This window comes from Eleutherodactylus coqui, chromosome 7 (assembly GCF_035609145.1).
Source record: "Eleutherodactylus coqui strain aEleCoq1 chromosome 7, aEleCoq1.hap1, whole genome shotgun sequence".
Taxonomy (NCBI): domain Eukaryota; kingdom Metazoa; phylum Chordata; class Amphibia; order Anura; family Eleutherodactylidae; genus Eleutherodactylus; species Eleutherodactylus coqui.
Window position 1 is genome coordinate 180,017,816 of NC_089843.1, and position 288,358 is coordinate 180,306,173.

General features: G+C 45.4%; 4 protein-coding genes across 15 annotated transcripts; 3 read left to right on the top strand and 1 right to left on the bottom strand.

Moving 5' to 3' along the window:
• Nucleotides 1-30,892: 30,892 nt before the first annotated feature.
• Nucleotides 30,893-149,797, top strand: ANKRD17 (ankyrin repeat domain 17). Of its 6 annotated transcripts, none has more exons than XM_066574051.1 (34): nucleotides 30,893-31,362; nucleotides 79,946-80,099; nucleotides 86,388-86,544; nucleotides 90,283-90,430; nucleotides 90,884-91,031; nucleotides 91,146-91,379; nucleotides 91,764-91,858; nucleotides 91,975-92,212; nucleotides 94,802-94,993; nucleotides 95,117-95,226; nucleotides 95,301-95,388; nucleotides 96,065-96,192; nucleotides 96,654-96,797; nucleotides 96,927-97,029; nucleotides 100,851-101,606; nucleotides 107,686-107,834; nucleotides 108,771-108,882; nucleotides 110,991-111,136; nucleotides 112,712-112,854; nucleotides 113,822-114,035; nucleotides 115,524-115,699; nucleotides 115,946-116,108; nucleotides 116,660-116,755; nucleotides 118,192-118,308; nucleotides 129,490-129,661; nucleotides 130,041-130,473; nucleotides 130,882-131,034; nucleotides 132,386-132,535; nucleotides 135,068-136,713; nucleotides 136,909-137,094; nucleotides 143,006-143,254; nucleotides 144,333-144,514; nucleotides 144,689-144,850; nucleotides 149,157-149,797. In XM_066574051.1, the coding sequence occupies exons 1-34, from the start codon at nucleotides 30,973-30,975 to the stop codon at nucleotides 149,214-149,216; spliced, it is 7,794 nt and encodes a 2,597-aa protein (XP_066430148.1). In that variant the 5' UTR covers nucleotides 30,893-30,972; the 3' UTR covers nucleotides 149,217-149,797. The 6 variants fall into 6 exon arrangements, with proteins under 6 accessions (XP_066430148.1, XP_066430149.1, XP_066430150.1 ...); XM_066574052.1 differs by having other exon boundaries at nucleotides 30,918-31,362; nucleotides 107,689-107,834; XM_066574053.1 differs by having other exon boundaries at nucleotides 30,918-31,362; nucleotides 86,430-86,544.
• Nucleotides 149,798-166,337: 16,540 nt separating this feature from the next.
• On the top strand, nucleotides 166,338-188,079 carry COX18 (cytochrome c oxidase assembly factor COX18). 7 transcript variants are annotated; one of them, XM_066574058.1, is made up of 8 exons: nucleotides 166,363-166,463; nucleotides 167,713-167,889; nucleotides 167,993-168,479; nucleotides 170,414-170,514; nucleotides 177,034-177,200; nucleotides 180,065-180,186; nucleotides 185,506-185,613; nucleotides 187,851-188,079. In XM_066574058.1, exons 3-8 carry the CDS (start codon nucleotides 168,003-168,005, stop codon nucleotides 188,022-188,024), a joined length of 1,149 nt encoding a protein of 382 aa, XP_066430155.1. In that variant the 5' UTR covers nucleotides 166,363-166,463; nucleotides 167,713-167,889; nucleotides 167,993-168,002; the 3' UTR covers nucleotides 188,025-188,079. The 7 variants fall into 7 exon arrangements, with proteins under 7 accessions (XP_066430154.1, XP_066430155.1, XP_066430160.1 ...); XM_066574057.1 differs by lacking the exon at nucleotides 167,713-167,889 and having other exon boundaries at nucleotides 166,338-166,463; XM_066574059.1 differs by lacking the exons at nucleotides 166,363-166,463; nucleotides 167,713-167,889 and adding an exon at nucleotides 166,710-166,772.
• Nucleotides 188,080-199,573: 11,494 nt separating this feature from the next.
• LOC136572989 (uncharacterized) lies at nucleotides 199,574-202,493 on the top strand. The gene is made up of 3 exons (XM_066574066.1): nucleotides 199,574-200,108; nucleotides 200,212-200,345; nucleotides 201,413-202,493. Exons 1-3 carry the CDS (start codon nucleotides 200,031-200,033, stop codon nucleotides 202,305-202,307), a joined length of 1,107 nt encoding a protein of 368 aa, XP_066430163.1. The 5' UTR covers nucleotides 199,574-200,030; the 3' UTR covers nucleotides 202,308-202,493.
• LOC136572988 (lateral signaling target protein 2 homolog) lies at nucleotides 202,363-206,945 on the bottom strand. The gene is made up of 4 exons (XM_066574065.1): nucleotides 205,902-206,945; nucleotides 205,068-205,209; nucleotides 204,439-204,589; nucleotides 202,363-204,342 (listed from the first exon to the last, which is right to left on the bottom strand). Exons 1-4 carry the CDS (start codon nucleotides 206,244-206,246, stop codon nucleotides 203,652-203,654), a joined length of 1,329 nt encoding a protein of 442 aa, XP_066430162.1. The 5' UTR covers nucleotides 206,247-206,945; the 3' UTR covers nucleotides 202,363-203,651.
• Nucleotides 206,946-288,358: the final 81,413 nt, after the last annotated feature.

Below are 288,358 nucleotides of genomic sequence, written 5' to 3' on the forward strand. Positions count from 1 at the left end.
CTTGATGACATAGAGAATAGAGGAAGACGCAACAATCTAAAGCTAAGAGGCATTCCCGAGAGCGTACCAACAGAGGCATTACACGAGTACGTGACAATCATCTTCAACAAACTGCTGCAATGGCCCCAAGACAGGCCTATAGAGATGGACAGAGTCCACCGCCTGCTAGGCGGAAGAACACGGAACCCAAACATCCCGAAGGACGTCATATGCCGCGTCCATTTCTATAGGCAGAAAGAAGAGATTCAGCGACTCACCTGGGAACGGGGCCCAGTAAACTTCGATGGGGCGGAAATTACAATCCTACCGGACGTCTCAAGACTGACCCTCAACTGCTGGAGGCTCATCCGCCCGCTACTGGAGGCCGCCCGAGGAGCAGACGCGACATACAGGTGGGGGCATCCATTTCACCTGATTCTTCGCAGACATGGCCGCCTCTTTACAGTCAGATCCCCCGCAGACCTTGAGGGGGCGTTCGCCTTCCTAGAGGTTCCAGCATTCCCGATCCCGGACTGGACCGCCCCGATGGGCTTTGCCCCTACAAATTCCTGACTTCCAGGACTCCGCTGACCCCCAAGGCTCCAAGACCGGTGAGTTCGCTGGCACGAGACCAGTTACCGGGACATGACACACCGACTTGACCCCCCCACTGGAGTGGACTTCTCCACCCTTTCTACCCTTGAGCAGAGAAGCAACAAGATGGACATTATCTTTATAACCACTCTTTTTCCTCCCTGAGTAGGACGCGCAAATTGCGGCCAAGCGGCTAGGCCAAGCATTTATATTGTTTTTGGTTACACAATACCAAGATAGAAGAGGACGTTGCCTCCTCTATCTTTCACTGCACGATTTTGGAGTGCCGTAGTGCCGCTTCGGACCCTACGCACTGCCACGTTACCCCAAGTAGGGTTTCAGGGGCACTGGTTTCTCACAGAAATTCGGAGGAACAGGCCCTCTGAATAGTTTATAGTACCCTGCTGGCTTTACGCTATCAGTTAAGTTTTTAGTGTACGTCTTTGTCTGTGTGAAACCCCCCCTCTCCCCCCCCCCCTCTTTCCCCACGTACCCATCCCCAGGGGCACACCTCTGACCGCAGAGGCATCGTAACGGCACCTACTGGTACACCAACCCCAACCATGTCAAAAATGCCACCCGAGACTGCTAATCTTACGATTGTGTCCCTAAATGCACAGGGTTTGAATGTTCCGGAGAAAAGGTCCTCCATTCTCCATCTCCTGTGGAAAAGAAAAGCACAAGTGGCCTTCGTACAGGAGACACACTTCCGGACAGACGCAGCCCCCAGGTTCTGCGATGCCAGGTTTCCGAACGCTTACCACAGCACGAATCACGAATCCAAGTCTAAGGGGGTATCGATCCTCATCGCCAATTCGGTTCCGTGGGAACACGTGGAGACGCACTCTGATGCAGGAGGCAGATCTCTCTTCATTAAAGGTAAGCTGGCCGACACTCCAGTCACACTTGCAACGGTTTACCTCCCTAACTCCAACCAGGTGACTTTCTTGGAGAGGACCCTGGAGGACTTAGAGGAGTTCAAGGAGGGCACCCTGATACTGGGGGGGAGACTTCAACCTGCCATTAGACCCACACATAGACACCTCCAGGGGGAGTAGCTGCCTATCGCAAGCCGCACATCGTAGAATTCGAAAGACACTCCACAAATACCAACTAGTGGACGCGTGGAGGATCCTACACCCCTCTACAAAGGACTATACGTTCTACTCCGCGCCCCACAATACATACTCCAGGATAGATTACTTCCTATTGCATCACTCAAACCTGCCCGCCCTAGTCACAGCGGACATAGGCAATATCACCTTCTCAGACCACGCCATGATCACTATGTCAATAACGCTTCCCAATGTGTATGGCAGAGCGTGGCATTGGCGCTTAAATGAATCCCTGATCAACGACCCGACTACTTCCAAAGAAGTTAATGAGGCATTACAAGACTACTTCGCCCACAACAACACCACAGATGTAGACCCATTAATGATATGGGAGGCCCACAAATGTGTCATCCGTGGCTTTTGCATCAGCCTCGGATCCCGCATCAAGAAAGAGCGAAACGCACACCTCCAGGGACTGCTCTCACAGATCCAGACGCTAGAACGCACCCACAAATCCTCAAGCAACGACAGGGGGACAGAACTAGCTCAGCTCAGAGAGAAGGTCCGCTCATTCTGTCTGGGTCGAGCAAAGGCGAATCTGACAAAATGTAAACGCCACTTCTTCGAATTCGGGGATAAGCCCAGCCGCACACTAGCCTGGGCACTCCGCACCACCAGAACCAGGACATACATACCACACATCACAAACGACGGCGGGCATATGCACCATACACCTCAACAGATAGCCGAAGCATTCAGGGACTACTACCAGGCCCTGTACAACTCGGCCCCCACCTTGTCAGAGCAGGAGAGGACAGCCAGACAAGAAAAAATGAAAGACTATCTTCAACACTCCAACTTAGGCAAACTCCCTTGTGAGGCCATAAAAGCGATGGAGGTCCCGATCACACAAACAGAACTAGCAAACGCCTTAGCAGACTCCAACACAGGGAAGGCACCAGGACCAGACGGTCTTACGCTCACATATTACAAAAAGTATACAGAGGTCTTATCCCCTCACTTTACCCGGGCATTTAACGCAATTACGTCAGGGAACAAACTTCCAAGGGACACCCTAAAAGCCCACATCACGGTAATACCAAAAGAAGGAAAGGACCCATCGCAGTGCCAGAGCTACCGCCCCATCTCACTGCTAAATACAGATTTGAAACTATTCGCCAAAATTCTAGCCAACAGGATCTCCCCATTCCTACAGGGCCTGATCCATGAAGACCAAGTGGGCTTTGTCCCACTCAGGGAAGCAAAAGACAATACGACGAAGGCCATAAACCTGATCAACATAGCAAAAAAAAGCTCGCTCCCCATCAGTCTACTCTCCACAGACACAGACAAAGCGTTCGACAGAGTAGACTGGGACTTTATGTTCACCACGGTCGCCCATGTGGGGCTGGGCCCTAACATGCTATCCTGGCTAGCAAGTCTTTACTCCAACCCCTCAGCATCGGTCAAGGTGAACGGCCAGCTCTCCTCCCCATTCACGATCAATAACAGCACAAGGCAGGGCTGCCCCCTATCTCCCCTAATCTTTATCATATGCCTGGAACCGCTATTAGGACACATCCGCTCCAACCCGGATATTAAGGGAATCAAGCTAGCAGACACAGAGCATAAGATAGCGGCATACGCAGATGACCTCCTGTTCTTTATCTCAAACCCCCGAATATCGCTCCCTAATCTAATGGCAGAAGTAAACCAATACTCCGCCTTATCGAATTTCAAAATCAATTACAACAAATCTGCGGCGCTTAATGTTTCATTACCCCAGACCACGGCGACAGAGCTGGAGGACGCCTTCCCTTTCTCGTGGAAAGATGATCACATACAGTACTTAGGAACTAAGCTGACACCAGAGGTTGAGGGTCTTTATGCGGCTAATTTCCCAGCGCTCCTGAGCAGGGTGAGACAGGATCTCAACTCCTGGACGAAAAGCCTGTTTTCATGGTTTGGTAGAGGGGCAGTTATCAAGATGAATATCCTACTCAGAGTATTATACCTTCTCTAGGCCCTCCCTATCCAAATACCGAAACAATTCTTTCAGCACCTAAATTCCCTGATGACCAAATTCGTGTGGGCAGGTAAGCCCACCCGCATCGCACGAAGCACTTTATCCAGACCAAAAAATGAAGGGGGTATGGGACTTCCCAATTTTACGCAATACTATCAGGCAGTTCATCTAACACGGATCGTAGACTGGCACAGACACTCAGTATCCAAACAATGGGTCACGATTGAACAGCACACTACATCAGTCCCGCTCAAAGTTCTACCCTGGACACAAACAGGAATCCCCTCGGAAATAGCAAGCCACCCCACGATCGGCCCCACGTTGGCGGTAGCAGCAAAAACTTTCCCCAGAGCAAACATCTCCCCTAAGCCCTCACCATTGTTCCCAATCCTGGGCAACCCTGCCTTCCCCCCAGGTGCCGAAGACAAGGCATTGAGAAACTGGCTCTCGAAGGGCGTATTCAGGGCAGAGCACTTTATACAGGAGGGCCAATGGCTCTCGGTGGACGCCCTACTGGCAAGAAGGACAGGCAGAACACCACTGACACACTGGAGGGCGATCCAAACACGGCACTTCCTCACTTCCCTCCCCCGACCCAACACCTTCATGCGCCCCAAAACACAATTCGAAACCACCTGTATTCAGGAGGGACCCTCAAGACACACACTCTCCAGAATGTACAACCTACTCAATTCACAACCAGAGACACCGCCTCCGGGATACATACAGAAATGGGAAACAGAGCTCGGGATTACGCTCTCCACAGAGGAAAGGGAAAAACTATACAATATCACGCACTCCTCTTCAATATCTAGCAAGATACAAGAAGCGGGATACAAAATCCTCTCGCGCTGGTACAGGGTGCCCTCCTTCCTCAACACAATATTCCTATCAGTCTCACACCTGTGCTGGAGGTGCGGCGCAGAACGGGGCACGTTGTTGCATGTGTTCTGGGAGTGCCCGGCATTAGCGAACTTCTGGTCCGAAGTCTGATGGATCATATCAAAGTTCACAGACTACTCGGTTCCGAAATCCCCGGCCTTCTTCCTCCTGCATCATAGCGACATACCGCTGGCGAGATACAAAAATTTGATCGTGCGCCATCTGGTGAACGCGGCGAAATCCTGTATCCCCAGACTGTGGAGGCAGACTGCGCCACCCACCCTACACATGTGGCTTAACATAGCCAACTGGATCATGGAAATGGAGGACCTTACTGCATCTCTAAAAGGGACACAAGAAAAATTCAGGAAGACCTGGTATCACTGGATAGCGTTCCAGGGTTCAGAGGAATATCAGCAATTGCTCCACACTTAAGGTACCAAGTACCCCACCCCCCGAATCCCTACAACCTTCCCGCCCCCCACCCCCTGCTCCCACTGTTCTCCCCTTCGTGAGCTGTTTGTAAGTTATCCCGACATGCCCTATATTTCTGCAAATGCACATGAGAGCAAGCACTGGCAGAAGTATACGACTACAGGTGAAGCAATCGGCCGCTGGGCATAACAGTGTTCTGAGACACGAAACCCCCCGGCGATCGGCTACCCCCATGCACACTACTCCTCTGCGGCTGCTATACCCGTGCTCCGTCTAGCCAATGGTTATACACCTAACAGCCGGGCAAAGAACACTAAGGAAAACGGTTCTAATAGCAATAGAATGATTGCTCTCGCTGTCCTCGGGGCGGTACTCCGCCTGAGGAGAGGCGAACGCAGTAGCACTCTAAAACACCACACTACACAAAGCAGCTGAGACAAGACAATGTATAGGATGTCCAAGTTATGTTCAGACAAATGTTTGAAGATGTTTAATGAAAATGTCATACTTTTCCGTTACTATGTCACTGTCTTTGAAAATGAAAATTGAAAACGAGAAAATAAAGAATTTATAAAAAAAAAAAAAGGTTGGGAACCTTTGATCTAGATGCTAGTCAACCCTTGAGCAGTGATGAAGTCCTTTGAAATCTCAGTTCAAGGCTCAGTTGGTATAGGCAGTGACTAGAAGACACCCAAAGTGCCCGTCTGGAAGGGCTGAGCTAATAAGGTGCAAGAGGAGGCAAATTGCTTGATGTCTTGTTTTGAGCCAGGCCACCTATAGAATTGAGAGAGGAGTTCACTTCTGGATGATATGACAGCGGAGACGAATTAGCCCTGTACAACAGCCTGCTGTGTTGCTAGAAGGATACAAAGGTTTGTTCTTTTGATTGACATTAGTTGATGAAATTATACAGTTTGGGTCAATGATATACTGGGTACCCAGGAAAAGAATTGGACATATCAGAGGACTTGGAGAGTGTGTCCACTCTACAGTTTTTCCACTGTATGACAAGTAAGAACTAAATTAATTTATAGGAAAGACTTGGGTTAAGTCTGTGGGCGGACTTGAGAGACTCTATACACTTACACACAACGATTAAATATTATCGCTCAAAAGACATCTTTTGAACGATAATCGTTGTGTGCAAATGTGCGCCCATCGTGCGGGGGGGGGGGGGGGGGGGCAGAGCTGATAACATTCTATAACAGCTGTTAACAGCCACTGTAGAACAATAGTGATGTATTTAGAGAATAGACCACCCACTGTTCTCTAAGTACATGCAATGAAGTACTAAAGGGCTGATTTAGCCATTAGTACCTATGCAAAATGATCGTTGAAAACTGTCAGCTTCTGATGGATTTTGAGCGAACATCTGTGTGTCTAAATATGGTCCCAGAAAACTTGGCGCATTTCAAGAGAATGACCCAAATTGTATAATTTCATTGACCAATGTCAACCAAAAAGAAGGCAACCCTTTCTGTTATTTTAGCAACACAGCAAGTGCTGTACTGGGCTCATTCATGTCTGCTATCAGATCATCCAGAAGGGAAGCACACCAGTGAACTCTTCTCTCATTTCTACAGGTGGCCAGATGAGCTTCACTGCCAGTAACTCACACTTACAAATTAAGCAGCTGTTCTTGGATGGAAAGACTTTTTAAGAGAAGCCGCATGGAAGGCACTCACTTTATCCTGAATACTTAGAAGGAACAGTACAAACTCCAATTGAGGAGGCATTGACCTCCAGGATAAAAAAAAAGTCTTTCAGGATCCAGATGATGAAAGAGCAGAGCAGAGGAAAAGCAGAACTTGAAATGACAGAAGGTGTGATCTGCAGCAGTTGACCAATTGCAGGTAATTGCTCATTTCCAAGTTAGAGATGCAAGGAAGGCATGAGAGTACTTTTGGATAATAGTTTTTAACCTTTGAAGAGCCTTTCGACCAACAGACTGTGCCAACTCCCCAACCTTGGAGACACTTCTGACAATTCTCCAATTTAGTATGCTGAGGGTTTTCTCACAACCACAATACAGGATAGATGTCCAGAGATCCTTAGATAAAATCAGAATTTTATCCAGACTAGGGCATATTAGTAGAAAACATCTCTGAATATCTTGTTCATGAATTAGATTATTGTCTCCACACAGATCCAATTTAGAAACGTAACAAGCCTCTTTAATACAATCAAATAACTCAGGTTAACTGAAGTTGTTACCCATTTTCGATAGTGATCTTATTCAGTCCTCAATAGAGGGGCTCAACAAACTATTCCTCCTCTTGACAAAAAATAAGCTGGCCCCATCAGGAAAACAGTATTCCCAAATAAAGCCACTCTCCAGATTTTCTTTCATGTAAATTGTCATTGCCTTAGTCTCTGCTAGAGAAAGTGGAAATACTCAATGTCTGAGAGGTGTTTGGCCTGGAAGCGGCGGAATGGCACATTTGCAGTGACAATGCAGTGGAGTGTTTCTGCTTGTATCTTGAAAAAGACGTCTGCAAACTCTTGGGGTTGCAAAGCCAGCCCAACCAGAGGAGAAAGGAAGAGCATGAGTGCCAGTCAGAGCGCCAGTGACGGAAACAAGGAGATCCCAGTAAGCGATTTGGCCTGATGACCTTAAAATAGATGGAGAATGTCATGTACGCTAAGGTAACCCCAAAAGCAAAAGACTACTGGTACGCTGAAGGACCTTCTGTATGAAAAACTAGCAGTTGGAAATGGACTGGAACAGTGTGGTGACTGTTGCTACTCTATGGCATAGGTGATCCATTGATGCAGGTGAAACTTAGAGGTACTTGAAGCAGCAACAAAGAAATCCAAAGTTGTTCATTAGGTAGTACTCAGTGAGGTTTTCCACAGTTCTTACGCCCACAAAAAAGGCATAATTCATGGGGCTAACTTAAAACTTACGGTGACAGGAACCTGCAATTTGTCAGTACTGTTGTACCTTGACGCCACCGTAAGTGGTGGGTGTAGTCAAATGTTAGAGAGCTTGACAGCCAGGTCACACCCCCAGTGCCTGATTGGCTGCACTCAAACCTCTGGCTTGTGGCTTCTCCTAGGCTCCTGCTCTCTCCCCTTCACACTTCTGCTACTCACTCCCCTTTCTGCCTTAGTTGCTGAGGCGGCGGCCACGCTGGTTAGGGGGGAAAGAAGGGGCTTTGGTGACCCGGACGGCAAGGTCCTGCCTGCGGCGTGGGGCGGGGAACTGGGGTTCTGACTACAGGGCTCACGGGCAGCAATGTCTTGCCGGCAGCGGCGGATGGGGGCCTGCGGTTCTCACTGCAGGGGACACTGGTGGCAAGGTACTAGGAGCGTGCACTAACTTTTGCCTGGGATGGAGTGCTAGGGTTAGTTTCACAGTTAGCCTTACATTATTAGGTGTCAATGCTTCCATGTAAATGCTGGCCAACACTCACATGGAAGCATTTACAGCTAATAATGTAAGCCTAACTGTTAAACTACCCCCAACCATAACCCTCCATCCCAGCACAAACTCCTTCCACTGAGCTCTGATCTGTGCTGGTTCACCAGCCAATCGGGAGCTAGGAGCCTGATATAGGCGTTCCTCCATCTAAGCCCTGTCAAACCCCTAGCTTCCAGTGGCGTCAAAGTACAAAAGTACCCAACTTGTCCTTGGGGAGAGGAAGTTAAAGGGCTTAGGTGATCAGACATCACCTGTGTGAATAAAAAAATGATCTCCGTGGATCAACCTGTTTAATGAAGACATCACTTTCTGCATCACTTCTCTAAATAAAGGCAACATATCACCCACTGTCTTTTACCAGAATCCATGCCAGGCATGGCACCTGTCAAAATATTTCTGACGCAAGTAGAGTTTGGGAGGGTGTAAGAAGTTCTCTGTTTTGCTGGGATCACTGTGTGATGTACAGTTTGCACAAACTGCCAATTTCTGCAGCTGCCTCCCCTCTGGAGTCACGATCCTCCACATCTAATTGTATTCTTTCATTATTACATTTACTGCCATTGTTATTGGGGGTCTGTAATTGTCTCTGCTTTTGGGGATCTGTGGCTGTTGTGGGAGGTCCCGTGCTTCACATTATTTTTGTGGCAAAATAATGTAAATAGTTTTGTGATAATCTTATCCCATGAGAAATATTTTACACAAGCTGATATACCCAGCTTCACCTGAGATAATTTGGTACAGGTGTTTACTTGTTGTTCGCAGAGAAAAGTTTATGAAGTCATGGTTACTTCAGAGGAACCAAGGAATAAAATATGTATACACATAGAGGAGTGTTAGATTCTCCTCAGACTGCATGTACCGATGTCCCTCTGTAGAATTTGCCACCCCTCCCACGTTCCTCACTTTTTACCCTTAAAGTAATGCCCATTTTTATTCAAATTTACCGCCAGACTGGAGGTTGCGCTCCTTCTTGTCCTTAAAGGCATGTTCCATCCCTACAGTCCATGGCCGCTTCCTTATGTATTTTACAGCCTTTCAGTATATGCATACAGAGGTCAGTTGGGTTCTTCTCAGTATTTACACATAGGGGTGAGGTAGATTCTCCTCAGTATGTACACAGAGAAGTGAAGTAGACTATCCTCATTATATACACATAGAGGTGTGGTAGATTCTCCTCAGTATACACACATAGAGGTGAGGTAGATTCTCCTCAGTATGTACACATAGAGGTGAGGTAGATTCTCCTCAGTATGTACACATAGAGGTGAGGTAGATTCTCCTCAGTATGTACACATAGAGGTGAGGTAGATTCTCCTCAGTATGTACACATAGAGGTGAGGTAGATTCTCCTCAGTATGTACACATAGAGGTGAGGTAGATTCTCCTCAGTATGTACACATAGAGGTGAGGTAGATTCTCCTCAGTATATACACATAGAGGTGAGGTAGATTCTCCTCAGTATATACACATAGAGGTGTGGTAGATTCTCCTCAGTATACACACGTAGAGGTGAGGTAGATTCTCCTCAGTATATACACATTGGGGTGAGGTAGATTCTCCTTAGTATACAAATCCTTTCCCTAGGCTTTATGGTTTTTGAGAAAATAACTATATCATGTATCGCAGATTTTCACAGTTTTTCACGCTTAGAATTGAATATTGAAGTTGCAACCCCTTTACTTTTCCTATTAGGACGTAAGGAATGGTCGTGGCATATTTCACATTTGTGCGGTTCAGATGTGTGTTGTTAGTTGCATTACATAAGTGGTCAATTATTTTCTCACTTACAATTGAATAATCAATTTGCAAGCCTTTTTCTTTTCTATTTACTTATTTAAGACCTAAAGAATGGCTGTGCCAAATTTCACGTTTGTATGAAACCGGAAAGTTAGAGAATTAGATGAGGTACATAACATGGGGAGGTCACTTACTTTTGGACTTAGAATAGAATAATATCCTCTCAGTCCTATCACAAAAAGTACAATTAGAGTACTTAGGTCAGTATGTATGGGGGCGACCAAAGGAAAATCCCTTCCCCCTATGACTCCGGACTTCTTGATCCCAGCCATTCTAGCGAATAGACCACTTCGGGTAGAGGGGTTTTGGGATAAACTCAAGGATACCACAATTTACGACATCCACAAAGGCCCTAAATTAACAAACCAGACGCAATTGGATACTGAATTCCCACACCTTGCCCTTACCTTTCTAAGCAGAGCTGGCCTGTACCATTCCCTGAGGCGGTTCCAGGCAACCAACTTAAGCAACCTGAGGGATCCCCTCTGGTTTGAGTCATACATCTCCCTCCCCTCCCGTCTAAAGAAACTAGTCGGGAGCCTATACAAAGGCCTCCTCCTTCAGACCTCTCCTGAGAGGCGCTGGTTTCTCAGAGAATGGGAGAGAGAACTAAGACTCAACCTCAGTAAGAAGGGGATTCTTAAAGTATTGAAAAACTCACACGGCTTATCCAGATGCATTAGAATTCAGAAGAACTCCTACTGAGATGTGAGGAAGAAAAGGGAACCACCCTACACATTTGGTGGCAATGTCCAAAGATCAAACCCTTTTGGCAGTCAGTCACTAACTCTATTAATAAAATATGCCACACTTCCTTCTCCTTTAGACCAGAGGAGATCCTGATCTGGCTACCCACTAGTCAATTTAAACCTTCAAATTTCACGTTTGTACAACAATGGGAAGTTACATGACATAGGTGGTCACTTACTTTTGCACTTAGCATTGAATAATCAAGTTATGACACTTTTACTTTTCCTTTTTAGGACCTAAAGAATGGCTATGCCAAATTTCACATTACGTTTCCTATTAATCACCTATAGAATAATAGTGCCACATTTCGTGTTTTTACAACACCGATAAGTTACAGAATTAGATTAGGTACATTACATAGGGGTGCATTTACCTTTGCACTTAGCATTGAATAATCAAGTTGTGTGTTACCATGCAGCGGTTGCGGCTCCTCCCGGGGCGGCAAGGGGGGTTCGTCCCGCGGTCGGGGCGCGTCCTCTCCGCTTGAGGTCCGGCTGCCAGAGGCGCGGGTGCCTGGGCAGCGGCGTGCTGGTGGCTGGTGGCTCGCGGCACCGTGAATGCAGCTGCCGTGCATGAGCTCCCTTTTTATGTGCTGTTGGGAGTTGGCTGCCTCTCTATCTCCCCCTTTGGGCGGAGGCTTTGGTTTAAAAGCCTGGCAGTGACTGCAATCACTGCCAGTTATTGGTTTCCTTCAGAGAGTGAGCTAGTCTGCTTCTGTAGGTCTCCTGCCTTTGTCAGCTTGTCTGCTTTCTTGTTACTATCTGCCAGGTTTTTCCATCTGCCTCAGTATTATCAGTGTTGTTTCATGTTGGTATTATCATCTGCTTTTCCTGTCGGTATTCTACCCATTCCACCCAGGCATGCCAGCGTCCCGTCCTTGGTTCCTAGATAGAGTAGGGACCGCCGCCCAGTTACCCGCCTAGGGTTAGCCAGGAGTGGAGGCAAGTAGGCAGGGACAGCGGTTGCGGGTAAGATCCAGGGAAACCCGGGCTGGCATATCCAGGGTAGTTTACTGTAACATAATAACTGGCCCTTAAAATTACCCAGCGGGTTTTGTTTTCTGCTCTCCAATGGAGGCCATGAGTACCCTCGCAAGTCAGTTGCAGGGCTTACAGGGCGTGATCCAAGACCTGTCCGGTCATATGGTGGCCCAGGAGCAGCTGGAGTTAGTGCATGTTTCTGCTGCCCCTTTTATTCCTGAGCCTAAGTTTCCTCTTTCTGAGGTGTTTTCAGGGGAGAGGAGCAAGTTTTTTGCTTTCCAGCATGCATGTAGATTGTACTTTTGGATGTGGCCTCGCTCATCCAGCTCAGAGTCCCAGAAAGTGGGATTGATTATGTCCTTACTTCAGGGTTCCCCCCAGACATGGGCCTACTCCTTACCTGAGAGTTCGGTTTGCCTGCAGTCAGTTGATTTATTTTTTCAGAGACTTGGAGGTATTTTTGATGAGCCGGACCGTGCAGGGTTGGCGGTCTCTCACCTCATTTCTCTACGTCAGGGGCAGCAGTGGGTAGAGGACTATTGCTCTAAATTTAGACAGTATGCAGGTGAAATCTCTTGGAACAATGGTGCCCTTAGAGACGTGTTTTTGTTGCAGCTGTCTGACTCTGTCAAGGATCTTCTAATTTCCCATCCCGCAACCCTTGACACTCAATGATGCGATGGAATTGGCTGTCAAAACTGACAGGAGGCTGAGATCTAGAAAAAAGGATCATCAGGCCCGCAAAGCTAGGGAATTTAGAGGACCTGCTCCCACTTCTCCCATGCCTATGGAAGTCGACCAGCTAAGTCCTGAGGCACGGCGACTGTTCTGGATGGCTCAGCATCTCTGTCTCTATTGTGGGAAAGCTGGACATCGGGTAGTGACCTGTCCTCAGAAGCGGATGCAACATCAGCCTGAACCTACGGAAGAACTTCAGATCCTAGGCGACTGTCGGGAGGGTCGCCTAGGATCACAGGTACTCCCTAAGTTGTTGGTGCCTTGTCAGATTGGCTTCCCGAATTTCACTCGGTCTGGTCAAGCGTTTATTGATTCGGGTGGTGCCGCCAATTTGATTCATTTAAATTTTGTCAGACCTCTTATAACTGAATTCTCAGCGTTAAAGATTCCCATACACTTCACTAGTATTGATTCTACCCCTCTGTCTGCAGGTGTTGTACAATGGAGGACTCCCATTTTACAGTTCACTGTGGGTGTTCTCCATTCAGTGAATCTGTCGTTCCTAGTAATGGAAAGGATGTCTGTTGATGTAGTGCTTGGTATGCCCTGGTTGGCACTCCACAATCCCCGATTTGATTGGTCCACTCGGGAATTGACACATTGGGGGTTGTCCTGTCATAGTCACTTAGCTAATATACCTATGTGTTCAGCAGATGCCGTTCTTATTCCGGAGTATTTATTTGATTTTCATGACGTATTTTCCAAGAAGCTGTCTGAGACTTTGACCCCCTACCATAGGGAGTGGGACTGTGGCATTGATTTGATCCCCAACAGTCCCATCCGTAAGGGAGCCATTTTTAATTTGTCAGGGCGTGAGCATGAAGCCCTTAAGTCCTATATCTCAGAGTCTCTGACCAAACAGCATATCAGGCCGTCCAGGTCCCCTGCCGGGGCTGGTCTATTCTTTGTAGAGAAGAAGGATGGAACATTGAGGCCTTGTGTGGATTATCGGGCTTTGAATAAAATTACCGTGAAGAACCAATGCTCCTTGTCCCTGAATCCTGACTTATTGAATCTGGTGGTAGGTGCCCACTGGTTTTCCAAATTGAAGGTTCCGTCATTGAAACTGGCTCCACGTGGGTCCCTTTGTCATCGTGCGGGTAGTAAATCCGGTCGCTTATGAACTTGATTTGCCAGCTACATGGAAGGTTCATAGGGTCTTTCACAAGTCATTATTGAAACCTTTTGTCCCTTCGGTGAGATCCACTGCCCACCCTGGTCCGGGGCGAATATGAGATCCAGGAAATCCTAGAATTACGTCTGCGCCGGGGAACTGCAATATTTGGTGGCCTGGAAAGCCTTTGATCCTGAAGATCATTCCTGGGTGGCTGCACATGAAGTTCATGCTCCAGTGTTAGTGCGGAGTTTTCACCGTCTGTTTCCGGATAAGCCTTTACAGGATGGCAGGGTACCGGAGGTCCCGCGTCAGAGGGGGGGTAATGTTACCATGCAGTCGTTGCGGCTCCTCCCGGGTCGGCGGGGTGCTGGGTTCCGCAGTTGGGGAGCGTTCCCCCAGGCTTGTGGCTTCGGCTGCCAGGGGCGCGGGTGCCTGGTCGGCAGTGTGCTGGTGACTCGCAGTGCCGTGCACCGCTAAATGCAGCTGCCGTGCATGAGCTCCCTTTTTATGTGCTGTTGGGAGTTGGCTGCCTCCTTCTCTCCGCCTTTGGGCGGAGGCTTTGCTTAAAAAGTCTGGCAGTGACAGCAATCACTGCAAGCTACTTTTATATGGGATGACCGATGGAAGCCGTCCCACCACTGATCGCTCCTATGCTTTTACACATCACTCAGTGAATGGCAGTAAAATGAGTCAGAGATCGTCACAGCCCACCAGCCTCCATCGCATTAAACAGGCAGTCTTCATAAATGAACGACTGCCTGTTTAAACTGAACAATGCAGCAGTAGACCAACAATGATTTTATGGTTTGCATGAAAGATCCGATCAGTGATTTGTTGCTGATCGTTCTTTCACTGCATGTGTGCACACAGCACAATTATTGTGCAAAGTGCTTACTCTAACAAGTGATTTGTGCGATAATCGTCTCGTCTCAAAGGTGCTTTACTGCTGCATTGTAACCCAAGCCATATAGTTCCTTGGCACTCAAGAGAACTTCCTATAAAACTTTTGTTGGCATGCTGTCATAACGGTTTGCTCCCCCAGAGTAAGACACATATTGTGTTACAAACCCATCTTGGGAAAACAGATCTTCAAGCACAGATTGCAAGATGAGATAGAAGTTGGCTCCATCATGTACAGTTATGTGCTTTTTGGTCTACAATACAAACTGTATTTTGCACTGTATTAGGGTGGTTTCATAACTGTGCTGGAACCTCAGTTTGGAGGTTCCAGACCAGATCCGGCACAAAATACCAGAAGAAAAGGCATTGCATGCAGCACTCTTTTTTCCGGTAACATGCCGAAACAAAATAGATCCCATTAAAGTCAATGGGGTCTGTTCAATGCTGTTCAGTTCTATCATAAGACAGACCTGGTCGGTCAGGAAACCAGAACCCCCACCAAAGATGTGAAGGCAACCGTATGGTCAGTATGGCTCCCTTCTAGCTTTTGCACCATGTTCCCTACAAGAAGCATTGACGCTGCACTTCTTGAGGCATGCAGGCTTTAATGTATGCCAGCTGATGCAGCATGCTGCCATTTTTTACATGAAATCTGCATAGAGAAGCCTGTTCCATTCTGTCATATAAAGGTCCGGCTGTGTGCAGGCTCCTTGTGAAATGCACTGTGGCTGTTTTGGAGACCTAAAGAAGGCCACGAACCTTTAATGGCTGCTGACTCCTTTGTACACCCTCTATGGGGAGATTGGGGAAAGCCGCAGCCAGACTGCTCTGGCTTATCTCCAGGGGGAATAAATGGATTGGGTGTGAAAATTCAAGTGTCCAATCCTTCTTTCCCCCAACATCTGCTATTGGGAAAGTGGTGAGGCCCCCGTAGACATCTGACGTATGGGTGGTCCATTCGGACAACTTAGTCTGAAGCAAAAAAAACCTTTTTACTATTATAGAGACATATCAAATACACTGATAAGCTCATTACATACCCATATTACATCTATGTTCAGTGGATATGCGTTAATTTAACCCCTTAGCGGCCAGCCTATTTTGCGCGTTTAGGACCAAGTGATTTTCATTATCACATTGCAAGAGCCAGAACTTGTTGATATTTGAGGGTTTTTTCCTAACTTTTGGGACAAGTTGTATATTTTAATCGCCGCACTCTGGGGTACATATAATGCGTTATATAACTTTTATTACACTTTTCGAGGGGGAAATGGAAAAAAGGTCCAGAAATTCCACCATTCGGTAAAAATAACATGATAATTTTCTTATCTGGATTAGCATGATTACTGCGATAGCAAGTTAATATAGATTTTTTTTAGTACTTAAAGGGGTTGTCCCGCGCCGAAACGTTTTTTTTTTTTTTTTTCAACCCCCCCCCCCCCCCCCCGTTCGGCGCGAGACAACCCCGATGCAGGGGTTAAAAAAGAACACCGGACAGCGCTTACCTGAATCCCCGCACTCCGGTGACTTCTTACTTACCGGTTGAAGATGGCTGCCGGGATCTTCTTCCTCGGTGGACCGCAGGGCTTCTGTGCGGTCCATTGCCGATTCCAGCCTCCTGATTGGCTGGAATCGGCACGTGACGGGGCGGAGCTACACGGAGCTACACGGAGCCCCATTGAGAAAAGAAGAAGACCCGGACTGCGCAAGCGCGTCTAATTTGGCCATTAGACGCTGAAAATTAGACGGCCTCCATGGAAACGAGGACGCTAGCAACGGAGCAGGTAAGTGAAAAACTTCTTATAACTTCTGTATGGCTCATAATTAATGCACAATATACATTACAAAGTGCATTAATATGGCCATACAGAAGTGTATAGACCCACTTGCTGCCGCGGGACAACCCCTTTAACACAATGCACTACTTGCACAATAAAAAAAAAAAATTTTAAAGAAAAACAATTGAATCTGCATCGTCGCATTCTAGGGTTGACTACCCACTACAGTTTTTTTTCACTGCAAAATTCGCAGCGTTTTTTTTTTCTGCAGGGGTCTATGGGACTTGTGCGATCACGATTTAAGCTTTACAAGTCCCATAGCCCATAGATCCCTGCAGAAAAAAAAACTGTAGTGGGTAGTCACTCTAAGGCTTCATTCACATGAGCGTATATTGGCCGCTTTTTTATGGCTGTATGATATACTCTGCCTATCTGGTGCATTAGTTTACAATGCATCAGTTCAGATGGGCATATTTCGCTGGCATAAAAACGGCCAGCCGGCCAAGAAAGCGCATACAGAGCACATTTTACCGGGGCGCCTTTACATCGGCCAGGAAATATAGTTGAGGAACTACCTTCTGGCCGGATTACGGCGGCCGCTCCCATAGACTCCTATGGGAGCCTATGACAGCTGCCAGAGAAGGGAGGTGAGAGGGAGTTTAGCAGCGTGACTGCTAAACACCCACCCTCTTCCCTCCTCCTCTCCGCCCCTTGCTGGCTGTTTGCAATGGGAGGAGGCGGAAGCTAGTTGCTAAGCACCCGTCCCTCCCATTGCTGGCAGCCGACAAAGTATGAGAGGGGGCGGGAGCTTAGCACACGGCGATTTTATGAATATCAGTCCTGGATTATACAAAGTGGCCACAAAAATGAGCTGAGCACCGCACTGTTATGGAAGCTATTCAAAAGAAAATCTATGTTGCCCATAGCAACCAATCACAGCGCAGCTTTCATGTTAAAGGGGTTGTCCTGCGGCGAAATCGAAAAAAAATTTTTTTTACTTACCCCCGCATTCTGCCCTGTTAAAAAGAAAGCATAGGTTAGTTTTTAAAAGTAGCACTGCGCTTACCTGCATCAGCGTCTGCAGCTTCTTCTTTTCTCCCACGGTGCACCACGGGTCTTCTCCCATGGTGCACCGTGGATTTTCTTCTGCTTCCTTGCGTTCCATTGCCGATTCCAGCCTCCTGATTGGCTGGAATCGGCACACGTGACGGGGCGGAGCTACGATGACGATGCGGTGACCAGCTCTCCGGCACGAGCGGCCCCATTCACCAGGCAGAAGCACGGACTGCGCAAGCGCGTCTAAAAACGCCAGAAGACATCGGAATTAGACAGGGCAGCTGAAAATACTCACCCGGCTTTTCCGCAGTGTCCCCCGGAGATCTGGTCCTCCCGGACCCGGCGCCGGATTTCTGCGCATGCACGCCAGATGATGACGTCACGCGCATGCGCAGAAGCCCGGGAGCCCCCAGCAAATTTAAAATCTCCTGGCTCCCGGCTCCTGAAGGTAGCCGGGAACCAGGAGGTGTTATCGCGAAAAAGTTACAAAAGTTAAAAAAAAAGTAAAGTTTCACCTCCCCTCATGGATCGGATCCATGAGGGGAGGTGAAAATACTCACCCCCGGTCCTCAGCAGTGTCCCGGTCTTTCGGGATCTGAGTCCCCTTCTGCGCATGTGCGCCCGATGATTGACATCGGGCGCGTGCACAGAGGGGCTCGAGCCCCGGGAAATTTAAAATCCCTCTGCTTCTGGCTGCCATGTGTAGCCAGGAGCAGAGGGATGTCACTGGGGACATGATCACTGTCATCCAATGGATGACAGTGATCATGTAAAGTAAAAAAAAAGTGTAAAAAGTAAAAAAAAAAAAAAAAAGTGTAAAAAGTAAAAAAAAAAAGGTTAAAAAAGTTTAAAAAGCTTGCGTTTCATCTCCCCCCACGGATCATATCTGTGAGGGAGGATGAAATGACGTACCTAAGGCCCGCGGATTTATCCGCGGACCTTACCCCAGCTTCTGCGCACGCGCCTGTCGCCAAAACGGCAGGCGCATGCGCAAAAGCTGTGGTAATTTAAAATCTTCCTGCTCCTGGCTACAAAACTTAGCCGAGAGCCTGGAGATTTCACGGGGGGCGCGGTGAGCGGATCCTGATCACGTGTTCGCCGTTATCCAATGGATAATGGCAATCACGTAAAAGTAAAAAAAAAGGTGAAGGTTCATCTCCCCTCACCGATGCGATCGGTAAGATGAAACTTTTTACCGGAGGCCTCCGTATTTGCACCCCGACACGATCTTCCTCCGTGAACTTTCCCGGATTCTGCACATGTGACCGCCGGCAAAACACCGGACACATGTGCAGGAGTCGGGGAACCCAGGAAACTTAAAATCTCCTTGAGACCAACAGTCGCCGAGAGCCTGCAGCAGTGACGGGTGGCCTCGTTGAGCGGTCCCCGGTCACGTGATAAAAAGGTAGCGATCTACCTTTGGCCGGTCTCACATGACCGGATAGGAATTACGGATTCCGCATGCGTCTGATCAGTGGTAATACGCAGATCAATCGCAATGGATTACACAATTCCGCTCACATTAGCGGGTCGGAATTGCGTAATCCACTCGCAGAAAAGAGAACGCAGCAGGTTCTATTTTACCGCGGATATCCGCAACATAGAGCCTATTGTGCTCCATGTTCGCGGATATACCCGCTGCCCATACGCAACTACCTTGTATACGGGCTGCGGGTACCCGTGTCATCGCTAAGCGATGGTGCGGGAAATACAATCAACAAAAAAATATATACTGCGCATGACCGCCTGTGTGAGTAGGCAGTTATGCGCAGTATATTACGCGGCCGTACGCAGGGTCACAGCCGGGCTCACAGCTGGGATCTGCTGCGGGCTTCCACAAGCGGATTCTGCCTACGGCTGTGTGAGCCCGGCGTTATTCAGACCGCTACCTGTAATCTGTAATTTACAAGAAGCCCCGGGAACGTTCGCCTTCATGCAGTTCCAGGAGCAGCTTGTTGAGCGCCTTCTGTGTGAGACCGCCGCACCTCATAAAGCTTACAGAGTTTTCCAGAGCGCCACTTTTTACACCCCATACCCGCCACTGAGGTCACGAAATACCCCCCAAAAAGCATGAGAGGAGGGGGGATACCCGGTTTTATTGCCCCATGTACCCATCCCAACCAGCCTCCGTAATTACCCCTGTCTTCGGAAATACCACACAGTTCACATTATTACTTTTATCTAAGATTTGGGGAACGCCGAAAAGGGCGCGGAGTGTGTGTGTGTGTGGGGATATTTTTTTAAGGTGTCAATTTTTATTCCGTACAAGTGGGCAATGGGGCCTGGAATGTATTCAGTTGTACCCTGCAATCCAACGGGTGTTCCCTCCATTAAAGGCCATGTTTCCTGTAAGTAGATTAGGGCCACAATGGGTATGTTTTTGAACACGGAACAAACGGGGGTATCCATTTTGGGGTGAACGTCTTCATTCTCATGTACACTGTGCAAAAAAACTGTTTTTAAATTGACGAAATTGCCAAAAAAATGAAAATCGTAATTTTTTCCTTCTGCTTTGCTTAGATTTATTCAAATACTATGGGGTCAAAATATGCAGTACACCCCTAGATAAATTCATTAAGGGGTCTAGTTTTTAAAATGGGGTCACTTGTGGGGGCTCTTTATCGTTTTGGATGCTCAATGGCTCCATAAGTGGGCAATGGGGCCTGGAATTTATTCCGTTGTACCCTGAAATCCAACTGGTGCTGCTTCTATTATAGGCCTAGCCATGTGTCCTTTAAGTAGATTAGGGCCACAAGGGGTATGGTTCTGAACACGGGACAAACAGGGGTATCCATTTTGGGGTGAAAGTCTTCATCCCTATGTGTGCTGTACAAAAAAAACCTATTTTTAAATTGATACAACTGCCAAAAAAATGAAAATTGTAATTTTTTTCCTACTGCTTTGCTTGGATTTATTCAAAAATTGTAGTGTAAAAATACACAGTATACCCCTAGATAAATTCGTTAGGGGGTCAAGTTTTCAAAATAGGGTCATTTGTGGAGGGGTTCTCTGTCGTTTTGGCCGCTCAAGGGCTCTACAAGTGGGCAATGGGGCCTAAATCACCTTCATGCTAAATTTCTATTCTGAAAGCCACCGACTACTCCTTTCATTTTGGGCCCTGTTGTGCGTCCAGACAAAAGATTAGGGCCACAATGGGTATGTCTCTGAACACCAGAAAAATAGGGGTATCTATTTTGCGGTGCAAGTATTCATTCATGTGTGTGCTGTACAAAAAAAGCAGTTTTTAAAATGACAGAATTGACAAAAAAAACGAAAATCACATTTTTTTCCTTTTGCTTTGCTTGAATTCATTCAAAAACTGTGGGTCAAAATGGGCTGTACACCCCTAGATAAATTCGTTAAGGGGTCTAGTTTTCAAAATGGGGTCATTTGTGGGGGTTCTCTTTGGTTTTGGCCGCTCAAGAGCTCTACAAAAGTGCTATGGGGCCTAAAACGCATTCAAGCAAAATTTATGCTCTAAAAACTACCGACTACTCCTTTCATTTTGGGCCCCGTTGTGCATCCAGACATAAGATTAGGGCCACAATTGGTATGTCTCTGAACACGGGAGAAACAGGGGTATCCATTTTGGGGTGCAAGGCTTCATTCATGTGTGTGCTGTACAAAAAAACCTTTTTTTTAAAATGACAGAATTGACAAAAAAACGAAAATCACAATTTTTTCCTTTTGCTTTGCTTGAATTCATTCAAAAACTGTGGGGTCAAAATGGGTAGTACACCCCTAGATAAATTCGTTAAGGGGTCTAGTTTTCAAAATGGGGTCATTTGTGGGGGTTCTCTTTGGTTTTGGCCGCTCAAGAGCTCTACAAAAGTGCTATGGGGCCTAAAACGCATTCAAGCAAAATTTATGCTCTAAAAACCACCGACTACTCCTTTCGTTTTGGGCCCCGTTGTGCATCCAGACATAAGATTATGGCCACAATGGGTATGTCTCTGAACACGGGAGAAACAGGGGTATCCATTTTGGGGTGCAAGGCTTCATTCATGTGTGTGCTGTACAAAAAAAAACTGTTTTTAAAATGACAGAATTGACAAAAAAAACGAAAATCACACTTTTTTCCTTTTGCTTTGCTTGAATTCATTCAAAAACTGTGGGGTCAAAATGGGTAGTACACCCCTAGATAAATTCGTTAAGGGGTCTAGTTTTCAAAATGGGGTCATTTGTGGGGGTTCTCTTTGGATTTGGCCGCTCAAGAGCTCTACAAAAGTGCTATGGGGCCTAAAACGCCTTCAGGCAAAATTTATGTTCTGAAAGACACCGACTACTCCTTTCATTTTGGGTCCCGTTGTGCATCCAGACATAAGATTAGGGCCACAATGGGTATGTTTCTTAACACGGGAGAAATTGGGGTATCTATTTTAGGGTGTAAATCCTCATTTTCATGGGCACTATAGGAAAAAAAAAATGTCTTTAAAATGACATATTTGCAAAAATATGAAATTTTATTTTTTCTCCTCTAAATTGAATTAATTCCTGAAAAAAACTGGTGGGGTCAAAATACTCATGACACCCCTCAGTGAATACATTATGGGGTGTAGTTTTTAAAATGGTGTCATTTGTGGGGGTATCTATTATTCTGACACTCATGAGCCTTTGCAAACTTGGCTTGATGCAGGAAAACAAAGTGTTCCTCAAAATGCTGAAAAGTAATGTTAAATTTGTACGTCCTCTAAATGGTTAAAAAAAACACAAAAGTTTTTCAAGTGTGCATTCAGAATAAAGTAAACAGATTGAAATATATATCTTATCAAAAATTTGTACAGTATGTTTGAACATATTTGAGATATTACGGTTGAAAATGTGAAAAAATGATAATTTTTTCAAAATTTTTCCAATATTGGTACTTCTAATAAATATACACAAATTATATCGGTCTCTTTTTACCACCTAAATGAAGTACAACATGTGTCGAAAAAAAAATTTCAGAATCACTTGGATATTTAAAGCCTTTACGGAGTTATGCTACGTTGAACGACGCATGTCAGATTTCCAAAATTTGGCTCTGTCACTAAGGCGCAAACAGGCTTCGTCACTAAGGGGTTGAAGTGGTCCCGCACGCGGCTCGCTGCAGACACATGTTGGCAGAGGTTAGGGAAAGTGCTGCTGCTCATTCAGGGATAGTGTTAGAGTAGGTCCTGTCTTCAAGAACCCCAACGGTCCTTCTTAGGGCTACATCTGACCGTGTGCATTACTGTTGTGGCTGGCTGGGAGCAGTAGTGCACCATTTATTTTTTTTTAATCTTGTGCAGGCCATTTCATCTATAGCGTTCTCAGTCTGCAGTGTATTATACAGAGTATAGGGAAAGAGCTGCTGCTGATATAGGGAAAGTGTTAGAGTAGGATCCTGTCTTCAAAAACCCCAAAGCTCCTTCGTTGGCCTACATCTGACCATGTGCATTATACTTGTGGCTGACTGGGAGTTGTTGTGCATCCATTTTTGTATTACGTATCTAGGCTAGTTCCCAGCCTGTCAGTAATAGCGTTCTCAGGCTGCTGTGCCGTACAATTAGCTCTCACCGTGAAACTGCACTCAAATATTTCCTAGCCTGCTGCGAACGACTTCATGTATAACGTACTGTGTCTACAGTGCATTATACAGAGGTCTCACCGCTAAACAGTACTGTAATATTACCTGGGCCACTGCAAAGTATTTCAGCTCTGCCGCTGTGCAGAGCGTCTCACAATACCCTTTCCTTGGTGGCGTTGAGATAGCCGCAGTTACCAGTACTATCCACTGGCTTTAGAGTCTTCTCCCTCTTCACATAGCCTCTATTATCTACAAGTCTCTGCAAGCAGTAAATTACCCCTAGGCATCAGCTCAAGAGAGCGGGTTAATTTTTTTAAAATCACAGCATAGAGCCTCTGCTATCTACAAGTCTCTGTGTGCGGTGAATTAAGCCACAGTTGTCAGTGCTGTACAGTGGGGTAATTTATTTGGGCCCTGTTCTATTCTTAATCCGCCATGATGAGGAGTAGGGGTAAGGGTCGAGGACGTGGACACGGACGTCCAAGTGAGGGAGTGGGCACAGGCCGAGTTCCTGGTCATGGTGAATCACAGCCAGCTGCTGCGGGATTAGGAGAGAGGTAAGTTTCTGGGGTCCCAAGCTTCATATCACAATTTATGGGTCCGCGTGGTAGACCTTTATTACAAACAGAGCAGTGTGAGCAGGTCCTGTCGTGGATGACAGAAATTGCGTCCAGCAATGTATCGACCACCCAGTCTTCTACGCAGTCAACTACTCCCAGCCTAGGGACTGCAACTCTGAATCCTCTGGCTGCTGCTCCTCCTTCCTCCCAGCCTCCTCACTCCATGAAAATGACATATTCTGAGCAGGCGGACTCCCAGGAACTGTTCTCGGGTCCCTGCCATGAGTAGCAAAAACTGGTTCCTCTCTCACCTGAGGAGTTTGTCGTTACCGATGCCCAACCTTTGGAAAGTTCCCGGAGTCCGGGTGATGAGGCTGGGGACTTCCGGCAACTGTCTCAAGAGCTTTTTGTGGGTGAGGATGATGATAAAACAATTGTATGTCAGTGAGGTAGTAGTAAGGACAGTAAGACTGAGGGAGGAGCGCACAGAGGATTCGGAGGAAGAGCAGCTGGACGATGAGGTGACTGACCCCACCTGGTTTGCTAAGCCTACTGAAGACAGGGCTTCAGAGGGGGAGGCAAGTGCAGCAGCAGGATAGGTTGGAAGAGGCAGTGGAGTGGCCAGGGGTAGAGGCAGGGCCAGAGCGAAGAATCCCCCAACTGTTTCCCAAAGCACCTCCTCGCGACAAACCTCCGTGCAGAGGGCTAGATGTTCAAAGGTGTGGATGTTTTTTAGTGAGAGCGCGGAAGACCGACGAACAGTGGTGTGCAACCTGTGTCGCACCATGATCAGCCGGGGAGCCACCACTACCAGCCTCACCACCACCAGCATGCACAGCCATATGATGGCCAAGCACCCCACAAGGTGGGACGAAGGTCATTCACCGCCTCCGGGTCACACCACTGCCTCTTCCACTGTGCCCCAACCTGTCACACAGATCCAATTCCCCTCCCAGGACACAGGCACGAGCGCCTCCCGGCCTGCACCCACACCCTCACCTCCACTGTCCTCCATTCCATCCAGCAATGTCTCTCAGCGCAGCATTCAGCTGTCGCTAACACAAGCGTTGGAGCAAAAGCACAAATATGCCGCCACCCACCCACACGCACAAGCTTTAAACGTGCACATTGCCAAATTAATCAGCCTGGAGATGCTGCTGTACAGGCTTGTGGAAACGGAGGCTTTCAAAAACATGATGGCGGCGGCGGTCCCAAGCTACTCGGTCCCCAGTCACCACTATTTTTCCCGGTGTGCCATCCCAGCCCTACACCAGCACATCTCACGCTTCATAAATCGTGCCCTCACCAACGCGGTTACTGGGAAGGTCCACTTAACCACGGACACATGGACAAGTACTGGTGGGCAGGGCCACTATATCTCCCTAACGGCACATTGGGTGAATTTGGTGGAGGCTGGGACCGAGTCAGAGCCTGGGACCACCTCCTCCAAACCCTCCCCCTTCTCCTCCTCTGCCACCTCTACCTCTCAATTAAGAAGTGTGAGCACGTCGCCGGCAGTCGGTATTACGCGGCGCGGCAGCAAAGTGGAGGGCAAGCGTCAGCAAGCCGTGCTGAAACTAATCAGCCTAGGTGACAAGAGGCACACGGCCCCCGAGCTGTTGCAGGATCTGACAGAGCAGACCAACTTCTGGCTTTCGCCGCTGAGCCTCTAACCGGGCATGGTCGTCTGTGACAACGGCTGTAACCTGGTGGCGGCTCTGCAGCTCGGTAGCCTTACACACGTGCCATGCCTGGCCCACGTCTTCAATCTGGTGGTTCAGCGATTTCTGAAAAACTACCCACACTTGTCTGACCTGCTCGGCAAGGTGCGCCGCGTCTGCGCACATTTCCGCAAGTCCAACACGGACGCTGCCACCCTGAGGACCCTGCAACATTGGTTTCAGCTGCAAGAACACTGACTGCTGTGCGACGTGCCCACACGCTGGAATTCTACGCTGCACATGTTGGCCAGGCTGTACGAGTAGCGTAGAGCAATAGTGGAATACCAGCTGCAACATGGGTGGCGTAGTGGTAGTCAGCCTCCCCAATTCTTTTTGAGGAGTGGGCATGGATGGCAGATATCTGCCAGGTCCTCGGAAACTTTGAGGAGTCTACCCAGATGGTGAGCGGCAATGCTGCAATCATTAGCGTTACCATCCTGCTGCTTTGCCTGCTGAGACGTTCGCTGCAAAATATAATGGCCGACGCTTTGCAGTTGGAACAGGAGACGGGGAATGCCAGTATGTCGCTTGATAGTCAGACCACTCTCATATCTATATCTCAGCGCGTTTTGGAGGAGGAGGAGCAGGGAGAGGAGCAGGAGGAGGAGGGGGAAGAGACAGCTGGGCCCACTGCAGAGGGTACCCATGCTGCTTGCCTCCCATCTGTTCAGCGTGTATGGGCTGTAGAGGAGGAGGAGGATCCTGAAAGTCATCTTCCTAGTGAGGACAGCGATGTGTTGCGTACTGGTACGCTGGCACACATGGCCGACTTCATGTTAGGTTGCCTTTCTCGTGACCCTCGCGTTAGACGCATTCTGGCCACTACGGATTACTGGGTGTACACCCTTCTCGACCCACATTATAAGGAGAACCTTTCCACTCTCATTCCTGAAGAGGATGGGGTACGAGAGTGATGCAATACCACAGGGCCCTGGTGGAAAAAGTGATGCTAAAGCGCTAGTGCAGAAGACGCAGTTCCGAGGGCCAAGTAGCAGGGGAGGCGCGGGAATTAGGCAGCATGTCCAGCGCAGGCAGGGGAACACTCTCCAAGGCCTTTGCCAGCTTTATGGCTTCCAAGCAAGACTGTGTCACCACTCCCCAGTCAAGGCTGAGTCGGAGGGAGCACTGTAAAAAGATGGTGAGGTAGTACGTAGTCGATTGTACCACCGTCCTCCGTGGTGCCTCTGCTCCATACAACTATTGGGTGTCAAAGCTGGACATGTGGCACGAACTTGCGCTGTACGTCCTGGAGGTGTTGGCCTGCCCTGCCGCTAGGGTCTTGTCAGAGAGGTTGTTTAGTGCAGCTGGGGGAATTATCACGGATAAGCATACCTGCCTGTCAACTGCCAGTGCCGACATGCTTACACTCATAAAGATGAACAAAGGCTGGATTTCCCCAGACTTCTCTTCTCCACCGGCAGAGAGCAGTGAAACTGAATGATTCTTTTCGCTGCAATCGGAGAAAAAAGCATTCACTATCACCGGGAAAAAAGGGGGAATTAGCTTTGTCAATCACTCTCGGATATTATTACTCCTCCTCCTCCTCCTACTCCTCCTCCTAAAACAGCATGTTATCACGCTGAACTGCCAATTTTTCTGCGGCCCAAAAGGCTTTGCTTACAATTTTTTTTACAATTTTTCTAAGTTAAAAAAGTATTGTATTGATACTTTAACAGTCAGAAACATTTTTTTTCACAGGGCTGCCTCCTGGCTCTGTTACAAATTAAGCAACAGCGAGCTGTATCTTCAAAAAATGTTTATGGGTTTCACCTGTCCTCGCGGTTGAGCAATTTTTCAGGGATACACTTGTACTCTTGGTACACAAATTTTTCTGGCCCTCGCCTATACTGTTATCTAACTAATTTTTCCGGCCTTTGCCTACACTCATGGTACACCAATGTTTCAGGGGTTCGCCTATACTCTTGCTACAGAAATGTTACAGGGGTTTGCCTATACTTCTGCTACAGAAATGTTACTGGGGTCTGCCTATACCTTTGCTACAGGAATGTTACAGGGGTCTGTCTATACTTCTGCTACAGAAATGTTACTGGGGTCTGCCTATACGTCTGCTACAGAAATGTTACAGGGGTCTGCCTATACTTTTGCTACAGAAATGTTACAGGGGTCTGCGTATACCTTTGCTACAGGAATGTTACAGGGGTCTGCCTATACTATGGGTGCACAAGACTTCCCATTGCGTTGTTTTACCTGTCTGGCACAAACACAGTGACTGACTAGGGCAGAAACGTAGGCCAAGGCCCTTAGCAGGGTGAAACTCTGACATGTTTGGGCACTCTGATTTCCTCATGTGTAATACCATGCTTGAGTTCCTTGGGCTCGCCTATGCTGTGAGTGCACAAAGACTTCCCATTGCGTTGCTTTACCTGTCTGGCACAAATACACTGACTGACTAGGGTAGAAATGTGGGCCGAGGTCCTTGGCGGGGTGAAACTCTGCCATGTTTGGGCGCTCTGATTTCTTCTTGTGTAATATCGTCTTTGTGCCCCGGCAGCATAGGCAAGCCTAAGGAACTCAAAGACTTTCCATTGTGGTGTTGAGCTATCTAACACCTACACAGAATGTGTGTGGACACATAGATTCCCATTGCTATGTAACTCGCAGCACCTTGGGTCACACAAGGTGGAGGCTGGGACCAAGCCTGACCCTGGGCCCGCTCACGTGCTTCCCACACAGAGTATTGCTGCATTGTGGAGATGTGTAGAAGTGCTTGCACCTGAGTCCTCTTTATGCCCACGTTTGCGGCTCCTGACAATTTTGTGACAGAGGTGACACGGGATTGGAATGATCGTACCTCAATCTATCATCAATTCTCAACAGCATCGTGGGCTATCGCCCACACTTTCAAAGAGGGTCGCTGCCTGGCCCTGCTAACCCTCTGCAGTGTGTGCATCCGGTTCCTCCTCATCCAGTACGCGCTTATAAATAGACATGAAGGTGGTGTGGCTATGAAGCGAGCATGTGGCATGAGGGCAGCTGAACGCTGCGCAGGGAAACTTTTGGGTGCGCTGCGGAGGGGTTGGACAGCAATGCCAGCATGTAAACCAGGAGAAGAGGCAGCGGTGTCACCCGCAGGCAGTGATTGTCCTTGGTTCCAGGTAGTGTGGTGCTTAGCTAAGGTGTGCCTTGCTAATGAGGATTTGTCCGAAGTAAAAATTGTTAGGGGGTGACGCCAGACTCTTGCCCCCATTTTGGCTTAATAGTGGGACCTGGGAGCCTCAGATGCAGCCATGCATGCTGCCCCTGCCCTTTCCTATTCGTTTCTGTGGTGTTTCCATGACTTTCTGATGTTTTCTGGTGATGGATAAGTCGCCCAATGACTTCAATGGTGTTCCTTACTCGAAACGAGCTCTCCAGTATTACGACAAGTTTGACTCGGGCAACGAGCAACCGAGCATTTTGGTTCTCGCTCATCTCTAGTAGTAACCAATCACAGCGCAGCTTTCATGTTACCTCAGCAGTATAATATAGAACAACCAATCACAGCACAGCTTTCATGTTACCTCAGCAGTATAATATAGAACAACCAATCACAGCACAGCTTTCATTTTACCTCAGCAGTATAATATAGAACAACCAATCACAGTGCAGCTTTCATGTTACCTCAGCAGTATAATATATAACAACCAATCACAGCGCAGCTTTCATTTTAGCTCAGCAATATAATAATCTTTAATTGTATATCGCAAACATATTTTGCAGCGCTTTCAAAGACAGGGGGAATATAGAAAGACAAAAGTACAAAAATTACAGAACCACAGTTACATAGTAATCAGTTGATGGAAACAATAGGGGTGAGGGTCCTGCTCCAACGAGCTTACATACTACGAATAGTGGGGTGATACAGAAGGTAAAGGGGCTGGAGATGTGCACGGTATGGCGGGGTGGAGAGTGAGGGGTGCTATACACATAGACAATGGTCAGATGTTTAGCCGTGTGACGGCAGAATCTGTATGACTGCAGGAGCGGTTTATGATGGCTAGCAGGAATTGCAGTCAGTAGGTCAGGGAGCATGTTATCAGGCAGCGTACAGAGGGGTTTGTTTAGGGAATGCGGTATGCCTCCCTGAAGAGGTGCGTTTTTAAAGCACGCCTGAAGTTCTGCGAGGCCTGGATTGCTCGGGTAGCCTTAGGCCCCCTGTCTGCGGGCATGATTTCGCCGGCGTAAATCGCAGGCGAATCACGCCGTCTGAAGCTTTCCATAACGTTGCTATGGAAAGTGCCGGCACCCCTGCCCACGAGCGGAGAATCATTGCGATTCTCTGCTCGCAGACGGCAATTTTCAACATGCTGCGAATTGCCGTGCTTCTCCGCGGTCAGCCTATCTGTCAGATAGGCTGACAGCAGAGATCCGTCTATAGTCTCCGGCTCCCGCCGCGGGATACTGCAACGCCAGTGAACAGGGGGCCTTGGGTATGACGTTGCAGAGGACTGGTGCTGCTCTGAAGAAGTCTTGGAGGCTGGAATGAGAGGTTCTTATTAAAGTAGCACTCAGTCTGGTTTCATTAGCAGAGCGCAGAGCCCGGGCTGGGTGATGGATTGAGATGACGGAGGCAATGTAGGGGGGGGCGCTGTGCTGTGCACTGCTTTATGGATAAGGGTAGTGAGTTTAAATTGTATTCTGTATTTGGCGGGCAGCCAGTGCAGTGACCGACACAGGGCAGAGGCGTTCAAGTAGCGGCTGGACAGGAAGATGAGCCTGGCTGCCGCATTCAGGATGGATTGGAGGGGCTAGAAACCTATCACAGTGCAGCTTTTATTTTACCTCAGCAGTATAAGAAATAGCGACCAATCACAGCGCAGCTTTCATTTTACCTCAGCAGTATAAGAAATAGCAACCAATCACAGCGCAGCTTTTATTTTACCTCAGCAGTATAAGAAATGAAAGCTGCACTGTGATTGGTTGCTATGGGCAACAAAAATTACAGGGTAAGTCTTTGAGTTTTCGATTTTCAGTTCCGCCAGTATTTGTTGCCCGGAGCGGAAAAACCCTCAGGCACAATATCACTCAAACCGGGCAGAACTGTGGATTTGTAGACGACACAAACAGATTGAGTGTTTTCTATATAAGCAGCTGTGACCGAGGGTCGGAGACTTTGTGTGAAGAAGTACATTCTAGACTACTGCTGGTGAGAGGAGCCGGGAGGTGAAGGAGGCTGCAGCTCAGGTAGCACATGAGCCCCCGCCCGCCTCTTCTCCTCACCTGACCCCAGCACTGCGCGCCCCCGACACACCCCACCGCAGCCAGGCGCGTCCGCGGGACGGTCACGTGCACGAAAGGGGCGGGGCGTAAATCCGCTTAAGCGTGAGGCAGAGCGCAGCGCACGGGCCGCGGAGAATACGCGGGACCGCGTCCGCCGCAGACGGGAGCTATATCCGTGTAAATATATGTATATACGTAGAGAGTGAGGCCGCGAGACACTAATAAAGCCGCGTATACTAGCACTATAGCCGCAGGTGATTCCGGGGACGGGGCGCACACAGTCACCCTCCCCTCCCTTTTTTTGCAGGTCCGGTTCGTGAGAACTGGGTGACGTCACAGCTCTCGCGAGATTCTGGCTGGAGAGGCAGCGCAGTGTCTGAGAGGAGGAGGAGGAGGAGGAGGCCGGGGAGACATGATGATGATGGAGCCGCCGTTACCGCCAGCCCAGGAGCCGCAGCAGACGAGCGCAAACCCCGAAGACGAGGAGGAGAAGAGCCAGTCCGCCGCCGACGGGAGTCACGGCGCGGCCAGCGAGGCGCCGGCGGAGCTCAGTAAGTCGACGAGAGGCCTGGTGAGGATGTGCGACCTGCTGCTGAAGAAGCAACAGCGCCAGCGGAGACAGCAGGCAGCAGCCGGGGCCTTGTCAGCCTCCCCCACCGGCCCGCCGGGGAGAAGCCGCAGGCAGAAGCGCAGCCGCAGCACCCGCACCGCCAGCAGCAGCGACACGGAGAAGAGCAGCGAGAGCGGCAGCAGCAGCCAGGAGGACGAGGAAGAGGAGGAGGAGGAGGAAGAGGTGTCCGAGGTGAGAGACCGTCAGCAGGGAGGGAGGGGCGGCGTGTGCGGCACATGTGTGGGAAGGTCGTGAGACAGTATGCGGAGCCGGTGGCCCCCCCCCGGTGGCCGCGGAGCGGGGCCGGTGCTCCCCCGTAGTGGCCGCTGACCTACTGCTGCCAGAGCTCGGTTATCCTCTTATCTCAGGATTGGGTCTGGCCATCCTCTACCGGCGACCAGCTAGTATGCGGCTCATCTGCCCTCCCTTCCCAGGATGCGGCTCCTCCGTGCTCCTGTCTCCGTGGCAGATGGCTGGGTCGGAATGCAGCTTGTCTGCCCTCCCGTCCCCACAGCAACAGCTGACCGGGCGGATATGCGACAGGTCCGCCCCTCGCGGCAGCAGGCCGGGTGGATACGTGACCGGTTCGCCCTCATGCCCCCGCAGCGGCATCTGATTGGGCTGGCATGCGACTCATCTGCCCTCTCTCGTCCTGGCAGCTGACCGGGTTGGTACGCGGCCCGGCTCGCAGCGGTGACTATAAGTTCTCTCCGACATATAGAAGTGACACTTATGGCGCCCGCTCTGTAGTTTTCCGTCCGGCACATCTGTGAGTTGGCGATGGTGGAGGGCAGACAGACTGTTGGTGAATCATGTCCTTTAGCCAGGTAACAGTAGATCATGAAGCAGCCGGGTTAGGCAAATACCAGGAGCCTGTGTGGCTAATGTCGGAGTTATGTTAATGTGGGCGTCCAGTTGTTTCCCATTGCTTCATCACGTCCACAGGGGTCACCCGCTCTTGTTATGTACCACATTGCTGTAGGTTTGGCAGGACACCCTCCTTACTGACTGTTGCCGGGGCTCGTGCTCTGAGGCTGCTTGTGACTGGAGGAATGCTTCCTCCTCTTGGACAAGCCCCCTTGTCTGCTTGGGATGATAAAGCGTGTTGTGTAGGGCTGTGGCCGCACGCTGCGGGCTCATGAGCTGTGACTCCCAGGTTATTTCGTAGCGGTATGATCTGAGGATGGGGACCTTAGTGATGTGGTGTGAGGCTCTGTTCACACTAGTGTCTTCCATCATCACGGCCGCCATGACAGATGACCTTCAGTTGTGTTATAACAATCAGTGTATTTCTATGTTCCTTTACTTTGCAGGCCCCCTAGATCAGCCGACCACACTGCAGGCTGGAGCGGAGCCGTCTCGGGCCTCGTTCACGCAAATGCTTTTTGGCATGAAATTCACACATTCCGTGCCAAATTGTTTCCCTCCCCCATTGATCATACAGCGCAGGCCTGACCTCTACATCGCAGTCATTTGTTAAGTCTTGAAGCATCCAAATATTCCTGAAGTCGATAGGAGGCTGCAATACATGGCAGACCTATTAATGTAACTAAGCCACAACTCGGCATCCATGCTGTCGCGTGAATGTAAGTGACGAGAAAAGGAAAGGCTTTGGTATGGAATAGGGTTATTTTTCTGTCTTGGGGGTTGCTCTTTTCAGGGCGGTCATGTCTGTGGTTCTTTGCCTGAAGGACCGATGCTTAGGGGGCAGTATAGGAATCTTGCTATTGCTGCAGACTCAAATAACCTAAAATGACTTGATATTACTCCTGAAGCATGGGGAAGTCATTATTACCTATGTGGACATGACAGACCCCATATAGGCTAGCTGCATAGCTCTGCAGCTGTAGCCCGGCTCCAACTACGTCTGTCTTTTATACTCCTCGCCTTGTTACCTCATACAGTCTCTAATTCGGTTTTGTTCCCAGAGCTGTGAATGTGACGAGTGGGCCGTCCCCAACGCTCAATGCCGATGGGTGATGTCAGACTTTGCCTCTCAGCAGTAGGAATGCCCACATTCATACTGAAACGAAGAACCACCCTACGGGAGTGAGTACAAACAAGACAGCTATAGGGTTCGCTCACACGGGCTTATGTGGCCTACATAATACGCAATGCCTGAAGCCCATTGACTTCTATCGGTCACTAACACCAGTGGTCTCCCCCCCCATCCCCAGTACTTGTATTATGCTCATGAAGGAAAATACAGCACATCCTGAATGTGGGTGCATGTTACATGCCAATATAGGTTATGGGGATTTAACATACACAGCCTATATGCATGTTACATGCCAATATAGGTTATGGGGATTTAACATACACAGCCTATATGCATGTTACATGCCAATATAGGTTATGGGGATTTAACATACACAGCCTATATGCATGTTACATGCCAATATAGGTTATAGGGATTTAACATACACAGCCCATATGCATGTTACATGCATATTTGCTGTGTTCTGCATACTTTACACGCATCAAAAGATACACATGCTTGTGTGAGCGAGCCCATAGTTGGGGTCAGAGCCACGGTTGCAGAGCTATGCAGTCAGCCCGGCTCCTCTTTAGCTGTGTTTCAGTAGGTTCGAGCACTCCTAATGTAGTAGTGGGGTAACACTTAGGCCTCATGTCCACGGGGAAAATCAGGCCCGCTCCGGATTCTCCATGGAGAATCCGGAGCGGATCCCTCCTGCCCCGCGGACATGAGCGCTTAAAGTAAGAATAAACTTACCTCTCGGATGCGGATGCGCAGGATGACGTCGGTGACATGCACCGCGCATGTGCCGGCCCGAAGAAAAAAGATCCGGCCGCAACCGAGAGAAGATGGAGCCTCGGCGAAGGGAAGAACCGGAGCGGGTGAGTAAATTCCTATTTTAGCTCTCCCGCGGATGCGGACGGCTTCCATAGGCTTCAATAGAAGCCCGCGGGAGCCCCACACGAAAATGGAGCATGGTCCAGATTTTTTCAAGCTCCATTTTTAAAAAAATCAGTTTTATTGACCATCCGCAGATATTTATCTACCCACGGATGGTCAATGCATCCCTATGGGGTGCGGATCCGCGGGCAGGAGAAGAGTTAAAATCCGCTGCGGATTTTAATTCTTCTTTTGCCTGTGGACATGAGGCCTTAGGCTGGGTTCTCACATGCTGGAATCCCAGTAGAAATCTCGCGGTTTGGGCGCAACGAAAAACCATGAGATTTCTGCTGGGAAAGCGCTGCTTCAAAACCTACATCATTTAACCACGGGTTTTGAAGCGGCCTGGCGCTTGCTTTTCCGTTGCGGCTGGTGCTCCCACAGAGGGGAGTGTGGCCGCAGCGGAATTAAAAAAAAAAAAAGAGGGGGCATGCTGCGGCGGGCAAATCCACGCCGCAGCCCCGGCTTTGCTGCAACGGATTCGCCGTCCACATGGCTGGCTAATCCTGGGATTAGCGGCCACAGGTGGATTTGCCGCGGCGAAATTGCGGACAGACTTTCCGCTGCGATTCTGCCCTGTGTGAACCCAGCCTTATTGGGCTAACTCACATGACTGTATTATGCAGGCTCTGTACACCCATGTGATATGCGATAACTCAGACAATTACATTGCCTTACACAGTTCCGCTCACACTAGCATCTCACCATTGCGTAATACACGAGCGCAAAAAAAGCCTGTTTTATTTGGCCTCGAATATACGTGAGCCCATTGTTCTATATGGGCATATATATATGCACATGCGCCTAAATGCAATTGCATTGTATATGGCCGGTAGGTATACGCGTCATTGCTTAGCATATAAACAAGAGAACAGATGTACTGTGCATGGCAGCATTTGTGAGTACACGGTCTCGCACAGTACAATTTTTGCTGCCATACGCGGCAGTATGCAGGATCATGGCCGACTCCACAGCTGTAAAAACACTACGAGATCCCCTGCAGCGGTTTACGCTTATAGCCATGTGAGCCCGGCCTAAGGCCTCGTGTCCACGGCATGAAATCCAGCACAGCCGTGGCCAATGAGCCCTGCTTACCTCTATTTACCCGGCAGCGGCATCAACGTGGATCCCTCCACTTCCGGGTTCACTGTACTGTGCATGGTCCTCACGGCTCGCCGCCTGACGTGTAGTACTTTTTTTTTTTTTTTCTTTAAATCTCTTGCTTACCCGTGGATCCTTGGCACATCCTCAGTGTAAGCTGCGATTGAACGGCTTCAATAGACTTTGATGGAAGCCACCCGTGCGGGATCCGCAGAAAAATGGAACACGCTGCGATTTGTTTTCTGGACCAAAAGATCAGCAAATCAAATCTGCGTGTTTTAATCAATATGTGGACGCCCATGTATCTCTATAGGCGGCTTGATTTGCCTATCTCCCGTGTGGGTTCTGCATATCAAACTCGCCCATGGACATTGGGCCTTAGTCTCCAGTCTCATCTGATGCGTATTTAGCGGAACCACTACATGCAGGTTCTTCGTCTGGAGTTCTGGTACCGTGAAAATCAACATGAGTAAGCGTGGCTTTTAAGTGCTGCTTCTACTTCTTCTGCCTCAGTAAACCACTAGGGGTATGTTCACGCAGTGGGACATCTGCATGAGAACGCTTGTACCTGACAATTTCTGGTGCTTGTATTGAAATTCATGCTGGAACTTTGAAACTCCTATTCTAGGGATCGTGGCGATCGGATTCCACAATCTTAATTCCTCTCCTGTGAATAGGGGAGAACTTTATCATTTGGCACAGCCCCTTTAATACAGCAACCAATAGGACATGTGGATGGGAGTGTATGTATATAGAATGTGCTGAAGTCATACTGAATAACTAATGGTTTGCATCTCTGGAAAATCTGAGGCATATGGAGGTAGAGTAGGATTCCTCTGAAGTCTATAGGGGCCTAATTAGGCTTGTGTGAGGCTGTAATGCAGCCGTCTGCATGAGGCCTTATAGTGACCAGTTCTCCTTTGGCCCCTAGCATTGCACCCATTTTTAACCATTCACGGTCACAGATTGGCAGTTGGAGTGGAACTGCTCACATGTTAAAGGGGTTGTCCCGCGCCGAAACGGGTTTTTTTTTTTTTCAACCCCCCCCCCCGTTCGGCGCGAGACAACCCCGATGCAGGGAAGTAAAGAAAGCTCACCGGAGCGCTTACCTTAATCCCCGCGCTCCGGTGACTTCAATACTTACCGCTGAAGATGGCCGCCGGGATCCTCTGTCTTCGTGGACCGCAGCTCTTCTGTGCGGTCCACTGCCGATTCCAGCCTCCTGATTGGCTGGAATCGGCACGTGACGGGGCGGAGCTACACGAGCGGCTCCATAGAAGACTGCTGAAGACCCGGACTGCGCAAGCGCGGCTAATTTGGCCATCGGAGGCCAAAAATTAGTCGGCACCATGGAGACGAGGACGCTAGCAACGGAGCAGGTAAGTAAAAAACTTTTTATAACTTCTGTATGGCTCATAATTAATGCACAATGTATATTACAAAGTGCATTATTATGGCCATACAGAAGTGTATAGACCCACTTGCTGCCTCGGGACAACCCCTTTAAGCCGTTCATAGGCCTCGGTTCATTTGACAGAGGACAAGGGTCTGTTGTGCCCACATGAGTTAGATACCCTCTTGATGTAGACTGTAAGCGTGATCAGAACAGTGTTGTAGATCACCTGACATAAAACTTCATTTTAAGGCGAATTATGGCCGAAAAACATAAAATATCAGAAAAAAACTAGTATCCTTTTTTTATATAAAGGAAATACCGTATATACTCGAGTATTAGCCGACCCGAGTATAAGCAGAGTCAATAAGTTTTACCACAAAAAACCTGGTAAAACTTATTGACTCGTATAAAAGTCTAGCCATATTCCAGTATATACCAGGTAAAAAAAACCCGCAATACTCTCCCAGCCAGCGTCTGTGGCCCCGATTCGATAGTCTCCCCGGCGGTGCGGCAGGCTGCTTGAGAATTCTCCCCACTGTCATGTCCCTGCTTGTCTCTGAATTCCCCCTGTTTAAATCAAGCGCCAGCCAATCACAGCCGGAGCTTGATAAACCAATCACAGCCATTCAATGATGTAATTCACTGAATGGCTGTGAATGATCGAGCGCCGGCTGTGATTAGGGAGAATTCTCAAGCGGCTTGCTGGACCACCGGGGACACAGACGCCGCGTGGGGGAGGTGAGTATCATTTTTTTTTTTTAACCTCACTCGAATATAAGCTGAGGAAGGGGGGGGGGGGCTTACTCAGCATAAAGTGCTGAAAAACTCGGCTTATACTTGAGTATATACGGTAGTCTAAGTGTATTTACCCACTTCATGGGAAGGAAGAGCTTGCCACAAAATTATGTATACTTGTCGATGGTGGCGGGCTCAGGAGCTAAGCCAGTGCCCATCCGCAATAGAGCTAGGTGGTACTGGCAGCTGGGTTCCTTGTACAACAGCAGAGGTCAGTGTTCTCACTGATACCAGTCGTTAACCCCTTAAATGCTATGATCACAGCATATGCAGTTCTTGTCTGCTACGGATTGTAATAGTTTGTATGTATTATGCAATCCTATACTGCAGTGCAGAAGTTCTGTGTATTAGCTGAGCAATCATGAGTTTGCAGTGTGCGTTTTGTTGTTTTTCTTCTGTTTTTTCCCTACAGGGACGCTAAAAATAAAAAATCCCTTTTTTGCAGACTTTTTTTTCCTTTTTGCTTTAAGAAAAAAAGAACAAGTTTACACGTTTTGTATCATCATGTCTGTAACAACAAAATGATCTAAAGGGGCATGTAGACCCCAAAACGATACTAATAAACTGAAGTTTGTCATGCAAAAAAACAAGCCTTCTGATGGAAAATAAAAAAAAAAAAAGTCATGGGTCTTTGAATTTATCAATGCAAAAAACAATTACCAGAAAAGGGGTTGTCATTGGGGTGAAAATTGCCGTCCCCAACTAGAAGTTTTGGTATAGGCATGATCATACGACCCATAGAAAACTTAGCATGTCATTTTATACCGCATAGAATCCCTCTTATGGCTACGTCAGCAAAGTTATGGCTTTTGAAAATTGGAGCTACAAATCCCTCTAAATATCATTGCATCCTTAAGTAGCAAACTAGGCCACGTCCTTAGGGGGGTATGGGGAACCTGTCTCAGTAGGAACACCGCAAACTGAATTTATGGGCTCCTAGGACAGGTGACATGGAGTCCGGGGTTTGTTTGATTACCGGCTTCCCCATTCCCTTCCTGTCAGCATTAGAAACCGGTTCTTTATGCGTGCATGGCTTGTTCTCTGCCATGAGTGCGTGCATAAATAGAGCAGTGTGTATATGCACTGACTGCTGAGTACAATGCACGCACTTCGTTTGTGGCGCTCATATGATATGAGCAGTTGCCTTTTAGAAGAATCTTTTGCACAAAAGAGACTTAAGTACGAACTGCCGCCCTCCAAAGAATGGACTGTTCATAGATGTGTATGTATGCATGGTCCATGGACTCGCTGTATGGGCATAGATGGGATGTGCATTTTTGGTTTGCATATCTTTCAGTGCTGAAGTACTTGTAAAGGTGTAGTCTGGGCTCTTCATCTCATTACTTATCCTCTGTAGTCGAATGAGGGTCTGCCACTTGGGACCCTTGGCCATCAGCTGATCGTCTGAGCTGCTGCCCAGTACACTTTAGGCTTTTTTTTGTACTAAAAAAGGGAGTCTTGGGCCAAATTTTTTTACTGCTTTCGTCAAAATCTTTTGATCCCCATAACTATTTCTGTTGATGGATCTGTTTGAGGGCTCATTTTTTGCAAAGCAACCTGTAGTTTTTATGATATAATGTAACAAAATTTACATTTCTAATTAAATTGTCAGGAAATGGGTAATGGGTGTTTTCAACAGAAATTTTATTTATTTTTTTATTAGAAGTTTAAAAATTTTATTTTTCTTTTGTTCCACTGGGTGACTTGAACTAAGGATCGTTTGTTACTTTGTAGAATACACTGCAATACTTCAGTATTGCAGTATATGGTTCTTTTAATGGAAGACATCTGACATGCCTGGGAGCCTTAAGAAGGTCCTAGTCAGCCATGGCAACTGAAAGGCATCCTGTGATCTTTTTGCGGGTGCCCTCCTTTGTCACGTCAAATGCCATGTTTGGCACGGACCGTGGCACTTAAAGGGGTTTGTTGGGACTAAATTATTGATGAACCATCCTCAGGATACGACATCCATAATTGATTGGCGGAGGCTCGCCACTTTGGATAACCGCTGGTGGTCTATTTTCCTGGCAACAAGCAGTAAACCAGAGGGCAGAGGAATCAATATCTGCAACATCAGGAAAATGGAGCATTTTGGAAACCAACATCTTATGGGTGAATGCTTTTGTTTTCCGATTTTTGAACAAGGTGAAATAGGATTTCCAACATGGGAAATACCCCTATTAGTTCCAGCTCCTGGCATTCAGCTGATTTAGCCAGGGAATGCTGTGACCAGCCAAGCAATTTGCTCTGTAGTTTTCACTGAAGGGGAAACGTAATATTGTATGGCGGCCATTCTTGTGAGTGCTGCCGACTCTTAGTTTATGCAGCTGTGAAAAGTATGGTGTAATCAATATGATCAGGCTCCTAACTAGATATAAGCTTTGAGGAGGCGGCAGCACTTTAAGGCAGCTAATCGATGGCGATGCTGGGAGTTTTCTGATTGTTGGAAATAGAAAAAAAAAAATGTAATCGTACATACAGCTTGAAGACCTTGTGGTTCACCAGAACGGGAGCTGCTGTGATGATCCGTGTCATGGAGTGTGGTCCTCCTGTGGTTGGGAACCCACTATGACATTCATATACCCCAATAGGACATGTGAGCGGTGGGATGCTGGCACAACCCCTCTGACGGATTTCCTATATTGCAGTGTTGAAGTTTGGTTCTGTTGACACTGGTGGTGTGACATTGGATGGCTCCATCCAGCTAGTTCTTACACTTGTGGTCGGGTGTGTAATGTTGGGGAGTTCTCATTACTGGACTTTCACTAAAGTGGAGTAGGCTCTTGGAGCGGTGTGACAGACTCGCCCCACATGAGACCCCACTTGTCTCAGTCTGCAGCAACAGCTGGCCCCTTAGGCAGGTGAATGGTTTATGTCTACGCATCTCCTCATGTATACAGATTGGGTATCATACAATTTGGGGCAATAAATGAGTTTTTAATTTTCTGTTGCAAAAAATAAAGGCCAATACTGCAGCGCTGGACATGCAGGAACCCGGGGGAGGGGGGTGGCGGCTCTTATTTTATTTTTGGTTACAGGTAGCAGGATTTAAAAGGAAACCTAAATAAACCCCTTTTTAATTTTTTTTTTTTTATTCCCTTCTATAGCACCAGTATAATCTGCAGTGTTGTACGGAGATTATCACTTGAACTATTTTATTAACGTCAAAGGCCGGGCTCACACGAGTGCATCGGATTCCAGCAGTGAGCGCCGGCTGGTAACCCTGTGTATGACCGCGTACTCACTGGCTGGTGATGTACTGCGTATGACCGCAGCTCAGGCGGTCATGCACAGTACAGTGGTTTTCTGTTTGTATTTCCTGCAATGACATGGGTACCTGCAGCCCATACGCAATATAATTGTGTATGAGCTACGGGTATATACATGACCATAGAGTTCAACAGGGCTCTATGGTCGCAGATTCCACAGTAAAATAGTACGGGCTGCGTTTTATTTTCTGTGTGTAGACTGCACAATTCCGCTTCGCTAATGTGAGTGGAATTGTGTAATCCAATGTATTTGCTTGAACAACGATCGTGGAATCTGCAATAGAAATAAAGTTGTCTGAGACCAACCTGACTCATCGGAATCTATATTGGGCCGCCTACACATGGGCAATCCGGACTGCTGCGGGCTCCATCTGACAACACCCCCTTCTTCCCCATGTACGTTCGTATCCTGCGCTGTGGATGATCGTGGGTGCTTGCCGTCGGTCATGTGCGGTACAGCTTTTTTAAAATTTGTCTTTCCTGCGCTGTTGCGAGGCGATGCTGCGGGTATTTGTGGCCTATCCACAATGTCTATTGCCGCTGGGCTTCGGGTTAGACGGCTTCCTTTGACTTCAATAGAAGTCATCTGTGCGGAGTCCGCACAAAAATAGAACATACTGCGATTTTTATTTTTTTAAACCTGCTTGTGGAAATCGTAATCGCTATGCGATCATGTGAGCGGACGTGCAGTTGTTTTTATAGATACATTTTTTTTTTTTTCCAGTGGGTGCGGAATACTGTAGATTCTGCAACTGAAATCCGGTCATGTGACGGTGACCTTTTGAGGGGCTCTTGAGGAAAATTAGTGCTGTTGTGCAGCCTGTGAGAAATCCTCTTAGAATCTAACTGATGGGTTGCTGAAACCTCGGGGAAGGGCTGTGGAGCCTGGCACTCTACTGGCAATTGTTTTAGGCTGACTGGCACAGGAACAGTGTGGTGACGGGTTTTGCTCTTGACTCCATCCCCTCAGGTCTCGACAATCTGTTATATTCTAAGTCTGCAATTATGGCCATCTTTTTTGTTTTCTGGAGAACCTCTGAAACCGGGTGTAACGCGTCTACTTGTGCCTTATTTTCCAAATAGAAGACGTTCAAGAGACTGTCGGCTAGTCTTACCCTATGAGCCAAGCTTAGGGCTGAAAGTGGTTGACCCACTGAGTTCAAGGATACACGTTTAATACTGCCTCCCTGCTGTTCCTCACCTCTGTGAAGTCAGCACCCCATCTTTCAAAAAAGTTAACTTTTTTTCATAAGTTCTGGATGTACCCCAAAGAGTTCTAAAGTTCACAATTAATTTTAATAATAGTTCTAGTGAATTAAGCAAAAAAATCAACAAATGTGTGTCTGCGGTGCTAACTTCCAAAAATATTACTAAATCAGCGAGAACTTTGTAAATATGGGATTTATAAAATTGTGGGATTTCCCCAAAAATTTATTTACACATAACTGAAATTTTTTGATCCGGCATCTAAAAATCAGCAAGAACATTGTAAACATGGGTACTAGAGCTTCGAGCATTAAGAGTTTTTTTTCAGAACTCTTGAGGTGCTACCCAGAACTCTTATAAAATCGCCGGATTTCCTAAAAAAATTTTTCCACATAACTAATTTTATTTTGAAGTGTAATTATGTGTAAATTTTTTGGGAAATCCCACGATTTCATAACAGTTATGGGTAGCACCTCAAGAGTTCTAAAAAAAAACAACTTTTAATGCTCGAGGCTCTAGAACCCATATTTACAAAGTTCTCGCTGATTTTTAGATGCCGAATCGAAAAATTTCAGTTGTGTAAATACATTTTTGGGGAAATTCCACGATTTTATAAATCCCATATTTACAAAGTTCTCGCTGATTTATTAATATCATTTTTGGAAGTTAGCACCGCAGAGATACATTTGTTGATTTTGTATTTTTTTTTTTTAAATTAATTTATATTTTTTTCTTAATTCGCTAGAACTATTTTTAAAATGAATTGGGAACGCTAGAACTCTTTGGGGTGCATCCAGAACTTATGAAAAAATTAACTTTTTTGAAAGATGGGGTGCTGACTTCAGAGGTCTGTTCCTCCGGTGTAGGGACTCAAACTGACCTCTGCAGTGCACTGAACCGCATGCTAAGAATGCAGACTTGGAATGGGAGGACTACTTGGCACGCCACTGAAGGCACTCCAGCGGCCGGCTTGAGTGCTAATACTGGTGGAACAGTGGGGAAGGTTAGAAACTTGCATCCCCGAACTCCGTGGGTCACCTACTTTCAGCACCTAAGCTTAGCTCATGGGGTACAAAGAAGCCAACAGTCGAGTTTTCCCTTACATTTATGCTGTGGTTTCTGCCATAGGCTGCCTGTCCATGGACTATTATTATTTTTTTTTCACTGCCTTTCCCGCGGCGATAATCCGGCTGTGGGGCAAGTGCAGCCCAGCTGTCCACAAGCAGAGAATCATAGCGATTCTTTGCTCACGGGATTTAAATTGCAGCATGCTGCAATTTGCCGTGATTCTCAGATAGGCTCAGCGCAGAGACACGCTGGCTCCCGTGGCAGATCTGCGCCGTGGGATGTTGCTACGCCTGTGGACAGGCGCCCATAATTGGAAACCAGAATGCAATGTTTGGGCTTGTCGCATGACAGACACGTGTAGTGCTTGATGGACCTCGTTGACATGATTGGATTAGGCAGGGTCCTCCAAGGTGTCTGGATTTTTGTGGGAAAAGTAGAGCTGTATGCGCTGCTGATAAGGAATGGACTCTGTATTTGAAAGGACCTTTAGTGAACACCTCTTAACAGTAAAGTGAAATACAAGTTAGGCTTCTATAAATCTGTACAAAACTATATCGGTGTATGTTTATACTGTATATCTGGTAGTGTAGTTGCATCATTGGCACATAAGCTTAGTGAATTGGTTAGCCCCAGGCCTACCGGTCTTGGGTCACCACATTATCCTGTTAAGAGACCAGTTTTTATATGTGATTTAAGGGGGAATCAGCCTGACTTCAGACAGGGGTTGCACAATAAAGTGGCTCAGTAGGAATAGTCGTCTTCATCGGGACAGAATCTCAATATCTTATGGGCTTGTCTGTAGGTGAGATCTCTAGACGTGCACATAGTATTCAAGATGAGGTCTCGCTGAGCTCTATACAGCGGGATCACAACCTCCCCTACTGGTAATGCTTCTAGTTGTGCAGCTGAGCATCCTACTTGCTTTTCCTGCTGACTCATGGCGCTGGGGAAGCTCTTAGAAATCAGAACCCCTAAGTTTTCTCTTCTGAAGTCCTGGATGACACAGGTCAGCCAATAAGATGCTCAGTCCGAGGATTTCTTCTCCACATAACTTTTAGTAAGATTGAACCGCAGTTCCCATTGCTTTGACAGTTTAGCCAGTGAGGAACATTTAGGGCTGTGTGTTTTAGATCTCTGTTCTTGGAGCAGAGAAACAAAACTGAAAGAAATGTTTACTCTTTCTCCATTGATTTCAGGGGCTTTAAAATGGGTTTTATTCAGTTGAAAAAAATAACGTAGAGTGAAAGTTTTCTTTTGGAACAATTGTGAAATTCATGTAAATTTTGATCACTTAATTTTTTTTTTTTTTCTTTTGTGGAGAGGATGAGCAAAAAAGCCCCTGCAGTTCTGGTGTTCATCTTTCATCTTTTGTTTTCACACACAACATTCACCATGTGGGGAAAAATGCGCTGCTTTGGTAGATCGAACTTCTATGCATGAAACAACACCAAATGTGTTTTATAAATATGAGAAATGGTTTTTAAACTTGCCTTTTTATTACGTTTTTTTGACTTTGCAATCATTTGATTGCTCATGTAAGACAATATAATAGTATTGCATTATGCCATATCCTGACAGGCAGCCCTGGAGGCCTTCAGAAAGCCCAAGGCTGCCTTGGGGGGAGTGGGGTGGGCATTAGAACCCTTTAAGGGGTTAATATCTATTTCTACTGCATAATGGTCTTCAAAATTATCTTTTTGAGCGGCTCTCTGAAGCTTATCACCTCTCCTCCGTAAAGGCTCACTCACACGCATGTCTGGTTTCGGTTGCATAAATGCGCAGCAGATTTGTGAGTGTGCTGTATGTGCTTCCTGCGGATCCTCTTGTGAGCCCTACAAGTGGATGTACACATTAGACTAAGACTAATTTCTCACAGATGAGTGCAATATCTCGCTCGCCAATGTGTGGTGTCCCCGCAGATGCGAGGCATTTTTGTGTTCATGCTATGTGACGTACAGTTACATCCTGCAGCGTCTGCGTATGTATGAAGAGAGATCGCGGGCCGATCTCTCTTCATACAACGCAGGCGCCGGCTGTGTCTGTGCGGCTCATTAGAGGTGTTAAACCTGTTTAAATGCCGACGTCCATTCTAAGAGCGGCATTTAACCCCAACCCCCCCTCGGTTGTGGTTCCACGGTCCGGTAGCCCCTCCTCCCACATGCTGCGATAAGATTGCAGGTGGCTGTATGGGTGTCATGGCAGCCGGGGACTTCTGAAAGGCCCCAGGGCTGTCCATTGTAGAAGACCTATCAAGGTATGCTCTTGGGTGGGAATGCCTACCCGATCACAGTATGATGCAATGCTATGGTATAACCTCATGCTGCAGGAGCAGTCAAAGCATCGCATGTTCAATAAAAAGTAATTTTTTTTATTTTTTTTTTTTAATGTCCTTAAGGGGTTAAAACTGCCTTGCATCACTTTAGGGAAGTGGCAATCGTGGGGTGTTTCCCATTGTTTTCAATAGGTTAACCTCGCATCACTTTGCACTCTGGCCCCATTGAAAACTATTAGCAATGCAAGGTGCTCCAAAAGAACACCCAAAGATAGGACCTGCTGCAATAAAAAAAAACAACAAAAAAACTTTCCCACACCCCCATATGGGAAAAAAGAAATCGCTCTTGTGGATGACCCCCATTCAAAAGAATGGGGTGCATATTCATGCATCTCGCAACGCACAAATCACGTGCGATTTGTCTGAACGAGCAAACTATCGGTTCATTCATGCAACCTGTATACAAGCAGATACATCGTTGGCTTGTATAACCCCTCAGTGACGAAGCCTGTTTGCGCCTTAATGACCAGGCCAAATTTTGGAAATCTGACGTGTCACTTTAACATAGGATAAATTCCGCCACATATTGTACTTCATTTAGGTGGTAAAAATTGACTGATTATTTATTTTATTTATATTTATTTCTATTATATTTATTAAAAGTGCCAATATTGGGGAAATTTTGAAAGTTATTTTTTTTTCACATTTTCAACTGTAATATCTCAAATATGTGCAAACATACTGTACAGATTTTTCTAAGATATATATTTCCATCTGTTTACTTTATTCTGAATGCACGTTTGAAAAACTTTTTTTTTTTAACCATTTAGGAGACATACAAATGTAACATTACTAGAGATTAGCGAGCACCAAAATGCTCGAGTGCTCGTTACTCGAGTCGAACTTTCAGTGATGCTCGAGAGTTCGTTTCGAGTAACGAACCCCATTGAAGTCAATGGTCGACTCGAGCATTTTTGTATATGACTGGTGCTCCGCTAAGGTTTTCATTTATGAAAATCTTAGCAAATCACCAAAGTCATGTAAAAAACACAGAAATGGATAGGGCAGGCGAGGAGCAACATGCAGGGCTGCATTTCGGGCTCCGAGGTCTCACTATTAAGCCACAATAGTGGCAAGAGTGAGAACCCCCCCCCCCCCCCCTGCACTGTCAGCATAACGATCGCTCTCCTCTGCCACAGCTGTAACAGCTGTGGCAGAGAAGAACGATGTTAGCCCATTGAATTCAATGGAGCCCGCAATACAGCCGGCTCCATTGAAAGCAATGGGCTGCCGGCGAGCGCGGGATGAATTTTCGGGAAGGGCTTAAAAATATAAGCCCTTCCCTGAAAAAGAAACATTTTAGTGCAAAACGAAAAAAGAATTAAAAAAAAAAAAACATACCTCTCCGCTGCTGCTGTGACCCCCCCCCCCCCCCCCCCCCCCCCCGTGGGCGTGAAGAACACATCTGCCGCATGCGGCAGATGTATCCTTCACCCCCTGCTAGTTAAAAGAATTCCCTGCTGCTACATCTGTGGCAGATGCAGCAAAAGGAATTCTTCAGTTCTCAACCGCAGCTGTCACATGACAGCTGCGGTAGAGAATCCTGCTGCTGGCATCCTGTCAGGCTTTTCATGGAAGGGCTTCATAAGCCGTTCCCTGAAAAGCCATTTAAATTAGTGCAAAAAATAAAAAAAAACAATTCTCTCCTCCCTTCAGTTGCCGGGGCTCAGCCGCGACTTCTAGCGCTGTCCCAGGCTCTGTAGTTCTGAGCTATCAGCAGCCGGGGATTTAAAATCCCCAGCTGCTGATAGCTCAGCAGCGCTACAGAGGCGGGGACAGCGGCAGAAGTCCCTGCTGAGCCCCGGCAGCTGTTAGTGGCTTTGCAGGGAAGGGCTTCATAAGCCCTTCCTTGAAAAGCCTTTTAAAAGAGTAAAAAAAAAAAAAATAGGTACTCACCTCCCTTCAGCTGCCGGGGCACAGCCGCGTCTTCTCTTGCTGTCCCCTGCACTGTGTTGCTGAACTGCTGATCTATCACCAGCCAGGGAATTAAAATCCCCGCCTGCTGAAAGAGCTGAATGTGATTGGCTGAGGTGCTCAGCCAATCACAGGCAGCTCTCGCCTGTCATTCATTCGGGGAGAGCTGCCTGTGATTGGCTGAGCACCTCAGCCAATCACATTCAGCTCTTTCAGCAGGCGGGGATTTTAAATCCCCGGCTGGTGATAGATCAGCAGTTCAGCACCACAGTGCAGGGGACAGCAGGAGAAGACACGGCTGTGCCCCAGCAGCTGAAGGGAGGTGAGTATCTATTTTTTTTTGTTTTTTAAATCACTTTTTTAATTCACTTCCAGTGAATGGCTTATATGTAAAGCCCTTCCCTGAAAAAGAATTCAGGTGTGCCAGCAGACCATTGTCTTCAATGGAGTCGCCGGCAGCAGCAGCGGCTCCATTGAAGAGAGTGCCTGCATTTTTATTCTTTTTTTTATACTAAAATCTTTCTTTTTCAGGGAAGGGCTTATATGTAATGTCCTTCCCTGAAGGACTGTATTGCCGGCTCCATTGAATTCAATGGTCAGTGCTCGTTTAATCGAGACGAGTACCGCGTGGTGCTCGTCTCGAGTAACGAGCGTCTCGAGCACCCTAATACTCGAACGAGCATCAAGCTCGGACGAGTATGCTCGCTCATCTCTAAACATTACTTTCCAGCATTTTGAGGAACACTTTGTTTTTCTACACCAAGCCAAGATTGCAAAGGCTCATAGCTGTCAGAATGATAGATACCCCTACAAATGACCCTATTTTAAAAACTACACCCCTTAATGTATCCACTGAGGGGGGTCATGAGTATTTTGACCCCATGGTGTTTTTTTTAGGAATTAATGCAATTTAGAGGAGAAATAAAATGTCATATTTTTACAAATGTCATTTTAAAGACATTTTTTTTTCTATAGTGCACACAAAGGGGATTGACACCCCAAAATTAATACCCCTGTTTGTCCTGTGTTCAGAAATATACCCATTGTGGCCGTAATATTATGTCTGCATGGACCACGGGGCCCAAAATGAAAGGAGTAGTCAGTGTCTTTCAAAACAGAAATTGCTTGAAGTCCTTTTATGCCCCATAGCACACTTGTAGAGCTCTTGAGCGGCCAAAACCATAAAAAAACACACACATGACCCCATTTTGAAAACTAGACCCCTTAACAAATTTATCTAGAGGTGTACTGCCCATTTTGGCCCCACAGTTTTTGAATAAATTCAACCAAAGCATAAGTAAAAAAAATGTGATTTATCGTTTTTTGGCAATTCTGACAATTTAAAAACAGTTTTTTTTTTAACAGCACACTTATAAATGAAGACTTGCACCCCAAAATGGATACCCCTGTTTGTCCTGTGTTCAGAGACATACCCATTGTGGCCCTAATCTTATGTCTGGATGCACAACGGGGCCCAAAATGAAAGGAGCAGTCGGTGGCTTTCAGAACAGAAATTTTGCTTGAAGGCCTTTTAGGCCCCATAGCACACTTGTAGCGCCTTTGAGCGGCCAACACCATAGAGAACCACGACAAATGACCCTATTTTGACAACTTGACCCCCTTAATGAATTTATCTAGGGGTGTACTGCCCATTTTGACCCCACAGTTTTTGAATGAATTTAAGCAAAGCAGAAGGAAAAAATTATGAGTTTAGTTTTTTTGACAATTCTGTCATTTAAAAAAACTTTTTTTTTTTTTTTTTATACAGCACACATATGAATGAAGTCTTGCACCCTAAAATGCATACCTCTGTTTCTCCCGTGTTCTGAGACATGCCCTTTGTGGCCCTAATCTTATGTCTGGATGCACAAGGGGGCCCAAAATTAAAGGAGCAGTCGGTGGCTTTCCAAACAGACATTTTGCATGAAGGTGATTTAGGCCCCATTGCACACTTCTAGAGCCCTTGAGCTGCCAAAACCGTAGAGAACCCCCACAAATGACTCCCTTTTAAAAACTAGACCCCTTAACGAATTCATCTAGGGGTGTACTGAGAATTTTCACGCTGCAATTTTTGAATAAATCTAAGCAAAGCAGAAGGAAAACATGATTCTCATTTTTTTGGAAATTGTGTCAATTTAAAAAGTCTTTTTTTTTTTTTGTACAGCACACATATGAATGAAGACTTTCGCCCCAAAATGGATCCCCCTGTTTGTGCCGTATTCCGAAAGATACCCATTGTGGCCCTAATCTACTTACAGGACACATGGCTAGGCCCATAATGAAAGGAACACCCGTTGGATTTCAGGGTACAACTGAATTAATTCCAGGCCCCATTGCCCATTTGTAGAGCCATTGAGCGGCCAAAACAATAAAGAACCCGCATGAATGACCCCACTTTGAAAACTAGACCCCTTAACGAATTAATCTAGGTGTGTACTGTGTATTTAGATCCCACAGTATTTGAATGAATCTAAGCAAAGCAGAAGGAAAAAATTACGATTTTCATTTTTTGGCAATTGTGTCATTTTAAAAACAGTCTTTTTTTTTTGTACAGTGTAGATGGGAATGAAGACTTTCACCCCAAAATGGACCCCCCCCCTGTGTTCAGAAACATACCCACTGTGGCCCTAATCTACTTACAGGAACCATGGCAAGGCCTATAATGGAGGGAACACCTGTTGGATTGCAGGGCACAACTGAATAAATTCCAGGTCCTATTGCTCACTTATGCGGAAAAAAAATTGACTCCCTAAAAATAACCCCCTCCCCACACACACTCCGTACCCTTTTTGGCCTTCCCCAAATCTTCGAAAAAACCACACAATTTACATTATTACTTTTATCTACTTTTGTATCCGCCCTCCTCTCATGCTTTTTGTGGGGTACTTCTTGACCTCAGTGGCAGGGATGGGGTGTAAGGCTGGGTTCACACTTGGCGGATTTGCCGCGGAAATTCCGTCAAGAATTTCGCTGCGGCGGATCCGCCTGCGGCCGCTAGTCTTCGGCTTGGCCAGCCACGTGGACAAGATTTCTCGGAAATCTCGTTCACGTGGGACGGCAAACACGGCATAAGCCGACTCTGTGGATTCGCCGGCCGCAGCATGTTCATTTTTTTATTTTGAAGCCAGGCCGCTTCAAAACCCGCGGCTTGGTGCCGCAGGTTTTGAAGCAGCGGATTCCCGGCAGAAATCTCGCAGTTCTTCGCTGCAGCCCAACCGCGAGATTTCCGCCCGGAATCTGCCCAGTGTGAACCGGGGCTAAAAAGTGGCGCTCTGAGTCTCCATAAGCTTGCTGAGGTGCGGCAGTCTCACACAGAAGGCGCTCAACAAGCTGCTCCTGGAACTGCAAGAAGGCAAGCATTCCCAGGGCTTCTTGTAAATTACGGACTACAAGTAGCGATCAGAATAACGCTGAGCTCACGTGGCCGTAAGTGGAATCTGCTTGCGGAGGCCCACAGCAGATCCCAGCTGTGAGCCCGGCCATGGCGCTGCATACGACACTTAATGTACTGCGCATAACTGCCTACTCACACAGGCAGTCATGCGAAGTACACCTTTTTTTAAAATTTTTATGTCCCGCACCGTCGCTTAGCGATGACACGGGTACCTGCAGCCCCTACACAATGTAGTAGCGTATGGGCTGTGGGTATATCCACGACCGTGGGGCACAATTAGCTCTATGCTGTGGATATCCAAAGTAAAATAGAACCTGCTGCGTTCTGTTTTCTGTGAGTAGATTATGCAATTCTGACCCACTAATGTGAGCGGAATTGTCTAATCCAATGCGATTGACCTGCGTATTACCGCGGATCAGACGCATGCGGCATCCGTAATTCCTATCCGGTCATGTGAGACTGGCCAAAGATAGATCGCTATCTTTTTATCATGTGACCGGGGACCGCTCACTGCTCCAGGCTCTCGGCGACCGTTGATCACCGGGAGCAAGGACACTTTAGGTTTCCTGGGCTCCCCGCCTACTGCGCATGTGTCCAGCATTTTGCCGGTGCTGGCGTGCGCAGAATGTCGGGAAGGTCCACGGAGGAGGAACCCGTCGGGGTTCAAATACGGAGGCCTCCGTTAAAAAGATTAATCTCCTCACCAATCGCATTGGTGAGGGGAAATAAAACTTTGACACTTTTTTAACTTTTACGTGATCGCCATTATCTATTGGATAACGGCGAACACGTGATCAGGAACCGTTCACCGCGGCTCTCCGTGAAATCTACTGGCGCTCTTAAGTTTTGTAGCCAAGAGCAGGGAGATTTTAAATCACCCTGGCAATCCACGGCTTTTGCGCATGCGTCTGCCGCTTTGGCGACAGGCATGTGCGCAGAAATTTGGGTAAGATTCGCGGATAAATCCGGCGGCCTTAGGTACGCAATTTCATCCTCTCTCATGGATATGATCCGTGAGGGGAGATGCAAAGTAAGCTTTTTAAACCTTTTTTTTTTTTTTTTTTTTTTTTAACTTTAAATGATCACTGTTATCCATTGGATAACAGTGATCAGGTCCCCAGTAACCGAATATTCAACAGGAGTGGAAAGCAGCACAACTGTATGGTAGATAAATGTGGACAAACTTTTGGTGCAAGGTCCCAAAATGGATCTGAACTTGTAGATCTCCACACCAACCAAAAGATTTTAGGGATGGATCCGATCCATCAGGGCAGCTGAATCTCAAAACTTTTTAAACTTTTTTTTTTTTCACTTTATTGCGATCGGCGCTATCCATTGCCGGGGGGGACTGCCCGCTGCCCAGGATGACAGCTCCATGCTGTCGGCTACCTGCGGGTACCGACAGCATGGAACTGTCACGTCCTCAGCTAAGAGGGCTTTAATCCAAAGAGGATGCATGTTTCTACGTCCTCTAGGATTAAAGCCCACTTAGCTAGGATGTAAAAAGGCAGTGGGGCCGTCACGAAAGGGTTAAACTAGAAATCGCTCATTTGTTTCTCATTCGCTGTATAAATGGATGAGAACAACTGAGTGCTGTTTAAAACACAACGATTGGTGAACAAGCCAGCGATTTATCGTCATCGTTGGCTGCCTTCACAATGAACAGAAAGTCATTCCAAAAAATGGACACTTGAAGGATGACCGTTCCATGTAAATGGGCCTTAAGTAGTATTAACCGTTCAATCTTGGCAGGACCATACAAGCATCAAAGTGTATATTATATGTAAAGATGTTTGGAGTGTTGGGACCGTCACAGGAGTGTTGATATTCAAAGTGCCCAGTGCTTTGTTCGTGAGGTCTATAACCCCCCTGACAAAATAATAATTTTTTGTTTTTTTAAGAATTAAAAAAGAGGTAATAAAAGTAAAAAAAAACAACTCATTTGCCATATTTATAATAAAAGAATCTTTATAATAAAAATAAACCACATATTTGATATTGCTGCATCCGTAAGGCCCCATGTCCACGGGCAAAAGAAGAATTAAAATCCGCAGCGGATTTTAACTCTTCTCCCGCACGCGGATCCGCACCCCATAGGCATGCATTGACCAGCCGCGGGTAGATAAATACCCGCGGATGGTCAATAAAAGGGATTTTAAAAAGAATGGAGCATGAAAAAATCTGGACCATGCTCCATTTTCATGCGGGTCTCCCGCGGGCTTCTATTGAAGCCTATGGAAGCCGTCCGGATCCGCGGGAGACCTAAAATAGGAATTTAAAAGAATTAACTCACCCGCAGCGGGCCGGGAAGGTCTTCTCTTCCTCACGGCCGGATCTTTCTTGCTTCGGCTCGGCGGATGTGCCCGGCGCATGTGCGCGGCACGTCGGCAACGTGCTACCGGCGTGACGAGTTCATCCGCCGGCCGAAAAAGAAGATCCGGCCCTGAGGAAGAGAAGACCTTCCCGGTCCGCTGCGGGTGAGTTAATTCTTTTAAATTCTTATTTTAAGCGCTCATGTCCGCGGGGAGGAGGGACCCGCTGCAGATTCTACATGTAGAATCCGTAGCGGGCCTGATTTTCCCCGTGGACATGAGGCCTAAAAGTCTGATCTATCAAAGTAACGCATTATTTACCCCCCGGATGGTAAACGTCATCCGAAGTGGGGGGAGGGGGGTGCGCAAGAATTGTGTGGTTTTTTTTTTGTTTTTTTTTCTTTCCGGTCCCCCATCTCCAAGAAAAAATGTAATATAAAGCGATCAAAAAGTCATATGTAGGTTTGGCTAAATGGATGTGTATGAGGACGTTGGGGGCATTGGATGGCGACTGATTAATGGTGTGAGAAAGTAATAATCTCTGGTGCTGACTTAACACTTCCCAGACATAAAGGTAGGACTGACGTCTCTAAAATCTAATAGGCTCGTTATATCCGTTTCTGTGTAACGGCCTCTAATTACTTGACTTAACAATTTTGTATTTGATTGCTAACAAACTATATACAAAGAGCGAAGCCACCAGTTTGAGCCTATACAATGGCACCCGAACAGACCCCATAGCTGCTATAGTCAATGTATTGCGCTTGGTGAACAGTATTTAACTTTATTACTGTACTGTATATAGAAAAGCAACTTAAATCCCCCAGTACTTCAGTGCATTGGTGTGAGGATTCTTCTATTGTGGTGGTGAATCAGTGCTAGAACTAAATGGAGAGCATGACATCACTTGTGCAGAACTGTATATAAAGTCCCGATTGTTTCCCCCTCCTCCATGAATACAAACAATACATTGACTCTCTGGGGGGGGGGGGGGAGATTTCATCACAATGCAGTAGAAAGAACTTTAATCTTTTTATAGTTTTTCCCCTCTAATAGTAACTATGAAAACAATGTTTAAAAGAAGAATCGAAAGTCCTGAAGACTTTATACTTATACATGTTTACAAGCTCTTATGTAACGTCAATGTAGATGGTGAACCATAAAGCGCCTATCGCAGATCTATAGCATGACACCACTTGGTGCAATGTAGAGGGATTGTAAAGTGATGAAGGAAAAATACAATATGTGAATGCTTTGTGCTGCCTGCATATACTGTATACCGGGCACCTACTGTAGTCCCGGTGGACAGCTTCTACTTCAATAGCTTCTTGCAATTTTATTACATGCCATGGCTAACAATGCATGTTATTTAAACCACTTAAAGGGATTATATCGCAGCATTATTACCCCCGTGTACGTTTTTTTTTGTTCTGTAACACTGCAGCATTTCAAGGTAAACACTCTGAAGTTTGACTCTGCTCCGGGTGGTGGCGGTGGGCAATGCCAGTTTATGCCTGCTGGCATCACGTAAAGTGACAGCGACCCTCTTCAATGTATCGGGACAGAGTCAAACTTCAGAAACCTTGTGGCGCTCCCAATGACTACTACATGCGGGTAATGAGTGTGCCTGCCCCAGGTTCATGTACTTGTCAAGTATCCCGAGATGTTCCAAGAATAATGTACAAATGGCTGCAATGCTAATACTAATTGCTAGTAATTGGCAATTAGTATCACAAAATAACCACATTGAGGGTATGTAGGGCATTCTGGGAGGTTCTGGGTTATGTGATGGAAGGATGTAAACATGACCACAGTTAATGGAAGTGGCCTTTATAGATGGTTTTACTGTATAAGGGATATTAGAAAATCTGTCCTATATTTACACGAGGTGAGCAGTATACGCCCTTGTGTGGGCAGCTGTACAGTGGCGGGCGGTCCCCTGTAGCCTTGCATTACACTCTATAAAGCGCCATATGGCTGATATTTTCGCCTAGTTGCAGGGAAGAATAACACAATATTATCCAATGTGCAATTTAAAGTGGGGCCTGATACAAGCCTCTGAATGTCCTGTTACATTAGTGTGCCTGAGCCCTAGAGCCAAGTGAACACCCCTGTCAGGCTTCCATGTGTATGTGGGTCCCCCCTTTTTGTGTTATGAATATTTTTCTATATTCTGTGACAAGGAAACATATTTTTTACATGCTCCTAGTTACCTTGACTTGCACGAAGTTTCAGACTGCTGTCTCCATTTGTTTTCAGACCTGATAGGCAGTTTTTTGCTGCCTGCTGCTAGTTTGACTTTTCTCATAAGCGTGTCTGTTGAGGGTAAGTTCTCATGTAGAATTACAGCTTTCCTGTCATTGCGGTGATACACCGGGGTCTGGACGGTAGTGGCCGGCGCTTGTAAAGGCAAACAGTCTAGTGCCGTTCAGTCTTGGTATAGGATGGATCAGTTTACTGCAGCATTTTGTTTTCCATTGTCCTGCTCTGTTTTGAGAGGGAGAAAAAAAGGAACCATGGTTGTTGGTTAGCTGCATAGCCATTAGATCACTTGTTAATAGAGATGAGCGAGCATACTCGCTGAGGGCAATTGCTCGATCGAGCATTGCCCTTAGCGAGTACCTGCCCGCTCGGGAGCAAAGATTCGGCTGCCGGCGGCAAGCGGCGGGGGAGAGCGGAGAGGAGATCTCTCTCTCCCCCTCTCTCTCACCCCCCCGCTCCCTCCTGCTCACTGCCACAACTCACCACACACCCGCGCCGGCACCCAAACCTTCTCTTCCAAGCGGGCAGGTACTCGCTAAGGACAATGCTCGATTGAGTAATTGTCCTTAGCGAGTATGCTCGCTCATCTTTACTTGTTAACCTTTTCTTTTAAACTTTGAAATGTACCTCTACATTGCAACTACACTTGAATAGTTGTATTAAGTAGATCCAAATTGAATAGCTTTCATTTTGTTTCCATCTTCCATATAATGTAAAAGAGAAAAATAGGTCCACCTCATCCAGGTTTTTTTGGATAGAATGTCTTGCTGCTTCCTTTTTTTTTTCTTACTAGAATTCCGTGTAAAAGCACCTTAACTCTTCTCCACCTTCTCACCTCTTCCATAACATTTACTATGGTACCTCTATGCAGCCAGCATTCAATATTAAGTCCACCTATATAGGGGGGCACAGGCTGCATCCAACGAGCAGCAGTCTGCTTCTATGCCTGATAGATAGTTCTCTGAATTCTCAAGTGTGCCCACCAAGCCCATCCACAATACTGAATATACAAAAGCTGATTAAGACCAATATTGACAAAATATACCATCTTCTCTCTAATACCCCATTCCAAAATGTACTTCATTTTACAGTCCCAGACCACATGCATTAAATCTGCACCACCCATATTACATTTCGGGCTGTCTTAGGTTTAGTTTAATAACCAAAATTAAACTTTAATGGAGGACAATATGCACTAAATATAATTTTGATGCCGTTGAATTTCAGGTATTATTGGAATCTTTTGCAACACTGCAGCCCACTTATCACTAATTTGTCCCAAGTCTTTCCCATTTTTCCATTTACCTTTTATTAGAAATTGTTGTAAATGGGGAAAGGATTGGTTTATAGAAAAAAGATGTCACACCTTTCAGAACATCTAAGAAAATTCACCGACGGGTGTCGGACCGTAAGCACAGATATTGACCGGGCCTGGGCGGCAAACAGATGTTGTAGTTGGAGTAACTGGGGAACATCAATGGAGTTCTCTCTAAGTTGTTCAAAGTTTATAAAAAAAGACCCCCAGAATGTACCTTGTTGCTAAAATATTATGCCTCTTCTCCCAAAATGAAAACCCCTCCAACGTAAAAAAAAAGGGAGAGGGGTATGTAGTAAACCCATCTAGTTGTAAAATTTACTTGAATATCCTCCATAATTTAATACTTAAAATTGTCAGTCATTTCCCCCACCCCTCCCTTCATTCTTCTCCTATACGGTTATAGAAGGGTGTACAACATGTCATTTTACAAACTAATCTGCCATTGAACCCCACATGGTTTTTCTCCCCACCCATTCAACTGTTGCAATCGAGACACCAAAAAATATATCCAAGCATTTGGAATTGCCAATCCACCACATCACTTAACCCTTTAAAGGGTCTGCAATTGAATTCTAGATTTCTTCTACAATAAACTCCTAAATATTATATAAACTAAAAAAAAAAGTATGGGGATGATATAATTCAAAATAGAGAATTTAAGTGCATGTAAAGGAGCTGCGGCATAAAAACATCTTAATGTCCCCCCGCCAATAATCAACAAGGGGGGGCGATTTCTAACCTTCTCCTCAAACTTGCATATCAATTGAAGCAAATTGGCAGAGATGGTCTTGAGGCGTAGAAGATAACACAACTACAAAATACTTGTATTCTCTCACCATTTGAAGCTGGGAATGTTCCAATTGAAAAATAATTCGCCGGCTAGGGATATAAATGGAGAATCGCAGATTTCCCCCAATTGATTAAACTGAACATCTTGGCAAATATATTAAAATAGACATAGGACCCATAGACTAAAATCCCCTGTCTACAACAGATCTGCATATGAGATGCGTTTCTCCATTCATTGGCCCCCTGCACACGGGTGGGATTTTTCTGCAGAATTTCCGCCTGTGGAAGCTGCCATAGGATTGCATTAGAAATCGCAGCTGGCACATCAGTCGGTGCCGCGTTGGTCCCTGCAGGGACTCTGGTCGGGTCCCGCTGGGAGAATTCTCGCATCAGGATCCAACCCGGCCATCTGCAGGCGGCCTATATCAGACGTTTGCCTTATCAAACCAGCCAGGGGCTCGATTGCCAAGGCAAACAGAAGGGACATCTCGGTCTTGTTCCCCTCTCTAACGCCATCTGACAAGAAATACAACTTACCCCTGGCTTTGAATAAAGCATCTTAACCCATGCCAAAAATTCTCACCAAAACCCATCCTACGCCGAACCCATTCTTTGGCAGCGTTGAATGAAAAATGGTCCTTCTCCCACTGACTCAATGATCCACCAGGAGATACACATACAAGCTTGTTTATAGCTGTTGATTTGTTCAGCATAAAGCCGGACTGATCCTCGTGTGAGTCATTTCCAAAAGTTGTCTGTTCGCAAGTACCTTTGCCAGAATTTTCACATCGGGGGTCAATAAACATATTAGACAATCGTATTGGGAAGACTGATCCTTTACTGCTGTAGGAAATAAGACCATTATAGCATCCCTCACTGATGGTGGAAGTATACCTTCATGCAAGAATTCATTAAAAACCATTAGTAAATGTGATAGAGTTTTAAAAAAAAAGTTTGGAAGGCCATCACACCCGGGCGCTCTTTCATTAGGAAGCGCTGCTGCTGCATTCTTTTAATGCACTGAATGTCAAAGGAGCCTCTAACATCACCGTATGATCATCAGACAAAATTGGCAGTTGCATCCGAGGCAAATGGTCATAAAGATCTTCATGATCCACATTTTGGCTTAGAGGCATACACCTTTTTACGACAGAGGCAAGTGTCTCCAAAATGTCGTCCTTCACAATAACCAGAGACTTATTAGGCCTTCCCAGTTCTGCCATAAGATGATTATCCCCCTACCCTGATGATAGAGGCCAAAAAGCAACTCCGGGCTTCCCCCTCCTCAGTCATCCACTTCATATATAATCTTGCTCTGCATCTAAAGCTCATCACTGAAGGGTCCCAATGACATCCCAAGATTTAGACTTCTGTAAACTAATCTTCTGTATAAATTGACCGCCGATCGCCATGCACAAAGTGTGCAATGTCATTGCAAAGCTGCTGCGCGACTGTCACATGGGGGCGGCACAGAGTGAATTGCATGCGTGTGCAGCCGTCCTAATACAGATCCGTTCTACTGATACTGGTTATAATTGGTGCAACCTCATGTAATCGGTACTTCATCTGTATTTGCTCTTATGATGGCTTTAGTTTTTCCACTGAGCTAATATGGATCCGTGTTTACCCGGTAGAATATTGTGCCGCTGAATGCCAAAACTAACAATTAGCGCAAACTGCGTTTCTAAAAAGGCGGCCGTGAAAGTCATGTAAAATGAGTGCCTAAATTTACATTAGGCGGCTGCACAGGGGCGGGTTGGATTCTGCATGCCGAGTCCGACCCTGTGCCCAGTCGGCATCCGCGCCTTTCATCTTCCCTGTACTGCGGATGGTCCTCCTGGCGAGCCATCGAACATGCGCAGTACAGATTTATTTATTTTTAAACCTCTGCTTTTCCTGCCTCGTCTCCTAGTGGTGATGTGGAATCTGCGAGCTTTCTGCAATGTCCTCCTCATGTTGACTTCAATGGAACCTGTCCACGCAGAATCCGCATAAAAATAGAGCATGCTGCGATTTATTTAGTTTCCTCAGAGCAAAAAATCACACTTGATTTCCGCTCGTGTGCAGGAAAAAGCATGTTCTGGGCAGTAGTTGCTGCGGAATCTGGAGGCAGACGCCTGCTCTGGATTCCACAATGCACATCTGCCAATGCAGGCGGCCTTGGCTCCCTATTTGGGTATGTTCGCATGGTGTAACTGATGGTGCTGAAAAATCTGTTTAACAAGAAAAGAAATTGTTGCAAGATCCACGTCCAACCGTGGTGATGCTTAATATCCTCGCAAAGCTAAAATCTGATGCGCAAAAGAATTGCCCACTTTTTTTTAAATACCTGTGGGGGGAGCGATGTGAAGACGGGGACTGTTTCCCATTACAGAGCAATGTTGTGCATATTAGCGTATTTAAAAAAAAAAAATGTTTCATGACGCCATGTGAACGTGGCCATGCGGTGCGTAAAACAGACACGGAATCAGCTGGTGTGAATGCGGCTCAGCTGCCGGGGTACAGCCTGCTCTACACCTGTGGACGCGCTGTGCTGGCCGGTCACCGCGGCCCGGTCCTACAGAAAGTGGTGGGTGGGAAAAACAAGCTTGTGACTTTAAGAGCAGCAGCGGCAGCAGCAGCCGGCTGTGAGTCACCCCTGCGTGTGTTGGTAGCGGCCGGCGCTGGGACTGCAGAGCTGCTCCGGGCGAGAATAGAACGTTCCATTTCCTGTTCCCTGGCTGACAGAGGAGGGTTCCTGCTGCTCGCACACATCTCATCTCAGTGCAGCGGCGGCGGCTATGGCCGTGTGAGGACATGGTGGAGACGGCCGCCGACATGGAAGCCTATGTTCTGGAGGACATCCTGGAGGTACGGGCGGATGGGGGCCGGAGCCCGGGCCTGCTACAGCCGCCTGCGTGCCGTGACCTTTAGATTAACTCATTAGTAGGTGGGGGCTGGAAAGCGGCTTTCTGTAATAGCAGGCGTCTTGCACAATCCGGCCAGAGGCCTAGAGCTCAGCCGGCCCGGCGGGGAGGTCACATGACGGGGACTTCTCGGGGAAGTTGGACAGGCCTGCACACCGGAGGAGCACTTACCTCTAACAGCAGGCAGGGCGTCCATGCCAAGTCAGGTGCTCCTTTATTACAACTTCTTACATCCTCCACGCTGCCTGGCGATCTGACAATCTGCTTTCCCAAAAAAGCAGAAGTAGTGGATGGGATTACTTAGAGGGGTGAAAAACAGACCCCCCCCCCCCCTAATCACTGCTAGAATTAGAGCTGTTGAAAGAGTGGGATTGGGGCACAGACCCCTGATGGTCCAATCAAGTCCTAAAGTTGAACTTCAGCAGAAGTTGTTGATCCAAGTACTGCATTCATGTTTGTTTTCTGGGTGGGATGCTCTAAGTGGGGGCGTTCACATGGAGACCCTCTGCACGGAAATTCTGCTGCATTTAGGCCTCATGCACACAGGTGGATTTGTATTGCGGAATTCGGAGCTAGCGTCTGCCTCCGTGTTCTGCAGCAGATACCGCCCATAACATGCAATGGAAAAGTGATTCTTCCTGCACACGAGTGGAAGCCAATTGCAGTTTCTGCTTGCGGAGAAAAATCGGAATGCTCCATTTTTTTCTTTGGATACCGCTCGGACGGCTTCCGTCGAAGTTGATGAAAGCCGTCCAATCAGCGGCCCTTCAGCAATCAACATTGCGGAAAGGTCATGGATTCCACGTCATCGCTAGGCGATGGAGTTTAAAAAAAATAATCTGTACTGCGCATGTGCGACGGTGAGCCATGCTGACGATCCGCAGTACAGAGAAGGCAGGTACGTGCGGGTGCCACTGCTGCCGGTGCCGGAATGCCTATGTGCAGGCAGCCTTATAATAGAAGCAAAGTGGCTGAGATTTTGAAAATCTTGTCCACAAGTTGCGGAAATCAAATCTGCGGCGCGTCCATTTTATCACAGTCTCTGCTGCTGATTTCATCTCTTCTCGATGAGCAGGTGGATTCCACACAGGAATTAGCGGTGAGACCCACTTGAAAACCAGCACCAAATGGTGAGCGGTTGCAGTGATCTGTAGCGGAATGCTCGCCGCAGACATTTTGCTGGGACCCGATCCTGTGCGAACGCAGCCTCGCCGTTCTCTAGCAGCAGCAGCAGCTCCTGGTTCTCGGGGAAGGATTCTTCCCACTCAGCTGTGATCAATGAGCGGATCCTTCAGGCCTTGGCCGTGCCTGCAGCTGACTTTGCAAGAAAAGAAATTGCTCCAGCTTTTAGCTGTACTACATAAGAAATGAATCACCTGATGTCTCCCAGAGCCTCCGGAGGTTGTTATCCGCTTAGGTAATAGAAAAAAAATTCTGTAGTCTTTTCCTTCTCCGTTTTTTGTAGTTACCTGGCTGCTGTGTGACTGCGCTCCAGTATTTACATCTAAAATGCCACTTTGGCATATTTAAGGAACACAAGTCAGCTGCTGAAGTGTGTAATATACAGTATGCAAACCTGCTGGAAAGCGCTTCCTTGTAGTGCAGTCTGTGGCACAAGCGTGCTGTTACAGAATGCCATCTTACCCAGTTATGCCAGGTGATGTTGCTTCTAGAGATGCTGTTGATCACCACAGCCAGACATGGCCACTCGCTGGGGACAATTAGGAATTGGATCTAATAGATTATCCTAAAGCTGCTCAGACATTAGATGTCCTTCTGCCAGCATCTGTGTACCTGCAATACCAACATGTGCCCTGAAGAAATTGCATTTTGTGACTATTAGGACATTTTCAAATGTGGTGGACGCTCCGGAAGGAACATTGGTGTCATTTCCACTAGCGGCCCAGTGGATAAGGCTTATCAAAATCTTGTGTTCATGCTGCACAAAACCCGTGCGGTAACTCACGTGCGGTGTGGGATTTAAATCGGCAGCCTGTCAGACTTCCAGCTGTGGATTCTGCTGTAAACCCATCCCCCATGGACAGGTTTAGTTTACTAAATCTAAAAGCCATAGTTCTTTAGAGCTCCACTTCATAAAAGCTGTGACCCTGAAAATATTAAATGTTAGCTCTCTGATAATCCCAGTATCTGCTGTATAGTAACTAAATACAAGCAACTGCCCCCTGCATTTGTCACATAAAGAGGCCTCATGCCAGAGAACGCCTGGCTCTGACCACTCCGATGCACTGACAGCGGGCCAGGTAATCAGGGGATCCCTGTCGATCAACTGTTGAGGACCTATCCTGAGGATTGGTCCTTGATATTAAACACCCAGCAAACTCCTTTTTGGGCAGCAAAAATGCTGGAATCCTTGTAGCATTACCGCAAATGAAACAGAGTCAAAATCTGCACCATCCACAACGGATTTCAGCAGTCACAGCCACCCACCCACCCCTGCTTCGATTACATATGAGGGTAGCCTTAGGCCCCCTCTCCACGACCGTGAATTCGCCGGCGGCAAATCGCTGGCTAATCACGCAGGAAAGCTATGGAACGCGCCAACCCCATGTCCACGAGCGGAGAATCATTGTGATTCTCCGCTCGCGGCAGGCAATTCGCAGAATGCGGCGAATTGCCCCGATTCTCCACGCTCAGCCTATCAATTAGATTAGGCTGACCGGCAGAGAAACGTGTGCAGCTCCTGCTCCCGGGCGGCAGAGATCTGCTGTGGGACTTCACAACGCCCGTGAACAGCCGACCTTACATCGGTATTCAGGGAGCTCCCCATAGTGTGACAGTCCATGTTCAGTCCCTGTGGAGAGTGCCCAGTGCTCGCACCTCCATACTAGAACTAATCTCTAAACGCATGACATTTGTCATGTTTTGGACCTATTGGGGTGAATTCACATCTGTGGTGGGGCTTTGTTCAGTTTTTAGAGGAGAGAAACGGATGTAGAACTTAAGTAACTGGTAATTCTCTCTCCCCCCCCCCCCCCCCCCCCAACTTGATTTTTAATGGTGTTCAAATTTGAGAAAAGAAAAACCAACAATACTTTCAGTCTTCCTTCAGTTCTGTTTTTAGCTGTGGTGCCATTTCTTACTTGTTTCTAGTGGAAATCGGTGACGGATGGTCCAAACGAAACCCATGACACTGGTGTTAACGGACTGTAAAGCAGAACAATATGATTTTTGTTCCTATTCCCCCCCCCCCCCCCTCCAAAAAAAAATAAAAACGGAGCAAACGAGCATTTTTTTTATTTTTTTAAAAAATTTTTTGAATACTCATTGAAATCCATGGGGAGGATAAAACAGATTCGTTTATTTCAGTTTTACATCAATCTCCCGCTTCAAACTCTTATGTTACCATTGTGTATACCGGAGATATCTACAAAGTCTGGATAGCAAAACTATTTACAGCCTGACACACAAGGCCTTATACACCTATCTGTATGTGAAAGCTGGTTAGACCCTTTAGGCCCCCTGTCCACGGGCGTTGCAGTATTCCGTGGCGGAGCTCCGCCGCGGGAGCCGTCTCCTGGGAGCAGGAGCTGCAGACGAATCTCCACCGGTCAGCCTAATCTGAGATAGGCTGACCGTGGAGAATCGGGGCAATTTGCAGCATGCTGCGAATTGCTGGCCGCGAGCGGAGAATTGCAATGATTCTCCACTCGTGGACAGGGGGACAGCGATCACGTATTTCTTTCTGAAGCCGTATAACCAGGCGCTAGCTATAGTCAGTGGGAAAAGACACCTGCATGTTTCAAACAAAGTTCCTCATTGTAGCACTCCGATCCATATACGAGGATATGTATGCTGCACCCACAACTAGACTTGGGGCTGGGCCTGACCACCCCGGCCTGTTGCATGTGTGGGAGTTACGGAAATGGCGTAACCTGGTGAGCCGCGGTGTTTCTGCAGCACCTGAGTTACCAAAACTCACCCTTTGGGAGCTGAGGAAGGACGTACAACGGCCATTTAGCTGCTTCAGTAACTGCGCTCCCCTCCACATCGTGGCAGAGACAAGGCCATCAGCCTGTCAACTGTATTCGCTTTGCTTGGAGCTATATGTCGTGGTTTCGGGTAGACGGAGACTTGCATACAGATGTGAATAAAGCCTTACTGCTGTGCCCACGCAGGCTAAATTTGCGCGGTGGGCTGTGGATTTTGCCAAGTCAGTGGACAAAGTCTGCAGATTTTATGGTTCTAATCTGCATTTGTTTCTCCTATTAACCATGCTTAAAAAAAAAAAAAATGTGGATTTCACTGCAGTTTTGATATGGATTGGGCATCCAATTCATGTCTAATACAGTGTGAGCTTGCCTTTTAAACCTTAGAATATACAGAGAAGATGCCTCCTATTTCTGCATTTTATATGTCCCTAATATAGCATTGGCGTTCTCTCATGCACATGTGTGGTGTGGCAACACGAGCGTCTCCGATGGTTGTGTAGTGCGGAGTACCGGCTGTCTGGATATACAAAGGTGGTGTGCTGCAATATTATGGGGGAAGGTATGAAATGGGCTTGGACATATCCCAAGAACAAGATGGCCAATGTGCCCAAAAATTTAAATTTACAGTGTGCCTAATTTTTTTAGTGTTATTAATAGAGATGAGCGAACGTACTCGTCCGAGCTTGATACTCGTTCGAGTATTAGCGTGTTCGAGATGCTCGTTACTCGAGACGAGTACCACGCGATGTTCGGGTTACTTTCACTTTCATCTCTGAGACGTTAGCGCGCTTTTCTGGCCAATAGAAAGACAGGGAAGGCATTACAACTTCCCCCTGCGACGTTCAAGCCCTATACCACCCCCCTGCAGTGAGTGGCTGGCGAGATCAGGTGTCACCCGAGTATAAAAATCGGCCCCTCCCGCGGCTCGCCACAGATGCATTCTGACATAGAGGAGGGAAAGTGCTGTTGGTGCCGGAGCTTCTATAGGGAGAGCGTTAGGAGTTATTTTAGGCTTCAAGAACCCCAACGGTCCTTCTTAGGGCCACATCTAACCGTGTGCAGTACTGTGGAGGCTGCTTTTTGCAGTGTTGCACATTTTTTTTTTTTGTATATCGGCCGTGCAGAGCATTGCGCCCTGCAGTAATTATACATACTCCAGGGCCAGTAGTGGTGGTGAGGCAGGGACAGAAGACATATATGGGTCATTCCATGCCAAGTGGACCAGTGGTCCCCACTCGGCCATCTCCGATTTTGCTGAAAATTTATAAGGATGTACATGTATGTTTGAAACGAGGTTCTGTAAAGTTCTAGGGCCAGATATCAAATACCTGGGACACTGTTGCCCTTTCACTGGAGGTCCCAATGAGCGCGCGGCTTCAGCTACGAGGATTTTGCAAACTTAAGCCATACTTTGGTTAAATATATCTCAAAACCAAAAACCATTGGTAATTTGTGCTTTGACCAGTACACCAAACAGCTATATGGCTTTGCACTGCTGCAATATCACGGTCAAAGCATATGTATTTGTGAAGATATTCACACCCACATATGATGAAAAATGTTAAATGATCAAATCTGACCTATTTTTAAGGTCAAATATCTAAAAAAGGGTACCCCTCAAATCTATTTATTTTGATATCAGTCGAAAGAGCAAATTTTTCTCTACAAGGATCATCATTTTATTTTTTGGAGTCTTTCAGTTTAAGAAAAGAAAAATGCCACTGAACATGGCGTTTTTAAACATACGCAATGAATGATAAATGCACTATTCAAACCCTTGCGTTGGTCCATGGTGGTTATACCACTACCAATTCCCTAAGAATTGGTATTATAATCCTATTAAGAATTGTAATAATGCCAAATCTTTTGAGAATTGGCAGCCCCATCGCCTAGGGGCCACGCCCGATAGCCGTGCAAGGCCAGCCACGGGCGGTCTCTTTATCACAGGTTCCGAAGCCTGAGGGTGGGTGTCTTAGCCTAGGATCCCAAGCCTAATATTGGGTCTCTTTTGTTGGTTCCCAAGCCATAATGTTCAGTCTAAGTGGTCTGGAACTGTTGCTGAATTTGCCCTCAGGAAAGGATCAGGAAAGGGGAATCCTTATGGCAGAATAGCTCAGTCTTCGGACAGCACCGACCAGACTGTTATGAGGTCTGTTTGGTTTCTGCTCAGCTGCCCCGCTTTTGGTCAGAAGAAAAAATGTTGCATGCAGTGTTTGGTGTACTGGTCAAAAAATTGATGAAATACGGGTAGTTCAAGAAGAACGGTTCAAAGATGGACATACAATTGCTGGAACACGAGAAAATCACCAGTTTGTGCCAATTGATGACAAAAAGATTCGCATTTCAAGGGTGTCAAATGACACATCATCTTTCATTGCCCATGTAGATCGATCTGTCAGATCAGAAATGCCTTTTGTGCCAATTGCAAACCTCCAGCCAGGGCAATACATTGCCTGCATTTACGATAACAACTGGTGGATTGGAAATATTTCTGAAATTTCAATCGACGACCATGATGCATTAATAAATTTCATGCATCCTCATGGACCAGCTAGCTTCTTTCACTGGCCTGTGAGAAATGATACCTGCTGGATTCCTGAGCAGTCAATCATTGCAATACTGCCAGCACCAGCTGCAACAGCAATGGGACGACAATACAGCTTCTTGGAGCCAATTATGTTGCAAATTCAGCAACAGTTCCAGACCACTTAGACTGAACATTATGGCTTGGGAACCAACAAAAGAGACCTAATATTAGGCTTGGGATCCTAGGCTAAGACACCCACCCTCAGGCTTCGGAACCTGTGATAAAGAGACCGCCCGTGGCTGGCCTTGCACGGCTATCGGGCGTGGCCCCTAGGCAATGGGGCTGCCAATTCTCAAAAGATTTGGCATTATTACAATTCTTAATAGGATTATAATACCAATTCTTAGGGAATTGGTAGTGGTATAACCACCATGGACCAACGCAAGGGTTTGAATAGTGCATTTATCATTCATTGCGTATGTTTAAAAACGCCATGTTCAGTGGCATTTTTCTTTTCTTAAACTGAAAGACTCCAAAAAATAAAATGATGATCCTTGTAGAGAAAAATTTGCTCTTTCCACTGATATCAGAATAAACAGATTTCAGGGGTACCCTTTTTTAGATATTTGACCTTAAAAATAGGTCAGATTTGATCATTTAACATTTTTCATCATATGTGGGTGTGAATATCTTCACAAATACATATGCTTTGACCGTGATATTGCAGCAGTGCAAAGCCATGTAGCTGTTTGGTGTACAGAGCAAAGCACCGGTTACAAGTGGTTTTTGGTCTTGAGCTATACTTGGCCAAAGTTTGGTGTAAATGTCATGCGGCGTGATTTTCAAGCTACTTTGACACAAAATTGTGGCCGATATATTCTTTTGTGATAGCCGGTACTAATTTTTTTGTGTTCACCAGCAAAAGTTGAGCTAGTATGTCCAATTTCAGCATCATAGCCAGTATATTTCTATAATGCCTATGTGCCAAAGTTTGCAAAATCCTTGTAGCTGAAGCCGCGAGCTCAGTGGGACCTCCAGTGTAAAGGCGACAGTGCCACAGGTATTTAAGATCTGGAGCTAAAACTTCACAGAACCTCGTTTCAAACATATACATATATCTGAGTAAATTTTCAGCAAAATCGGAGACGGTCGAGTGGGGACGATTTTGAAAATTGGTCCAATTGATGTGGAATGACCCATATTTATTGAATATAGGCAGTGGGCCTTTCCAAAAACATTTGGGAAAAAAAATCTATTTGGGCTGCCTGTGACTGTCCTCAGTGTACTGGGTCTGTGCTGGGGGTAGTTGTCCTCCTAATTCATACGCAGCCAGCTAAGTGTTACAGCAGGCTTGCGCAAAATTATTTCCTGGCGTTCGTAAACGAAGTCAGCCTCCAACCACAGGCCAATAAGCGGCACATTTAATTACAGCGTTCTGTTTCTGCACTACTGGTAATGCACCATTCTGAGGGGTAGGGGTAGGCCTAGAGGACGTGGATGCGGGCGAGGACGCGGAGGCCCAAGTCAGGGTGGGGGGACAGGCCGAGCTCCTGATCCAGGTGTATCGCAGCCGACTGCTGCGGGATTAGGAGAGAGGCACATTTCTAGCGTCCCCACATTCATCTCACAATTAATGGGTCCACGCGATAGACCTTTATTAGAAAATGAGCAGTGTGAGCAGGTCCTGTCGTGGATGGCAGAAAGTGCATCCAGCAATCTATCGACCACCCAGAGTTCTGCGCTGTCCACTGCTGCAACTCTGAATCCTCTGGCTGCTGCTCCTCCTTCCTCCCAGCCTCCTCACTCCATTACAATGACACATTCTGAGGAACAGGCAGACTCCCAGGAACTGTTCCCGGGCCCCTGCCCAGAATGGGCAGCAAGGGTTCCGAATCCTCTCCCACTGGAGGAGTTTGTCGTGACCGATGCCCAACCTTTGGAAAGTTCCCGGGGTCCGGGGGATGAGGCTGGGGACTTCCGGCAACTGTCTCAAGACCTTTCAGTGGGTGAGGAGGACGATGACGATGAGACACAGTTGTCTATCAGTGAGGTAGTAGTAAGGGCAGTAAGTCCGAGGGAGGAGCGCACAGAGGATTCGGAGGAAGAGTAGCAGGACGATGAGGTGACTGACCCCACCTGGTTTGCTACTCCTACTGAGGACAGGTCTTCAGAGGGGGAGGCAAGGGCAGCAGCAGGGCAGGTTGGAAGAGGCAGTGCGGTGGCCAGGGGTAGAGGCAGGGCCAGACCGAATAATCCACCAACTGTTTCCCAAAGCGCCCCCTCGCGCCATGCCACCCTGCAGAGGCCGAGGTGCTCAAATGTTTGGCAGTTTTTCACTGAGAGTGCAGACGACCGACGAACAGTGGTGTGCAACCTGTGTCGTGCCAAGATCAGCCGGGGAGCCACCACCACCAGCATGCGCAGACATATGATGGCCAAGCACCCCACAAGGTGGGACGAAGGCCGTTCACTGCCTCCGGTTTGCACCGCTGCCTCTCCCCCTGTGCCCCAACCTGCCACTGAGATTCAACCCCCCTCTCAGGACACAGGCACTACCGTCTCCTGGCCTGCACCCACACCCTCACCTCTCCTGTGCTTGGCCCCATCCACCAATGTCTCTCAGCGCACCGTCCAGCCGTCGCTAGCGCAAGTGTTGGAGCGCAAGTGCGCCGCCACGCACCCGCACGCTCAAGCGTTAAACGTGCACATAGCCAAATTTATCAGCCTGGAGATGCTGCCATATAGGGTTGTGGAAACAGAGGCTTTCAAAGGTATGATGGTGGCGGCGGCCCCGCGCTACTCAGTTCCCAGTCGCCACTACTTTTCCAGATGTGCCGTCCCAGCCCTGCACGACCACGTCTCCCGCAACATTGTACGCGCCCTCACCAACGCGGTTACTGCCAAGGTCCACTTAACAACGGACACGTGGACAAGCACAGGCGGGCAGGGCCACTATATCTCCCTGACGGCACATTGGGTGAATTTAGTGGAGGCTGGGACAGAGTCAGAGCCTGGGACTGCTCACGTCCTACCCACCCCCAGAATTGCGGGCCCCAACTCGGTGGTGGTATCTGCGGCGGCGTATGCTTCCTCCACTAAACCACCACCCTCCTCCTCCTCCGCAACCTCTGTCTCGCAATCAAGATGTGTCAGCAGCAGCACGTCAGCAGCAGTCAGTGTCGCGCGGCGTGGCAGCACAGCGGTGGGCAAGCGTCAGCAGGCCGTGCTGAAACTATTCAGCTTAGGAGAGAAGATGCACACGGCCCACGAACTGCTGCAGGGTCTGACAGAGCAGACCGACCGCTGGCTTGCGCCGCTGAACCTCCAACCGGGCATGGTCGTGTGTGACAACGGCCGTAACCTGGTGGCGGCTCGGCAGCCTCACGCACGTGCCATGCCTGGCCCACGTCTTTAATATGGTGGTTCAGCGCTTTCTGAAAAGCTACCCACGCTTGTCAGACCTGCTCGTAAAGGTGCGCCGACTCTGCGCACATTTCCGCAAGTCCCACACGGACGCTGCCACCCTGCGCACCCTGCAACATCGGTTTCATCTGCCAGTGCACCGACTGCTGTGCGACTTGCCCACACAGTGGAACTCTATGCTCCACATGTTGGCCAGGCTCTATGAGCAGCGTAGAGCTATAGTGGAATACCAACTCCAACATGGGCGGCGCAGTGGGAGTCAGCCTCCTCAGTTCTTTACAGAAGAGTGGGCCTGGTTGGCAGACATCTGCCAGGTCCTTGGAAACTTTGAGGAGTCTACCCAGATGGTGAGCGGGGATGCTGCAATCATTAGCGTCACCATTCCTCTGCTATGCCTCTTGAGAAGTTCCCTGCAAAGCATAAAGGCAGACTCTTTGCGCTCGGAAACAGAGCCGGGGGAAGACAGTATGTCGCTGGATAGTCAGAGCACCCTCCTGTCTATATCTCAGCGCGTTGAGGAGGAGGAGGAGGAGGAGCATGAGGAGGAGGGGGAAGAGACAGCTTGGCCCACTGCTGAGGGTACCCATGCTGCTTTCCTGTCATCCTTTCAGCGTGTATGGCCTGAGGAGGAGGAGGAGGATCCTGAAAGTGATCTTCCTAGTGAGGATAGCCATGTGTTGCGTACAGGTACCCTGGCACACATGGCTGACTTCATGTTAGGATGCCTTTCTCGTGACCCTCGCGTTACACGCATTCTGGCCACTACGGGTTACTGGGTGTACACACTGCTCGACCCACGGTATAAGGAGAACCTTTCCACTCTCATACCCGAATAGGAAAGGGGTTCGAGAGTGATGCTATACCACAGGACCCTGGCGGACAAACTGATGGTAAAATTCCCATCGGACAGCGCTAGTGGCCGAAGGCGCAGTTTCGAGGGCCAGGTAGCAGGGGAGGCGCAGAGATCAGGCAGCATGTACAGCACAGGCAGGGGAACACTCTCTAAGGCCTTTGACAGCTTTCTGGCTCCCCAGCAAGACTGTGTCACCGCTCCCCAGTCAAGGCTGAGTCGGCGGGAGCAGTGTAAAAGGATGGTGAGGGAGTACGTAGCCGATCGCACGACCGTCCTCCGTGACGCCTCTGCCCCCTACAACTACTGGGTGTCGAAGCTGGACACGTGGCCTGAACTCGCGCTGTATGCCCTGGAGGTGCTTGCTTGTCCTGCGGCTAGCGTCTTGTCAGAGAGGGTGTTTAGTGCGGCTGGGGGAATCATCACAGATAAGCGTACCCGCCTGTCAACCGACAGTGCCGACAGGCTTACACTCATCAAGATGAACAAAGCCTGCATTTCCCCAGACTTCTCTTCTCCACCAGCGGACAGCAACGATACCTAAACAATACGTAGGCTGCACCCGCGGATGGAAGCATCGTTCTCTATCCCCATCAAAAACGTGGACATTTTTGCTTCATCAATCTGTGTATAATCCTCCTCCTCCTCCTCCTCCTCCTCCTGCTCCTGCTCCTCCTCCTGAAGCCTCACATAATCACGCCGAACGGGCAATTTTTCTTAGGCCCACAAGGCTCAGTCATATAATTTTTGTAAACAATTTTTATACGTTTCAATGCTCATTAAAGCGTTGAAACTTTCACCTGAACCAATTTTTATTTTAACTGGGCTGCCTCCAGACCTAGTTACCAATTAAGCCACATTAACCAAAGCGATTAATGGGTTTCACCTGCCCTCTTGGTTGGGCATGGGCAATTTTTCTGACGTACATTAGTACTGTTGGTACACCAGTTTTTTAGGGCCCTCGTCTACAGTGTAATCCAATTAATTTTTTGCCCACCTGTATAAAAGCTGACGTTACATCAGCTGTGTTGGGCACTGCAATGGGATATATTTATGTACCGCTGGTGGGTTCCAGGGAGCCACCCATGCCGTGGGTCCACACGGAATTCCCATTGCGGAGTTGTACCTGCCTGTGACTATTTATAAAAAAATGCGGTCTGACTGGGGCATGCAGACACCTTGACAGAATGAATAGTGTGTGGCACATAGGTTCCCCTTTGCTATGCCCACGTGTGCAGCTCCTGATGGCGGTGGCACAGGATTATATTTCTCATTGCTTCTGTACAGCATTGTGGGCTATCGCCCCGCCCCTTTTAAAGAGGGTCGCTGCCTAGCCGTGCCAACCCTCTGCAGTGTGTGCCTGCGGTTCCTCCTCATGGCAGACGCACTTATAAATAGACATGAGTGTGGCGTGGCATGAGGGCAGCTGAAGGCTGCGCAGGGACAGTTTGGTGTGTGCTGTGGACACTGGGTCGTGCGGTGGTGGTGGTGGGGGGGTTGGGCAGCATGTAACCCAGGAGAAGTGGCAGCGGAGTGTCATGCAGGCAGTGATTGTGCTTTGTTGGAGGTAGTGTGGTGCTTAGCTAAGGTATGCATTGCTAATGAGGGCTTTTCAGAAGTAAAAGTTGTTGGGGGGGGGGGGGGCACTCTTGCCGCTATTGTGGCTTAATAGTGGGACCTGGGAACTTGAGATGCAGCCCAACATGTAGCCCCTCGCCTGCCCTATCCGTTGCTGTGTCGTTCCCGTAACTTTCTTGAATTGCCCCGATTTTCACAAATGGAAACCTTAGCGAGCATCGGCGATATACAAAAATGCTCAAGTCGCCCATTGACTTCAATGGGGTTCGTTACTCGAAACGAACCCTCGAGCATCGCGATAATTTCGTCCCGAGTAACGAGCACCCGAGCATTTTGGTGCTCGCTCATCTCTAGTTATTAATTTTGATTCCTAATTTGTGGTTCTTGTTCCCTGTCTGTGAAAGAACAAATAAATTGAGCCTGGCTTCTGGAGGTTCTTGCTCCCCCTCCACCCCCCAATAAAGTGTATTTCGTCAACCCATTATGCAATTGAGTGGTTTAACTCTCGACAATCCAGTTTTGCTAATCTTTTATAGTTGTGTGCAATTAAAGGATATAAGAACTTGGGCAGGAGACAAGCTTCTTATTTTATATTCCTTTGTGGCTGTGCATTATATTCCTTTTTTAAAGGGTCTGTAAGGCTAGGGTCACACAGGGCGGATTTACCGCGGTTTTGCCGCAGCAGATCCGCCCGCGGCCGCTAATCCCGGGATTAGCCAGCCATGTGGATGAGATGTCTCAGAAATCTCGTCCACACGGGACGGCTAATCCGCTGCGGTAAATCCGGTTGTAGCTGCGGCGGCCGCAGCCGCGGTTTCAAAAGAAGCAGCATGTCCATTCTTCGCTGCGGCCGCGCTCTCCTCTATGGGAGCACCAGCCGCGGCGGTTCTCCCGGCGGAAATCTCGCGGTTTTTGCTGCGGCCAAACCGCGAGATTTCCGACGAAAATCCGCCCTGTGTGACCCTAGCCTAAAGGATTAGAAAAGCACTGCTTATACTTCATATTTAAAGGTCTATGGGAACGATGAAGGTGGAATTTTATGCCATTCTTAAATGTGCCACAAGCTTAGTTTTCAAATGGGGATTTTTGATGCTGGTTTACAAATGGCGTTCCCAGGAATGTTCATTGCCCAATTGTTGGGCTTTGTGAAGGTGCCGCTCATCACCTGATGAACGAGTAAACATGATCGTTCCTGCAAAGGCCAGATATATATCGATTGGCGCTAGTCATCTGGACCATTTTTTTTTAAATGTAAAATGACCCGAAGATGTGTGAATTCACAAACTGTTAAAATTGTCTGCTTTGTCGCAAAAGCTGAGAAACTCCCTCATAAATGTATATTAAAGGTGTTGTATGAGACTTAAAGGGGTTGTCCCATGAAATCAAGTGGGGTTCAGCACTTCTATATGGCCATATTAATGCACTTTGTAATATACATCGTGCATTAAATATGAGCCATACAGAAGATATACACTTACCCACTCCGTTGCTGGCGTCCCCGTCTCCATGGCTCCGACTAATTTCTGCATCTTCTGGCCTCTTTAGACGCGCTTGCGCTGTCCGGTCTTCTGCCCTGTTGAATGGGGCCGCTCCGGCGTGCTCGCGCCGGAGAGCTGGTCTTCTCCGTGTCATCGTAGCTCCGCCTCCGGCACGTGGTGCCGATCAGCCAATTAGGTGGCTGTAATCGGCAGTGGAATGCAAGACATCCACTGTGCACCATGGGAGAAAACCGCAGTGCATCATTGGGAAAGGACCAGCGGCCATCTTTAAAAGAAGAAACTGCCCGTACGGGGATGTAGGTAAGCAATTTTAAAAAATTAAATAAATAACAAAGGCATTGTTTTTAACGGGGCACAATGTGGGGGTAGGTAGAAAAAAAAAATTTTTGATTTCACCACGGGGCAACCCCTTTAAGTTTTTTTTTTTTGTCTTTTGCTATTGCTTAATATCCTCACTCACACTTTCCATGCTGTCTTACATAGCTCTGCTCCAGTCAGCTGCAAGGCTGCATCTTAATCAGTGTGCCTAATTATGCCCGTCCCTCTTTTGCATGTAGTAACTACATGCATGTCCCTTTTTACTAGAGAAGCCAAGTGCCTAACGACAGGCTGTGGGACTGCAAATGTGCTGGAAGATTCCTAGTGGCTGCCACTTTAAACTTGACATTTCAGTATTAAAACAAAAAAAAAATTGTAACGCTAGTATATTACAAGAGTGATACGCATGCAGGCTGTTAGGAGTATATGTTGTGTGAAAGTTACTGTTTAAGGCCCAATGTCCACGGGCAGATCTGATTTGTGGAATCTGCGTTGGGCACCCGCAGTTGAAACTGCCTATAGGGAAACGTGGGCGTCCGTAACTGAATTAAATCATGCAGATTTGATTTGCAGAGCATTTGCTCCGGAAAACAAATCTCAGCATGCTCTATTTCAGTGTGGTTCCCGTATGAACTGCTTCCATTGAAGTCAGTGGAAGCCGTCTGACCCTCCGGCCCGTTTGCAAATGACATTGTGGACGGGCCACGGGAAAAGCAGGAGATTTAAAAAAACTGCACATGTCTGACAGCGAGCCGTGCGGGCCATCCACAGTACAGATAACCCGGAAAAAGAGGGGTCGGTGCGAACACCACCTGCACACACGAGTACACTGGGTCTCCCGCCGCGGTCACAGGCTGGATACTGTGCGGGATTCCGCACACTGAATCCGACCCGCCCGTGGACATGAGGCTTAGGAGTAGCTGCTTTCAACCTGCATTTATGCATTTTCTTTCAGGAGGGATTTCTTCTAGTCAGGACAATTCCTGTATGCGGTAACTTTGTGGTGTAAGCTGTTGATATCTAGCGTGCTATTCTTGAAGGGGCTCTGCTTTCTTTAGGGTCTAGGGGGAATAGTGTCTCCTTGTAGAGACCACCAAGTTGCCATAGGGGATTTTATAAACCATGCAATGCTATCTGGGAAAAAGGTGTAGTTATGGCAGATGATGTAATGCCTCTGTAAAACCACCAGGTGAATGATAGCTTTCCTACAAGTCAATGTCTTACCTTTTTATAACAGGCCTTGTACTTTGACTGCGGATAGAAGTCAAACCAATATTGAGCCTTCTCAATAAGGAAAATACACCCATCTGCAGACGGATTCCTGGTTTTATGAGGAGCGTCCGCTCACTTGACCATACGTCTTCTGTAGTAATCTGTGTTGAGCCCTATAACTGTGGGCTTTGTTGGGATTCGGCACACCTATATGCACATATTGCCATTTCTCAGTGTTCAAGGTGTGCCCGCGTGTACATCATAAACCTGTAGGCATCGGCACTAATAGAGTTGGGAATTATTGCTGACGGTCCTCTTGACAGATACCGATGTACTCTATCAGAAGTCACCGGGCTGCGGTAGGTGCCCCTGGCCTGTTGTGCCACCAGAACCAGACGAGCATTGTAGCCGCATTTAAAACAAATGGTGCATGTGGGGTTTTGGTACTTTTTTGCACTCTTCCCCAGCAATTTATACAGAATGTAGAAAAATTGTTAGACATTTTCAGTGGTTCCCCCACCCACACCCCCTTCCACCCCAAAAGTTAAGATACAGCTGACCATGCCCCAAAATAACTACCCTGTACTCCCTGCCCCTTCAGTGCTGCACCTCCGTGCTCCACTTTGGCGCCCTTTTTTTACTGGCTGCGGTTGATGTGTTGGTCTGATTTTTTGCAGCTTGAAGTCTGGGGACCCGGGACAGGTGAGCGTAGCCTAGTATATTATTTTGAGGCATGGCCAGCTGTATTAAAAAAAAATTAAAATTAAATTTTTTCATCTCTAAAAGCCCCTTTTAAGCTTTTTGGAGCTCTCTCTTCTCCCAGATGTTTGCAGCTTACGGCGAAAGGGTGTTTGATGAATTCTTCATCCATGAAATTTGGGATGTTTGTCCCATCACCGTGTTTAAGGTTGTTTCGGTTAATGGTGCTGAAATGCCCATCTGGTAGCAGAGCGGATTCCGGCCGCTCCATCCCTTTGTGCATCAGTCAGATACAGAATGGCTGCTCTCTGCCGTTGGCCTTCATGGTGAGCCGCACAGCGAACACACTATTTTTATTTATTTCTCCATGTTTTAGTGCATCTTGAAGATCATTTGTTTTGTTCCGTTGTGCCCAGTAAATGTTTCTCGGTGCTCCTCTAGTGGGTGCGGTGCGATATCGTTGCACTGTGGGTAAAGATTGTAGGTTGGGTGGCACGGACTCCGGCACTTTATGGTCGCTGCTGCAATTATTTTCTGTTTGTGTGCGGTTTAACTTTTTGCAAAGCTTTATATTAGCTGATAATGTCTTTCACAGTCAATGAAAATGAGTCTCTCAGTACTGCGAGCAGCCGGCTGGGCTTGTTAGTCCACGGCGTGCCGATTAATGGGGCATCATTTATGCTAAAGTGACTTGATGTTGACTCTCTTGAATGACATGCAGTTGGTAGTGTTTGTCCGGGTCCTCCTGATTTAAGTGGCATCAAATACTTCAGCGATGTAAATACTTCAAGTATCTTGTATGTAGCCTTGTCCTTCTAGTCGTTGCGGCTGAAACCGTTGTCATTTAGTTAGAAGTGGCTCTAGAATATTATGCTACTTGGATAAATACATAGGTTACACGTTTGTCAAAACCAAAATTGTGATATTAGCCCCCAACGCTACAGGATGTACAGTTGCGTCCTGCAGGTTTGGGGTATTCATTGCGGGTGGATCCCGCTCCATACAATGCGGGTGCCGGCCTTTTCTTACAGCAGACACGCCCGCAACAGCTCCCATAAGTAGCGCTGCTGACCGTAGCTGTTAACTCTAAATCCTGCCATCATTCCTGATAGCGGCATTTAAAGGGGTTGTCTCGCGAAAGCAAGTGGGGTTAAGCACTTCTGTATGGCCATATTAATGCACTTTGTAATATACATCGTGCATTAAATATGAGCCATACAGAAGTTATTCACTTACCTTCCCTGTGCTGGCGTTCCCGTCTCCATGGCTCCGTCTAACTTCAGCGTCTAATTTCCCGATTAGACGCGCTTGCGCAGAAGGGTCTTCTGCCTTCAGCTCGGTCTGGCACGAGCGGCGTTCTGGCTCCGCCCCTTCTACGCGTCATCGCGTAGCTCCGCCCCGTCACGTGTGCCGATTCCAGCCAATCAGGAGGCTGGAATCGGCACACGGGCGGGGCTACGCGATGACGCGTAGAAAAGGGCGGAGCCAGAATGCCGCTGCTGCCGGACAGACCCGAAGGCAGAAGACTCTTCTGCACAATCGCGTCTAATCGGGCGATTAAACGCTAAAGTTAGACGGAGCCATAGAGACGGGGTCGCCAGCGCAGGGAAGGTAAGTGAATAACTTTTGTATGGCTCATATTTAATGCACGATGTATATTACAAAGTGCATTAATATGGCCATACAGAAGTGCTTAACCCCACTTGCTTTCGCGAGACAACCAGTTTAAATGTCCAAAACGATGTTTGGGGATCCCGACTGCTCCCCCGCAATAAGATAGCAAGTTGCCATGGCAGCTGGCGGCCTTCTGAAAGGTACCAGGGCCACCATTGCAGGTTTGATGGCCTGTCAGATCACGGTATAATGTATTTCTATGGCATTCCATCATACTGCAGGAGCGATCAAAGCATTGCAAGTTCTTGTTCCCTACGGGGACTTAAAAAACCTACGGACCAATGTCCATGGGCAAAATGGAATTACTAAAACCGCGCAGGTCTCCTGCACGCGTGATTAGCGCCCAGCAGGTAATTAAGTACCTGCAGATGTTCTTTTTCCCTTGCGCACGGATCGCACCTTCGGGAAAGCGCCCACCACATGCTCTCTATCGTTTGGTTTTCCTGCACGGACAGCTCCCTCAACTTCCATGGAAGCCTTCTGGTCCCATGGCACACACAGCTGTCACTGCGTCCATGCCACGGGAAAACCAGGAGTTCAAAAAAAAAAGTGTGCATGGCACATGCACGCAGCATGCTCCTGGCGTACCGAGCACATCCGCCGTGCAGAAAAAAGATCAGGCCGCAACAGAGGGGAGACCCGCAGTATTCGGAGAGGTAAGTAAATCTATTTTCCTGGCCTCGTGTCTGCAGCAAAGGAGGGACTCGCTGCAGGATTCTCTATGGAGAATCCGTGTGGGCCCGAATCTTCTCGTGGACATGGGGCCTAAGAATTAGTTTAAGATAGATGTAGATATAGATATATATAGATAGAGATAGATGTATAATAAAAAAAAAACATTAAAAACATATTTGGTATCGCTGCGTCCGTAAAAGTCTGATCAAAGTACCGCATTATTTTCCCGGCCTGGCTGTGTCCTTAAGGGGTTAATAAAGGGAATTAACTGGAACGCATGAATGTGCTGCATATAGTTTGCTGCAAGGGTTGAAATAATGTGCGTTTTTATACTTCTATCCTAAAATTAAAAAAACAAACTGCTGATTTTGTCTTTTGACCGTAAGTAATTGACTTCGGCCTAGTGCCCACGGCCTTGAAGGATTCCGCAGCGCAGTCTGTCACGGCGCCCCCCCCCCCAGAGACCCCATAATCTCCTTGCGATCCGCTGCCTGATGTCCCGCATCCCGTGCCAGCGCGCATGCGCAGTACAGCGCACGATGCGCCATATGATGCAGGCGTTGGTGGGTAGGGAAGCATTTTCACGCTATCTACCGCTGTGCTACAGTGAAAGATGGCGTGACGGACGGCTTCCATTGACTGCAATAGAAGCCGTACGCCCGCAGAAAATGGAACATGCCACGGGTGATTTCACGGGGTGGAATTCCGCACCGTGAGCATTGCGCTATTAGGTTGAATAGAATCTAATAGCTGCGGAGCAATGCTGCGGAAATCCACCTGTGGGAATTAGGCCTTAAACCTTCCTGCGAAGATATTCCACATCACTTAGAAGTACCAATTCTTGCAGATGGTACTAATGTGAATAGGCTGCAATGTCAGAATGTGGCGAGGAAGACTAATGAATTTCACTGGACTTAACCAAGAAATCAAGAAGTGTCTGCCCCATCACTACTGTATGCTTTAGTGGTCTAATAGTTTACCATTGCCATAGAATGTTCGCCAAGCAATTCGCTCGCTTTCAATTATCAATCCAACCCCTTGGTTTAGCTACAAATTCTTCTATAGGGTGGGGGAAATTAAAACCCATCCAGCATCCATGCTGGGGAAGCCGCTTTCTTGCTCTGTTCGAGGGGCAGGAAAGGGTAATCTCCGCAGCCGACCGGCTCTGTCTCTGACTATAATGGGGTCCGCCTAGCTAGCCTGCTTTTGGACAGAAAAAAAGCGCTGCATTGTCAGCCGCATCCTCATGTGTGCTTTCCCCAACCCCCTTCCTGGATAGATTTACACACTCCTATTGGGGCTAGTCCAGTAACGTAGACTTTAGAAACTCGTAGGCTCCTATTAGAAATACTTCATATCTGTATATCAATTGGGATTTATACTTTTTGCAGGTGGAATCTTTCATTTTGGACCAAGATGACTTGGAGAACCCTATGCTGGAGACGGCATCCAAGCTCCTCCTATCGGGCACAGCGGATGGGACAGATTTAAGGACAGTTGACCCTGAGACGCAGGCTCGGCTGGAGGCGCTCCTAGAGGCTGCAGGTACGATCAGCAGAAAACTACACCATTATAACTCTTTAATTCTTTACATGTTTGAGCTGTACTCTTAAAGTGCAGTGTAACACTGCATATGTTTGTACAGTTTGTGGCTTCTAATGGGACTTCACAGGGATGCTAAAGGGGGGGCTGAGAGGTTTTATGTGTGATTGCAGAGGACGGGACGCTCTAATGCTGTCAGACCTACAGGGATGACTTCTTGTGTTGGAATGGGCATTTAGAAACTGCCTTTCACACATTACATTTTTGAATTGATAAAATATGGCCACCATATAAAGAAGCCCTGTGTAAACGCAGTTTGCTTTATTTTTTTCCCCCCTTTCTTTTTGTCTCACAATTGAACATCATATTGCTCTTAGATCACACAAAACATACATTTTTCGTGCAAAATTGATGTATGTAGGTATTGCAGTTATATACTGTGTGCGCAGCCCCCGCTGGTCTTTTGGTTACGTAGTTACTTGGGTCGCGAGAACACAGGTCCATTAAGCAGAACACTTTGGGATCCATTAAAAGGGTTGGTAGACAAGCATCTTGTGCTTTCTGAAATGTTCACATAGTAATGCAGCAGCCCAGGTTGGTACTGCAGGCACAGCTCCCATTTATTTCAATGCAATAACAACATTGGCCACTGAAATACAGATGGCGCTATCTGCTTCCAGTGCCATCCGCACTTACAGCAGGCCCAGTGATCAGCTGATCAATGCAGATCCCTGTCAATCAACTGTGGATGACCTATGCTGAGAACAGATCAGTAGAAAAGTCCCAGAAATAAACCTTTTGATATGTACGGATTATCAGAACTTCCCATATAATTATCAGTATATATTTAGGAATTGCTGTGGGTGCATTTGGCCTTGCATAAAATAAAATGTGCTAGTATGCTTCTAGGCCGAGATGAGTTGTGCTATGTCCATTGTTTGGCTCATCATATGAGCCTAATACTGAAAATAACTGAAGTTCCAACATATGTCTGTCAGGAAAGTACTTTATGGGGTCCGTTGGGTGTCCGCCATGCTTTCGTCATTTTTTCATAAATCTTTCGTAAACAAAATGCTGTGCTATTTTGTCCAGGATTTTGTGCCAGATCGCTGCAGATGGGAACAAAGACTTATTAAGGCCCTTCTATAGGGAACGATTATCATTCCAAACATCATTCAAACGAGCAAAAATGCGGCCAGCAATCGAACGCCGAATGATAAGTTAGGGTTTTGTTAATCTTTGTTTTTCTGCCTGCATAAAACTAATCATTGGCTCAAAAACCAGTCGGCCAGTTTAAATATTGATAAATATTAAAACCTGCCTGTATAAGCAGGCTGCCCGAGCGAACGAGTGATATTCACTCGTTCAAGCGATATATCATTTGGTGTAAAAGATTAGCTTGTTTAGCCAGAAAAAAGGTGAATCAAAGAAACGGCCCAGCAGTACATAGTACAGGTACTATTGTATCTTGTCACCACTGGAGGTAGTGGTGGAGACCAGATTGACAGGCCGATGACTCCCCCTGTTCCTGATTGGCTGCACGGCTTGCTCCTCTTCCTCCGCTTCACAGATCCTGGCGCTCACCACTCCGGTCTCCGCTGACAGTGGCCCGCTGCCTTTCACCCAAGCCGCAGATGTGAGTGTGCCGCTGCCATCTGCTGCTGCAGCGGAGCTGCTCCTGCCTCACATTTGACTGGAGCCGCTGACTGTGCCCTCCCAGCAGCGATGCTGTGACTGCATCTCCCCTTACCATCTCTCCTTATTTGCTCTCCCACCTCTGCTCCCCTTACCTGCCCTGTTATCACTATCCTGTTTCTGGGCGTCAGTCTTCCACCTGCGCTCCATTTACTAGCTCCGCTGTCAGTCTCCCCGGCCGCAGTCTCCCACCTCTGCTAACCTTACCAGCCACCCCCCCTGTCACTGTCGTCCTGGCGGCAGTCTCTCACATCCGCTCCCAGTTATTGTCCGGGGAGATGGAAGAGGGACGCCTACTCCGGGGACAGTGATAGCAGCAGCATCTGTATGAATGTTGCCTGGGCTGGAGGGTTAGGGATTGCTTTCCTGTTGGGCTTCAACTGTTACCTCTAAATGCTTCCACGGTACAGCTGTAACATGGAAGCATTTAAAGCTCATAATGTAAGCCTAACAGAAAAACCAACCCTAAAACGACAAGCCAGGCAAAAATCACTTCAGATGCTGCTAGGACCTTCTGCAATTCTGCCAATCGGGAGCTAGGGGTGTGACTGGGGCGTTCCTCCATGCAAGCCCTGTCAAACTCCTAGCTTCCTGTGGTGACAAGGTACAATAATGCCTGTAGTCAATTCCAAAGTTTCACTGTAATTCTAAAAAATCTTTTTCAATATAGAAGTCTAAATCGCATTTCTTTCACCGGTAAATACCCGTGTCCTTTGCACATTGTTTCATTGTCACACATTGCAATATGCGGTGAATGGAGTCAAGGAAAGGATATGGACTTCCACTGATCCATTCACATTGGCGTATAAACACTGTATGGGGATACGCATTAGAAAGTACATTGTATATGGGCGGTGATTTCATATGACACACACTATGAAGCGGAGCAGGGAATTAAAAAATAAGTCAAACTTAATCAAGTGCGCTTTTTCCCTACGCAGTCATGAGCATAAAGGCTTAAAGCTGCATATGGGCTTTTTTTATGGAAGGACAGGTAGTTTTTACTGGTATCTTTTTGGATGACTGGTGGCTTTATAATCAGTGTTTCTGTGTTTCTTGGTTTGTTGGCCTCTTTTCTTCCTTTAAGCAGTCATTGTGCAGTAGAAGTGATGTTACCTTCATTCTGCAGCTCAATGTGGTTACAGCCATACCAAATGTAGACCACCTGCACGGATTCATAGAAAATAGCCTATTTGGATTATTGGATTCCTCATAGATGTATGCTTTTAGAATACCTTCTAATATTTTTGTACCCCACAAGCTTGCCGGGCAGTAGTTACCCTGTTCCAGCTTTTTACCCTTGCTACATTTTGCTACGGCCGCCCTCCAGTCCCGTGGCACTGATCCAGAAACGAGACAGTCTAATGCTGCATTTAGACAATGCAAGAATCCTTCAGTTTAAAGGTGAGCTAACGACTGCACAGAATCCCACGGGACGTCCAGTTTCAGTCGTCAGCTCGGGCACTTCTTGTGCAGTTTGATCACTGATCGTTCAGTGCAAAGGAATGTAAAACACTGAACCAGAAGCCCCCCCGAGAAACAGCCGATTCTCAAGCATAATCATGCAGCCCAAGTGTGGGCGAGTTGGTGACGACGTCAGCAGATCACTCACCCGGGCAAATGGAAGTTGAGATTTTGGTTGTGCCTTAAAGGGTCTTGAGATGAGTGAGATGGTATCCATTACGAGGGTCTGTTCCCTTGTGGAGCATCCACCTCGTAGGTCCAGTGCTGGTGCGATGACGCTCCTAGTAGCAGACTAGCTGGCCTGTGTGATTGCAGCAGGCGCTGCATTGTCCATGCATAATAGGAACGCCGGCACTGGATACATGAGGGGGACAGCAGGCAGTGTCCCCGTAACACATACGGAACTGCTGTCATTCAATTGCTCATAGTGAACTCAAAAATTGCTATGTTTTCTGATCTAACAGAAATGATGTTCAATTGTTGGACAAACCCTTTAAGCCCAATTCAGTGTGTTCAGTTTGTTTTTTTTGGAAAAATACCAGCATGTTTCTTTGCTTCACTCCGCTGGCTAATGCAGTTGTTGCTAGTTTCCCTGATACACCGTAAGTTTACATAGTTGGCTAGTTTTATCTTTTAGGCTTGTGGTGGTCTCCACTGTTGTAGATACAGCTACTTCCACTTACAAGTCTCGTCGCCCCCCACGTAAAAGCAGCAGCGTTGGAAACCTGTTAGGATTCCAAGCCTTCCATGAAAGAATAAGGTCAGATTCACATGATACATATTTGCACTGTGTTTCTGCAGAATGGACGTTTGCATATTTGCGTGAGCAAGTGTGCGTTTACTGTAGTTTTTGTGCACGCAAAAAAAAAAAAACGAGCAAACCCAACGAATCTCTTGGCCATTAAAATGGCCAACTAGTTTAATGAGTTCAATGTTTTCTTCCCCTATGCAGATGCACAGGAAAATAGAGCAGGCTGCGTGTTTATGTAATGCACATGCAAAATACATGCATGTGAACGAACTCGTTAACAGAGAGATACATGTCCGCTTAGTTTTGACGCCAGAGAGGTTGATTATTGTCATCCTTCTAAGGTAAAATCTATGGTGGAACTGGCTATAACGAGCAGTGAAGATCTGGCAGAACGCTGCTTTAGTACGTCCCCTTTGTTAGGATACTTTCAAGGTTTGTTTTTAGTTTTTTTTTAGGCACGATTTTTGTGTAAGTACAAAAATGTAAGGGTGCCGTGTGTAGGAGCCCATAAAGGGAGTTGTAGGAAGAAGGGTCTTTAGCGCCGGCACTTGATATGTTTGTGGCTTTAAAACTGGGACATCACTTTCTGTGCATGATTTGGGGAAATAGTTAAAGGGTAACCTGTCGCCAGGAGCATGCTGCACTATCTACGGGCAGCATGAGCCCAGGATAGATCTGCCCATCCAGCCCATAGATGTGTTTTGGTCTGGAACACTGCTGCTTGTCAGAAAATACATACTAACTTGCAGCTGGGCTCTCCTTGCCGGTATAAAGAGTGATTGCCCGCTCTTATGTACAATCAGGGAGAGGATCTGTCAATCTTGAAGGAGGAGCCCGACATGGCCCGCCTCTTGACTCCAATCTGCCATTCAGAATAGAACATACTTGAGCTGAATGGGCATGTCCGTCCTAGCTTTCGCAGCGTTGAGCCTGCTGACAGGGTCACTTTAATGACATTAAATGTTTTGTACCTTTCCAAAAGATACTTGGACTTTGCATTGGCCTGCTACGGCCTTTTCTTCCCGACGGTGATCTGAACCCATTTTATTTACGATTATAGGGGAATTGGCCACTATGGACTGTTAGATAGCTTTATTATACCTCAGATGGCTTACCAGGAGTTCATACACTAGTTAATGTTTTATACGTGGAAGTCGCTGTAAGACGTGAGTCGCTCTGTAACACAATAGAAGCAATGTATAGTTACAATCTGTTTTATTACCTCTTCACTCAATTTGGCCAGATCTAAATGTTTTCTAAAGTCTTCACCCCATGCACACGGTCTGCCTTCACACGGGCCGTATTGCTGCAAGGTTTCCACAGGAGGTGCAAGGTTTTGTGGCAAGGTTTACAGGCCTTCTGCTGTAGAAAATCTGCCCCAATGTCACTACGTGAAGACTCCCTAATGCAGTCATATGATGTGCGGTTGTGGGGTGTCCCACCCACCTCACCTCCAAGCAGGTTTTTGTGGCAAAAAAAAAATTTAATTGCGCCAAAAACGTCAAACGTAGCGCACCAGGTGACCTCATCCTTTAAGCTCGCAATTATTCTGTTAGGGATGTATGTGACAACAAGCTTGGCAATGCTCATCACTGACGGCCTATAGAACTGTGAATGCAGGATGTACCTCTGACTATATACCCGATAAGTAATGTATCTACAAAGCCACTCAATGTATTGCGCAGATTTAAATGCAAATTAGATTTATTTTGCTTAAAATGAGCCTGTCTTGTCTTTTTTTTCCTTTTAATTTTACCAACTCTCTTTTAAAGGGAATCTGTCGGCATCTTCTTGCAGCACCGAGTGCAGCATAAGTTAGTGGTTTACAGTGGTGTGTGCAGTAGTTGGGGAGAAAGGTTCATAGTGACAGACATGGAGAACTACAGGAAGTAGTCCCTGATGATCATAATATCCTTGCACTCTATTCACAGTAATAGGCAACCAGCTGTCAAGTGACTGGAGGGCGGGCTGGGTGCAGCTAGCCTGCAGCTCATGAATATAGAGGACTACTTTTTTTAGTAGTCCTGTCTGGCTGCTATTAATAAAATACAGGTTTCTCCCATACTACTTCACAGATGCATACAGCAGCCATAATGGATGTAATCGGTGTGCCTGTCCCTTTTTTTGTGCTGGTCTAAGGGGTGTGAAAAGATGGGAGACAGATTCTCTTGCCATGAAAGTAGTCCTTTTTCGTTAGCAGTCTTGTTGCCTCTGTGTGCCAAGCAGATGTCTCTACAGCATGTTAAAACATTAATTTTAATAGCAGGCAGTAAGCTTTGAGCTCAGCTGTTAGTTTTGCATGACTGAATTAACAGTAGGCCTATTTTTGTTTGGTTTCTTACATTTACCTACTAACTGGCTTGGCGACTTGTGCTAACAAGGAATTGGTAAATTATCCACTGCTGATGGTAAAGCGTTCGCAGATCCCGAGGTGCTTCGCAGATTGACGTCCTCGGTCAGCTGTGCGTTGGATGAAGCTGCTGCTGCACTTACAAGAATGAGAGCTGAGAGCACCTCAAATGCAGGGCAGACGGACAAGTGAGTATGTCTTGTACACCCTTACACCTGCTGCTTAGGACTACTTCTAGAAACATGTTGTGCCAAGATATCTTCTAGGATAGGAGGGAACTTTCTGATGGGGTTCTGACTGCTGGGACCCCCACCAGTCCTTCGGCTTCTCACACAGGCCTTTTTTTTTCATCCTCTGCAATGATGGGGTGCTTTAAACGCTGTTCTAAAGTGCCTGTGTAAGAGTAGCCTTAGGAGAAAATCGTGCAAGAGATGTGCGATACGGGACGCACAACCATGAACCCCATCCTTTTGAATGGGGTCATATAATTGAGCGATTTATTTATTCCTCCACACATTGCTGGAAAAATTGTGGCATGTCTTTTCTTTGAGGCGTTCCAAAGGAATGCCCATTGTTGTCAATGTGGCCAGCAAAAGCTTTGCACTGCCTGCGAGGTACACACGAGTGCGATACGCGGTTTCTCATTGAAAACCGAGCCGCATCGGAGGATCGCCACTTCCCTGAAGTGACACGAGGCGTTCTTGACACAAACTCCTCGCACCTGCGTTGAAATTGTATGTTCCTGAGCGTGATATTTGGCCGAGTTTCACCGCCGATGTGTCTCTCAACCGGGTGAAATTAGCTTTAGAGTGGGAGCCCCAAAGATTTTTACATAAATGTAGCGACCGTCACACATGCAAGCTGCCACACCATTATTTTCAGTGGAAGCACTAGAACTTGCAGAGCCTTGAACTGTCTGGTGCTCCCATTGAAATAAATGGAATGGCTATGTGCATGGATCACTGCTCCATTCTTGTGCCTGTGAAGTGATTTAATAGAATGCCTGCAGAAATACAACGTACTGCAATACTGAATCACTTCTGCATGTTGTATTAAAGGGGTTGTCCCGCGGCAGCAAGTGGGGGTATACACTTCTGTATGGCCATATTAATGCACTTTGTAATGTACATTGTGCATTAATTATGAGCCATACAGAAGTTATCAAAAGTTTTATACTTACCTGCTCCGTTGCTGGCGTCCTCGTCTCCATGGTGCCGACTAATTTTCGGCCTCCGATGGCCAAATTAGCCGCGCTTGCGCAGTCCGGGTCTTCTTCTTTTATGAATGGGATCGCTCGTGCAGGATGCCGGCTCCGTGTAGCTCCGCCCCGTCACGTGCCGATTCCAGCCAATCAGGAGGCTGGAATCGGCAATGGACCGCACAGAAGAGCTGCGGTCCACGGAGGGAGCAGACCCCGGCGGCCATCTTCAGCAGGTGAGTATGAAGACGCCGGACCGCCGGGATTCAGGTAAGCGCTGTGCTGTTTGTTTTTTTAACCCCTGCATCGGGGCTGTCTCGCGCCGAACGGGGGGGGGGGAGGGGGGTTAAAAAATAAAAAAAAAAACCGTTTCGGCGCGGGACAACCCCTTTAATGATCACTAGTTCCAAGTCTCCTATGAGGACCCGAGTGACAAAGGCCAATCAGCAGGTATAGTGCATTAGTAGACAAAGGCACTTTTACACGGGACGATTATCTTTCGTGGTTGTCCAAAACCCCACTCTCCTGCGGTTTTTGAACAATAGTCATCCCATGTAAATGCATGCAGAGACTGAGCGAGAGCCGTCCAGTTTTTTAGTTTCAGCATACTTGAAAACCGAACCCTACATCGTTCAGCGTAAGCAGCAGCCGTTCAGTTCTAAACAACTGCTGATTATAGTGAAGGGGGGAGCGGGAAGAGAACTCTCCCGCAAGCCGCCCGCCTCCCTGCTGGCTGCACTGTGTGAGATCCACTGATACTTGTTTCTGTGTAACTACACAGGAGCTAGTATACACGGGGATGAGTGTTGGGCATAGTTTGCCTGAAAGCTTGTCACATGTAGATGGACCTTAATGCTAGCAATGCATTGTGGGGATTGGATGGTTTGAAGGCTTTGCCGCCTTGAATGCTTAAAAAAACAGGACCCAGAATGGAGGGATAGCAGAGAAGAACTGCAGGTAACAAACCCCTTAGGCTAGGGTCACACAGGGCGGATTTGTTGCGGTTTTGCTGCGGTTTTTCCGTTGCGGTTTTGACGCAGAAGAACTGCTTCTGCGGCAAAACCGCTTCAAAGGTTAATTTGGGCTTGCGGATTTTGCTGCGGATTTTCGTGCAGAAAAATCCGCAAGCGTTTTTTTCCGCAGCGCTTTTTTACTTTTGTCGCGTATTTGGTGCGGTTTTGGCTGCGTCCATAGAGGTCTATGAACAAAAAAGCGCTGCGGAAACGACCAAAGAATGAACATGCTGCATCTTTTAAAACCGCGACGCAGTTGCATTTCCGCACTACGGCTGTGCGGAAAAAATCCGTCCTGTGAGAACAGCTTTTTGGCAAATCTCATTTGTGCTGCATTGTACTGCAAACGCAGCGGTTTTGCCGCAGTGCGGATATGCAACGGCAATCTGTGGCAAAACCGCGGCGAATCCGCCCTGTGTGACCCCAGCCTTACTGTTCTTTGCCAGGACAGAATTTTGTCCTGAAACCGGAGGATCACTTTATTAAGGCTCATTTACACGCAAAGAAAATCTTTCAAACTATTGAAAGATTGACAGTACTAGCGATCGTTTTGTGTAAACTGCTAATGGACACTAATGTCTATTAGCAGTTTATTACCTTCAATTATATGTAAATGAACCTCCATCAGCTGTTTGCAAATCCCCAGCATGTGGTCTGAACTTTGCACTCAGCTGCTTTGTCTTCACACAGGCTGCCACAGGTTGTCAGCTGAATACAAGGGGGGTCCCTGCTATCTCTCAGGCTGAATGATTGATTGATTTTATGCTCACCTAAAAATCATTGTTCAGCCTAAGAGTGAAAGATAAAAGCGTTTACACACGATTATTGCTCAAAAGCCATCATTTGAATGTGTTTTGAGTAATAAGTGTGGCTTTAGGCAGAATTGTTTGTTAACCTTGGAGTCCTTGACTAGGTTCCAGGCTGCCATGACACTTGAACGGAAGCTCCTCTACACCTCTGAGGCTGCCAGGAGCAGGCATAAAGAAGCGAATGTAGCGGAGGGCGCACAGTGCTTGGGTGAACGCTGCAGCCCCACCATTCTAGCAAGCAAAGGGCGTCTCAGCAGCTGGACCCCGGCTAATCAAAACTTTTAAAATGTGTCTGACATGTCAAAAGTACCTGCACTTTCAGAAAACTTTTTTTTAAAGGTGAATTGTGGGGAAGCCATTAGCCCTCATGTCCACTAGCTAAATGGAATTGCGGATTCCGCAGCGGATTTCTGCCGTGGAATCCGCAGCGGAATCCGCAGGGGATTTTGCCCATAGGGAATCATTGGCCATCCGTGGTCCATTAAATTGATTTTTGCACCCGCGGATGGCATTTTAAAAGAATTGCGTTTTTCACACGCGGGAGAAAAAACGCGGCATGCTCCATTCTGCCGCAGATCAGCAACATTGCTATCACATTGATGGCAATGTGTGCGGATATCTGCATGCAAAAAAAATACCGTTTAAAGCAAATCAGCCGCGGAAATCCACAGCAGATTCTGCGCGGATTGTATTTTTCAAGTGGACATGAGGCCTTAAGGTTTTTGCCCATTGAGCTAAAACTTCCCTTGGTACTGTACGTGATTTTATTATTATTAAAGTAGGAGCAGCCTTTTGCATTTTCATCTTATAAATATGAAATCACTCAGTTTTAGGCGTTTGCAGATGTCCATTTTTCTCTTTGCATCATGGGTAGATGTTTAATCCATAATTCTCTTGCTTTGACAGCCGCAGTTTGGCAGAAGCTTGCTCTGAAGGAGATGTAAATGCTGTGAGGAAGTTGCTGATTGAAGGCCGCAGTGTTAACGAGCACACGGAGGAAGGGGAGTCCCTCCTTTGCCTTGCCTGTTCTGCTGGATATTATGAACTTGCACAGGTTAGAACATTTGCATGTTTTCCTTATGCAACACAAAGACATCATTATCGTTTACAATCTGGATACAAAACAAAAAGTTCTAGTCTTTAGACATGTTTGTGTAGAATAGTCTGCATTACCACCAGTGAGCTCTGCAGGCAAAACGGTGAAAGGTCAAAATTAAACGGTTATAATTGAAATTTTCTACTTTGCTATATCAGTTTTCTGAAATTGAAAATGTCATATTTTTCTTACTTCTGCGCTAAAAACATATCTTTGTTAACCTTCACAAGATGAAAGTTGTATCCACTATTCATTTATGAAATGGAATATCCAAAGACTCGCTGACTGCAGACTACTTTGGAAAGCTGTCGTTAAGCAGCACCCTGCACTTTATAGTTATTGAAAATGCTATAAATGAAATCCTTAAACTTTCTTTTTTTTTTCTCCCCACCCCCCCTTTCTCCTCTTAAGGTTCTTTTGGCTATGCATGCTAATGTTGAAGATCGGGGTATAAAAGGAGACATTACGCCTTTAATGGCTGCTGCTAATGGGGGACATGTTGAAATTGTGAAGCTGCTCCTAGCTCATGATGCTGATGTGAACTCCCAGTCATCCACAGGTTGCCTTTTTTTCCCCCATATATATCTCTTTAGCTGTAAACATGATATATCATTTAGAAGTAGTATTGCCCTCCTGCAGCGCTGCAATCCACTTGTTCTTTTTTCCCCCCCAGGAAACACAGCACTTACCTATGCATGTGCTGGCGGCTATGTAGATGTTGTAAAGGTGCTGCTGGAATCGGGTGCTAGCATTGAGGACCACAACGAAAATGGTCACACTCCTCTTATGGAGGCAGGGAGTGCAGGGCATGTGGAAGTGGCCAGAATCCTCCTGGAGAACGGAGCTGGAATTAATACTCATTCCAATGAATTTAAAGAGAGTGCACTTACTTTGGCTTGCTATAAAGGTAATTATTGCAGTATGTAGAAATCTATTCCCATATAATTGCCTTCATGTGAGACTGTTTTATTCCAGCTAGACAGAATCTAAGCATTGTAAATTGCGCATACTTTTTTTTTTTTTTAAACTCCTAGTATTGTAGCTTGAGCTTGGGCTTAACTGTAGCGGATGCGGTTGCACCCGGGCCCAGGATCCTTAGGGGGCCCATAAGGCCACTTTTATCCATATAGGGAGCCCAATACTATGAATAAAGCATTATAGTTGGGGGTCCTGTTATAGATTTAGCATGGGGGCCCAGAAGCTTAAAGTTACACCTCTGAGCTGCACACTTACTATGCATCCTTTTTATGTTATGTACATAATGTCATGTATTTTGTCTTATTTCTAATAGGACATTTAGAAATGGTGAGGTTTTTGTTGGAGGCTGGAGCCGACCAAGAACATAAAACGGATGAGATGCACACTGCCTTAATGGAAGCTTGCATGGTAAGCAAACCTTTTAAACATTGGTCAGATTCAGCAGCTTGGCCATATTATAACTTTTTTTCTTATTTTTTTTAATTTTTTTTCTCTCCCTTCAATAATCTTTGTCGCATATATAGGACGGCCATGTAGAGGTGGCTAGACTGCTGCTAGATAGTGGAGCCCAGGTGAATATGCCAGCTGATTCGTTTGAGTCTCCACTGACTCTTGCAGCTTGTGGTGGCCATGTAGAGCTCGCCGCTTTACTCATAGAGCGGGGTGCCAATCTAGAGGAGGTAAATGATGAAGGCTACACACCTCTCATGGAAGCTGCACGGGAAGGACATGAAGAAATGGTTGCATTATTACTTGGGCAGGGTAAGTATTCTTGTGTAACTTAATTTTGTTTTTTGCTATGGTGGATGTTCAGAATTGCCGTGGTAGAATTATCTTTTTCTTTCAGAAAAGTCATTGTTTAGTTTTTTTTCCTGTTTTCAATTTTCTACTGCTGCAAATCCCAGCCCATCCATGAGTCTGAACTAACAGGTCCTAATCATATGGATAGGGTGCTTTACATGGACCAACAGTCGCCTGAGTAATCGCTTAAAAGGGCGATTATGGGCAACTTTTGTCGTGTAAACAAGGGACTTGATAGGGCAAGTGAAGCAGAATCGCTCACTGGTCAGAGTCACTTGGTTTTATGCATGCCTTAAAACCAAATGACTGTTGGGCCATGTAAACAGGCAGTCCATCTATGAATGACTACCTGTTTGCTTGGAATGGATGCATGTGGCCGGAACAGATCTCTGCATTCACAGCCTCCATTTAGTGAGTGATCATCACTGCTTAGGAGCATCAGATGTCTCATATAAAAGTGCCTTTTAGTTTGATCAGGCCTACGCTCTGGCCAGAATTTGCAGCTGTAATGATGGCACAGGAATGCACAGTCAATTTGACCAGAGGCATAACATCACAAACATGGGAACGTTGTGGCATAGTATGTAAAGCTGAAAAAACACACATGTCCATCTAGTTCAGCTTATTATCCTGTAGTTTTGATCCAGGGGAGGCAAAAAACTCCAATGAGGTCGAAGTCAGTTTAGGAATTTCCTCATTTGCCAATCTGAATAATCCCAGGATCGCCGACCCTTCTGAAGTAACCAGTGTCTGAAACGTTTAATATTGTTACAGTCAAAGGCGTCCAGGCTCCTTCTAAACTTTAGGGAGCTCGCCATCACACGTCCTCACCTTCACACGTCCTCAGGCAGAGGGTTGAGTTGTCTCACTGCTCCCCTAGATGTGGGGAGCGCTCACTTGTTGCAGTCAGTCCTGGGTATAATAAATGATGGGAGAGATCCGTGTATTGTCCCCTGATGTATTTATACATAGTTTATCAGATCGTTCCTTAACAAACTTTTTCGAAGCTAAACCGTTTATTTTTCAGACTCTAAGACGCCCCTGGGTTTAGACAACAGAACAGGAAAAAATATTTCCTAGTAATTTTTAGTCTCTAAGGCCACACTCACGAGCGCCTTTTACTGTAATTACTGTGGTGTTTTGAACGCTGTGCTAATCGTGGTACAACGCTCCCATTGATTTCAATGGTGCCTTGCAGACGTGTGCTTGAACGCTGATTGGGCAGGAAGAGGGCCGACTTTGCAGCCGCGGTATGTATGGCTGCAGAGTTCTTCTGATGATCGTGCAGCGCGTTGTATCAGCGCACTGACGTATCATTAAAGCCGCAGTCAGGGGTCTCTGCATCTATCAAGCCCCCTTGCTGAAAAGTATATGTTCCTTAGGCCTCATGCCCACGGCTGTGACGGACTCCGCCAGCGGAATATAGCAGTGGAGTCTGTCACGGCCCCCCAAAGACCCCTTACTCGCCACTCCTGATCAGCCGCTCGAATCCCATCCAGTGAGCCGGCACGCATGTGCAGTACAGCGCACGATGTGCCGGAAGTGGGCGGTGATCACACGATACTTCCGCTGTGCTCACAGCGGAAGTACCGCGTGACGGCCGGCTTTCATTAACTACAATGGAAGCTGGTTGCGCGTTTTTCCATGGCAGCTAGAACATGCCGCGGTTTCTTGCACGCTGCAGAATTGCGCAGTAGACTACATATAGGTTGAAATTCTTTTTCTTATATTTTGCCATATTTACATAGTTACAAAGCGAACCTCAGTGTTTTTGCCTTGATTGTGGTACTTGGAGGCAGTGTCATGAAGTTTTTGTAGTATTGCTTTAATGGAACACAATAACATTCCACCTCAGACCCTAAAAGAAAGAAAACCGCACTTGGATATGAAAGGAGCAAGCAAAATAAATAAATAAAAAATTATATATATATTTAGTTTGTGTCTGTTCCTTTTACATCAAGTTTACTTAAGGCCGCCTGCACACGGGTGGAAATCCCGCGGCGGGATTTCCCGCGAGATTTCCACTACTGAAAGTTTGCATAGGAGTGCATTACAATACGCACTCCTATGCAGACGGCCGCGGTTTGGCTGTGCGAAATCTCGCGCGGCAAACAAACCGCGGCATGTCCTATTTTTGTGCGGGGCTCGCACTCACCCGGCCGCCGGCTCCGGTCTGCGCATGCGGCGGCTGCGTGCCAGCCGGCACATGAAAGAGCCGGGGCCGCCAGGCGCGGGTGAGTACGCACTCGTCTCTGCAGGCTCTCGGGTCGGGTCCCGCGGCGAGAATTCTCGCTGCCGGATCCGACCTGCTCGTCTGCAGGCGGCCTAAGTCCTAGTTTGCAGATGGCAAATATTTTTTCCTGCCTATGGGACACACAAAAAAATACATATATAATTTTTTAAAAGTGTGTAAATATACTTAGTTTTTGTGACAAAAAAAAATTGTCATCTGCAAACTAGAACCTAAAGAGTAGACTTTTTTTTTTTTACTTTGTCCTAGACAGACGATAATGTAATATGCCTTTCTTTCAATCACTATTTGTTCAATAGGAGCAAACATTAATGCTCAAACTGAAGAGACTCAAGAAACTGCCCTCACTCTGGCCTGCTGCGGAGGTTTTCTAGAAGTTGCTGACTTCCTCATTAAAGCTGGGGCAGATATAGAGCTGGGGTGTTCTACGCCTTTGATGGAAGCTGCACAAGAAGGTCACCTGGAGTTGGTCAAGTACTTGCTTGCAGCTGGTATGTTCTCGGTGTTCTGCATTATTTGCATTGCAGATTACCAGTTAATGTGTCTGCATTTTAAGGTAACAGCACTTACAACAATGACAGGATTCAAAATTTTGTTTGCGTTTGGCTTTTCAGGAGCGAATGTCCATGCAACAACTGCAACCGGGGACACGGCTCTAACGTATGCTTGTGAGAACGGGCATACTGATGTGGCAGATGTGCTACTTCAGGCTGGTGCAGATCTGGTAGGTGTCTTACAAGTTATGCTTGGCCTCTTTGAATTAAAAGAGCCAGTTATAATATATTTGTCTTGTATCAGGAGCATGAATCTGAAGGAGGTAGGACCCCATTGATGAAGGCTGCAAGAGCTGGACATGTCTGTACGGTTCAATTTCTCATTAGCAAAGGTACATTTGCATAGTTGACGAGTCATGCTTTTATTACTTCAAATAACCTTTGTCCATTTCCGCCTGCTTGACTTGATCAGGTTTTTTTTTTAGGTTTGATTTCTATGTAATCCACGGCTCTTTCCTAAACAAGTCTTATGTGACATGATCATGACAAACTCCCCTGTTTTAAGTGACTGTTTAGGAGACTGGTTTGTAGTGTGATTGAATTCTGTATGCTGGCCATAAAGGGGTATTCCAACAGACCTTAATCACGCATCCATTAAATAGTTGATTAACATTAATCTGAGTGGTCCGATTGCTGGGAACCCCCTCCACTCTCAAATAGCTGACACCTCCCGATTATTGAGGCAAGGAGTATTTTTGTAGTTGGGAAATGGGACCTAGGTCCTCCATTCTAGCAATGGGCGAGGGTCCTGTTGGTCGGATCCTCTAACATTTATCAAGGACCAGAGCTGGTGTAAGAAGAACTTATTTCACTAATGGTTTAGTTCAACTGTATAGTAAAACTAAACAATTGGAGAGAGCAAGCCAGGCCATCTGTCCTGCGTTGCCCTTACATGATATCTTCACCATTTGTTTCCAGCTTCAGCGTAAGTGGTCATAAATGGGCTAAATTGACTTGCCAAGTTTTATGTAGGTGAATGAGTTTTAATACCATATTTTTTTTTTCTAGGTGCAAATGTGAATCGTACAACATTGAACAATGACCATACTGTCCTGTCTCTTGCGTGTGCTGGTGGGCATCTGGCTGTGGTTGAGTTGCTTTTAGCTCATGGGGCTGATCCAACTCACAGGTTAAAGGTACAAAATGGGTTTTTCACATTCGTTCTAAGGTTTTTGTGTTTAAGCCAAACTATGCCCTTAGTGAACATGTATTAATGGGGGATTCCAGGGATAACTTTTCATGGCATTGCCTTGGGCATCTATCAGCATAATAGAAACTGTCATTTATAGCAACTATTACTTAGCCTATAAGCAGTAAGAACAAGCTAATGTATTCCAGTTCTACCGTATAATCAAATGACTTACAGCTTGTAAAGGGGACAATTGATCTTCTAAGACTACATGAGCCAGTGGTCAAATCTCCACTTTTCGACCCCCTTAAGGATCAACCTTTTCTGGGCCTAATAACCAGCCAGTGTTTGTTCCTCCCCTCAGTTGTCTTTCCAAGAGTTTTAACCCCCCCCCCCCCCCCCTTTTGTTAGTTATTTATAAAACCTAATGCTTTTTAATATTCACTCAATTCTTTCTTCCTTCTTTAGGATGGATCCACAATGCTAATTGAAGCCGCCAAAGGAGGTCATACCAGTGTGGTTTGCTACCTCCTGGATTATCCTAATAACCTACTCTCTGCTCCCCCACCTGATGTTACACAGTTCACCCCTCCCTCCCATGACTTGAATCGGGTAATCTACTGTTTTCTGGTTGTGTTTTGTGTTTCCCCCTAATTTCTAGGATATTGTTAGTGTTATATATTTTTTTTACCTTTCAGTCAAAAAAATACCGTTTTAAATCCCAAATTACAAATCTTCTAGGCTCCCCGTGTTCCAATGCAGGCACTGCCAATGGTTGTCCCACCCCAAGAGCCAGACAAACCCCCTGCAAATGTTGCTACAAACCTTCCCATCAGAAATAAAGGTCAGTTTCGTTGTCCCCGAGCTTTTACTCTACTGCTGTTACGTTAGTCCTTGTCTATGCTAACTTGTAATAAGTCACAAGATGCTCCACTGCGTTTGTTTTATATATCTTTTAAGCAGACTTGAGGAGCTCTGTGATGGCTGCGTACTGCAAAACACTGAGGGTGATCCAGTTAAATAACTGTTTTTGTTTTTTCCCAAATAGTCTCATTTTTCAATCACCAAACCTTTTTGTTGCAGAGCTCATTTTTAGTATAATACACTAAGTATTTAGTCTATCTTAGCTGCCATTTGCCTTCATATCCCATTATCCTAATTGGAATCGAAATATTTTTAAATCGGAAACCTTTTTATTGCTGCTTTCAAGTAAGATTGCTTTGCAGACATTGGGCCTGATATTAAAAACAACTATATATTGTGGGGCTTGATTTTACATGCAGTCAAATACTCATTTTTAACTTTTCCCATGCAGTGCTGAGTAACTCTGTAATTATTAGAAGTGCTAATGGGCTTGTCCCAGCTGCAATCTAATTCCCTAATATCTGGCAGCTGCTGGCTCCTGTCATTAGGTTTTCCGTGTAGACGCTCTATATGGTACATGGGTCAGTAGGAATTGTACAGTGAATGAAAATGGCAAACTTTTCCCCTCCAAAATTTCCAGCTATAAACCACAGCTGGACCCAAACCAATGAAGCACTAATATCCAATTGATCATATTGCAGATGTACTCAGCAGGGTAAGTGCTGCTTTCTTTCACTTCAAAGTGGCTGTCCCGTTACTCTATGAAAATGTAATGGCAGGTGCACATGTGAAAATATAGCAGTACGTACCAGCCCTCGGCAAGCCAGCCTTGTAGCCCAACGGTTGTCCCAGTCGCTAGCAGGAAGTCAGGTGACCGCTGCAGCGTTGCCACTCATTCTACTGGCATCAACGCTCAAACCTGGGTGCTAAGAGTTGAGAATGAGGACGCAGCGGTCTCTTGACTTGTGCTGCCAGCTGACACTGGGACAACTGTGGGGCTGCAATGCTGAGGACGAGTAATAACGAATGTGTGTTCACACATGCATTAGCCATTAAGACTTCAAAAAGTAACTGGACAACCCCTTTAAAGATGCATGTGCACACATTCATGAGATGTGTTCTTCTATGTGTTCTTCCATTTAGCTGGAAATGCATCCCGGTAGAAGGGAGGCGTGAAATGACGTGGCCAGGTGTTGGCTGTAGGTCAGTGGGAAGCTATAAGCATAGTACAAACCCTTTATTGTGGGGTCTTGTCACTTTTTTCTTTTCTTCCCCCTACACTTTTGGGTAAGTGTTTTAAGTCCATGGCGATTTCTTCCCAAAAATAAATGTCTCTTTCCCCCCCCCCCCCCCCCTCCCCGAAGGAAGGAAGTGTTTAGGAGTGTTTCCCGTATTGGCAAATAATGAATGGGAGAGCAGATCTCTTGAACGCTAATGTGCATGAAGCTTAGTACTTTGCTTCTGTGAGGGTTTACACAGATTTGTCATGCTAGTGACATATTTCTTTTCTAGCTTGAAGACCCATATTATATTGGTCTCTTCCTTTTGCAATATAGGCATTTGGTTCTCATCTATTTACTTCTCAAATCAGTACTCTTTAAAGGTTGCAGCTTCTCCGCACGGATGTGACATGTTTCCATATAATTTTTTTTTTGCTTGCTGTTAGTACATTTTTTATTTCGCTTTAGCAAAGTTTTGCTGGGTTACCCATCCTTATTTTTTTTTTTTAAGCTCTAGCATACTATTAATTTAAAAAACGTATATATTAAGTTGGTGGAGCTGTTTTCTTATTGTGTACCATTTTATACCTTGACTTTGCTTTTTGTTTTTATTTGCAACCTGTGTTCCCATATATTTACTGTCCCCTATTTCTCTTCAAACAGCAATACCAGCTTCTTGCCTCTAAAGGTGCTGTCCCACCCTTAATCACTATCTTGTGGATATGTAATGTCAGCCGTTAGGGACCCTACTGCTTGCACTACCACTGATCACTTCCAAATTACCCCCCCCTCCCCTTCAGTGATCAGTAGCTGTCCCAGCAGTGAGAGAACATGTATAGATTCAAAGTTCTCTTTACTTTTAGCCCTTTAAATGGGAAGGGGGAGGGGGATTGCCTAGAAGAGAACTACCAGCAACTCTTTTCACATATTGGGTATACAGGAAAAAGCCTCTTGGACAAAGATTGAACTGCATACTGGTGCTTGACATTACAGGCCTATACTCAAATACTTTGTCAAACGGCCTATTTCTTTCTAAGTAACCAGAAAATTAGCAGCAATTATTTCTAAAAGTGGATGTATGCTTTCCAATCCACTGTCTGACATCTTCCTACATTCTGATTGATGCTTGTACAGTTCCAACATTAAAGATGTCAGACAGGGTATTCTTACCGTCTATTGCCAGCCACTTCGCTGTCAGAGCCTCTCTGGCGCACACACTGGCTTCAGCCAGCAGATGGTACTGTTGTATAACAGCAAAAAGAGCCTTTTAGGAAACCCTGAATCCCAGATTAGAATGGAAAGGGTTAAGCATTTAAACTTGGGATTTTTATATAATTCCAGGAGCTGACTTAAATCTGATGGGACTTGCATGCTTTGTGCATGCTTTGTACCAAAAACCATAAATAACGTACCTGCAATGTTTTTGTAGATTTTTATTATTTTTTTTTCTTTCTAAGGCCGCCTGCCTTAGAAAGAAAAAATTCTTTCAGGGTCAGATTCCGCTGCGAGAGTTCTCGCAGTGGGATGCAGACCCGTGCCCCTGCACAGCCCTGTGGCTCACCCGCTCCCGGCGTCTCCAAAGCTCTGTGATGTGCCAGCTGGCGCGTGCGCAGAGCGGAGCTGGCCCATCACTACTGACGTTTGTGTGTGCCTCTGCGAGACCTGCACAGAAATAGAGCATGCCGCGATTTGTTTTCCGCGTGTGTGTTTTCACGCAGACAAAGCGCGGCCTTGTGCATCGGATTGCATTTTGTAATGGAATCCTATGCAGGCGGGCACGGGCGGATAGTCAGTGGGAAATCCTGCTGCAGAATTGGCGCCCATGTGCAGGGGGCCTTAGTACTATATTACACGTTTGAACACTTTGCCCTACATAAAACTGGTATTGCTGGTTAAAGAAGAAATTTGTGTCAAATTGAAACTCTTTGCCAGAGTAATCTCTGTATCTATACAGTGAACTTGCATTCTAGCTAATTGCCAACACCCCCTCCCTTTCCCCGAAGACTTTCCTACTTTTCCCTTATTGGCCATCAGAAATTTTAGTTTGGACAAGTTTTTTATTTATATATTTTTTTTTTTCAAACTCCTATATACTGAGATTACGGTGCGTAAGATGCCAGATTTTCTGTCGCCCCATTACTAACCTAGCAGCTGCAATGTCTGTTTTAAAGCGCAGACTGTGGACACAAGCATAACTGTGAATTTGGTTCCTTCACTTAAGCTCTTTAAATCCTCTATTCCACCCCAAACGATTTTGATAGAAATCTGCAACTGACTAATTTACAATTTATCTCATAACTACAAAAGCATGGAACATAAGACCCATCATCACTGACTGGTCATAGACAGACAGGTTGTTTTGTTTTTTTCCATCACTTTCTTAATACTATGGGAATGCATTTGTACTGTTAAAAGTATATGGTTGCTTTCTGGGTTTTCCATTTGTAATAGTGTCATAGTTGTGTGGATGTCGTTCATGTGCCTGTCCTTTCAAGTCTCCCCATGTCTGGCAGTAGCAGTCATGAGGTTACCATTCCTTTTGCGCTTCCATTTGGTTCTGAGGGGTTTCTTTTTCACACAGCTGCATCTAAGCAGAAGTCCAGTGGCCATGTGCCAGACAGCGGCCAAGATGCACAGGGATACATCAGCAGTCAGTCTCCAGAAAGCATTGTAGAAGAAGCTCAGGGGAAGCTGACAGAATTGGAGCAGAGGATCAAAGAAGCCATTGAAAAGAATGCACAGTTACAGTCCCTGGAGCTTGCCCATGCAGATCAGTTGACTAAGGAAAAAATAGAGGAGTTGAACAAAACCCGGGAAGAACAGATCCAGAAGAAGCAAAAGATACTGGAGGAGCTCCAAAAAGTAGAAAGAGAGCTGCAATTAAAAACCCAACAGCAGCTTAAAAAGCAGTACTTAGAAGTTAAAGCCCAGAGAATCCAGCTCCAGCAGCAACAGCAGCAGCAGTCCTGCCAACATCTGGGACTGCTAACTCCAGTAGGGGATGGGGACGAGATCACAGAGGTAGACTATGCCCACTTACAGCAGGTTGACACCATCCTGCTCAAGCAGGACTCCCAGCAGACTGCAGTACCTATGGGCTTTACTCCCATGCAGCCGTTGGCAATGCCTCAAGCTTTGCCATTGGCAGCAGGTACGTTATCCCCTGGGCCTATTGCAAATCTTGCAGACCTCCAAGGAGTTATAGTGGGACAGCAAGAATTGGGTCAAGCACCGCTAACGGGGCTTGGGCAAGGTGTCTTGGCAGAAACACAAGAAGGGTTAATGATAGCCAGTCCTGCTCAGACCCTCACTGACACGCTGGATGACATCATGGCAGGTGGGTATGATGATCAAAATGCCTCCTTGTGGCTTTATTGACATGTGCAAATGATTGTAGAGTAATTAATTATTATTCCATTTTACTTTTTAGCAGGGACCGTAGTTCACATCCTGTGAGAAGTCTTCAATTAACTTGTATTCATTTTCAGCCTATTGTACAATAAATTGAGTAGTTTTTTTCAGTTTGAACTGTAGTTAATGACGTGCACCAAAATAGACTATACACAAGTATGCAGGTTTCTTGAAGGTGGTCCCATCCAAAACACTTACATGTACGCAGGATAGGTGCTACATCTTGGATTGCTGAGGGTCTGTCCATAGAACCCCCAGGATCACGAGAGCTGCGCACCCTTAAGTCCTCTGAGTGGAGTTGATCACCATTCCCTTCACCGTGTGAGCGATATGCCCTGCTATCTCCTCACCGTCAATGGTGTGGTGGTCATTCATAAACCTGGAGGAACTGGGGTGCAACATTCTCCAAAAACCCTAGTGGTTCTTTCATTCGGACCCCTAGTAATAAAACATTTATCGCCTATACTGTGGACAGATAAAGGTTGTAGAGTAGGATAACCCATCTTAAGTGTTTGTACTCCACTTCCCTCTTTTGTTTAATTCTTAAGCGTTAATTACATAGCTTACAAATTCTACACTAAAAAGACTGATGGAACAAGTAAAACTTATCAGCCCGACTTGAGAGTAGTTTTGTGGAGTTTTCAGAACATCCCTTGTTTTCAGCCTTACCAAATGTAATGGCTTTTGATTGATTTTAAAATGCAGTAGAAAAAAAAAACCTACACTGAGGCAGTCCAGTGAATTTTGGGAATGGGACACGAGACGTGTAGAAGTGCTCGGATAGGTCACCCTGTAGGTTTAGCTAATCCTTTGTAGTGAACATCTTGGTGCAGTAAAGTGCCGGTAGCATGGTGCCGTGATTTACATGAACTTGGTCTTCTAATAACCTGGTGTCGGCAGTCTGAGTACTTGCTTAGCTCTGACGACCATAACCTAGAATGGCAAAATTGCTTTAGTACTGCTGCGAGAAATCAGACTTGATCTGAATGGATGCACAATTTTGTTAATGGATTCCTCTAGTCCACTGAACTTCACCTCTGGTTTATTTATCCTGGGTGACTTTTTTTTTCAAGCCGTGGTAATGTACCGATATTAACCAGCTATATATGGTGGACATCGTTAAGACACCATAATGTAACAGTACTTCAGCGGTTTTTGAAAGCACCAAAAGAGCATGTTTGACAGATTTGTGATCATGGCACTGCACAATCCCCTGAGAAGATACGGCAGGAATCCTTCCCACAGTGTGATTCTTATCTCCTCCATTTGATTTGTCTCATTGTAAGATAGTTATTGGCTTTAGTGGTGTTAATCGTTTTTTTTTTACAAAGAAAATTGGGCACCCACCTGTCAGCTAAATTGAGGGGTTCAGTTTAGTAGAACATTCTTTGTAGTCATGGAGGTATACCGTGTAGATGTAAGCATTTGATGCAATGTATGTTCTAACTCTTGTATAATCTCATGCTCATTAGTTTCAAGTAACAGACACGTTTAAACTTTTATGTAACTTTTGCTGTTTGTTGCTTCTCGATCTTTAAATAATGGTTAGAAATCTCTTTCAAAGGGGTTCTATACTTTTGCAGGATCTTCCTTTATGGCCATGCTTAAGGGGCCGCTCTGGTGGTTTTTATTTATATATTTTTTAAATTCCTTCATGTTAGCCCCCAGTATATAGAAGTTGGTTAGTGTTACCTTGGTTATTTCTTTCTGTCTGAAAATCCTGGCCCCCCTCTCCTCAGAGGGTTGTATGATCTGAAATCTGAGCAGCTCAGATCTACTTGGAGTTATGTCTGAAACTAGTCAGCTTCTCAGTCAGCGTTATGCTGTTACATGGCATGTACCACAGACTACCTAGAAGGGGACACAGACCCTCCTATCACAGTTGGGCCCAAATTCACACGAGCGTCTTTGTGCTCAAAAAATGTGCACCTGCCATATGCAGTAAATAAAACCCCTTGACTTCAGTGGGTTCACATGTTCACATGTGCGTATTTGGCGTGTGCAATTAGCTTGCACAAGAAAACGCCAAAACTCTGCACTACTTTCCTGCGTTGCTGATGCGTGCGCAGCACCTATGCCGCATATAAGCTTACGCTCGTGTGAATACGGCCTTGCTGATGATTGCACAGCTCCTGTCACACAGTTCTAATACAGATTATTACAGATCGTCCTCCTGACTGTGTACGTTTGGTCTGTATTGTATTTAGGCGAATATAGAAAGTAGTAATTAAACTTCCCCACAGCAAGCAACAGTGGTATAGCCTCAGTTGCATCATGGGATTGGCTTGAAAGTGAAAGTAAAAAAAAAAATCTGTCTCAATGGTTCCTGATAAGTATCAGACAGGAGGTTGCACTGCGGGGAGGTGACTGCAATATATAGATAAGACCTCCAGAGTGTAACAGGCAATCAGGTGAGTGGGGGCAGGGATGGGAAAAAATGCTTTTTTTTGCCAGAGTGGCCCTTTAACCCCTTGAGTGGCACGCCCGGAAATTTTCCGGGACGAGCTCCACTGCTCATAGCAACATAGCCCGGAAGATTTCCGGGCTATGTATCACTATGGGAGCTGCAGAGCACAATGCCACAAGCTGTGACAGTGTGCTCTGCCTGCACAGACCCACAGAGAACACAGCAAGGGCTTTGAAAAACTAGCAGAAGGTATTGCCATGTCGGCAATGTCCTGCTTTGTTTACAAGTTGCCATAGAGACCATCGGCTTGTCAGAAGCAAGCCAATGGTCTCTGTGGCAGGGAGAGCTGGTTGTTAGCTGACAGAGGACAGCTAGGTACTAGCTCTTACAGCAGAGATCAGAGAAAACCTCCGATCTCTGCTGTGTTAACTCTTTACATGCTGCAGTCTATGTGACTGCAGCATGTAAAGGGCTGTCACTGCAGCATGTAAAGGGCTGTCACCATCGGACCCCCGGAATGTGATCAGGGGTCCTGATGGGTCCCTGTGGAAGTCCCCTAAAGGGACAAAAAAAAAAAATTAAAAAAAAAAAAAAAGTTAAATAATTATTAAAAAAATAAAAAAAAAACTTGTCTCCCTTTACTTTGTAAAAAGATCAAAAATACAATCACACATGTGGTATCCGTGTGCGTCGTAATGACCCAGAGAAGGAAGTTAATACATTATTTAACCCCTTAATGACATGGCCCCTTTTTTTCTTTTTTTCCCCATTTCTTTTTTTCCTCCCCCCTGTTTAAAAAATCACAACTTGTCCCGCAAAAAACAAGCCCTCACATGGCCATGTCAATGGAAAAATGAAAAAGTTATGGCTCTTGAGATGCAACTGCAAAACTAGTTGAAATTCAATGATTAGACCATTTTAAAAAACCTGCCCTGGTGGGCACGACAGGGTGGTAGGAAACCCGCCACTCAAGGGGTTAAGGATGAGATGCCAATTTAGCTTGATGTGGATATGATTCCTGGCAGTCAACCAATCAGCTGATTGAAGGGCGCTCTGAGCGTAGTGATCTTTTCATTGTTTACTAGGCACAGCGCTGTGGAAGTTCAATCCCATGAAAGTGAATAAGACTGAGCTGTAATGCCAGGTGCAGCCACTGCAAAATGTACAGTGCTGTGCCTGGTAAACCATAAAAAGGACACTGGAATCTGAGTACTGCGGACTCTTCAATCAGCTGATGTGTTGGGGATCTGGTATTTGAACACCCATTGATCTTATATTGATTGTCACATCATTAATTCACAAAGTCATTGAAGCTATTACCGTAACATTCTCCTAAAGGAGCACTAAACCATAAAACAGCTGAGAGATCCCAGGGGTCAGACAACCAAGGGCACCTAACATTTTGGGTTTTCCTCTGATTTCTACAAAGCTCTGACCCCTGGTGTTATACAGCTGGCTCTTGGACTAGAGCAGCATTTCCCAAACCCCAGTCCTCAACCTCCCAACAGGTCAGGTTCTCAAGAACTCCATAGTATTTCTCAGGTGATGTAATTGTCAGTGCCACAGGTGTCCCCTCTATAGGATATCCTGAGAACATGGCTTGGGGGGGGTGCGGCGCATGAGGACTGGAGTTTATAGTAGTGTCACCTCTAATGTAACGTTTACATCTCCTAGATGTAAAGCTGCTTAAGTGTAACTGCAGTTCATTCAGTAATGTAGGTGAATGTGGTTGGAGGTAATCAGACCCTGAAAGGGGCATCGTAGCTTCAGCAAATAAAGCTTCTTTATTGTAGAAGTTGTACAATCACTACTTCATAATTTTCAAGATCTTTTCTTGCAGTCATTCAATTGGAGCCTTCATAACTTGACAATTTGTCCTGGTCATGTAATGCACAAGTTCTAGGCTCCTTTCTATGACACACTGTCATCTTGTAGTGACTGTAATGCTACAGCAGTGCGATCACCGTGACCTCGACACATTTATTACCACTCACAGTAATTTACTCTTCCCATCTAATGGCTGCAAGTAGAGATTTTGAAAGCCATGAGGAATTGGTTGTATAACTGTTCATTGTAACTGGATTTCCCAACCTTGTTAGCATTGTGCAACATCCTCAAAAAGAAAATAAATTCTCGAGACCCCTTGCCAATTTTTTACCTGAAGCAATGTAACTTCAAGTAAGCTGGGGCCAACACCAAGGCAAAGACTAAAGATGGATGCAAATCTGCACAAACTTATCCCAGGTGGCTGTGCACTGGGCTGGTCACCAAGCGACACTGGCGAAGTGCAAAACCGCTCTGGAACCATTGGTGGCGCGTGAGACCTATCTACGTCCCCTGCGACATTATGGTTCTGGAACGCTGCATTTATACAAGGAATACATCTTATTTGCTGAAGACTCATTGCCTCTTTTAAAAACAAACTTTGTAAAAGGCATAGAACCTCTTTGAAGATGTTTCACCATTTCTCCTGCCTCACTTTCTCTGGTAGACCCATGCTTTAAAAATTGAACTCCGCCCCTTTGACACTTTTTAGTGCTTTGCAGCTGTTATGTGATGTGAATTCTTCTGTAATGCATTATGTTCTGAAGCGGGTTTCCTGTTTTTTCACAAAGATGGCTCTTGAGTATACTGAAATACAAAGCTGGATGATATAAGTCTAGTTCACATGCTAGGATTATATAGCTGGGTTGGTAATGTAGGCTGGTCAGCTTAGAACTCGTAATCTTAGTCGAAGGCTGGCCGTACACATGAGATATGCCATAGCCGGCTCTCCTGACCCATGCACTATACAAATGAATGCTTGGCCAGTAATGCATGTGTTCTGAATGGAGACTAACTACTCCCAGACGCTTGGTGGCCAGGAACAAAAGGATCAGGCATATTAGAAATCCAACTTGATGATCCTGAAGTCTCCGGACATCTTCCATTGGGGGTAGTCGGGAAGCCCCGATGTACATAAGATTGGACAGTCCTGCTGAATCCGGTGGGTGTAGCTGTTACGAGTCTGTATGGCCAGCTTAAGTCCCGTAGTAAGAGCCTCTGGTTATACTGTTAAATCTGAAAATGGGTAAAGTAGGTTAAAAGGAAGATGCACTAAGTTTACATATGAAGTCAAAAGTGAAATGGTTTTTGACAACTCTTGTGGTACTTGCATAATGAATAGAGCAGACAGTAGAAACACTTGGGCCTATATAGTTAAATGGCCTGCGAGTATTAAGTGCTGTCCACTTGTCCCAAAGCTTCCTTTTTAGTTTGGCGTATTAGACTCTGAGCCTCTGATGTCCATGTAATGCTGTAGAGAACGGAGCTTTTGCACACATTGATATTTTTCCTGGTGAAACTTGACGAGCCTCATAGGCCAACGGGGTCCGTTGTGTGATTTGATCATGATTTCCATTCTAAATCGAAGCCACAACGAACATGTGAATTTGAGCCTCAATGCAGAGGCAGTAAATGTTAGGGATTTTTGGTTTTTACTCTTTGTGCATCTACTCCATCGTCACGTTTTTACATCAGACCTCGTATTTAAGTTTTGATGCAAACAGGTGCCTTATTCTTTTCTATCCCTACTAAGTTTAGATATTTTATTCAACAGCAGTGAGTGGAAGAACGTCTGCAATCTCAAACACTCCTACCCACAGCATTGCAACTTCCATATCCCAACCTCAGACGCCAACTCCAAGTCCCATTATATCTCCTTCAGCAATGCTACCAATCTACCCTTCCATAGATATTGATGCACAGGTAAGATGTTAAAACTGCGTGGCTGTTTCCATAACTCCCATAGCAGTGAATGGAGAGAGGCACATGTACGGCCACCTCTGTTCATTCTCCACCTTGGTATGGAGGATGTTTCACCTGGCAGGTCAGGAAACACCTATTTACTTACACGCAGATCCCACATCGTGGGCTGCATCTATCAGACACTTACAGAGGTAGGAAATGTTAACTTGACACTTGATTTGAAGCCTACTTTTGCATAGCATATCCTCTAGATACGCGGTAAATGTTCAATTCCCCCTTACCTAGAGAATATTCAAGGTTTCCAGTTTATTTTAAAGTATCCATTGTATTTGCGGACATTGTAAACATGTTACAGTATGGACTGACGGGAAGTTTCCCATATTTCTGGTATCCTTGTGCCTTGGATGTGTAGGTTTAAAGGGAACCTGTCACCTGCATAAAGCGCTGCAGACTGACTTATGGTGCTATTGGGGCAGGGAAACGGGTCCCATGGTGCCCGCTGCTGACGTCCGCGCTGTGGACTGATATCTCACTGAATCTAGTCAGATATTTGTGCGCAGACTTCAGTGGCAGAAGCTGACTAGTATAAAGAAAAACTAATCACCCAGCTCCCTGTCACCTGCCCTGACAGCACCACAAGTTTTTATGGTGCTTTAGGCAGGTGACAGGTTCCCCTTTAAGCTTTCTCTGTTCTGTCAACCTGAGAGTTTAATGGTACCATGCCTGTGATTGGCTGGTTGGGATAATTTTACAGTTCATGTCAAGGTTTCTGCTTTTAGAAATGTCGGCACAGTCTTAAAGCCCTGAGATTTTGTACTTTGGCCGCCATCTACATTTGCAGTAGGATTGTCTCTGCAGTAGGATTGTCTCTTAAGAAGTTGTATGTTTTTTGGATATTTTTGTTTTATATCATAATTGCAGTCTTTCTTATAACAGACTGAAAGTAATCATGATACTGCTTTAACACTCGCTTGTGCTGGTGGACATGAAGAGCTTGTGCAGACTCTTCTGGAAAGGGGAGCCAACATTGAACACAGAGATAAAAAAGGTAAAGGTGTTTTTGTTTTATTTGGTTTTTTTTCCATTAATAACTATGCAGATTTACTTTAGCATGGTTGTGGTATTGAGGGCCATGCTTAGTGTTAAGGCCCTTTTACACGCAATGATTATCGCTCGAAATTGTCCAAACGGCCGAAGCGATAATCGTTACATGTAAACACGGGCATTGTGCACTTTTCCTTTGAATGATGGAAATTGCTTCACATAAAATCCATCATTCAGCCGCTGAAGACTGAGCAAATACATTTCGCTTATCTTTCAATAGACTGCAGGTTGTTCTCCCAGCTGCATGTATACACTAGCTGCAAGGAGAACAATGCGGTGTGTCGGCAGCTATTTGCACAGCTGGGCATGTGTTTAAACAACTCCTGGAGGTCCTTTTACATGCAAATGAAGATTATAAAGTGTTAATGGCCATTAACACTTTATGCGAATAGCTCACTAAATCTTTCAGTCCTTTGAAAGATTATCTGTGCGTGTAAAAGGGTTTTTAGATCTTGACAGTGGATTAAAATGAATCTTTTTGTAAAATTTGCCCTCTGGTGACAACTGCTATACACACAGAGTGCTGCTTCTAGGAAGTTACATAGCAGCCGTACATATGCAGAACTGTGATGGGGGCTCAGGAGCTTGAGTCTGCGCCATCTGCAATGGAAACTGGCTGGAGACTTGCTGCCATAACTTGGTTAGAAAAATCCATGCCCCGCTACTTGACTCCTGAAGTGGGGGGGGGGGGGGGGGGGGGGGGTTCTTCTCCGTTACACGGCTGCTCCCTTTCTCTCCCATTTCTCCAGCACGTGCTCATGGGGAGGATTACAGTGGCCACCAGGTCTGCAATCTTGTAACTCCTATTAAGCCCTGCCTAATACAATAGTGTAGAATTGCAGTATATTATAGGATTTGATTGCATATTCTCTAATTCTCCTAGAAGGACCGACAAAGTTTGTTTTTTAGCTTCTGCTACTTTCGCACAATAGGGGAAAAAAAACTATATAACTTTGATATTGTTGCAATTGTACTGACCCACAGAATAAAGCTTATCAAATTGCCAGATTTACTGCTTGCTTTTTTTAATTCCATTTTCTTGGAGAAGAGAGTAATTGAAATAGCACATATATCCTAAAATACAAGTCTTCCCAGAAAAAAAAATCAGTTGCTGGAGAAATGGAACAACAAAAGTTAAACTAATAAACATAGCTCTCAGAAGGCGGGTATAAAGAAGCAGGAGGAAAACTGAGGTTATGGCTGCTCTACAATGTATGAGCGTGTTTTCAGTTTATAAGCTGTCTTTGGGAATGGTGATGCAGTCTAAGGGCTAATGCCCATGGCCGGATTTCTGCCGTGTTTTACGCGGTGGAAATCCGCGACGCTATGCCGCAGCTTATAGGCTCTTTTAAACCTAATAGCGCAATGTTCACTCTGTGGAATTCCGCAGCTTGAAACAAACCACGGCATGCTCTAATTGCCGCGGTAATACGTGCGGCTGGCGCCGTCACCCTATACATCCGCTGTTGCACAGCGGAAGTATCGTGTGACTACGTGTCCCCGCCGGCTGCATCATCCCGCACTGCCGGCACGTCATGCGCTGTACTGCGCATGTGCACTGGCTTGAGGGACGAGAATAACGCGGCGGATCCAGTATGGGAGTTTTGGGGGGGTGCTGCGGTGGACTCCGCAGCGATATTCCACTAGCGGAGTCCGCCACGGCCGTGGGCATGAGGCCTAAGGAAGTCTGGATTTGCTTTCCAATTAATCCACTGAAGTAAAGGCCCTTTTTGGAGGAACGATTGTCGTTTAAACAAGCGAAAGCGAACAATAATTGTTCAGACTTAACGCAGCCAACGCCCGATGGACAAACTCCTAATAGTTTACTCTTTCATTTGTCCATGTTATGCAGTGTAAGAATCATTGTTGGCTCGTTGGCGTTCTAGTTTCATTGTGAATGTGAACGACTGAACAATTTCTCGTTTGTATCTGCCTGTATAAACAGGTTGCATGAGCGAACAAATCTCTGATGTCATTCACTCGTTCAAGTCATCATTTGGTGTAACCGGACCCGTACTTGTAGTCACAATCCAACTGCTTTTTGTTTTTCAGGTTTTACACCTCTTATCTTGGCAGCAACTGCCGGTCATGTTGGTGTGGTTGAAATTCTGCTGGACAATGGTGCTGACATAGAAGCTCAGTCTGAAAGGACCAAAGACACACCGTTATCCTTGGCCTGCTCTGGAGGCAGACAAGAGGTATTTGAACAATTTTAATGGTAACCAACGTTTTGGCACGGTACATTTATATTTTTACCTGCTTTTTCTTTAGGTTCTTGCACATTCATGTACGTATATAAACCTATAGATATTTGAATCACATTTTCAGTAATTTTACTTTTGTCAACTAAGGTTAATGTAGTGACCACCCTTCACTACTCCAAAACGTTTAAGGCTGTTACATTATGGGGTTTTCAAATGTGACCGCAAAGCCTTGAATTCAGCAAATAGATTGGGGTATACACGACATGCTTCTACAAGGTGTAGTTGGTTAATACGTCTGCAGTCCTGTTACTTGCTTTCATTTTTTTACCAAAGAAATTTCATAGGAACCAAAGATTGCAAAAATGTTTGTGTGAGTGAGAACTATCTCTGGCAGAACATGAGCCCCCAGAAGTGTCTGCCGCAGAAGCACTTGCGTCTCTGCACATGTGCACTTAGTGTTTCCAGCAAAAATGTTACTGTGACTGAGCAATCAGCGCTGCCCTGAGTAACTACTTTGTGTCGAGTGTACAGGAGTCCACTGGTCACATTAACGTGGCTCGACCGGGAACTTGGAGCACAACCAGTTTTCTCCAAGGAAGACACGAGATTTGCTGGCAAATCTTTAAAATTGTGGCGAGTGTCTTGCGGAATGATTGATTTTGCTCGATCTAATGCTTTGACATAACTATTGCAACTCAATAATATATATTCAGTCACAATCCGTGTGCAAACACTAGATTAAGCAAAATTGATATAGATTTTACTTTCTCTTCGGTTGTATTAGTGTGTGTGTGTGTGTGTGTGTGTGTGTGTGTGTGTGTATTTATATATATTTTTTAAATTTCTCATTGTTGATAGAATACTGCAGAAAAAGTATCACCTTATCAGAAAATATATATATATAAATCTACCTTATTTTCTGGTCTAAGATGACCTTTTAACCCCGAAAAATCTGCTCTGCAGTCGGGGGTCGTCTTGTCTTGTACGCCGGGTATACACTGTCCGGAAAAAAAAAAAAAATCAATACTCCCCACCTGCAGCGCTGCTGCAGGCTGTCGCTCCCCCGTGCACGCTGGCAAGCATTGCTTTCTGCAAGCAGGGCTTGAATGCCCCGCCTCCAGAAAGCTAATGCTCTGATTGGCTAACTTAGTCTGGCGTTAGCCAATCAGAGCATTAGCATTCTGGAGGTGGGGCATTCAAGCCCCGCTTGCAGAAAGCAATGCTCTGCCAGCGTGCACGAGGGAGCAACAGCCTGCAGCAGCGCCGCCGAAGGTGATTTTTTTCCCACACTGTATTCCCGGCATATAAGACGAAAAGTCGGGGGTCGTCTTATACGGTGTATTTTTTTTACCAGGACATTATGCATGAAACCAGCATTGTTAGGGCGCTTTCACACTGCGTTTTTTGTGAGCCAAAACCTGGAGTGGAGAGAAAGTATGATGGAAAGATTTGCATGTCTCTCATATTTTGGAGCCACTCCTGGTTTTGGCTCACAAAAAAACTGAACATAAAAACTGTGGTGTGAAAGGGCCCTTAGATTTACTCATCTGTGAAATTGTTCCTATTTAGGTAGTTGAGCTGCTGTTGGCTCGTGGAGCAAATAAAGAACATAGAAATGTTTCAGACTATACCCCTCTAAGCCTGGCTGCTTCCGGCGGTTATGTTAACATCATCAAAATCCTGTTGAATGCTGGTGCTGAAATCAACTCCAGGTATGTGCTTGTATTTATTTTATTTTTTTTTGTCCACATTTAGTGACATTGAAATTTGATGTTTGGGGGATTATCAGGTTTTTGTTAAATTAAAAAAAAAAAAACAAAAAAAAACAACAAAACTTTATCCTGGCAGTGCAGGTCCTGGGTCTGTCTGATGGCATGCAGCCAATAGTGACTCCTCATACTACTGGTGGCCACAATGGCCGTTTGCTGTACTCCTAGCATAATATCTTCAATCACTGAGATATATATACCAGTGTTATGGGCACATGATCGCTGAGGTCACTGGAGGACCATGGTTGCTCGGAGCTGGATTCCCTGGGCAGAGAATAGGGGGAAGGAGTGTTTTTAATAAAGCCCGTTTGCAGCTTTTTTTTCATTAAGAATATTTTTTTTACACCTGGACGGCCCCTTTATCAAATTGAATTTATTCGGATTGGTGCAAAACTGACAATGGTGTGTTTTGACAGATCTGAATAAATGTATTGAAATTTAAAGCGTTTCCATGTACCCGTTGCCAAAGGGCTTTTTTTAGTGTACGAAGAAACCTGTGCTGATCCTATGGATGGCAATGAATGTTCTCTAGTGGTTGAGTCTGGAATGGTTTTCATCTTGTGAATGCCATAAAAGCTCTCTTGTAGATTTATGATTGGTGTGTGTCCTGCCCCAAGTTTAGTTTTTGCTGCTTTTTAGGTTTATTACAGAGTCCTTTAATTTTGCTGCAGTTTTGTTTGTATTAATGTTTATTTTCCCAGTGCAGAGGCGGAAATGGGTCTAATCCAATTTATTGTAAAGGGCTCACATACAATATATTCCTTTCTCCTCCATTTTACACTATTTATCAGGATGCGCATGGTGTCATTCATACTTGACTGCAAAGAAATTGCACATTTGTAGGAAGATGATCTGCTATTCAAGTTTAATCCCAAAATAAACTCGGCCACGTGATATGTTTCTTTTCCAGAACTGGTAGCAAGTTGGGAATATCTCCCTTGATGTTGGCCGCCATGAACGGGCACACTGCTGCGGTTAAGTTGCTCTTGGATATGGGTTCAGACATCAACGCACAGATAGAAACAAATCGAAATACAGCACTTACTTTGGCCTGCTTCCAAGGAAGAACTGAAGTGGTTAGCTTGTTGCTTGACAGGAAAGCTAACGTAGAGCATCGAGCAAAGGTGAGCGGCAGAAAAGGAGTAATTACTGTGCATTTATCTAATGCAGGTTGCAAAAGGAGTGGCGTTTGTAGGTTTCGTTTATGTGGAACCAACTGTGCCAATTGCTTTTTTCCTTCATTTTCCTTCATTTGAGAAAATGTTTAGAATTCTTTTATACAAGCAAACATTGTCAGACGTTATAGGAATGCATAAATAGTGAGATTTTTTTGGCCCCCCGCACACAGGCGGAAATCCTGCTGCGGGATTTTTTGCAGAATTTCTGCCCATTCCTGCTGCCATAGGATTGCATTAGATAGCGCAATAGGCAGACGGCCGTGATTTGTCCGTATAAAATCACACGCGGAAAACAAATCGCGGCATGTTCTATTTCTGTGCAGGCCTCGCAGAGACCCGCATAGAAATGTCAGTGGTGACGGGTCCGCTCCTCTCAGCGCATGGGCCGGCAGCCGGCACACAGCTCAGAGAGGGGGAGCCGGGCGTGGGTAAGCCGCAGGGCTGTGCAGGGGCATGGGTCCGCATCCCACTGAAAGAATTCTCGCAGCGGGATCCGACTCGGCTGTCTGTAGGTGGTCTTTGTATTTAAATTATTGCAAATTGCGTTCTCCTCTGTTAAAAATACTCTTCAAAAGTGCTGTATTTGTACTTTCCTGAAAAATATGTAGTGCATCCTCTTACATCGATGTTTCTTGGGATATGCAAGTTGAAGTAGAGATCACGGGCTGACGTCTTTTGGATGACTTGTGAGCAATCACAGTGAAGAACTACATCGTCAGCATCCCCCAGGCTGTAATGACTGCTTACTGGGAACAGTAGATCATATATTTAACTGCACAGCAAATTTTAGCTATAGAAGTGCATTTTGCCACTTAGCCAGCTGTTGTACTTTGGCTTTATTTCCTTGTAGTGACACCCTGTCTAATAACGTTAGTTCCACAGTGCTGACTGTAAAGCAGCATGTCCTTGACAAGTATTTTCTCAAATGACGTGCTGCTTCCGTCCTGTGCCAGATTAGTGTGTTAAAGTCAGATGGGAAAAGCAGCTCAGCAATACTTATACTGTGCCCTTCCTTGTCTAATATGACTACTGGGACTACGTAAAAATAGGGGTAAAACCCCCAGCAACGTCTACCATCTTTTTCCCCCCTGGAAACCATTGTCCCTAACTTTTGACAAAAGTAGTGCTTGACTGATCTTGGTACTATTCCACATCCTATGAGTAATTGGTCCATAAACGTGATGATGGCCATTCATGTTTTATCAGGAGTCAGCTGATGTGCATATTTATTTTATCTACTTTCTATGGATAATGCAGAATGTTTGTTTTAATAGTATAGATGAGGGCAACTTGACTATTAGTCTTCACAAATGTCTTAAATAGAACTATGATAAAGCATTGAACAATAATCTCTCAGGAACGGATTCTGGTAGTGATTGATAACTATGAAATATCTAAGTGACTGACTTGTCTGCTGCCATCTTTCTCTTACAGACCGGCCTAACACCATTAATGGAAGCCGCATCTGGTGGTTATGCAGAAGTAGGACGGGTTCTTCTTGACAAAGGTGCAGATGTTAATGCTCCCCCTGTACCATCTTCAAGGGATACAGCTTTAACCATTGCTGCAGACAAGGGCCATTACAAGTTTTGTGAGCTGCTTATTAGCAGGTACATCCAGAAACCTTTTTTTCTCACTGTATTCATTTAGTATTCTCAAGTCGTTTGTGCAGTATTTAGATAAAGTTTTATAAAAGATAAGATATTAGACATTTAATAATTAGAGACCTTGTGTGTGTTCAGACGTATTACCTGACCATCCTTGTTCTTTCTGCTGTCCTTTACGTTAAGGGACTCTTGCTTGAAGAAGGATCTAGTATGTAAGGCAGTATTTGTTGAACAGCTTACTTTTTCCAGGGGAGCTCACATTGATGTGCGGAACAAGAAGGGGAATACTCCACTTTGGCTAGCGGCAAATGGCGGTCACTTGGATGTTGTACAGCTGCTTGTTCAAGCGGGAGCAGATGTTGATGCAGCAGATAATAGAAAAATAACCCCACTAATGGCAGCTTTTAGAAAGGTAATTTTTTTTTCTTTTAAACCAGTGATTTTATTTTAAAGGCGGTTTATCACTACAATGAATATTCTGCCGGCATCTGGGTCCAATTGACAATTAGAGAGGGTACTCTTCACTTCTCTGCACCCACCCCCCTGGACTCAGCTCAGTGGCTTCTGCTGCACTGGCTTCATGGTCTACGGCCCGGCGGAAGTCAGGTGACGGCTGCAGCAGATTAGAGGCCGCAGCGTCACAGTCCCAAACTCGTGGAATCGTGGTGCTCAGGATGTAAATGCTTATGTCGGAAGTTCGGGTGGTGACCCTATGGGCTGTAAACGAGTTTCACCGGGTTGTACAGCAGAAAGCCACAAACGGAGGCTGTGTCCAAGAAGGGGGCCAAGGAGTGGAGCATGGTTGGTTTTTGTTTCTCTCCCCCATTTCCTGTTGGGACAGCTGCTGGCAGAATTTTCATTGTAGTGTTAAAACCCTTTTTCAAGTGTTGACTTTTCCCTACTGATACTCATGTATGTTTTATACAATTCAGCATTATAGTGTGGTTCTGTTTTCAATTTCAGGGTCATGTTAAAGTGGTGCGTTACCTTGTGAAAGAAGTAAACCAGTTCCCATCAGATTCTGAGTGCATGAGATACATTGCAACCATTACAGATAAGGTAAAGTAGTCTTAGCATATGTAGTATAAACCCATACGTATTCTTATGCCATACCGAAATGTACTTCTTTTTAGTTGAATGTGGCAACTTCTATTAACACCTTAATCTTTCTTGTAACACATTCATATCTGATATTGACTTGAAGTGTATGTAAAGGTTATAACAATGCTGTTGAATTCTACTAGCTACAACCTTACCAGCTATGGAGATGTACACCAGTTATTCTAGACGGACTTGCCTAAGGCCTCCTGTCCACGGGCGAATTTACACTGGCCGCGTGGAACGCAGTGAATGCTTTCCATAGACTTACTATGGACAGCGCAGCCCCCCTGTCCACAAGTGGAGAATCATAGTGATTTTCCGCTCACGGGATTTAAATCGCAGCATGCTGTTAATTGTCGCGATTCTCCGTGGTTAGCCTATCTGTCAGATAGGCTCAGCGCAGAGAGCCATCAGCTCTCCCCCGCGGTGATCTGCCGCGGTGTATCGCTACGCCTGTGAACAGGAGCCCTTAACCTCCCAAGAAGACAAAGTGTAAGCACTCAATGTGCGTTAGTTGTATTTGAGGTTAAATTTTAGGTCCACAAACTTCATCTAACTAGTGACATTACAAGTGTTCTGCTGTTTCAAGAAAATGTCAGTTGTCAGGCACCACATGGAATACTGTGTACAGTTCTGGACACCAGTGCTCAGAAAAGATGTTGCGGCGCTTGATGGGATTCAAAAAAGGGAGACCAAGTTAATAAATGGAATGAGAGGACTGGAATACCCAGAGAGGCTATCAAAATTGGGATTATTTACCCTGTAAAAAAAGACTGCTAAGAGGCGATCAAATAACTATGTATAAATACATGAGGGGACAATACAAAGATCTCTACCACGATCTGTTTATACCCAGGACTGCAACGGTAACACGAGGGCATCCGCTACGTCTAGAAGAAAGCAGGTTTCATCATCAACATAGAAAGGGGTTCTTTACTGTAAAAGCAGTGAGACTGTGGAACTCTCTGCCTGAGGACATGATAATGGCAAAATCCATAGTGGAGTTTAAGAGGGAACTAGATGTCTTTCTAGAGCGGAAGGAAATTCCAGGATATAAACATTAGGTGACCAGCGGGGTTGATGATTTCAGATGTTGATCCAGGGATTACTCTGGCTTCCATTATGGAGTCAGGGAGGAATTGCCTTCCTCTGGACCAACAAGGAAGGGGTTGAAACAGGCTGAACTGGATGGACATTGTCTTCATTCAGCCTAACCTACTACGTTAGTATTGCCCAGAGCTACAAATTTTTATTTATTTTTTTTATTCATAATGCTGTTTTGGAAAATTCAATCTGATTGCTTGGGAATTTACATTTTTAGAGCAGTGTTTGTTTCATAAGATGCTATTGTGTTTCTTGATGGCCAATCAGTCTTGCATATAATGTGATTTTAGGAGATGTTAAAGAAGTGCCACCTTTGTATGGAATCCATTGTACAAGCCAAAGACAGGCAAGCTGCTGAAGCCAATAAGAATGCAAGTATCCTCTTGGAGGAGCTGGATCTAGAGAAGGTAACCTTTTATGCTATAAATTAGCAGGTACAAGAACCTTGAAGCTTAAAACATTTCATTTAAAATGCTAATCAAATAAAAACAACTGTTCACTCAATTTGATCAATGAGTGACTGGGTGCAGAGACCCCCACTGATTGATCTAATAAAGGGGCAGCTGAACACTGTGCCCTTTGTTGCTGCTCGGCTTTCCTCCCTGAGAGCCAAACGAGTTCCCATATTTTGTATGGATCCATCAACCACTCCCTTCACGCTGAGCAGATCCGTGTGGAGCTGATGGGGGAATGATTGGCAATAGAGCTCAGTTTAGCACCTTTAGCAATAGTTGAGGTACAGGTGCCAAGACCCCCATCTATTATTCAAACTTCCACTATAACCTCAAATTGTGTGTGTGTTTTGGGGGGTTTCCAAATGAAGGGTGCTCTTTTGGAGCAATTTCACAAAGTGATTTGTGTTGAACTCTGCTTGAAAAATTGCCACAAGAAAAATCCAATCTTTACTAGCCAATGTGAGAAGTGGATTTAAAGCAGCTGGAAGTGAAAAGGAGTTTCTTCCTATATCTTGGCTTGGTTAAAATAAAGCATTTTTATGCAGTTTTTGCAGCAGTTTAATTACTTGTTAGCAGCTTAAATTGCTCCATCAAACACTGAGTTTTTTTTATTTGCCTTTCGGTCACTGCGCATCTTGCCAGATTGTCACATTCTGAACCTCTCCTATGTATATTGCAGTCATTTCCTTGTAGTGTAGTATCCTATCTGATTATTCATCAAGCACAGTCTTGATGATTTTAGATAATTTTTTTTTTTGTGCTGTGCTAGTAATCCCATGATGCATCAACACAGCATTACATGACCAGCTACAGTCTGTACTGTCCCTGTCTTCTGGGAGGACAATGTAGTTATTGCTCTCCTTTTATTATAACCGAAGCAATCCTCTAATAATCATCCGTAAGTGTGGTAGGAATTTGTTGGCCTACCCACCTGTGAAGAGCTCGTGTGGTACAGTCCATGTAATCTAATCAAGCAGGAATTCTGACAACACAGCATGGCTCTTGAGAGAACGGAGTCAAGTAACTCACGATGAGAACACATGACCCACCTGAGAAGGACTTGTATATACTGGGGGGCTAGTTAATGAATAGAAAAAAAAATCACGAGTGACCCTTTTAACCCCTTAATGACATGGCCTATTTTGAGCTTAACCCCTTAACGACGGCCCCATCGGGAAACTACGTCCTCAGAAAGTGGGCCTTAATCCTAGAGGACGTAGTTTTATGCATCCTCTTTGGATTGATGCCCACTGGCCTGAGGACGTGACAGCTCCATGCTGTCGGTGCCCGCAGGTAGCCGACAGCATGGAGCTGTCATCCCAGGATGCGGGCAGTCCCCCCCGGCATTGCGATCGGCGCTATAAAATGAATAGCGCCGATCGCAAAAAAGTAAAGAAAACAGTGTTAAAAAGTAGTAATTCAGCTGCTATGATGGATCGGATCCATCAGGGCAGCTGAAAATACTCACACGGCTTGTCGGCGGTGTCCCCCGGAGATCTGGTCCTCCCGGACCCGCCGGCGGCCTTCTGCGCATGCGCGCCTGACGATGACGTCACGCGCACGCGCAAGAGCCCGGGTGTCCCCGGCAAATTTAAAATCTCCTGGCTCCCGGCTCCTGAAGGTAGCCGGGAACCAGGAGGTGTTACCGGGGACCACTGTGAGCGGTCCCCGGGCCCGCGATCACCGCTATCCATTGCGATAGCGGTGATCGCGAAAAAGTTTAAAAAGTAAAACAAAAGTAAAGTTTCACCTCCCCTCATGGATCGGATCCATGAGGGGAGGTGAAGATACTCACCCCCGGTCCTCTGCGATGTCCCGATGTCCCGGGACCCGAAATCCCCGTCTGCGCATGCGCGCCCGATGATTGACATCGGGCGCGTGCACAGAGGGGCTCGAGCCCCGGGAAATTCAAAATTGCTCTGCTCCTGGCTGCCATGTGTAGCCAAGAGCAGAGGGATGTCACCAGGGACATGATCACTGTCATCCAATGGATGACAGTGATCATGTAAAGTAAAAAAAAAAGTGCAAAAAGTAAAAAAAAAAAAAAAAAAAAGGGGTAAAAGGTAAGAAAAAAAAAGTGCAAAAAGTAAAAAAAAAGTTTTTAAAAAGTTAAAAAAAGCTTGCGTTTCATCTCCCCCCACGGATCATATACGTGAGGGAGGATGAAATGACGTACCTAAGGCCTGCGGATTTATCCGTGGACCTCACCCCAGCTTCTGCGCACGCGCCCGTCGCCAATGTGGCAGGCGCATGCGCAAAAGCCGTGGTTTTTTAAAATCTCCCTGCTCCTGGCTACAAAACTTAGCCGAGAGCCTGGAGATTTCACGGAGGGCCGCGGTGAGCGGTTCCTGATCACGTATTCGCTGTTATCCAAAGAATAATGGCGATCACGTAAAAGTTAAAAAAAGGTGAAGCTTCATCTCCCCTCACTGATGCGATCGGTGAGAGGAGATAAAAATTTTTACCGGAGGTCTCCATATTTACACCCCGACGCAATCTTCTTCCGTGAACTTTCCCGTATTCTGCGCATGCGACCGCTGGCAAAACACCGGACACATGCGCAGGAGTCGGGGAGCCCAGGAAACTTAATATCTCCTTGCTCTCGGCGACCAACGGTCACCGAGAGCCTGGAGCAGTGACGGGTGGCCTCGTTGAGCGGTCCCCAGTCACGTGAAAAAATGGTAGCGATCTACCTTTGGCCGGTCTCACATGACCGGATAGGAATTACGGATTCCGCATGCGTTTGATTAGCGGTAATACGCAGATCAATCGCATTGGATTACACAATTCCGCTCACATTAGCGGGTTGGAATTGCGTAATCCACTCGCAGAAAAGAGAACGCAGCAGGTTCTATTTTACCGCGGATATCCGCAGCATAGACCCCATTGTGCTCCATGGTCGTGGATATACCCGCTGCCCATACGCAACTACGTTGTATACAGGCTGCGGGTACCTGCGTCATCGCTAAGCGACGGTGCGGGAAATACAAACAACAACAAAAAAAAGTGTACTGCGCATGACCGCCCGTGTAAGTACGCAGTTATGCGCAGTACATTACGCGGCCGTACGCAGGGTCACAGCCGGGCTCACAGCCGGGATCCGCTGCGGGCCTCCACAAGCGGATTCCCCATACGGCTGCCTGAGCCCGGCGTTATTCAGACCGCTACCTGTAATACGCAATTTACAAGAAGCCCCGGGAACGCCCGCCTTCATGCAGTTCCAGGAGCACCTTGTTGAGCGCCTTCTGTGTGAGACCGCCGCACCTCATCAAGCTTACGGAGACTCACAGAGCGCCACTTTTTACACCCCATCCCCGCCGCTGAGGTCAAAAAATGACTCCCAAAAAGCATGAGAGGAGGGGGGATACCCGGTTTTATTGCCCCATGTGCCCATCCCAACCAGCCTCCATAATTACCCGTCTTTGGAAATACTACACAGTTCACATTATTACCTTTATCTAAGATTTGGGGAACGCCGAAAAGGGCGTGGGGGGGGGGGGGGGATTTTAGGGAGTCAATTTTTATTCCGTACAAATGAGCAATGGGGCCTGGAATTTATTCAGTTATGCCCTGCAATCCAACTGGTGTTCCCTCCATTACAGGCCTTGCCATGTTTCCTGTAAGTAGATTAGGGCCACAATGGGTATGTTTTTGAACACGGGACAAACGGGGGTATCCATTTGGGGGTGAACGTCTTCATTCCTATGTAAACTGTACAAAAAAAAAAGTTTTTAAATTGACAAAATTGCCAAAAAAATGAAAATTGTAATTTTTTTCTTCTGCTTTGCTGAAATTTATTCAAATACTGTGTGGTCAAAATACGCAGTACACCCCTAGATGAATTCGTTAAGGGGTCTAGTTTTTAAAATGGGGATATTTGTGGGGGTCTTTATAGTTTTGGACGCTCAATGACTCTATAAGTGGGCAATGGGGCCTGGAATTTATTCCGTTGTACCCTAAAATCCAACGGGTGCTCCTTCCATTATAGGCCTAGCCATGCGTCCTTTAAGTAGATTAAGGCCACAAGGGGTATGGTTCTGAACACGGGACAAACAGGGGTATCCATTTTGGGGTGAAAGTCTTCATTCCTGTGTGTGCTGTACAAAAAAACCAGTTTTTAAATTGATACAACTGCCAAAAAAATGAAAATTGTATTTTTTTTCCTACTGCTTTGCTTAGATTTATTCAAAAATTGTAGGGTAAAAATACACAGTACACCCCTAGATTAATTCGTTAAGGGTCTAGTTTTCAAAATGGGATCATTTGTGGGGGTTCTCTGTCGTTTTGGCCGCTCAAGGGCTCTACAAGTGTGCAATGGGGTCTAAATCACCTTCATGCTAAATTTCTGTTCTGAAAGCCACCGACTACTCCTTTCATTTTGCGCCCCGTTGTGCATCCAGACAAAAGATTAGGGCCACAATGGGTATGTCTCTGAACACGGGACAAACAGGGGTATCCACTTTGGGGTGCAAGTCTTCATTCATGTGTGTGCTGTACCAAAAAAGCAGTTTTTAAAACGACAGAATTGCCAAAAAAATGAAAATCACAATTTTTTCCTTTTGCTTGGCTTGAATTCATTCAAAAACTGTGGGGTCAAAATGGTCAGTACACCCCTAGATAAATTCGTTAAGGGGTCTAGTTTTCAAAATGGGGTCACTTGTGGGGGTTCTCTTTGGTTTTGGCCACTCAAGAGCTCTACAATGTGCTATGGGGCCTAAAACGCCTTCAAGCAAAATTTATGTTCTGAAAGACACCGACTACTCCTTTCATTTTGGGCCCCATTGTGCATCCAGACATAAGATTAGGGCCACAATGGGTATGTTTCTGAACACGGGAGAAACGGGGGTATCCATTTTGGTGTGTAAATCCTCATTTTCATGGGCTCTATAGGAAAAAAATATGTCTTTAAAATGACATATTTGCAAAAATATGAAATTTTATTTTTTGTCCCCTAAATTGAACTAATTCCTGAAAAGAACTGGTGGGGTCAAAATACTCATGACACCCCTCAGTGAATACACTAAGGGGTGTAGTTTTTAAAATGGGGTCATTTGTGGGTGTATCTATTATTCTGACACTTATGAGCCTCTGCAAACTTGGCTTGGTGCAGGAAAACAAAGTGCTCCTCAAAATGCTGAAAAGTAATGTTAAATTTGTACGTCCTCTAAATGGTTAAAAAAAACACAAGTTTTTCAAGTGTGCATTCAGAATAAAGTAAACAGATGGAAATATATATCTTATCAAAAATTTGTACAGTGTTTGGACATATTTGAGATATTACGGTTGAAAATGTGAAAAAATGACAATTTTTTCAAAATTTTTCCAATATTGGTACTTTTAATAAATATACACAAATTATATCGGTCTCTTTTTACAATCTAAATGAAGTACAACATGTGGCGAAAAAACAATGTCAGAATCACTTGGATATGTAAAGCCTTTACGGAGTTATGCCACGTTGAACGACGCATGTCAGATTTCCAAAATTTGGCTCCGTCACTAAGGCGCAAACAGGCTTCGTCACTAAGGGGTTAAGGACCAAGCCTTATTTTTCAAATCTGACATCTGTCACTTTCTGTGCAAATAACTTTTGAATGCTTTTACTTATCAAGGTGATTCTGAGATTGTTTTTTCGTGACATATTGTACTTTGTTAGTGTAAAAATTTCATCAATAAATTTTGTCCTTATTAGGAAAAAAAATCCAAATTTACTGAAAATTTGGAAAAATTCACAATTTTCAAACTTTGAATTGTTTTCTTTGTAAGATAGAAAGTCAAACACCACAACATAGTTATTAATTAACATTTCCCATAGGCCTACTTTACACAGCAATCATTTTTTAAGTGTTATTTTACTTTTTGCAGACTCCACAAAGTATATAAATTTAGCAGTAATTTTTCACATTTACTAGCAAATTTCAAAATCTAAATTTTTTAAGGACCAATGCAGTTCAGACATAGTTTTACCGAGCCTGTATATCAGAATCCCCCATGAATTGCCCCATTTTAAAATCAGCACCCTTCAAAGTATTCAAAATGGCATTTAGAAAGTTTATTAACCCTTTAGATGTTTTACAGGAATTAAAGGAAAGTGCATCAAAAATTAGAACAGTTCCTTTTTTCTACTGATTTTCAATATAAAACCTTTTTTTTTTATATAAAACAGTAGGAGTTAGCAAAGAAACAAAACTTGGAATTTTTCACCAGTGGCAGAAGGAAAAACGTACCCCATGATGCGTTACCCAGTTGCTCTCGAACACGGAAATGCCCCATATGTGGACGTAGCCTGTTGTATGGGCACATGGCAGGACTCAGAAGGATAGGAGCGCTTCTTGGCTTTTTGAATGCAGGTTTTGCTGGAATAATTTTCAGACCCCATGTAGTGTTTACAGTGCCCCTGAGGTACCAGTGCATTTGAAACCCCCAACAACTGACCCCATTTTGGAAACTACACCCCTCAGGGAATTTTTTAAGGGGTGTAGTGAGCGGTTTGAACCCACAGGTATTTGAGGAATTTTTTTTAACAATTTGAGTTGAGAACGAAAAATTCACATTTTTCCAATAATGCTCAGTTTAGGCCCAGATTTTTATTTTTTACCAGGGGCAGAAGGAGAAAACATAGTCCATAATGCATTACCCAATTACTCTCGAGCACGGAAATGCCCCATATGTGGATGTAAACTGTTGTTTGGGCACATGGCAGGGCTCAGAAAGAAAGGAGCGCTTTTTTTGAATGCAGATTTTGCTGGAATAATTTTCAGACACCGTGTAGTGTTTGCAGTGCCCCTGAGGTACCAGTGCATTTGAAACCCCCAACAACTGACCCCATTTTGGAAACTACACCCCTCAGGGAATTTTTTAAGGGGTGTAGTGAGCGGTTTGAACCCACAGGTATTTGAGGAATTTTTTTTAACAATTTGAGTTGAGAACGAAAAATTCACATTTTTCCAATAATGCTCAGTTTAGGCCCAGATTTTTATTTTTTACCAGGGGCAGAAGGAGAAAACGTAACCCATGATGTTACCCAACAGGGAAATGCCCCATATGTGAATCTAAACTGTTTTTAGGGCGCAGGGCTCAGAAGGGAAGGACTTAGCATGTGGCTTTATGTACAAGCTGTGCGAAGTACATCAGGATAAAACGTCAGGGCAATAAAAAAATTAAAATTTCAGGGACGTGTGGTAGATCTTAAAACACTCATTTATACAGAGGCCGGGTTGTGTGGGGCACGTTTCACACTGGTATCTGGTGTCTTTTCTTATCCCCTGTTTGTAGCACACTCTGCACCTCTTTTGGGTCCTTCCCTTCGTCGCAGTGGAGGGAATTTCACTGAGAAAATGCTGCCCTGGTACAATTCTTGTGGCCTCGCTTCCAGAAGTACTGGGCCTCTCCCCCACCTCCTGGTCCCCAAATATTAGGTCCTTGATAACTTCCTCTTGAAATTCAAGGAATGTCCCCCTGTGGCCTGCACCTCGGAACAGCACGTAGGCATTATACAGTGCCATCTGTACGAGGTGCACGGCCAGTTTTTTGTACCACACCCGTGTTTTCCGCATGGCTCTATAGGGCTCCAGTACCTGGTCTGATAGATCGACCCCTCCCATGTACTTATTATAGTCGAGGACGCAGTCTGGTTTGGGGGTCTCTGCACTGGTACCTCGTACTGGGCAGGGGGTACTGCTGTGGCCGTGTATTGTCGTCAACATAAGGACATCCCTCTTGTCCTTATATTTAACGCACAATATATTGTCGCTGCATTGGGCCCGGCTCTCACCCCTTCTGAGCAGTTGCCCAAGCAGCGTCTTAGGGAGGCTTTTTTGATTTTTCCGAACTGTGCCACATGCCACTGTTCCTCTGGAAGCGAGGCACTGAAACAGGGGGACACTGGTATAAAAGTTATCCAGGTACAGATGGTAACCCTGGTCTAATAGTGGGTGCACCAGTTCCCACACTATTTTCCCTGTTACTCCCAGCACGGGGGGGCATTCTGGGGGCTCAATTTTAGTGTCCTTCCCCTCGTAAATGCGGAACTTGTGGGTGTACCCTGATGTACTTTCGCACAGCTTGTACAACTTCACACCATACCGTGCCCGCTTACTGGGCAGGTACTGGCGGAATTTTAGCCTCCCCTTGAAGTGTACCAGGGACTCGTCTACTGCAATGTTTATTTGTGGGGCATACGCCTGGGCAAACTTGGCGTTAAAATGGTCTATTACGGGCCTGATCTTATACAACCGATCGTAATTGGGGTGATCGCTGGGGGGGCACAGCTGGTTGTCATTGTAGTGCAGAAATTTTAAAATACACTCAAAGCGCGTCCTCGACATCGCCATGCGGAACATTGGGGTGTGGTACAAAATATCGGTAGACCAGTACGCCCTGATTGTTGGCTTCTTTATTAGCCCCATGGTTAGTATAAGCCCCCCAATTTTTTTTATCTCTGGTGCATCCACAGGGGTCCACTTATCGGGTCTGGCATAGCTGGAGGTGGGATTTTCTTCTATAAAATTCTGGGCGTACAAATTCGTCTGGGTAACAATATGGGCAATGAACTCTTCAAAAAAAAAAAACTTGAAGAAGTCCTTCCCTCTGAGCCCTTCCGTGTCAAATTGAATCCCTGGGTTCCCAATAAAATCAGGGATCTGGGGTCTGTAATCTTCCGGGGTACTCCAGTGAGCATCTGATGCATTGGGGTCAGTGGCGGTCCTTGGACGCCTTCTCGGGGGTGCAGGGAGCTCAGACTCGCTGGATGAGGATGAGGATGAGGAGTCGGAGAATGCCAAAAAAATGGGGTCGTCATCACCACTACCTGAGTCCGAGTCTGATGCAATGATTGCATACAGTTCCTCTGAAGTGTACCTCCTGCGGGCCATATTTATATAAAATGGGGCACACGGGGAAAAAGTTTTATTAGATGGGACACTGCGGGATGGGGTGACCACGGGACGGGGGTCGGAAAGAACGCGGAAACTTATGTGGTGTATTCACGTAAGTGGGGGTTTTTTTTCTTTTTTTTTTTTTTACACAGACGAATACACTGACACAACACGGACTAACGACACACTACACACTAGACGGACTAACGACACGCTACACTAACTAATGACGGGTGACGGGACAGGTAACGAAATGGAAACAGGAACTTTTTTTTTTTTTTTTTTTTTTACACAGACGAATACACTGACAGTACACGGACTAACTAAACGCTACACTAACTAATAACGGGTGACGGGACAGGTAACGAAATGGGAACAACAGGAACTTTTTTTTTTTTTTACACCAAGGGATACACTGACTACACGCTGCACTACACTGCTGATCGCACGCTACAGCTCACTCACTACACTTCTGATCACACACTACAGATCCCTCACTCACTGCACTTCTGATCACTCACTCCACTCTGCTACACTACACTGCCTGATCAATCACTCCCTACACTCACTACACTACACTGCCTGATCAATCACTCACTACACTACACTGCCTGATCAATCACTCACTACACTCACTACACTACACCACACTGATCACTAACACTCACTCCACTACACCACACTGATGACTAACTCCTCTCCACTACACTGATGACTAACTCCTCTCCACTACACTGATGACTAACTCCTCTCCACTACACTGATGACTAACTCCTCTCCACTACACTGATGACTAACTCCTCTCCACTACACTGATGACTAACTCCTCTCCACTACACTGATGACTAACTCCTCTCCACTACACTGATGACTAACTCCTCTCCACTACACTGATGACTAACTCCTCTCCACTACACTGATGACTAACTCCTCTCCACTACACTGATGACTAACTCCTCTCCACTACACTGATGACTAACTCCTCTCCACTACACTGATGACTAACTCCTCTCCACTACACTGATGACTAACTCCTCTCCACTACACTGATGACTAACTCCTCTCCACTACACTGATGACTAACTCCTCTCCACTACACTGATGACTAACTCCTCTCCACTACACTGATGACTAACTCCTCTCCACTACACTGATGACTAACTCCTCTCCACTACACTGATGACTAACTCCTCTCCACTACACTGATGACTAACTCCTCTCCACTACACTGATGACTAACTCCTCTCCACTACACTGATGACTAACTCCTCTCCACTACACTGATGACTAACTCCTCTCCACTACACTGATGACTAACTCCTCTCCACTACACTGATGACTAACTCCTCTCCACTACACTGATGACTAACTCCTCTCCACTACACTGATGACTAACTCCTCTCCACTACACTGATGACTAACTCCTCTCCACTACACTGATGACTAACTCCTCTCCACTACACTGATGACTAACTCCTCTCCACTACACTGATGACTAACTCCTCTCCACTACACTGATGACTAACTCCTCTCCACTACACTGATGACTAACTCCTCTCCACTACACTGATGACTAACTCCTCTCCACTACACTGATGACTAACTCCTCTCCACTACACTGATGACTAACTCCTCTCCACTACACTGATGACTAACTCCTCTCCACTACACTGATGACTAACTCCTCTCCACTACACTGATCACTAACTCCTCTCCACTACACTACACTACACTGATCACGCACTCCCTGCCTAATCTACACAGTAATCGCTCTTTTTTATCAAAAATACCACAGTAGGTGCTCTATCTACAAGCACCGGAAACACACTGCGGTGCTTGCACATGGAGCCCCTACTGTAAACAGCGCGAAGTCCGCTGCTGCGCTGTGATTGGTCAGGGAGTTTTTCCCTGACCAATCACAGCGATCGTGGGGGAGGGACCGCTCTGATTGGTACCCAGCCCGGACGCAGCACTTGTCTGCTGACTATGTCAGCAGACATCACTGCTGTGTCGCCGCGATTGTCACCGCGGCGACACTTTAATGACATGACGTACCAGGTACGTCATGTTGCGGGAAGTATCCCGCTACCATGACGTACCAGGTACGTCCAGGAGCGGGAAGGGGTTAAAGTAATAGGCCAATGTAAATGCTTGAATTCTTTAAAAAATAAAAACAAATGTATTCCTTTTGCTGAAAATATTTGGGTGTACACCTGCTAGGACATTTATTTACTCACTGTTTTTGATTAACATTTAGCTAAGAGAGGAAAGCAGAAGGTTGGCTTTAGCAGCAAAGCGAGAGAAACGCAAGGAGAAGAGGAGGAAGAAGAAAGAGGAGCAGAGAAGGAAACTAGAGGAAATTGAGGCTAAAAATAAAGAGAACTCTGAGCTCCAAGCTGCTCTTGAAAAAGAAAAGCAAAAGGTCGAAGGTAATTTAAGATCATTTTCACCAAAAATAAACAAGTACACATTTATAATTATGGGGCAGGTTTTTCAGTCAGTTACATTTAAGCAAATGGAAAAGCCTGGATTTTATGAGGAGCCAGCACTGTAGCGAGAACCAGCTTCAGCAACTTCTGCATTATTGTCATTAGTCTAACACTGACCTATACTCCTGTACCCTCACTAGTTAGGTCCTCGTCTTCAATTAGTGTTGGAGATCTGTTGGTATTTGACTTCATGCCAAATTTGTATTTTTGCACATATCCCACAACAGTTGTTAAGCACATTTTTATCATAAATGTATTTTATACTCGGGTTACTAGCCAAACTTTAAGGATTAATATTGATTTTGACTTTTTTCAAAAGATGAGCCACAAGTGTTACTGGAACCACCTAGTGCGACGACCACCACCACTATTGGGATTTCTGCTACATGGACCACACTGGCTGGCTCACATGGAAAAAGAAATAACACTATAACCACAAGCAGTACGAAAAGAAAAAGCAGAAAGAATAAAATTGCTGAAAATGTGCAGATAATCTTTGAGGACCAGCTCCCCATATCATATGGACAACAGGAAAAGTTAAATGGAGAGTCCAAAAGTAGTAGCACCTCTGAAAGTGGAGACAGTGACAACATGAGGATCTCAAGCTGCAGTGATGAAAGCAGTAACAGCAGCAATAAGAGTGACAATCATTCTTCTACCATTGATGGCAGTATGCAGAGCAAAAAGAAACCGTCTGTTCTAGTCTCCTCCCCAAAGGAAGAAAGAAAATTACCTTCTAAAACTTCAGTAAAGTGAGTGAAGCATATGTTTTTTGGTTGAAAGCTAAATTTATTACTTAACAAGGGCATTAAGCCCTTACACACACTGCACTTATTTTCACAGAATAGTTAGTAGGAATGTTGCTTCATAGGGCTCTAGTTTCCTGTCTGAGTAACTCGTTACCCTTTTCTGCTGCTCCCCAGCTTCAAACAAATGCCGCACTCTGAATATTGCAAGCACAACTATGATCTTTAGAGAGCCAAGACTCTGGACTTCACACAGTTCTGAGTTCTAGCCCTTTTAAATTCCAGTTATAGGCATTTTAAAGTTTATAAAGTATTCCATGCTTTTGTGGCAGTGGAAAGATTAAAGCTCATGTCATGTTTTCAAGCATTGCAAGTTAACACAAGGAAAAAAATTTTTTTTTTTTTTTTTTTAAGGTTATCAGAATCTATAATTGAAACAAGCAATTCATTGTCCACAAGCAGTAAGACAGGTCCTTCTCCACTCTCATCTCCTAATGGAAAATTGACCATTGCCAGTCCTAAAAGAGGACAGAAGAGGGAAGAAGGTTGGAAAGAAGTGGTCAGAAGGTAAGTTTCAATGATAGTTGAACCACACACTTTATAACTCCTATGTTTAGTCACGATTTTATGGTCTAAAGCCTTTTTAATTTGGCTAATGTTATAATTTGCAGGCCCGGGTTTCAAACTGTTTTCTTTCTTTATAAACCATCTGTATGGCCGTTTTCACACAGCACTATTTTGGTATTTTGCATTAGCGTTTCTAAGCCAAAACCAGGAATGGAACAGGCAAAAAATCATGGAAAGATCTGCACCTTTTTGTTTTGGAATCAATACTAGCTTTGGCCTACAAATACTGACCAGAATACTGCCAGGTGAATGTGGCCTTTATTGTAGTGAAGTGGTATACACCTATGGGATTGGTCATATAAGACCAAGCTTTAGTAGTAGTGATATAAAGGGTTACCTAGCATTGTTTATACCCATAATATAGAATTGTAATATATTCACTCAGAATAGAGAACCAGGAATGTAGACTTTTTTTTTTCCTAAGAATATTAATTTGGCTCCAGCAAAGAATTTCCAAAGGGGGAGCTTGGAGGATGGCATGTTGGTTGTATACAGTATACATATAATATCATTTTTCTGATTTTAAATGAATTTCTCCAGCTCCTCACTATATGAGACTTGTAGCTGAAGGGGTATTCTCATCTCATCTCATCTCAGCCAAACATGGATGCGATTAAATATGCCTTGTGTGATTCCATAGTAGGGAAAGTTGTGGAAACAGTGTAACACAGCGAGCTACATGGTTTCTATAACTTGAGAGCTGCAGCGACAGTGTAGCGGAGTGTGCTACACTTTTTTGTAACTCATTTATTTCTATGGGAGTTACAGAAACAGTCAACCTTTTCTGTTACCTTTAAGGGACTTTACCAGAACAACAAGTTATCCCCCTATCCACATTTCAATGTAAGTGACAGAAATATCCAAGCGGCACCCACTCGGGTATCTCGACAGTACCATTGAAAGCGAATGGATCGTACATGCCCAGCCAGCGCTTCATTCAGAGTGACATGGCTGCGGGAATGGGAGATCGGGACATGGGACTTTGTTCTCCGAATTGGCAGGGGTCCCGGCAATTAGTAGGAACTTGTTCTGGTAAAGCACCTTCAATTTGTGGACATTACATTCAGCAAGGAGGAGTAGTGGTCAGAACTTGGGATGCCTACCTCAGGGAAACACACCTATAAAACTTATGGTATTTCCTGTGACTGTCATAAGTTAAAAGAAAATACTTTACAGCAGAGACTTTTTTTTTTGTTGTAAAAAATAGTTTCTTAAAAGATCTTGACTACAGATAATGTTGTTTATGAACATGAGTTTAGTGTAAAAGTAATTGGTTCTTTGTTGCCACCAGGTCAAAGAAAGTATCTGTACCATCAACAGTCATTTCACGAGTCATTGGCAGGGGCGGCTGTAACATCAATGCTATTAGAGAGTTCACAGGAGCCCACATTGATATAGATAAACAGAAGGACAAAACTGGAGATCGAATCATAACAATCAGGTAAATGCGTTTTGTAAGAATAATCATAAGAAATGGGGTAGAAGATATAGGATAACCACTTTAAACGTGTTGCCTGAACTTGGTGTTTTCCTGGCTTTGAGTTATAAAATACAATGGGTCTTTGAATAAAATCTGGTTTAGAAAAGTGTTGCAAGTAGTAGCAACCAATCCTGCTATTACTACAAGCAAAAGAAATCTTTTCTAAGAATAAGTTTTATGCATGAGTCCCTTCGTGTCTAGGCCTGCGTCTTTGGACCTTATTTCTAGGTCAGTTAGAGTAAGGATCACTGTACCTTTAAAATATTCTTAAAAGGGGGGTTGTCGCTAACATGATTCCTTTAAAAACCCTGTTCCTCCTTTCAGTGCCCATGGCAAATGGTTAAATTTGCTAAGAAATCCACAGTTGGTCAAAAAGAAATTACTATGTGGCAGCTATTCAGATGAATGGCCATCCATGTGATACACGGTCTGCTCGAGTCCATGAGTATAAAGGCTGGCTTTCCTTTCTGGCACAAAGAGGGTCCTGAGTGGGGAATACACCCCAATGGGGATTACGGACAAGGATTCTATTCATGAGACTACTTCTAAATGCTTTGGATATCTCTGATTTGTCAACCTTTTTAATACAGTGTTCACAATGGGAAAAGTAGCTTCCCTCTGATTTGGCACTACACTCTTATGAAAGCTGTCTGAAGAGCTGCAGGCAGTATCAGACAGCATGTAAGGTGGATGGGGACCACTTACAACATCTGTTGTAACATGTGGGTAAATCAATGAAGCTTTGCAAAAATAACAATCCACTTGCTCAGTCTTAATGTCAGAGGCAGGCTACTTTTCCATGGCCCACCCTGTTCTAGTTTAGCTTTGTAAGATTTAGATTCACTTTTTCTGTCTGCCTTAAACAAAAAAGGTTCTGGTATTTAGTCTTCCATTTGATTTTTTTTTTCTGTTGCTTAGTAATAACTCCTGTTGCCTAGTAAGCATTGAGTAGATTTATGTAGAATTTTAAATTAAAATTTCTGCTTTGGACTAAAACATTAACATAAACACATTATTTTCACAATAGACTACTTTATTTGTCTTTGTTCTAAGTTTGGGTACTTTTAGAAGGGATGACTTAATCATCCGACAGCCACCGCATAGACTTTTTGTGCTTGCATACTGGAGTGATAGACGGTGAATGGAGGTGGAGCGCGCCAGAGATCTCTGCTAACCGTCTGCCTCCATTCACTGTGAACGGACAGTCATTCAGAGATGAACGCCTGTTTATATTAAGTGAGATGAGCTAAAACAAAGCTCACAACGAGCAATTTTCCACTTGGTACCGTGTCGGGTCCCTCGGTTACACAAAACATGATCACTGAAAATTGCTGATTTTGTTTTTTCCCGGACCATAATTGGCACGTGTAAAAGTAAGCTTGGTGTTTTCAGTGTGTCTCAACCCATTCCTGATGCCAGTCTGTAGATAATAAAGCCTAGCATTTGATGGTTTGTGCAGCTAGGGTGTATATCTGCAGTACAAACTTTAACAGCAGATCACACTTTGGGGCACTCGTTAAATAGATCGAGCTGACATTGATAGTCCTGGCCTGCGGAGGTGACAGCGAGCTGATAAAAATGAGCGCTCTCTCTCAAAAATACAAAATGCTAAAGACAGCACTGAAAGTTAAGTTTTGCATTTAGCATTGGGACTCGTCTCAATGAAGCTTGTCGGGGCATCAAACTAAAAGAAGGAAGAGGATCGTGCTGCATGGACGTGTCCTTGCAAATCACGGATAATGGTGATCTAATGCCTACTGACAGATCGCTATTAGCAGTGACTAGATTGTTATCTATGATCCGCAAACAGGAATGCTGTAAGGACATGTCATGCCATCCCAGCTTTCTTCAGCCCCAGAGCAGTACGTTACATCATAACTATAACACATTGTACATAGGAGTCTTCACGCTGGCAGTAATGTTTGTTACACCAAATCCACACAATTGCCGATGGAAGTACTTATGATGATTTTGTTATAAAGTACTTTTAAGAGGCCACTTCCAAAGTGACTTAAATCATATTCTGAAGAAATTGAGCCGAGTGGTTATATACGTTGTATGAGGTCTACTGTATCATCATGTTACAGCCAGACTCGCTCAGTTGCCTACAAAGTATTTCCTGCAAAGATCACATTTTATTCCAAGGTGTCGCAGCACAAAATCCTGTTTTGTGGAAAATGGCATTTGTTGGATTAAAGTGACTTTGAAAATCACATCTTCAAGTAGGAAAAGTTGTTGTATCTCTATAAAGGTGAAGTGTTTCGCTCGTGTGATGCCAAGTTATTTGCTGCTCTGCACTGAAAAATATTTAGCTGAAGTGTAAAACCATTCAGCCTTTTTAAAATGCCATTCCAAAATGTGAAACATTTGGGCATCTGAAAGCTTTAGTCCAGGAAGGGTTAACAGCCATGTTTGAGCAAACTTCTATGTGTTTGTTGCTGGACTTCTTGAACTGTGATTGTCCACTAACCTGACGTTCATCTGTTTACCTAGGGGAGGAACGGAGTCCACCAGGCAAGCCACACATCTGATTAATGCACTTATTAAGGATCCCGATAAAGAAATAGATGAACTGATTCCAAAGAATCGATTAAAAAGCTCCTCGGCAAATTCAAAATCAGTATCTTTGGCTTCTAGCACTGTATCTTCTGTTAACAGTTCAGTTATGGGAATCAAAGTTACAGCGGTCACAGTTTCATCGTCATCACAAGCTGCCTCTGCCCTGACTGTGTCGGCTATTACTTCAGCATCCGCTCACAAGCCCCTGAAAAATCCAGTGAATAACGTGCGGCCAGGATTTCCAGTATCTTTACCTTTGGCTTACCCCCCTCCACAATTTGCTCATGCATTACTTGCTGCTCAGACTTTCCGTCCTCCACGGTTACCCATGACACACTTTGGAGGACCATTTCCCCCAGCACAGTCCACCTGGGGCCCCTTTCCTGTCAGGCCTCTAAGTCCTGCAAGAGCTACCAACTCTCCTAAATCTCACGTGATGCCTCGCCATACTAACCAGAATATCAGTAGCCCTCAGGTGATCCCAGGAGTCTCTTCATCTACTAGCCCAACGGCTACCACAAACTCTGCGGCCTCAGTGCCTGTCTCATCTACAAATGGGAGCCTCAACTCACCTTCAGTCAGGAGACAACTTTTTGTCACGGTGGTCAAGACCTCGAACGCTACTACAACCACAGTTACCACAACTGCAAGCAATCACATCACCACACCAACAGCCTCAACCTGCCCTGTTCCCACTGCCAAAGAACATCATCCCATGTCATCACCTTCATCACCCTCCCCACCATCCTTGCCTGGAGGGGGATCTAGAAGTAGCCCCTCTGATTGCCTGACATGTTCTCCAAACAAAGGGACCTCACTTTCCACTGAACAGGATTTGGTTATCCAACCTGTCATGGAGATTACTAGCTCAGGCAACAGTAAGCAAGCGAGCTCTACCTCTGGGAGTACCACGATGCACTCAGCTCATCAACACCCCCCTGTGTCTGTCTCACAGGATTCCCGATCTTCACTAATCCAGACACAAGTTCCTCCACCCCCTGACCCAAGAATGGCTCCATCTCTCAACTTGGCAGCCAGTGGTCCCACTCACCAGCCTGCTCCCATTCCTTCTAATATCCCAGCATCCTACCCCCTCACACAGTCCTCTATAGTGTCTACACCATCTGCTGCTAAAATTGAATCCCCCGCAGTTAGATCTCACCTACACGGAACAAACTCTGCACATAAGAACCAAGTCACGGTTCAAAATTCCCCTGTGTCTGGCATGGTTCCTCATCCAAATATCAAGCGACCCCAAAGTGTACCTTCAGGTCCACATCCTTCCAGTCTAAGTACACAAAGTGCTGCTCAGAGTTCCAATCACCCTTCAGCTAAGCCCATGGCCCCCAATTTCAATTCTCCTCTACCCTTTAGTCCATTTAGCACACTCTTTGAAAACAATCCAAATCCCACGCATCCCTTCTGGGGTGGATCTATGGTCACCTCACAGTCTGCTTCAGATTCCATGCTTTCTACACAGTCTTCATATTTGCCAAATTCAGATTCTATGCTTCCGTCTGATACTTCCAAAGCCCCAGGTTTCAGGCCACCAATGCAAAGGCCAACTCAAAGTCAGTCAGGTGAGACTTGTTTTTTTTTTGGATCCCTAAATAGAATATAGGTTTAGTCAGTAATATGGTGTATATTTTGTATTTATTGGATTTATTAAATGAAAGTATACAGAAATGTATAAAGATAATGCTTAGAACAGACTGTGGTTCATTCAGTGGGGGTTTTAAAGTTTTTTGTTTTTTTTCTTCCTCCCCCCTCTTAAGGTATTGTGACCATGGATTCCTCTTACACATCGGTGGCATCATCCACTACTCATCTGGGTACCTTTGCCTCTAACATCTCCGGAGGTCAGATGTATGCACCCGGAGGAGCACCCGCAGCTGCTAATTTCAACAGACAACATTTTTCTCCTCTTAGTTTATTGACCCCATGTTCTTCAGCATCTAGTGGTAAGTAAAGAGGACAGACGCACACACTGCAACTTTGGTCAGTCTTTTCCTCAAGCTTGGGTCACACTTGGAATTTGTTTTAAATTTGCATGAAAATTCAGAGCAGGTAACTGATTGGAAAGGCGGTGTGGAATCAACCTAGATCAAATAAAGCACTGCATGGAAATAACACTAGTCTGAATCTAGATTATAGATTTACACGACTGATAGCAAATTCAATTTGGGATGGTCATGATAATTGTCCCCATAATATTTGGACTAGGGTTGCACAACCTGTCTTGGTGTGAGGATCGCATTGTTCTGTCTTGCCTTAATGGGCCACAATGAAATTTGTTGCTTAAAGTGCAAAAGTTCATTTGTAGTATATAATTTACTAACACTACTTCTGGGGTACATCTATTTGTGTTTTAACTTTCTGAACTTTTTGGGCGGGAGTAATGCAAAAAAAAAAAGTGAACAGCACTTTATCCACTGAACTCAACAGTACAGTGCGCAGCTGTACAGCAAAGGCGGGGTTGAGCCGCTCACCCCTAAGTCTGAATTGACATGAACACCGCCATTGTCTGTAACCAAACCTTGATTGGTCGTTTGAAGACAACCTGATTTACACTACGTAGTAGTCCAGTTTCAGTGTTCAGTGTCAGCAAACGAAAGCAATGGTAGGGGGTCAAAGGTCGTACATGTAATGAGTATCGTGAGACCAAATGACTTACAGGTAAGGGCCGGGAAATGGTTCTGACAGACAACAGGGGCCTGCAACAATGGTCCCACCGGTCTCTGGATGATGGACAACTAAATAGTTGGAGTTGCTGGTGCTGGTCAGACGATCACACAATCTTCTCTAATGCTGGTTTGCAGAGGGAGTGCTGAGCCTGATTGTCTTGTGTGCCCTCACATATCCACTGGTCCCAACACCTCTTAACAGTTTGGTCAGTACGGCCTGGTGGTGGCAAATTCATCAATGCAACCATCCAGCTTCTCATATCCCAATAATGTACCTCCTCTCAGATTCTGGTAATGGGGTAAAATATCTTCTCTGCGTCGAAGGGGGTTCTAGTGGTCAACAAGCTGTATGCAAGCAGAAAGGCTCTCAGAGGCTCCTTATCTGTAGTGACCTTTTTTTATATGTCAAGGAAGGAACAACTTTTAGGGCCTCGGGTGACAAGGCCGTTCATCTAATCACACCACAACTCTCATCATTTGTATATCTGCCTGAGATGTAACTGCTGGACAAGTTTTGCAGAAAAATGCCAACTCCTAAGTGCTTGATTTTTATTTATTTTTCCTGTAGTGTATTTAAAGCACAAAATATATTGCATAAATGGGAAAAAAGCAGGTAAAACACATCACAACTAAACTATTTTTTAATGAAAAATTTACTACAGGGCCCTTGAAGTAAAGCTATAGAAATAAGTATCTGCACTGTAAATGGTCCACCATATAACCTGTAAAGGATAAAAATCTTTAGCGGTAATTGTGGATGGCTCCCATAGATCTTGCGTTCGTACAATCAACCAAAGGTGCTTAAAATACTGCTAGGTAGCAATATGAACATCTAATTGAAATGCAACTATGTCAACAGTAGTAATTGTGGCTTGTGCTTTGTGTGGGTATGAGCTAATTGGCATATAAAGAAGTCTGCATGGTGGCTCCTTGGGGTGTTTTAACGTTCAACTTGTAGGATGTCTGTACAAGTTCCAAGTTGAAAGAGGACCGTCACACGCTCTGTACAAGTCGGTATGCTGAGCCAGTTGTGCTGCTTTCCAGAACACCTCAGGACCGGTATTCATTCACCTGGGGTAGATCTCAATGGTAGCTTGCAGAATTTAAAGGGGTTGTCACGCGGCAAACATCAAAATTTTACATTAGCCCATTCCCCCTGTCTCCGGGGCCCCATTCACCAGGCAGAAGCATGGACTGCGCAAGCGCGTCTAAAAACGCCAGAAGACATCAGAATTAGACGGCTCCGTGGAGACGGGGATGCCAGCAACGGAGCAGGTAAGTGAATAACTTCTGTATGGCTCATAATTAATGCACGATGTACATTACAAAGTGCATTAATATGGCCATACAGAAGTGTATAACCCCACTTGCTGCCGCGAGACAACCCCTTAAAGGGGTTGTCCCGCGGCAGCAAGTGGGTCTATACACTTCTGTATGGCCATAATAATGCACTTTGTAATGTACATTGTGCATTAATTATGAGCCATACAGAAGTTATAAAAAGTTTTATACTTACCTGCTCCGTTGCTGGCGTCCTCGTTCCCATGGAGCCGACTAATTTTCGCCCTCCGATGGCCAAATTAGCCGCGCTTGCGCAGTCCGGGTCTTCTGCAGTCTTCTATGGGGCCGCTCGTGTAGAATGCCGGCTCCGTGTAGCTCCGCCCTGTCACATGCCGATTCCAGCCAATCAGGAGGCTGGAATCGGCAATGGACCGCACAGAAGCCCTGCGGTCCACGGAGACAGAGGATCCCGGCGGCCATCTTCAGCAGGTGAGTATGAAGACGCCGGACCGCCGGGATTCAGGTAAGCGCTGTGCGGGTTGTTTTTTTAACCCCTGCATCGGGGTTGTCTTGCGCCGAACGGGGGGGGGGTTTAAAAAAAAAAAAAAAAAACCCGTTTCGGCGCGGGACAACCCCTTTAAGTATGTCTCTATAGAGATGAACTGTCTGAGCCAATCGTAGTTTGGATGGGCAGTATTCAAATATACAGTTGTGGCCAAAGGTTTTGAGACTGAAAGATCTAGAAAAACTTTGTGAAAACAAAGATGTTAGATGTTTCTATGGTTTCTGTAGTACAATTATAAGCGTTTCATAAGTTTTCAAACTTTTTATTGACAAATACATCAGGTTTTGGCCGCCTGCTCAAAGACTGATTTGCATTGTGGAATCCCGGGCGGGCGTCTGCCTGCGGGTTCCGCAGCAAATACCATTTATTTTGCGGTTTCCATTCACAGAGGAAAGATCGCAACATGATCTATTTTTGAGCAGATTCTGTGCAGACTACTTGCACTGAAGTCAACAGAAGCCGTCCGATTTACGGCCCTTCCGCTAGGCGATGACGTGGAAATAGCAGGAGTTGAACATGTAAAAATCTGTACTGCACATGTGTGACTGTGAGCCGTGCGGACCATCCGCAGTACAGATGAAGATGCAGATCGGCGGACGCTGCTGCTGCCAGGTCCAGATTCCGCATGCAGAATCCGGCTTTGCCGTGTGCAGGTGGACGAAGGCAAAGACTTCTAATCTTTACGGTATTGACCCTTATGATTCAAGGCTTTTACAATTCTCCCTGGAATTCTTAATAACTTCTCAGCCAACTCGTAATGGCAGCCCATTCTTGTCTAATCAGTACTTGGAGTGTATCACAATTCTTGTTTGTCCATCCACTCATTGAGGATTGACCACAAGTTCTTAATGGGATTGAAATGTTGGGACCTTGGCCAGGAAACTCCCCAAATCTCAAAGTTTTTTTTTTTTTGTTTTGTTTTTTTGTTCACCGAGCCACTTCGTTATCACTTTTGCCTTGTGACCTGGTGCTCTGTCATGCTGGAAAAAGCATTGTTCATCACCGCATTGCTCATTGATCAGGGGTGTTAAACTCATTTTCACCGAGGGCCACATCAGCCTTATGGTTGCCTTCAAAGGGCTGATTCTAATTGTTAATTGTAAGACCGTGTAGCAAGTGAACCCCAAAGTGGCCCGATTGGTAATAAGGCCCCCCATAGCGGCCAGTGGCGCACACTATATTTGACAGGCGCGCACTATTACACACATACACGCGCGCGCAGAATTACACGCGCAGACGCACACTGTTGCGCACGCGCACTATTATACACGTACATACGCACTTGCCTGCATCCATTGTGGTCCCGTTGGCAGGTATACTGGCTGCTCTCTTCTTGGGGCCCTCCTGCATACTTGGGCCCCTGATGTCTCCCCCGGGCCTGCAGCCATGAACAGAGGGAGGGCTGGTGAGAGGAGTTCAGCGCTGACCAGGCTCCCGCCCTGCAGCTGCTGCTCCTCAGTGTCGCTCTCCTCGCACCAGAGATCATGTTCTCTGCAGTTTTCTTCCCTCCTCCGCGGCCGTTGTCAGTGTTCTATCGGCACTCATCTATTACTGTCTGCATTAGACAGAGCAAGTAGAGAGAAGATCGCCTACTGACAGCAACAGCACGGAGGGGAGGGAACTTTGTGCACAGCCGGCGGACCACAGAAAATGAGGTGGCGGGCCTTGTTAGACACCTGTGTCATAGATGGTTGGGAGAAGTTCTTGGAGGATATTTAGATACCATTCTTTATTCATGGCAGTGTTCATAGGCAAAATTGTGCTTTTCATCCAAGGGAGGGGGATCATTCAGTCTCGCACATGAATGCTTTACTGTTAGCCATGACACCGGAGAAGAATAGGTGAGCACTACCACGAGTTCGAACAATCCTCCTTTCAGATGTCCCTAAGTGTCTGAAGGGGCCTTCATTAGAGGAAATAACCTTTCCCCAGTCCTCTGCAGTCCAATCCCTGTACGTCCTGCAGAAGGTCAGTCTGTCCTTGATGGTTTTTCTTGGAGAGAAGTGGCTGCTTTGTTGGCCTTGACACCAGGCATCCCCCAAAAGCCTTCGCCTCACTGTGTGTGTTGATGCACTGATGCAGCTTATGAGGGATTGCTGTAGGTCTCGGTGGGCAGTGTAGAACTATAGTAGCATGGGACACTTTCCAGAACAAGACTGGTTCCTTCCTCAGTGACTGTATGACTGTTGTGTGGTCGACTTCTACGGTGCAGATACAGATTCCTAAATTTTCCTCCGAAGGACCCGCAGTGAATATTTCAATTTCTTATGAGCTTTCCTCAGTGACTGTATGACTGTTTGTAATGGGGAAAAGACAGCTGATTGCGCTCGTGGGGTTAAAGATTTTTTTATTATAACAGAGCAACGTGTTTCGGCGGACATATACTGCCTTTTTCAAGCTCAATATACTGTTAAACAAAAAGACATTTATATACAAATTAGTTACAAATTGAGCTTGAAAAAGGCGGTATATGTCCGCCGAAACGCGTTGCTCTGTTATAGTAATAAAAAAATCTTTAACCCCACGAGCGCAATCAGCTGTCTTTTCCCTATTCCCTAAAAGATTCCATTTAAAGCCGTCCTGGACATCGGTGCCGGCAGGGTCTATCTGATAGATTTTCCCTGCTAGGCACCAGTTGAGTGCAAATAATTATGCACCGTTTTGAACACTTTTTTTTCCTCAATTTTCTGATAACTTGGCTCACCCGTCATATATATCTTTGTATGACTGTTGTGTGGTCAACTTCTACGGTGCGGATACAGATTTCTAAATCTTCTCTGAAGGACCTGCAGTAAATATTTCAATTTCTTATGAGCTTTCCTCAGTGACTGTATGACTGTTGTGTGGTCAACTTCTACGGTGCGGATACAGATTTCCAAATTTCCTCCGAAGGACCCCCAGTAAATATTTCAATTTCTTATGAGCTTTCTATGACCATGGTCCTTTTTTGACTATTTAAAATTGTCTAGTAGTGATATTTGGGTTGTTTCTATTCGCTCATTTATTTAATAGTGCGTTTTGATATTTTTTAAACTAGTGATTCATCCAAGATGCCTTGAGATTGTTGTTTTTGGATTTTTTTTTTGTTTTTTTAACTGTTGGATATTGGACAGTGTGACTCCATTGAGTCATGTCATGGTTTTTTCTCCTTTTTGTTTTTATAGCGCTATATTGAACTTCATAATTCAGCCATTGCCCTTATCATATAAACATTTTTACAGCTCGTACTAAACAAACTGTAGCTATTGGAAAAGTGTCATTGATTTACAAAAGCTGTATATAAAATCCTCCTTAAAAAAAGTTAGTGTATTTATGCAATTTTTTTTTTTCCTATTTTTGTAGATTCTTCAGCTCAGGCTGTGTCCACTGGGGTTCGAGCACAGTCTCCTTCACCTTCAGGAGTTCCTATGGTGTCTGAGAAGCCCAATTCTGTGCCTCATGACAGGAAAGTCCCTGTGCCAATTGGAACAGAGCGATCTGCACGTATACGGCAGACTGGGACTTCCACACCATCTGTAATTGGGAGTAACTTGGCAACGTCTGTCGGACACAGTGGAATATGGTCTTTTGAAGGAATGGGAGGCAGTCAAGGTAAATAAAACTAAAGATTTCATCTCTAGTGTCATTTTCCAGTCTATTACTGTATTTTGAAGTGGCTTGAAACTGGAACACATCAGTCAGTGCTGTTAATGGACTAATGGTTTGAACAAAACAATTTCACAGCACTTAAGTGGAAAGAAGTTATCCAATTTGCAAAATCCCTATAGGAAGAACACTGGATTTGAAGAGTTAAACTCTTCCTGCCACAGGACATAACTTTACATCCTGACTAAGAAGGGTTTCCCACAGATGGACGTAAACTTGCTTCCAATAGATATGGAGGGGGGGGGGGTAGATTCTGGTTTAAACTATACTAGGAATCTATGCCAGCTCCTAGGTGGCTTAGATTTCTGTATCTGTGCACGGGGCTGTGATACAACTGAGTTGGCATCTGCTGGCAGAAATTACATTAAGAATGGCAAATGCTGGCCTTGGTAAATTTTCCAAGTGTTGTCAAAGTGATGGTCATGTGACCTGGAGGCCAGAAACGTGCGGAAAACACAGCTTGGATGGGGCAAACTACAGTTCACAGCACAAATCTAGGATACTATGATCGATTTCTCAGTATCCTCTAATTGGTTTTTAAATATGGGACAACCCCCATCTGTGTTTGGCAAAAAAATATATCATTTGTTTTTGTACAATGAAGGCCGCCTGCACACAAGCGGAAATCCCGCGGGATTTCCGCCACTGAAAGCCTGCATAGGAGTACATTACAATACGCACTCCTATGCAGACGGCGGCGTGAAATGTCACGTGGCAAACAAACCGCGGCATGTATTATTTTTGTGCGAGGCTCACAGAGCCTCGCACAGAAACGTCACTCAACCGGCCGCCGGCTCCGGTCTGCGCATGCGCCGGCAGCCGGCACATGAAAGAGCCGGGGCCGCCAAGCGCGGGTGAGTACGCGCTAGTCTCTGCAGGCGCTCGGATCCGACCCGCTCGTCTGCAGACGGCCGAAGTGTTTTTTGTTTTGTTTTTTTTCCGGCTCTGATAGCAAACCGTCTGCAACACATACTTGAGAAACCAACTTCACATAACTTTTTATTTTACCTTCCCTTGTCTTCAGATAAAGTATCAGACTGGTGCCACACAGGCATGGGAAATCACATGATGCACAGGCCCATGTCTGACCCTGGAGTGTTTTCACAACATCAAGGAATAGAGAGAGATACATCTGGCATTGTAACGCCTTCAGGAGCATTCCATCAACATGTGCCTGCTGGCTACATGGACTTTCCAAAAGTTGGGGTAAGGGTGCTTTGTTTTTCTTTTTTTTCCTTTTTTTGTTTTTCTTCTCCCTCCAATTTTACTTATAGAATTTCATGGGTCAGAGCCCACTTGTTGGTTACTGTGCAGGGTAAATAGACTCCTGTTTCTGACTTGGATGCGTTTGCAGCTATGTGAAATGTTCTCTTCTTACAGGGCATGCCGTTTTCCATGTATGGAAATGCAATGATTCCCTCTGTAGCTCCAATGCCAGATGGTACTGGGGGACCGATTTTCAATGGACCTCATGCTGCTGATCCCTCTTGGAATTCACTTATAAAGATGGTTTCAAACTCCACAGAGAATGGGCCTCAAACTGTAAGTTGTTTTGTCAAAAGGAAAAACCTTCTAGATTGGATTGTGAAAACAAATATATGGTCTTTTTAGAGTATTGAGTTATTTAAGGCTACAATAATACAAAAAAAATCTCCAGTTTAGGCTTTTTACAAACGTTCTACTTTCATCTGGTGGTGGCTCAGAATCTTTTTTTTTTTTTTTTTTTTATTGATCATGACCCATATAATCTATTAAAACTAAGATGAAGGGTTAAACGTGAAGGGTTACATGAGCCTGTTCAGAGCCTTGTGAACTTCGCAAACTGTTGATCCACATGTGAGAGAGAAAAAAAAAATACAGGTGCTCTCCACATTAATTCCATGATCTTGGTTCCTGTTCACATTAGGGTGCATAGTTCAACTTCCTGGCTTCAAAGTTATGAGCAAAATGAATAAATGATGAAAGTCAAGCACCTTCTAGTATAGAAGCCGCAAACTTTATTGAAGCCAGATTAGAAAGAAAGTTAAAAAATCCGTACAGCGACTGCTTACGTGTTCCGGACAGTTGTGCCCTTGTAGCTCAGCTGCCTTTTGGTGGCAAGACCATTTAAACACAAAACGTACCAAAGCAATGAGAGATGCAAATTCACAAAACGTTTGTGCCATGGAAAGCAAAAACACCTAATAACTGTAACTCATCAAACACAAAGTAGACCTATAAATGTATGGATATGCAGCACCATAATGGTAGGAGCAGCAGTGTCACATTTGTAAGAATAATCTGCTATAGATTTGTTACACAATTTCAGCCCTGGTTCCAAAATGGAGATTACTGGATTTAGGTGTGTTTGTATTTGTTTTTGGGGGTCAAGGGGGGTGTCGTCTCTCCTTAACCCCTTGAGTGGCACGCCCGGAAATTTTCCGGGGACGAGCTCCACTGCTCATAGCAACATAGCCCGGAAGATTTCCGGGCTATGTATTACTATGGGAGCTGCAGAGCACAATGCCACAAGCTGTGACAGTGTGCTCTGCCTGCACAGACCCATAGAGAACAAAGCAAGGGCTTTGAAAAACCAGCAGAAGATATTGCCGACATGTCGGCAACCTCCTGCTTTGTTTACAAGTTGCCATAGAGACCATCGGCTTGTCAGAAGCAAGCCGATGGTCTCTGTGACAGGGAGAGCTTGGTGCTTGGCTGTCAGAGGACAGCTAGGTACCTCCTCTAACAGCAGAAATCAGAGAAAACCTCCGATCTCTGCTGTGTTAACCCTTTACATGCTGCAGTCTATGTGACTGCAGCATGTAAAGGGTTGTCACTGCAGCATGTAAAGGGCTGTCACCATCGGACCCCCGGAATGTGATCAGGGGTCCTGATGGGTCCCTGTGGAAGTCCCCTAAAGGGACAAAAAAAAAAAAAAAATTTAAAAAAAAACAAAAAAAAAACTAAAACAATTATTAAAAAAATAATAAAAACACTTGTCTCCCTTTACTTTGTAAAAAAATCAAAAATACAATCACACATGTGGTATCCATGCATCGTAATGACCCAGAGAAGGAAGTTAATATATTATTTAACCCCTTAATGACATGGCCCCTTTTTTTCTTTTTTCCCCATTTCTTTTTTTCCTCCCCCCTGTTTAAAAAATCACAACTTGTCCCGCAAAAAACAAGCCCTCATATGGCCATGTCAATGGAAAAATGAAAAAGTTATGGCTCTTGAGACGCAACTGCAAAACTAGTTGAAATTCAATGATTAGACCATTTTAAAAAACCTGCCCTGGTGGGCACGACAGGGTGGTAGGAAACCTGCCACTCAAGGGGTTAAGGAGAGCACACAAAAAGTGTGCGGAGACACCCAGGAATAAGTGGGTTGGGGAATAGAATTGTCTCTTCCCAAGGGGTGTGAGAAGACACCTGAAAAGTGAGTGAGGAGACTTATAAGGCCATGCATGTTCCTCTGGGTAATTTATGCAAATAAGGCATATAGAACATCACCTCTGAAGCACAACCTATTCGATGGCAGCATTCCTGCAAATCCATCTACGACTTTTTAACAAGTCTGTAAATAATATGATTTGAGAATAGGAAACCAAGCCAGAAAACTACACACAAACAGCTGTTTTGGGGTGTTAGAAACCTACTGCACACTGATGAGGGTCAGTCTTGGCTGGGGAGAGGCCTGTGACATGGGTCAGGAGGGGTGCTGTGTCTCCTTAAGGAGAGCACCCAAAAATGGTGTGGATACACCTAGTAAGTGAGTGGGTCGGGGAATGGCATTGTCTCTCCCCAAGGAGAGCACCCAGAAGGGGTGTGAAAAGACACTTGAGATGAGTGAGGAAACATTGTTTTTTGCACGTAGGGCATGTTACGAAGACGTGGTACCCAAAGGAGACCTCTTTTTAAATAAAGGCAGCATGAATGCTGAGGTTAAATATCAGACTCCCAGAGGGGTTAGATTGGGAAGATGATCTGCTATATATCTATTACTCACAAATGTAGCGCTGCTGGGTCATACCTTTTTACGGTGCTACATTATCTATGCTTGTGTTTTTGATAAGTTGTAGTTGCTTCTAGGGGTTTCTCTTCATGGAACATTTATACTTGTTCTGAATTTGCATGTAAAATTGCTTTGGTGCGTTGATCTGCTTTGTGCATTTAAATGGTCTTTTTGACACTACCCATAGCTCTGCTGTACAAAGAACTGTCCAAAACAAGAAAGTGGTTGTTAAATGGACCTTTTAACGGATTTTATTCTAAATTGGATTTAATGAAGTTTGTTTTAATATGAAATGTCAGACATTTAAAAAATTTTTTTTTTTAAATCGCTGATTGGAGACCCAGCGTATGTCATGTATGAATAGTAATGTATGCAGTACATGGCGCATATAATGGGGTTGTCAGTTACCAGACAACACTCCCCCTGTAGCTCTAACTGCACTAAAGTAGCAAAACAAAGCTGTACTTGCCCTCGCCCTGCCACGACAATCCTGCACTGCTGTCTTCATTGGTTTTTTTGTGTAAAATGTCACCTGACGGCTGCAGTATCCCTGTTCTTCCTGACCTCATGTCAGCCTGGGATGTGAGGGCTGATGCCAGAAGAATGGCCTGTGACTGCGGCTTCTGGCTCTAATGGTCAGCTGATTTCTAGTGACCTCTTCCACAACAAACATTGGGAAGATGGTAGGGGTGGATCGCCCTGGCAGAGAATGGAAAGTACAGCTCCTCTTTGTTTTTAGCACTATTGAACTAATAAGGAAATATTGTCCAGTAAGTGGACAACCCCCCCCCCCCCCCCCCCTTAAAGAGGTTTTCCAGTTCTAAGATAGGACAGGTCATTGGGATCAGATTTGTGGTGGTCCGCTACTCAGCTGTCTTAGGTGGCCACGACACTCGGGTGAGCACTATGGCCATGGCCGAACTGCATGCCAGGCACAGCATTGTACACTTCATAGCCATGGTGCCTGGTTATAGCAACTCTATCCCATTCACTCTGATACCGCTTTCATTGGTTACATGGCCTTATAGTAGCTCAGTCCCATTTCAGTAGTCTACAAGCAGCTGATTGAAAGGGGGTTGTGACTATGGACCCCAACTGATCTCTTAATGATGACCCATTCTGAGGCTTGACAACCCAGAATAATGTCAGCAGCATGAACACAAACCAATAGTGTTCATAGTTGCTCACTCGTAGGATTCCACAAAGTAGCAAAAAACGAGTATAGAGCAGCACGCATGAGCACATCGGGTGGGCAAAACGTCTTTTTTTTTTTTTTTTTTTATATATATATATAGGCTATAAAAATACATCTTATGATGTGAACACATTTTTTGGATTCCTGTGTGCTGCTCTATATTCATTTTTTTTTCCTCTCCAAAACTCGTGTTTTTTTTTTCTCTATTGATGCATCTGTTTGAGGACTTGTTTTATCTGGGAGGAGTTGTAATTTTCAGTGGTACTATTTTAATGTACCATGGAATGTAAGAAATGTGAAAAAAATAAAATAAAATCTGTGAAATAGAGCAAAATTCATAACCGCAAAAGATCATGAGGAGGCTTATTTAGGGCTCCATAACAACTATCGGGGCTTTAAAAAGCACCAACAGATGCTAGCCCGTAAACGCTGCGATCAGCACGGACGCCGGTCATGGCCATCACAGACAGCTGACCCCCCCTCTTTTATGGTGTGGGATTGGCTCACAGTCCCGCCCCATATAAACCTCGTACACCCAGGATGTATTGGTACATCCTGTGGTGTTCAGGGGGTCAGTATAGCTCTACCATTGAAGATCACATTAAGCAAGACAAAGTCTGTATAGTGCCGTGAGTGATATATCTTTGTGTTTTACAGGTATGGACTGGAACCTGGAACCCCCACATGAACAGTGTACACATGAACCAGATGGGTTGATTGGAATTCACTCGCTAGCATGGAAAATCCTTCAGCGAGTAGGGAAATAAAACACAATACCTTCATACCACAGAGGCAAAAAGATTGACATACTCCCAGATCATTCTACTGATGTGCTTGACTGAAGTGTGTAGGCTTTTTGCAGATGAACTTACTAACTGACCTTCTTCTGTGACCGTTGTGACCGCCCAGTTCTCATTACCACAAATTTCACTATAGTTAGTCCTCTCCCACCTTTATTTTATTTTCCATTTCTTTTACCCCCTCCCCCCCCCCCCCCCCTTTTTTTTCTTTATGGACATAACTTTATTTTCCTTGAAGCTGTTTGGCTGGTTGGTTTTAGTACTGTAAACTGCTTCTGAGCAACCACAGAAAAATTAGCAAAATTTATGTAACTGATTCTGAACTTTTAGAATGGCAAATAAATGTACAATTGTTTACATAACAGAAATGGCTAAGCAGAGAATTCAGTATGTCAGTATAGAGGCTCTACATTCTGTAGACTTAAATTAATGTGAGATGTACCTTCATATTCAGAAATCTGGATGTTTCCTTCATACATTAAACTATTAATAAGCATATGTTTCCTACTTGTTTCATTTTGAAGTGGCCTCGCTGGGCATGGGCAGGATAGCTCATCGAAAGGTGGTCAGCGGGGGTTCACCACTTGGGATCCCCACTAATCAGCTGCATGGGGAGGCTGCGGTCCTTATGAGTACCGCAGTCTTTTCAGACCAATGTTATGCTCGTTGGTCACATGGTGTGAGAACAGCTCAGTCCTATTCAAGGAAATGGGATTGTACTGCTATACCGAGCACAGCTGCTATGCAATGTGCTATGCCTAGTATAAACTGACGTGGCTGCAGCACTCACCTTAGCCCCACAACCACTTCAAATGGCTGATCCCAGTTGAACCCCTGACAATCGACTTCTTCTGGAAAACCCCTTCGACGACCAGGCTTTTTTTTTTCATCACAGCTTTCAAAGCACTGTATGATTTATGGGGTTTTTTTCTCTTGACATGGCTGTATGAAGGTTTGTGTTCTTTGGGACAAGTTTTATTTTTTTAAATGCACCGCTTTTGGGTACATATAATGTCCTATTTAAATTAATTTTTTGTGTTGTATAGGGAAAAATACCACTTTTTATGGGGCTCAACATAAGGCTAAAAAGTAACATGTAATTTATACGGTAAGTTCAATACAATTGCACATTTTTAAAAAATGTTTTGTGGAAAAGTTACAATATCAAATTTAGTTTTTGGGGTTTTTTTTTTGGGGGGGGGGGGGGGGTTGCCTCACCACATTCCAGACCGCAATATCTTTATTTTTCTACCACTCAAGCTATGTGAAGGCTTGTTTTTGAGGGTTGAGTTGTAGTTACCGTTAGTACCATTGAGGGCGTGCGACCTTTTGATCATTTTATTGACGTTTTGTGCAGCCCATTGAACACAAAACAGCAATTCTGGCATTTTAAATATTTTTTCAAAGCTGTTTAAAGGGACTTAAATGCAATTGATCACTGTTATACTACACTGCACTATTCAGGTAGTGCAGTGTAGTGTATGCCTAATAGGCTGTCATAACAACCAAAAGCCAGCCCATCGGCACCTTGCAGTCACATTACATGTCATGATTGCTGTTGAGTGTGACATGTAAGGGATTGAACAGATAACAAGATTTTGTAAGAACTTACCGTAAAATCTCTCTCGTCTTCTTCATTGGGGGACACAGCAAAGACCTTGGGTATAGCTTCTGCCACTAGGAGGCGACACTAAGCACAAAAGTGTTAACTCCTCCCACTAGCTATACCCCTCCTGCAAGCAGCATGCTAGCTCAGTTTGTGTGCAAGCAGTAGGAGCAGCCAGTAGGATACAACATAGATAATAAACAACAATACTCACGAACTGTAACTCATTCCAACACCGTGTGCGACGGCACCGCGGACCCTCCCCTAGGGAGTATACGTCACAGTTCCAATACCAGACTGGGTGGGTGCTGTCCCCCCCCAATGAACAAGACGAGAAAGAGATTTTACGGTAAGTTCTTACAAAATCTTGTTTTCTCGTCTGTTATCATTGGGGGACACAGCAAAGACCTTGGGACATTCTAGAGCAGTACCCAAGGGGGCTGGAAAATATAAGGCGTCGCATGTGTAAGGACGCAATCTGTCCAACTGCGGCCAGCGTTAATGGATGGCTAGGTATCCCGCATGCTCAGACAGAGCCTAAAGGGGCCTAAATAACAGCCCCATCCACCCTCTGAGGGAAGAAAAAAACAGAACCCATACAAGGAGCTTCCGACGAGGCACACGCCTTCCAAATAATACGGCCTGAGAATATGACCTTGCTGGCATAGTAACCCTGAATTGCTGCAAGGCAGAGTCATTGTAAGGAGTCCACTCCGGAAAAGCAGGGATCCAGTCGGAGTTGCCGGAATTACCGACAGCGCACCAGCGTGACTGAAGCATGCTACCTGCACGAGGAACTCCGGCGTAGTCAACCGAGAAACCTGCCCTGGAGCGTTCCCTGGAACTACCGAGAAGGTGCCCACCGATACCTCACCGAAGTGGATCCTGATACCGGCGGTAGGCCATACAGCGGGTAGATAACGACCGTTTCCTGTACCATCCGTACACAATAGGCATCCGAAGATGGAGCTGTGGAGCCATAGGCGCCGAAACATCAGGGTTGTGGACCTTCTACCAGGTGACTTAGTTGTAAGTCAGGTCCCATATACCTCCAGGTATTTAACCTCATCTCCACAGTCCCTCCGTGATGAAGGGACATTCGACTCCAGACGCCAGTGGAGAAACGACCTGTTGAGATATGCAACCGTCTCATGCTGGACTCCTGTGTTGACCACGGTTGGAAGGCCTGCCGTATGACCTTGATGCTGTATATGCTGACAGCCTCCGTCCATGGCGTCGGCTGTCTGATTAGCTGTAACTTGAAAAAGGGGTCGTGAGAGGAAAAAGTTTGGTTCCATGATTCTGCAACAATGCCCACGGCGTCCGGCTCTGCATGGCCCCATGGGCTAGCGAGGACTTCTGCCCATTTCGTGATCAACTAGGGCTGGCCCCGTGCTGGGATGCAATGTAACCGTGTGACTCCACTGAGTACAGAAAAATTGACCGCACAAGGCAGCAAGGGTACACTGGTCCGAGACTCACTGATCCCTTTGAGGAAACCTCCACAGTAGGGATGGAGGAACCCTAAAATTGCAGACAGTACAAGTATGGACTGTCTTACGCTGTCCTGCAAGTCATAATGCAGGGAGAACAATGCAGGAGAGTCGCAGCGAGTCGCTGGATCTGTCAGTCTTAACCCCATTGGACGTTTTAGCTTCCTATACGCAATCAGTCTCGCAAGCGACTAGGCGGGCCTAGTTTGCTGAGGATCAACGCTCTACACCTGAACCGACACTAGCGACCGTTTAGAATACCGAGCACTCCTACGGTCAGTCTCCCCATCCCCAATGGGAGAAACGTGGCCTGTTCTGCACCCCACCAGGGTCCGCAGGAGCCGTCTCCTGCAGAGAGCTAGCCACGTCCTACTGACACGGCTGTAGAACTAGCGGTCCATGATTCCTAGAGAGTACACATGCCTTGTAGTTGAGAGAACGCCCGAAAGAAACGAACTCGGCATTACAAAGTGCCGCCGGAGGGGCGCCCCGCGTCACTTATGTCTGTGGTGGGGGCCTAAAAAGTATGCGGCTCTTCTGTCATCGTAGATCGCCCTAAGTTGCCTGTAGGAAGCTGCCGGTGGTCACTCCAGGGAGGCTAGCCGTTATGAAAAAAGTCTGGAGCGTAAGCTTCTGTGGGGTGGAGGTGAATACGACGTGTTCACCGAATTCCTGAGAATAGTATATTCCTCAGAAGGGTACCACAAGACTTAGTCAGATTGAAGAAAGCCCAACGGCTGTTTGACTTCCCTAAGAGTTTTGGCCTGCATACTGCTGCCTTAACACCTTGCTCCACACAAGGCCCAATACATGTTGTGCAACTCTCGTACAATAGCGAGACCCCATACCGATGTGGTACTAGCCGGACCCTGTCCGCGTGCTATCCCGGCATCGGACATAGCGGTCTGGTTGCCTGCAGGAAAAAGCGGGGGGCTAGCTGTAAAGCCAGGGCAACCCGGTCAGGCCTAACATCAAGGCCAGGGTACCGCTGATAATCAGCTTGTAGACCAGTACGGCAGCAGAGAGCGCACTTGATATGCGGCTCGGTCCCAAACTGCGACTCAGGGTGCAGGAAACTACTGAGGGGACGAAGCTGACCCCTGCTCAAACCAGTGTATGCGCTGTTTCGGGCATGGAAGTACCCCCGGTCTCAGCCGCCTGGGGTACCGCCGACAAGCAGCTTGAACCCTGTTGTACGTAGGGCAAGATATTCTCCGGCTGGATGTAGTCTCGTTCCTTAACGAGCGCGCACCTAGTATGTGACCCTTGCCGGCCGCTGTCATCGTGTCCTCCTGGACACGGACACTGTGATGCGATTGTCTGTAGAGGAGTTCAACCGGATTCAGGACAGACATGAGGAAAAATGAGTCCAGAGACTCCCTGTGTGAGTACTGACAAGAGATCGCATACTGTTATCTGTAAGACGAGATTCTCTCTGCTTAATCTCGAATTACAGCGCGAGCGCACTTGGTATGTGGCTCTGGTCGCCCCGCCAGCATGTCCTCCTGGACGCGGACACTATGGTACCTGTGACCGTGGAGGGAATCACAGGGGAGCTGCCGACATGTAAGGCTCAACCCAGTGCGGAGCCGACATGGGGAAGGATGAATCCAGTCAGCGAGCCCCGAGTCATGCTGACAAGAGTTCGCACACTGTTGTCAGTATATATAGAGTTGTAGTGAGAGCGCACCTGGCATGTGGCTCTGGCCGCCCTGTCCACGTGTCATCCTGGACTTAGACACCGCAGTACTGCTGGCTGCAGGGAACTGCAGGGGGGCAATGGGGGAGCTTCCGTCAGGCAACGCTCAACCCGGTCCGGAGTAGATATGGGTAGCTGTGTGGTACTCCTTCTGTATGGAAGGGGTAATAGGGGCGCTATCAGCGACCAGGGAGCCACCGATAGTCTGTGTGTAGTACGGAAGGGGTCCCAGCTACCTCAGTTTCACAGAGAGGATTGCGTAAGGAGTGGTCAGCTGCTGCCTGCGGGCAAAGCGGGTTGCACAGTAGCATTATACGCCAGCCTATGGCAATCGAACGCCCGAATGTCGCGAGCTACGCAATCTGATCAGCAGCAAGGCAATGGTGGCCGTGCGATACGGTTATCCACCAGCTGTCCTGACCGGCGGCAACATGTGACCAACGCTGCTGTAGGGGGCGATGCTGGTGCACAACCTCTAAAAATCTCGTGGCCTGTTCTGCTGCGCGTGGCGCCGAGAGCGTGGCCGCTTGGAGGCGATTCTAAAATGTCCCTGCGCCGACACGGAGAGTGGGGCCGGCAAACCGGCTGTGCAGCGCTACAGAAAGGGACGCGGGGCACCACAGGGTAGTCGCCCGCTAGGCGGGGAAAATTCAAACGCCCGCTAGGCGGGGAAAATTCAAACACCCGCTAGGCGTCTGCATGCCCGGCCGACGGCGCGAGGAGCCCCTGCACGAAACGAGCAGCAGGCACGCGCCGAGAACACGGCGACCCCAGCCGCGGGCGGCCGGCAGCGCAAGCCGCAGCCGTCCTCCAACAGGCGCGGGCGGCCGGTGGCACATCAGCCGCGGGGGGCCGCCATCAGCCGCGCATCAACCGCGGCCGTCACCCACGGGCGACCGGCGGCACATCAGCCGCGGGCGACCGGCGGCACATCGGCCGCGGGCGACCGGCGGCACATCGGCCGCGGGCGACCGGCGGCACATCGGCCGCGGGCGACCGGCGGCACATCGGCCGCGGGCGACCGGCGGCACATCGGCGGCCGGCGGCACATCGGCCGCGGGCGGCCGGCGGCACATCGGCCGCGGGCGGCCGGCGGCACATCGGCCGCGGGCGGCCGGCGGCACATCGGCCGCGGGCGGCCGGCGGCACATCGGCCGCGGGCGGCCGGCGGCACATCGGCCGCGGGCGGCCGGCGGCACATCGGCCGCGGGCGGCCGGCGGCACATCGGCCGCGGGCGGCCGGCGGCACATCGGCCGCGGGCGGCCGGCGGCACATCGGCCGCGGGCGGCCGGCGGCACATCGGCCGCGGGCGGCCGGCGGCACATCGGCCGCGGGCGGCCGGCGGCACATCGGCCGCGGGCGGCCGGCGGCACATCGGCCGCGGGCGGCCGGCGGCACATCGGCCGCGGGCGGCCGGCGGCACATCGGCCGCGGGCGGCCGGCGGCACATCGGCCGCGGGCGGCCGGCGGCACATCGGCCGCGGGCGGCCGGCGGCACATCGGCCGCGGGCGGCCGGCGGCACATCGGCCGCGGGCGGCCGGCGGCACATCGGCCGCGGGCGGCCGGCGGCACATCGGCCGCGGGCGGCCGGCGGCACATCGGCCGCGGGCGGCCGGCGGCACATCGGCCGCGGGCGGCCGGCGGCACACCGGCCGCGGGCGGCCGGCGGCACACCGGCCGCGGCCGGCCGGCGGCACACCGGCCGCGGCCGGCCGGCGGCACACCGGCCGCGGCCGGCCGGCGGCACACCGGCCGCGGCCGGCCGGCGGCACACCGGCCGCGGCCGGCCGGCGGCACACCGGCCGCGGCCGGCCGGCGGCACACCGGCCGCGGCCGGCCGGCGGCACACCGGCCGCGGCCGGCCGGCGGCACACCGGCCGCGGCCGGCCGGCGGCACACCGGCCGCGGCCGGCCGGCGGCACACCGGCCGCGGCCGGCCGGCGGCACACCGGCCGCGGCCGGCCGGCGGCACACCGGCCGCTCCAGCAACCGCGGGGGGAGACATCGCGGGCGGCCAGTGGCACATCAGCTGCGGCCGCCCAACAAGTAGACGCGGGCAGCCGGCAGCACAGCAGACAGTACTGGCGGCCCAGTGGCACATCAGCCGGGCGGCCCAACACAGCAGCCGCGGACGGTCGGTAGTGCCTAAGCCGCAGCCTGGGAGCGGGCGGCCGCCGACAGCACATCAGTCGCGGTCACACTGCGCCAATTTTAAAAGGGCCGTCCACCATACCGCCGTGGCACCTAAGCCGCGGGCGCCCACCAAACAGCCGCGGGCGCAGCATAAACATCGGCGCTGCGGGGCATAAGCCGCAGCCGCCCTGTAACAGCGCAGCAGGCGGCATAACTAGCAGCGCAGCTAACAAGCAGCGCAACGGGAAACAAAGTAGCGCAGCAGGCGCAACGCAAATCGCGCAGCAATAACAAAATAAACCCACATACTTACCTCCTTTGTGAGGTAGGGTGGCTCCCGGGCTCCAGCAGAGCTTCTCCCCATCATCGCCTGCCTTTGGTGGGGCAGTGGATGCCGGACCATAAATAAGGGGGGCTCTATGGCTGGCGGGTCACACTCAGTTTGGTGGCCGAGTGTGCCTCCTTTTCTTCAGAGGGGGCCCGGCAGACAACAGAGGGTTACACATCACCTCTGTTTGCCGCCCTCGGTCGGTTAACCGGGAGAGTCCTGCCTCCCCGTTATGCCCTGGCCTTCCGGGAAAGATAGGAAAAATTGAAAAATGCAAAAGAAAGAAAAAAATAGTCTCAGCAGGAGAGACAGTCCTGCCTCCTAGACACTAAGCAAAAAACTGAGCTAGCATGCTGCTTGCAGGAGGGGTATAGCTAGTGGGAGGAGTTAACACTTTTGTGCTTAGTGTCGCCTCCTAGTGGCAGAAGCTATACCCAAGGTCTTTGCTGTGTCCCCCAATGATAACAGACGAGAAAGGTGATTTTTCCACTCACGGCTGTTCAGAGCAGGAGCTCAGCTGTCAGCCCCAACGCTCACATTTAACTATAGTATGGATTTTTTCTCTTTACTCACCCTATATGCTTGTGTGAGCGGATCTCCAGTCCATATGCTGTCTGATTCTACAACTGTATACTCTGATGGCACACTGATCCATAATACTCAATATAGTCACACCTTTTTTTTCACGTGGTCTGTGTGGAAGTGAATTCAGTGTAAAGCATGCCTCACAAACCTTGTCTCTAAACCAAAGTAACTGTAACTAATGTCTTTTACCAATGACCATTGAATTTTTTAGTAGTCCTTGTCTTTGTGTGTTTGTCAGAACACCCATTTCAGCCTCTAAAAGAAATCCTATGATGCCTTTTGACTGCAATCGCGTCAGCAGGGGGAGGTAAAGGTGATATCTTCCTCCGCTCCCTGCAGTAACATATTAGATGACAGGGAGAAAAGCCGGGTCTGGTTTAATTATCACCCTAAGGTAGTCTCCAACTTTCACAGATCTCTGGAGAGGGTTTTCCTGTTACCCATTTTAAAAACCCCAAATGATAAGTAAAAAAGGTTCCATAACGAGGATTGTTAATGACGACTGTATTTCAACCTGCATGTGTTGCAACAACCGCTGTGCAGGAGACTTTAAACTGGCCAAGCAAAAGCTTAACTCTGCTCATTCCTTTTGCTATGGTTTATGACCTGCGAGATAAAACAGTCTCTCACAACCTCACCATTTGTAGCATTCTGGTTTTTTTACAGTTTGTTAGGTGTGTTTTCCCTATGGAGGAGTCTCCAGAAAAATGTGTAAAAAGACAGGCCATGCATAAAATATTCTGCATTTTGGGGAAAAAGTTGCACAAAGGCAACACAAATAGCACCATTAGGAGTACACTTCATGATTATTGACTTACAGCTAACATCTGTCTGCAGCTGGCTTTTTTTTTTTTAACCGAATCCAGCTTTCTCTTTACTTTTAAGGAAAAAAAATAAAAATGTATGTATAATATATGGAAGGATTGTGTTACTGTGCAGATACGAAACATGATCTAGTCTAACTGCCAAGAGCTGACAGATTTGTGACAGGGTCCTAAGGAAAATATCCATGTGAGAGCTAATGTTGCAGAAATTACTACCTACAGTAAGTGTACACAGTATTTTTCTTTTCTCTTCAAACACTATAAGCCACGGGGCGCTACACAAGTTTCTGATTAAAGAATTACACTTGCCAGAAATAGTATCTTGATGGAGAGGGCATTTTATGCACTCTGACGTTAAGGAAAAACCCAAATAATGACCTGCCTGTCCGTGCATGAGTGAGTAGGTTTGTGAGTGTCTTACATGCTCCGAACCCTGATCACGTGACAGTGGCGTCATCACAGGTCCTGTACACACGGCTGCTGTCCGGCTAACTGTTCATTAGTATTCCATAGCAACTGAGGCCGCAGGGGGTTTGTAGTCCACCTGTAATCTGCACAAGGATGCAAGACCTTTGTCAGTCGTGTGATAAGGGGTGGAGCATGTAACTTCCTCACTGGCGAAGGACCTTTTGACGTCACTGTCGTGATCAGGGGCGGACATGACTGTGATGTCGTCCTTCATCTCCAGTGCCGTGCTGCTTCTGATCCCTGTTGTATGGGATGAACGATGTAGCAGTGCTGTGTGTGTGACGTGCGTGTAGCACAGCTGTCATTGCGCCACCAGAAACACTATAATTTCCTAATGACTACCAATAGTCATTTATTGACCAATGCATTATTGGGATGCAAGGATAACTTTACTGAATAATATAACAAAAAATTAGGTGGAAAAACCCCGTTCTGTTTTGGAAGTTATAGGGGTGTTTCCATCTGTGTTTTTCATAAACAAAATGGGAAAACCGGCCGTCTGTTTTCGACCACAGCCCAGCGGTTAAGAGCTACATGGAGATCGTGAAGCACAGCGTGTTATGCGGTTTCTGTAACTCTACGGCACGCTGTGCTATGCTGTTTTCTGCAGCTCCCAAGAGCTGCAGTAACCGCTCTGGGCTGAAGCACTTGGCTATTTTCGTTGGCTCGAGCCCAGTGGCCGGAGACTATAGCAGCGGTTTCCCGTCTTGGCTACACAAAGGCGAGCTGGGAATACCCCTTTAAACCTTTGAATGTTATACAACATATGTTTATGTGATAGCTGGGGGACTCTTAAAGGGGTTGTCTCGCGAAAGCAAGTGGGGTTATACACTTCTGTATGGCCATATTAATGCACTTTGTAATGTACATCGTGCATTAAATATGAGCCATACAGAAGTTATTCACTTACCTGCTCCGTTGCTAGCGTCCCCGTCGCCATGGATCCGTCTAATTCTGATGTCTTGTTGCTTTTTTAGATGCGCTTGCGCTGTGCGGTCTTCTTCCTGGTGAATGGGGCCGCTCGTGCCGGAGAGCTGGTCCTCGTAGCTCCGCCCCGTCACGTGTGCCGATTCCAGCCAATCAGGAGGCTGGAATCGGCAATGGACCGCACAGAGCCCACGGTGCACCATGGGAGAAGACCCACGGTGCATTGTGGGTGAAGATCCCGGCGGCCATCTTGGTGAAGGAAGAAGTAGGAAGAAGGAAGAAGTTGCAGAGCCGGGATTCGGGTAAGTAATATTTTTATTTTAACACATCCCTTGGGTTTGTCCTGCGCCGAACGGGGTGCCTATGCAAAAAAAAAAAACCGTTTTGGCGCGAGACAACCCCTTTAACTTCCTAATATTTTTGTGGATTGGAAAGACCCTTTCTTCTTTTCCCTAAGCCCTGGAACGTTTGCTCTTTGATTTGTTTGTGGCCCTTTAAAGTCCTCTATTTTCATGGTAGTTCTTACAACTTTAGGGCGCTTTCACACAGACACGTTAACACAGACGGGGGTTTTACGCCCGCTTCATATAAGCGCCTGAATGGGTGGTTTTCCGCGATCGCTGCCAGTGTTTTCTCGTCCATTCACACGACCGTGAGCGTCATTTTTAGCTAAAAAATACACCGTCTGAAAAACCTCGCTCTGCCAAAATCCTCAGGATGGCTTTCAATGCCTATTTAAAGGCACCTATAAGCTTTTCGCAACGTTAGACGCTGCATAAATGCCCCCCCCTCCCTTCTCTTTCCCTGCTCCCATAGGAGTCTATGGCACCCACTGGCGTATATTGGCCAAAAGATGGTTCCAGAACTAGGTTTTGGCTGAGCGTATATGCGCTGGCCGCGATATGGTCTAATTTTCATGCTGCCAGGGTATTTACATGCCATATATTCGCCCGTGTGAACAGATGCACTAAAAATCAATGCCTCTCATGGGCACGTATATGCGCTCATGTGAAAGAGCCCTTAAGGAGGAATTCAGTTTCCTTTGCAAAGGAGGTGACCCCATCTGAGAAAGAGGGATCTGCATCCAAGAATACTTCGTTCTGGTTCTATATCAGAAACAAACAAGTGAGCCGTAGAAGAGGCAATTACTGATCACTGGTTGATTATATTACTTTAATCGTTGATAGAAAATCCCCTTTTTGAAAAATATATCACAATTATTTCCATGCATTTACTGCACAAAGGCTTCTTACAAGACGCTGCTAGAACTTTTTCATATATGCAGCATTTTTTTTGAGACAAGGCCATGTCCTTAGGACTCACTCTCATGGATGTACGTTTGCTGCTTAATATGCAATGCTAAAAGCCCATTTATTTACATTAGCCATTAAGACCTGTGTTATTGGCACGTGTAAAAAATGCAGAATGTCTTATTTTGGTGCATATTACACACATTGTGCATTAGGCTATGGCTGTTTAAAATATGCAGTAAATACTCATGTTCCATGTGTATTTGTTGTGTATGATGTGCGTAAAAGATTTGCAGTAAATGTACCCATGAACCCTTACCCTAACTAAAACACTATATATGGTATACACACACCCCTTTGGGACCACAGGATTTGAATATGGGAACCCCCCCCCCCCCCACACCACAAAAAAAACAGGGGCAATACCCAAAGTGCACATAAGACGAGGCAGAGGGAGAAATATATAGGGCTGAGGCCTTTCAGTAGATCTGAGGCCTTTCAGCAGATCTGCAGACCTAAATGGCTGGGTTCGGTAGCACCAATGGGAGCCGACACATGGCTGAGAGAAAGAGCCCACAGGAGCGGAGACAAACCACTACTGAGAAGAGCCAGCCTCATTGTGAGAGTATACTGACCTTCAACCTGATGTGCCGTGAACTTCCGGTCCACATATTGGACGCTGTAGCTGGAAGTGATATTATTGGAGGCTGGATTCCCTTGTCCAGTGGATATCCCAATCTGCATGGCCATGTGTGTGGCTAGATAAGATGCTACCAGGGGTGGCCAGAGGGCTCCAGTCACTGAAGAGCTTATGCAAAGAGTAGGGAGGCAAGAGACCTTCCCTGCTCTATCGAGCCTTACCCCCAAGACACTGCCTGGGAAGGGGCCTTTAATTCTTGGCTACTACCTTGTTTCCTGTCCCAAGGAGGACTATGTCATCTCCCTATCAATGTGGAGGTATGAGGAAAACATTAAAAGGGGTTTCCAACTTAAAATTGCTTCACAACCACTCCGTGCTTCCTGGTTGCTGCTGAACAGGACAAGTGACTGCTGCAGCTAATCGCTGGCCACGGCAGTGACCTTCTATATCCAGTGATTGGCTGCTGCAGTCACTTGTCTGGGTCAGCAGCAACCAAGAAGGACAGAGTGGCTCTAAAAGCAATTTTAAGTCATGGAAAAACCCCTTGAGAACACTGCTCTTTTTTATTTTTGGTTTTTCCTCCTAACTTTTAAACAATCCAAATGATTTTGTTTATCAACTGAGCTGTCTGAGGGCTTGTTGTTTTTTTGTGGGACGAGTAGCATTTTTCAGTGGTGCTATTTTATGTACCATATAATGTACTAAAAGACTTTTAAGAATTCTAACTGGGGGAAAAAAAATAAAATTCAGTGATCTTTGGTGGGTCTTGTTTCTACGGCATACACAAAAATGACACACTAACTTTATTCTATGGGTCAGTACGATTACTATGATACCTAATATATTTTTTTTAGGTGTCCTACTTTAAAAAAAAATATCTTTGGAAAAAGAAAATTATTTTCTGCTGCCATCTTCTGAAAGTCATAACTTATTTTTCCATGGTTATTGGAATAAATATCATATTCCAGAAGAGTTCACTGATCTGCTCCAAATTGGTTATAATGAGAAGTTTGCATGCAAATATGAGTGACTTCATCTTAGACATTCTCTAATACCCTTCTGCTTTATTGTTAACATCACATTACAGATATAGTTGAACATGACGCACCAATTACATGCACGCCCCCCAACATCATAACAGCTCATGATTGGCTAAGTATGTAATGCCTCTGATTGACATATGTTAACACTCCAGGTGTATGCTGCTACCAAACACGTAATTTCTATATACCCAAGTAGCATAGACTTTATTAATATTCCTGCCTGGACCAAAGAAATGCAGTAGCAGATAAGAAGTAGCTCATTCCCATGGGAATGACCGTCTCAGAATCTTCTTGTGAGAAAGATGCGTAGGTATGTAGCTGCAACATTAAGCTTGCACATACCAAGGTATAGTATTGCGCTTGTTAACCATTGAACTGCTAGCTATTTCCTATGAAGGTGGATATACACACACACACACGCGCGCACGTGTGTTTGCCAAGGCTAATATAAGAAACATATTACTCTAACATCCACTTAGTTGTGCGAGGGCTCTTTTTTTTTTTTGTGGGACATCCTGTAGTTTCTATTGGTACTATTTTGGAGCACATACAACGTTTTTACTTTTTATTAATTTTTTTCTTCTTGGAGACTGATCAAAAGTGCATTTCTGCACTTTTTTTTTTTCTGATGACGTTCACCCTGCAGGGTAAATAATACTTTGATAGATCTGACTTTATATTTGGACATATACCAAATATATTTTAGTGTTTTTTATTTATATTTTTTTTGTATTCTAAATATAGCAAAGTTTTTTTTTTTACTTTTTTTTTTAATAAAACTTTTCAAAACTAAATTTTACATTTTTTTTTAGTCCCTATAGTGAACAAGAACTTGCGAAGGTTTGATTGCTCCATCAATATGATGTAATACAATAGTATTACACTATATTGTGATTATATTACGTTATACCATGGCTTGATGAGAAATCTGCAATGACAGCGCTGCGTAAGGCCCATGGAAACTGCATGGCACTCTACAATCTCATTGCAGAAGGTCTTTCGGGTTCCCCGAACATCGATCAGAGGATTTAAATGCTGCTTTCAGAATTTAAGAAACAGCCGTCAACTGCATTGTATGGAGCAGGGTCAACCCCCCCCCCCCCCCCCGATCCCCTCCATGCAAACACCAAACCTACATGATGTAACTGTACACCATCAAGTGTTAGGGGTTAAGTATCATTCAGTGTTCAGTTCAGACCCTTTTCTTATTCCGCCAGAACTGCTATGGCGCTCGCACAGGGTATAGCTGACCTCTTTAGCTAAACAAAGGTCAATGCATATGTGAACCACTAATTCTCAGAGTGCAGGTAAATGAGAAATATCACTGGTGTCCCCGCACTCATACTGACTAGATATGAGCGAACGTACTCGTTTGGGGCAATTTCACAATCGAGCATCACTTTTTTCGAGTACCTGCCTACTTGGGCGAAAAGATTCGGGGGGTGTGGGGGTGAGTGGGGGGTTGCAGAGGGGAGTGTGTGTGGGGAGGGGGGGGGTGAGAGCTTCCCCCTGTTCCCCACTGCTACCCCCCGCTCCACCACACCACCCCCCGAATCTTTTGGCCCGACTAGTCAGTTACTCAAAAAAAGCGATGCTTGATTGCAAAATTGCCCTAAACTAGTACGTTCGCTCATCTCTAATACTGACCCCATAGATAGGGTTGCCACCCGGACGTTTTTTTTTTTTTTTTACTGGCCGTATTACAGGCGGGTATTTTTGAACATTATCTCCGACCGCCCATCTGACACCGAGGCTGGTATTCTGTGATTCCCAACCGGGGTGACACAGCTTCCCGCTGGTAATCACACTGGAGGGTCTAATACTCACCGCCGGCGTTCCGGTGTGCTTGCGGGTCCCCGACGCTCCTAGCCAATCACAGCATTATCTTTGCTGGAGGCGGGGAATTCAAGCCCCATTTCTAGAAAAAAAATGCTCTGCTAGCAGAAAGGACATCGCGGCAGCCTGCAGGAGCGACGGGGACCCGCAAGCTCATTGGAACGCTGGTGGTAGGTATTAGTGTTTGTTGCTTTAGGTGTAGTGTAGTGTAGTTAGGGGTTATGTTTGTGTACATTTTTTTTCCAGAATTTTGGGTGGGAAGTAGGGGGTGCGTCTTATGGTATATGGGTTGGGGGAACTATTACTACTGAGGGGGATTAATATTGTTGAGCAGGGTTACTATTATTGTGAGGTTAATATTATTACTGAGGGGTGTTGATACTATTGTGGAGTTAATATTACTATTTCTACAGGGGCTACTGTGGGGTGTCGCTATTTCTACTGGGACCACTGTGTCAAGTGATGCAGCAGCCAGCAAGGCTGCGATCACTAGGTGCCCAGAGGTCAAATAATATGCCGTAATAAGCCATGCCCCTTTTTTTTTTTTCAACCATAGCCGGTATTTTTTCGTGACAAAAGTGGCAAACCTACCCACAGAATAACGTTAAAGGGCTTCTCCCACAACTTAAAGCCTTCCTGGTTGCTGCTGACCAGGACATATGACTGCTGCAGCCTATCACTGGCTAGAGAAGGCAACTTCTGTGCCCAGTGATTGGTTGCAGCGGTCACATGTCCTGGTCAGCAGCAACTACCGTGTTTCCCCAAAAATAAGATACTTTTATATAAATTTTTGCCCCAAAAAGGGCACAGTGTCTCATTTTCAGGGGGGCCTTATACTCACCTGGTCCGCGGCGGCGCTGCAGTAAACTTCATCCACTTCGTCTCTCAGCTGAGCTTCTGCTGGTGACAGGGCTTTGAATACCCCGCCTCCAGCAAAGGGAGCGCAGTGATTGGCTAATCGAGCGCCAGCAGCCAATCACAGCCGGTGCTTGATGAGCTGATCAGTGATTCACTGAATGGCTGTGATTGGCTTCTGGCACTCGATTAGCCAATCACAGTGCTCGCTTTGCTGGAGGCGGGGTATTCAAAGCCCCGTCACCAGTAGAAGGTCAGCTGTGAGGCTAGGAGGACGAAGTTTACCGCAGCGCCGCTGGAGACCATCACCAGGACTTTTGCTAGGTCCTATTTTTAGGGGAGGCCTTCTATTTCAAACCTACCCCGATAGGTCCTACCCCGATAGTAAGACCTATTTTCGGGGGAAACACTGTAGGAAGGACATAGTCGCTGTGGAGCAATTTTAATTGGGAAAACCCCCGTTAACATGCCATTTTAACCATTCTGTGAACATGGTAACCCCCCTCCCCTTCCCCCAAAGTTGGAACTGCTTGTTTTTTCTATTTCACCCCACAATGAAATTTCCACTAAACGGTACAAGTTGAGAATATAATATTTTCCCCAACAAACAAGCCCTCCTGAGGTTAATGTGGTTATGTCAGCGGAAAACGCAAAAGTCAGGATTTTATTGCAAGCTGGGAATGAAAAAAATCTAGTAAGGAGGGGGTTAAGTGTTGCCTATTTTGTAACTTTTCTGCGGCAGGCTACCGGAGGCTACCGCCAAAACATTAAGACCCCCCTTCCCACAACCACATGCATATCTGCGCACTTTTGCAAAACAAACAGTATTTTGTTTGCACGCTTCGGCGTATTTTACTGTAGTTCTTGGGCCTGCATGGTGTGTGTATTTGTGTGCAGCAAAAAGAGATGCAGCAATTGAAATGGCTTAATTAGTCTAACGAGTTTCAGATGTGGTCTTTTTCCTGCGCAGTGTTTCACGCACCTCCTTGCATATTTGTGCACCCCCCCCCCATTGATTTCTGGGGAGAGCTTTGGGTGTGCAAATGCGCAGAAAAGTAGAACACGCTGCAGGTTTTTTTGCACTACCAAAATGCGCGCAAAAAACCCGAAATGTGAAGGAGCCCATTGATGGTCTCGTACTGAAGGGCAGTAGCCTGTCTCTAGTCAGAGCCAGAGGAGCCTGGACCTCCTCATTTATTAAGTCTCTTCACACCTATAACACCGCAATTACATATGCAGCATACGAGCGCCGCCATCTTTACACGGTGTCGTCACTAAAAAACGCCGCGTCATCCGGAAGTCACGTGACGTCACCATTACTGATAACCTCCGGTGATCATAGAGTGGGAAGAGCAGGAGCGCCGCTCGTATTAAACGCGCAGCAAGGTCAGCGATGTAGGTGGTTCCCATATCTCCGGCGCCATCTGCTGGCTGTGCAGCAGTACTACAGATGTAGGAGTCTGGACGACTTTCCCGTAAGTGACTGTTTTCTCCCGCTGCTGCAGAATAACGGATGGGGGGGGGGGGGCTCACAGGGGAGTTCAGCTCTGAAGCATGGCAGACACTGACGTAACAACACTGTTCAGGAGTCCATAGAAGCAGCTTCCTTTCAACAGATAATCTGTCACTTGGATGGTTTTGTGCCCAATAGACTTTCAGAAGGGGAATGTTGGCCATCAGGGGGCCGTGGCCTGCAGTAGCCTATCAGAGTGCAGCTTCATTTCCTGCACCGTGATCAGTGGGTCCTGCGCTGCCCCCGCACACGTTGGACTGGCATAATTTGGGTATACTATGTACGCAGGGTTCCCTTAGAGGGGTATACTGGATGGGCCATCAGTGTCTGATCGTTGGGGGTCTGCCGCTCGGGACCACCGCTGATCAGCTGATGGAAGGGCCGTGGTTACACCTTATCAGGCCTCCTTCACGCGAGCAGTTGTGCATGCTTTAGCGCAACGTATTTATCCCATGAACAAGTCTGGTTCACGGAGCGGCCAGCAGGGGGGGCAGGGCAGGAGATTTCTCTCCCCTCGCTCCACCGCCCCTCTCCATTGAGATAACACAGCGGCCGTTCACTACTTAACGGTGGCTGTTTAAAATGAGCGATCCGCTCCTCTTCCATCGCTTATGCAGCATAAAAGATTAGCAGTGAGCTCATTGTGCAGGTTAAACAGCTGCTGTGTTATCTCAATGGAGAGGGGCGGTGGAGCGAGAGGAGAAAAATCTCCGGCACTGCCCCCCTATTGGCCGCTCCGTGAGCGAGACAGCTCTGCTAGCTCCCGTGCGACAATTGCAATTTCGGTGTTACTTTTTGAATTACTTTTACAGTGTTCACCATGCTCAATAGAAAAAGTAAATATTTTCATTGACTGGGTCGTTATAAACATGCTAATACCTCTTCGATGTATCTTTTAAAGAAATTTTTGGGGTATTTTATCCAATTGAAATAGTTTCTTGTAGGGAAAAATATGCATATATATATATTTTTTTAAACTGGAATTTTTTTTCTTTAAATTAAACCTTATTGAACTTTTTTTTTTTTTTTACGCTGTGTTTTTTTTAAAAATCCCTCAAGGGACTGCTAGGATAGTACACTGCATTACTTATGTAGTGCATTGTAGTAAGCCTATGTAGACTCTGCTGAAGGTGTGGTTTGATAAAACGAGTTACTTTGCCAATCTTCCATCTGCTATGGGAACCCATTTGTACCTTGTGATCACATTGCAGGGTGCCAATGGGTGACAAAACAAGCTCCCCTCTCTCTGTCATCTGCTTACATGCTGCAGTTGCTATTGATTGTGGCATGCAAGGGGTTTAAGTGCCAGAATCTGAGGTTTCTCCACTCCTGCCTGTTAAAGCAGGAACCTGGCTGTCAGTCATCAGTCAAGCTGCCACCTTAAAAAGGTACGTATGCAGGTTTAAAGCCCATTCGCAAGGTCAGTAGAAAGGTTTATTGGCTGTCATTAAGGGGTTAATTCTATGCTATGTTTTCGGTTATTTTCCTTAGACCTGAAGCAATGTTTTTTAAATATGGAAAGTCCCTGATAACAAGGATCGGACCCAGTGAATTTCGTTGTTTCAAAGTGTTATCAAAAAGATGTCTTCATCCAATGTCCTTTGGACCCGCCAATATGAAAAGACGTCAGCAGAGACTAGAAAACCCAGTGGAGATCTTTTTGCACGGACACAGATGTCCTTCTGCTACCAGCAGGAGTCCGCGGTTTGCATCATACATACCGGTTCCATCCCAGCACAGGACTGTTACCTCTGCAGCGGCTCTCTCTGCTGCATCTGTACAGCAAGCCAACAGTAATTATGGCTTGTTTGCAAAAATGGCAGACTCTGCGCCTGTTCACTTAGCGGAGAACGTGCTGTTATCTGTACAAGACATGACAGGGTTGCCGTGGTGGGCGACTATCATGTGCACAACAATGGCGCTGAGAACGGTTGTCACGCTCCCTCTGATCGTCTATCAGATGCACATTCTAGACAAGGTGCGTATCCTGCTGCGTTAGGCTGGGTCACACGGGGGCTAATTTGTAGCGGAATGTCCGCAGCGGGCATTGCGTCGTGGATTTGTAGCTGAAAGCCTGCCTCCAACCTCGCCATTTGGTGCGGGTTTTATCATGTATGGAGTTCACCCCCTCATTGAGAAGAGGGAAATTCCGCAGCGGAAATGGCAATAAAATGGACATGCTGCGAAATTGAATTCCGCGCCACAAGTCAATTCTGCAGCTTGTGGGTGAGATCTTCAAAATCTCATCCACTTTGCTGCTATAGTAAATGCCGCAGAATTTCCCAATGGAGGGTCCGCATAGACATTCCACTGCAAATCCGCCCCGTGTAGACCCCACCTCATTTATACCTGATGTATTTTGTTGGATAAGTAGACGTTTTGTCATTCCCGGCAGTTTGTCCTTCCACCACACAGAATAGAATATGTAGTTTAAGGGGTATTCCCATCATGGGATCATGATCTGGTAAATGAAGGGGGATTTATGTCATAGAGGTTCGGAATTTGTATGTAGGGGTCGGTTGATACCGCTGCATACAATGCGGGTTCTGACTGTCCATTACAGCTGACACCCACCTGCAACAGCTCTGATCAGCAACCCCATCACCGAGTGGAGCTGTTAAACCTTTAAATGCCCCGATCGCTGTTCAGGGATCTTGAACAGCCCCATGCAATGCCGATTGGTTGCCATGGAGGCCGGGAGCCTTTTGAAAGTCCGCAGGGCTGCCATTGCAGATTGCCTTTCAAGTTATTCCTGTAGTGTTGCTTGAAAGATTGCCTGTCAGATATTTTTATAAATATAGATTGTGAATGAAATTTAAAATAATCAACAAAAATTCTTTATCATATGTCGTGTTTCCCCAAAAATAAGACCTACCGTGAAAATAAGCTGTAGCTGGATTTTCGGGGAGACTTGAAATATAAGCCCTACACCAAAAATAAGCCCTAGTTACACTACATAAAAAATAAATAAAAAGAAACACAATACCCAGCAGGCTCAGTCCCAGTGCCTCCCAATCCTCTTCATAGCTCTAGCGCATGGTTCCCACAGTCATCAGCGCTTGTACAACATCACTTCCTGGCTACGGGATTTATAAATCCCGCCTCCAAGAAGCGATGGCTATGATTGGCTGAGAAGCGGTCGATGAACCAATCAGTGCAGCGCTGGATGAACCAATGTGATGGCTGTGATTGGTTCATCCACGCTGCAATGATTGGCTGAGCAGCGGTCAATGAACCAATTACAGCTATCGCTTTCTGGAGGCGGAATTTCTAAATCCCGTAACCAGGAAAAGATATATGAGCGCCGAGGACTGCAGGAAGTGCATGCGGGAGGGACCTGGACCGAGCCTGCTAGGTAAGTATAATGATACCTCCCCCGAAAATAAGAAAAGCGCCTCTTGTGGGGCAAAAAATAATATAAGGGTCTTATTTTCAGGGAAACGCGGTAATGGGTCACTTTCTGATGACACATCCCTTTTAACTAGCTTATTGGCTCCTTCATTCTAAGGCAATCGAATACCCACCATTCTGAAAGTGATGGCAACTGGAGGACCACAGAACAGAAGTGAGCGGGGTGCTATGGTGGTCCCTCTACGGCCGCTGCTCAGGAAGCTCTCCCTACAGGGGAATATGTTATGGGGCTGCAGTATTTAGCTAGCAAGTCAGCCCCTCAGTGTCCTGCGGGTTGGACCCCCGACGACCAGGACGTGATGGCGTATCCTAGTCAGGGTGACGAACAGATCTTGTTCTATGTAGGACACTTTGGCTAGATCTTACATTGCCCATAAGAGGACATGGGCTCCGCAGCTCTACATCTCCTGACCCGGGCAGTGGTCTTCACGTCATTCTGTGCACTTTCCTATTGCATCAGCCGGTGACTTGTTTTAAAGGCCTTTGCTTTACTTCAGCTAGGTGGAAAAATTACAGCCAGAAATACAAAACTTGGCAAAGGAGCTGAAGTATGAGGTGGCCGTCTACGGGAAGCAGCATGGCTGGAGTGAGAAGGACGCAAAGTAAGTTGTCATGGTTTGTTTCCTATTACTGCATATTAGATGTTGCTGGTCGTATTTGAAGAACATATTATGGTTGCCACACTTCACATTACTTTTACACTAAGATGTTAAAACTTTTGAAGCTAGAAGAAAAATAGCTTAACCCCTTAATGACTGCCCATATGCCTTTTTACAGAGGTTGTTAAAGATCTTAATTTTAATGCATACGCCTTTTTATGGCGCTGTATCAGAAGCCTGGCACTGATCTCCTGACACGTGCTCTAATGGAGAAGACTGCCCATCGCTACTGTTTAATCCTTTATATGCTACGGTCAACGCGACTGCGGCATGCAAAAGGCTAACAGAGTAAGGGGCCTCCCTCTATTTCCCATTGGCACCCCACGATGTGATCACGAGGTCCCGATAGGTTGCTATAGCACCCAGAGTCTAGTAGATAGTGTCTGAGTCTGCCATTTACAGTAGCCTTTAAGTCTCGTAGGACCATATAATACACTTTAATACTAAAGTATTACAATATTTTATCGTTTTTATAACCCGCTGTGACATTCAAGTCCCCTTGTGGGAAAGAAATAAGAAGGTACATTGTAAGATATATATATGTCAAAACCCCTATAGCCCCTTTGTATTAAAAAAAAACATGGTAAGAATAGCTAACTTTGCATATCTCACTTCACAAAAAAAGAAATAGAAAGCGATCAAAAAGTTATGTGGATCATCAAATGGTACTGATAAAAAGTACAACTCGTCCACCAAAAAAAAGTCCTCACAGAGCACTGTTGGTGGAGAAAAAAAAGTTGCAGCAAGAAGTTGCCACAGGTGAGTGCCGTATAAAAAAAAAAAAAAAAATTATATATATAATATATCTTTGTCGCTAAGGCATTAAAGATGTTGTTTAAGTTAACTTAAGCTCCCATGTATTAAAATATTAACCCCTTAACGACGGCCCCATCGGGATTCTACGTCCTCAGCAAGTGGGCTTCAATCCTAGAGGACGTAGTTTTATGCGTCCTCTTAGGATTAATGCCCACTTGCCTGAGGACGTAACAGCTCCATGCTGTCGGTGCCCGCAGGTAGCCGACAGCATGGAGCTGTCATCCCAGGATGCGGGCAGTCACCCCCGGCATTGCGATCGGCGCTATCCAATGGATAGCGCCGATCGCAATAAAGTAAATGAGTGTCAAAAAAGTCAGATATTCAGCTGCCCTGATGGATCGGATCCATCAGGGCAGCTGAAAAAACTCACCCGGCTTGTCCGCGGTGTTCCCCGGAAATCTGGTCCTCCCGCACCCGCTGCCGGCCTTCTGCGCATGTGTGCCAGACGATGACGTCATGCGCATGCGCAGAAGCCCGGGAGCCCCCGGCAAATTTGAAATCTCCCGGCTCCTGAAGGTAGCCGGGAACCAGGATGTGTTACCAGGGACCGTTGTGAGCGGTCCCCGGGCACGCGATCGCGAAAAAGTTAAAGTTTTTTTTAAAAAGTGTCAGTTTCACCTCCCCTCATGGATTGGATCCATGAGGGAGGTGAAAATACTCACCTAAGTCCTCCCCGATGTCCCGGGACCCGAAGTCCCCGTCATGCACAGACGGGCTCGAGCCCCGGGAAATTCAAAATCCCTCTGCTCCTGGCTGCCATGTGTAGCCAGGAACAGAGAGATTTCACCGGAGACATGATCACTGTTATCCAATGGATCGCAGTGATCATGTAAAGTAAAAAAAAAAGTTTAAAAAAGGGAAAAAAGCTTACGGATCATATCCGTGAGGGAGGATGAAATGACGTACCTAAGGCCCGCGGATTTATCCGCGGACCTTACTCCAGCTTCTGCGCACGAGCCCGTCGCCACAATGGCAGACGCATGCACAAAAGCCGTGCATTGCCAGGATAATTTAAAATCTCCCTGCTCCTGGCTACACAACTTAGCCGAGAGCCTGGAGATTTCACAGGGGCCACGGTGAGCGGTTCCTCGTCACGTGTTCGCCATTATCCAATGGATAATGGCGATCACGTAAAACTAAAAAAAAAAGGTGAAGGTACATGTCCCCTCACCGATGCGATCGGTGAGAGGAGATGAAACTTTTTACCGGAGGCCTCCGTATTTGCACCCCGACGCGATCTTCCTCCGTGAACTTTACCGGATTCTGCACATGCGACCGCCGGCAAAACACCGGACACATGCGAAGGAGTCGGGGAGCACAGGAAATTTAAAATCTCCTTGCTCTCAGCGACCACCGAAAAAAAGGTAGCGATCTACCTTAGGCCGGTCTCACATGACCGGATAGGAATTACGGATTCCGCATGCGTCTGATCCGCGGTAATACGCAGATCAATCGCATTGGATTACACAATTCCGCTCACATTAGCGGGTTGGAATTATGTAATCCACTCGCAGAAAAGAGAACGCAGCAGGTTCTATTTTACCGCGGATATCCGCAACATAGACCCCATTGTGCTCCATGGTCGTGGATATACCCGCAGCCCATACGCAAGTACCTTGTATACGGGCTGCAGGTACCCGTGTCATCGCTAAGCGACGGTGCGGGAAATGCAAACAAAAAAAAAGTACTGCTTATGACCGCCTGTGTGAGTAGGCAGTTATGCGCAGTACATTACGCGGCTGTACGCAGGGTCACAGCTGGGATCCGCTGCGGGCCTCCGCAAGCGGATTCCACCTACGGCTGCGCGAGCCCGACTTAATTCAGACCGCTACCTGTAATACGTAATTTACAAGAAGCCCCGGGAACGTTCGCCTTCCTGCAGTTCCAGGAGCACCTGGTTGAGCATCTTCTGTGCGAGACCGCCGCACCTCATCAAGCTTACGGAGACTCGCAGAGCGCCACCTTTTACACCCCATACCCGCCACTGAGGTCAAGAAATGACCCCCAAAAAGCATGAGAGGAGGGGGGATACACGGTTTTATTGCCCCATGTGCCCATCCCAACCAGCCTCCGTAATTACCCCTGTCTTTGGAAATACCACACAGTTCACATTATTACTTTTATCTAAGATTTGGGGAACACTGAAAAGGACGCGGAGGGCGGGGGAATATTTTTAGGGAGGCAATTTTTATTCCGTACAAATGAGCAATGGGGCCTTGAATTTATTCAGTTGTGCCCTGCAATTCAACGGGTGTTCCTTCCATTATAGGCCTTGCCATGGGCTCTGTTATTAGATTAGGGCCACAAGGGGTATGTTTCTGAACACGGGAGAAACGGGGGTATCCATTTTGGGGTGACCGTCTTCATTCCTATGTGTGCTGTAAAAAAAAACTGTTTTTAAATTGACAAAATTGCCAAAAAATGAAAATCGTAATTTTTTCCTTCTGCTTTGCTTAGATTTATTCAAATACTGTGGGGTCAAAATACGCAATACACCCCTAGATGAATTCATTAAGGGGTCTAGTTTTTAAAATGGGGTCATTTGTTGGGGTTCTTTATCGTTTTGGACGCTTAATGGCTCTACAAGTGGGCAATGGGGCCTGGAATTTATTCCGTTGTACCCTGAAATCCAACGGGTGCTCCTTCCATTATAGGCCTAGCCATGTGTCCTTTAAGTAGATTAGGGCCACAAGGGGTATGGTTCTGAACACGGGACAAACAGGGGTATCCATTTTGGGGTGAAAGTCTTCATCCCTATGTGTGCTGTACAAAAAAAACCCGTTTTTAAATTGATACAACTGCCAAAAAAATGAAAATTGTAATTTTTTTCCTACTGCTTTGCTTAGATTTATTTAAAAATTGTAGGGTAAAAATACACAGTACACCCCTAGATGAACGCGTTAGGGGGTCTAGTTTTCAAAATGGGGTCATTTGTGGGGGTTCTCTGTCGTTTTGGCCGCTCAAGGGCTCTACAAGTGGGCAATGGGGCCTAAATCACCTTCATGCTAAATTTCTGTTCTGAAAACCACCGACTACTCCTTTCATTTTGGGCCCCGTTGTGCATCCACACATAAGATTAGGGCCACAATGGATATGTTTCTGAACACGGGACAAACGGGGGTATCCATTTTGGGGTGCAAGTCTTCATTCATATGTGTGCTGTACAAAAAAAGCAGTTTTTAAAACTACAGAATTGCCAAAAAAACGAAAATCACATTTTTTTCCTTTTGCTTTGCTTGAATTCATTCAAAAACTGTGGGGTCAAAATGGGCAGTACACCCCTAGATAAATTCGTTAAGGGGTCTAGTTTTCAGAATGGGGTCATTTGTGGGGGTTCTCTATGGTGTTGGCCACTCAAGAGCCAAGCAAATGCCTTCAAGCAAAATTTATGTTCTGAAAGACACCGACTACTCCTTTCATTTTGGGCCCCTTTGTGCATCCAGACATAAGATTAGGGCCACAATGGGTATGTTTCTTAACACGGGAGAAACGGGGGTATCCATTTTGGTGTGTAAATCCTCATTTTCATGGGCACTATAGGAAAAAATATGTCTTTAAAATGACATATTTGCAAAAATATGAAATTTTATTTTTTCTCCTCTAAATTGAATTAATTCCTGAAAAAAACTAGTGGGGTCAAAATACGCATCACACCCCTCAGTGAATACATTAAGGGGTGTAGTTTTTAAAATGGGGTCATTTGGGGGGGGGTATCTATTATTCTGACACTCATGAGACTTTTCAAACTTGGCTTGGTGCAGGAAAACAAAGTGTTCCTCAAAATGCTGAAAAGTAATGTTAAATTTGTACGGCCTATAAATGGTTAAAAAAAACACAAGTTTTTCAAGTGTGCATTCAGAATAAAGTAAACAGATGGAAATATATATCTTATCAAAAATGTGTACAGTATGTTTGGACATATTTGAGATATTACAGTTGAAAATGTGAAAAAATGACACTTTTTTCTAAATTTTTCCAATATTGGTACTTTTAATAAATATACAAAAATTATATCGGTCTCTTTTTACAACCAAAATGAAGTACAACATGTGGCGAAAAAACAATGTCAGAATCACTTGGATATGTAAAGCCTTTACGGAGTTATGCTACATTGAACGACGCACGTCAGATTTCCAAAATTTGGCTCCGTCACTAAGGCGCAAACAGGCTTCGTCACTAAGGGGTTAAAAGAGCCATCTCTCCTGGCTTACTTGCTATGTCCAGCGCCACGCCTCGTCTCCCCTTTTATGTGGTTTGGATTGGCTGCAGCAGCCTGTAATGTCTTGTACACAGGCTGACTGCAGCCAATCAGTCCTCAGTGTTTAAATGTTGAGGTTTGTGATTGGCTGCAGCAACTGGCACGCCCTGTACACAGGCTGACTGCAGCCTATAAGCATCAACCCAGCATGGAGGAGGGAAAGGTGAGTATTTTAACTTGCTCATTATTCGTTCACAGTTCGTTAGTTTTTATGTTGACTGAAAGTCAGCGATATCACTGGCTTCTCATTTGTGTAAACGCTCCCCGCTCTGTGCCTCACCTAGAAGGTGATATGCTGAGCAAGAAGCCTGCGATCCAGCGCTAATGACCTTAGCCGTGACGTCAGCACTTGTGCAGTCCTTTAGCCAACTGTCGGCCCATGTAGAAAGGCGATAAACTTTATGCCACCTATTGGGTTACTTAGCTTACAACACAAATTGCACAATTTTTGAAGCACTTTGGACCACACACCCTTTTTTAGATGAGTGAGAAAAAGTGTCCGGCATTGTTTAAAAACAACAACATAATAAATGTAACGCAAAGCATGTAAGACAGTTCACTGACATAATTTGCTCCAGAAAACTGTCGTATTTTGAATAGTTAATGTTCCTTCACACTGCCGAGCGCGATACCGCCTCTAGAAAATCACAGCAGTATCAGATTTTTTGTTCATGCACTGTTTCAGTGTCAGTGGTGCTTTTTCCTGGAAAAACCATCGCGGCGGCCTGCGTTTTTCTCGCTCGATAGACGACAACAGGTGTTGTTAATGTTAAGAATTAGAGATGAGCGAGCATACTCGCTAAGGGCAATTACCCTTAGCGAGTACCTGCCCGCCCGGAAGAAAAGATTTGGGTGCCGGCGGGGAGAGCAGGGAGGAACGGAGGGTAGATCTCTCTCTCTCCCCCTCCCTCCTGCTCACTCCCGCAACTCACCGCTCCCCCGCGCCGGCAGCCGAACCTTTTCTCTCGAGCGAGCAGGTACTCGCTAAGGGCAATGCTCGCTCGAGCAATTGCCCTTAGCGAGTATGCTCGCTCATCTCTATTAAGAATGCATTGCACAAACATCACAAGTTCGTGTGTTGCGATGCGTCGCATGATAGAAAACATAGCCGATGGGAATGAAGTCATTGAAAAGCATGGGTTGCACAATTCTACGTACTCTCGCATCTCAAAAATCGCATGATTTTCTCGCCGGTGTGAAGGCAGCCTAAATCTGCGCCATTCTTTTAGATTTTTAGTATTGTATTATTTCCCCACTGTTCTCCACTGTATTACCTCTTTGTGCCGCAGATCAGTAACCATGTAATTCTTCTATCTCGCTGATCATTGGGGTGTCCTATAAAGCCTTACAGGTGGCTGATTTGTAAATATTCGCTCCTTTCCATTCAGGTTTCATTTCCGTAAAAACATGAAGCGGTTGGTGACGGAGCTCTATATACGAGATAATTGTCATCCCTTTAAGGCCGGCCTGATCATGTGCATCCAAATCCCCATGTGGATCTTTATTTCTATGGCTCTGAGGAATTTCAGCTTTAATACAAGTGGTTCACCTACAGGTAATCTTGTGTTGGTTCTTTTGTGTGACAACAATATTAGGGGACCTTTTTGTAAACCGTGAGATATTTTCCTCTAAGGCTGGTTTTTAATAATAAACCCTGGGAGGAATGGGTTAATCTCTTCCCCCCCCCCCCCCCCCCCTTCCTTCCCTCCGGGGCTGACCACCCCTGTGAGACAAAACATCTGTATGTGGAGTTTTTTGTGACATAATTTTTGATATATAGTGGAATACTAGAAAACCAGTCCTACACTCTTTCACTGCCAGACACAACATAAGGCCGGGCTCACACGGCCGTAATTAGCTGCACAATCTTGGCTTGTATATGCTTGTTGGGAGTACAGAAGCATCCCATCAGGCTGTGGTATGCTGTTCTTGTAACGCCCATTTACAAAATGGCGAACCAACTCCTGTACTCTTATTTTAACGTAAATGTTAATCCTTTCAAAAATAAAGAAATATAAATTGAGAAAAAAATGGGGTCATGAAACCTCCACATGAGGAAAATCACTAAAGTGTCTGGTTCTTTTAACCCGTTCCCGCTGCAGGGCGTAAGTTTACGTCCTGGGAGCCTGGTACTTCCCGCAACAGGACGTAAACTTACGCCCTGGAGATAGCGCGGGACCACATATGATCTCGCGCTATCCCGCAGTGGGAGCTGGCTGTCAGTCACAGCCGGCATCCCGCTGCAACAGCGGGGGGGCATCGGAGATGCGCCCCCTGCTGTTAACCCCTTCCCTGCCGCGATCTAAGTAGATCGCAGCAGGGAAAGAGTGCACAGAGGGAGCGGACTCCCTCTGTGTCTCCGGCCGGCTCTCGCGATAACATCGCGAGAGCCAGGCCTGTCACCATGGTAACATATTGCTTATGCTTATGATCGCTATATAAGCGATAAGGCAGAGCAGCTCTGCCATGCCTTATGACAACGATCATCAGGGCAGTGGTTAAAGTCCCTCAGAGGGACACAAATGTTGTAAAAAAAAAACAAAGATGGAAAAAAATGAAAAAAAAAATGTAAAAAAAGAGTAAAACATTTTTTATGCTTTTTCTCAGATTAGCCTAAAAAAAAGGTAAAAAAAAATAAAATAAAACACCACATATTTGGTATTGTCGCGTCCGTAACGACGCGTACAATAAGTTGCACATGCTTTTGACTGTGCACAGAAAAAAAACGCTAAAAAACTGAGGAAAAATGCTAATTTTTAGCATTTTGCCTCACTAAAAACGCAATAAAAGTGATCAAAAAAGCCGTATGTACCCCAAAATGGTACCAGTAAAAACTACAGCTCGTCTCGCAAAAAATAAGCCCTTACAGAGCTCCGTACATCAAAAAATAAAGTTACAGGACTTTGAACGCAGCGATTTAGAATAGAAAAAATTTTCCAAAAAAAAGGGTTTTTATTGCAGAAAAGTGGGAAAACCTAAAAAAATGTAAGAATTTTGGTATCGTTGTAACCGTACCGGTCCGCAGAAAAAATGGAATGTCTCATTTATGCTGCATGATTAACGCTGTAAAAAAAGATCTATGGCAGAATTGATGCGTTTTCTCTCCCTGCTATCATAAAAAAAAAAAAAAAAAAAGTTTTACAATATAGTCTATGTACCCAAAAGTGGCACCGATTAAAAACTACAGTTCGCCACGCGAAAAATAAGCCCTCATACGGCCGCGTCGACGGAAAAATAAAAAAGTTATGACTTTTGATAAATGGAGAAGAAAATCCGCCAAAACTTGTTGCGTCCTTAAGCCCAAAATAGGCCATGTCATGAAGGGGTTAAGAACCAAAACCCCTCTGGTCTTTAAATGCTAGAACATAAGTTGGTTATATATCACAATGCGGGAATATGAACAGTATTTGGGAGTTGCAAGTTACAGGTTGGTGTTACAGCGATACACGTGAATGAGTTTGAATATATACATGCCCATATGTTTGTATGTAAATGCACAAAACTCTGTATATAAGAAGTCCAATATTGCAAAAAATGCTTACAATTGCCTTCTGTATAGTAAAAAAAAATTCAACCGTGTCCTATTAATTACATTGCAATGCGTTGTTTTTTGCACCGCAGTCGGCATTGCAGCCACTAGGTGGAGTTTTTCCTTCCTGCAGTTCTACGAGGTTACATGTTCTCGCTCTCTGGGTGGCGGTATGTTCTCCCTCTTATTGCAAAAATAATTTCACAAATAACAAAAATATTCACAGCAGAAATGATGAGTTCATCTTGTTTAGCTGCAGTAAAACTGAGACTTTGTAACATAAAGCACATTCATTAGCAGTTTTGTTAGTGAGCGGACAACTTGGACAGCATAATGTGTGTAGGCGTCCGTATCCATCCAGTCCCTGTATACGACGTAAGTACGTGCAGCGAAGACTATGCAGGCAGTGAATTGTTTTTCTCGCACTGTACAAGGAGACTAGAGTCCTACACAAACCCAGGGAGAATAGAAAAACTCCTTGCATGTGTTATTCTTGGCCAGAATGAAGCCCAGGGCCTCAGATTTAAGGGGACATGAATAATTCGGGAAGCTCCTTTACAAGACTACTTTGAAATCTCTGCATTCATCTACTATATCAGGCACACAATTTGTGCTTTTGGAAAACTATACATTGCTTATAACGGTATTCCCTTCTCGGCCGTTTATCGTGCATCTATGTCAAGAATGGAGGTCTTTTGACCCCATCCCACCTAACTAGACGGCCTTTACCTTCAGTTGGAGAACGAGATTTATCCTTCAGTAATGTGGATGTTGACAGTCACATGACTTAATTTTATGAAATCTTTTCTCTTTATTCTTCTTGTTCATTAGAAGTAAGACCTTATTACCATTTCTTACATTTTAATTCAATGATGACCTGTTTCTTTCAGATGAGTTGGTTCACACGCAGCTTCAGAATGGGGGAACACTATGGTTCCCAGACCTCACAATGCCAGATTCCACTTGGATTCTTCCAGTGATTTTGGGCTCTGTTAACTTGCTGCTAGTAGAGGTATGAATAACAAAACGTGTAAAGAAAGTGTTCTAGTTGATGGGAACCGGATCTTGGTGTCCTGTTTATTCCAAGTGATGTTTTGAAAGCTTGGATATTTGCCCTTGGCATCACAATATTTGCACAGGTGAAGGAAAAGATTGATAAAATTCTTTCCAGGTGTTACTACTGCTCGATTGCGAAACATGTGATGCATATCAAAGTACCTGACCCCCTGTGGCTGGTATAGGGAACAGAACGGCATTGTGCTCCATATTTGGTGAGGATGTTCAAATGTCGAGCCCTTCTAGGAGCATGTATTGCATGTCTACCAAATATTCTCTGCGAGATATATCCCAAATTACTCCTTAGGTTACTGTGCTACTGTGTTTCACCAAAAATAAGACGTATCCTTAAAATAAGCCCTACCATGATTTTGGGAGTGTTTGAACTATAAACACTATTCTGAAAAAAAGCCCTAGCTACGCTACATTAAAAAAAAATACATTACCTAGCAGGCGCTGTCAGGGGCCTTCCCGCTGGTCTCGAACTCCAATGCTCTTGCTTCAGTCCTCAGTTGCCAACAGAAGATCGCTTGCTGATAACGAGGTTCATAATCCCCGCCTACAAGAAGCAATGGCTCTGATTGGCTGAGCTGCAGCACTCGAACCAATCAATGCAGCACTCGATGAACCAATGCGATGTCTGTGATTGGTACTTCGAGTGCTGCATTGATTGGTTCTTAAGCACTGCAGCTCAGTCAGTCCGAGCCATTGCTTCCTGGAGGCGGGGTTTACGAACCCTGTTACCAGGAAGCGATCTTCTGTCAGCAGCTGAGCACTGAAGCAAGAGCTCTGGAGACCAGTAGGAGCGACCCGGACGGTGACTGCTAGGTAACTATGATAAGACATCCCCCGAAAATAAGACCCTGTGCCTGTTTTGAGGCAAAAATTAATTAAGCTGATTAGCTCAGATTAAGAAGGGCACTTTTCCCACTATAGCAAATCACATACCAAAAAATCCCTGTGCTCATAAAAGGGATCACATAAATGAGCGCTACTCCTTTAATTATAAAGGTAATAAGAGAAAACTTGCTTAGGAGGAGGGTGGTATGATAAACCACAAAGACCCTCTCCTAATGGTAGAATCCATGGTGGTTAGTTTTGGAAATTCCTGAAGAAAGTTGAGTCCTTGATAAAGGTTTCTTCTTTACTAGTGTACATATAGCTGGCAACGCGTTTCAGTGCTATTACAGCACCTTTTCAAGCCTTTTCTTTAAAACCTTCAAACTGTGTAGCATATTTTTAACATTAGGAGGATTACCTTTGGCAGCATGTGTGTTCTCTCTCATTGCCAGTTTTCCTTGGAACGCATAGCATGCGATCCAACTGGGGTGGGCGGTTACGTGGGGACGTCCTGTAGTGACATCACTTCTCAATTAGTCATCACATCGCGTAATCCTTGCATTGAAGCGCATAACATGCGCTCCAGAGGATATCAAGGGTTTCAGAAATGATGTCATCACGTCATATGACGCGGTGGAGTGGTTTGCCAGGGGAAGCACCCATTTTCAATAAACTTTATTAAAACATGAACAATTCCTGTGGTGAAATGTACTCCTTAAAAGTTACCATATTTGAAATTTACTTGTGTACTACTGATGAAATGAGGGACGATTATCACTATTAGGGTACAGTCAGACGGGCTTTTTCTTCGCACGATTTGCGCATGCGTCCGGCGATTTTATAAAACCATTGCTTTGCAATGGTATCGGACACATGAGCGCTTTTTATGCACTCGTCCGATAAATTATAGAACAGGAATCGCAGATTGCACCTATCTGCGATCTGCGATTCCTGTTCTCTTCTCTATATGCGCTCAATGGGGCCGGCGGCAGCAGCGCCGACCCCATTGAGAACATATAGCAGACAAATCATTCTCCTCTGCCACAGCTGTAACAGCTGTGGCAGAGAAGAATAATGTTTGCCCATTGAATTCAATGGAGCTGGCAATACACCCGGCTCCATTGAAAGCAATGGGCTGCCGGCGAGCGCAGGATGAATTTTCGGGAAGGGCTTAAAAATATAAGCCCTTCCCTGCAATTCATCCAGAAATGTGTAAAAACAAAAAATATATAAATACTCACCTGGTCCCGGCAGACGGAGTTCAGCCGCGGCCGGCGGCAGTTCTCCTGAACTGCTCTCTGTAGTATTCAGCAGCCGGGCATTTAAAATCCCCGCCTGCTGAATGAGCTGCCTCTGATTGGTCACAGCCTGACCAATCAGAGGCAGCTCTCACTCAGCTGTCATTCATGAATTCATGAATGGGTGTGAGAGCTGCCCCTGATTGGCTCAGCGCAGGGACCAATCAGAGGCAGCACTCACTCACCCATTCATGAATGGGTGTGAGTGAGAGCTGCCTCTGATTGATCAGGCTGTGACCAATCAGAGGCAGTTCATTCAGCAGGCGGGGATTTTAAATCCCCGGCTGCTGAATACTACAGAGAGCAGTTCAGGAGGACTGCCGCCGGCCGCGGCTGAACTCCGTCTGCCGGGACCGTGTGTGTGTGTGTTTTTGTGTGTTTTTGTGTTTGTGTTATTTTTACACATTTGTGGATGAATTGCAGGGAAGGGCTTATATATTTAAGCCCTTCCCGAAAATTCATCGTGAAATCGCCCGCAGCGCATTGCTTTCAATGGAGCGGGCTGTATTGCCGCCCCCCCCCCCCCCCCCCCCCGTTCACACGATTTGCAGATGCGCATCCATCATGCGATCCGCAAATCGCGGGCGAAAAACACCCGTATGACTAAGGCCTTAATATGAATTATTGGTCTAATAATTCATATTAAAATGAATGCTGTAAAAGACAGAAAAATCCCATTAAATAGTTGAATCATATAAAAATATACATATAAAATCTATGTGTAAGCTAAAATGTCCTATTTTATCAAGGAGAGGGTGTGGAACTTATACAGTAAATTGTTAATTACTCGTAATATAAAATACATATAATCAAAATAACCCCATAATTGTGCATAATTCATGTGTACCATTACAATCCATCATATATTAACATAAAAATGACATCTTTAGTAAAGAAGAAGAAGAAAAAAAGGAGGAGGGGAGGGGGACGTGATTAGGAATCCTATATAGCGTGGCAGCTCCGAAAATCTAAATAGGTGTTGGTAGTCTGAATGAGTTTTTGTGTGGATGCTTTAGTTCATAATAAAAATCGCCAAATCTTAAAAAAAAAGGGGGGGGGGAGGGGAAAAAAAAGGATCAAAATGACCAGTGAACTCAAATCCTCAATCATTATTGTTCAAAGGCGTGGTAAATTCAATATCCCCCACAGTGAGGATCACCAGAAACTGTACACCAATCGATAATTATAAAGAACAAGCTGGTATCCTTAAGAACTGATTTGGAGAGACAAGATATCCGTCAAAATTGATCAATTCAGCCTATTTAAAAGTCTTAAATGAGTCAATCTATGAAAAAAAATGATTTTGGGCGCAAACCATTATTTATAACAAAATGCAGCTCCCAATATGCCTCTGTGATAAAACTCCTACAGTGACATTGGGATATTCTAAAAAGAGACCCGTTTTTGTGAAATGAAATTTCTGAACAGCTGAAAGTAGTTTTTCAAAAACATAAGACTCTTAAAAACCTTGTTGCCCCTTCTTGCCTACATAACAAGGGACGCATAACACAAACAACAACAACAACAAATGTTTTCACTATCTGAACCTCTTAGCTTACAGATGTGGTTTAAATAGCTGCAAATGCTGTAAAAGCATCCAGCATGCCAGAAAGGAAGGCTTTATAAATAAGCCCAAGCTCCATGCAGACTAAAGCAATATTCAAAGTGTGGATCAATGTACGTAGTGTACATGATTGAATACCCATGTGGTCTTCGCTATGTGGGACGTACGTCGGATCCCCTACATACAAGCATCACGTCAACGTACTTAACGGTTCGTTAAAGCGCAGCGTTTCTGGGCACTTCTTAAAGCCTCATGATAAAGAATTTTCAAAATTGAAAATTTAGGATAGAAGGTGATTGGACTCTATAAACCAAGGGCTGATTCACATAGCCGTATTGTCGATTCATGTGCTCTGATATTCGTGTATTCAAGAGATAACGGGCTATGAGGCTATAATGTGAAAAAATTGTACTGCAATACTCAGCTATTTCAGCAGACATTAACACCTTCCTGCTATATGACGTACATTTACGGGGTATGTATGAAGAAAGATCGCGGGGTGGCCTCTCTTCATACAACGTGGGCGTCAGCTGTTTATTCCAGCTTTATTCGATCGCGGCTATTAACCCTTTAATTTCTGACAGCGGCATTTAAAATCACACACACACGTGAGATCGCAGGGAGCCGTATAGTGTCATGGCAGCAGGGGTCCTTCTGAAAGGCCCCAGGGATGCCTTAGCAGACTGCCTATCAAGTAGTCCCCATTGGGTAGCTTGATGGACTGTCTGTCAAATCCCAGTAGGATGTAAAAGCATAGCTAGTCGTGGTACCCCAGGGGAGCTAAAAAAAATTTTTTTTCTGTCAATTAATAAAGTTTAAAATTATCTCTCCCCCCCCGCTATATATATATATAATCTCTATCCTAAAACAAAAAAACATATTTGGTATTGCCGCGTCCGAAAAATCCGATCTATTAAAGTAGAGCATCATTTACCCCACACGGTGAACATTATCTGCATAAATAAATAACGCCGGAAATTCGCTTTTTCAGTCCCCTGTCTCACAGAAAAGAACAATAAAAAGCAATCAAAAAGTTGTATGTTTTCCGAAATGGTATCAACGTAAACTACAGGACCTCTCTCAAAAAAATGAGCCCTCGCACAACTACGTCGACAGAAAAATAAAAAGGTTATTGCGCGCAGAAGATGGTGGCAGAAAATAATTTAAAAAAATTAAATATCTTAAAAAAAACTATACAATGTTGGTATTGTAGTACTCGTATGACCCATAGAATAAAGTTATCATGTCATTTTTGTTGCAGTATGTACGCCGTAGAAACAAGATGCACCAAATGATGGCGGAATGTCGTTTTTTGTTACTCCACTACATTAAATATCACCATTGAAAAATAAAACTCGTCCCGCAGAAAACAACCCTCAGACAGCGACGTTGATGGATAAATAAAAGAGTTACAATTCTTAAAAGGGGGAAGGAAAAATGGAAATGTGGGGTGGGGGGAGGGAAAGGGCCACGTCATTTAAGGGATTAAAAGATATACAGATGCCGATTTATAATGCACACTAATAATTTAAAAATTGACTTTTTTTTTTTGTTTTTTTTACCTTCCAAATAGATGTTTGCCTTGCGGACGGTGGAGCTGTCTAGATTTCAGAAGTACATAACCATCTTTCTGCGAGTATTTTCTGTTGTTATGATTCCTCTCTCTGCCAGTCTTCCCTCAGTAAGTGACTTTTGTGCTCATTTGTGTATTTTATTAAATTGCATCTATCTTAATGGAACTTTGCATGTGTTGATCCTTTTGAAATTTGTGCTTCAGTGTGTTTGACTTCTTTATAGCCACTAAATCAGAATATATAAAATAGGCATCCAGTATAATTTTGCGCATGTTTTTTAAGCCCTTAAGGACAATCCACTTTTCGGTTTTTCATTCAAGTTTTTCAACTTTAACATTAACATCATAGAGTAATAACAATGCATGCCTTGAATGTCCAATTAGATTTGACATTAGATATATTTTTTCATATCATGGTGTTATCGATGTACGGACATTCATACATTTGTGAACATTTTTGTTTTTTCTCAGAAATTTTTAAAATCAAATACTTGTAACAAATAGTTTGACAAATAATAAGGGAGGGAGGGGAGAATTAGGGAAGGGGTGGAAAAGGGAGGGAAAGGGGGAAAGGGGAGGGAGCTTAGAGGAAAAAAAACAAGAAGTATAAACTATAAGGATCCTATCCATGTTTGCACACCAAATGACTAAATATCCTGTAAGGGAAGATGGTCACCAGAGACGTCAGGAGAGATCCAACCGGAAGTGCGTCTGCCATGGTTCCCAAGTTTCCATGAATTGTTTGACTTTGTATATGAAAAATTATTTGCATATAGAAATGACACAGTGGTCTGAGAGCGTCTGAGTTATATCTGTTAGTGAGGGGACAGCATTTGATTTCCAATTCCTTGTTATAAGAAGTTTAATAGTTAGAAGGCCATGTGTAACCAATTTCCTAAACTTAGGGGGAATTCCATAAATTCCAACAAGAAGAATGGCCAATTCAGGTAAGAAGGGAACCCCTATTTCGATAATTCTCTTGAGTAGAGAAAAGAACTCCCGCCAAACCTTTTGAATCAGTGGGCAAGCCCAAAAGATATGGAGCAATGAGCCCCGTCCCCCGCAACCTCTCCAGCATCTATCAGAGGAATCTGGAAAGAAGTCTGATAGTCTCACCGGGGATCTATACCATCTGGTGATGACTTTGCTATGGACTTCCATTAGGGTAGCACAGGAAGAGGCTTTACTGGCCCATGAATGTGCAATCTTCCATTGAGCAGGTGTGAAAGATTGGCCCAAATCTTTTTCCCAGTTCAGTAAGTGGGCTTTTTTATAGATATTTTGATTGTAATCTCCCGTTCCACAAAATATTTCATACAGGTTTTTGAGTTTCAGGTTGTAAGACGGGGGGTCGTATAAATATCTATACATGTATAGGGGTAAAGAAATCTTTAGGCTGGATTTCAACTTTCAAAAACTTAACTTATTTTAAAATCTCTTCTGTTGACAGAGCCGTATGAGGGCTTGTACTTTGTATTGTTTTTTTAATAGCCTTTTTAAAAGTTTTTCAAAACATTAGACAGTACATTAAATGGTACTAAGTGGGATGCAATGTGGGGGGTTGGAACAATTTTGCTATTTTTTAAGACTTTATTATGGCATTTATGGTGCCATAAAAATGACATGTTTTCTTTATTCTGTAAATCGGTACAATTACAGCAATACCAGATTTGTATAGTTTTTGTTTTAGTACTTAAAAAAAAAATATTTACGCTTGAAGGGATTATTCAGACGACCGTATATCGGCTGCGTATTCACACCAGCCGATATACGGCGTCCCTCTCTGCAGGGGGAGGAGCCGGGAGCAGTGCACTGAGCTCCCGCCTCCTCACCGCCCCTCAGCACGATTTGCAATGAGGAGGTGGGGCTTTCTTTTACAATATACTGAAATTCATATACTGCAGTATATTGTACATTTATTGCCAGTCTTTTAAGCCCTGCTACAGCCATGACTTAATCAGCACCCTTCAATTGCTGCCAACTGCTTAAACACTGAGTTCAGTATCAACCGCAGCATTTAAGCAGCTGAACAGCCATGGTTGGAGGTAACTCCAACTGTAGCAGTTACCAGTGGCTGTCAAAAGCTGCTAATGGCTGCTAGGTACAAAGTCTCCAAGCCCACTTTGTGGCTCCACTTGTGAACCATGACAGACCTATCTGTTATACGTTGTTAAGGGGTTCATTTTCTGTTCTTTGCAGAGAACACCTTCATGAAGTCTAATGTACTAATGCCTGATATTTAATGCTAGCTTTATTTCTGTGCCTAACCAATTCATGGTGGAGATATGATATCTCAAGTATTTGAGCCAACAATATTGCTCTAAAACCCCCTTTTTTATCTGCAGGGCATGGTATTCTATTGGGTTTCATCCAGTTTTGTGGGTCTAACTCATAATCTCTTCCTGCGCTCTCCGACTGTACGCCGCCTCTTCCGACTTCCACGCACAAAGATGGATTCTGACACCCCTTATAAAGACCTACTGGCTGCATTTGTAGCAAAATACATCCGCAGGAAATAATTTTTTATGTAATGTCATTTATTTAAATCCACAGAAATACACACTTTAAAACCTGTCTCCTCCTCTTATTGCTGTACGTGTTCTGTATTTTATGTAACAGATCAGGGCGAACATGCTGCCTGTGCAGCCGCTTTGGGAGTCCTCACCAAAAAATTTATTTTTTAATCTTTTGTGAGAAAGTTATTAAGTAAAATAAAAAAAACATCCTATATTCATCACTTCCATTCCTTCCACCACTACAGTCCTCGCCACAAATGTTCCTAACTGACTGAGTAGAGTGATCTTGTGACTAGCAAATGTGATCAATGCAGGCAATTCCTACCCTCCGCATTGTTGAGGTTGGTGGCTTGGCTGCAGCTATCGTATGTGGGAGTCACATGATTATGCTACCTAGAAGTCGGCAGGAGAACGTTGGCGTGCAGAATGCAGAGATGAGGGGAGTGTACGTGACAAGTATATAGGCTTTTTTTTTAATTTATTGCATGTAAGGGGGTATTATCACTGAACGGGGACATGAAGACGTCATTACTGTGTAGAGGGCACTAAAAGCAGCACCTATTGTTTGGTGCCTACAGAGGTCACTAAAGCAGGAATACTATTATTGTGTAGGGCCCTACTTGTGGTATTATGGCATTATTATTCCCTGGATCACTATAGATGGGAAGGTTATGTAAAGGCATGGAAAACAAGGGCAGGTTGCAGAATTTTACGCATTTTGGCTCCTTAATTCCCTAACAAAGATAAATTGCGACTAGGAGAAGTCATCATAGCAGTGTGGGCCAGATGGAGAAGAAAAGGGAAGGTGAACGACTCTAGTCAGACAGGATGTAACCTGTGATGTCTGGAGGTCACTGTGTTTTAACCACTTATACAATTTGCAGAGCGCCCATGTAGAACTGGTGTATACTATTACATGGTCACTTTATGTGGGTAATATTGTTCTTTATATAGTGGATTTTTCTTCCAGTAACAATATGGTAATATTATGTGGTCATAGTCTGAGGGTATTATTTGACCCTCTTATGGTATTATTATTTGTAATATTGAAATCTCCAGTGGTCTTTATTCTGTAAAAGTGGGATGGTATTATTCCATCACTGTCTGGGGGTAATATGTAATCATGGTGTGGCAGTATTATATGGCCCTATTATATAATCTTGTTCTTGGTAATGTTGGTATAGTTTGTTTTGTTCACTGACAGTATAGAGGTAATATGAATGGTAATATTGGGATCTGGTTTGGTAGAACATATCAGCGCTCAGCTGTTTGTTACACTATTCCTAAGCCTGTAAGTATAATGACACGCTTAGCAGCCCTGTTTTGTTCTTTTTTTTCCTTTTACATGGGGCTGGTAAATGATAATGCTTGAGAGGTGGGGAAAACAGCTGACACCAGCCACCTACAGTATAGAGTGGTTTCCACGCCTGCACGCATAAGACGTACATGTAGGTCCTACACAGCGTGAAGGGGTTAAGTCTTAGGGTAAGTTTGGATATGCACATGATTTTGATAACCCCTTAATATCGTAGTATTGTACTACATAAGTAATTTTATTATCAAGACTGGAATCTAAAAACAACCTTTAAGAAAAATTGCTGTCTAAGTATATTGTTATGTACTGTCTGACTAAAGTCATTCACCTTCCCACTTCTTCTCCGTCTGGCCCATACTGCTATGATGACTTCTCCCAGTCACAATTTTGTCTTTGCAGCATTTTAAACATTTTAGCTCCTGAAGCATATTGTTTATACTTTTTAGAAGAGCTATAATAACATTATGGTTTCCCTCAGATTTTGTGGGTGATTTCACTTAAACAGCTGAAGAGTGGAACAGTTGCAGTAAAGTCCAGTCTTTTTCAAAGGCCCATGGGTCAAGTTATGCCCCAGATGACTTATTCCTAAAATTTCTGTGCTGCTATGTGTCTAAAATCCTGTTACTGCGAGATATGGCTGCTTCATCTTTTCATTACTTCAATGCAAACTGGGTCTGCAAGGCCAAGCTTGGCCACTACAATCAGAATGGAGCTATCTGTTTCCTGTAGAAATCAGCTCACTGTACAAGCACACAGGCCTAGTGAACAGCTGATTGGCAGGGTTCCCTGGCAATCTACTATTGATGACCTATCCTGCTGACAAGCCAGCAATAGTTTACAACAGGACACTAGAAAAACAGTGAACATTATAGATATGATTCCAGTAGCTACAACCCCCTAAATGATCACATATTATTAGCTGCAGGTACGTATGTGTGAGTCTTTCACTGGAGCATCTCCCTCCTCTTTTCTATAGACTTCTATGAACAGCATGAGTCATCAGCCTACTTCACTTTCTTTTCCGTCTTGTTATCTCTGTTACCGTACTATAGAAGGACGTCCTATAACAACCGTCAGTGCACAGTACACTAGAGGGGCGACCCCTAGCGTCCAGTTCTTTAGAGTTATTTTTCAGCACAAAAATGCCATTTTAGGTAAATAAAGTGAGTTGCGCTTCTGCTGGTTATCGTATATCATATAAGCACAATTGTTTGAAAAGTTTGTGACCATTTAAGTTTTGTCAGTTTCTACAGGATCACTTTGTACAAGGTTTTTATACCATTTCCATACTCTGTTTGCATAACCACATTTTTCATTCCCAATGCTAGTATTACGCAGTAGAGAGCATGTCTAATATCATCCCCCTAACTAGATATAGGCTGTTTAAGGATTAATGAAATGTGTATGGCTGTAAATTAAGAGCACCAAAATAATTCCAGATTTCTACACCTTGGATAAAGTTCAATCATTTTCATAATTACTTCCTTGTAGAATACTTAGAAAAGGTCTTAGAAAAATGTAATGCCTTCCACTAAGTATCCATAATTTGCCACACAGCTAATTAAGAGCATCAGACCTTGCAGTGTGTTACAGAAAATGAGTCTCTTTCAGCTAGCTATAAGAGATACAGTTCAATGTCTTTGTTGTTTCTGCCAGCAATAGGGTCAAGTTTCAGTAAAATGAAAATCCCTATTTTCTAACCCAAGACTTTCATCTACCTTAAACCCTAATCATTGCTTCTTTGTAATGAGTGTTACATTTCCACATTGTTGTTTGACGTCTTTGATGTGAATAAGAGTATTCAAATTGCTGATCTTTAAAAGAGTAGAATCTCTGTTGATTTGCGCCTTTCAAAGACTGGACATCATATGAAACTTTGACAAGTGTTAAAAGGTAATTTAGTACTGGTATCGGATCCATGGCCTTTCCATCCATTATCTTCCTGTTCTAAAAATACAAAGTATAAGAATTAAAAACAGTGTTATTTTCCATTTGGGCTGGAAGTCGTTACATTAAGTTATATAATGTAAGTAATAATGGTTAACCCGAATTATATGTCTGGTAAAAACGTGGCTTCATGTGGAGCTACAAACAATCCGCTGCACAATGTGCATATCTTACATGTGGAATTCATGCAGGTTACGCCCTTTGCAGCTACCAAAATCTTTGGCAAATCCACAGCATGATTTGCATATAAAGGCCCATTTACACGGAGCGTGAGTGACAGCTTTAAGTGATCATTTTGCATAAACTATGAAGTAGCTACTTAATAGCTTATTAGCATGCAAATGAAGCCTTCAGCTAAATGCAGTTAATAGCCAGAGGGCTCTTATCTGCATTCAGCTGCTTTTGTTCTTTGTTGGGAAACAATGCTACCGGCAGCCGCCCGTCCCCATTCAAAGCAATGGGAGAGCAGTGAGATCTCCTGCTACTGCTCTGACAGCTGAAGCAGGAGATTCCTTCATCTCCCCGGCATGTCCCCTCATCACTGGACACTGTGACAGTGCTGTCAAACCAGTGTCCAGTGTTGAAGGGACATGCTATGGGGCTGAAGGAATCTCTTGCTACAGCAGTAGCAGGGGATCGCAATGCAAGTACAGTGACATCTATATATAGATAACACAGGAGCTACTATTCACAATTTCACAGCTAACCGCTCCCCTCCCTGTACAGGCAGGATTACACTGAGACTAGGCCCTGCCCACCTCCATTGCACTCTTCAGCCTTCTATCTTGGCCCCTGCACGACAAGTTTCACAGACAGCCCCCCCCCTACCCACAGCGCAGCAAGTAACACTGCAAGACCCCCTAGCAAGAAGTTGTCACCCACGCCAAGTCTATGTAACAGAACCCCACAGTGACAAGTCTATGTGACATCCCCCCACAGCGACAAGTCTATCATTTGCTGCACAGCTGTCTACCTTACCGGAAGTGACGTCAGACGCCAGGAGCAGCGCGCCGAGACAGAGGCACGAGCGGGGGACTGAAGGGGACTGAACGATACCGGCGCCGAAGCAGGTGCGGGGGCAGTAAGGTGAGCGGAGCAGAGAAGTAGCCGGCACCAAGAGGCCACCAGGAGTCCAGCGACTGCAGCAGCGGAGGGGGCCGAAATGGAGCAGCAGAACAGCTGAGACAGGAGGTGAGAGTGAGCGGCCGCCGGGAGAGCGGGTGACGTCACCAGGAGGAGCGGAGGAGCCGCAGGAGCTGATAAGTATCTTCTGTGTGTGTTTGTGAGCTAAGTGTGTGTCTTCTGTGTATCTGGTGTGCCCTAGTTGTGTCTTCTGTGTGTGTGTGTCTGTGGGTCTAAGTGTTTGTGAGGGGGGGGGGGGAATAAAATTTTTTTGTTTGAGCGTATGAGCAGTGTGTGAGCGGATGAGCAGCGTGTGAGCGGTTGAGCAGCGTGTGAGCGGTTGAGCAGCGTGTGAGCGGTTGCAGCAGCGGTTGAGCGGTTGCAGCAGCGGTTGAGCGGTTGCAGCAGCGTGTGAGCGGTTGAGCGGTTGTAGCAGCATGTGAGCGGAGGCGGCAGCGTGTGAGCGGAGTGTGAACAAGTCTATCTTCACTACTTCCACAAGTAAATTGTAAATCCCCATTAGGATAAGCTCCATGCCTGGCAATGCCATCCAGTGTACTACTTGTGCAATGTATACGATCCTTGATCAGCTAATCAAGGGTGCATACTGTTGGGCAAGATGCGTGCATGTTGCACATTTAGAAGCCCAAATTCTGGATCTAAATCAGCAACTGGCAACACTGAGAGCCATTGACCTCATGGAAAGGAGTTTGGTGCTCACTGAGCAGACACTCGCTGGGGTAGAGGTTGGGGCGGATGGTGCTACGGAAGAGCAGGGGGAGCAGGCAAGAAGCTGGGTGTCAGATAGAAGGAGGCGTAGAGGGAATAGATCCAGGGAGGCTGGTCCTGAACTGGCACAACCCAACATGTCTGCAACGTTGGCAGATGAGGGGAATGCCATTACAGAGCCAGCACCGCTGCAGCACGACAGGCCCTCTGAACGCCAGGGGGATGACTGCTCCAGTGAGATGGGGACGGGGAGTGCAGGGCAGGCAAGACAGTTTCTAGTGGTGGGGGACTCAATTATTAGGGGGACAGAGAGGGCAATCTGCCATAAAGACCGGGATCGTCAAACAGTGTGTTGTCTTCCTGGTGCTCGAGTTCGACACATCGCGGATCGGATTCACAGATTACTGGGAGGGGCTGGTGAGGATCCAGTGGTCATGGTGCACGTTGGCACCAATGAACAAGTTAGAGGTCAATGGAGGGCCCTCAAAAATGATTTCAGGGACCTAGGGTCCAAGCTCAGGGCGCGGACCTCCAAGGTAGTTTTCTCGGAAATATTACCTGTACCTAAAGCCACACTAGAAAGGCAGCAGGATCTTAGGGAGGTAAACAAGTGGCTCCGGAGTTGGTGTAAGAAGGAGGGATTTGGGTTCCTGGAGAACTGGGCTGACTTTGCTGTCGGCTACAGGCTCTACCGTAGGGACGGGCTGCATCTTAATGGGGAGGGTGCAGCTGTGCTGGGGGATAAGATGGCTAGAAGGCTGGAGGAGTGTTTAAACTAGGGACTGGGGGGAGGGCAAAAAGAGAAATAGTGGGGTAGCCAGTGTAACTAGCGACCCGGGTCCAAGCAAAGGGAATGGGGGTTGAGCAGGGGGTGGGGTTAGTACAGTTAGAAGTGATAGATCAGCCATTAGTACAAATAGCAACAAAACAAATTTAAATAACAAAAAAAACGATATAAATTGTATGACCACGAATGCAAGAAGTCTGATTGGTAAAGTGGGTGAGCTTGAAGCGAGAATGACTGATGAAAATTATGATATAGTCGTAATTACGGAAACATGGCTTGATGATAAGTGCGATTGGGCGATCAATTTGCAGGGGTACAATCTCTTCAGAAGGGACCGAAGGAACCAGAAAGGGGGAGGGGTATGTCTGTACGTCAATTTGAACTTGAAGCCGAGGCTACGGGAGGATATAGGGGTAGGAAATAACAAAATCCTGATAGGGGTCTTCTATAGACCACCAAAAGCAACAGAAGAAACTGATAACTTACTATTAAGGCAGATAGAAGAGGTGTCAAACCGCAACGAAGTAATTATCATGGGGGACTTTAATTATCCAGATATAACATGGGAAAACGAAACCTGCAAATCACACAGGGGTGATAAGTTCTTGAGAGTAATTAAAGACAATTACCTGAACCAACTGGTACAGGAACCAACAAGAGGGAGGGCCATTCTGGACCTAGTACTAACTAACAAACTGGAACGTATAAAGGGGGTGCAGGTTGAGGGACACTTGGGGAACAGTGACCACAATATAATCAACTTCCAGCTGTCATTCAAAAATGGGCCTTATCAAGGAGCGACAAAGAAACTAAACTTTAGTAAAGCAAAATTTGATGAGCTTAGAACTACTATCGGTAACATTAATTGGGACAACATCCTCAAAAATGACGGTACAGAGGACAAATGGGAAAAGTTTAAAAGGATCCTAATCACCTCATGTGAGCAGTTCATTCCCTTTAAAAATAAAAGAAACTCAACTAAAAGGAAACCAATGTGGCTCGACAAGACGGTAAGAGGGGCAATAAACGAAAAAAAGAAAGTGTTCAAACTACTAAAGCAAGAAGGCAGCGAAGAAGCGCTAAAAATCATACAGGGAAAAAAACAAAATATGCAAAGATAAGATCAAAACTGCCAAGGAGGAAGCAGAAAGACTGATCGCCAAAGAGAGCAAAAACAACCCGAAGCTATTTTTCAACTATATTAACAGCAAAAGGATTTGCAGGGAGAGCACTGGCCCTTTAAAAAATAATGCAGGAGAGATCATTGATGATGACGGAGGGAAAGCAAATCTACTAAACAGTTTCTTCTCAAGTGTATTCACAAACGAAAAGGAAATGCCACACGAGATGCAGGGGAATAAAATGAACCCATCACAAAATATCTCATACCTAACGCAGGAGGAGGTGTGGAAGCGACTAAAGAAGACTAAAATTGATAAATCGCCGGGCCCAGATGGATTACACCCAAGGATACTAAGGGAACTAAGTGACGAGATAGCTAGTCCGCTATATCTAATATTTCTAGACACTATCAAGACCGGTGTAGTACCATTGGATTGGCGCATTGCCAACGTGGTTCCAATTTACAAAAAAGGGAGCAAAAGTGAGCCTGGTAATCTGATCAGTTTCTATGATGAAGTAAGCTCTAAGCTGGACCGGGGAGAATCTATTGATCTCGTATATCTGGACTTCTCTAAAGCCTTTGACACCGTGCCACATAATAGGCTAATATACAAAATGAGGCAGCTCGGACTAGGCGAAAACGTGTGTAAATGGGTAAAAAATTGGCTCAGAGATAGAAAGCAGAGGGTGGTAATTAGAGATGAGCGAACGTACTCGGATAAGCACTACTCGTCCGAGTAATGTGCTTTATCCGAGTACCTCCCCGCTCGTCCGGAAAGATTCGGGAAGCGCTGCGGAGCGGGGAGCTGCAGGGGAGAGCGGGGAGGAACGGAGGGGAGATCTTTCTCTCCTTCTCTCCCGCCCGCTCTCCCCTGCTCCCCGCTGCGACTCACCTGTCAGCAGCGGAGCGCCCCGAATCTTTCAGGACGAGCAGCGAGATACTCGGATAAAGCACATTACTCGGACGAGTGGTGCTTATCCGAGTACGTTCGCTCATCTCTAGTGGTAATAAATGGTTCGTACTCTGATTGGACCACAGTCGCTAGCGGGGTGCCACAGGGTTCAGTATTAGGCCCCACTCTGTTCAACATATTTATCAATGACCTGATAGAGGGGCTGCACAGCAAAATATCAATATTTGCAGATGACACAAAATTATACAATATAATTAATGCAACGGAGGACAATGTGCAGCTACAAACGGACCTGGATAAGCTGGAGGCTTGGGCAGAAAAATGGCAAATGAAGTTCAATGTTGAAAAATGTAAGACTATGCACATGGGCAGGAGAAACGGATGTCACCAATATTCACTTAATGGGGTACCACTAGGGAAAAGTGATATGGAAAAGGATCTGGGGATACTAGTGGATTGTAGACTGAACTGGAGTAACCAATGCCAGCCAGCTGCTGCAAAGGCAAATAAAGCCTTGGGATGCATTAAAAGAGGTATAGGGGCAAAGGATGAGAACATTATCCTTTCATTATATAAGGCAGAGGTCCCCAACTCCAGTCCTCAGGGACCACCAACAGATCATGTTTTAAGGATATCCTATAGTAAGAACACCTGTGGCAATGTGTGAGGCACTGACAATAATTACATCACCTGTGCAATACTGAGGAGATCCTGAAAACATGACCTGTTGGCGGTCCCTGAGGACTGGAGTTGGGGAACACTGATATAAGGCACTTGTCAGGCCTCACATGGAATACTGCGTACAGTTCTGGTCACCGGTGCTCAGGAAAGATGTCACAGTGCTTGAGGGGATTCAAAGAAGGGCAACTAAACTAATACATGGAATGATGGGACTGGAATATCCAGAGAGGCTATCCAAATTGGGATTATTCACCCTGGAAAAAAGACGGCTAAGAGGTGATCAAATAACCATGTATAAATACATGAGGGGACAATACAAGGATCTCTCCCAAGATCTGTTTACACCCAGGACCGCGACGGTAACAAGAGGACATCCGCTACGATTAGAGGAAAGTAGGTTTCATCACCAACATAGAAGGGGATTCTTTACTGCAAGAGCAGTTAGACTGTGGAACTCTCTGCCGGAGGAAGTGGTGATGGCAAAATCCATAGAGGAGTTTAAAAGGGGACTTGATGTCTTTCTGGAGAGGAAGGACATTATAGGATACAAGTCTTAGGTTAATTGTCAATCCGGGTATACAGGCAGGTAGGAACTATTAGGGGTTGATCCAGGGAACAGTCTGATTTGCCATTAGGGAGTCAGGAAGGAATTTTTTCCCCAAAAGGGCTAAATTGGTTTCTGCCCTTGGGGTTTTTTGCCTTCCTCTGGATCAACACAGGAGGATAGACAGGCTGGACTAGATGGACATTGTCTTCATTCAGCCTTACATACTATGTTACTATGTATGTGACAGAACCCACACCCCCAGCAACAAGTCCATGTGACAGCACCCCTTAGCGACAAGTCTATGTGACAGAACCCCCGGCGACAAGTCTATGTGACAGAACCCCCACCCTCGGTGACAAGTCTATGTGAGAGCACCCCACAGCGACAAGTCTATGTGACAAACCCCCTCTCCCCAGCGACAAGTCTATGTGACATATCCCCTACCCCCGGCGACAAGTCTGTGACAGAACCCTTCCCGGCAACAAGTCTGTGTGACAGCACCCCACAGCGACAAGTCTATGTGACAGCAACCCCATCCTCCCCCTGGTGACAAGTCTATGTGACGGCACCCTCCCCAGCGACAAGTCTATGTGACAGAACCCCCACCCCCGACGATAAGTCTATGTGACAGCGCCCCACAATGACAAGTCTCTGTGGCAGAAACCCCACCTGCCAAGTGTTATGTGACAGTACCACCACCCACCCCCACCCCCTCCCCCTCCGTGGCAAGTGTTATGTGACAACGGATCCTCCCACCCTACTGCAAAGTTTAATGTGACAGCACCCACCCCCTAAGTGTAATATGACGGCACCACCAAACAATCCCCCCCCCCTCTGCAAGTGTTATGTGACAGCGGATCCCCCACACACACACACACAAGTGCTGTGTGACAGCATACACACACCCCCTACCTACCAGCAAGTGCTATGTGACAGCACCCCTTGCCCCCCTCCTGGCAAGGGTATTGTGACAGCGGACCTCCCCCCCCCCCACACACACACACACAGCAAAATGTAATGTGACAGCACCTCCCTGACAAGTATAGTAGGAAGGCTGATCCCCCCACCACAAAGTGTATTGTGACAGCCCCTACCCGACAAGTGTTGTGTCGCAGCCCCCACCCTGCAAGGGTTGGTGACAGCCCGCCCCTAGGAGTAATACTGACCCTCCAGCTGAGCACCAGTGGACGCTCCTGCAAAATCGGCTTCACGCCGCATGTTCCCGAGCCAGCAGGTGCTACTGCAAAGCGCGAAGAGACAGGCGTGCACCCATGGCCCAAACACCACTACTGCGCATGCGCAAAGAGACAGGCGCGCACCCACGGCCCAAAAACCTGCTACCCGACAAGAGGAGAAGACAGAAGAAAGAAATTTGTCAGTAACCAGGGACGACGGAATGGTAAGCATGAGGGGGGGGGGGGACACTCTTCTAGGTAAGTATATATTTTCTGTATGGCTCATTTACAATGCACATTGTATATTACAAAGTGCATTCTAATGGCCATACAGAAGTGCTTGCATACACTTGCTATTGCGGGACAACCCCTTTAAGCACACCCATGTGCTTGAAAAAATCTTACACAAATTAGATATTAGAAAAAACCTTCCGACAGTAAGGGTGATCAATGAGTGGAACAGGTTACCACAGGAGGTGGTGAGTTCTCCTTCAATGGAAGTCTTCAAACAAAGGCTGGACAAATATCTGTCTGGGATGATTTAGTGATCCTGCATTGAGCAGGGGGTTGGACCCGATGACCCTGGAGGTCCCTTCCAACTCTACCATTCTAGGATTCCAAACCCAGCGTCGGAAATGTTGGACTTAGTAAACAAACAAAATAATTCTCATACAGCTCATGATTCTTGTGTGCAAATCTAGCAGTAAGCAGCCACCGCTCCAATACATAATGGGGTGTGAGTGGTTGGTCAGCAGTATTTTACACCTGCTAGCTCCCCCATATAGCATTCCCCTCCTGCTGGGAACTGCGCTATCTACCTGCCCTTTTACCCTTATATCAGTAAGTATGGCCATTTTTTGTGGATTTTGTCTTTTTCAGTGAATTGTAAGAACATGTATTGCTGCATAATCACAGGTTCTATTCCCGATGACAATGTCTCTATATGTTCATTATCTCACTATTTTTTAGAAATGCATCAAGGTAATACGTCTTCTTAAAAAGTTACTCCATTAGAGGTGATGATTGATTCAAGAAGCTCCTCTCACAGGAAGCTTATTGTATCATGCAGTTATAATAGGTTTCCACCTCCATACTGATCTTATGTATATGTTTAATTCTGTCTTAATAGGCTGGGTTCACACAGGGCGTATTTGTCGCGGAAATATCGCGGTTTTACCGTTGTGGTTTTGCCGCAACCTTTCCACATCTGCGGCAAATCCGCATGCAATGGCAGGACCTTTGCTGCGGTATAAACCGCAGCGTCTTTTTTTTGGAGAGGCGCGGTTTTAGTTGCTGATTTGCTTGCGTATTTTTAGGTGCAGATTCTAAAAAAAACTGTTTCCTGTGAGGTCATCGTTCCCGCCCATTTCTGCACAGGGTAGGAAGAGCCTTGTATTCGTGGCCATTTTGTCTTGTAGAGCTAACCAGACAACATGGAGCCTGCAAGACAACTCCGCCTGAGGCGTGCATACCGCCGAAAACTGATTGCCCTAGTGGTATTCATGCAGGGAGAAGAATCAGAAAAGGTGAGCAAGGGTTTTTATGGACATTGTATGCTTTGTTTCCTTGTTTTTCGTTGATGCATTGTGGACTAGAGTGCGATTGCGGCCATGTGCTTTAATTCCTGCTAATATTCTTTTACAGACTGATCGTGCTTCCCGGCATCAGAGATGCTATTGGGTCCATCCCCTACTGACAGAGAGGGGAACAAAGGGCCATTTCGCCAGCCTGTACCAGGATTTGAAAAAGTAAGTGAAGTGTAGCTCGGGAATAGGTTTGAGGTTGCGCAAAGAATTTTTATTTATTTTAGACCGCTCTCCCTTTCTCTCTCTCTGCGGCCATCCGGAGAAGTTTGTAGCCTTCTGCCGGCTGCCTATGGAGGCCTTTGAGCGCCTTCTGGAGCTGGTGCGCCGGGACCTTACGTACCAAGATACGCGGATGAGGAAGGCGATCACTGCAGAAGAAAGGCTGCTCATCACCCTTCGGTAAGTAACCTTCGTTATCCTTTCACAGTTTTTATATCTGTAATGTAATTTGCGACTGTAGAGCATAGACGTATTTATTTATTTTTTCTGCGATTTTTGCGCAATACCGCTTTTTATTTTTCATGCGATGCTGTGATTGCTCCGGCAGTAGGTCGTAATGCTATAGCATTACGTCACACTGCTTTTGGACAGCCAGGCTATTGAGCACCCCTTTCATTAGCACCCCAGCCATCATGACACCTCGGCTACCCCGATCTCACCGGGCGGGTGGGTGGTTGGTTGCCCGTGCGTGACCCCTGAACAGCATTCGGGGTATGTAAATGCCGCTGTCAGAATTGACAGTGGCATTTAAAGGGTTAATAGCCGCCATCGGCCCAGTGGCCGCGCGTGGCTCTTGACCACGTGTCTTAGTTGTAACCAGCTGACGCCCTTGCTGCATGGAGGGAGACAGCGCCGCTAGCTCCCGCTATACACGTCCTGCAACTGCTGGACATAGCTTTACTTTTGCCCCGTCACAAAGGGGTTCATCCAGCGGAAGACTCCATTGTTTAATTCGCAGGCCATGTTGCAGAAAATGTAAAGTTGTTCGTTTTCGGGTATTGATCTGGTAGCTTTCGGAGAGGCAGGTTGAACTGTTCGTTGTCTTTGGCATTCTCTCTTCTGCTACATAACACAGCCATCATCATCTTGTGGCTGGTTGACTTCCGAAACAAATTGGCAGAAGAGAGATTGTTGAACTTACCATACCAGCAAACTTGGGCAACCTTTGTTGTGCACCGGCAGTCAACGGACCCTTGTTACGTTCCTGAGTGTGGCAGGAACATGTTTGCATTTTCTCATTCTCTCTCCCCTTATGTTGTGGATGGGGAGAATGAAAATTTAACCTCCCCCATGGCTACCTATGCAATGCACATCTTATTTCCTTCACACGAATTCTACTGCGTTTTCCTATAAATTTCGTGTTGAGAACAATATCTGAATACTATATATATATATATATAAGTGTTGATGTAATGCAAGTCTTCAGTGTGTACTAACTTTAGTTTCTCTTCTCTGTTTCTTTTCAGCTTCTTGGCCACAGGAGAGAGCTATGCATCCCTGCATCTCCAATTTCGTGTTGGTAAATCTACCATCACCCAAATTGTGAGGTGCACATGCAGCGCCATCTGGCAGAAGTTGCAGCCCATCGTGATGCCTTCACCTACCGAGGACACTTGGCAACGTGTTGCAGCAGGCTTTCAAGCTGTTGCCAAATTTCCTAACTGCATAGGCGCGGTTGACGGCAAACATGTGCGTGTGCTTCAGCCAGCCCACTCAGGCTCAAAATTCTATAACAACAAAAAGTCTTTTTCTATTGTCCTGATGGCGGTGGCTGATGCACATTGCAAATTTGATTGCATCGACGTCGGCGCCTATGGCAGCACTGGAGATTCTCGGGTGCTGCGAACTTCACAGATTGGGATGCAAATTCTCCGAGATGGCGTTACGCTCCCAGCCCCACAACCTTTCCCGGGAACCACACATCCAGTCCCCTTTGTGATGGTATCGGATGAGGCTTTCCCGTTGATGCCAAACCTGTTGCGCCCATACCCACGAAGAGGACTGAATGCCCGGAAAAGGATTTTTAATTTTAGGCTGAGCCGGGCACGTTGCGTGGTTGAGTGTGCCTTCGGGATTATGGTAAGTCAGTGGAGAGTTCTAGGGACTACCCTTATGGTAGACCCTACCACAGTTGATGACCTTGTCAAGGCATGTTGTGTTCTTCATAACTACCTCCGGGACTATCGCCCCGAGGTAGATGTCGAAGAACTCGATTCTGCCTTTGACACGGTCATCAACTGGGGGGCAGGTTGCACGCCTGCTACCGCAGTGCAGGTACGAGAACTCTTCACTGACTATTTCCTTAGTCACGAAGGCACCGTGCCATGGCAGTTCTCCTGTGTCGGTGGTGTGCAGCCTTAACTGCAGTGTGACCCTTCCCCGGCGCCCAGCCCCGGAAGGACGCGGAAGACATAAGTCCACAAAAGTTCTTTTATTCCAGACACAGCAAAGGCACTCCATGACTAATTTTCTGATTGGTCACTCCATTTTAAGAAATTGTTAAACTAAAAGTTGCACAATAAAATGTGAATATATATCACGAAAAACATTGCTCTTCCTTTTTTGTCGCCGCACAAAATACGTCAACTTTATATTAAAAGTGGAGACAATTGTTAGGCTATGTTGGATTTTAATACATAGCTTAAGGAACATTGCTGGTGTATTGGTGTTGAAACGTATCCTTTTTGAAGCATATAAGTAGTTAACGATTACAACTACATGACTAGGAGAAGAAATTTTGCACAAGCAATGGAACCACATTCGCATGCTTGACGCAACACCACAACCTAGCGTTACATTAGCCACGCACCAGGAGTACATGAAAGCAACGTATGTTACCCTTTTTTTTACACCTTTTTTTACACTAAAATCCTGACAGAATTTTACATCCCTGTCGGATAGCGGAATTCTGTGTTTGCTGTTATATTTCTCGTCACAATATGGAGGGCCTGCAGTTGCACACATTTGGCACGTGGTGACAGTACTAGTTTCTGTGGTGTAATTTTTTTCTCCGTCGCAGGCAGATCCACTACCAATTTGGCTTTCGCCACACTTGACGGATATACTGCAAGCGAAAATGCTGATCGGGAACAGGCCGACAGACTGCCCCTGTTCTTATCAGTATTTTTTGTAGTTTGTTTCATGTTCGAACACCGGTAACAAACATTACACTGGAGCGAACATGAAGATACACACGAAAATAAATAAAGGAAAACAATAAAGAAGGACAATGACACAGAGAAGTGAGTTACCCCAACCTTGCAGGACAGCGAGGCAGCGGAAAAATCACATTACACGCACAAACACAATCCTTCACGTACAGTCGCACAGCCTGCGAAGAATTTCACGGTCATGCCACTGACGGGAAGGAATGTGTGTGCCTTGCCTATTTAGCAGCAGAGCAGATAGTAGCTGGCAGTGAGCGATGTAAGAAATTGCACCCCAATCTTTCCCAATCCGTTAGGATTTCTGGGACACCAGGCAACTCTATGCAGTGTTACACAGGGCAGCATCACAACGGAACCAGCACTTTCCAATGGTAGAGTCTAAGACATTGCAGTTATCCCCATGCAACAGTTGTGATCACTGCAATGTCGTATAACTAATAAAAGAGCCGTCTCCTGTACTGGATTGAGATCCGGTTGGTAGCGAGTACAGTACCGAGGTTGTGGGTTGCGATGTCTGATGCAGAGGGCTGCTCATCAGTCAGAGAAACGACGATTGGGAAGGGGAAGGGGACCTGCCAGAGACCGTGTCGCCGTAGCCAGTGTCTTGAGAGACATGGTGCATGGGGTATCCCGTTGTCCGAGAAACCCTGCCTGGTTGGTCAGGGAAAGATTGGGGTGGAGGCAACATGCGGTTTGATGGTGATACTGCAAAGGCTGCATTTTTCATAGCCAAAGTAATGGCACAGCTATCGGCAATGGGCCTTTGAGAAGCAAAAACCTCTAGCACAGCGTAAAGAACGGGCGCAATAGCCCACTGATGCTCCGAGTTCAGTTCACGAATGCATGACGCAATGGTGGCACCCATTGTGTCCCACTGATCCTCCGTGTCAGCCCGCCGCAATAACGCCAGCGCCTCTTGGGCAGCATCTGTCTTGTTATTATTCCGACGCGGACAAGCCGCAACGCTGTGGCTCGTCCGCTCGGAACTCACCTCCCGGCTACTGCCTGCTCTGCTGCCAGGGGCAGTACTACTGCTACGTGACACGTTTTGTTCCCCCACTTCCGGTGTTACTGAAGTGGGGTACAAATCGGGTGTGCTCCGCTGGCTGTCTTCCAAGGTTGGGGTACCTTCTCTGGGCTCATCATCCCGCGACTCCTGTTCCAGCCCTTCTGTGTTGGCTGAAGCGGTTTCGACCGTGGGAGGCGCGGCCGTGATGTTCCTGCTGGATCTGTGGACGAAACAAGAGTACCCTTAGAGACATACAACCTCAAAATGCAACATCAGTGACGTGGAGCTGTAAACTTGTCGAAAAATTTACACTTACGGACGCAATGCTCGACTTGTTCTGAGGAAATGCAGTATGTCCTGGTGTGGACACTTTTTCTTTGACGGGGACATGCCGCTTTTTTCACAGTCCTTTTCGTGTTTCTTGAAGCGCTCCCGAACTGACCGCCAGCGATTCTTGATGTCTTTAACTGCAAAATTACAGATGGCAATTAAAGATGGCTTTTAAAAGCAGTCTGCAAAACGATGTAATCCACCGAACGCTGCAATAAACAGTGTGGTTAGATGCAGTACAGTTTTAAGTACATCCACGCAATAACCCCCAAAGCGTTACAACTAGGGATGAGCGAGCGTACTCGGAAAAGCACTACTCGCTCGAGTAATTTGCTTTATCCAAGTATCGCTGAGCTCGTCCCTGAAGATTCGGGTGCCGGCACGGAGCGGGGAGCTGCAGGGGAGAGCGGGGAGGAACGGAGGGGAGATCTTTCTCTCCCTCTCTCCCGCCCGCTCTCCCCTGCTCCCCGCTGCGACTCACCTGTCAGCCGCAGCGGCACCCGAATCTTCAGGGACGAGCACAGCGATACTCGGATAAAGCAAATTACTCGAGCGAGTAGTGCTTTTCCGAGTACGCTCGCTCATCTCTAGTTACAACCAATAGTGTAAACTTACAGATTTCACTTTGGAGGGCAGCAGTAGCGGAGTCCCAATTGGGATACATCCCAGAGCAGACCGCAATCCAGGCGTCCACCTTTAAGTCACGGTCACTGTAGCCCGGCTCGGCTGGGTCCCAAATCTCAGGCCTACTTTCAACCTGCAGGGAGGGAGGAAAGAAAAAAACAAGTTGAATAGCACTCCGAGGGGGGTGGATATGGTTGTGTCAGCGGACACTACACTCAGCAAGGTTATCATCCTGGCGACGTTGATCCCCATCCGTTGATACCAGGCCATTGTCTGGAAAAAGGGATGACTGTGCGAATGGAATGTGCTTGGTGACTGCAGAAAATGTAGGTCTTCCTGTGAGCAATCAGAAAATGTTTACATTTCATCATATACACAACATGATGGGCCACTAGCGCACAATTGCAAGTCGCCAAAAAGAACGATGAGGCTCACATCTACGCAAGTGACATGCCGAAGGGAGAGCAATGCTATAAAAGGAAAAGTGTTAAAAAATGTTTGCAGCTTCCTATTTGTAACTCAGGGTAGGCAATGCAAACAGGGACTAAACGTGTGGCCTCGCCCGTGCAAAGGAATGCCATGCAACAGGGTGGGTGGCCATACAATGGTGGAAATGACCTACTTAACGCCGACTGTGCCCCTTGGAAAGGAACGCCATGCAACAGTGGAGCAATGCAGGGGAGGAAAACAGCGACTACCGTCGGTTGCAATGCAAAAAAAAAAAAGGACGCAAAAGAGCACGATGCTGCGAGGAGAGAGCACAAGAAGGTGGGGTGGAGCTGGACGCGTGTTGCCTGCAACGCATATGGTGAAGTAGTGCATTACCTTTTTTAGCCGAGGTTGACGATTGTGCCGCTGCTTGTGGTGGTGGTTGCGATGCTGGTGGTGAAAGTGGTGGTGGCGCTGGTGCAGGTAGTGGTCCCATTGGGTGTTGTTCTCCCGGTGGTAGTGGTATAGCTGTTGATGGTTCTGGTGGTAGCCCTGCTGTCGGTGGTGGTAGTCAAGCTGGTGGTCCCGCTGTGGGTAGTGGTGCTGCTGCTGACGCTGGCGGAGATGGTAGCGTGGGGGGGCTTGGTGGTGTTCCTGCTGCGGGTTGTGGTTTCGCTGGCGGTGGTGGTAGCGGTTCTGGTGTACCTGCAGGTGGTTGCGCTGGTTCTGGTTGTGCCGCATCCGGTGGTTGCGGGCTAACAGCTGGTGCTGTTGGTGGTTGTGGTGGCAGTGCTGCTGCCGGTGGTGGTAGCTGTGGTGGGCCAGCTGCTTGCCCCGCTGGGGGTAGTGGTGGCCCCGCTGGGGGTTGTAGTGCTGCTGCCGGTGGTGGTAGCTGTGGTGGGCCAGCTGCTTGCTCCGCTGGGGCTAGGAGTGGCCCCGCTGGGGGTTTTAGTGCTGCTGCCGGTGGTGGTAGCTGTGGTGGGTCAGCTGCTTGCCCCGCTGGGGCTAGGGGTGGCCCCGCTGGGGGTTGTAGTGCTGCTGCCGGTGGTGGTAGCTGTGGTGGGCCAGCTGCTTGCCCCGCTTGGGGTAGTGGTGGCCCCGCTGGGGGATGTAGTGCTGCTGCCGGTGGTGGTAGCTGTGGTGTGCCAGCTGCTTGCCCCGCTGGGGCTAGGGGTGGACCCGCTGGGGGTTGTAGTGCTGCTGCCGGTGGTGGTAGCTGTGGTGGGCCAGCTGCTTGCCCCGCTGGGGCTAGGGGTGGCCCCGCTGGCGGTTGTAGTGCTGCTGCCGGTGGTGGTAGCTGTGGTGGGCCAGCTTCTTGCCCCGCTGGGGCTAGGGGTGGCCCTGCTGGGGGTTGTAGTACTGATGCCGGTGGTGGTAGCTGTGGTGGGCCAGCTGATTGCCCCGCTGGGGCTAGGGGTGGCCCTGCTGGGGATTGTAGTACTGCTGCCGGTTGTGGTAGCTGTGGTGGGCCAGCTGCTTGCCCCGCTGGGGGTAAGGGTGGCCCCGCTGGGGGTTGTAGTGCTGTTGCCGGTGGTGGTAGTTGTGGTGGGCCAGCTGCTTGCACTGCTGGGGCTAGGGGTGGCCCCGCTGGGGGTTGTAGTACTGCTGCCACTGGTGGTAGCTGTGGTGGGCCAGCTGCTTGCCCCGCTGGGGGTAGTGGTGGCCCTGCTGGGGGTTGTAGTGCTGCTGCCGGCGGTGGTAGCTGTGGTGGGCCAGCTGCTTGCCCCGCTGGGGCTAGGGGTGGCCCCGCTGGGGGTAGTGGTGCTGCCGCCGCTGCTGGCGGTGCTTTTCCCGCCACTGGCAGGGTTTGGAGTTTCCCGCCTGTGGCCCAGTATTTTCTCCTGGGCGTGAGTGAAGTCCCTACTGGTGGTGCTGATAGTGCTGCCAATGGGTGTTCTTTTGCCGCTGGGGGGGTCTGGTGCCGCTGGGTGTGGTGCTGCCGGCAGAGCTCCTGCTCCCTGCTTCCTCTCTGCATGCAGTCCAGGCTGAAATGGCGCCAAGTGGCCAAAATGGCTGCTGAACCACTTCCTGTGAACAAACTTTATTGCCTCTCTTTTCTCATGCGAACAATCGGCTGCGGAACCGTTTGGAAAAAACGCGACAAAAAAAGCAATAGCGGTTTTCATTGCGGTTTTTGCTGCGTCCATGGGGCCCTATGGAAAAAAAAAGCGCTGCGGAAAGGTCAAAAGAATGGACATGCTGCATCTTTCAAAACTGCGTTCTGCCTGCATGAGACAGTGGAATGGCATGTGGCAGGTAAGCAATGACATTGCATACTTGTTGCGAGCCGCTGATCGCCATGCACTGTCTTGGCGTGTGTGCACTCGTAATATGCTCCAAGATAGAACATGCTGCAATCTTTATTGTTTAACTGAAAGGCATAGGTCATTTTTTATATGACAGCACCATCACCTGATTTTAGGATAGGTTTCAATAAAGGATTTAATATTTTAGAGTGCTGCAGTACATCACTTCTTTTTTTATATACATCTGCTTAGATCTTTCAATATTATAGGTACACCTGCTTGAAGGGGACCTGTCACCTGCCAAAATCACAATAAATTAACTTCTGGCGCTGGTAGGTGAGGCGACAGGGAGTCGGGTGATGTATTTTTTTCTTCCCTCTGGCACCCCATCAACCCTCTTCAAACACAATCATGGGGTGCCGATGGGTTAGCATAGCAGTTCAAAGCCTAGTGAAGGCTTCCAGGGCTGTCATGCTTGGATGCCTATTAATTCCAGGTTTAAGCTGCATCCAGTAGCCAACATTGAAAATTCCCATATACTGCAACACTGTCACACAGACGACAGCCGCTAGAAAATCGCTGCGATATCGCAACTTTGTACACGCGATTTTATTGCATCAGAGATGCTTTTTCTTGATGATTATCTCACATCACATCGCTGCCACCGACGATAATCGACCATGTGATTTTTTTTTTATCGCCAAAGTCAACAGGACATTTTAATGTTAAAAACGCATTGCACGAAAATCGTAAGCTCGTGCATTGTGATGTGATAAAAAAGAGGCTCTATAGGGAAACATGGGAGATAAAAAAATTAACATTGCAGAAAGATAGAGATGGAGACTGCAGTGGGAAAAACTGATGAAAAATGCAGGACACAAGTCCTATGATGGTCATAAATAGTGTTAGGCCTCATGTACACGGGCACGCACAGATTCCATGAGGGAAATCTCACACGGAATCCTCCCGTGCTCGCTGCCGGCGACCCTGCCTACCTGTCAGATGAATCTTTTCTTCTGTATGCGGATTTGCCACCATCGCTCATGTGCGGTACCGATTCCTCTGCGGCGTCGCCTAGGCGATGATGCAGATTTGCGATACTTCCGCAATGCTCATTGCAGTAGTGCCGTGGCATGGACGGCTTCCATTGACTTCAATGGAAGCTGTCCCTGTTTATTCTGCTCTGAAATAGAGCATGCTGCGATTTTATTTCGGCACGTAGCGGCCGCAAATAAAATCCGCTGGTGTGCGGGGAAAGAGGAATCTCCACACACATCAATGGGCACATTGAGCAGTGGATCGCCCGCACCTGTCGACAAGTGCGGAATCTGCTGCTTAATTTGCTCTGTGTGCATGACCCCTTCCTCCACATGTACACACAACAGCTTATTCTGAAGTCTCCTGAAAGTTTAGAAATGCTGTAATAGAGCCCGGTCCTTAAAGTACTGCAGTGCGCTTGTCTCACAACAGATACACGTCTATTCCATATCAATATTGATTTAATGATTGATTTGCAGATCACGCTTATATGGCATCTGGGAGAAGTCTTTTAATGAAAGGGAGGTTTTGAGTTGCCCATACACGTTAGACAAAAGTTAAAGAAAATGGATGATTTCATCCAAAACAATTGTTCATTGAGTCAAGCTTAACAATTAATGATCAATTGACTGTACTGGTTGCAGAAATGGCCTTATTAGTAAATTTCTAATAATTTGAATTAAAATGCAGGGAAACCAAACTTCCATGATTGATGTTTGTATAGGCCGCATGCTCACCTGCAATTTCAGAGTTCATGGCATCCATCCAATCTGTTACTGAGAAGGCAGATAACAGGAAAAGGGGAGAACACCTGCAGAATTTGGAAATCACTCTCATGTCTGGCAGAGACTGACCTTATGCAAGGAATACAAACATTATGGGAAGTATTCCAACCCTCTGATGATGTTATCATACATTTCTAGCAGTATCAAAGGTATAGTATTTATATTGTAGGCATAATGCTTATAATTCAAAATAATCAGTTAGTTCTCCATACAGTCTCTATGCAGTTTGTGCACGGTGCAAAACCAAGATGGGCACCACAAAAATATATACATGAAGCCAAGCTGCCACCTAATGGGTTTCAAAATTATGAATCAATAATATAGAGAAGAAAATTAACCATAGCAAGAGGTGCACTTCAAAATATAATAATCTTTAGCAGAAAATTATACAATAACGTCAGGGACTAAAAAGAGACAAGTCATATAATAACACTGAAAACGGCAAAACCCACAATCCGTTCCAAATAAGGCACTGGGAACACCCAAGATCATATCAAAGTAAGGCTCAAATGGGATATATTACGTCAAATAATATAATCGGCTAGATACACTAAATTATTTTCAATTCAATAAAATGACAGGAAAAAGAAAAGGAGAAAACACATCTACAATGTAAAAACAAAATATTACCCACTGGTGGGAAATAACTGAGAACATACATGTAGACATGCAAATATATATCTGGTGGTGCTCAAAAAATACACATATGTCTAAGGCATAAAAACATATTCCTCCATATGTAGATTAGAGTCAGATATCCATGCAGATACTGTATCAGCGAATAACCAATGTCTAGCATATTGCTATTCAGGCTCCCAGCAGTAACATGAGAGCCTGCAAGACACATATGTAACTTCTATCGAAACTTCCAAATCTAATACATGATTAAGTATAATATCGGAGAGTTACCTAAGTTATACACCATGCCACTCAAATTCCAACTATAACGGGGTTAGAAACAAATTTAAGACAAGCCTTTTTCAAAGACTGGTGGGATCCTGAATAGCTGTATGCTAGACATTGACTATTCCCTGATAAAGTATCTGCACGGATATCTGACTGTAATCTACATATGGAAGGATATGTCTGTATGCCTTAGACACATATGTATTTTTTGAGGATCACCAGATATTTATCTACATGTATACATTTGGGTAATCAAAGAAATCAAGTATGGATCCCTTGAGAGTAATGGAACTTAGTAGAGGAGTCCTATGTGAAAGTAGGACTCCTTTATATCCTCAGTAAGACAAGCCAGGTCCTGGAGAGTTTTGGTAATGGCTAGTTTATTGGTGAACACACGAGTATAGGTACCAGCATAGGTCAATGGAATGTAGCATACAACGCGTTTCAAGGGTTAAACCCCCTTGATAAACCCCCTCAATCATACAACACTATCGTGCCACCATTCTAGAACAGCTAAGATCCCTCTGGCTTAATGATAGTTCAAAACATTGGGTCCCACTTGAGGACTCTTTAATTGGTAAATTCTCACTCAAGAACTGCCAGCTAGCTCATTTATTTTTTTAAAACACGGCTCCCGCTCCATTTATGCACAATCCAAGCTACAACAAATGTGTGGGAAATGGTAGCTTTCAAAAAAAGCCTAATCGCATCCTCCATTCATAATACAAATATATACTGCAATAGAGGATCTTGATCTTTCCAACTGGAAATGCTTGGGAATTACCCAGATTAGATAGTTCTGGACAGATCGAGGCTTTATTTCTTTTCCAGAGCTCGTAAACATGTTCAGTGTGCCTAGAAAAGACTTATTCAAATACTTCCAAATATGCCACCTTTTACAAAAAATCCCCAGTCCCAACAGAATCAACATTCCTTCAAAACTGGAGGCCTGGCTGAACTCATCTCAATGAGCTAATAAAGGCATTTCGGTATGTTACCAAATTCTAATCTCTCATTCTTTTCAGCCTCTAGCAGCAATAAAAGAGAAATGCCAATCAGACTAACAATTACCAATAACAGAAGACCAATGGTTAAATAGTTAGTCCTCCATTTCATTGGTATCCAGATGCACTTGCTATCTAGCAAATCTACATAGATTGTTATACCGTTGGTACCTCGCTTCCTAGAAACACAATAAAGTCTCCTTTCGCTATTCTGATTGTTGCTGGAGATGTGGCTCAACAGACGGAACTCTGATTCACTTATGGTGGTTCTGCCCTTACATCTCAGGTTTCTGGACCCAGAGTTTCCCCCTAATCTTGCTCTGGCTCTTTTAAATATAGATTCTGACCAATTACCTTATAATATACCTACTCCACTGCTGCATATTCTGATAGCTACCAGGATATTGGTAGTTCAATTTTGGAATAGCAATTCCATCCCCTCCATTTCTGATATAATCAAAACTGTGAGCAGTAACAGCTGGTTTGAGTATATGTGTGCATGTACTTCTAACAAAAAGGGAAAATTTATGAAACATTGGGAAATTTGGACCCAAAGCAACTTCTGTTACATGCCAAATTCCTACCTACTTTAACTTTTCTAAATATGCAAGTTTGTATATGGGTTGGATTAGTTGATCCACACATTGTGCTTTTTTTTCTTTCTTTTCTTTTATCTTAATTTATTCTTTGACTCTGTTCAAGTTACACAATTCTCCGACTACCACATCAACGGTTTGTTAATACTTAATTTCATATTTTGTAATCCTTTGGAAGACTTTTCAATAAAAATTGAATGTTTAAATATTTATATATATATATATTGCATTCTTAATCCTGCACAATAAACCCTGTCAGAATTATGCTTTTTTAAGTCACCCTGGATTCCAAAACAATTGAATAAAAACCATAAGCACTCCAAAATGGTGCCAATAGAAAATACAGCTCGCTCCACAAAAAATAAGCCCTCACACAGGGCCATTGATTGAAAAGTAATAAAGGTAAGGTTCATAGAAGATGGCAATAGAAGTATTAACAAACTTTATTTTTTAAAGGAGTGCACAATAAAAAAAACTCTATAAGGCCGGCAGCACACCAATGGGTCGGATTCCGCTGTGTGCGAACATTTATTTAGATCAAGAGGAATGTGTTCCCCTCCCCTCTGCATCTGTATGTTAAAATTATGTTCCATCCAAACTAGTTTAATTCATTAGCCTGACGAAGGGGGCGAGATATCCCTGAAAGCTTGCTGTAACATCATGTATTTTTGTTAGCCAATTTAAGGTATAATATCTACAAGATTACTTGGTTTCTCTCACTGAGAACAATGACACATTACCTAAGTTGGAATACTCAGTAGCACTTTCTCGCTTGTTTAGGTCAATAGAGAAAGTAATATGAGTGGCGTTCATTAAAGACTTCCTGTAACCCACTTCCTGTGGACTGAGAGCAATGAAACTTGTCACAGTTATTAGTTCTTCCCTACATAGGTGCCACCTAGGGACACACACGTCTCATATCTCTTTATGCAACTGTAAACACTTCGCTTGTAGAAGTTGACAGGTTGTTGCAAAAGCCACGTTGTGACTTTAAAGATGAGAGTCTCATCATCTGAAAAATGCTTGCCCTCCAAAAATGACTTAATTGTCAGAAAAAGGTGGAAGTCCGATTGTGCAAGGTCGGGTGAATAAGGGGAATTTGGTAGAATTTCATACCAGCAGCAGCGTGCTTCCATCTTCGTTCTTCCATCTGGGCAACATGTGAGTTGTGAACAGGGGCATTGTCTTGCAGAAGGCAGACACCTTTGGTGAGCATGCCACGTCTCTTGGTTTTGATGGCCTCCCGTAATTTCTGCAGCAGTGAAGCACAGTATTCCCCAGTAATCCTAGTGCCCTTTGCTAGGAAATCCATCAAGACTACTCAGTGCTGGTCCCAAAAGACTGTGAGAATTACATTGCCTGCTGAGAGTTTGACACCTGCCTTCTTTAGAGTTGGTGAGTCTGGATGCTTCCATTGTATCAACTGGACTTTAGTCTCCGATTCATAGTGATGGACCCAGCTTTCATTCTGTGAGATCAATCTGTTCAAAAAAAGGATAAAATAGGTCAGCACTTCCCAATAGAAATATACAGGTGCACGTTAAACCACGACTGCAACATACAATAGAAGCAGAACCAAAAACTACAACAGCATTCATAATATATTTACTATCAGAGCTATACATACCTATAATCAATACTCTAACCACATTAAATAATGCAAGGTTTTTGGTATATAATTTGATCAAATTACATTGGCCCATCTACCAACATCCAGGTGACCAAGCTTTCAGATGGGTCCTAACGCTAATATCAGGTGGTTTAATCTTATCCTGAGAAAGGTGGGTACCTACCTTTCAGAATGCTTCTATCTTGGGACTAAGCCTACAAATAAAACCAAGGAAGGTAGAACATTGAACCTTGCATTGTTTAATGTGGTTACAGCATTGATTATAGGTATGTATACCTCTAATAGTAAATATATTATGAGTGCTGTTGTGTTTTTTTTGGTTCTGCTTCTACAGTCTGTTGAAAAAGTCCTCCTGGTTTCCATGGCACATGGTCAAAAGTGCATGAGAGCATTTGATTCATTCCTGCTGCTGGAAAGGTGTGAGCAACCGGGGAACCCAGCGAGTGGATACCTTATGCATATGGAGATGTTTTGGATGTTTTTTTCCACGGACTTCACGCTAATCTTGACATTTTGGGCTAGGTCGCGAATGGTTATGCGTTGATTTTCCAAAATGGCAGCCTCCACCTGCTGGATGGTGTGTTCATTGATAGCAGAGTGGGGTTGCACTGGAATTGGAGCCATTTCCACCAAAGCCCGACAACATTTGAATTGACAATGTCCGTTATTGAATACATCATATGATTGCGAATCCTCCACCCAAACCTCTTTCATCACACTGAACGTCTCCCTTGGTGTGGGGCCTTTCAAATAAAGGAACTTGATGACTGCTCTGTATTCCACTAGGTCCATTATCAGACCTCCCACTACTCCTCAGCTGTAAAAGAAAGACCATTATTAGTTAAGAGTTGCCAATTGGCACTTGACCTATAGAGACTTATATCATTACATAAATGCAGTTTCAGCATCCTGCGATAAATAGTAGTCGGTCAGGGGAAATCTTTAATGAGCGTCCCTCATAGTTTACTTCAGGAAAGGGTTTCATCATTACGGGACGGCCCTATGCGTGATGGAACGCATCACTGCGGAAGGTTCTCATATACGCGATGACGTCACTTTACGTGACATTGCGTGTCAAAGTGCGTTCCACAGGACGGAAACAGGGACGCCTCCCGGACATATTGTAATTCTGTGTTGCACTTCAAAGGGTTATATTGCCCTCTGAGTGCTTTGTGTAATAAAGTGTTTTTGTGTGTAGTCTTGGGATTACAGGAAGCTGTTGTAAATTGTGGTAAACAGGTGCTAAAGATATAGCAGTGCATATTTAAAGACATTCTTAAGTAGTACATAAGGGCTCGGTCAAACGAATGGAGATCTGCGCGTTTTTCCGCACGGAAAAAAAAAAAAACACACTGCGCGTGCGGGCAGGAATCCGCACCTACCGAGGATAGAACGTATGGGTGGCAATGGACGTGGTCATGCCGATTTTTTTTCCCACACGCGGTGCATTTTATTTTCTGCGCGGATCTCTTCTTGTCTGACTGAGCCCTAATAAAGCACTCATGTAATATATAAATTAAAAAAGGAATTGAAATTAAAATGTACATTGTGTACCCTGTTATGGTTTACATAAAACTATGTTTACCCCAGTATTAATAAGGTAAAAACACAGTATAGAAAGTGGCAAGTGAATTCGTGAAAAAATTTTTTTTTCCATTTTTTTCTGTGCTTTCTGCGCCTGAGTGTGACTGTACCGTTACCACAATGTATCTGTATTTCACCCATGAACGTTTCTAAAAAAGTACAAAATGAATATCTTGCCAAACATTTGCAGTGTTTTTATTTACTACAGTTACTTTCTCTTGTCAATTTTCTCAGCTAAACCTATTAGAGAAGAGAAGGAAGCGCCTATTTCTGATGCAGCTGTGGAAACAGAAGCTTGTGTACCTTTAATTGTGCCTTGAGGTCGCTCCGCACTCCTGCTAGCCAGATAAAATATTTTGGCAAGAGTAAAGTTTCAGGAGAGAAAACATCCATAAGCTGATCAGCACAGACAGCATAGAGCTGAGGCAGAAGGCAAATCTTGGAGAGAGCTGGCAAGTTCATACCCTCAAGAATATACTTGTTGGTATCAGGAATGTTTTATCTTGGTTGCTAAGTTCGGTTTTATATGAAGTTGTGGAAAAAAAATTTTGTTTTCCCAACGCCACAAGATCAGCAACACCTAAATAACAGTGAATAAAGATGAACTTTTGTCGACTTCAAGTCTTGTATTCTAAAATAATGGGAAGTCATTAATTATGGGTGAGTGAGCTCGTCCACCACAAGGTGCAGTGGACCTCTGGCAGTGCCCTTCTATAGCTGCAAGGGGTGGCATGTTGCCTGATGTAAATCTTCTCATTTCCAGTCTGGGGCAATGTTAATAGGGAGATGCTGTTTGTCTGAATCAGCAAAAATATTATAGACACCCGTGAGATCTATATAATACTGAAGTTAGTTGTTCTGGTCAGGAATACGCAAAGGTCACATATTACAATTATATGTTTTACAATTTCATTTTATTAGAGCCGTAAACTCAATGCTCTTACCTGAAATAGTCTTTGAATACATTAGCTGAGTCTTTTAAAACATGAATAGTATAAGTAATGATTAATATTAAAGGGAGTCTAGTAGTTCAAACTTGCTATCCAAACTGCAGGCATGATGTTATAGAGCAGGAGGAGCTGAGCAGATGGATATATAGTTTATAGGGAAAGATTTAGTAGAACTTGTATGTTATTCATTTATATCTCTGCACATTCTAAGCTGAACAGTCCAATGGGCGGAGCTATAAGTAGTTGACAGTTATCAGTATTTGACTGTACATACAGGTGTAGCAGTCAATCAATGATAGGAGCGCCCATAAGGGCTGTGATAAACTGGTACCTTTTAAGATTGTCATGTCTAAGTTTGAACTAACAATTAGACGATATTTGTAAATCTGCCCCATACGTCCAAAACCAACTTGCTTCAAGCCTTCTTGAGCGCTAAGTTTAGAAAGAGGCTCATTGTCCTTGTTTTGCCATCTACAGATTCTTAACTCCTTAGTGACCACCAATGCGCCTTTTTACAGCCATCACTAATGGGCTTTAAATCTGCACATACATCTGTAAGGTGGTGGCTTGGCTGACTACTGACAGCCAGGCTCCTGCTCTGACGACTAAGAGCAGAGCAATCTCAGATCCTGGCAGTTTAAGCGAACTGCAGCATGTAAGCAGATAACAGGGAAAGGGAGCTATTTTTATCACGCATTAGCACCCTTTAGGGCATTAACCCACTTGCGTTTTTTTTTAAGCTGCAATATCGCTGCGTTTTTTTAACGCCTATTGTCAATGGGACTTTATAATGTTAAAAACGCATCGCACAAAAATCGCAGAGCAGAAACTTGTGATACGTTTTTAACATTAGAAAGTACCATTGACAATCACATTAAAAAACGCAGTGATATTGCAGCGTTAAAAAAACGCAAGTGTGGGGAACCCTTAGTGTGACTGCAAGGTACCAATGGGTTCCCATGGCAGCTGGAAGCATGACAAAGGCCTCCATGTCTGACATGTAACTCTGCTATTAGACCCCACATCCAGCAGACTATAATAGGCTGCGGTTATAGACTTAGTAGAAAGAACTACATAAGTAATGCAGTGTACTATTCCAGTGATCGAATGATCACATCTTCAGATCTCCTTCAGGGAATAAAAAAAATTATATAAAAAAAGTTCAATAAAGTGTAATTTAAAGAAAAAAAAATCCGGCCTAAAAAATATATATACATTATTCCCACAAAACCTATTTTAAATGGATAAAATACAAAAAATGCTTAAAAACACAACATATAATAAGTATTACTGCAGATTAACTTAATTATGGAGGGCCAATGGGTTGCCATGGCTCCCAGACGCCAGGTAATGGTGTCTAGGTTTGCCATGGCCTATGATCGCTAATGTAAGCAATAAGGCATTGCAGTACAGAAGTACTGCAGTGCATTATCACAGCAATCACAGCTGTTATGTTTTAGGTTCCCTACAGTGACATAAAAAATTTTACAAAAATGTTCTTAAAAAAACTTTTTTGCACACTCTTCTCTGTTTGTTAAAAACCCCCCATAAAATTCCAACATATTTGGTATCATTGTTTACATACTGACCTGTACAATAAATTAAGTGCATGGCAAAAACTATAAAAAAAAGAAAAACCTAAAAAAAGGAGGCAAAATGCTTATTTTGTTTATTTTGCCTCACAAAAGTTGCAATAAAAGTGATAGAAAAAGCCCTATGCACCTTAAATAGTATGGGACTTTGAATGCAACAATGTATAAAAAGAATATTTTTAAAAAGGGCTTTTATTGTGCAAAAGTGGAAACCACCCCAGAAATAATAATTTTGGTGTCATTGTAATGGTACTGACCTGCTGAAAAAATGTATCTCGTCATTTATGCTGCATGATTAACGCTATAGAAAAAAAACTGTCAGAATTGATGTGACTTTTACAATACGTTCAATGTACCCAAAAATGGTTTGAATAAAAACTTCAGTTCATCACACAAAAAACAAGCCTTCGTGTTGATGGAAAAATATAGACGTTATGGCTTTTCAAAAGTGGAGATGAAAATCCTTTTGTCCTTTGGGCCAAAATAGGCCGTGTCCTTAAGTGGTTAATAGTTGCAATGAGCTGTGGTGCCAGATAGAGTTATATACTTGCCCAACCACATAAGTCATATACTGTACTATGAAACAACTATAATTATATACGGTATATAATATGAAATGGCCGATCATCAAAAAGGCTTTTTACACCCGCAGACCTATATCTTTGCAATTATAATCTGCCGGATAGGTTTGGGGACCAAGATGAAGCCCTGCTACAGGACAGAGATAATTACTTACTTAACTTTGCTCCCAAACGCATCTCAGAAACAGATGAGAGCGAGCTCGAGGGAGACATCACCCTCGAAGAAGTAAAAGAAGCTATCCAATCCCTGAAAATTGGAAAAAGCCCGGGACCAGATGGCTTCACGCCACGCTTCTATAAACTTCTTGCAGAAAATTTGGCCCCCCTAATGCTTAATGCATTCAACTCCATGTCCAGCTCCTGCCCCTTTCCTGCTCAAGCACTACAAGCTGTGATTACGGTAATTCTCCGGGAAGGGAGGCAGGGGACAACACAATCAGAACGCTTGCCCTCATGTCCCGGGCGCATGCCTCCGGGGATCCCTTGTGCCTACTCTCGGTGGATGCAGAGAAAGCGTTTGACAGGGTGAGATGGCGGTTCTTGGAGGCGGTGCTAGGATGGGTGGGCATGGGCCCAAGACTTAGGAGCTGGATAATGGCGCTATACACCCATACTAGCTCTCGTCACCCATACAAATACGTAATGGTACGAGACAGGGTTGTCCCCTGTCTCCCTTCCTGTACATCCTGGTAATGGAGACCCTGGCGAACGCTCTTCAAGCAAACACTAACATTAGCGGCGTCAGAATAGGTAGGAAGGAAAATAAAATAGCCCTATATGCGGATGATCTGCTGGTATATATAGAAAACCCCAGAATCGCTCTTCCTAACGTCCTAGCAGAATTTAAAAGGTTCGGGAAACTTTCCAATTTTAAAGTGAACCTCAGTAAGTCAACAATTCTCAATGTCACGCTAGCAGACTCGGAAGTGGAAGCCTTGAAACCCACTTTCCCGTTTAAATGGAAACAGGACGATCTCAAATATTTAGGTGTCATAATCACAAAAGACTTAGACAAGCTCTTTGCAAAAAACTTTAAACCCCTCCTTGCCACGCTAGAAGCAGACTTCAAAAGATGGCAATTGGTCGCCATGTCCTGGTTCGGCAGAATAAACGCAATAAAAATGAATGTTCTACCGCGATTTCTCTACCTGCTCCAAACAGTGCCTATCGACATACCCGGGTCATTGTTATCGCAGATTAGGAAAGCTATCATGACTTTCATTTGGGGGAGTAGTAGACCCAGGCGCGATGGAGGGCCCTTGCCGGTCCCAAGGACCGGGGAGGCATGGGCATCCCAAACGTTGCCTTATACCATAAAGCGGCACTGTCTAAATGGATCCTAGATTTATTCCACAGCAGAGCTTAGAAACTATGGGTAGAGATGAAACAGGACTCGGTTCCCTTTAATGGCTAAGGACTCATTTGGGTTCCAGACAACGGGAAACATAAAGGCTTGGGCTGGTCTCCATTTATAGAAGACCTAGTCTCGACCTGGCTAAAATCAGCGACCAAAACTGGCATGATCCTTAGACCAGGCCCACTCACTCCCCTGGTTGGTAATATAGACATCCCTAACTTTTTAAAGGGTACCCCCCTGACGAATGTTATCACAAACACGATTCTCAGGGTCAGAGACATAACTCTAGGGGACGGATTCAAAATTAGTTCACATATGGTGGTCTTGCCCCCAGATTCGCCCCCTCTGGCAGGAGGTCAATGCCTTGTATTCCTGTGTATGTAGATGTAAAACCACCTTCACGCCAGAAATGGCCTTGCTCTCCATGTTGCCTGGTTCAATAGCCCGCTCTAAAGGTTCCCTACTTAGATTTTTCGTCCTGGCCATGCACCAGATAATTCCCAGAAACTGGAAATCTGCGACAGCCCCCTCAAGGTTGAAGTGGCTGGAAGCGCTAGACCACATAAGGTATATGGAGGAACTTTGCGCAAAAGACGAGATGAGACACAACAAATATATCTTAACGTGGTTGGCCTGGAACCAATTCCGACTTGATTCTGCCCTGACTTAAACACGTGGCTCGACAACGGAGTTCTGCCCACATCTACAGCCGCCTCCATAGTCAGCTCTATCAACCCATAAATCATAACCCTACTACTATCTACCTGAAAACCAGGGTCGCCTACTCCCCATCCCCTCTCACCTTCCACCTGTTCCCTCCCTATCTTTCTACCTAACGCTCTCCCCCTTTCCTTTTCCGCTCTCTCCTTTCTTATTTCTGTTGTTCTTTACTCTTTGTTAAATAACTAATTTCTAGCCCACCAGGGCATATTATTGTTATAATAGACTTGTTTATACAGAAAAACAAAGAAACTGCCTTAGAGATAGAGAACGTGGATGAACAACGAAGACAGACTGAGTATATGTTAATTATAACTATGTTTATTCATGACATCTCTCCACAATGTTGTAATTGATGTTTATTCATGGCGGACCAAATAAATAAAAAATGTTTGAACCATAAAAAAAAAAGGCTTTTTACTGCTAAAGACATTGTAAATAACATTCTGTATATTAGAAAGTGGTAAATAATATAGTTTATAATGAAATGACTATTTTTCTACTCATAACGGAAGTGGTTAAACAAATTCATAGTTAGGATATGTGTGGAGCTAAAAATCCATTACATACATGTGAATTGCGTCGATTCTACAGCTGTGTTACAAACTTCTTTCAGATTCATGGAACAGTGGAATGATATAACCATTTTTTTACCTAGAGAGTTTAAAAATACTGTGCTGATTAATTTATTACTATATGTTGTTGTAACCATCCAAGTTTGGTTTTTCACAATTGTTTCTTTATTGAAAACATTTCTGAAACATAAAAGTTTTAACAACCTTAAAAGTACACACCCTAAAGGAAAAAACAAATAGAAATTTTATTGATGAACACACTAAGGGCTTATCTACACGAGCGTATATCAGCCGGTGTTTTCACGGCCAGCCGATATACGCTTCCCTACCCCTCACCGGATCTCTACCTCTCTCCTCCAATCCGAGTGGTTTGCAATGGGAGGGGTGGGATGGGGCAGAGCTAAGCTTTGCTCTGTCCCGCCCACTCCCATTGATGGCTATGGACAAATGGGCGAGGGGGGAGGGGGGCAGGAGGTTAGCTCCGCCCCTGTCCCACCCACTCCAATTGCAAACCACTTGGCGAGGAGGAGAGAGGCAGAGAGCTGGTGAGTGGGAGGGAACTGCTTAGATGGAAGCGTATTTCGGCCGGCTGTGAAAATGCCGGCCGATATATGCTTGTGTAAATAAGCCCTAATTGTGCGTTCAGACGAGCATGTTTATGTACATACATATGTACGCACAAAAACGCACCTCTATTAAAACCATTGGTTCCCTATGGTGGGTTCACATGTCCATGTTTTACAGGTGTGCAAACACATGTACCTGCAAAACATAGAACATGCGTGCACCATGGGTCCATGGTGCACATCAATATTCCCTGCAGGGAGTCCCCATGTCACAGAACACTGTGACAGCACTGTCACTGTGTTCAAGGAAAAGGGGACTCCCCTGTGGTCTAAAGAATCCCATGCCACAGCTGCCACAGCTGTGGCAGAGAATCGCGATGTTCTGCCATTGCTTTCAACAGGGCGGCGGCTGCTGCCAGCTGCCCCGTTGAAAGCAATAGTCTGCTGGCAACCCCTGCAGTGATTTTGTGGAAGGGCTTCAAATATAAGCCCTTTCCTGAAAATCATTCCTATCTGAAAGTATATACATTCACCACTCTGCCTCTGCTGGGGCTCAGGCGCATCTAGCCACTTGGGTCCTGGCACTGTAATGAAGTTCTTTCAGCAGGCGGGCATTTAAAAGCCCCGCCTGCTGAAAGGGCTGCGTCTGATTTGTTGAGCGCTCAGCCACCTATGTACGCACCAGAACATGCTTGTGTGAATGCACCCTGAAAAATAACCTTAAAAACATTTAAAATAACAAAAACAACAATACTGCCTTCACAATATGGGGCAGAAAAGTCTGTGCCAACCGATGATACTATATCAAACATTCAACAAAAATAAATAAAGGCTAAACTCCCAATATCTCATACAATATATGGCGATGGGCACGGCCCTGTGTTCACGCGTGTTTTTGCACGTACGTGGGCGCGCAGTTTTGGGCGCACTATGTACACACATAAACACGCTCATGTGAACAAGGCCTTGCCAAGCATATTTCTCAACTGGATATTATGACCATATACTAGACTACAATTATTTCATTGGAGGTTAACTGGGACTGGTTATGCAGAATTATCTTGTGCTGTGTAATGCACTGTTTGCCATGGTGTACAAAAACCACATATCCCTGGAGGTGCTGTGTCTTTTTAACAGCTCACTGCTGATTAGGCTACTTGTGTATTTTTCCACTTGGGCTACTGGGTCACACTAGTTTCTGGTCACAGATGCAGATGCTAGTAAGGTGGCAGCACATGGGTTCAGTTGAGGGTGTTATCAGAGATCATACACAGGGCTGTTCTAGATGCCACTGAAAGTTGTAACGTACTTGGTAGTATAGTGTACAGTAATTGTCAGGTGTGGCTATAACTGGCTTTATAGGGCTGATGCAGAGCTGCAAGCATCAACTTAACTGTCGATCCGAAAATCCTGTTGGGTGGTACACCATTGTCCTGTCTTCTTGACTGGCACAAGTTGTGTCCTTTCTTGGGAATATAAGGCTTGAAGAGGTCCCTTGATCGGTGGTGTTCCTAGAGCAGTTGTGGACCACTACTTGTACTGTGGGCATAGCGTACTTTGAGGTGTGCAGCTGTAGTGATCAGAGATTGAGAGAGCCAACCAAGGTCCCCACAAATTCTAGTTAATGTGAGTTGCACATAGAGCCTTTGCACGCATGAAACTGCAGCCCATACGCTGCAAGCCCTCACTGGCAGACTGTTCTGTTGCTATTAGTAGCCATCAAGTTCTGTAACTTTATAAAACTGTGTAACCACCAAGCTGTGCATCTAATTGGCTTGTAACTCCCTAGTCTTGTGCTAAGTCTTTCATCCCAGTTGGAGTAAAGATAAATTCAAAGTTACCCATGGGTGTTTGTCTCATCGCTGTGCATCCTCTGGTGGGGCCCTAGAGTAAGCGGCAAGGGCTATACAAAAAATTGACCCTCTTACAAACCCACTAATCACTTTTTAACACCTCCAGCAATTACTTTAGTGCAGTAACTATTCAGATCTATCAAATCCCTTTAGACAAGCTGTAATTTATCGATGATTTCTGCTTGACGAATATGAGCAATACCTAAAATCCTACTTTCCAAAAGCAATGCCATAAGTTATGTTGTCATGCTAAAACCCCTTTCTGGACCCGTCTAGGAAATGTTAAACTGTTCAAGAATCAGAATTGTGTTGGGCTGTCAAAGTGAAATCAAATTCATAAGATTTTATTTGCTACAGGAATTTGTTTTGGCTAGCCATGCTTTTTAAGATCTGCTAGTTCAGCTGAGGGTCAAGGAACATTTACACGGGGAGCCTTGAATATCATTCCTTGATATTTGGCATGATTGAAAACTTTTACACTTTTCATTTTCTTTGTACATGAGATTTTTTTTGTCTCTTGAGTGTTTTGACTTCTAGCCTAGCAGTGAGATTTTGTTTTACATTGTTTTGATGATATTATATAAGCTAGTGTGGAAACTTGAGCTTTTCCAGCTAGCAAAAATGTTATGAAAAAGAAAAAGCACAAAAATAGGTTAAATCGCATGTAGTACATCAATGAGTCTCCAACACCGTGTTTATAAACAAACAAATGAGGCAACAACAATATCATTCTTAGGCTGCCTGTCCACGTCCGTAATGATATCCCGTGGCAGATCTCTGCCGCGGGAGCCGCCACCCGGGAGCAGATGAGAGCTGACAGCTCTCCGCACTGAGCCTGTCTGACAGATAATAGTGGATACATGGGAATACGGACACATCAGATGATTTTTCTTTGCTTTATTCCTTCGTTATGCTCGTACAATCAGGTACATAATACAAACAAGAACGCGTTTCGGCGCAATGCCTTGTTCACCTCAATCTGTGTTGTATAACTTCCTGATTTATAAGTTAAAAACAATTATCTTTGATTCAAGCTACCTGATTCATTAACTCCTTCATCACATTTGGTTCGTTACTAGTTCTCTTCCCTCAGAACCTGTTACTTAACCCTTACTAGATAATTGATCTGTACAGATCATTATATATCAGTCATAAGACCCTTGCGGCACTTATAAATCTTCCATTAATATATTATTATTATGCACCAAAAATCCTACATAATATAGTATATATTCATCAATAGTTTATACCTAAAACCATCTTATAAGATTCCGCTGTATGCGATAGTAATGCGATTTTCATTAACAAACTTTCATAGTACATAAGGGCGCCCACCCACTGGCGTTTTTTTACCTGCGTTTTGCGTTTTTCCTGCACAGGCATAGAGATAACATGTGTTCCTGTCCACTGGCGTTTTTTTTGCGTTGCGTTTGCGTTTTTAACATAGGAACTGTCAGTTGCATATGTGTCCTTATTTTTCTCCTAATGCACCCATGAATGTCAATGGAAATTAACGGAAAAGCCGCGAAAACGCTGCGAAAAACGCGCGGAAAAATCGCGGGAAACGCTGCGTTTTTTTCCCGCGGAAAACGCAAACGCCAGTGGGTGGGCGCCCTAAGTGTGTTTTACACACTCATATTGTATGTTATGATTTCCTTACGACCAACCTTTATCTGAAAAATCCATTTATTATTTGATTTTTTGGATTACTGCTTATCGCAACATTATAATCGCATAGAAAACGTATAAAAATTAAATGTGATGGGAATCCCCAAAATTTTTCCTTGCAACACTTTGCATGTCTCAATTTATTAATAGACATTTGTCTTTTGTATTTAATTTGCTGCTTGCCGCAATATAATCGCATTACAGTCACATGGAAATCACACAAAAGTGAAAACTCCCTGGATCTTCCCTGAAACCATCTCCATGTCTTAGTTCATAAATAGACACTTATTTCCTGCTAATTTTATGTACATTGCATTATAACCGCAGTATAATCGCATAAAAAACGCATGAAAGTGAAAATTCTCAGAATCTTCTCTGAAACCATCTCCATATCTTAGTTCATAAGTAGACATTTGTTTTCTGCTGATTTTATGCTTATTGCACTATAACCGCAATATAATCGCATTATAATCGTCCAGTCCCGATTTAATAACGCAACCCAACCGCAGGAATAAATACCAACAGCAAAAAAACGAAGTAGGTTATCCACAAGTCCGGAGGTATCCAGACAGGAGGAAAAGGCACTAGGGAATAATGTTATAGTGCTATCCCCATTGATAATTACGGGCAGCCAATTAAAAATTCTAGAAAAAGGACTGAGCTTTGCACCAAAAAACAACTGTAATGTTTTTGAAACGATATTAGACATCAATCGCTTCATAAGATCTCTCACTGTAAAAAGACATTTTCATATAAAAAAAGAACTAGGATATTATGATGAAAAACAATCAAGCGTGGAATTGGATATGAAAAATGAATTTGTGGGAAAAATATGAAAGAAATTATGGCTTTAATAGATTTGACAGATCTTGAAAAAGAAAGTGGATATACACAAAAAACACAACAACAAGAAAGAAATAAAGTGAATTTCAAGATCTCAAATCCAGATTTCTATCCCATTGAATCCAGATCTGACCATATGAGTGATTTTCAGTTCGTGCTGGAACAAGAACTTTTAGATTTAAAAAGAAAAGTGGAAAAAATTGAAAAGAAAGAAGATAATCTAACATCCAAAGAAAGAAAGGAATTGAAAGCACTAACTGATAATGAAAATATAACCATAAAAAAATCAGACAAAGGAGGAAACATTATAATAATGGACTCTGCATTTTATGCCGCGCAAATAAATAAAATCTTGACCAATGAGACTGTTTATAAAAGAATGGAAGTGGATCCAACAGAAGAATGTTTGAAAGAACTAAAAAATCTTGCATCAAGAGGTCTCAATATGGGCGTATTGGAGGACAAAGAAGCCAATTTTTTGGTCCCGGAAAATCCGACTATGGCCGTTATTTACGGACTACCAAAAGTTCATAAACAAATTTTTCCCCCTCCCTTCCGACCAATAGTAGCAGGGATCGGCTCACCCTGCGAGCGTCTTAGCTCGTGGGTGGACCGATCCCTGCAGGCTTTGGTCGGGAGGGTGCCCGGTTTTTTGCGTGACAGTAAAATGGTCAAACAGCAATTAGAAGAATTTAAATGGGATCCTGATTCATGCTGGATTACATGCGATGTGATTGATTTATACTCGAGCATACCACACCATGCGGCCCTAATGGCTGTCAAATATCATTTAGATTTTCACAGTGATTATACAACAGAATTAAAAGAATTTATTCTATTATCTATTGAATTTCTTCTTACTCATAATTTTTTTGTGTTTGACAGTAAATATTATTTACAAGTATCGGGAGCACCAATGGGCTCCCGTTTCTCACCAACTATCGCAAATTTAACGATGAGTTTTTGGGAGACCAAATTCATTTTTTGTTATTATAATCCATTTAGGGACCGCATGGTGTGGTATGCTCGTTACATCGATGATATTATTATTATCTGGACAAGGAAGGCACAGGAGGATATGAACATGACCTTAAAAGAGTTTGGGGCTTATATTAATAAGAACACGTATAATCTGAAATTTACCAGCAAATGGAAGGAAAATGTTGTATCCTTCTTGGATCTAACTATAATAGGATCTAACGAGGATGGGAAAATTATATTTAAACCCTTTAGAAAGGAAACCGCAGGAAACACAATACTGCATGCACGAAGCGCACATCCACAGCATGTGATCAACGCAATCCCAATGGGAGAATTGATCAGAGCCAAAAGAGCTTGCTCTTTAAATAAAGATTATAAAACAACAGAAATTGAAATAACTAACAGGTTAAAAGAAAGAGGGTATAAAAAAAGTCTCCTTGGGAAAACATCCCGCAAAATGGAAAAAAAACATAGAAATCAGTTGTTGGAAGATTCAGATAATAAGAATAGGAGTGGAGACAATCAATTAGTGTTCTCCACAAGGTTCAGTGAACAGTTTTATAATATCAAAAAAATATTTTTGAAATATCTACCTGTACTGTACCAAGATAGAATAACTAGAGACATTCTAAGTAGGGGTGTAAGGGTTGTAGCGAAAAGAAGTAAGAATTTACGTGATACGTTATCTTCCAGTTCATTCTCTTCAAAAACAACAAGTACCAATAAAAACTGGCTAACACACAATGGATTCATGAAATGTGGAAGTGTAAAATGTAGCACATGTAAATATGCACATAAATGCAATAGTTTTTGTGATAGCTCTGGTGAATAACAATTCCAGATAAAGGGATATATGAATTGTAATTCCTTTAATATAATCTATATGGTGATGTGCACAGAATGCAAACTCATGTACGTGGGTTGTACTATACGTAAACTATGAACGCGCATGACAGAACACATTAGGAATATAGAAAAGGGCAACAAAAACCATTCAGGAGTAGCGAAACACTTCATAGAAGTCCATGGTGGAAGTATGAGAGACTTGGTATATTTTGGGATAGAAAGGATAACTAGAAGAAGAAAACAGAAAGTGGATCGCTCAGCAGTACTAAAACGAGAGGGTTATTGGATACTCACTTTAAATACAAGACAACCAGAAGGGTTAAATGTAAAAACAGATCTATTATATTTGTATTAGGGCTCTTAAAAAAAAATCGAGAATTAATATAATAAATAATGTATTACATACTTCAAGAGAAACAACTTAAAAATGTTATCATATATAATCCTCACGTAACTTACATGCGATTATAATGCGGTTATAGTGCGATAAACACAAAATCAGCAGAAGACAAATGTCTATTTATGAACTAAGATATGGAAATGGTTCAGGAAAAGAGATTCTGAGATTTTTCACTTCCATGCGATTTCTATGCGATTGTAATGCGATAATATTGCGGTTATAATATGATAAACATAAAAACAGCAGTAAATAAGTGTCTACTTATGAACCAAGATATGGAGATGGTTTCAGAGAAGATTCTGAGAATTTTCATTTTCATGCGATTTCTATGCGATTATAATGCGATTATATTGCGGTTATAGTGCAATAAGCATAAAATCAGCAGAAAACAAATGTCTACTTATGAACTAAGATATGGAGATGGTTTCAGAGAAGATTCTGAGAATTTTCACTTTCATGCGTTTTTTGTGCGATTTTATTGTGGTTATAATGCAATGTACATAAAATTAGCAGGAAATAAGTGTCTATTTATGAACTAAGACATGGAGATGGTTTCAGGGAAGATCCAGGGAGTTTTCACAAAAGACAAATGTCTATTAATAAATTGAGACATGCAAAGTGTTGCAAGGAAAAATTTTGGGGATTCCCATCACATTTAATTTTTATGCGTTTTCTATGCGATTATAATGTGATTATATTGCGATAAGCAGGAATCCAAAAAATCAAATAAATGGATTTTTCAGATAAAGGTTGGTCGTAAGGAAATCATAACATACAATATGAGTGTGTAAAACACACTTATGTACTATGAAAGTTTGTTAATGAAAATCGCATTACTATCGCATACAGCGGAATCTTATAAGATGGTTTTAGGTATAAACTATTGATGAATATATACTATATTATGTAGGATTTTTGGTGCATAATAATAATATATTAATGGAAGATTTATAAGTGCCGCAAGGGTCTTATGACTGATATATAATGAGCTGTACAGATCAATTAACTAGTAAGGGTTAAGTAACAGGTTCTGAGGGAAGAGAACTAGTAACGAACCAAATGTGATGAAGGAGTTAATGAATCAGGTAGCTTGAATCAAAGATAATTGTTTTTAACTTATAAATCAGGAAGTTATACAACACAGATTGAGGTGAACAAGGCATTGCGCCGAAACGCGTTCTTGTTTGTATTATGTACCTGATTGTACGAGCATAACGAAGGAATAAAGCAAAGAAAAATCATCTGATGTGTCCGTATTCCCATGTATCCACTATCATTTGAACAAGCCATAGGACCGAATGGCAGAACGGATGTGAGTATGATTTTCTCTGCATGCACAGACTACAAGCACCACAAGCACCTAAGAAGGTGAGACAACTTCTTATTATTGTCTGACAGATAGGCTCATCACCGCGGCAAATCGCAGCATGCCGCGATTTAGATCCCGCTAGCAGAGAATCGCTATGATTCTCCGCTCGTGGACGCCGGCCCTGCGCTTTCCATAGCAATGCAATGGAAAGCTTCAGACAGCGTGATTTGCCGGCGATATACCGCCGGCGAATCATCGCCCGTGGACATGAGCCCTTACATGGCAAAAATAGGAGGTTGTGTAAACTGGGATTCTATTATTTTTATTTATTTCAATATAGTATTGAGTTTGTCAAGTAAATGTTATGATGATCTTCTTCAGTAGTCCCCAACCAGCTGCTTAGGAGCCACATGTGGCTCCAAGACCCCTTGCTGTGTGGCTCATCATGGGAGTTCTGATTTATAACCATATATATTAACTGACATTGTTGCAAACATCTGTTAACCACCATATAGTGCCAACAGCATCTGGAGGGAGAAGGAGGTCGGGGGAAGTGTGCATATATGTATATGTATGAGCTGCTTTGGATTCATCTGTAGTCCAGCCTTGCAACGTTTCAAAATTAAGATTTGCAAAACTGCTAAAGACCTTTGAAATTATTGTGTCTATCCCCATATACTTTTTGCCTGCAGTCCCAGCAAATGAGACGTTCTGCCAAGTTCCATTTAAAGGGGCATTCTTGTTCCTGTTACAGACAGACCTGGGTGTCCGGTCCTGTCTGTAATGAGGAGTAGGAAGTGTAATAGAAGTGCGGCACTCCTATTGATTTCAATGGGAGTGAATGCGGTGCTTTTACTTCCTCCCCTGTCCACTGGGGTGACGGGCCCTGCTGTTCTCACAGCGGGCCAGACAATCAGTTGATGTACGGTGATCTCAAGTGGTGGATCCCTACCCATCAACTGTTGATGACTTATGCAGGGGATAGGTAATCAGTTGAAAAAAGGCCAAAATACCCTTTTAATGCAGCATTATGTGGGAACATTCTAGAGATAAGTGTGAGACTTTTTGTCTGGACTTCAAAACAGGGGTTCACCTGCAGGTCGCCTACAAATTGATAAATCTTGAAATGTTTTAGGCAAGAAATATTTCCTGCCACCCTTCAATTTAGAGAATGATGAGAACACAGCACTAGTTCAGTACTTGCCTCCCCTTAACTCATTGTTCCTGCATGGTGGTGCCTTGCCCATTTGATTGAGGCTGTGCTGCACTTCACTGCACAAGGGGTTTATCAAGAGGGTCACTGTGCAGAGTAAATTCAAACTAGCGCCATGGCCCCTTCATACTCAAAATTAGTGGGGGTTCCAGATGTCTGACCTCCACCAAGCATACAGTGCTGTCATATCCTAGTCATATGTCTTGCCTTAAAAATATGTGAATAAGACCTTAATAAAAACCTTAATATTATGTTCACCAATTACTGATAGTAGTCTAAACTTTTCATGTCCTCTGTAAAACAGGTCACATGGGTATGTTTTGATGCATTCTTTTGTTAAAATTGGAATGCACAGTTTTAAAACAAATTAACATAAACCTAGGGTCAAAAATTACAAATAAAGCCACAAACACTGGAAACTCCGGTCAGAGGTTTAGTCGCCGATCTGGCACAAAATACCGAAAAAAAAGGTGCTGCATGCAGCACCATTTCTTCCGGCAAAAAGCCAGGTATAGGCAAAAGGGTCTGTTTGGCTCCATCCTAAGACGGAGCCGTTTGGCCATGAGGATTCGCCTTTCCTGCTCCTCCAATGGAGTACAAAATTGGAATCCCCGATGCAGATGTGAAACCACCCTTAAGGCTTAGTCACACGGGCGCATCTGGGTGCATCTGCGCCCGTTTTCCTGCATGAAGAAGATGGCCGCACTGCAGGTACGGACGAGCCTCCGCAGCGCCAGAAGAAAGAACACATGACCGGCAATGAAGCCGGTCATGTGTTCTTTCACCCACAGTGCGGCCGTCTTATCCTGCAGGAAGACGGGCGCATCGGCGCCCGGATGCGCCCGTATAACTAAGCCCTCAGACTCTGTAAATGAGCCTAGCCTAGGGAATGTCATCCATACTTCGTTGTTCCGGTACGTCTTTCTCTTACTTTTGGTTCAAGATGCACAAATGGCTGAATTAGTTCTGCACTTTTCTGATGATGATCCTGCAAATAAATAAATGATAAAATAGCAAGAGAGAACAAGCAAAACAGTCATGTGCAATGCTGAACTCTCACCACTACTGTACATGCTTGGAGGAATATTATCTAACAAACTTTCTAATGCCTTCCACGCTGCGGTCTTTCTGCAATTTTTTTTCGTGATTCTATTGTGTTTTTTGTGTACTTGTAAAATGTAGGGAAATGCATGCGTTTTATTGCAAATTTTGCATAATGGATTTGCGGCACACTGTGCTATTTCATCTGGAATAATACTGGAAGTCTGATGGACCCCATTACAAGTGGATGGTGTCCAGCATGTTCTGGATGCGGCTCTTTCATTAGTCAGCTACTAATGGAGCCAAACAATGGAAAAGTAAGCACAAGTATGAATGAGTCCTAAGACAGAGGTTTACTTACCTCTTTTCCTAGCACTGCGAATGTGAATGATACAACTGTTTGTTTGTTATTAGTTTGGATTGTCTCTGTCTGTATCTTTCACTTTGGGCGGGCTCACACAACCGTGTTCGCCTATTGGCCAAGCGTGTATCTCTCATGTGCTAGCATGCAGCAAGTATACAATGACATGCATATTTGCTGCATGCTGCCAATCCCCATACACTATCTTGACATGTATGTGTGCAATATACATACAGAATAGAACATACCGTGATTTTTTTTGCTTGTGTACTTCACGCGGCTTGTGTGAGCAGCACAATTAAAGTCTATGGAATATTGTAAATGCGTATTATGTGCGCAAAAAACTGTGTGGATAATACGGACGTCTGAGCCCGGCCTTAGATAGCAAACTACATTTTATTAGTAATCAAGGAAGAAATTCAGGTAATTCAACTTGGTTCACTTTTTGTTGATCCAGGGATTATTCTGATTGCCAGATTGAAATCAGGAAGGAATTTTTTTCCCTAATGGCGCGGTCAGAGGAGCGTTTTTTAGCGCATGAATAGGTGCGCTAAAAAAGCATCTTTATTAGAATCAATGCTTTCCAATGAAAGCGTTCACATGTCCCATTTTTACAAGCGCTAAATCGCACCTGCAAAAGATAGGACAACATTTTAAAAAGCGGAGCATCGCACGAAAACGCAATTTTCGTGCAATGTGATGCAACTTTGACAGTAGGAAATCCTACTGTCAAAGCCCTTAAATAAGTCCTAGCTGCAGGAAAAAATAATATATCACCTAAAAGCGCTGTCTGTCTGCGGTGCGTCTTTTCCCCTTCTCCTCTTCTTCAATGAATGGCTGTGATTGGTCACAGCACCTTGCCAATCAAATGCAGTGCTTCCAGGAGGTGTGGATTTTTCAATCCCTGGCCAGAAGAAATGAAGAACAGGGGAAAAGACATGCCCGAGCAGGACAGCGCTTCTAGGTGATGTTTTCTTTTTTTTTTTTGCAGCTAGGGCTTATTTTCAGGGCACGGCTTATATTTCATGCCATCCCACCCCAAAAATCTTCACCACGGGGATTCCTGCTGCAGTCCTCATCTCCAAACACTGTGACAGGAGGGGACTCCCCGCAGGAATGAAGGAATCCTCTGTCACAGCTGTGGCAGAGGAGCATGATCTTCTCCCTAAGTTTTTAATGGAGCCGGCGTTGCTGCCGCTGGTCCCATTGACAACAAGAGGAAACCCCTGGATGTGTCACAGCTGCAGCAGGGGATAGCGATCCTCTCCCATTGCTTTCAATGGGGGAGCACTATTTATATGCGATTGGCCCCGCTATCTAAAGGACATGTCAGATCCTCTCTTATGAGAAAGTACAACGGGTAGCAAAGGACCTTGCAGCATGCTAGGTGCCTTCCCAAAAATCTGACGTCCAGTGCCTAGTGGTAAATATGGCTCGGGTACTATTCTATCACACCCATCTCTGGTATGGTTGATTTGGCACTATTTTACAACTGTATTGGTACTAGAGTTGTAACTATTCCATGGTAGAGATGAGCGAGTATACTCGCTAAGGCTAACTACTCGAGCGGTAGTGCCTTAGCCAAGTATCCTCCCGCTCATCTGTAAAGATTCAGGGGTCGGCAGGGGTGACAGGTGAGTTGCAGCGGTGAGCAGGGGGATCAGGGGGGGAGAGAGGGAGAGAGAGATCTCCCCTCCGTTCCTCCCTGCTCACCCCCGCCGCTCCCCGCCCCCCCGCCGGCCCCCGACTTTTTGTTTTCTCCCACCACCCTTTCAAAAAATTCATGACTCTTATTTTTTCATCAACATAGCTGTCTGAGGGCTTGTTACATTTTTTAATGTTAGTATTTAATGTATCATATAATGTACTGATAAAAATTTTCAAATTTCTAATTAAAGTGAAAAGTGCAATTTTTTGCGGGAGGTATTTTTTTTACGCTATGCACATTGTGGCAAAAATGACATGATAACATTCTGCAGGTCAGCACGATTACAACAATACCAAATTTATTTAGTTTTTTTCACTGTACCAATTTCAAAAAGAAAAAAAATCTTTTGAAAAAAATATTTTCTGTCACCATCTTCTGACGACTATAACTGTTTTATTCTTCCATCAATAGGGTTTGTGGGAGGGCTTCTGTTTTTTTGCGGGCTGTCCTGTAGTTTCCTGAAATGTTTTCTTGGAGACAGACTGAGCAAAAATTTCTGACATTATGTATTTTTTCTTCAGGTGATGTTAACCATGATGGATAAATTATGCATTCTTCTGCAATGATACTATATTTGTTTGGGATTTTTTTATTTGGATTTTTTTATTATAAATATGAGAAAAGGTTTTTGTTTTTTTAACTTTTAGTATCCTTTCTTTTTTATAATAAAAAAACTTTGGGGCATGGCTTGACAGCGGTGTCATCAGATGCACGGTGAAGAAGTTCTGAGTGTTACCAGATGGTGTTTTATATAGTCCCAGGGGGAGTACAAGTTCTTTGACCACCTAGGTTTAGGTGCCGGTGTGTTGTGGAGCATTTCAAGTAGCACTTTGCGCTAATCAGACAGATAGGTTGGGTAAGTTCCACCATGGCCTACTTGTGAGCCACATCCCCGGGCTCTCCTAGTGGCTCGTGGATTGAGTGAAGGAGTTACCCATACTACGTGCCTTGTGGTTGACAACACCAGAGCTCGAGGTCCCTGGTCTGGCTCCTAGTTTCCAGTGGAGGCTCTTCAGCAGTCCCAGAAAAGGCTCCACTTCACTGCGGCCGCCATTTTGAACATGTGGTGGTGCTGCAGCCAGCCCACCCTGTGGCTGGCTGTCATTCAATAGCTGAGTGCTGCCTCTGATTGGTCACAATGCTCAGCCAATCAGAGGCAGCCCTGGGGATTTAAAATCCCCACCTGCTGAAATCACTTCAGAGCAGTGCAGGAGAAGACCGGGCTAGACGCGCCTGAGCCTGCAAAGAGGAGAGTATATATATATATATATATATTTTTTTTTTACACATTTTAGGGATGATTTTCAGGGAAGGGCTTATATTTAAAGCCCTTCCCCGAAAATTACTGCAGGGCTTGCCGGCAGCCCATTGCTTTCAATGGAGCCGGCTCCATTGAATTTAATGGGAGAACATTGTGCTTCTGTGCCACAGCTGTGGCAGAGGATCGTGATCCTCACTATATGTTCTCAATGGGGTCGGCGCTGCTGCCACCATCCTCATTGAGCACAAGGTGAAACCCCTGGATTCGACAGCATCCAGGGGTTTCACATCCAAAAAAGATAGATGCCGCTGTTACCTGCATTTTAAAATCCACTGACTTATATTTACCGCTGCACATTTTTGTGTGCAGGTAAATATCGGGCATCTGACCGCTGCCATTGAAAAGCATTGGTTCTATATAAATGCGGACCGCAAACGCAGCTAACATACGCACATAAAAACGCCCATGGGACTGAGCCCTTATTATAGTTTTATCATATTCAAGGCATAGACATATCGCCAACTCACATTACAATACAAGGGGTTTGCGTAGTCAGGTTACATTTGCATCTTGAACACATGAATGAATATACCTCCACTGGGGAAACAAACAAACCCCCAAGGGGAATTCACTGGTAACTTGCTTATTTAACTCAGTTGAATACAGATTAATGCCCTCAAGATATATTTGCTCATGCGTGCGTTTTAGTTTTGTTATATGCTAATATGAGTGTTAGCGTAAATACAATATGTCTTGCATATTTCATATTGTAGACTTCTACTATTATTTTCTTTGTGGCAGTACATTCACCACCCTTTGCACCTCAAATAAAGGAATCATACCCCTACCATTAATACTATCTTCAATAGACTGCCTATCCTTTTTTTGCACATAACATACAGATCACCTGTTAACTGGCCCTAAACCAGGGGTGTAAAACTCATTTTCATCGAGGATCACATCAGTCTTATCGTTACTTTCGAAGGGTCAATTGTAATTGTATATTAAGGGTTTTTCACATTAGCGTATTTGCGCAGCATATTACGTACACACCTTTTCATGCAGCAAATAGAACCCATTGATTTCAATTGGTTCATTCACATGAGCGTATTTTTCACGTGATGTGCAATTGAATGAAAAAATTGCCTATTCACTGCATATTTGCACAGCATTTTAATGAGGCTGCCTGTGTTCCTTTTTGTGTGCGCAAATTCCCAGTGTATTTGCACACATAAAAACACGCCGGAATGGCTGAAAAACATGGGCATAAGCAATTTTTGGTCTAGCAAATACTTAGCGTATTATTATAACTAAAATGTACTAACACCCATGTAAATGAGACCTAATAGTGACTCCCATAGTAGCTGCAGTAGTAATAGTGACCCCCATAGTGGCTCCAGTAGTAACATAGTCCCCTATATTGACCCCAATAGTAGTAGTGACTCCCCATAGCAGCCGCCCTATTGGTCTTTGGCCGGACGGCATCCCTACAGGCTTTACACTCACCACGCCTATGGCTCCAGTCCGACAGCAGTAGCGGCAGCTGCTGCTGAGTCTGTAGTCGCTGACCTCTCACCTCGGTGCAGACATCAGCCGTCACAGACTCTGCACTGTGCTGCCAGTTGAGTAAACTCCAATACAATAAGGAGATTAAGTTGAAGCAAATTTTCTATGGTACTCTCAATATTACTGGTGAACTGATTTGAGTAATCTTCGAAGCTTCGAATATTAATGGCTATAAAAATACTAAGACTACTAAGAAGCCTTCGGAGAGTGACAAACCACCTAAAAAGTTGTATTTTGAAAATCTACAGTAAGCTAAGGAATGTTTTATTTGAGGATAAAAATACATCTCTGGCTTCCTCCTCTCCTGACCCAGAAAGTGATGTCGACAATGATGTGAACCTGAGAGAATATATCAAAGCGCTTCCCACCACAGATTGCATTAGAGGTCTATTTTAAAAATTCACTCAAATCGTAAAGCAAGAAATTTCAGAGCTCTAGAAAGATGTTAAGCAAGTTTATGCAAGGGTTCAAACCCTAGAAGCTACACATGTCGAAGTGATTAACCATTCTGAGAGTGACAGAAATTCTAAGGGATAAACACAAAAAAAAACTATCTTCAAAAATTTCACATTGGTGACTTAGAAAATTGCTCCAGAAGAAATAATTTATGTATAAGGGGAATTCCAGAAACCGTCTGAGATTCCATCTATCTTATAAAAAATCTTTAATGAACTCTTGGGGAAAGATAGAAGTAATTATGTTGGCTTGGAAAGGGTGCTAATTGGGTGCTTAGGCTCAGATCTCTTGCAAATGGATAAACCAAGCAACATTTTATGCTTTCTACAAAGCTTTAAGACGAAAGAGAAGATCCTTTACAAAGCCAGGCTAGCCAAAAAGATAGAATATGTTTCTACAATAGTGTTTATCTTATTGTATTTCAAATGGCTGATCTTCACATTGCCTTGTTTAATATAAAGGGTATTAATGTCTATCAGAAAAGATTATAAGTTCTCCAATATTTAGAGAAGTATAATATTCATATAACCTTTCTTCAGGAAACTCACTTTACAAGACAATATAACAAAAAACAGGGCCTTTATTCAGAAAACCTTCATGGATTAAAAACTGAGCTAGGTCTTTTTAAAAGGCACAATTTTATGATAAAATGTTCACATTTGCAAATGATTATACACCAAATGTCCATCAAGATATCATCTTTTCAATTACAGAATTTTACTATGGGATGCCTAATTTTAGAAAGAGACTTTAATGTCCCCCTTCAACCTTACTCGATACTTCTAATAATTTATCCATTGTTCCCTGTGCAAAGCTTAAAAAGAAAAATCAAAAATCTACTAGCTGATTTTAATTTGATAGCCTCATGGAGAATTTCTTTCCTTCTCATTTTATTCTGCAGTATATAAGAAGCATTCGAGAATTGATTATATTTATATTACCCACTCTTTAATTGACACAGTACTCAAGACTTCAAATGATTCAATTCTCTACTCAGATCATGCTCCTTTTTTAATATTGCTATTTTACCCAAAAAGATGTCCCCTCAATTGGATTCTAAATGATAGTTAACTTAAAAGAAAGGAAGATATTGAATATATTCACAAAGGTACACAGAATTATTTTAAAGAAAATGCAGAAGAATCTTTAAAATCACTTAATATTATAGGAAGCTCACAAAGCAGTGGTTAGTATGTTGATTAAACTAGGATCTAGTTTAAAGAAAAAAAAAGAGAGGTAAATAAACTCTATGATTGAACATAAAAATGTTTAAAGCTCGTCATAAAAGAGCAGGTTCTTCAAATTTGGAAAATGATCTGTTTAATTTACTGGTTAAGTTGAAGGATCTTCTCAATCAAAAAAATCTGAGCGATATCTCTTCTGTGCAAGATTTAAGCATTACTCTTTTCCCAATAAATGCTGAAAAGGACTAGCGGCTCTGATTAAAAAACAAATATTAAAAACTCAATTTCTAAAATTAAAAACAGTAAACTACATAATGTAAAACAAAGAAAAAACCAGGAATATTTCACTTGTATTATGCAAATGTATATAATATTAATGGAATCCCAGATAAAAATTAACAACATGAAGTTGAAATGATCAAAAAAATTCTGGTCTCTATTAATTTTCCTCAGATTTCTGACATGCAAAAAGCATTGTTAAATAAACAGATTACACTTCTAGAAGTTAAAGAAACTATTAATCTATGTCCCAAACTAAGAGTCCAGGGCCAGATAGATTCAGCTACCTTTATTATAAAACTTTTAAGGAAATCGTAACTTCACACCTTCTGCAATTCTTTAACCACATTAATGAAGCTAATCCTTTCCAGAAAGAAGCTTTATCAGTTTACATATCCCTAAAGAGGGGAAAGATATTATTCTAGTAGCTATAGTCCAATTTTACTAATTACCTTTATGCTAACATTTTAGCGAATAGAATTAAAACCATACTTCTCAATTTAATCAACCCGGAACAAGTTGGCTTTACACCTTTTAGAGAAGCCAAAGATAACACCTTTAGAATTTTAAACATAATTCACTACGCTAAACATAATAAAATCCCCCTGGCTCTTCTTACAACAGATGCAGAAAAAGAATTCGACAGAACAGAATGGCTCAATTTTCTCACACTAACCCTACTGAAATTTGGTTTCCCTGATTTTTTTTTTTTGTAGATAAGATTATGGCTCTATACAAAAATCCTTTTGCAAAAATTAAGATCAATAACAAATTCTATTCCTCTTTTGACATAAAAAATGGTACTAGACAAGTGTGTCCCCTCTCACTTCTGCTTCTCATGTTAACTATGGAAGTTTTCTTGGAAAGAATAATGCAAAATAGATATATTACTGACTTGACTTGCGGTCAGGAAGAACACAAAATGGCCTTCTTCGTAGATGATATGTTATTCATAGTTACTAGAGACGAGCGAGCATACTCTGTAAGGACAGATACTCGAGCGAGTATCGTCCTTACCGAGTACCTGCCTGCTCACCCGCAAAGATTCGGGTGCCGGTGGGAGTGAGTGCTGTGTTGTGGGAGTAAGCAGGAGGGATCGGGAAGGAGGGAGAGAGAGAGAGATCTCCCCCCCGTTCCTCCCCGCTCTTCCCCGCCAGCACCCGAATCTTTGCAGGCGAGCAGGCAGGTACTTAGTAAGGACGATACTCGCTCAAGTATCTGTCCTTACCGAGTACGCTCGCTCATCTCTAATACTTACACATCCTCAAAATTCTTTAATACAAGAATTGAAAGTGTTTGGTCATAACATTAAACTTATTTTACACATTGGAGCTTCTCAGTATGACTATTAATGCAAAGACTTATTCTGTAATTACTAAAATGTCTCATTTTAAAAACACTACCAAACATATAACTTATTTAGGAACTAAGATTTCCCAAACATTTTCCAATGTCTATCACTTTTCAATTTTATACCCTATTATAAAGGATAAAAAAATGCATGTAAATCTCTGAAAATTATGTGGTTTGGTAGAAACATTTAATAAAGATGATAATTCTTCCAAATATGCCTTAGTTATTAGAAACTCTGCCTATAGAAGCCCCTCAGACCTTCTTCATTAAATTAAAACGTGTTAGAACAAAATTCATATGGCAGGATAAAGGCTTCAGAGGTAAATACATAACTTTAATCATACAAAAAAATAGGAGAAATCAGTCTTTCAGATTTTGGATTGCATAGGAATGCTATAATATCAATGGCATAACTGATCTAGCCTGACCAACAGACTTTAAATTATGGGTTTACCCACAAACTCTTTACTTCAAATTGGAATATCAACCAATTGATATGGCTTACTCAATGTATAATAGAGTAAACTTTAAGGAAATTGACAACCTGATGATAAGTATGACCATTAGAATCTCACATAAATCTAATAAAAAACTTAAATTGATGTTTTACTTCTATACATTTTTAATGCCTAACGAATTCAAAATATTTAATGCAAAATTTCGCAGGATGTTAAACTGGCCTCTCTTCAAGTCTAATATTTATTAGATGACAGTCTTTTTTCAAAACATCTCTTTTTGAACAAACTAGGGGAAACTCAATTTAGCAATTTGGACTATTTTATTATGTCTCAGTTCTAATGCATTTTGTGGATATATTAGATATTAACTAGAGATGAGCGAGCATACTCGTCCGAGCTTGATGCTCGTTCGAGTATTAGGGTGCTCGAGATGCTTGTTACTCGAGACGAGCACCAGGCGGTACTCGTCTCGATTAAACGAGCACTGACCATTGAATTCAATGGAGCCGGCAATACAGCCGACTCCATTGAAAGCAATGGGCTGCCAGCGATCGCGGGATGAATTGTCGGGAAGGGCTTAAATATATAAGCCCTTCCCTGCAATTCATCCAGAAATGTGTAAAAATAAAAAAAATATATACTCACCTTGTCCCGGCAGAACGATGTTAGCCCATTGAATTCAATGGAGCCGGCAATACAGCCGTCTCCATTGAAAGCAATGGGCTGCCGGCGATCGCGGGATGAATTGTCGGGAAGGGCTTAAATATATAAGCCCTTCCCTGCAATTCATCCAGAAATGTGTAAAAATAAAAAATATATATATACTCACCTTGTCCCGGCAGACGGAGTTCAGCGCGGCTGGCCTGCAGTGGGTGTGAAGGGGGTGTGAGTCAGGCATGCCCCTGATTGGCTCATCGCTGAGCCAATCAGAGGCAGATCTCACTCACACCCATTCATGAATGGGTGAGTGAGTGTTGCCTCTGATTGGCTCAGCGCAGCTCTCAGCTGAATGACAGCAGTTCAGCACCACAGTGCAGGGGGCAGCAGGAGAACACGTGGCTGTGCCCTGGCAGCTGAAGGGAGGTGAGTATGTATTTTTTTTGTTTTTTAAATCACTTTTAATTCATTTCCAGGGAATGGCTTATATGTAAAGTCCTTCCCTGAAAAAGAATTCAGGTGTGCCAGCGGACCATTGTCTTCAATGGAGTCGCCGGCAGCAGCAGCGGCTCCATTGAAGAGAATGCCTGCATTTTTATTCTTTTTTACACTAAAATCTTTCTTTTTCAGGTAAGGGCTTATATTTTTAATCCCTTCCCGAAAATTCATCCTGCGCTCGCCGGCAGCCCATTGCTTTCAATGGAGCCGGCTGTATTGCCGGCTCCATTGAATTCAATGGGCTAACATCGTTCTTCTCTGCCACAGCTGTTACAGCTGTGGCAGAGGAGAACGATCGTTATGCTGACAGTGCGGGGGGTCTCACTCTTGCCACTATTGTGGCTTAATAGTGAGACCTCGGAGCCCGAAATGCAGCCCTGCATGTTGCTCCTCACCTGCCCTATCCATTTCTGTGTTTTTTACATGACTTTGGTGATTTGCTAAGATTTTCACAAATGAAAACCTTAGCGGAGCACCAGTCATATACAAAAATGCTCGAGTCGCCCATTGACTTCAATGGGGTTCGTTACTCGAAACGAACTCTCGAGCATCACTGAAAGTTCGACTCGAGTAACGAGCACCCGAGCATTTTGGTGCTCGCTCATCTCTAATATTAACCATGAGCTTTCGCTCCATAAGTTAATATGGAAAAATCACCATATGAAAGGCAGGGCCTCTAAAATATACAATTTGCTTCTATACAGCAATAAGATTCCTTCTTATGTTAAACATATGGAACGGGATTTCATACACCAGATGAGACTAAACAGATTTTATTTAATGCACATTGATTTTCAATATCAACGAGATTACAAGAACTAAACTACACGATAATATTCAGATGGTATAAAACCCCAGACTTAAACTCCTCTTCTTTATGTTGGCATTGTGCAAGGGGAGCAGACACTTATCTACACATATGATTTTTTATCCTCCGTTTATACAACCATATTGGAAAAATTTGAAATAGATTTTTAATTTTATACTAGATGTAAATTTAGCAAAATGAGTTTAGGAGCGAACACTACATTAGATCCTATCAAGTAATCTTATAAATAGATCAATATTCTTTACTAATGCAGCTAAAGTTTTAATTCCTAGACATTGGAAAGAGAATGAGACCCCTTCAGTCTTAGGGTGGGTTTACACGAGCGTGTTTTGGTGCGTACTTACTGTAGGTGCGTACATACATCCGCAACTAGGTATGAGCAAAAACACGCGTGAACACAGCTGCATGCTTGTTGTCAATGGAGCTGTGGCTGCTGCCGGCGGCTCCATTGAAAACAATGCTTTGCCGGCCGCCTGCATTCTTTTTCAGGGAAGGGCTTTATATATAAGCCCTTCCCTGAAAAAGAAACATTTTAGTGCAAAACAAAAAAACAAACAAAAAACTTACCCCTCCTCCACTGCTGTGACCCCCACGGGCTTGAAGAACACATCTGCCGCATGCGGCAGATGTCTCCTTCACCCCCGCTAGTTAAAAGAATTGCCTGCTGCTACATCTGCCACATCTGTGGCAGATGCAGCAAAGGGAATTCTTCATTTCTCCACCGCAGCTGTCACACATAACAGCTGCGATAGAGGATCCTGCTGCCGGCATCCCGTCTATGGCTTTTCAGGGAAGGGCTTCACAAGCCATTCCCTGAAAAGCCATTTAAAATAGTGCAAAAAAAATTTAAAAAAACAATACTCAGCTCCCTTCAGCTGCCGGTGCTCAGCTGCTACTTCTGGGGCTGTTCCCGGCTCTATAGTTCTGAGCTATCAGCAGCCGGGGATTTAAAATCCCCGCCTGCTGGTAGCTATGATTGGGGTTGGCTGAAGTGCTTCAGCCAATCATAATCAGAGCTACCAGCAGGAGAAGACACGGCTGAGCCCCGGCAGCTGAAGGGTTCTATTTTTTTTTTATTTTTTTTTAAGATCACTTTTACTTGATTTTCAGGGAAGGGCTTACATGTAAAGCTCTTCCCTGAAAAACAATTCAGGTGTGCCAGCAGTCCATTGTCTTCAATGGAGCCGCCGGTAGCAGCGCCTCCATTGAAGTGAATGGCTGCATTTTTTTTTTACACCAAAATATTTCTTTTTCAGGGAAGAGCCTATATGTAAAGCTCTTTCCTGAAAAACAATTCAGTGGTGCCAGCAGACCATTGTCTTCAATGGAGCCGCCGACACCAGCAGTGGCTCCATTGAAGAGAATGCCTGCATTTTATTTATTTTTTTACACTAAAATCTTTCTTTTTCAGGGAAGAGCCTATATGTAAAGCCCTTTCCTGAAAAAGAATGCAGGGAGCCAGCAGACCATTGTTTTCATTGAAAACAATGCGTGCATTTCCTATGGTGCACGCATGTCCTATCTTTGCAGGCACGCACCTGTAAAACACGGACATGTGCACACACCATAGGGAATGCATTGTTGTAAATAAAAATATGTCATCAGCTGTGGCAGAGAAGAATGATTTGTCTTCTATATGTTCTCAATGGGGTCGGCGCTGCTGCCGCCGGCCCCATTGAGCGCATATAGAGAAGAGAACAGAAATCGCAGATCGCAGATAGGTGCGATCTGCGATTTCTGTTCTATAATTTATCGGACGAGCGCATAAAAAGCGCTCATGTGTCCGATACCATTGCAAAGCAATGGTTTTTAAAAAAATATCGCTGGACGCATGCGCATGCGCAAATCGCGCAAAAAAAAACGCCCGTCTGACTAAGGCCTCAATGATTATTATTTTTCCTATTTTTCTTTGATCCCTTCCCAAAATCAATGAATAAAAAATATAAAAATAATAATAAAAAACTTTATTTTTCACTGATTTCTACTTTGTTTAGTCTCCATAGGGGAAACAAACATGCGGTAATTAGAACGCAGTATAATGCAATACTATATTGCATTACTATAGGGGGCTGTTCAGGATCTCAAAACACCAATCGGGACATTGAAATGCCGCTGTCAGAATTGACAGAAAAATTGAAAGAGTTCACAGCTGTGATAATCATGCTGATCACAACTGTTGCCGATGGGCCTTTGCTGTCAGAAACAGCTAGCACCCACCCTGTTTGTAGATGTAGCGGGATTGGCTTTCAAAAGTGGGCTTAAGATTTTAAAAACCTGTTTGAAAAAAAGTAATTAATTAATTTAATTAATTAATAGGGCAGAAATGCTGTAGATTTTCATTATGGAAAATCTGCAGCATTTACTTTACTAGCTATGTGGACAAAATGTAAAAACTTTTATCCACATGTTGTGGAACAATTTGCGCAAAATCTGCAGCAGAATTATCATGTAAAACAGGAGGAGACATTTTAATGATTATCCGTTCAGTTGCATCCGACCTTCGGTCACTCTATGGATCAATGTTCTCTATGCATTCCTGTCTTTCAGTTCGGCGATTGACATGTTGGTGGTGGCCTTGATTGTATCTAGCTATCTTGTTCTTTGTCATCCTGATCTTCTCTCCCCACTGACCATGCCAAGCATCAATACTGTTTCCAGTGAGTTAGCGCACATCACGTGTCCAAACGAAGAGAGCTGCTGTTGATGACTAGTAATTAGAGATGAGCGAGCACCAAAATGCTCGGGTGCTCGTTACTCGGGACGAAAATTTCGCGATTCTCGAGGGTTCGTTTCGAATAACGAACCCCATTGAAGTCAATGGGCGACCCGAGCATTTTTGTATATTGCCGATGCTCGCTAAGATTTCCATTTGTGAAATTTGTAAATTTTTACTTCTGAAAAGCCCTCATTAGCAATGCATACCTTAGCTAAGCACCTCACTACCTCCAACAAAGCACAATCACTGCCTGCATGACACTCTGCTGCCACTTCTCCTGGGTTACATGCTGCCCCCCCCCCCACGCACGACCCAGTGTCCACAGCACACACCAAAGTGTCCCTGCGCAGCCTTCAGCTGCCCTCATGCCACACCACCCTCATGTCTATTTATAAGTGCGTCTGCCATGATGAGGAACCGCAGGCACACACTGCAGAGGGTTGGCACAGCTAGGCAGCGACCCTCTTTAAAAGGGGCGGGCCGATAGCCCACAATGCTGTACAGAAGCAATGAGAAATCCAATCCTCTGCCACCTCCATCAGGAGCTGCACACGTGGGCATAGCAATGGGGAACCTATGTGCCACACACTATTCATTCTGTCAAGGTGTCTGCATGCCCCAGTCAGACCGCGGTTTTTTTATAAATAGTCACAGGCAGGTACAACTCCGCAATGGGAATTCCGTGTGCACCCACAGCATGGGTGGCTCCCTGGAACCCACCGGCGGTACATAAATATATCCCATTGCAGTGCCCAGCACAGCTAATGTAATGCCATGTTAAATGTAGGTGGGCTTCGGCCCACACTGCATGCCCCAGTCAGACTGGGGTTCTTTAGAAGTAGACACATGCAGTTACAACTCCCTGTGGACCCACAGCATGGGTGGGTGCCAGGAAGCCACCGGCGGTACATAAATATATCCCATTGCATTGCCCATCACAGCTGAGGTAATGTCATGTTAAATGCAGGTGGGCTTCGGCCCACACTGCATGCCCCAGTCAGACTGGGGTTCTTTAGAAGTAGACACATGCAGTTACAACTCCCTGTGGACCCACAGCATGGGTGGCTCCCTGGAACCCACCGGCGGTACATAAATATATCCCATTGCAGTGCCCAGCACAGCTAATGTAATGTCATGTTAAATGCAGGTGGGCTTCGGCCCACACTGCATGCCCCAGTCAGACTGGGGTTCTTTAAAGTAGACACATGCAGTTACAACTCCCTGTGGACCCACAGCATGGGTGGCTCCCTGGAACCCACCGGCGGTACATAAATATATCCCATTGCAGTGCCCAGCACAGCTAATGTAATGTCATGTTAAATGCAGGTGGGCTTCGGCCCACACTGCATGCCCCAGTCAGACTGGGGTTCTTTAGAAGTAGACACATGCAGTTACAACTCCCTGTGGACCCACAGCATGGGTGGCTCCCTGGAACCCACCGGCGGTACATAAATATATTCCATTGCAGTGCCTAGCACAGCTGATATGTCATGTTAAATGCAGGTGGGCTTCGGCCCACACTGCATGCCCCAGTCAGACTGGGGTTTTTTAGAAGTAGACAGATGCAGTTACAACTCCCTGTGGACCCACAACATGGGTGGCTCCCTGGAACCCACCGGCGGTACATAAAAATATCCCATTGCATTGCCCATCACAGCTGAGGTAATGTCATGTTAAATGCGGGTGGGCTTTGGCCCACACTGCATGCCCCATTCAGACTGGGGTTCTTTAGAAGTGGACACATGCAGTTACAACTCCGTGTGGACCCACAGCATGGGTGGGTGCCAGGAAGCCACCGGCGGTACATAAATATATCCCATTGCATTGCCCTGCACAGCTGAGGTAACGTCAGATAAAATACAGGTGGGCTTCGGCCCACACTGCATGCCCCAGTCAGACTGGGGTTTTTAATACATAGACACAGGCAGGTACAACTCCCTAATGTGAGGTCCGTGTGGACTGACAGCATGGGTGGCTCCCTGGAACCCACTGGCGGTACAAAAATATATCCCATTGCACTGCTCTGGACAGCAGAGCTAACGTCTGATTAAATACAGGTGGGCTTCGGCCCAAACTGCATGCCCCAGTCAGGCTCGAGCTTTTTATAAGTATACACAGGCATGTGCATCTCCCTAATGGGAAGTCCATGTGGACCGACAGCATGGGTGGGTCACAGGAAGCCACCGGCGGTACATAAATATATCCCATTGCAGTGCCCAGCACAGCTGATGTAACGTCAGCTTTAATGCAGGTGGGCAAAAAATTAATTGGATTACACTGTAGGCGACGGCCCAAAAAAATTGGTGTACCAACAGTACTAATGTACCTCAGAAAAATTGCCCATGCCCAACCAAGAGGGCAGGTGAAACCCATTAATCGTTTTGGTTAATGTGGCTTAATTTGTAACTAGGCCTGGAGGCAGCCCAGTTAAAATAAAAATTGGTTCAGGTACAAGTTTCAACGCTTTAATGAGCACTGAAACGTATAAAAATTGTTTACAAAAATTATATGACTGAGCCTTGTGGGCCTAAGAAAAATTGCCCGTTCGGCATGATTACGTGAGGTTTCAGGAGGAGGAGCAGGAGGAGGAGGATGAATATTATACACAGATTGATGAAGCTAAAAGGTCCCCGTTTTTGATGGTGATAGAGAACGATGCTTCCATCCGCGGGTGCAGCCTACGTGTTGTTTAGGTATCGCTGATGTCCGCTGGTGGAGAAGAGAAGTCTGGGGAAATCCAGGCTTGGTTCATCTTGATGAGTGTAAGCCTGTCGGCACTGTCGGTTGACAGGCGGGTACGCTTATCCGTGATGATTCCCCCAGCCGCACTAAACACCCTCTCTGACAAGACGCTAGCCGCAGGACAAGCAAGCACCTCCAGGGCATACAGCGCGAGTTCAGACCACGTGTCCAGCTTCGACACCCAGTAGTTGTAGGGGGCAGAGGCGTCACGGAGGACGGTCGTGCGATCGGCTACGTACTCCCTCACTATCCTTTTACAATGCTCCCGCCGACTCAGCCTTGACTGGGGAGCGGTGACACAGTCTTGCTGGGGAGCCATAAAGCTGTCAAAGGCCTTAGAGAGTGTTCCCCTGCCTGTGCTGTACATGCTGCCTGATCTCCGCGCCTCCCCTGCTACCTGGCCCTCGGAACTGCGCCTTCGGCCACTAGCGCTGTCGAATGGGAATTTTACCATCAGTTTGTCTGTCAGGGTCCTGTGGTATAGCATCACTCTCGAACCCCTTTCCTCTTCGGGTATGAGAGTGGAAAGGTTCTCCTTATACCGTGGGTCGAGCAGTCTGTACACCCAGTAATCCATAGTGGCCAGAATGCGTGTAACGCGAGGGTCACGAGAAAGGCATCCTAACATGAAGTCAGCCATGTGTGCCAGGGTACCTGTACGCAACACATGGCTGTCCTCACTAGGAAGATCACTTTCAGGATCCTCCTCCTCCTCAGGCCATACACGCTGAAAGGATGACAGGCAAGCAGCATGGGTACCCTCAGCAGTGGGCCAAGCTGTCTCTTCCCCCTCCTCCTCATCCTCCTCATGCTCCTCCTCCTCCTCCTCAACGCGCTGAGATATAGACAGGAGGGTGCTCTGACTATCCAGCGACATACTGTCTTCCCCCGCCTCCGTTTCCGAGCGCAAAGCGTCTGCCTTTATGCTTTGCAGGGAACTTCTCAAGAGGCATAGCAGAGGAATGGTGACGCTAATGATTGCAGCATCGCCGCTCACCATCTGGGTAGACTCCTCAAAGTTTCCAGGGACCTGGCAGATGTCTGCCAACCAAGCCCACTCTTCTGTAAAGTATTGAGGAGGCTGACTCCCACTGCGCCGCCCATGTTGGAGTTAGTATTCCACTATTGCTCTACGCTGCTCACAGAGCCTGGCCAACATGTGGAGCGTAGAGTTCCACTGTGTGGGCACGTCGCACAGCAGTCGGTGCACTGGCAGATTAAACCGATGTTGCAGGGTGCGCAGGGTGGCAGCGTCCGTGTGGGACTTGCGGAAATGTGCGCAGAGCCGGCGCACCTTTCCCAGCAGGTCTGACAAGCATGGATAGCTTTTCAGAAAGCGCTGAACCACCAAATTAAAGACGTGGGCCAGGCATGGCACGTGCGTGAGGCTGCCGAGCTGCAGAGCCGCCACCAGGTTACGGCCGTTGTCACACACGACCATGCCCGGTTGGAGGCTCAGCGGCGCAAGCCAGTGGTCGGTCTGCTCTGTCAGACCCTGCAGCAGTTCGTGGGCCGTGTGCCTCTTCTGTCCTAAGCTGAGTAGTTTCAGCATGGCCTGCTGACGCTTGCCCACCGCTGTGCTGCCGTGCCGCGCGACACCGACTGCTGGCGACGTGCTGCTGCTGACACATGTTGATTGCGAGACAGAGGTTGCGTAGGAGGAGGAGGGTGGTTTAGTGGAGGAAGCATACACCGCCGCAGATACCACCACCGAGCTGGGGCCCGCAATTCTGGGGGTGGGTAGGACGTGAGCGGTCCCAGGCTCTGACTCGGTCCCAGCCTCCACTAAATTCACCCAATGTGCCGTCAGGGAGATATAGTGGCTCTGCCCGCCTGTGCTTGTCCAGGTGTCCGTTGTTAAGTGGACCTTGGCAGTAACCGCGTTGGTGAGGGCGCGTACAATGTTGCGGGAGACGTGGTCGTGCAGGGCTGGGACGGCACATCGGGAAAAGTAGTGGCGACTGGGAACTGAGTAGCGCGGGGCCGCCGCCGCCATCATACCTTTGAAAGCCTCCGTTTCCACAACCCTATACGGCAGCATCTCCAGGCTGATAAATTTGGCTATGTGCACGTTTAACGCTTGAGTCTGCGGGTGCGTGGCGGCGTGCTTGCGCTTGCGCTCCAACACTTGCACTAGCGACGGCTGGACGGTGCGCTGAGAGACATTGGTGGATGGGGCCGAGGACAGCGGAGGTGAGGGTGTGGGTGCAGGCCAGGAGACGGTAGTGCCTGTGTCCTGAGAGGGGGGTTGGATCTCAGTGGCAGGTTGGGGCACAGGGGGAGAGGCAGCGGTGCAAACTGGAGGCGGTGAACGGCCTTCGTCCCACCTTGTGGGGTGCTTGGCCATCATATGTCTGCGCATGCTGGTGGTGGTGAGGCTGGTGGTGGTGGCTCCCCGGCTGATCTTGGCGCGACAAAGGTTGCACACCACTGTTCGTCGGTCGTCTGCACTCTCAGTGAAAAACTGCCAGACCTTTGAGCACCTCGGCCTCTGCAGGGTGGCATGGCGCGAGGGGGCGCTTTGGGAAACAGTTGGTGGATTATTCGGTCTGGCCCTGCCTCTACCCCTGGCCACCGCACTGCCTCTTCCAACCTGCCCTGCTGCTGCAGTTGCCTCCCCCTCTGAAGACCTGTCCTCAGTAGGCGTAGCAAACCAGGTGGGGTCAGTCACTTCATCGTCCTGCTGCTCTTCCTCCGAATCCTCTGTGCACTCCTCCCTCAGACTTACTCCAATTATTACTACCTGAGTGATAGACAACTGTGTCTCATCGTCATCGTCCTCCTCACCCACTGAAAGCTCTTGAGACAGTTGCTGGAAGTCCCCAGCCTCATCCCCCGGACCCCGGGAACCTTCCAAAGGTTGGGCATCGGTCACGACAAACTCCTCCAGTGGGAGAGGATTTGGAACCATTGCTGCCCATTCTGGGCAGGGGCCCGAGAACAGTTCCTGGGAGTCTGCCTGCTCCTCAGAATGTGTCATTGTAATGGAGTGAGGAGGCTGGGAGGAAGGAGGAGCAGCAGCCAGAGGATTCAGAGTTGCAGCAGTGGACGGCGCAGAACTCTGGGTGGTCGATAGATTGCTGGATGCACTTTCTGCCATCCACGACAGGACGTGCTCACACTGCTCATTTTCTAATAAAGGTCTACCGCGTGGACCCACTAATTGTGAGATGAATGTGGGGATGCCAGAAACGTGCCTCTCTCCTAATCCCGCAGCAGTCGGCTGCGATACACCTGAATCAGGAGCTCGGCCTGTGCCCACACCCTGACTTGGGCCTCCGCGTCCTCGCCCGCGTCCACGTCCACGTCCTCTAGGCCTACCCCTACCCCTCAGCATGGTGTATTACCAGTAGTGCAGAAACAGAACGCTGTAATTAAATGTGCCGCTTATTGGCCTGTGGTTGGAGGCTGACTTCGCTTACGGAACGCACAGCAGAGCCAGGAAAGAATTTTGCGCAAGCCTGCTGTAACACTTAGCTGGCTGCGTATTAATTAGAACTACTACCCCCAGCACAGATGCAGTACACTGAGGACGGTCACAGGCAGCCCAAATAGAAAGTTTTTTCTCCAATTTTTTTGGAAAAGCCCACTGCCTGTATAGACAGTATATCTCTTTCACTGTCCCTGCCTCACCACTACTGGCCCTGGACTATGTACAATTACTGCAGACTGTTTCCCTCTGGACAGGATGACAGCGGTGATGTAACGGCCAACGCAGAGCCAGGAAAGAATTTTGCGCAAGCCTACTGTAACACTTAGCTGGCTGCGTATTAATTAGGACTACTACCCCCAGCAGAGACGCAGTACACTCAGGACGGTCACAGGCAGCCCAAATAGAATGTTTTTTCCCAAATTTTTTTGGAAAAGCCCACTGCCCATATAGACAGTATAGTCTTTCACCTTTTTCACTGTCCCTGCCTCAGCACTACTGGCCCTATACTATGTAAAATTACTGCAGACTGAGGACGCAATGCTCTGCATGGCTGATATACAAAAAAAAAAAAAAAAAAGTGCAACACTGCAAAAAGCAGCCTCAGCAGTACTGCACACGGTCAGATGTGGCCCTAAGAAGGACCGTTGGGGTTCTTGAAGCCTAAAATAACTCCTAACACTCTCCCTATAGCAACTCCAGCAAGACAGCACTTTCCCTGAACTATGTCAGAATACATCTGTGGCGAGCCGCGGGAGGGGCCGATTTATATACTCGGGTGACACCTGATCTCGCCAGCCACTCACTGCAGGGGGGTGGTATAGGGCTTGAACGTCGCAGGGGGAAGTTGTAATGCCTTCCCTGTCTTTCAATTGGCCAGAAAAGCGCGCTAACGTCTCAGAGATGAAAGTGAAAGTAACTCGAACATCGCGTGGTGCTCGCCTCTAGTAACGAGCATCTCGAACACGCTAATACTCGAACGAGTATCAAGCTCGGACGAGTACGTTCGCTCATTTCTACTAGTAATATTTTTGGTTTGACGCAATCTAAAACTACCTTGTTCACTGTCATGGCGGTCCAAGTTATCCGCAGCATTCTCCTCCAGCACTATAGTTCAAACGCATCAATTTTTCTTCTGTCTGTTTTCCTGAGCGTCCAACTTTCACATCAATACGTCATTATGGGAAAGACGATTGCATTGGCCAGTCTAGTTTTTGTTGCAATGCTAAAATCCTTGCTTTTTCAGATATTTTCCATTCCTTGCATTGCATTCCTCGAGACATTTTATGGATTGTCTTGTTTGTCATTTATAATAAACTTGAACCCCAATAGGCGGCCAGTGAAGGGACTGGTGTACGGGAAAGGTAGAAGAGTAACAGGTGGAGAGGTGGATAAGTCAGGCAGTGGAGGGGCACAAGAGCATTGGGAGTCCACAGAGAAGAATGCTGCAGTAGTCTAGAAAAGAGATGATGAGGGCATGCACTAGTATTTTTGCTGGCTCAAGGGTGAAGAAAGTTCATATCAAAAAGATATTGCAGTCAGGGAAAAGTCACAGAGATGAGCGAGCATACTCGTCCGAGCTTGATGCTCGTTCGAGTATTAGGGTGCTCAAGATGATCGTTACTCGAGACGAGCACCACGCGGTAGTCGTCTCGATTAAACGAGCACTGACCGTTGAATTCAATGGAGCCGGCAATACAGCCAGCTCCATTGAAAGCAATGGGCTGCCGGCGATCTCAGGATGAATTTTCGGGAAGGGCTTAAAAATATAAGCCCTTACCTGAAAATCATCCTAAAATGTGTAAAAATAAAAATATGTCAGCATAAAGATCGTTCTCCTCTGCCATAGCTGTAACAGCTGTGGCAGAGAAGAATGATGTTAGCCCATTGAATTCAATGGAGCTGGCAATACAGCCGGCTCCATTGAAAGCAATGGGCTGCCGGCGAGCGCGGGAGTGAGACCCCCCCCCCCCCCGCACTGTCAGCATAATGATCGTTTTCCTCTGCCATAGCTGTAACAGCTGTGGCAGAGAAGAACGATGTTAGCCCATTGAATTCAATGGAGCCGCCAATACAGCCGGCTCCATTGAAAGCAATGGGCTGCCGGCGAGCGCAGGATGAATTTTCGGGAAGGGCTTAAAAATATAAGCCCTTACCTGAAAATCATCCTAAACTGTGTAAAAATTTAAAAAAAAATGTATACTCACCTTTCCGCTGCAGCCGGAGTTCAGCCGCGTCTGGCCGGCAGTTCTCCTGAACTGCTCTGAGTAGTATTCAGCAGCTGGGGATTTAAAATCCCCGCCTGCTGAATGAGCTGCCTCTGATTGGTCACAGCCTCACCAATCAGAGGCAGCTCTCACTCACACCCATTCATGAATTCATGAATGGGTGAGTGCTGCCTCTGATTGGCTCAGCGCAGGGACCAATCAGGGGCAGCTCTCAGCTGTCAATCAGAGGCAGCACTCACTCACCCATTCATGAATTCATTGCGGGAAGGTCGACTCGAGTAACGAGCACTCGAGCATTTTGGTGCTCGCTCATCTCTAGTCACAGTGCATGCACATGCTGTGATGCTGGAAGTTTGACATTTCCAATGTGGAGAAAATTGGAAGAAAAAAAAAAGGGGCACAACCCCCGGTGAAAGAGAAATGGTATAAAAAGGAGGTGTGGACCTGAATCACTGTTTTAAAATAGAGAGGATTATATTCCAAAGGTGCTGCCCACCCTAGTTGACATTATACCTAGTAGTTATAAACATGTAAAACGATAAGTAAAGGAGAAGAAAAACAAGAAGAAGGTATATGTATATACCTCAATACTCGCATCTGAAGATGTTCACCACGTGCATGAAAAACAGAGCTGGAAAAATCACCAAGTATGTAATGGGTGCACTTTCTTCATCAATGGGCAAGGAGAGAGCAGGACCGAAGACACCGCGGAAATGCCCACCAACGTGCACCGTCAAATGATGCACTTCTAATTTGCATACAGCGTGGCACAAATATCGGGCTATATCTGGAGCGGGGAAAGTAATAAAGGTACCAGTATGTTCTTCATATCATTAGACATCTGCCAGTGTATTCAATTGGTAGCCAAAAAGTGGTGACAGACTTCCTTTAATGTGTGTGCGAATATGAGAAACGTATGGAATGTATGTCCTGCTTGGCAGAGTTTTACCCATATTGAACAGTTTTCTTCTGCTGAATTGTCAAAGTTCTCGTATGCTTTACTATTTGCTGCGTGCAATTTTTATGCACTTTACAGATGTATACACTTGGCAGACGATCTTTCTAAGGATTTTACAAAGTGAGCTGCAAAAATTTATTTCCTAGCCGAGGACATTAATTCTCATTATTATTTTGTTGCTAGGGGATAGGCTCTAACAATGTGTGGAGGATGAAATTGCAGGTCTTCTGCATCCATAAAGAGACTGCATTTGTATTCATGAGGCCTTGCTGATAAAGCAAACTACTTGGATGGATGTGAAATGAAACCTCTGTTGCCAAGCTAAACACCAAAGCGTAACAAATGCCTGTAACAGGTGTCTTGAATTTCTAGCGCATAATACATAACATGAACATGACAATCATCCGGAAGTAAAATCTAAAATAAACAAAAAGCCAAATATGAATGGTTTCCATAAAACAATTTCAATTAGTAGAAGAAAGCCCTTTAAAATATTCAGTATTTAAAAAAATACAAACAGTTTTTATTAAAACTGGTATAAAGAAAAAGTGGAGAAACTGCCATAAGCAGACAAGTAGACACAAGCTCTAATTTTTCTGAAGCTTTGACAAAAATTAATATTTCCCTTCTCAAATAAGAAGCTTTCTTCAAGCCTTCAAGAATTAAAATATGTGGGGTTAACTGAGTTCCCCCTATTCAGGGTTTCCAACTGTCTAGAAATTCCTGGACATTCTATAAAAATAGGGCACATTTTTCCATTGTCCATAAAAAATAGCTGCATCTGTGATTTTTTGAGTCTGGTGATACTTGAGCAGGATAGTATGACTGTAATTATTGTCATTTTACAGCTGGCCGTAAATGCTAGTAATCAGTTCATATCAGTTTGTGACTAGAGTTGAGCGAAAATACTCGAGTGAGCATTGCCTTTAGCAAGTACCTGCCCGCTTGAGACTGAAGGTTCGGGTGCCGGCGGCGGGCAGGGAGCTGCGGGGGAGAGCGGGGAGGAACGGAGGGGAGATCTCTCTCTCCCTCTCTCCCCCCCCGCTCCCTCCTGCTGACAGCTGCTACTCACCGCGCCGACACCCGAACCTTCAGTCTCGCGCGGGCAGGTACTCGCTAAAGGCAATGCTCGCTCGAGCAATTGCCTTTAGCGAGTATACTCGCTCATCTCTATTTGTGACCTATGAGCATGTATCATTATAATCTTCATCATTACTCACCGCGCCGACACCCGAACCTTCAGTCTCGCGCGGGCAGGTACTCGCTAAAGGCAATGCTCGCTCGAGCAATTGCCTTTAGCGAGTATACTCGCTCATCTCTATTTGTGACCTATGAGCATGTATCATTATAATCTTCATCATTACGGTTTTTCATTGTGGTCGTAAAAATATTGTCTGTGATTTTTGGATAAGTTGTCAGGAAGGAAGAGAAATTCAAGTTGGCAATTCTGCCTCAATTTGCAGCTAATTGATTGCTATGTATCCTTTATAAATAAGCTGCCTGCAGTGGCAACCTTAGGCTGCGGTCACACGGGGCGTAAATTTTGCAGAATGACTGCAGTAGGACCGCACAGAAATTCTGCAAGTTTTCCGTGGCAGAAAGGCAGCTTCAAAACCCACACTGTCCAGAGAGGGGACAGAGCCCACAGTTGAAATGTTGATAATTGACATGCCGTGGCCTTGAACTCCGTGCGGCATGTCAGTTTTATCGCAGTTTGGCCGCAATGGAATGTCCGCAGTGTGTGAATGAGAGTTTTGCAAATCTTGTCCACTTTGCTGCTTAGGCTTGGGTTTATGATTGCCGGTGGAATTCCGCCCTGTGTAAACCCAGCCTTAGGTTAGATGGTACCCTGTGTAAAATTTTTTATGGCGTCCCTTACAACGTAAAACATCTCTATATATTGCACTGAAAGGCAGGCTGCTTTAATTCTGCTTGTGCAGAAAGCAGCAAGATAGCAGCATACCCACCCCAGATGAGCCTCAGTCAGTAAATACAGTACCAGAACCAAGCTCATAATATACAGTTGCATTCAAAACTATTTAGCACCTATTACAAGTTAGGTTTGTTTGCCAAATTGTAAGCTGTTTGCAAAAAACAAACAAACGAGCAATTAAAATTATTCAACACAGCTAATATAAGTAGTTTCTCCTAACAAAATGCTACTTTTTAGCCTCATCCTGGCTTTCAGTTTTTTTCATGTCTCCCCAACATAAAGGCCCCCATTCCTGCAAGACCTGCTCACATGTATGGACCGCAGAAAAGATACAAATCCCCAACATACAGCAGAACTACAAGTTCTGTCCCTGGAACATCCACATGTTCCATGTCCAATGTTGTGTACTTGATGCGTTGCAGTGAATGTCCTGTTGGGGGCCCTTGGGTAAACAGAACAAAAACTGAAAGCCAGGATGAGGTCTCATCGCCACATGATTAAAGAGGGAAAGACATTATTACCTGTGGCAAAGCATTTTTCTAGTCACGGACACAACATATGAAAGTTATTATACTTAAAGGCAATTTTACGTCCCAATGTCAAAGAAAAATTTGGTAATATAAATTTCTAACCATCTTCGATACTATCAAAAACGAAAAGAATCTCGGAGGGGTTTTTTACATCTGTGGGGATTATGAGATATGAGAAATCCAGAGCAGAGGTAACACGCTGGCCTGTTGACCCCTAACATCAATTTAGAGACCAAAAAACCTTTACATTCCTTGTCAGTAGACTAATTAAGTATTTACTGTTATGTTCATCCCTTTCTGGTATTTAGGGGCAGGGTGGTTATAATTGCACATGTAATTGTGTTACGTTCGCATTCACAAGGGTTCAGGAATCTCTTGGTGCTAACGATAAGCATGAGTTTTAGCGAATGGGTGCCAAATGACCAGAAGTGGCACGCCGTCATACGCTGTGCACGCTCCTTGGAATGCGTTTCAATGTAACACCACAAGTTGCGGTCGTCAGGCATGCATTCCAAAGACCAGAAGGGAATTTATGTATGATGTATATTACAGGAAATTGTAATGTTGTTATAATATAAGTGTAAACAACTTAACCCCTTAATGACCACCCCATAGACATTTTTTGTCCTGGTTTGCTGGGCTTTAATCCCCAGGGCCATAAAAACACACTCACTCTGGGTATTAAAGCCATCTGAGCTGTTCCTGCTGTCAGCTGCTAGAGGTAGCCGATAACCTGGAGCGGTCAGGGTAACCGCGGGGAGCGACACGATCGCTGCTATCTACCAGATAACTGCGATCGCATAAAAGTGTTTAAAAAGTTAAATAAAGTTAAAGATTCAGCTTACCTTATTGATCAGATCCATGAATAGAGCTGAAAGTACCCACCCCCATCCTCTGTCATGTCCCACGACGTTCTGGTCCCTCCAGAACTTCACACCGCCTACTGCACATGCACGCCAGTTGTAAACGTCAGGTGCATTTGTAGGTGCATTTAAAATCTCTCTCCATGTTTAACCAAGAGCAGTATGCGGTTCCTAGTCACATGATTGATTAACCAATGGATAATGCCGATTATTTAAAGTTAAAAAAAAAAAGTTTCATCTCCCCTCTCGGATCATATTCGTACCTAAGGCCCCTGGATTTATCCGCGGACCTTACCAGGGCTTCTGCGCACGCGCCTGTCGCCAAAGTGGCAGACGCATGCACAAAAGCACGCGGATTGCCGGTGTAATTTAAAATCTTCTTGCTCCTGGCTACGAAACATAGCTGAGAGCCTGGGGATGGCCGCGGTACACGGTTCTTGGTCACGTGATCACATTTATCCAATGGATGACAACGATCACGTAAAAGTTTTTAAAAAAGCTAAAGTTTCACCTCCTGTCACGGATCCGAACTGTGGGGGGAGGTAAAATTACTTACCTGAGGCCTCCGGCAATGTCCCCCAACAGGATCTTTATCTGCGGACCTTTCCCGAACTTCGACGCATGCGCCCGTCAACAAAATGGCAACTAAAGGTAGCCAAGAGCCTGGAGCAGTGACCGAGAGACGCAGTGAGTGGTCTCCAGTCATGTGATCGCTGTTATTGCTTTTCAAGCTAGGAACAGTACTTCCCTTAGAAATATTTGTAAGTGATGAGGCCATTGTTCTCCATTTAACAAACCAAAGCTTGCTATTTTAGGATCCATAGTAAGCATATATGGGGAGGGCAAGAGTGTCGATATATACAGTATGTTGTTACTAGAACCAAGAAATCTTGAATGTATGAACATTCCTATATCATGTGCCAGAAATCCACATTCGGATATTAGCACCTGTGACACTCCGATGTTATAGCTCTACCCATTCTATGTTGCCATATGGGCGTGAGGTAAGATTGGTGTATTATGTATAATTGTATCAGTTCATTATTTATTGCTGGGGATACCCATAAACTGGATTCTTCTATTTCCTGCCAATCTTCCAATGTTAGTTCTAGAATAAAAGCTTGCCATTTATTTTGAGCCGGTAATGGGATATGGGTTATTTTGGCCAGTAATAAATATGGGTATATCACAGAAATCAGCCCCTTAGGGCCTTGAGATCTGAATATTTCTATGAGGGGATATCTAGAGATCTGAGTTTTTGCAGCTGGAAATTGAGTATTTGCTGCATGTCACAATTGAAAGTACCTGAACAATTGTAATTGGGGTGTCTGTAAGCTATCACGTAGTTGATTGTATGATATGAACATATTATTCCTGTATATATCTCCAATCCCATCCAATAGTAAGGATACGGTACCGAATTCCTGGCAGATAGTGTGGGATTATTCCACAGTGGGAGTTCGGCTGTATTGTCCTCAAAGCGTTGAACGAATTTAGCCGAACACCATACCAATAAGGCCCATTTATGTATTGGGATTAGAGGAAAATGCAGAAGTTAAAAAGTTGTATCCAATTAACGTGCAAAACTTTGGAACATTGGTCTCACTGTGAAAAAAAAAAATAAGTGTGAAGCAGAAGATGGTATGGTTATACTTAAACTTCATTTATAGAGATGAGCGAGCGTACTCGTCCGAGCTTGATGCTCGTTCGAGTATTAGGGTGTTCGAGATGCTCGTTACTCGAGACGAGCACCACGCGATGTTCGAGTTACTTTCACTTTCATATCTGAGACATTAGCGTGCTTTTCTGGCCAATAGAAAGACATGGAAGGCATTACAACTTCCTCCTGTGATGTTCCAGCCCTATAACACCCCCCTGCAGTGAGTGGCTGGGGAGATCAGGTGACACACGAGTATTAAAATCTACCCCGCCCGCGGCTCGCCACAGATGCATTCTGACAGAGATCAGGGACAGTGCTGCTGCTGCTGCTATAGGGAGAGCGTTAGGAGTGATTTTAGGCTTCTAACCCCAACGGCCCTTCTTAGGGCCACATCTGACCGTGTGCAGTACTGTTGAGGCTGCTGTGAGCAGTGTTGCACATTTTTTTAATGTATATCGGGCGTGCAGAGCATTCCGTCCTCAGTCTGCAGTCATTGTACAGAGTATAGGGCCAGTACTGGTGAGGCAGGGACAGTGGTACAGGGAAAGAGATATACAGGCGATATAGGCAGTGGGCTTTTTCAAAAAAATTGGGGAAAAATAGTATATTTGAGCTGCCTGTGACCGTCTTCAGTGTACTGCGTGTCTGCTGGGGGTAGTAGTCCTAATTAATACGCAGCTAAGCGTTACAGCAGGCTTGACTGCTTCTGCGCTGTGAATTCCACTAGCTGAGTCATACGCACCTACGTCACAGTGCAGGCGTGCGCAAAATTGTTTGCTGGCTCTGCTGTGCGTTCCGTAAGTGAAGTCAGCCTCCAACCACAGGCCAATAAGCGGCACATTTAATTACAGCGTTCTGTTTCTGCTCTACTCGTAATACACCATGCTAAGGGGTAGGGGTAGGCCTAGAGGACGTGGACGCGGGCGAGGACGCGGAGGCCCAAGTCAGGGTGTGGGCACAGGCCGAGCTCCTGATCCAGGTGTATCGCAGCCGACTGCTGCGGGATTAGGAGAGAGGCGAATTTCAGGGGTCCCCAGATTCATCTCACAATTAATGGGTCCACGCGGAAGACCTTTATTAGAAAATGAGCAGTGTGAGCAGGTCCTGTCGTGGATGACAGAAAGTGCATCCAGCAATCTATCGACCACACAGACTTCTACGCCGTCCACTGCTGCAACTCTGAATACTCTGGCTGCTGCTCCTCCTTCCTCCCAGCCTCCTGACTCTATTACAATGACACATTCTGAGGAGCAGGCAGACTCCCAGGAACTGTTCTCGGGCCCCTGCCCAGAATGGGCAGCAATGGTTCCTCTCCCACTGCAGGAGTTTGTCGTGACCGATGCCCAACCTTTGGAAAGTTCCCGGGCTCCGGGGGATGAGGCTGGGGACTTCCAGCAACTGTCTCAAGAGCTTTCAGTGAGTGAGGAGGACGATGACGATGAGATACAGTTGTCTATCAGTCAGGTAGTAGTAATTGCAGTAAGTCCGAGGAGGAGCGCACAGAGGATTCGGAGGAAGAGCAGTTGGACGATGAGGTGACTGACCCCACCTGGTTTGCTAAGCCTACTGAGGACAGGTCTTCAGAGGGGGAGGCAAGTGCAGCAGCAGGGCAGGTTGGAAGAGGCAGTGCGGTGGCCAGGGGTAGAGGCAGGGCAAGACCGAATAATTCACCAACTGTTTCCCAAAGCGCCCCCTCGCGCCATGCCACTGTGCAGAGGCCGAGGTGCTCAAAGGTGTGGCAGTTTTTCACTGAGAGTGCTGATGACCGACGAACTGTGGTGTGCAAGGTTTGTCGCGCCAAGATCAGCCGGGGAGCCACCACCACCAGCCTCACCACCACCAGCATACGCAGGCATATGATGGCCAAGCACCCCACAAGGTGGGACGAAGGCCGTTCACTGCCTCCGGTTTGCACCACTGCCTCTCCCCCTGTGCCCCAACCTGCCACTGAGATCCAACCCCCCTCTCAGGACACAGGCACTACCGTCTCCCGGCCTGCACCCACACCCTCACGTCCGCTGTCCTCGGCCCCATCTAGCAATGTCTCTCAGCGCAGCGTCCAGCCGTCGCTAGCGCAACTGTTTGAGCGCAAGTGCAAGCACGCCGCCACGCACCCGCACGCTCAAGCGTTAAACGTGCACATAGCTAAATTGATCAGCCTGGAGATGCTGCCGTATAGGCTTGTGGAAACGGAGGCTTTCAAAAGCATGATGGCGGTGGCTGCCCTGCGCTACTCGGTTCCCAGTCGCCATTACTTTTCCCGATGTGCCGTCCCAGCCCTGCACGACCACGTCTCCCGCAACATGGTACGCGCCCTCACCAACGCGGTTACTGCCAAGGTCCACTTAACAACGGACACGTGGACAAGAACAGGCGGGCAGGGCCACTATATCTCCCTGACGGCACATTGGGTGAATTTAGTGGAGGCTGAGACCGAGTCAGAGCCTGGGAACGCTCACGTCCTACCCACCCCCAGAATTGCAGGCCCCAGCTCGGTGCTGGTATCTGCGGCGGTGTATGCTTCCTCCACTAAACCACCCTCCTCCTCCTACGCAACCTCTGTCTCGCAATCAATATGTGTCAGCAGCACGTCGCCACCAGTCGGTGTCGCGCGGGGTGGCAGCACAGCGGTCGGCAAGCGCCAGCAGGCCGTGCTGAAACTACTCAGCTTAGGAGAGAAGAGGCACACGGCCCACGAACTGCTGCAGGGTCTGACAGAGCAGACCGACCGCTGGCTTTCGCCACTGAGCCTCCAACCGGGCATGGTCGTGTGTGACAACGGCCGTAACCTGGTTGCGGCTCTGCAGCTCGGCAGCCTCACGCACGTGCCATGCCTGGCCCACGTCTTTAATTTGGTGATTCAGCGCTTTCTGAAAAGCTACCCACGCTTGTCAGACCTGCTCGGAAAGGTGCGCCGGCTCAGCGCACATTTCCGCAAGTCCCACACGGACGCTGCCACCCTGCAACATAGGTTTAATCTGCCAGTGCACCGACTGCTGTGCGACGTGCCCACTCGGTAGAACTCTACGCTCCACATGTTGGCCAGGCTCTATGAGCAGCGTAGAGCTATAGTGGAATACCAACTCCAACATGGGCGGCGTAGTGGGAGTCAGCCTCCTCAATTCTTTACAGAAGAGTGGGCCTGGTTGGCAGACATCTGCCAGGTCCTAGGAAACTTTGAGGAGTCTACCCAGATGGTGAGCGGCGATGCTGCAATCATTAGCGTCACCATTCCTCTGGTATGCCTCTTGAGAAGCTCCCTGCAAAGCATAAAGGCAGACGCTTTGCGCTCGGAAACGGAGGCGGGGGAAGACAGTATGTCGCTGGATAGTCAGAGCACCCTCATGTCTATATCTCAGCGCGCTGAGGAGGAGGAGAAGGAGCATGAGGAGCATGAGGAGGAGGGGGAAGAGACAGCTTGGCCCACTGCTGAGGGTACCCATGCTGCTTGCCTGTCATCCTTTCCGCGTGTATGGCCTGAGGAGGAGGAGGAGGATCCTGAAAGTGATCTTCCTAGTGAGGACAGCCATGTGTTGCGTACAGGTACCCTGGCACACATGGCGGACTTCATGTTAGGATGCCTTTCTCGTGACCCTCGCGTTACACGCATTCTGGCCACTACGGATTACTGGGTGTACACGCTGTTCGACCCACGGTATAAGGAGAACCTTTCCACTCTCATACCCGAAGAGGAAAGGGGTTCGAGAGTGATGCTATACCACAGGACCCTGGCGGACAAACTGATGGTACAATTCCCATCCGACAGCGCTAGTGGCAGAAGGCGCGGTTCCGAGGGCCAGGTAGCAGGGGAGGCGCGGAGATCAAGCAGCATGTACAGCGCAGGCAGGGGAACACTCTCCAAGGCCTTTGCCAGCTTTATGGCTCCCCAGCAAGACTGTGTCACCGCTCCCCAGTCAAGGCTGAGTCGGCGGGAGCACTGTAAAAGGATGGTGAGGGAGTAGGTAGCTGATCGCACGACCGTCTTCCGTGACGCCTCTGCCCCCTACAACTACTGGGTGTCGAAGCTGGACACGTGGCCTGAACTCGCGTTGTATGCCCTGGAGGTGCTTGCTTGTCCTGCAGCTAGCGTCTTGTCAGAGAGGGTGTTTAGTGCGGCTGGGGGAATCATCACGGATAAGCGTACCCGCCTGTCAACCGACAGTGCCGACAGGCTTACACTCATAAAGATGAACAAAACCTGGATTTCCCCAGACTTCTCTTCTCCACCAGCGGACAGCAGCGGTACCTAAACAATACGTAGGCTGCACCCGCGGATGGAAGCATCGTTCTCTATCACCATCAAAAACGGGGACCTTTTAGCTTCATCAATCTGTGTATTATATTCATCCTCCTCCTCCTGCTCCTCCTCCTGAAACCTCACGTAATCACACCGAAGGGGCAATTTTTCTTAGGCCCACAAGGCTCAGTCATATGACTTTAGTAAACAATGTTTATACGTTTCAATTCTCATTAAAGCGTTGAAACTTGCACCTGAACCAATTTTTATTTTAACTGGGCTGCCTCCAGGCCTAGGTACAAATTAAGCCACATTAACCAAAGCGATTAATGGGTTTCACCTGCCCTCTTGGTTGGGCATGGGCAATTTTTCTGAGGTACATTAGTACTGTTGGTACACCAATTTTTTGGGGCCCTCGCCTACAGTGTAATCCTAGTAATTTTTATGGGCTTCGCCTGCACTCATGGTACAGCAAGGTGTGTGGGGTTGGCCTACACTTTTGCTACATAAATGTAACTGGGGCCTTGTCTATATTGCAACTACTGAAATGTGCAAGAGACTGTTATCTCCCTAAACTGCTGCAACGGGAATGTTACTGTGGCCTGTCTTGAGTGCTACTACTACTGAAATGGAACTAATACTGTGCTCCCCCTATACTGCTGCTTCGGAATTGTTACTGGGGCCTGTCTTGACTGCTACTACTACTGAAATGGAACTAATACTGTGCTCTCCCTATACTGCTGCTAGTGATATGTTACTGGGGCCTGTCCCTAATGCTACCGCTGAAATGTTACTAATTCTGGGCTCTACCTATACCGCTGCTAATGCTATGTCACTGGGGTGTGGAAACGGAGGCTTCCCAAAGACATGATGGTGGCGAGGCCATTTCCCACCAACGCGGTTACTGTTAAGGTGCAAATAACCACGGACACGTGGAGAGGACACGTAGTGCCTCAAAAACATCCCCCTCCTCCTCCAACAATGAAAAACATTCTTAGCAAATACCTTTGCATAGGTCCGTCTGGTGGCAGTCCAAGAATTTCACCTTTACCGACACAAGAGAGCCCCCCCACCATCCCCCCGCCACGGCCCACTTAATCCTGGCCGCATTCCGAAAACCAACTAAATAAAACCGCGCTACTAGGTCCGCAGTCGCCACCACATTCCCACCAACGCCGTTACTGTTAAGGTACATATTACCACTCTGACTGGGGCATGCACTGTGGGCTGAAGCACACCTGTATTGTATGTGACGTTAGCTCTGCTGAGCAGGGCACTGCAATGGGTTACATTAATGTACCGCCGAAGCCCACCTGCATTTAATCTGACGTTAGCTTTGCTGTCCAGGGCACTGCAATGGGATATATTTATGTACCGCCGGTGGCTTCCTGGGACCCACCCATGCTGTCAGTCCACACTGAGTTGTGACTGCCTGTGTCTACTTCTAAAAAACCCCAGTCTGTCTGGGGCATGCAGTGTGGGCCGAAGCCCACCTGCATTAAACCTGACGTTACCTCCGCTGTGATGGGCAATGCAATGGGATATATTTATGTACCGCCGGTGGCTTCCTGGAACCGACCCATGCTGTCGGTCCACACGGAGTTGTAACTGCATGTGTCTACTTCTAAAGAACCCCAGTCTGACTGGGGCATGCAGTGTGGGCCGAAGCCCACCTGCATTAAACCTGACGTTACCTCAGCTGTGATGGGCAATGCAATGGGATATATTTATGTACCGCCGGTGGGTTCCAGGGAGCCACCCATGCCGTGGGTCCACAGGGACTTCACATTAGGGAGTTGTACCTGCCAGTGTCTATGTATTAAAAACCCCGGTCAGACTGGGGCATGCAGTGTGGGCCGAAGCCCACCTGCATTAAACCTGACGTTACCTCAGCTGTGATGGGCAATGCAATGGGATATATTTATGTACCGCCGGTGGGTTCCAGGGAGCCACCCATGCTGTGGGTGCACACGGAATTCCCATTGCGGAGTTGTACCTGCCTGTGACTATTTATAAAAAACCCCGGTCTGACTGGGGCATGCAGACACCTTGACAGAATGAATAGTGTGTGGCACATGGGTTCCCCATTGCTATGCCCACGTGTGCAGCTCCTGATGGAGGTGGCACAGGATTGGATTTCTCATTGCTTCTGTACAGCATTGTGGGCTGTCACCCCGCCCCTTTTAAAAAGGGTCGCTGCCTGGCCGTGCCAACCCTCTGCAGTGTGTGCCTGCAGTTCCTCCTCATGGCAGACACACTTATAAATAGACATGAGGGTGGTGTGGCTATGAGGCCAGCGTGTGGCATGAGTGCAGCTGAAGGCTGCGCAGGGACACTTTGGTGTGCGCTGTGGACACTGGGTAGTGCGGGGGGGTTGGGCAGCATGTTACCCAGGAGAAGTGGCAGCGGAGTGTCATGCAGGCAGTGATTGTGCTTTGTTGGAGGTAGTATGGTGCTTAGCTAAGGTATGCCTTGCTAATGAGGGTTTTTCAGAAGTAAAAATTGTTGGGAAGGGGGGGGGGCCCACTCTTGCCGCTATTGTGGCTTAATAGTGGGACCTGGGAACTTGAGATGCAGCCCAACATGTAGCCCCTCGCCTGCGCTATCCGTTTCTGTGTCGTTCCCATCACTTTCTTGAATTGCCCAGATTTTCACAAATGAAAACCTTAGCGAGCATCGGCGATATACAAAAATGCTCGGGTCGCCCATTGACTTCAATGGGGTTTGTTAGTGGAAACGAACCCTCGAGCATCGCGAAAAGTTCGTCTCGAGTAACGAGCACCCGAGCATTTTGGTGCTCGCTCATCTCTATTCATTTATCAACCTTAAAAAAGTGCAAATGAATAGTACATCCAGTTGAATGAGACTTAATGAGCTGTACACAACCAGCGGACAACAATGGTGATGTTTCTGGAAAATAAGCAGGCAGACCCTATTTTTTTTTTATTTCTAGATAACACCTTTAATTTTAGGGAGCTATTAAAATGAATTGCATTAATAATAAGCCCTCACAATACGTAAAATATATGACTAATATTATGAAGATCAAATACCTCCCAGAATGACAATGTGGAAATAGTTGTTTAAAGCCTTCTAGCTTATAGGATACTTTTACATTGTGTATTATAGTATAAATGTAGATTGACCATTTTTTAAAAGCTTGATATTTTAACATATTTTACTCATGGAATTACATGTAAAACATCCCATATTTTAAAATCTAAGACATGAAGTGATGAGTAAATATTGCCATTGGGTGTCACTCTCTGAACTACATATTTTGTCATAAGATAATAGAAATTGAACTTATGCAATGCATGTTAAAAACAGTAAGTGCAAAGGAAATACAAAGCTTTTACCTGCCTTGTACATTTTGGCATAGCAGTTTATTTTGCCAGTAATTAGGATATGTTAGCCAATATGCAGGTTTCGTGAATACTTGTAGGCTTTATTCGCCAGTTAGCCTCATTAGTTGTGCTGGGAAAAGAACTTCTGCAAGAAGATTATTTTACCATGTGTAATCCAAGCTATAACATTTGCAACTTCAGACAAAGTCAGTTTTTGTCATTTAGGTATCTCATGTTGCATTATAATATTTAGCCTTTAAGAAGATCCGGATATTCCATAAATAGAGTTTCCGATTAAAGATTAATAAGAGAAAATATACAATTGTAAGATTGCATATAGTATGGCATTTTATGAACTACAATGTAGAAAATGCAGAAAATAACGTAAGACATCAAGAGAAACAAACCTAAAAAGAATTCCAAGACTTTTACATGAATTTAATAATTGAATTGAAGAACTGAATAAATAATGATGATTAAGACATTAACCCCTTCCCTCACCATTCATTTACATAAAAATAATGTGTGAATTGCTGGTCATTGTTCACCTCACCAAAAATAAATTACTTTAAGTGGTTGTCAATAAAGGACAGGATTTCTCCATTGACCCTCACACATCCATTTATGTGCCTTTCCATTGTGATGCCTCAACTTCCAGTCTGAGGCAGGGACGGCATCTTATTGTTGATGTCACCAGCAGTCTAGAGCCAGATGTTTCTGGCTTCCCCAATCAATTTTCCACATGTGCGCAGCCTGAGTGCCTAGATAGTACAAGTGCAGGGGAAGAGACAGTACCAAAAGTCACAGATGTAAGCAAAACTGCGTATATGAGGGGGGCCTCGGGAGCAAGGAGGAGCATGGAGAAATGCAATAAGATGCATTTGGGCTGATATAGGGGGCCAAATAAAAATATTAATAGTTTTTTTTAAGAAATTGAATGTATCATACAAAAATCCCTCATAAATCTATATTAACAGAAAATTAAAGATAAAATAAATAAAAAAATAAGACCTGGCTCTTAGACTATGGAGACACAAAGACAAATTATTTTCATTAAAAAATCATTTAATTCTAGAGATGAGCGAACGTACTCGTCCGAGCTTGATATTCGTGCGAATATTAGGGTGTTCGGGATGCTCGTTACTCGTAACGAGCACCACGCGGTGTTCTGGTTACTTTCAGTTTCCTCTCTGAGACGTTAGCGCGCTTTTCTGGCCAATTGAAAGACAGGGAAGGCATTACAACTTCCCCCTGTGACGTTCAAGCCCTATACCACCCCCCTGCTGTGAGTGGCTGGGGAGATCTGATGTCACCCGAGTATAAAAGTCGGCCCCTCCCGCGGCTCGCCACACATGCCTTGTGAGTTAGCTGAGGGAAAGTACTATCGTGCTGGTGCTGCTGTAGGGAGAGCGTTAGGAGTCAGTGTAGGCTTCAAGAACCCCAACGGTCCTTCTCAGGGCCACATCTACCTGTGTGCAGGCTGCTGCTAGCAGTGTTTTTTTTTTTTTTTTCTCAAAATCGGCAGTGCAGAGCATTGCACCCGGCATTAGGGACAGAAGTGGTGTATAGGCAGGGAGAGTGTTAGGAGTGAGTGTAGCCTTCAAGAACCTCAACGGTCCTTTCTAGGGCCAAATTTAACCGTGTGCAGTACTGTGCTGGCTGCTGTTAGCAGTGTTGCATTTTTTTTTTTTTCTAAAAATCGTCTGTGCAGAGCATTGCACCCTCCATTGATACTACAGGGACAGAATTGTGTAGGCAGGGCCACAACACAGTTATTGTTCATTGAATATACGCAGTGGGTCCTTCCCTTTGCTAAAAAGGACAAAAAATTATATTTGGCCAGCCTGTGTCAGTCCTAAGGTCTCCGTGTACGTGTGTGCTGCGTGGAGAACGTACAAAAATCAGACGCAACCAGCTACGGTTTACTGCAGGCTTGCGCCATTGTCTTTCCTGACTGGCAAATACCTGCTCTGCTAGAGTTAATAACTCTGCTACACTAAAGTTGTGTGTCACTTTTTCAGGGCCACACTACAGTTCTAAAAGTTATTGCTCATTGAATATACGCAGTGGGTCCTTCCCTTTGCAAAAAAGGAAAAGAAATTATATTTGGCCTGCCTGTGTCAGTCCTAAGGTCTCCGTGTACGTGTGTGCTGCGTGGAGAACGTACAAAAATCAGATGCAACCAGCTACGGTTTACTGCAGGCTTGCGCCATTGTCTTTCCTGACTGGCAAATACCTGCTCTGCTAGAGTTAATAACTCTGCTACACTATAGTTGTGTGACACTTTTTGAGGGCCACACCACAGATATTAAACTTCTTGTTCATTGAATATACGCAGTGGGTGCTTCCCTTTGCAAAAAAGGAAAATAAATTATATTTGGCCTGCCTGTGTCAGTCCTAAGGTCTCCGTGTACGTGTGTGCTGCGTGGACAACGTACAAAAATCAGACGCAACCAGCTACGGTTAACTGCAGGCTTGCGCCATTGTCTTTCCTGACTGGCAAATACCTGCTCTGCTAGAGTTAATAACTCTGCTACACTATAGTTGTGTGACACTTTTTGAGGGCCACACCAGAGATATTAAACTTCTTGTTCATTGAATATACGCAGTGGGTGCTTCCCTTTGCAAAAAAGGAAAAGAAATTATATTTGGCCTGCCTGTGTCAGTCCTAAGGTCTCCGTGTACGTGTGTGCTGCGTGGACAACGTACAAAAATCAGACGCAACCAGCTACGGTTTACTGCAGGCTTGCGCCATTGTCTTTCCTGACTGGCAAATACCTGCTCTGCTAGAGTTAATAACTCTGCTACACTATAGTTGTGTGACACTTTTTGAGGGCCACACCAGAGATATTAAACTTCTTGTTCATTGAATATACGCAGTGGGTGCTTCCCTTTGCAAAAAAGGAAAAGAAATTATATTTGGCCTGCCTGTGTCAGTCCTAAGGTCTCCGTGTACGTGTGTGCTGCGTGGACAACGTACAAAAATCAGACGCAACCAGCTACGGTTGAATGTAGCCTTGCGCCAATTTCTTTCCTGCCTGGGAAATCAAATCACTGGTAATACAGCATGCTGAGGGGTAGCAGTAGGACTAGAGGATGTGGACGCGGCCGAGGACGCGGAGGGCCAAGTGAGGGTGTGGGCACAGGCCGAGCCAGTGCGGTGGCCAAGGGTAGAGGCAGGGCCAGACCGAATAATCCACCAACTGTTTCCCAAAGCGCCCCCTCGCGCCATGCCACCCTGCACAGGTCAAGGTGCTCTACGGTGTGGCAGTTTTTCACAGAGACGCCTGACGACCGACGAACAGTGGTGTGCAACCTTTGTCGCGCCAAGATCAGCTGGGGAGGCACCACCAACAGCATGCGCAGGCATATGATGGCCAAGCACCCCACAAGGTGGGACGATGCCCGTTCACCGCCTCCGGTTTGCACCACTGCCTCTCCCCCTGTGCCCCAACCTGCCACTGAGATCCAACCCCCCTCTGAGGACACAGGCACTACCGTCTCCTGGCCTGCACCCACACCCTCACCTCCGCTGTCCTCGGCCCCATCCAGCAATGTCTCTCAGCGCAGCGTCCAGACGTCGCTAGTGCCACAGTTTAAGCGCAAGCACAACTACGACGCCACGCACCCGCACGCTCAAGCGTTAAACGTGCACATTGCAAAATTGATCAGCCTAGAGATGCTGCCGTATAGGCTTGTGGAAATGGAGGCTTTCAAAAGCATGATGGCGGCGGCTGCCCCGCGCTACTCGGTTCCCAGTCGCCACTACTTTTCCCGGTGTGCCGTCCCAGCCCTGCACGACCACGTCTCCCGCAACATTGTACGCGCCCTCACCAACGCGGTTACTGCCAAGGTCCACTTAACAACGGACACGTGGACAAGCACAGGCGGGCAGCGCCACTATATCTCCCTGACGGCACATTGGGTGAATTTAGTGGAGGCTGGGACAGAGTCAGAGCCTGGGACCGCTCACGTCCTACCCACCCCCAGAATTGCGGACCACAGCTCGGTGGTGGTATCTGCGGCGGTGTATGCTTCCTCCACTAAAGCACCTTCCTCCTCCTCCTCCTCCTCCAACGCAACCTCTGTCTCGCAATCAAGATGTGTCAGCAGTACAATGCCAGCAGTCGGTGTCACGCGGCGTGGCAGCACAGCGGTGGGTAAGCGTCAGCAGGCCGTGCTGAAACTACTCAGCTTAGGAGAGAAGAGTCACACGGCCCACGAACTGCTGCAGGGTCTGACAGAGCAGACCGACCGCTGGCTTGCGCCGCTGAGCCTCCAACCGGGCATGGTCGTGTGTGACAACGGCCGTAAGCTGGTGGCGGCTCTGCAGCTCGGCAGCCTCACGCACGTGCCATGCCTGGCCCATGTCTTTAATTTGGTGGTTCAGCGCTTTCTGAAAAGCTACCCCCACTTGTCATACCTGCTCGGAAAGGTGCGCCAGCTCTGCGCACATTTCCGCAAATCCCACACGCACGCTGCCACCCTGCGGACACTGCAACATAGGTTTAATCTGCCAGTGCACCGACTGCTGTGCGACGTGCCCACACAGTGGAACTCTACGCTCCACATGTTGGCCAGACTCTATGAGCAGCGTAGAGCTATAGTGGAATACCAACTCCAACTTGCGCGGCGCAGTGGGAGTCAGCCTCCTCAATTATTTACAGAAGAGTAGCCCTGGTTGGCAGCCATCTGTCAGGTCCTTGGAACATTTCAGGAGTCTACCCAGGTGGTGAGCGGCGATGCTGCAATCATTAGCGTCACCATTCCTCTGCTATGCATCTTGAAAAGTTCCCTGCAAAGCATAAAGGCAGACGCTTTGCGCTCGGAAACAGAGCCGGGGGAAGACAGTATGTCGCTGGATAGTCAGAGCACCCGCCTGTCTATATCTCAGCGCGTTGAGGAGGAGGAGGAGGATCATGAGGAGGATGAGGAGGAGGGGGAAGAGACAGCTTGGCCCACTGCTGAGGGTACAGATGCTGCTGGGCTGTCATCCTTTCAGCGTGTAAGGCCTGAGGAGGAGGAAGAGGAGGAGGAGGAGGATCCTGAAAGTGATCTTCCTAGTGAGGACAGCCATGTGTTGCGTACAGGTACTCTGGCACACATGGCGGACTTCATGTTAGGATGCCTTTCTCGTGACCCTCGCGTTACACGCATTCTGGCCACTACAGATTACTGGGTGTACACATTGCTCGACCCACGGTATAAGGAGAACTTTTCCACTCTGATTCCCGAAGAGGAAAGGGGTTCGAGAGTGATGCTATACCACAGGGCGCTGGTGGACAAACTGATGGTAAACTTCCCATCTGACAGCGCTAGTGGCAGAAGGCGCAGTTCCGAGGGCCAGGTAGCAGGGGAGGCGCAGAGATCAGGCAGCATGTACAGCGCAGGCAGGGGAACATTCTCCAAGGCCTTTGCCAGCATTATGGCTCCCCAGCAAGACTGTGTCACCGCTCCCCAGTCAAGGCTGAGTCGGCGGGAGCACTGTAAAAGGATGGTGAGGGAGTACGTAGCCGATCGCACGACCGTCCTCCGTGATGCCTCTGCCCCCTACAACTACTGGGTGTCGAAGCTGGACACGTGACCTGAACTCGCGCTGTATGCCCTGGAGGTGCTTGCTTGTCCTGCGGCTAGCGTCTTGTCAGAGAGTGTGTTTAGTGTGGCTGGGGGAATCATCACGGATAAGCGTACCCACCTGTCAACCGACAGTGCCGACAGGCTTACACTCATCAAGATGAACAAAGCCTGGATTTCCCCAGACTTCTCTTCTCCACCAGCGGACAGCAGCGATACGTAAGCAATACGTAGGCTGCACCCGCGGATGGAAGCATCGTTCTCTCTCACCATCCAAAACGGGGACATTTCTGCTTCATCAATCTGTGTCTAATATTCCTCCTCCTCCTCCTGCTCCTCCTCCTGAAACCTCACGTAATCACGCTGAACGGGCAATTTTTCTTAGGGCCACAAGGCTCAGTCATATAATTTTTCTAAACAATTTTTATATGTTTCAATGCTCTTAAAAGCGTTGAAACTTTAACTTGAACCAATTTTTCGTTAAACTGGGCTGCCTCCAGGCCTAGTTACCACTTAAGCCACATTAACCAAAGCAATTAATGGGTTTCACCTGCCCTCTTGGTTGGCCATGGCCAATTTTTTGGATGTACATTAGTACTGTTGATACAGCAATTTTTGTGGGCCCTCGCCTACAGTGTAATCAAATGAATTTTTAGCCCACCTGCATTACAGCTGATGTTACATCCGCTGTGTTGGGCAATGCAATGAGATATTTTTATGTACCGCGGTGGGTTCCAGGGAGCCACCCATGCTGTAGGTGCACACGGAGTTTAACCTACATCTGTCCACTTGTAAAGAACCCCAGTCTGACTGGGGCATGCAGTGTGGGCCGAAGCCCACCTGCATTAAGCACGACATTACTACCTCAGCTGTGTTGGGCAATGCAATGGGATATTTCTATGTACCACCGGTGGCTTCCTGGCACCCACCCATGCTGTGGGTCCACAGGGAATTATAAATGCATCTGTTTCCACTTGTAAAGAACCCCAGTCTGACTGGGGCATGCAGTGTGGGCCGAAGCCCACCTGCATTAAGCACGACATTACTACCTCAGCTGTGTTGGGCAATGCAATGGGATATTTCTATGTACCACCGGTGGCTTCCTGGCACCCACCCATGCTGTGGGTCCACAGGGAATTATAAATGCATCTGTTTCCACTTGTAAAGAACCCCAGTCTGTCTGGGGCATGCAGTGTGGGCCGAAGCCCACCTGCATTAAGCACGACATTACTACCTCAGCTGTGTTGGGCAATGCAATGGGATATTTTTATGTACCGCCGGTGGCTTCCTGGCACCCACCCATGCTGTCGGTCCACAGGGACTTCACAATAGGGAGTTGTACCTGCCTGTGTCTATGAATTAAAAACCGCGGTCTGACTGGGGCATGCAGACACCTTGACAGAATGAATAGTGTGTGGCACATAGGTTCCCCATTGCTATGCCCACGTGTGCAGCTCCTGATGGCGGTGGCACAGGATTCTCTTTCTCATTGCTTCTGTACAGCATTGTGGGCTATCGCCCCGCCCCTTTTAAAGAGGGTCGCTGCCTGGCCGTGCCAACCCTCTGCAGTGTGTGCCTGCGGTTCCTCCTCATGGCAGACGCACTTCTAAATTGACATGAGTGTGGCGTGGCATGAGGGCAGCTGAAGGCTGCGCAGGGACACTTTGGTGTGCGCTGTGGGGGGAGGGGGGGCGGTTGGGCAGCATGTAAGCCAGGAGAAGTGGCAGTGGAGTGTCATGCAGGCAGTGATTGTGCTTTGTTGGAGGTAGTGTGGTGCTTAGCTAAGGTATGCATTGCTAATGAGGGCTTTTCAGAAGTAAAAGTTTTTGGGAGGGGGGGGGGGCCCACTCTTGCCGCTATTGTGGCTTAATAGTGGGACCTGTGAACTTGAGATGCAGCCCAACATGTAGCCCCTCGCCTGCCCTGTCCATTGCTGTGTCGTTCCCATCACTTTCTTGAATTGCCCAGATTTTCACACAAGGAAACCTTAGCGAGCATCGGCGAAATACAAAAATGCTCGGGTTGCCCATTGACTTCAATGGGGTTCGTTACTCGAAACGAACCCTCGAGCATCGCGAAAAGTTCGTCCCGAATAACGAGCACCCGAGCACTTTGGTGCTCGTTCATCTCTATTTAATTCAGCAAATTTACATAAATTTGCTCCTGACATAATTATTACAAATAAAGTTATTATGCACTTATACCCCAAAATTCCCCACAATAATTACAGAATTGCAGTTTTTTTTCATTAACCCCACCTACCAGAAAATAAAAAAAAAGTTAAATAAATTATATGTGCCTGAAAATACTGCCAAAAGAAATGCAATTCATTCTACTGAACGCAATCCCCGTATGGCTATGGAAAAATAATAAAAAGTTCTGGGTCCTAGAACACCACAATTAGGCCCCATGCTGAATTTCTGCACCAGGGCCCATGAGCCTGTAGCTACGCCCCTGAGCACGAAGCTCATCTACATGTGTGTACTGTGAAAGGAGGGGAGGGAAGATTTTACATGAGACTTCATGTTGGATGGATATGGTCTCGACAGTGCAGGCTGAGCCATATATCTGTAATCTCATATACAATTTCAGCTACCAAATTCAGAGAACCCGTGCCAGCTCCTCCTAGGTCACTCTGGCTTCTTACCCAAAAACAATATAAGCCCAATCACGTAGAAGCTCGGTTTTAAATCCTTCCGTACTCAAGCAATACCAAGCTCTGTGACTTGTCTTTGACCTATTGATGGTGGATCCAAACTTTGACTCATATGAGTAGTAGTAGTTTTTTTTTTGTTACAGTTTGCGACCTCAATTAAAAAATCTATGAAAAGAATGCATGCGTTTCTTCTAAAAAACACATGCATTGTTAAAAAGCACATACAGTTTTTAACAATATCTGCAGTTTTTAAATAAACACATGTAGTTTTGAAAACCGTATGCAATTTTTAATGCATGTTTTTTTTTTAAATTGCAGCTCAAAAATGCAACACAAAACACCATGTGTGAACACACCCTAACTGAGGTATGGGGCAAGTGATTGCTACATATGAGGTTTTTGTCAGTCCTTTTCTTCCTTAGGCTGCCTGCACACGGGCGGAAATCCCGCGGCGGGATTTCCGCCGCTCAAAGCCTGCATAGGAGTGCATTACAATACGCACTCCTATGCAGACGGCCGCGGTTTGGCCGTGCGAAATGTCGCGCGGCAAACAAACCGCAGCATGTCCTATTTTTGTGCGGGGCTCGCAGAGCCTCGCACAGCAACGACACTCACCCGGGCGCCGGCTCCGGTCTGCGCATGCGCCGGCTGCCCGGCAGCCGGCACATGAAAGAGCCGGGGCCGCCGGGCGCGGGTGAATACGCGCTCGTCTCTGCAGGCGCTCGGGTCGGGTCTCGCGGCGAGAATCCGGATCCGACCCGCTCGTCTGCAGGCGGCCTTAGACACCTCAGTGTGTTCTCATGGGGATGGCACTGAAATGCCTTCAAGCTTACTGCAAATACTACAAGCATGTTTGGTTAAAAAGTAACTACATTTTAGCTAACTTTTGACATGTCATTGATCGTTAGAATGAGAGGGCTGCAGTGTTCATTTGAGTGCTGTGACCCCCCTCGGCTGTCTTCACTGCTTTTTGGCTCTTTCCGCTGCTGAAGACAACACTTATGGAGGTCTATAGGGCTTTCTATACATCTCTACGCAGGCCAGGGGTGTAACTATAGGAAGTGTAGAATGTAACATACCAAAACACCAGCATTATAAATGGCACATAGTAGATAGGGGGCCCTGTTACAGATTTCACAGCGGGGCCCAAGGACACCTAGTTATTCCTTTGATGCAGGCCATAATTAGCTGATGGAGTATTTTCCTGACCAATACACCAATATATTGTTTTTGTTATCAAGTTTGTCAGGTTGAGTCTTCTTTGTAGCCCATATTTTACTAAAGCATATACGGGCATTTAAAAAGAATATGACTGGGGTAAAACCTGGACACTTGCAGCTATTTGGAGAATCGTATGTTCCCTTGCAAACTTTCATGTATGACGATAAATGTAGTTGAAGACTCTTGTAGGTAATGGAGCAGCTATTGGTATTTCATGGTTTCTCTGACCCTCCTCCTTAAAAGGGCTTTCCAGGATTTAAGAAATAGTTTATTGCCGCAGCACAGCGTAACATAGTATGCAAGCCTAACAAAAGACATATGTCCATCCAGTTCAGCCTATTACCCCCCTCCCCCCCCCAATGTTGATCCAGTGGAAGTCAAATAAAAAAACAATGACGTTGAAGACTATTTTCCTCATTTAGGGGAAAAATTCCTTCCTGACTCCAATCTGGCAATCGGAATAATCCCTGCATCAACAACTCTTTTGAAATTATTAATGATTATAACATATAATGACATAGTAACATAGTAGGTTTGGCTGAATAAAGACAGTGTCCATCTAGTTCAGCCTGTTTCATTGACAGCAATGGTCTGCCAGCACCCCTGAAGTGATTTTTCAGGGAAGAGCTTTAAATATAAGCTCTTCCCTGAAAAATCATCCCTTTTAGTGTAAAAAATAAATTGAAAAAAAAAAAAAAATATATATATATACACTTACCTGTCCTCTGCTGCCATGTCCCCCGTGGGAGTGAAGAGCACATCTGCCACATGCCGCAGATGTTTTCTTCATCCCTACAGGGAATAAAGAATACCCTGCTGCACCTGTCACAGATGTGACAGATGCAGCAAAGGATTTCTTAATCCCCGCAGGGAATAAAGAATTCCCTACCACAGCTGTCATCCAGGTGGTGGCACCCCTTCATTGTTTTTCAGGGAAGGGCTTTAAGTATAAACCCTTCCCTGAAAAACAACCCAAACTGGTGTAAAAACAAAAAATAAATCATACTCACCTTTCTTCAGTGGCCAGGGATCAGCTGCTTCCTGTCCCTGCTGTCCCCGGTTCTGCACTAAAGTTCTTTCAGCAGCCGGGGAATTAAAATCCCTGCCTGTTGAAAGAGCTGCTTCTATTGGCTGAGGCGCTCAGCCAATCACAGGCAGCTATCGCCTGTCATTTAATACTTGCAGGACCTTTGGTGCACGCATGTCCTATCTTTACAGGACTTTATAGGGAATTCAGTGGTTGTAATAGACACGTGTTTTTGTGCGCACGTATGAATCCACTCATATACATAGTTATTTGATCAGCCCTTAGCCGTCTTTTTTTCAGGGTGAATAATCCTAATTTTGATAGCCTCTCTAGGTATTCTAGTCCTCTCATTCCATTTATTAATTTAGTTGCCCTCCTTTGAACCCCCTCCAGCACTGCAACATCTTTCCTGAGCATCGGTGTCCAGAACTGTACACAGTATTCCATGTGAGGCCTGACAAGTGCCTTATATAGTAGAAGAATAATGTTCTCGCCCCTCCCCCCTATGCCTCTTTTAATGCACCCCAAGGCTTTATTTGCTTTTGCAGCAGATGACTGGCATTGGTTGCTCCAGTTAAATCTACAGTCCACTAGTACCCCCAGGTCTTTTTCTATATCACTTTTCCCTAGCTGTACCCCATTTAGTGTATATTGGTGACATCCTTGTCTCCTGCCCATGTGCATGACCTTACATTTATCAACATTGATCTTCATTTGCCATTTTTCTGCCCAGGCCCTCAGCTTATCTAGGTCCTTTTGTAGCTGTACATTGTTCTCCGTTGTATTAATTATCTTGCATAATTTTGAATCATCAGAAAATATTGATATTTTACTGTGCAGTCCCTCTATCAGGTCGTTGATAAATATATTGAACAGAATGGGGCCTAATACTGAGCCCTGTGGCACCCCACTAGCAATGGTGGCCCAATCAGAGTATAAACCATTTATTACCACCCTCTGCTTTCTATCTCTGAGCCAGTTCTTTACCCAGATGCACATGTTTTCACCCAGACCAAACTATCTCATTTTATATATCAGCCTATTATGCGGCACGGCGTCAAATTCTTTAGAGAAATCTAGATATACGAGATCAATAGACCCTCCTAGGTCCAGCCTAGAGCTTATTATATGGTAGAAGCTGATCAGATTGGTCTGACATGATCGACCCCTCATGAACCCATGCTGATGAGGGGAAATACTGTTCTCCTTGAGGTATTCTAGAATGGCGTCTCTCAGAAACCCCTTGAATATTTTTCCAGTTATTGAAGTGAGACTTACTGGCTTGTAGTTACCAGGCTCTCTTTTAGACCCCTTTTTGTATATTGGAACCACATTGGCAATGCACCAATCCAATGGTACAGCCCCGGTCTTGATAGTGTCGATAAATATAAGAAATAGTGGTCTAGTTATCACATCACTTAGTTCCCTTAGAACCCTTGGGTGTATTTCATCTGGGCCTGGTGATTTATCAATTTTAATTCTCTTTAACCGGCTCTGTACTTCCTCCTGTGTTAGGTATACAATATTTAGCGGCGGGTTCGTTTTATTCCCCTGCATCTCGTGTGACATTTTCTTTTAGTTCGTGAATACACTTGAAAAGAAACTATTTAAAAGATTGACCTTCCTCCCATCATCTTCTATGATTTCTCCTGCATTATTTGTTAAAGGGCTAGTGCTCTCAGTGCAAATCCTTTTGCTGTTAATATAATTGAAGAACAATTTAAGGTTATTTTTGCTCTCTTTGGCGATCAGTCTTTCTGCCTCCTTCTTAGCAACTTTGATCTTTCCTTTACACATTGTTTTTTCCCATGTATGATTTTAACGCTTCTTCGCTGCCTTCTTGTTTTAGAAATGCTTTCTTTTTTTTCGTTGATTGCCCTCCTTACAGTCTTGTCGAGCCACATTGGTTTCTTTCTACTTGTGGTTCTTTTTTATTGAAGGGTATGAACTGCCCACATGAGGTAATTAGGATGTTTTTAAACTTTTCCCATTTCTTGTCTGTACTGATATTTTTGAGGATGTTGTCCCAATTACTGTTACCGATAGTAGTTCTGAGCTTATCAAATTTTGCTTTACTAATGTCTAGTTTTTTTGTTGCTCCCTGATAAGGTGTCTTATTAAATGACAGCTGAAAATTTATTATATTGTGGTCACTATTTACCAAGGGTCCCTCAACCCCAATTATTCGGTCCGGTTTGTTGGTTAATACTAAGTCTAGAGTGGCCCTTCCTCGAGTTGGCTGAAGAGGTTGTAACCCTGTAGATTCCCCGCCCAATCGCACTTTTCATCAAGCCATGTTTCTGTTATTCCGACTATATCATAGTTTTCATTGGCCATTCTCGCTTCAAGCTCACCCACTTTGCCAATCAGACTTCTTGCATTCGTGGTCATACAATTTATACAGTTTTTTTGTTCTTTAAATTCGTTTTGTTGCTAATGGTACTATTGGCTGATCTGTCAGTTCTAACTATACTAACCCCACAACCTGCTCGACCCCCATTTCCATTGCTTAGACCCAGGTCGCTAACTACACTGGCTACCCCCCTGTTTCTCATTTTGTCCTCCCCCAGTCCCTAGTTTAAACACTCCTCCAACCTTTTAGCCATCTTCTCCCCCAGCACAGCTACACCCTCCCCATTAAGATGCAGCCCGTCCCTACGGTAGAGCCTATAGTCAACAGCAAAGTCAGCCCAGTTCTCCAGGAACCCAAACCCCTCCTTCTTACACTAACTCTGGAGCCACTTGTTTACCTCCCTTAGATCCTGCTGCCTTTCTAGTGTGGCTTTTGCTGCAGGTAGTATTTCGGAGAAAACTAACCTGGAGATCCTTGTGCTAAGCTTGGATCCTAGGTCCCTGAAATCATTTTTAGGGGCCCTCCATTGACTTTTAATTTGTTTATTGGTGCTAACGTGCACCATGACCGCTGGATCCTCACCAGCCCCTCCCAGTAATCTGTCAATCCAATCCGCGATGTGTCAAACTCGAGCGTCAACACACCATTCGACGATCCCGGTCTTTATGGCAGATTGCCCTATCTGTCCCCCTTATAATTGAGTTCCCCACCACTAGGACCTGTCTAGCCTGCCCTACATTCCCTGTCCCTTTCTCACTGGAGCAGTCATCTCCCTGGCGTTCAAAGGGCATGTCGGGCTGCAGGGGTGCTGGCTTTGTAATGGCATCCCCCTTATCTGCCAACGTTGCAAACTTATTGGGTTGTGCCAGTTCAGGACAAGCCTTCCTGGTTCTCTTCCCTCTACCCCTCCTTCAATCTGTCACCCAGCTGGCTGTCTGCTCCCCCTACTCTTCCATACTACCGCCCGCCCCCGCCTCTACTCCAGCGAGTGTCTGCTCAGTGAGCAGCAAACTCCTTTCCATGTTGTCAATGGATCTCAGTGTTGCCTGTTGCTCATTTAGATCCAGGATTTGGGCTTCGAAATGTGCAACGAACACGCATCTTGCGCAACAATATGCACCCTCAATTGGCTGATCAAGGACCGCATACATTACACAAGTAGCACACTGGATGACATTACCAGGCATGGAGCTCATCCTAATGGGGATCTACAATTTACTTCTGGAAGTAGTGAATATAGTATATAATATTGTATTGCTCAAGAAAGATGTCCAGGCCCCACTTGGACTATTTTATCGAATTTGCCATTACCGCGTTCTCAGACAGAGTGTTCCATAGTTTCACTGCTCTTACAGTAAAGAACCCCCTTCTATGCTGGTGTAGAAGCCTCTGTAAAATAGACTTACTTGCCTCCTCCTCAACACATGTAGTGTTGAAACCTTGGTTCTCACCGTTTCTAAACTAGCAGAAGCCGGCTGGGGTCACATGCCATTCATTGTGCATGTATCTGCTCAGCCAATCACTGCAGCCTTGGTGTATACCATTGAAGCATATGATTGGCTGAGTGGTCATGTGCACAATAAATGGCATGTGACTTCAACCAACCTCTTCTGGGTTCAAAGCAGCAGAAACTGGATCTTTAGCACTGGATAGGGAGTCACTGAAGGAGGCAAGTATTGGTTAATTTTTTATTTTACAATACTGCACAGATGGTCATTTTTCAAATATACTTTCCGGTAGGTCTGAAGGCACTATTAGAATGGTGAGAAAACCTTAATGGTTCTGGAGAATTGTTTTGGGGCCCTGGGAATAATATAGGTATGCAGGTCCCTATATCAGTCATAGAGCAGATGTGGACTTGTCAATGAATGGTATTTCTAATACTGTTTTTCATAACAGTCCAACTACCCTCCAAATTTCAATTAGATTATCTGGTTTCAGAAATTTGAATTCTGCTAGTACTAATCATAGTTAATCCAAAATCTAGTTTGGATAACTGAAAAATAACAAAAAATTCACGATGATTTTACAAAAACTCTTACATTCAAAACAAACGGTAGCCAGGCTACTATGAAAAGGGGTTGCAGTACCACCAGGTCTGAGCAAATCACAGGTGTCTACATTTTAGGTCCTCCTATCGTCAAATCCCAAACAGAAGGTGACGATGAGAACAGGTTATTCTACAGATATTTTCCTCCTTGCTCTCCAAGTGAAAGAGCTGCTGTATACACGTTTGGACCGGACCATGAACCTGTAGTTATTGCAGCTCTCCTAACTACATCCTAGCTAAAGGAATATTCTTTCAATTAAAAGTGTATTTTCTTTCATTTCAGGAAACTTTTCTAGAGACGTGGAAATATAAATACTAAGAATTAAACAAGGCATTCCAAGCCTTTGGCAATAGCAGGTAAATAAACACCGGTTTACTATTGATGTTATTTTATGTCAACATTTTTTGCATACTTAAATGTGAAATAATGGCATTCTAAGTAAAATCAGCTGCAAGAAATAACATTCCTTATGAGATGGAAAATATATTGGGACATTTTGTTAGTATTTTCAGTTTTTAATTATTATAGAGAGGTTTCCAACTTGACTATTTGACTTTGTGTTCATATAATGCCATAACACATCATGTTTATATCATTTCCTCAGACATATTTTTTTCACAACCATTTGTTAGATCATTATTTAAATTTACAATTCTATCTATATCATATCTATCTATTTCTATCAATGTATATATATCTATCTCTCTATCTGTCTCTCTCTATTTATATATATCATGTCTATCCCATATCTATCTTATCTTTCTATAACTATCTATCTATACCTGTATCTATCTATCTATCTATCTATCTATCTATCTATCTATCTATCTATCTATCTATATATATATACACACACAATATATGTACAGTAGAACCTCAACTAAGGCCATTAATCCATTCGGAAGCAATGGACTATAGTAGAAATCAATGTTAGTTGAGGATATTATTTCCTCAAAACACACCAAACCCCATTTAATATGCGTGTGGGGGCTGGGAATGTGCATACAGTAATACCATACGCAATCGCAGCCATCGACACATCGACATAAGTTGAAAACAGCGTTACTTAAGAGCAATGCTACTCAAGGCTTTTCTGTATATATATAATGTTGTTGCTGTGATACTTGTCACGCATCTGTAGAAAACACCAGGAACTTCCAGCAGTGGTGGTTTGGAAATGGAGCCATATTGAAAAAGCGAGCATTTTGGAGGTTCCGTCGCAGAGACGGCACAAAATACGGGAAGAAAAAATGCTGCATGCAGTGGTTTTTCTTCCAGCTAAAACAGAGCAGCTGAGCAGAAAACGAATGGACCCCATTGGAGCCAATGTGATCTATTCGGTGCTGTTCGTTTCCGACCTAAGGGCGAGCACCCACTGGCGTTTTTTTACCTGCGTTTTGCGTTTTGCGTTTTTCCTGCACAGGCATAGAGATAACATGTGTTCCTGTCCACTGGCGTTTTTTTTGCATTGCGTTTGCGTTTTTAACATAGGAACTGTCAGTTGCATATGTGTCCTTATTTTTCTCCATGGAAATTAATGGCAAAGCCGCGAAAACGCCGCAAAAACGCCGCGAAAAACGCTGCGTTTTTTTCCCGCGGGAAACGCAAACGCCAGTGGGTGCTCGCCCTAAGACAGAGCCATTTGGCCACAGATATTCCCCTTCTCTGCTATCTGAATGGAGCAGAAAAGCAGAACCCCGAGCACAGATGTGAAATCACCGTATAACAGCTATATTTACATTTTAAGTTTATAAACAAATCTTATAAATCAATAAATCTTATAAGTCAAAACACTTAACCCTTTCACGAGGAAGGGTCATTGATGCATCTGCATTCAGGTCATATTTTATAGTTTCGGCGTTCTCAAGTTCAAAGACATCATGCGTTTCTTTATTTTTCAGGCGACATATCTATTTTTCAATTGTACCATTAATCAATTGTACCATATAATACATTAGAATGGTTTAAAAAATGTATAAGTGATGTAAAATCTGGAAAAAAACACAATTTCACAACTTTTTTTCGGGGTGGGGGGGGGAGGAAGAAGCAGGTTATTTTTACCGCGCTCATGGTACAGTAAAATTAACATATTTTCTTTATTCCGTGGGCCAGTATGATTACAGTGATACCAAATTTATATCATTTTTTAAAAATAAAGTAGTACTTAAAAAATACCCTTAAGAAGATTGCTTTCTGACACCATATTTTAACCACATAACTTTTTTAGTTTTCTGTTGATGGGGCTGTGAGGGCTCGTTTTATGCAGTGTAACCTGTTTGTAATTTGAGTTTTTAATCGCTTTTTATTCACTTTAGGGCTTATTCACCCGTCCGTATATCAGCCGGGTATTCACACCCAGCTGATATACAGCGTCCCTCTCTGCAGGGGGAGGAGGCAGGCAGGGCTGGGAGCAGTGCACTGAGCTCCCGTCCCCTCTGCCCTATTTGCAAGAGAGGGGGCGCGACAGTTTGCACTTCTGCGATTTTGACATTAGAAAGTCCCATTGACATCTGGAAAGAAAAACCATAGCGAAATTGCAGAGAAAAAAAATGCTTGTGGGTAAAAGCCCTAATGCATTAAGAGTCAAGTTAAGGTTGGCTGCATCTGCACATTGCAGACTCATCAACTCTAGAAACAGTTGAGTTTTTGCCAAGCAATGTATACACAATGGTAAAATACCATAGAGGTTGGTCCTCTGTGCAGTGTATCATATATTAGCCAGACTACAGTATCCTACATCAATGAATTACACTTTACAAATGGAAACTGTAGAATTCCAAATTTTCTCTGTGGTGCGCAAATTGAAAACTTGTTGTTGAATTCCCCAACAGATTACAGCTAAGCAATGAAGCACCCTGTAATCAGTTTATTACCATTCAAACGAAGATGCATTCTCCAATTTCCGTTAAAGATGTTATCCCATGAAATATATTTATCGGCCATCCACAGGATTAGTGAAAAGCATGTGATTTCTGGGGAACCAACTGCTGAGACTCTCCAGTGCTCATTAGAATGGGGGTCCAGAGATGTCCAGAATAAGTTTGAATGGAGTGGCAGATGGGCAAGTGCATGTCTGCTCCATTGAAAGTCTGTAGGGTTGATGAAACTGTGCTGGAGAAGTGAAAAAGCCATCACATACACATCAGAGTATGTCTGCAGAGTCTACAAAATCTTTCCTCATGTAGATAACATACTTAGAAGGTAGAAGAGGCAATTAGGTGCAGATAGTGTTTTTATGTTTAGATTTGACAATAATGTTTTTTTTTACTTAAATGCATATATTTTGGACTGCAAAATTGGGGACACTGGGCAGCAGAGATTAGTCTGTTATACCTTACTTCCATTCCAATAACTAACTGCCAATCCCTACCTGCAATACCCACTACCTTCCACATAAAAATGACACATATACACCATGTTAGATTGAATTGGCCACAGCGGCAATTTTATTAACAAACTTTTACAAAAATAGAAAACCGTGTTAATATGTATCCATATATCCATAAGCAACGTTTTCTCTAAACACTCAAACAGACCACAATGCATGAGAGTGGGAGGTCCTTGGAGCAACAAGATCTGACAGGCAATCTGCCTTCTACCTGCAATTACCCTGAACCACAACCCACAGGCTTGAGGGCACCATGCTCAACTGCAGATGGCTGCACTCAATTAACGGTACCATTCCCCAGGACACCACCTAGCAAGGAGCCAAAATTAAGCCAGGCTACAAATAATAAATCAATATTCCTGATTACGGGAGAATATAATTACTATGATTCCCCCTACAAACTTCACACCAACTCCAAGGATTCCTTACCCAACCGCTCAATGCTGCTATGACAGGTAAGAAAATGCACCACACACACACACACACACACACACACACACACACACTTGACTTAATAGCCCAAATCAAACTCCACCACCCACCAAGAACTACCCTACCAATACAACCAGAAGCACCAGTTGTAAATGCTGGAAATGGCCTACCAGCCCTGGGGGAGTAGCATAATAACTCCTTCCCCCTCCTCTACTTCTCTTTTCAACCTAACACTCCACCAATTCTCCTCCCCTCCTTGCAGCCCCTGTAATGGTCGCTTCCCCCTAGCTTTGCTCCATTCGACTTGCCTTTTTTACAATACAGTTTAATTAAAAAATTTACACTGTTTCATTTCAGCAGTCTACATATATATAAAACACGGAACACTCTTTAGTCTGCCTCTGACTTCTGCTGACAAATTAAGCTGTGTTCATACTTGGTGTTTTTCGCTGCATTTTTGTACTATAGTTAAAAAAAATAAATTAATTAAAAAAAAAAAAAAACAAATCACAAAAAAGTGCATGCATTTTTAAAGAAAACCCGCATGCACTGCGTTGTTAAAAACCCCATGTGCTTTATCAAAAAAACAAATGCTTCTTTTTGCATTTTTTTGTTCAAAAAAACACAGCAAAAAACGCCAAGTGTGAGCACAGCCTTACTTTCCCCCTGTTCTATCTTCTCTTTTCAATGTTATTATTAGATATTTTCAGACCACAACAGTGATAAAATCCAGGAGAGGAGAGATAAAAGCTGAAAACCAAGTTGTTAGTGGAACTTAGTGATGGATCTGAATTAAATATAGTGTTGTCTATATAGTAGAATCTGTGCCAGCCAAATGACGCAAATTTAATGGCGCAATTTTTTTTTATTAAATCCTACAGCAAACTTCAATCCAAAATACATGTGAATAAACCAAAAAAGAAATATGGGCTCACCTTACCAGCAGTATCTTCCAGTGTTACAGGGAGATCTGAGATTCAACAGGAGCTCCGTCCTCAAGCAGCCGACGGCAAACGGCCAAATTCCATATAAATAAAAATAGAAGTGGAGGGGAGCTGCTACCGTTAAAAAAATTTCATTCTTTATTAAGTAAAAAAAGCATACAGCTCACAGGTTCGCGCTGAACGCGTTTCGGCTATAGTAGCCTTTTTCAACAGCTATGAGGTATGAAATACACAAGACATTTATAGATAGAATACAAATTAAAATCAAAGAAGCAATACCTGTGTGTGCTAGCTTGTCAGAAGGAGAGATGGCTGAGGAATGGTGTGGAGGGTGTGTTCAGGAGTTAATTGCACCACATGTTGTAACCAGCATACAGAGATTTGTTGCAAAAAAGTTTAAAACAGACAGACAGAGGAACAAGTATGTATGTGGATATCTGGAAAATAGTATTTGAATACATCTATACAGTGATAAATAAGTGAAAATTTAAAGGGAAAAGGAATCTGGAAGGCAAAAATTCCAACAAAGTAAAAGTCCATGAGAAAAAAAAAATAAAAAATATATATATATATATATTTATTTTTTTTCTCTCCTTTTTCTTCCTTTGGAATACATGCTCTTAGATCTCCTAGATATATAGTTACATAAACTATGTTTTTTTTAATAAACACAAAATAAATCCGTTCTATAATTCATACCAAACGGAAATCTAGTATTTAGTTCCAAGATCCAATACGCTTCTCTACGGAGAATATCCTTCATTTCTACTTTTTGTTTCCTATTTTTCCAAACTCTGTCTATACCCAAACATGAGAAATTTTTTGTCTCACCGCCATGTTTTAGGATAAAATGATTTGCAACCCCTGATTTTCCTAATAAATTTTTTGGGATGTCCCTCAGGTGTTCTGCTATTCTGATATGTAGTCTTCTGGAGGTACATCCTACATAAAGTAGATTGCATAGGGTGCATCCTACTATTTAAATTATTCCACTAGTTTTGCAGTTAATAAAACTATTGATTTTGTATTTTTTTTGTTGTTCTGTGGGTTATTGAATTCCCTAGATTTATTAAAGGGGTTGTCTCATGAAAGCAAGTGGGGTTATACACTTCTGTATGGCCATATTAATGCACTTTGTAATATACATGGTGCATTAAATATGAGCCATACAGAAGTTATTCACTTACCTGCTCCGTTGCTAGCGTCCCCGTCGCCATGGATCCATCTAATTTCGCTTTCTCCTGGCGTTTTTAGACGCGCTTGCACTGTGCGGTCTTCTTCCTGGTGAATGGGGCCGCTTGTGCCAGAGAGCTGGTCATCGTAGCTCCGCCCCGTCACGTGTGCCAATTCCAGCCAATCAGGAGGCTGGAATCGGCAATGGACCGCACAGAGCCCACGGTGCACCATGGGAAAGGACCCGCGGTGCATCGTGGGTGAAGATCCCGGTGGCCATCTTGGTGAAGGAAGAAGTAGGAAGAAGAAAGACGTCACAGAGCGGGGATTCGGGTAAGTAATATGGTTTTTTTTTTTTAACACATCCATTGGGGTTGTCCTGCGCCGAACGGGGGGGCCTATGGAAAAAAAAAAAACCCGTTTCGGCGCGCGACAACCCCTTTAAGGGTGTACTGACAACAACCACAACGTGGGTCCGCACATTTAAAGAATCCAT

Bases quoted from the DNA above. Each gene is read 5' to 3' on its own strand.
- ANKRD17 (XM_066574051.1), top strand. From the start codon at position 30,973: ATGATGATGATGGAGCCGCCGTTACCGCCAGCCCAGGAGCCGCAGCAG. The intron at 111,137-112,711 runs GTATTTGAACAA...GTTCCTATTTAG, and splicing joins GCTCTGGAGGCAGACAAGAG to GTAGTTGAGCTGCTGTTGGC. The intron at 115,700-115,945 runs GTACATCCAGAA...TACTTTTTCCAG, and splicing joins TGTGAGCTGCTTATTAGCAG to GGGAGCTCACATTGATGTGC.
- COX18 (XM_066574057.1), top strand. From the start codon at position 168,003: ATGTTTTTTAAATATGGAAAGTCCCTGATAACAAGGATCGGACCCAGT. The intron at 170,515-177,033 runs GTAAGTTGTCAT...CTTTCCATTCAG, and splicing joins TGGAGTGAGAAGGACGCAAA to GTTTCATTTCCGTAAAAACA. The intron at 185,614-187,850 runs GTAAGTGACTTT...TTTTATCTGCAG, and splicing joins TCTCTGCCAGTCTTCCCTCA to GGCATGGTATTCTATTGGGT.
- LOC136572988 (XM_066574065.1), bottom strand. From the start codon at position 206,246: ATGCGGCACAACCAGAACCAGCGCAACCACCTGCAGGTACACCAGAAC. The intron at 205,210-205,901 runs GTAATGCACTAC...CCCTCCCTGCAG, and splicing joins GTCAACCTCGGCTAAAAAAG to GTTGAAAGTAGGCCTGAGAT. The intron at 204,590-205,067 runs GTAAGTTTACAC...GTAATTTTGCAG, and splicing joins TGCCCTCCAAAGTGAAATCT to TTAAAGACATCAAGAATCGC.
- LOC136572989 (XM_066574066.1), top strand. From the start codon at position 200,031: ATGCTATTGGGTCCATCCCCTACTGACAGAGAGGGGAACAAAGGGCCA. The intron at 200,109-200,211 runs GTAAGTGAAGTG...CATCCGGAGAAG, and splicing joins CTGTACCAGGATTTGAAAAA to TTTGTAGCCTTCTGCCGGCT. The intron at 200,346-201,412 runs GTAAGTAACCTT...GTTTCTTTTCAG, and splicing joins AGGCTGCTCATCACCCTTCG to CTTCTTGGCCACAGGAGAGA.